General features: G+C 40.9%; 2 protein-coding genes and 1 long non-coding RNA gene across 14 annotated transcripts in view; 1 reads left to right on the plus strand and 2 right to left on the minus strand.

The window, feature by feature from the left end:
* Positions 1-71454: 71454 nt before the first annotated feature.
* Positions 71455-196871, minus strand: LOC122549806 (neurexophilin-1). 3 transcript variants are annotated; one of them, XM_043689867.2, is made up of 3 exons: positions 196721-196871; positions 193363-193515; positions 71455-72652 (listed from the first exon to the last, which is right to left on the minus strand). In XM_043689867.2, the coding sequence occupies exons 2-3, from the start codon at positions 193414-193416 to the stop codon at positions 71891-71893; spliced, it is 816 nt and encodes a 271-aa protein (XP_043545802.1). In that variant the 5' UTR covers positions 193417-193515; positions 196721-196871; the 3' UTR covers positions 71455-71890. The 3 variants fall into 3 exon arrangements, with proteins under 3 accessions (XP_043545802.1, XP_043545800.1, XP_087842966.1); XM_043689865.2 differs by lacking the exon at positions 196721-196871 and adding an exon at positions 196410-196552; XM_087986840.1 differs by lacking the exon at positions 196721-196871 and having other exon boundaries at positions 193363-193699.
* Positions 196872-199278: 2407 nt separating this feature from the next.
* Positions 199279-255943, minus strand: LOC148149916 (uncharacterized). Its single transcript, XR_015757100.1, has 3 exons — positions 255920-255943; positions 241266-241339; positions 199279-199408 (listed from the first exon to the last, which is right to left on the minus strand). It is a non-coding gene; the product is annotated as an uncharacterized LOC148149916 (long non-coding RNA).
* Positions 255944-256094: 151 nt separating this feature from the next.
* Positions 256095-288358, plus strand: part of ica1 (islet cell autoantigen 1) — a 139433-nt gene continuing 107169 nt past the window's right edge. For 2 of the 10 annotated variants that reach the window (XM_043689868.2, XM_043689873.2), the window contains exons 1-4: positions 256096-256184; positions 263901-263930; positions 270307-270478; positions 283167-283239. In XM_043689868.2, the coding sequence (XP_043545803.2) occupies positions 263914-263930; positions 270307-270478; positions 283167-283239 (262 nt within the window). In that variant the 5' untranslated portion in view covers positions 256096-256184; positions 263901-263913. The other 8 variants (XM_043689871.2, XM_087987124.1, XM_043689869.2 and 5 more) reach the window with 8 other exon arrangements.

The raw sequence follows: 288358 nt of genomic DNA on the forward strand, positions 1-288358 counted from the left end.
CATAATAATCATCAATATGTATAAAGATCCATTAAAGGGTTTGATTGAAAGAGAGATAATGAATACTAGAACTGAGAGGTGGCAGAAGTGTGAGATTTCTTTATTCCAATAAGGGAACTTGGGTTTTCTATTGAAACTCAGACAATGGCATACTGATTTTTTTAAAATGGAGGACTATTAATATAAATAAAAGTCTTTATAAAGGCAAACATACTTTAATTATGACAGTAGTTCAAGAAGATGAATATATCATTTAAGATAGCAGCAGAGTAGTAGCACTGTGTTCGTGCTCCTGGCCCAGGGCTTATCTGCTTCTTTGTATTTTTTTTCCATTTACTTATGCTCTTTTTCTTTATTTTCTCTTGAAAAGCCTTTGTCAGTGTTTTCAGGGGGGAAAGAGTGGGCACAGCAACAGAGCTGGCTCCTCCCAGCAATCAAAGGCAGCAGCAACAGTTTGCATGGCATGTACAGCACTGAGACTCATGGGGGAGGAGAATGAGCCCAGTGCAGGGAGAGTGAGCCTTGTGTGGGGGAGGAGAGTGAGCCCAATGCAGGGAGAGTGAGCCTTGTGTGGGGGAGGAGAGTGAGCCCAATGCAGGGAGAGCGAGCCTTGTGTGGGGGAGGAGAGTGAGCCCAGTGCAGGGAGAGTGAGCCTTGTGTGGGGGAGGAGAGTGAGCCCAATGCAGGGAGAGTGAGCCTTGTGTGGGGGAGGAGAGTGAGCCCAATGCAGGGAGAGCGAGCCTTGTATGGGGGCAGAGAGTGAGCCCAATGCAGGGAGAGTGAGCCTTGTGTGGGGGAGGAGAGTGAGCCCAATGCAGGGAGAGTGAGCCTTGTGTGGGGGAGGAGTGAGCCCAGTGCAGAGAGAGTGAGCCTTGTGTCGGGGAGGAGAGTGAGCCCAGTGCAGGGAGAGTGAGCCTTGTGTGGGGGAGGAGAGTGAGCCCAATGCAGGGAGAGTGAGCCTTGTGTGGGGGAGGAGTGAGCCCAGTGCAGAGAGAGTGAGCCTTGTGTGAGGGAAGAGAGTGAGCCCAGTGCAGGGAGAGTGAGCCTTGTGTGGGGGAGGAGAGTGAGCCCAATGCAGGGAGAGCGAGCCTTGTGTGGGGGAGGAGAGTGAGCCCAGTGCAGGGAGAGTGAGCCTTGTGTGGGGGAGGAGTGAGCCCAGTGCAGAGAGTGAGCCTTGTGTGGGGGAGGAGAGTGAGCCCAATGCAGGGAGAGCGAGCCTTGTGTGGGGGAGGAGAGTGAGCCCAGTGCAGGGAGAGTGAGCCTTGTGTGGGGGAGGAGAGTGAGCCCAATGCAGGGAGAGTGAGCCTTGTGTGGGGGAGGAGAGTGAGCCCAATGCAGGGAGAGCGAGCCTTGTATGGGGGCAGAGAGTGAGCCCAATGCAGGGAGAGTGAGCCTTGTGTGGGGGAGGAGAGTGAGCCCAATGCAGGGAGAGTGAGCCTTGTGTGGGGGAGGAGTGAGCCCAGTGCAGAGAGAGTGAGCCTTGTGTCGGGGAGGAGAGTGAGCCCAGTGCAGGGAGAGTGAGCCTTGTGTGGGGGAGGAGAGTGAGCCCAATGCAGGGAGAGTGAGCCTTGTGTGGGGGAGGAGTGAGCCCAGTGCAGAGAGAGTGAGCCTTGTGTGAGGGAAGAGAGTGAGCCCAGTGCAGGGAGAGTGAGCCTTGTGTGGGGGAGGAGAGTGAGCCCAATGCAGGGAGAGCGAGCCTTGTGTGGGGGAGGAGAGTGAGCCCAGTGCAGGGAGAGTGAGCCTTGTGTGGGGGAGGAGAGTGAGCCCAGTGAAGGGGAGAGTGTGCCGAGTGGGGGAGGAGAGTGAACCCAGTGCAGGGGAGAGTGTGCCAACTGGGAGAGGAGAGTGAGACCAGTGCAGGGACAGCGAGTCCAGTAAGGGGGAGAGTGACCCCAGCGCAGGGGACAGTGAGTCCAGTGAGAGGGAGATCGAGCCTAGTGAGGGGGAGAATGAACCCAGTGAGAGGGAGAGCAAGCTCAGTGCAGGAGACAAGAAATCTAGTGAGGGGGAGAGTGAGGCAAGTGAGGGAGAGATCGAGCCTAGTGAGGAGGAGATCAAGACCAGTCAAGGGGAGAGCAAGCTCAGTGCAGGGGAGAGGGAGCCCAGTGGGGAAGTGAGTGAGCCCAGTCAGGGGGAGCACGAGCTCAGTGCAGGGGAGAGTGAGCCTAGTGGGGGGGGGTGGGGGTTGGAGAGCGAGCTCAGTGCAGAGGAAAGGGAGCCCAGTAGGGGAGAGAGAGCTAGCTCAGAGTACGGGTGAGGGAGCTCAATGGGGGGAGAGTGAGCCCAGTGGGGGGAGAGAGAGCTAGCCCAGAGCATGGGCGAGAGAGCACAATGGGGGGAGAGTGAGCCCAGTGGGGGGAGAGTAGCTAGCTCAGCGCAGGGGAGAGGGAGCTCAGTTGGGGGGAGAGCGAGCTCAGTGCAGGGGAGAGTGTGAGCTCAATGCAGGGGAGAGCGAGACCAATGTGGGGGAGCGTGAGCCCAGTGCAGGGGAGAGGGAGTCTAGTGGATGGTAGAATATGCCCTGAGACTATATTGGCGAGGTCGACCCAGTGACGAAAAATGGCATCTGAGGTTTGGCATCTTTGTTGTTGATTGGGACCAGTGCTAGCAGTGGTGGTGAAGCAGTAGCAAGAGAGCACCACAGCAATATCATCCATGACAATAGACTCCGATGTTGGTGTGCCTGGCGCGGGCGGTGGCAATGGTGAATCGGCCCGATGGTGAATGATGGTGCCTGAGGATCAGTGACTTCAACACTGATTGGGTCTGGCAAGACAATTCTGAACTGGTTCAGAACTCAAATGTAGATGGACTTCTCTTTAAGCTACATCTTTTCATTTTCTGTTTTTCTTAAACTATCAAAATGGCACTGGATTATGGTGACAAATGAACACTTTTCACTGTATTTTATTATATTTCACTTTTCACATGACACTGAAATAATTCATTCATTCATTTGTGGATAACCTTAGAAATATATATACAGGTATATAATTATGAACAATGTGGAGAACTGGAAATATTCAACTGTTCGGACACTTTCTAGAATGAAGTACGTTGATTGCCCTTAATTACTGGAATGGAAAAAAGAAGGGCTTATGCCTGAAACATCGATTCTCCTGTTCCTTGGATGCTGCCTGACCTGCTGCGCTTTTCCAGCAACACATTTTCAGCTTAATTACTGGAATACCAACCACCATGTGGCAGTTGCCTAACAACTATAGGTGGGTTTCCACTTTAGATTCCTGGGAATTTAGAGAAGGAAAAGCAGCAATAAGGATCAGAAGGCTTTCTTTCTCCCTAGTTAAAATTTGGAGCCCTGATAAAGTCAATTCCTCGGTATTTTTATCTTCTTGCAAATACCAAGAATTGACCTGTGACCACTTTGTAAAAACTTTCAACCAGTTTAATTTCTGATCAAATTGAAATTTTTAAACAAAGGTCTTCTATTACTAAACAATTGTCAGACACTTGATTTTGTCAACAAGAAGCTCAGTAGAATGGTAGGAGTCATCAACCATTAACCATTGATTCACAGACCATTGGTCAATTGACCAATAGGTTTGTTATTTTCTTTTATTTTTTCATGAAATGTAATGTTTTTTGAGTTGTAGCTATCCTCTGGGTTTATGTCCGAAATATCGATTCTCCTACTTCTCGGATGCTGCCTGACCTACTGTGCTTTTCCAGCACCACAATCTCAATGGTGTGTGAGACTATGTTTATTTAAGATTAGAAGGGGACATAGCATCGCTTTCTGACAGTGCCAGGGACTCTGGTTCTATTCCAGCCTTCGGTGACTGTCTGTATAAAGTTCTCACGTTCTCCCCATGTCTGTGTGAGTTTCTGTCGGGTGCTCCAGTTGCCTCCTACAGTCCAAAGATATGCAGGTTAGGTGGATTAGCCATGGTAAATGTGGAGTTTCAGGGGTAGGATGTGGGGCTGGGTCAGGGTGGGATGCCCGAAACGTCGATTTCAAAGCTTTTCGGATGCTGCCTGAATTGCTGTGCTCTTCCAGCACCACTGATCCAGAATCTGGTTTCCAGCATCTGCAGTCATTGTTTTTATCTTTTTACTTTGCCCTTCAGAGGGTCAGTGCAGACTGACCCTCAATGGGCTGAATGGCCTTTTTCTGCATTGGAAGGATTCAATGGTTCTAATTCTGAAATAAACCAGTTTTTCTACCTGTTAAGAAGAAGCTTTATTTTGTAATAAACAAATCATTTTGAATGTATTGAAGGAGCTTGAACTTTATTCTAGATAGCAATACTGAAGGGAAATAGTTGGTCATTTTGCTGATTCAATTTATACGACTTGTATGGACTTCAACCCGTCATGGTCAGAATAATAATTCCACGAGCTTAAAGACGAGGTCAATATGATTAATGAATGTCTTCAGCATTACTAAACCTTCAACTACCGCAGGCCTTTTTTGAGATGAGTCAATAGCCATAGATCTAGTGTACACCACTATCCACCTCAGCCTTAACAACAATGCATTGGTCGTACTCGCATGGACTCATATATTGACTGATATATTCCCACTTGATTGACGAGTCTATTTCAGATTGGGCATATGTTATGACAAATGTTAATATTACAAGCACTGAATGAAGCTCGGCTCTTGACTTGCTGGAGACAATAGTTACAAGGTAGATTTGGTATGCTGTCTGAAACAGGTACTTGTGAAGATTGTTTAGGGTTTCTCAATCGTCTAACGATCAAGTCAATCCCAAGCATAAGGCAGCAAATGAATCAATTGTTTTTGATGGGTTACATCATGGAAGAGTGAATCTGTAGATGCCCTTTGAAAACAGCAAAATGTAATTTCTTAATGCAGAACATGAAATCGAAACAGATTATAGGAGGATGTTCATCTAATATTTTGTGCAGCTGATCCCTGAAGGAAATGCATATCATTAATGAGCTTTTTGAAGTGGCAAAACATTTGATCTAGCCAAATGTCATGCAGTAGGCGTGGAAAGGAAGCAAAAATTCTCTATCAACTAGATAAATGTCAAACACAAATTATATAATTCAAGGGAAAAGCGCTGTCAAATCAGGTCAACTGTGAGTGTGGTCAAATTATCTCATTACAAGATATTGTTCAGCAAAGGTCAAAATGCATTGTGCTTATATAAAGCAAAATCACTTACATTTATGTTAATCGTGCAAAGATAAACTTCTGCAAAACATGGTGGTATGTATGAACATCCAAACCCTTGAGGAATGGGTAATAATCTTCAGGCATGGATACTTATATTACAATTTTATTTCTCACTTTAGCAACAATTACTGAACCAAAATAATAAGTAATATCCGAAAGACAAGCATGGCCATGCCTATCTTCAAATCAAGTAACTACAACCTGGCACGATGTAGTCCAGACATATGAAAAAACACATTCTCTTTTCATGCCTGAAGGTAGTTTAACAGGGCTTGAATTTTTACATGATATCATTATTTTTCTCATTCACTATGCAAAGTTATGTGAAGAGATAAGCTACACAGATTTCGTGTTAACAATAAAAAGAATTGTTTTTATTGCAAATTCACTCAAGTGATGTTTAAAACATATTGAAAAGGTTTAAGTAATCATAAATCCTGTGACATACACACACATTAGCATGCAAAACATAAACAATTTACAGAACAGGGGAAGCAGAGTTAGAAATAGTTAAGGCCTATAAATAAAGGCCACACTTCCACATAAGATGGCAGCAGAGTAGGGCTCCTCACCAGAGCTCGTCTGCTCCGACCACTTTTCTTTCTTCTTATCTCATTTTTTTCTTTCTTTTAGTTCTTTAGTCTTTAGAGCTCAATCATGGAGGTGATGGCAATGGCAGAGTCTGGGGGATTTTAACAGTTGGCCACGAGGCAACAGCTCAGGTCAGCAGCATCGTGGCTTCGTTGATGTCAGGATGGGTACCAGAGCTGGTCTCTGCAGCGAGGCAGTTAACACGGCGACAGAGCGCAGCAGCAGCTGGGGCCCAGCACAAGCCCGGATGGAGGAAACACTGAGGCAGTGGCTGGCAGTGAAGGATGGCAGTCAGCGCTGAGATGGCAGCGGCGGTGGTCAGAGCCAAAGCTTTACAAGCAGCATCAAAGAGTAGAGTCTGCAGTCAGCAGCAGCGAAGGCAGCTGGCACACACAGGCAGCTCTCAGCCCAGTGTTGGTGAAAGAATGCCCAGCGCAGAGGAGAGCAAGGCCTCATGGGTAAGCCTGGTTTGGAGTGTCTGCAGGCCCATGGCTTAAGAAAGGACAGTAATGTTTGACTTTTTAAACTTTATTTTTTTTTTTCTCTTCAATATGAAGAACACTGCAGCGCTGAACAATTTTATTTATTTATTTATTTTTATTTTGTACCTTGGTACTTTGTGCCTAAAGTGGTGCCGTGTGTGCAAGATTGTACACTTTTCATTGTCTTCTTGTACCCCAATAAAACTTAAACCTAAACAATTTTAGAGAAGATTTGTAGCTCAAGTTGTGGATCAGGTTGTATGCTTGCATGCTGCGCTGGTAGATTTGTTCTCAGATGTTTTGTCACCATGCTAGGTAACATTATCAGTGAGCCTCCGCATCAGCACTAGTGTTCTGTATTTGTGTGTCTTGGTCTGCTAAGGTGGGTGATATCATCGTGGTTCTTTTTCTGAGAGGTTGGTAAATGGGGTCCAATTTGATGTGTTTGTTGATAGAGTTCTGGTTTGAATGTCAGGCCTCCAGGAATTCCCGTGTTTGTCTGGCCCTTAGGCATCATGATAGCCCACAAACCTACCACCACACCGACACAGCTCCTGATGAATTTAAAGACCCCGTACCAACAACCAGCAGAATGATTGACATATGCAAAATATCCTGCAAGGAATGCAACAAACATTACATTGGACAGAAGGCTGGAAACTAGCCACCAGGATACATGAGCAACAACTAGCCACCAAAAGCCATATCCATACACACACATACAAAGAGGGACAACAGTTTGACTGGAACAATATACCCATCCTGGGACAGACTAAACAAAGACACACACAGGAATTCCTGGAGGTCTGGCATTCAAACTGGAACTTCATTAACAAACAATCAATGTGGACCTCATTTACCAACCTCTCAGAAAAAGAACCGAATGCGACATCACCCACCTTAGCAGACCAAGACACACAAATAGAGAGCAGGACAGAATACCAGTGCTGATGCAGAGGCTCACTGATAATGTTACCTAGCATGGTGAACAAATCTACCAGCGCAGCAAGCAAACTTACAACCTAAACCTAAACCTATACCTAAAACACGTTATACATTTCAATGTTCCTTTGGTGGTCTTGAAGTCCCTTGATGTTCTTGTCAATGTAAGCTGATTGTTCCACTGGAGACAACCTCTTTTAAGCTTCAGTCAGTCCAATGGTATTGTATTCTTGTGCTCTTTTCCTTAATACACTGTACATAACTAGCACGCTTACAAGATTGACAAATTGAGTAGGTTCTGAAATAGGAGGAGAAAGTGAGGTCTGCAGATGCTGGAGATCAAAGTTGAAACTTTATTGCTGGAACAGCACAGCAGGTCAGGCAGCATCCAGGGAACAGGAGATTCGACGTTTCGGGCACAGGCCCTTCTTCAGGAATGGATTCCTGAAGAAGGGCCTGTGCCCGAAACGTCGAATCTCCTGTTCCCTGGATGCTGCCTGACCTGCTGTGCTGTTCCAGCAATAAAGCTTCAACTAGGTTCTGAAATAATTTTGCAAAACCCAGTATCCCGTCACCAAGTCACCCTTTATTTGCACATACATGGTATATGACACTGACCCAGCTAGCTCAGAACCAGTTCCTTGAGTGAGCAGAACCCCTGACACAACTGTTTATATATATTTTTTTTTCACCCAGACACCCTTTATTTACTTCTCTACTATACATTGTGACTATCCAGCTTGGAGTCAGTCGCCTAACTAGGGGAGATTCTGCTCTCCTGGTTATTTTGTTTTATAAACCCCCACAATATTGTGATACAGCAGTAGTGCTTACTTTTCCCTACAGCACGTGTGTGTGTATGTGTGTGCACATGTGTGTACATGTGTGTGTGTGGGTGGGTGTGCACGCATGTGTGTATGTGTGTGTGTGTGAGAGAGAGAGAAACCATAATGTGCGAAGTCATTTTATTCAACATTTCCACCACCAGGAAAACCATCCATGAGGCCAGTAACAAGCAAAACCCAGTAGGGGCAATGCTAATGTGAAAAACAACGTGAAGGGGGGAGGGTAGGAATCAAATCAATATTGAGTTGGATGGAAAGATAAAGCTCTCTAATCCTCCTCCCCCACCCCCACGGTGCTTACCTCTCCCTAAAGACACAGAGAGTGTTGGTGGACTGCCTGGAACTATTTATAACTAGCCTGACCAGGCCCAGGAGGAGATCCTCTGACCTACCCTCCCCGTCCGCACAGGGTGCGCAAAGATTAGGAGCGTGGGCCTGAAGTGCAACCAAAAACAAAGGAGAAGGTTCTCTAGAAAACTAAAATGGGAGTGCAAATACCCACTCCTTATATATACATGGACCACGGATTTCACAGCACCACAGAACAAGCAGTTGGACAGGGAGTCCATAAACCACCACAATCTGCGGCTGCAGGGGACCGCTGCGTGTAGCACCCTCCACCCAAGATTCCACCAAGGAAAGAGGGAGGAATCCAGCATAACACTCTATTTTAAATTTTATTAACCATTACAAATTACACACAAACAATTAACATGAACAGCTGTATAAAAGGAAGAACAATTTACAGGGGAAAGGGGTGACAAAGCCAGGTGCCAAACCCCACCGTTCAACCAGTTTTCAGGGAAATGAGGCCAAACCACAAATCCCACTTTCATTCATCACAAAATTAACAGTCACAAATACTTACAAGACAGTCCAATCAAATAGGAAGTACTCCTGTCTTTTTTGAAACTCACCCAGCTCCCTCAGAGCCAGCTCTCAGAGTGAACAGAACCTCTGACACAAGAAATATAAACTCCTGTTTATATTTTTTCCTATTTCTTTTTCCCCCCACACTACCGCCTAACAACAGTAGTGCTTATTTTTCCCCAGCACCTATGTTGTGTGTGTGCAGGTGTGAGACTCAGGTGTACAAAGCTTTATTCATTTTCCATCACTAGGAAGAAAAGAAACACCAGGATGGCCAATGACAAGCACTGCCCTTCTCATCAAAAGGGCAATGCTGCGTGCAACACCCCTGTTTTCTTTTAACCGAACAACAGTAATAACATACTGACTGCGGTCCAGACAGCACAGAAGTCCGTCCCCTCCCTAACACAAAATGGAGAATCCTTCAACACTGGTCCTGCTCCCCCCAGAGCCATCTCTTAGAGTGAACAAAACTTCTGATATTCCTGTCCTTTTTTTTGTTTTGTTTCTTTTTCTTTTTTTACCATTTTCTTTTTTTTTTGCTTATTTTTCCCCAGCACCCATGTCATGTGTAGGACACAGTGAAGAACAACAAGTGTGTAAATCTTTATTTATATTCCATCACCCAGAAGAAAGGAAACATTAGAATGTCTCATGATGAGCAGCACCTTTCTCATCAAAGGGCAATGCTGAATGGAACACTCCTGCTTATATCTATCAAACAGGAGTCCCTGATTGGATCAGGTTAACAGCCCCAAATCATTGAACTCTTATTCTGCAAGGTCCATCTGGCTGACATCATTCCAGTCACTACAGGGTCAATCTACTTAAAAATCACAAATTGGTCTACTTAACAGAAATGCCGACAATTTGCAGTTACAAAGCAATTTACGTACAGGTCCTTAAATTTGCATGCTGCTGCATTGAGCCCTTGTGGCTACTGGTCAAGTGGCACCACCGTGGCTGGGAGATAGAAGAAAAAAGAAAAAAAGAAAATGGAAAAAAAAAGGAGTGTTTCATGCAACATTGCCCTTTGACAAGAAGGGTGCTGCTCGACACTAGCCATTCTAGTGTTTCCTTTCTTCTGGGACATGGGATATAAATAAAGATTTACACACTTGTTGTTCTTCACTGTGTCCTATACCTGCACACACATGACATGGGTGCTGGAGAAAAATTAAAAAAAAGAAAGAGAAAAAAAGTGGAAAAAAGGAAAAAGGAAAAATAAAAAAAATAAAAATGACAGGAATGTCAGGGGTTCTGCAGAATTAGAAACAGTGACTTTCCAAAGATTAGTGAAAAGATTACTTTGTTTCACTGTATATAAGCAAATTGTATCTTGGAATACAAAATACTGTTACAATGATACCAAACTGAGAAGGATAGAAAATGTAAAGGATGATACAAAATGTCTACAGGAGAAAGTGAGGTCTGCAGATGCTGGAGATCAAAGCTGAAAATGTGTTGCTGGAACAGCGCAGCAGGTCAGGCAGCATCCAGGGAACAGGAGAATCGATGTTTCGGGCATCAGCCCTTCTTCAGGAATCCTGAAGAAGGGCTTATGCCCGAAATGTCGATTCTCCTGTTCCCTGGATGCTGCCTGACCTGCTGCGCTGTTCCAGCAACACATTTTCAGCAACAAAATGTCTACAACCTGACAGAGGAAGGCCAACAGAATGAGCAAACAAATGGCAGCATAAATCAATAAAAGTAAGCTTCACAGGGTGAGGAAGGAGAGTCTGGCACAACCTAAGTGAGTATATTTTTCAGCGATTTGGGAGCAGTGTGGAAATAGAACTGGGAAATCTTGCTTTTCATTCTGCTTTTAAAAGTTCAAAATTCAGTAGTCTAGTGAAAAGGTTAATAAGGTAGCATTTGTATGAGGGACTGAGGAACAGTTATCAGTTAATCACTTGAAGCCTGAATAGAACATTAATAGATATTGATTACTATCGAAACTTAACTAACATGGTCTCAGATCACCTCTGCTCTATTTAAGAGAGGGTCTGTTGAACACATGGCTGCAGGGACAGTTTAGGAGGGAGGGTTTCAGGTACATGGATAATTGGAGCTCATTTTGGGGAAGGTGGGACCTCTACAAACACAATGGTCTTCACTTGAACCAGAGGGGTACTAATATCCTGGGTGGGAAATTTGTTGCTGCTATTTGTATGGGTTTAAACTAGCTCAGCAGGGGGATGGGAACCTGTGGTGTAGTTCCAGTGCACAGGAGGATGAGAGTAGGGAGGACAAAGACAGGATTTCACGGTCACATGAGTGTGCTGGCAGTCAGCAAACTGTTTTGAAGTGTGTCTACTTCAACACCAGGAGTATCCGAAGTAAGGTAGGTGAGCTTGCAGCATGGATAGGTACATGGGACTTCGATGTTGTGGCCATTTTGGAGACATGAATAGAGCAGGGTGAGAAATGGAGGTTGCAGGCTCCAGGATTTAGATCTTTCATTAAGAACAAGGAAGGCAGTAAAAGAGTGGGAGTTGTGGCCTTCTTAGTCAAGGACAGTATAATGGTGGCTGAAAGAACTTTTGATGAGGACTCGTCTACTGAAGTGGTATGGACTGAAGTTAGAAACAGGAGAGGAGAGGTCACACCGCTGGGAAGTTCTTATAGGCCTCCACAGAGTTCCAGGGATGTGGAGGAGAGGATCGGCAAAACAATTCTGGGTAGGAGTGAAAGGCGGCACGGTGGCACAGTGGTTAGCACTGCTGCCTCACAGCGCCTGAGACCTGGGTTCAATTCCTGCCTCAGGCGACTGACTGTGTGGAGTTTGCACGTTCTCCCCGTGTCTGCGTGGGTTTCCTCCGGGTGCTCCGGTTTCCTCCCACAGTCCAAAGATGTGCAGGGTCAGGTGAATTGGCCATGCTAAATTGCCCGTAGTGCTAGGTAAGGGGTAAATGTAGGGGTATGGATGGGTTTTGCTTCGGCGGGTCGGTGTGGACTTGTTGGGCCGAAGGGTCTGTTTCCACACTGTAATGTAATCTAAAAAAAAAAGAATAGGGTGACCATTACGGGGCACTGTAACTTCCCCAACATTGACTGGAAATGCTATAACTCTAGTATGCCAGATGGATCAGTTTTTGTCCAATGTGTGCAGGAGGGTTTCCTGACACAGTATGTCAAAAGGTCAACAAGAGAGGAGGCCACACTGGATCTGGTACTTGGTAATGAACCAGGCCAGGTGTTTGATTTAGTGATAGGTGAGCACTTTGGAGAGAGTGACTGTAATTCAATTACATTTAGTTTAGTGATGGAAAGGCATCGGTACATGCCACAGGGCAAGAGTTATCAATGGGGCAAGGGCAATTGTAATGCAATAAGGCAAGATATAGGATGCATAGAATGGGGTAGCAAAACGCAGGGGATGGGGACAGTTGAAATGTGGAGATGGTTTTAAGGAACAGATATTGCATGTTCTTAATAGGTATGTCCCTGTCAGGCAGGGAAGAAGTGATAAGGTAAGGGAACCGTGGTTTACTACAGAAATTGCATCTTTTGTTAAACGGAAGAAGAAGGCTTATGTGACGATGAGATGAGATGGTTCAGATGAGGCAATGGAGAGTTACAGATTAGCAAGGAAGGATTTAAAGAGAGAGAGTTAAGAAGAGCAAAGAGAGGACATGAGCAGTCTTTAGCAGGTAGAATAAAGGAGAACCATAAAGTTTACAATACGTATGTGAGAAATAAAAGGATGACAAGGGTAGGAACAGGGTCAGATGAGAAAAAAAAGACGTGGCTGAAGAGCTTCAGGGCAGATGAGAAAACAAAGACGTGGCTGAAGAACAGGGTCAGTCAAAGACAGAAGTAGGAAGTTGAGTGTGGACCTTGTGGAGATCGGAGAGATGTTAAATGAGTACTTCTCATTGGTTTTCATTCAGGAAAAGGAGAATATTCTAGAAAAGAAGAATGAGATACGAGATATTAGACTACAAAGGATCGAGGTTAGTAAGGAAGCGGTGTTATCAATTCTAGAAGGAGTGAAAGGAGACAAGCCCCTGGGCTGGCTGGGATTTATCAAAGGATTCTTTGGGAAGCTAGGGAGGAGATAGCATACCCTTTGGCTTTGATATTTGAGTTATCATTGTCTACAGGTTTAGTATCAGAGGACTGGAGGATTGCAAATACTGTGCCCTTGTTCAAGAAGGGCAGTAGAGATGACCCAGGTAATTATAGACCAGTGAGCCTTATATCTGTTCTAGGAAAGGTTTTGGAAAGGATTATAAGAAACAGAATTTATAATCATCTAGCAAGCAACAATTTGATTTCAGATAGTCAACATGGTTTTGTCAAGGGCAGGTCATGTCTCAGAAACTTCATTGGATTTTTTGAGAAGGTGACCAAGCATGTAAATGAAGATAGTGCAGTTGATATGGCATATGTGGACTTCAGTAAAGCCTTTAATAAGGTTCCACATGGAGACAAAGCAGAGGCATGGGATTAAGGGTGATTATGCAGTTTGGATTAGAAACTGGCTTTCTGTAAGAAGGCAGCGAGTGGTGGTTAATGGAAAATATTCAGCCTGGAATCTGGTTACTAGTAGTGTGCCACAAGAATCTGTTGTGGGACCTCTGCTGTTTGTCATTTTTATAAATGACTTAGACGCAGGCATAGGTGGATGGATTAGTAAATTTGCAGCTGACAGTATAGTTGGCGGAGTAGTGGACAGTGTAGAAGAATGTTGCAGGGGGACTTGGATAAACTGCAGAATTGGGCTGAGGGATGGCAAATGGAGTTCAATCCATTTAAATGTGAGGTGATGCATTTTGGGAAGAAAAGCAGGAAGGCAGAATACTGGGTCAATGGAAAGATTCTTGGTAGTGTGGATGTGCAGAGGGATCTTTGAGTCCATGTACATTGATCCCTGAAAGTTGCCACCCAGGTGGATAGTGCTGTTAAGGAGGCATACGTTGTGTTAGGTTTTAACTGGTAGAGGGATTGAGTTCTGGAGCTGTAATGTCATGCTGCAACTATACAAAACGCTAGTGCGGCCACACTTGTAATATTGTGTACAGTTCTGGTCGCCCCATTACAGGAAGGATGTGGAAGCATTGGAAAAGGTGCAGAGGAGATTCACCAGGATGTTGTCAGGTCTGGAGAGAAGGTCTTATGAGGAAAGGCTTAGTGACTTGGGTCTGTTCTCATTGAAAAGAAGGTGTAGAGGGGATTTGATAGAAACATACAAGATAGTCAGAGGATTAGATAGGGTAGACAGTGAAAGTCTTTTTCCTAGAATGAGGCCGTCAGTTTGTACGAGGGGGCATAGCTGCAAATTGAGGGGTGATAGATTTAAGACAAGTCAGAGACAAGTTCTTTACTCAGAGTGGTAAGAGCGTGGAATGCTTTACCTACCAATGCAGTTAACTCAGCCACATTAGGGAGATTTAAACAATCCTTGGATAAGCACATGGATGATGATGGGATAGTGTAGGGTGATGGGATTAGATTAGTTCACAGGTCGGTGAAACATCGAGGGCTGAAGGACCTTTTCTGTGCTGTATTGTTCGATGTTCTATGAAAGAGCATGATCTGTAAATTTTGCACAGTCTGGAAGGTGGGATCACATCCAAACTGAGGCACAGCCCAAATGTATATACGTTCAGGGCTTTTGGAATTTGGTGCTTTCTGTTTTTTCTTTTTGTTTTGTTCATATTTTGTAAGATCAAATTGAAGTCCAGGATCAGAAGCCAGCACAAAGCAAACAGTGACATCACAGGAAAATCATTCTGTGGAGCCATTTGCTGGGAATCAGGCTCTTGGAATGGGGCCTAAAGGGGAGGAGCTTGCACTGAGTGCAGACTGATAAAGATTAAATCAAACTTCATTCTGAACAAGGAGAAACAATCAGGGTGACATTGCAGGGAAGTGGTGAGTTAATTGGCTGCGAGGAGCTGGCTTTAGGGATTGAGAGATTAATACCAAGAGGGTGGCAAAGCTTAATGTCCTTAGTTTTGTGGTCTGCAGCTTGTTCAGAATAAAGAGAGTGAGTTTGTGAAATCTCATTTGGTGAGTAATGGGAGAAGTTGAGTAATTGGTTGCCAGTTGATTGTTTGTAGTTGGTAAGGTTCACAACAGCATGACAACTCATCCCTGTAGAATGTTTGTTTTGCAGTATGTGGGAAACTGGGGACACTTCCACTGTCTGTGTTGAGCCTTATATGCAAAAAGTGTGTTCAGCTGCAGTTCCAATTGACCTAATGGAGCGCCTGGAGCAGCAATGGATTCACTATGATGTATCCACAAGGCTGATAATGTTGTGCATAGCAGTTAGCAAGCTGGTCATACCAACAATAAGGGCTACATGATTAGAATGAAATATAGCAAACAGATAGATTGTGTTGAAAAGTGCTGGGGTGGGGAAGTCATCTCTCAGGGGGAAACCACCAACAGCTTTTTTCTGGCACCACGGATGGATCTGCTGCACAACACAGGACGAAAAAGACTGGATGAGCTTCAGCAGTGATAGGGGACTCGATTGTAAGGGGAACTGACGGCAGTTCTGTGGCAGCAATCAAGACTCTAGGATAGGGTGTTACCTCCCTGGGCCTAGGGTCAGGGATGGCTCAGAGCCACTGCAGTGTATTCTGTAGGGGAAGGGTGAACAGCTAATTTTTGAGGTACATGTCGGTAACAACGACATGGGTTTAAAAAATGAGATCCTGCAACTAGAATTTTAGTAGACTAAAGAACAAAGAAAGTTTACAGCCCAGGAACAGGGCCTTCGACCCTCCAAGCCGGTGCTGATCCAAATCCACTGTCTAAACCTATCGCCCAATTCCTAAGCATCTGTATCCCACCTCTCCCCACCTACTCATGCATGTCTCCAGATGCACCTTAAATGAATCTACTGTTCTGCCTCTACTACCTCTGCTGGCAATGCATTCCAGACACCTACCACCCTCTGTGTAAAGTGCTTTCCGCATGTATCCCCCTTAAACCTTTCTCCTCTCACCTTGAACGCGTGATCTCTCGTTACTGAATTCCTCACCCTGGGAAAAAGCTTATCTCTATCCACCCTCTCTATACCCTTCTTGATTTTTTAAACCTCAATCAGGCCCCCCTCAATCTCTTTGAATGAAAACAATCCTAACCTACTCAACCTTTCATACTAGGCAACATCCTTTTAAACTTTCTCTGCACCCTCTCCAAAGCGTCCACATCCTTTCGGTAATGTGGCGACCAAAACTGTACACAGTATTCTACAGTCTTGTGCAATTTTAACATGACCTGCCAGCTCTTATACTCAATATCCTATCCAATGAAGGCAAGCATATCATATGCCTTCTTGACCACTCTATCCACCTGTGCAGCCACCTTGAGGGTACAATGGACCTGAACTCCCAGATCTCTCCCCCCTCCCAAGGCTCTTCAGATTACAGTATAGTTCGCTTTAGAATTAGACTTCCCAAAATACATCACCTCACTTTTGCCTGAATTGAACTCCATCTGTCAACTCTCTAGTCTATCTATATTCTCCTGTATTCTTTGACAGTCCCCTATGCTTTCTGCTACTCTACCAATCTTCGTGTCATCTGCAAACTTACTGATCAGACCACCAATTCCCTCTTCCAGATCATTTATGTATATCACAAACAGCAGGGGCCCCAGTATGGATCCCTGTGGAACACCACTGGTTACCTTTTTCCATTTCGAGAAACTCCCGTCAACTGCTACTCTCTGTCTGCTGTTGATCAACCAGTTCTTTATCCACCTAGCTAGAACACCCTGCACACCATATGACTTCACTTTCTCCATTAGTTTACCATAGGGAATCTTATCAAACGTTTACTAAAGTCCACGTATATGACATCAACAGCCCTTCCTTCATCTATCAACTTGGTCACTTCCTCAAAGAACTCTATTAAGCTGGTAAGGCACAAACTCCCCCACACAAAACCATGTTGCTTGTCACTGATAATCCCATTCTCTTCCAAATATAAATAGATCCTATCCCTCAGTACCTTCTCCAGCAGATTTCCCACCACTGACGTCAGGCTCACTGGTCTGTAGTTACCTGGAATATCCCTACTACTTTTCTTGAACAGGTGGTCAACATTAGCAACTTTCCAGTCCTCTGGCACCTACATATGTTTAAGGATGCTACAAAGATATCTGTCAGGGCCCTAGCTATTTCCTCTGTCGCCTCCCTCAGCAACCTGGGATAGATCCAATCTGGTCCTGGGGATTTGTCCACCTTAATATCCTTTAGCCTACCCAACCCATCCTCCCTCCTTATGTCAATGTGATCCAGAGTAAACAAACTTTTATCTCTAATCTCAACATTCATCATGTCCCTCTCCTCAGTGAACACCGATGCAAAGTAATCATTGAGAATCTCACCCATTCTCTCAGATTTGACACACAACCTTCCTTCCTTATCTTTTAGTGAACCAACCCTTTCTCGAGTTACCCCCTTGTTTCTTATATATGAATAAAAGGCCTGGGGATTCTCCTTAGTTCTGCTCGCTAAAGTTCTTTCATGACCCCTTTTAACCTGCTTGATTCCTCATTTAAGTTTGGTCCTACTCTTTCGATATTCCTCCAAAGCTTGTTCTGTTTTTAGCTGCCTGCACCTTATGTACGCTTCCCATTTCCTCTTGGCTCGTCGCACGATTTCTCCTGTCATCCGTGGTTCACGAATCTTGCCTTTCCTATCCCTTGTTTTCAAAGGGACATGCTTATCCTGCACTATCTTTAAAAGCCTCCCACACATCAAATGTGGGCTTCCCTTCAAATAGCTGCCCCAATCCACATTTCCCAAGTCTTGCCAAATTTTGAAAGAATTGGCCTTGGCCCAGTTTAGCGCTCTTCCTTTAGGACCCCTCTCATCTTTGTCTACGAATATTCTAAAACTTACAGAATTGTGGTCACTACTCCCAAAGAAATTCACCATGCAACTTTTACCACCTCGCCTGGCTCATTCCTCAACACCTGGTCCAATATGGCCCCTTCCCTTGTCGGACTATTGACTTACTGCTCTAGAAAACTTTCCTGGATGCTCCTTACAAATTCTGACTCATCCAGACCTCTGACACTAAATGTATCGCATTCAATGTTGGGAAAATTAAAATCTCCCATCACCACTACCCTATTGCCTCTACATCTTTCCATAATCTGTTTACATATTTGTTCTTCTACCTCACACTTACTGTTGGGAGGCCTGTAGTACAGCCCCAACAATGTAACTGCACCCTTCTTATTTCTCAGCTCTCCCCATAATGCCTCACTGCTCAAGCCCTCCACAGTGTCCGCCTTTAGCACAGCCGTGATATCAGCCCTGACCTGCAAAGCAACTCCTATAGCCTCCCTTTTACTTATCTTCCTGTCCTGTCTAAAGCATCTATATCCTGAAACATTTAGATGCCAATCATGTCTCTATGATTGCAATAACGTCATACTCCCAGGCACCAATCCAAGCCCTAAGTTCATCTGCCTTACCCACTATACTCCTTGCATTAAAGCATATGCACTTCAGACCACCAGTTCCTTTGCGTTTATCTGCTCTCTCTGCCTACTCTTCCCCTTGGTAATGCTGACTTTATGGGCCTGTTCCTTACAATCTCCAGTTTCCAACTCCCTGTCCACTAGTCTTCTCTTCTGGTTCCCAGCCCCCTGTCACATTAGTTTAAATCCTCCCCAACAGCAGTACAGAAACTCCCCCAAGGACATTAGTTCCAGTCTGGTTCAGGTGTAGACCATCCCATTTGTAATAGCCCCACCTTCCCCAGAATGGGTCCCAATGTCCCACAAATCTGAACCCCTCCCTCCTACACCATCCCTTAAGCCATGTGTTCATCCTGCCTATTCTTTCATTTCTACACTGGCTAGCACATGGCACTGGTAGCAACCCTGAAATCACTTCCTTTGAGGTCCTCCTCTTTAACTTCTCTCCTGAATTCTGTTTTCAGGACCTCATCTCATTTTTTACTTATATCATTGGTGCCTATGTGCATCCAGACAACTGGTGCATATAGGCATCAATAAAAAGAAGAACTACTGAGGTTATAACCTCCAGATTACTTTCAGTACCACATGCTTCTGAGTATGGGAAGATAGGTCAAATGGACACATGGCTAAAGGGATGGTGTATAAGGGACAGCTTTAGATTTTTGGATCATTGGGACAGCTTCTGGGACAGTTGGGACCTGTACAAGCTGGACGGATTGCACCTGACCAGCAATGGGTCCAATATCCTTGAGCAATGATCAGCACGTGGCAATGTGATATTGTTGCAATCACTGAGACATAATTGAAGGAAGGACAAGATTAGCAGCTCAACATTTCAGGGTATAGCACTTTCATTTGTGAGGCTGTGCAGGAGGGTGTAACTGAGGCGGGGGCATTGCATTATCGATTAAAGAGATGTCTACAGTAATGAGAAAGGCTGTCTTAGCAGGCTGTTCAAATGAGGCCAGATCAGAAAAAGGGCAATCACTTTGCTGGATTGCTCACCAACTACAAGTCTCCCAAAAGTCAGGGAGATAGAGGAACAGATATGTAGGCAAATCAGAGGTGAAGGTTAAATGGTGATATCGTTAGGGGATTTTGACTTTGCTAATATGAACTGGGATCATCCTAGTGTGAAAAGATTAGACTGGGGCAATCTTTTAAAGCGCATCAACGAGAGCTTTCTGTGACAGTACATAGATAGCCCTACTAGAAGCGGGGCAGTACTTGACCTAATCGTTGGGAATGAAGCCAGTCAAGTGGTTAAAGTCTCACTGGGAGAACATTTTGAGGATAGTGACTATAACTAAGTTCCAAAGTCCTTATGGAAAGGAATAAAGATGGAGCAGGAGTTAAGTTTCTAACTTAGGGAAACACTAGTTGTAATATAGAACATAGAACATAGAACAATATAGCGCAGAACAGAACCTTCGGCCCTCAATGTTGCACCGACCCGTGAACTATTCTCAGCTCGTCCCCCGACACTATCCCATCATCGTCCATGTGCATATCCAAGGATTGTTTAAATCTCGCTACCTTGGCAGGTAGGGCATTCTCTGAGTAAAGAACCCTGCCTCTGACATTTGTCTTAAATCTATCACCCCTCAATTTGTACTTATGGCCCCTCGTATAAGCTGACGTCATCATCCTAGGAAAAAGACTCTCACAGTCTACCCTATCTAATCGCCTGATCATCTTGTATGTCTCTATCAAATCCTCCCTTAGCCTTCTTCTTGCAATGAGAAAAGACCCAAGTCTCTCAGCCTTTCCTCATTGGACCTTCCCTCCAGACAGGCAACATCCTGGTAAATCTCCTCTGCACCTTTTCCAATGCTTCCACATCCTTCCCAAAATATGGCGACCAGAACGGTACACAATATTCCAAGTGTGGTCGCACTAGCGTTTTGTACAGTTGCAGCATAATATTGCTGCTCCTGAACTCAATCCCTCTATAAATGAAACCTAACACACCATATGCCTTCTTAACAGCACTACCAACCTGAGTAGCAACTTTGGGCGGCACGGTGGCACATTGGTTAGCACTGCTACCTCACAGCACCAGAGACCCGGGTTCAATTCCCGCCTCAGACTGTGTGGAGTTTGTACATTCTCCCCGTGTCTGTGTGTGTTTCCTCCGGGTGCTCCGGTTTCCTCCCACAGTCACAAAAATGTGCAGGTTATGTGAATTGGCCATGCTAAATTGCCCACAGTGTTGGGTGAAGGGGTAAATGTAGGGGAATGGGTCTGGGTGGGTTGTGCTTCGGCAGGTTGGTGTGGACTTGTTGAGCCGAAGGGCCTGTTTCCACATTGTAAGTAATCTAATCTAATTTAACTTTCAGGGATCTATGTACATAGACTCCAAGATCCCTCTGCACATCCACACTGTCAAGACTCTTTCCATTGACCCAGTACTCAGCCTCACTGTTATTCTTCCCAAAGTGCATCATCTCACATTTATCTGCATTGAACTCCATTTGCCACCTCTCAGCCCAATCCTGCAGTTTATCTAAGTCCCCCTGCAACCTGTAACATTCTTCCAAACTATCCACTACTCCACCAACTTTAGTGTCATCTGCAAATTTACTAATCCATCCACCTATGCCTATAAAAATGACAAACAATAGTGGTCCCAAAACAGATCCTTGTGCCACACCATTCGTAACCAGACTCCAGGCTGAATATTTTCCATTAACCACCACTCGCTGCCTTCTTTCAGAAAGCCAGTTTCTAATCCAAACTGCTAAATTAGCCTCAATCACATGCCTCTGCATTTTCTCCAACAGCCTACCATGTGGAAGCTTATCAAAGGCTTTACTGAAGTCCATGTATACCACGTCAACTGCCCTGCCCTCATCTACATGCTTGGTCACCTTCTCAAAAAACTCAATGAGGTTTCTGAGACATGACCTACCCTTGACTAAACCATGTTGACTATCTGAAATCAAATTGTTGCTTGCTAGATGATTATAAATCTCATCTCTAATAATCTTTTCCAAAACCTTTCCTACAACAGATGTAAGGCTCACTGGTCTATAATTACACATAATTTGCACATTTGCACTGGTCTATAATTTGCACTGGTCTATAATTTGCACATTCTCCCCGTGTCTGCGTGGGTTTCCTCTGGGTGCTCCGGTTTCCTCCTACATTCCAAAAATGTGCAGGTTAGGTGAATTGGCCATGCTAAATTGCCCATAGTGTTAGGTATATTAGTCAGAGGGGAAATGGGTCTGGGTGGGTTGCGCTTCGGCGGGTCGGTGTGGACTTGTTGGGCCGAAGGGCCTGTTTCCATGCTGTAGGGAATCTAATCTAATCTAATCATAATTACCTGGGTCATCTCTACTGCCCTTCTTGAACAAGGGCACAACATTTGCAATCCTCCAGTCCTCTGGTACTAAACCTGTAGACAATGATGACTCAAATATCAAAGCCAAAGGTTCTGCTATCTCCTCCTGAGCTTCCCAGAGAATCCTCGAATAGATTCCATTTGGCCCAGGGGACTTGTCTACTTTCACTCCTTCTAGAATTGATAACACCTGTTCGTTACTAACCTCGATCCTTTCTAGCCTAATATTTTGCACCTCATTCTTCTCCTCTACAATATTCTCCTTTTCCTGAGTGAAAACCGATGAGAAATGTTCATTTAGCACCTCTCCAATCTCCACAGGGTCCATCTTCAACTTCGTACTTCTGTCTTTGACTGGTCATCCTCTTATTCCTCACATACCTATAGAAAGCTTTAGGGTTCTCCTTTATTCTATTTGCTAAAGACTGCTCGTGTCCTCTCTTTGCTCTTCTTAACTCTCTCTTTAAATCTTTCCTAGCTGATCTGTAACTCTCCATCATCAACACATAAGCCTCCTTCTTCTGCTTAACAAGAGATGCAATTTCTGTAGGAAACCATGATTCCCTTACGTTATCGCTTCCTCCCTGCCTGACAGGGATATATATCTATCAAGGACACACAATATCTGTTCCTTAAACCAACTCCATATTTCCATTGTCTGCATCCCTCGCATTTTGCTATCCCATTCTATGCATCCTAGTTCTTGCCGAATCGCATTATAATTGCCCTTGCCCCATCAGTAACTCTTGACCTGTGGCATATACCTATTCCTTTCCATCGCTAAACTAAACGTAACTGAATTATGGTCACTCTCTCCAAAGTGCTCACCTATCACTAAATTAAATACCTGGCCTGGTTCATTATCATGCACCAGATCCAATGTGGCCTCCCCTCTTGTCGGCCCTTCAACATACTGTGTCAGGAAACTCTCCTGTACACATTGGACAAAAACTGATCCATCCAATGTACTAGAGTTATAGCATTTCCAGTCAATGTTGAGGAAGTTAAAGTCCCCCATATGACCACCCTGTTCCTTTCACTCCTACCCAGAATAATTTTGTCAATTCTCTCTTCCACCACCCTGGAACTCTGCAGAGGCCTATAAAAAAATTCCAAGCAGAGTAACCTCTCCTCTCCTGTTTCAAACCTCAGCCCAAACTACCTCAGTAGATGAGTCCTTGTCAAAAGTTCTTTCAGCCACCGTTATACTATCCTTGACTAACAAGTCCACACCTCCTCCTCTTTTACCGTCTTGCCTGTTCTTAATGAAAAATCTATACCCTGATACCTGCAACATCCATTCCTCACCCTGCTCTAACCATGTCTCTGACATGGTCACAATATCGAAGTTCCAGGTACCAATCCATGCTGCAAGCTCACCTATCTTATTTCGGATACTTCTGGCATTGAAGTAGACACACTTCAAAGCAGCTTCCTGTCTGCCAGCACATTCCTTTGACCGTGAAATCCTGTCCCTGTCTTCCATACTTTCTTCCCCCTCTGCACTGCAACTACACCTCAGATTCCCATCCCCCTGCTCAGCTAGATTTAACCCACCCAAATAGCACCAGCAAAATTTCCCACCCAGGATATTAGTACCCCACTGGTTCAAATGAAGACTGTTCCTGTTTGTAGAGTCCAACCTTCTCCAGAATGAGCCCCAATTATCCAAGAACCTGAAACCCTCCCTCCTACACCATCCTTGTGGCCACGTGTTTGGTTGATATCTCTCCCTATTCCTTGCCTCGCTATCACGTGGCACGGGTAACAAACCAGAGATAACAACTCTGTTTGTTCTAGCTCTCAGCTTCCACCCTAGCTCCCTGAAATCCTGCCTTATATCCCTATCCGTCTTTCCACTTACGTCATCGGTACCTACATGGACAATGACTTGAGGCTGGTCACCCTCTCTCTTCAGGACCCCAAAGATACAATCCGAGACATCATGGACCCTGGCACCTGGGAGGCAACACACCAACCGTGACTCTCATTCATTCCCAACAAACCTTCTATCTGAGCCTCTAACTATGAGTCCCCAATGACTAACACTGTTCTCCTTTCCCTCCTTCCCTTCTGTGCAACAGGGACAGGCTCTGTGCCAGAGACCTGGGCCCCACTGCATATCCCTGGTAAGTCGTCCCCCTCAACAGTATCAAAAACAGTATACATGCTTTTCAGGGAAACGACCACAGGGGATCCTTCCACTGACTGTTTTCTCCCCCTTTGAACAGTCACCCAGCTTTCTTCATGCCTTGGAGTATCTGTAACTCTTATCTATCACAGCCTCTGCCTCCCAAATGATCCGAAGTTCATCCAGCTCCGGCTCCAGTTCTCTAACATGGTCTTGGAGGAGCAAGAGTTGGGTGCACTTCCTGCAAATGTACTTGGATGGGACACCAATGGCGTTCCTCACCTCAACCATCATACAGGAGGAACATTTCTCTCCCTGCACTGCCATACAATTGGACAGGATATGGCAAACACAGGCTGGGCTCAGCTATTTTCAGGTAAGTTTACATTTGGAAACAGGGAGTATTTAAGATGTAGTACAGTGAGATTTCAGGGCCAGCAACTTCCCCTCAGAGTGAAGGGCAAAGACAACAAGTCCAGGGAACCCTGAATGTCAAGGGATAGTGAGAGGTTCATAAAGAAAAAGAAGGAAGCAAATATTACATACAAAGCATTAAAAACAGGGAGGCCTTTCGGAAATATAATATTTGTGGGGTGGGGGTGTGCATGGCAGAGGGAGTGCTTAAAGAAAAAATTAGGAGGTCAAAGAGGGCAGTTAGGATGAAGGAAAACACCAAAACATTTTCTAAGTACATTTAAAACCAAGAGGATTTCCAGAGAAAAAGGTGGGAGCCTATCAGAGATAGATGATGCATTTTGGGAGGTCCAGTAAGAGAAGGATTTATACAGTGAATGGTTGGTCCCTCGGGAGTACTGATGAACATAGGGATCATTGTGCAGAAGTCACAGATCCCTGAAGGTGTCAGTACAAGTTGACAGAGTAGGGAAGAAGGCACAAGATGTTTGCTTTCATTAGCTGAGGTGAAGAAGAAAGTCTTCTTTGCAACGTTATAAAACACTAATTAGGCCACAGATGGAATACTGTGTATAGTTCTGGTCACTGCACTGTTGGAAAGATATGATTGCTCTGGAGAGGTGCAGAGGAGATTCACTAGAATGTTGCATGGGATGGCAATTCTCAGTTATGTGGACAGAGTGATAGGTTGAATTTGTTTTCCCTGGAAAAGACGAGGTTGAGAGAGGATCTGAATGAGGCATAGATAGAGTAGTTTGTGAAAATCTTTTCTCCAGAGGGCATAAGTTTAAGGTGTGGATTAAGTGGTTGAGAAGGAATCTGAGAAAATCATTTCAGCCAAAGGCTGTTAAAAATATGGGATGTGCTGCTTGAGAGAATGGTAGAAGCAGATGCATTCTCGATATTTAAGAAGCATCTGAGTGAGCACTTAAAATGCCGGGGTATAGTAAATGATGGACCAAGTGAGAGTAGTGATTGGTTTTTGTTGGTCAGCATTGCCATGGTTGGCCGAAGGACCTGTTCCTATGCCGTATGACTCTATAACTTTGTGACTAAAATTGTGAGACAATGCATTTTGTTGAAGGGGTGTGGAAAAGCAATAAAGCCTTAATAGTACAATTGCAAGGAGTGTGCAGGAAGAGAGGGACTAGGGCTGCATATGCATTGATTTTGAAAGTGGCAGGACATTATGAAAAAAGATTAGTGAGGTATATGTGACATTGAAATCTGTAAATAGCGGAGTTACACTCAATATTTGGAAGTTTTGATGACTCTCTATAAAAGTCTTTTTGGCTTCATCTGGAGTATTGCATCCGGTTCTGGTCATCATGCTTGAGAAATGATAGAAATATAGAAAAATAGGATTAGAAAAAATATAGAAATATAGGATCAGTGGCCTGCTCCACCATTCAGTACGATCATGGCTGATCATCTAATTCCATACTTTATTTCTGCTTTTGCCCCACACCCTTTGATCACTTTAGTCCTACAAAATATATCTAACTCCTTCTTGTTTCAGCTAACTCCTCATCCATTCCATGTTTTGGCCTCAACTGCTTTCTATGACAGAGAATTTCATTGGCTTACCACTCTCTGGGTGAAGATATTTCTCATCATTTCAGTCCTAAATTGCCTACTCCATATCTTTAGGCAGTGTGACTCCTGTTTCTGGACTCCCCAGGCATCGAAAAAATCCTTCCTGCATTTATCCAGTCTAGTCCTGTTGGAATTTTATAGGTTTCTATGAACTACCCCCTCATTTTTCCAAACACCAATGTATGTAGTCCTAACCAATCCAGTATCTTGCCATACATCAGTCCTGCCATCCCAGAAATCATTCTGGTAAACTTTTGTGGCACTCCCTCCATAGCCAGAACATCCTTCCTTGGGTAAGGAGCCCAAAACTACATATAATACTCCAGGCTCTGTAGAATTGCAGCAAGACATCCCTGCTACTGTATTCGAACCATCTCACTATGAAGCTAACAATCTATTTGCCTTCTTCACTACCTGATGCACCTAAATCCTTACCTTCAACAGCTGAGGTATAAAGTCACCCAGGTTCATTGCACTTCCCTTTTTTTTTCCCCAATTTATAGCCTTTCAGATTATAATCCAACTTTGTGTTTTTACTACCAAAGCAGATAACCTTATATTTATCCATGTTATACTTCAGCATCCATGCATTTGCCTGCTCACTCAACTTGCCCAAGTCACACTGCATCCTCCTCACAATTCACCCTCCCATTTAGCATTATGATGTGATGGTTCTTTACAGGATACAGAGGAGATTTATGATGATAGTTCCAGTATTGGGGTGATCTATGCAGGGGTAAGGGTTTAGCTACACTATCATGTTGGAATATCTGGGCTTGTTCATCTTGAAAAAAAGCAGAGTGAGAAAAGATTTGATTGTGGTGGACAGGATTATGACAGGCTTTCAATTCAGGCTTTCAAACCCCCTTTCAATTCACGGATTGTGCAGAGCCTAAGGGACATAGACTTAAGAGTTTGGGCAAGAGTTAAAGGGGAATGTAAAGGAGAAATCTATTTCCTGCTAAATGAAGACATATTGCTGAAGATCTCGATCTTGCTCTCATCCAGACAAACACACGAATGACAAAGTTTAAGCAATCAAAACTACTGGGACTGCATTGAGTAGCAGCGAAGAGGAGCCAGGCACTGGACGCGTGTGAAATATGGATAAGTCCAGGCTGAGAAGGCCTAAGGGATGGGAAATGGGTCTAAAGTTTGAGTGAGGGGTGGGCACCCTCAGGGCGAGGGGGCAGATCATGGGAAAGCCCTCAGTTTATGCCGCATGAGAATCTTATGATTCCCCACAGGTGAGTTTGCAGGAAGAGAGCCTGGGAAATTCAGTGTGCAACCTGAGTACCAAGTGACCACATGTACCCAAACTGGTTGTGATTTAGCACCTAAGCATGACCAGCCAGTCTTCGCCACAAGCAAGGCCTTTCATGGCCAATTAAGGGCAACTTCAACACGACATGCTGCCCAAACTGCAGTTTTTTGGATCTCATGAGGAGATTAGGTACAGGAACTGGAGGGAAGCCTGGCACTCTCCTGGAGACTCTGGCAGAAAAGGATTGACAGGTAACTCCCTCACAGGCCCTGATACCTGACTGAGGGCTTTCCCATCATCTGCCTCTTCGCCCTGAGGGTTCCCACCCCTCACTCAAACTTTGTACCCCATTTCCCATCCCTCAGGTCTTCTCAGCCTGGACAAGCTAAGGACTTCTCCATATGTCACATGCATCCAGTGCCTGGCTCCTCTTCGCTGCTACTCAATGCACTCCCCGTATTTGTCACTGCAACTGGTGGCACTGTTTAAACCAGGGAGTTGCCAGCCCATTAAATAACCAGCAGCTTTTGCAACAGGATTCCCTCCCTAGACAAGGAAAGTAGTACACTTCAGGTCCATTGATAATCCTCTGGAGCATTAACTGATTATAGTGGTGCCATGCAGAACAGGCATTAGTTCCAGAAAGACGGCGCGCTGGCACAGTTGGTGGCACGGTGGCACAGTGGTTAGCACTGCTGCCTCACAGCGTCAGAGATCCGGGTTCAATTCCTGCCTCAGGTGACTGACTGTGTGAGTTTGCACATTCTCCCCATGGGTTTCCTCCCACAGTCCAAAAATGTGCAGGTTAGGTGAATTGGCCAAGCTAAATTGCCCGTAGTGTTTGGTGTAGGGGAATGGGTCTGGGTGGGTGCACTTCGGTGTGTCGATGTGGACATGTTGGGCCGAAGGGCCTGTTCCCACACTGTAAGTAATCTAGTAAAAAGACAATTCCAACAACATGGCAGGAAATACATCATGATTTAAATTTTGTACTTACAATATTATTTTCACAATCACAGGATTCTCCAAAGTAATTTAAGCCTATAAAGTACTTTTGAAGTGTGGGCACTATATGATGTTATGAAGAATGATCACTTACTGCAATGTTATAATAACATGCTAATCTTTGTTTTCTCATTTTGTGATGTTAAATGGGGGATAACTAAGGCCGGGACTGGGCAGATCTCTGCGGCCAGCCTTCAAAATAGCCCATGGAATGTTTTAAAGCAAAGATGTCAATACAAAGCATGTGAGACTGAGGAGAAATGATAGATGACATGACCAGGTCAGGAGACAATGGCCTTAGCAAAGACAAAACAAACAAAAAATAATACAGAAAAGAATTGTGACACTTGTACCATTGAATCATCTTTATGATATTTGAATAAGAATATAAAAGCAACATAAAATTAGAATCACACATCAGCATGACACTGACAGATAAGCTCCATAGGGTAAGAAGATAAAACTTGGATGATTTTCAACAACAGATGTTTGAGATAGATTCTCGGAATTCACTGGATAGAACATGTGATTGACAAAAGGAGAGAAAAGAACTGTGCAACATCTGGCTAACAGTTTTATCTCAAAGGAAAGACTCTGATGCCTCAATAAGAATTAACAACACTTCATGACTCATAGAAGAAAGGTCAAGGAATAGATCTTGCCAGAATTCAGTTCGTAGAAGAAATCCAACAGTGTGATAATGGAAACTTGTAACTATGCAGCATTTCATAAATCAAAGCATTTGAAGTGGCAGCAAATTGAACATTATGCAGGATTCAAAGAAAAGATCCAAAGAAATGACTGAAGGCTCAGAGAGTTTTATGTTTTTTTAAATCAATGGGCTTTTATAATTGAGCCTGTTTAGTTGGGATATCTCAAAGCCAGGTAAAATCTCAACAATAAAAGTTAGTTAAAAAGACTCAATGCTATTCTTCCATAATTGACAGCCATTTTCACTGAAATAACTATCATGATCTCTCTTTTTTGAATATTGTTATTTTGAGATCAAAGTCCTCAATGGGAGAAAACGTTTACTTACAGGAGGAATAGTGTCAGAAAGTTGTTACTGGCAACAGTGCAATAAGGAAAGACAAAACATACCTCACATATATGTATTTATTATTTGACATTATTGCTAAGATGTTCTATTTCAAGATAACATGTCGTAAAACATACACTTAGTAACAAATTATCCTTTGCAAAACAAAGTTGTCCATAATTTTTGTTTTACTTCGCCACATCAGTTATATATTTTGGTCATTAAGACTCTGCATCCCCAAGAAATAAAAATCGTATCAATTTTATACTTGCTCTAATGGGACCAACTCTTACCCCAATTTTTGAGCTGGTTGAAAATGGATTGTGCTGGTTCCTGCTCAAAGCTCAGTTTGACCAGAAACTGCAGGAACACACTCCATTGAATCTTCTTGTGGCAATCATGCCTACTATTTTGAAAAAGGTACTGACACAATGAAAGATGTCCAAGATATTTGGAATTTGGATGGAGCCTGTAGAACCTGAAAAAGCAACAGCTCTTAAAGGACTGAGGTTTGAGATTTCCAAAAAAATGCATCCATCTCATATAGAATTTCCACTATGGAGCTGCACAATGAAGTAATTTTGCTGTTTCCTGTTTCATGGCTGCTAATATTTACAAGGATGCTTCGGAAATAAGGTGTAATCTAAATATCAATGGAGTTAAAACTCCAGACTTTTCACAGGCTGCATTTAAAGTGACTGATGTGCAGATGGATTACATGTACAATATCAGACACTAAAGGGGACTTTACTATCCAGCGAAGTCTATGAATCCTGCTGAGCCAGTGTTTCTATTCCACAAGAAACTTAAATTGTTTTGTCCATCATATTTATCATTTCCTAGATGCACACATAAGAGCTCAAATTAGCACACGAAGCCTGTGTGACATGGAGTAGCTAGCTAGCTAGCAAAAACACAGTGGAGGAGATTAACAAGATTATTGATTCACTTAACATGATGAAAGCTCCAGATGCTGATGCTGTATTGTTTGAACTTCTCAAATGAGAGAAGCCAGCATGTCTGTAGCATCTGCATGGACCTCTCTGTCTCTGCTGAAGAGAGGGAGCAGCACCCTTAGGTACCGCCGTTATAGAGACTGTGGCTGTACAACAGCAAGGTTGGCTGCAGTAATTAACAAGATATCTATCTGCTGACATTGTGGCAAACCTGTTTGTCCTTGCTGCTGTTGTCTCTCTGCACATCTTGATAAAACACATCTACAAATATCAATGTAGTTTCAGAACCGGAAGATCCATAGTTGACAGAATCTGCTTTGTCTAGCAGAACAAGAGAAAGGCCATAAACAAACAGGCCACTAGGCACTGCCTTCATCAATGTCACCAAAGGCACCCAACCATGTGAACAGAGTTAGTCTGTTTAAGTTGCTGGAAAGAAGTGACTTGCCTCCAACACTGCTCAGTGTCATCTATTATTTCCATGACAACAGGATGGGGAAGATCAGCTGAGATGGAACATCAGAACTAAGTCGGCAGTCATACAGGTTTACGTTTACATGCCTACCCTGATAACATATTCTTCTCTTTGTTGCTGTCACATAGCTTCCATTCATCTACAGAGGCTGTCTACTTCCATTATTCTGACCAGATGCAGAAGGCTAAATTGCCTACAACAAAGATTTAAAAATCCTTTTAGGGCACTCACTTCGATATATAGTTTGCTTATTCACCAGAATCAAGTAAGGAGCCAATTACAAGGATTCCTTGAGTAAAAGGAAATGCAATTTTACTATTTCCTGATCCCAAGAAAGACAATAAAATGCAATATTAAACATACAGACACAAACACAGGTATGAAGTTTAAAAATCAGATTGAGCCCAGTATAAAGATAAAAAAGGAAGCTAAAATAATTTGCAGCTCCAAAATCTTTAGATTGTCCTTGATATGCTAGGCTTTAACCTGAGACCAGGATTGTTTTAATTGAAGTATCATATCGTCAGCAACAGTGAAATTTATCCTTAAAGATGTATATCAAACAGGGGACAGAGATATGAATTTCACTGTCTTTTGAAAATGTTAATTTTGACTCAGGCTGTCTTCATTTATCTCACATTGGTTTCACAAAGCTTAAGTGTTTGCAGCATTCAATAGTGTCAAAGAGAATTTAACATCCTACACACACTCTGAAATATGTAAACCATTAACATGATGGAAGGGTCAAAAGGAACTTCTTCAAGATTCAGGTCCATCTGGTAGCTATCATGAGGAACTATACCAGATGTCATATCCTTGGAATTGCCTTTAGGGTTACTTACCATTATTTACTTATCATTGCCCTAAGATGTAAGTATTCTGTCTCAGACCTGCTTTTTCCCTAAATATCATGTAGGGCAGGCTACGTGTCAATAATTTAAAGTGGGATCATAAAGATACATGAATAAATACCAGAAAAATCACAAGTACATTAACAAGGATAATGCGACATCTATTCAGCATCACAAAAAGGAGGGAATGTGAAAGTGATAAGGCCTGCATGTCTTTTGCATTAAACAGGGACTGTTTGTCAGATGAACAACAGCATCTTAAACAATGAAACAAAGACCGAGCTCAGTGATCATGGAACTGGGTGGCTACCAGGTTGTTTGTGATCTCTCAGGTTCTCTAAGCTTTATCCTGCTAGGTAACTGTGACCTATTTCAAACCCCACATTGAGAGATCTTAGTCCCATCCCATTCACTATGACGTTCCACCCTACCCTCAATTACTCTAATCCCAATGACCATTCCCTTAGTCACCCAGTGCAATGAAGACCATGCCTTGCCTTGATCTACTCACTTTCCCCAGGACAACAGCAGACACAAAAGGCTGAATGATCTCTTTCTGTGTCATAACTTTTCTGTGGTTTTATGATCCTGATTAATTCCCTCTCTATCATTGACCAAACCTCCATGACTGACCATGACCTTCCTCTCCACAAATTGACTGGATAGGACACAACACCGTACAGTGTCTACATTGACATCTCAAAAGCATCCAGACTGACCTATCCGTAATGTTCAGGTTGTTTGCACTTGTCCTGCTAGGCTGATTGCATCTCAGCCTCTGGACAGCAAGAACAATGATCCTCAGAGTCTTGTAGGACTAAATGCCTGACTGACCATGTCTAATTTGCTGGACCATAATCAGACAAGCTCCTTGACAGATGGTAGCATTACCTCCTGCCTTACCCCTTCATCCTCTAAGATCTCTTCTCCTTTGACTTGCACACAATTTACTTGAAGCACACGTAATGTGTTTGCAACATAAGCTGCCAGCACATGCTGCGATTCTGACATTAACATATCACGGTGCTTCACAATGAAATGTGGAATCCCTCCCTATGTTTATTCTGCAGTCGTGCCGAATCACCACAAACTGTCTGCCTCTCTCTCGCTTCGCATGCTAAATTACAGAGGCTGGCAGCCTGCAACTCAGTGCTGAAAACCTTATACCCAATATTACCCGCAGACATTGAAAGTCTCAAGTAAGCGCTAAAGTCACTGAGTTTTTAAAAGAAAGCTCAGACCCATAAAATGCCTGTTTCCATATCAGGACAAAAGCATCCTGTATCCTGTCCAGAGTACTTTGGCTGTTCCTAAGCACAAAGCAAGCTGACTGCATCCTGCACCTCCTAGGTGTCCTCAGCTCTGAAGTGTGAGGCAGGTACCTTTTTGATGCCAGATTTTGTTGAGAAGGGTCAAGGAAGAAAGTGGTCATGCACCATGTCATGTCTGTTTGCAGAAGAAGCCATTGTATGTAAAGAGAAGTTAAATGGCTGGCACAGGCCTTCAGTGAGGCAACAGGAGGAGATAAGTCACCAGGTACCAGTTCTGTTTTACCTGTCGGGTTTTGCATTTTCTGGTTTCTCACTGGAGGAATTAGTAAAGCAATGTTATTAAGGTGTTTTGGGATGCATCAAAATAAGCCACTCAGAACACAAGGGCAAGTTTCTGAAGTCACCATTTAAGGCTTGATGGGAAAATTAGGCAAGTGTTTCTCAATGTCAAAACTCTGATTTTTCCATTTCCATCCTATTTATTTACCTCCCTTGCCATTGCTCTCCACATACCAGGGAGGGAAAAATTCCACTCTATATTACATCGGGAGGTGAGGATGGCTATTTCTTAGGCTACTGTAACCAGTGCTGAGTCCAAGAGAAAGATTAGAAAAATGGCCAAGTTTCACTTCCCCATGAACTGTAGAATCCTGCTGCTCTCCAAACTAAGATCGGTTAACTGCCTGGTGCATAATTCTGGCATGGGCCTTCATCCATGGAGATCAGCCCCACAATGGGATGCTTACAGCGCTGCACTGCCAGAGGTGCCTTACAGCTGGGACAGTAAAAATGACATCACCCACCCTCTGAGACGAACAGAAAAGATCCAAAAGCTGGACTTTAAACTTCTGTCTGGTGGATTTGAAGGCAGGGATGCACAGAATCCATTGGTTAACTTTCCTGCCTCCTACTGACTGTATAAATAAAGTTATGAAGTGAACCTGATAAAATTAACATTACCTATTCACTTGCTATTTACATTTTTTGTTCTCCTTCTAAAATTATGTTGCACCATTACTGAAGCCAAAGTGCTTACAACTCTGTAACAGTGCCCAGCCCACATGCTTAGTGCCCACATTCACACAAGATGGACACAGTGAGTTCCAGGATCCAAAATATCTAAAAGCAGCAAGAGGTCAGGCTGTTTTTGTTTTGCTGTGCATTAATATGAAGTAATCTCATTGTTTAAGAGTATGACCCTCTCAGGTAATGTGTAAATGGCATGTGCATCAAGGTCGTTTCCTATACCTTTTGAGGTTGTCTGATAGCTTGACTGTGCTCAGGAGTTTACTGAACGTGCAGCTTTCACTTCCCAAGAGGCACTGAGACAAACTGTGAGCCATCATTTACAATTAACTATCCCATTTTACATTTAATTTATCTTATTATTAAATGTTTGGCTTAAATAGTCCCACATTACTTGTTTATGAAAAATTGCCTTTAATAAACATTTATGCTAAGTGGCAAGGATTCGAGTATGATAAAACCCTATTCAGAATTCCATTCTGTACCAAAATTATGGCCAAAGGTACAACCAACTTTACTTGCAGGTGCAGGCAATACAACATATGTCTTTCTTTATAGATAGGGATGTGGTATTGATAATTAAATAAAAGGTTTGTAATGAAACTGTCACTACACTAATAATGCCATGAATCATTCTTAGTGATGTGTTTCAGGAAAACTGACTAGTAATGACTGTCATTTTGTTGCTGTATTCTGCTTTCGAATTACTGCAAGAATTGACTGATTCAATGCAGCAGAAACACTGACATTAACAAATATTAACTGCTCTGAGTCTGTAGGCAAAAGTTTTTTCAAAAGAACATGTTATATGAGGAACATAGCCATTACGGTTTGACCACATTAGGAAATGCAAAATATGTTCCTGCTTCTATTCCCTGGCATATGTTGCACTTGGCTGGGATTTGAAAACCTGGTCAAACCTCAACTGGCTGCTCACAGAGGAAGGAGACCTTATGGTAATGTAGTTGACATGGGAAGCTAGAAAACAATATGACTAAAACTGTTTGGAAAAAAATCAAATGACAGTGTTTTTTTTTAAACAAAAAGGGCAATATTTTCCTCCTTGATTTAAAATTTGATGAAATTAATTTTTCTCCTTGTTATTTTCTGCTTTTTTTTTGCAAAAACGCAAGAATTTATGATTTTGGATTCCATAATAACGAAAAACTATTTAGCCAAAAATGATGTAGCCTCATAATCTGCCAAGTATGCATCAAATGGTTAACTACAGACACAGTAAATATATGAAAATATTTGTCTCTAAAGTGGCTACATAGATTTCAAAAATTGTTTAGCGATCATGGAGAAAGAAAAGATTCGTGCAATGGAGAATTGCGATAAAGTCTTATTGTGAAATCATGCCCAATGACTATGATACAAAAGGTGATTAACGCAATAGTGGCCAAGAATTTGCTTGAGTGGAGGATCAGCCAGTGTACATTGATCGTTGGTCCTTTGTTCCTCACCCTGCACTATGACACATTTTTGAGCAATGGGGGTGTGCATAAACTGAGAATGGCACAGTGAGGACAATGGAGTATCTGGCACCTTAGTGATTGCTGGAAATAACAGTGTATATCCTCATGAAATTTAATAATTAAGACAGAAATGGATGGGCAGTTAGAAAAGTGAATGAAATTAGAGTCTAATCAGCTACAAAAATAGAAATAAAGAGAGGTACGTAAAAAGTGTAATAAGAGAAGGCTAGAATGGAGAGAAAATCTGGATATTTTTAATCAATTTTCTGCACGTTGGAATGAAATTATTTAGAATAAATTCTTCTTTTAGAATTAGAATTAGCTTTATTGTCACATAACTCTAAATGAATGCAGTGAAAACTTTACAAATCACCACTGGGCAGCACAGTGGCTAGCACTGCTGCCTCACAGCACCAGGAACTGGGTTCGATTCCTGCCTGTCTGTGTGGAGTTTGCATATTCTCCCTGTGTCTACCTGGGTTTCCTCCGGGTGCTCCAGTTTCCTCCCACAATCAAAAGATGTGTAGGTCAGGTGAATTGGCCATGCTAAATTGCCCACAGTGTTAGGTGTGTTAGTCAGGTGTAAATATAGTGTGGGAGAACGGGTTTGGGTGGGTTACTCTTTGGAGGGGTGGTGTGGACTTGTTGGGCTGAAGGGCCTGTTTCCACACTGTAAAGAATCTAATCTAATCTTACTGCACCATTTTAGGTATAAATATACCGAGGTATAGATTCTTCAGTACAAGTCGTTACGGGGAAAGAAATGGGAAAAGTAAGGATATAAAAAGTTTAGAATATCAGTCCTTCCGATCGAGTGCGCAATGGCCCTCGCCTTCAGATTGCACTGGGCTTCACCTCAAGGCTCTGAAGGCCAGGAATCGGTGCCGAGACCAGGAGAGTATAGATTAGAGTGATGCTAGAAAAGCACAGCAGGTCAGGCAGCATCCGAGGAGCAGGAAAATCGACGGTTCGGGCAAAAACCCTTCATCAGGAACGTCGATTTTCCTGCTCCTCGGATGCTGCCTGACCTGCTGTGCTTTTCCAGCATCACTCTAATCTATACTCTGATCTCCAGCATCTGCAGTCCTCACATTTGCCAAGACCAGGAGTCGGTGCTGGCTTCACCTCAGACCATTCGAGTTGAGAATCTGCGTTGGCTTCACTCGAGGTTCAAGGATGGGAAATAAGAAGAAAGAAAAAAAAAATGCAAGAAAAGAAAGAGATGGAAATGATGAGCTCCAGCTCAGGAGTTCTGCTCTGCCACTATATTGGAGTCTTTTCCTGTGCTTTGCCAAGTTGGTTGCCTTTTCAGGAAAATATAATTCCTTATTAAAAAGTCATTTATACCATTAAATGTCAGCACTAACATTCTGTGTTGAATTTACACAAATGCAGCAGCTTCACGAATGACATGGAGGGGTTACTTCACAAAGCTAAAATCAGAACAGCACCGTTCACTTAAAGATAATGAATATGCAGCCTTAGGGACAATGCATGTGCAAGCACCCACAGTCTCATGTGGTTCAGACTAGTTGCTCAGTGTGCAGATAGTGGTATTGGCTTAAAGCGGAAGATCAAACAAACATCTAAAATATTGCTATAAAAAGCTGTGGCATTGCTTATGAATGAAAACAATAAATATATTCATCTTTCCATCCTTCCATCTTTCATTCTGTCAGCTATTTATTACTTTACAGCTCATCTGACTTCCAAAATCTTGTTCATTGGCTCCAACGCACAAGTGAGCCACACGATAGGATACTTCTCATTTGCCTAGATGAGTGGAACTCCAACAATACTTAAGAAGCTTAACACAATCCACTACAATGCAACCGACTTGACTGGGACTCCATCTACCACCATAAGCATTTACTGTCTTCACAACCAGTGCGTAAAACAACATTAACACAAAGGGTCAGCGAGACTTGAAACGTCAGCTCTCTTTTCTCTCCTTACAGATGCTGCCAGACCTGCTGAGATTTTCCAGCATTTTCTCTTTTGGTTTCAGATTCCAGCATCTGCAGAAATTTGCTTTTAACATTAAAAAGATGTACTGCAACAAACTGTCAAGCCTTCTTTGGGAGAACACCAAGCACATCGCCCCTAGAATGACAAGGACAGCAGACCACAATCTTCAACTCCACCCCCTGCAAGACACAGACCATCTAATTTGGAATTCGAATGCTGTTCCTTCATTTTCACTGGTTCCAAAAGCTAGAACTCCTTACCTAACAGCACTGTAGATGTACCTGTCGCACATGGGCTGCCCTGATTTGAGAAAGCAGCCCCTTCAAAGGCCAATAATGAATGGGAAATAAATACTACAGTGATGCTGACATGACATGAAAGAATTTTCATAGAGATGTTCAGGTAAGACACAATGTTTGCTTAATTGGATGTGTTGTTGATCAAAGCTGTATGGAAAATGCATTGTCTTTCATTATAGGATCTTGCCCAAAATAATACTGAGATGAAATGTCCCTTAATGAAAAGGAAAGATGGAGAAAAGTGGAGCTATTATGGTGAAAGGTTTATCTCCAGATCCTGGTGGCAATGCCTGTTCCATCATGCCATTGGCACGACCAACATGAACTTGATGCATGTTCTGAAGAATACTGCAGCGCTCCTCCGGTGTGATCTCAGCCTTAGAATTGTTGCTTAAGTGCACACCAATCCTCTCCATAATATTATTGGCAATAACATGGCTTTCGTTGCATGCCCATGTCCCTGAGTAGTTAGGTGGAGGAGGAGTTTCAATACAGCTTCAGTGGGAATTGTAGATTGCTTCAGGATGAAGGAACTATAGCTGCTACCAACTTAGCAGGTATTTACTGACATAATGTGTTTTTTATTCTGGCACACTCATTTCATTTTTATGGAATGATAGTCTTCAGGGCTGCAAAGTGACATATTGCAGTCCGCAGCTCCCTGCATGCGCTTTACTGGGAAATCCATATGCTTATGCAGCCTGCTTCTCTCTACTTAGAGAGAAAATTATGAATTTGCCTTTCTACAATGATAGAGTTTTCATCACAGATTGGGACAACAATTCTTTAATAAAATCCAAACACTCCTCACATTTCCAATACATGCATGGGGCATTGCTCAAACTACAACCAATACAGCTTATAGTGTCGAGAGCACCAATTATTTACTTTGTGGTTTCTGTAACATCAGCAGCACTGCAGAGCTAACTTCCACTGAAGGCAAAAGTGTTATTCTCTCCAGAGTTTAACTTAAAGAAAGATTAATCTACCAACAGCTTATGATGCCTGGTGAGTGAACAGCATTGATTGATGGAAGTTTTGGTTCTGGAGTGCAAGACTGGCACAAAGAATCCTTAATAAAATCCTCAATTCATTTTTATGTATTATACACATTTACTTATTGACTATAGTGGTTAAATAGAACTGTTTTGTTTTATTTTCCCCAGGAGCAAATCTAGAAAGGGTGCAATATCACATAATCCAAGTTATTTCAGTGGAGATGTGCATCTCTTTTAAAGCAGGCATTAAAACACCAACACAATGCTGCAAGAGATCAGTTTCGCATTATTTCATAAGCCTCTTCTACAAACTTGTATGCTCAGTCTGACACAGGATAAAGAAGGAAGTCTGGCATCAAGAATTGAGATGTTACAGCCTCCTTCTAAAGAGCAAGCCAGTCATCAAGCAATAAGCTTACAGACAAGAACAAGCTGACCCTGGCATCACCACTTGATCAGGGTAAGGTGAGTATTGAAATTTATGGATGTTGCATTTGATTGGCTTCTGCTGCCTACATGAACCATACATAACCCAACGAAAGCTGAGCTATAAAGCACAATATTGCTTAACTGTTCTGATGGTGTTGGATCTCACTTTGAAATATTTCCTACAAATATTTGATAGCTAATCTTCTTTTGAAAATTTTGAGTAAAAAAAACATGCAGATTTGCCATCACATGCATTATAACTCATCATAAAAACAGTGGAGCTTATTTTGTTAAAAATGTAATATTTTTGGGTGGTGAAAGTGCTTCATTGTCTGCCTCCAACAGTCTGCCTCAAGCCAACTCCCTCACCACAGACTCCCTCACTCCAGTCTGCCTTCACTACAGTCTGCCTTCACCACAGACTCCCTCACTACAGTCTGCCTTCACCACAGACTCCCTCACTACAGTCTGCCTTCACTACAGTCTGCCTTCACTACAGTCTGCCTCCTCTCTGGAGGTCTATACCAGACCTTAACCACTTGCTTTGTGAAAAGGTTTTATCCCATGTCATTTATGCTTCTTTTGCCATATTAAATCTGTTCCCTACTTTTCTCAGTCCTTTCACAAGTGAGAACAATGTCTCCTTATCTACTCTGTCCAGATCCCACATGATTTTGAATACCCTATCAGACATCTATTGTCCAAGGAAAACTGTCCTAACTTTTCCAATCTATCTTTAAAACTGAATTTCCTGATCCCAGGGTTAATATTGTGATTTTGTTTGCATTCTCTCCAATTCCTTCACATCATTCCTGAAGTGCATAATACTCCAGTTCTGAATCAACTAAGTATTTTATACAAGTTCAGCACAAACTTTGTATTCTTGTGACCCATTAATAAAGGTGAAGGCACTATTTGCTTTATTAGCTGCTCTCTCAACCTGTCCTGCCATCTTCAATGACTTCTACAAAAAACACCAAAGTACCTGAAATCCTTTTACAGTTTTGCTCTTTATTTTTATATTGTCTCTCCATGTTCTTTCTACCAAAATGAATTACTTCATATTTCTCCATATTGACTTTCATCTGCCACTTGTCCACTAACTTGTCAATGTTCTTTGAATTTCTACACTATCCTCCACACAGTTTACAATGCTTCCAAATTTCATATTCTCTGGAAACTTGAAACTATGTGTTGTACAGCACAGTCTAAATCATTTATATAAATCAGGAACACAAGGGTCTCAACACTGACCTCTGGGATACTCCGCTACACACCTCCCTACAAACTGAAAACCATCCACCTTTATATTCTTTGCTTCCTGTTATTCCTCTTTTCTTTTATCTATGATCTGAGTTTAATCTTCTTATTTTGTAATGCCAACTGCAAAGTATGCCTTTAAAACTATGCCCTCTGTCTCCTCAAGTAAATCTATTTTTAAACCCTGATTGGCCTTACTCCTGCTTTTACCTCCCTTTTACTATTTGGATGCCGATAGAAGACTTTGGGAATCCTTTTCAAATTCCAGCCTTTTTTTAAATACATTTGTTTCTCTTTTGCTTTCTTTTTTAACTCTCCTCTGAACCTTCTATATTTAGCATCATACTCAATTTTATTTTCTACCTGACATCTGTCATAAGCACATTAATTTTTTTCTTTATCTTAATGGATGACTGTATTGTCATCCGTGGAACTCTGATTTTGTTTGCTTTCCCTTTCTCTTTTGAAGGAATAAACTTTACAATGTTTAAAATTCCTGTGTTGAAGGTACCTATTCAGCCATCATTTTTTTCCCGCCAACCTTTTACTCCAATATATTCAGGCCACGTGTATTCTCACGCCAGGAAAGTTGGCTTTCTCCAAGTGAATTTTTTTTTAATCTCTAGATTGCTCTTTGTTCTTTTCCATTATCAGTCTGAACCTTGTGATACAATGACAACTGCCTCCTGACTGTCCCCTTACTGATTCTTGATGTACCAGGCCCATCTCATTCCCAAGAACCAGTTAGATGGAAACATACTATTGCAGAAAATTGTCCTGAGTGTACTCTGGAAGTTCTTACCTTTCCCTGCCATTGATAGTACTACAATCCTAGTCTAAATTTAGATAATTAAAGTCCCCCGTTATAGCCACCCTATAGTTTTTGCACCTCTCTTGTCCTTGTGACTTTATTACTCTAAATTCTTCCCACTAGTTTCTGGCCTACCAACTATATCATGCAATTAAATTGCATCCTACTTTGTTCCTTACCACTAGTCAAATAGATTCCGTCCTGAGGCATCTTGGATATCTTTCCTCTCTCTTTATTCTTTAATCAATGCTGTCACTCCTCTTCCTTTTCTCACTTGCCTATTTTTCCAAATACTTTCCATCCAGAAAGATCTACCACCCAGTTTTGTGAGTTTGGTTTCTGGATACCCTGAACATTGTATTTTCAAACTGCAATCCCACATTCATGACATATAACCCTAATTCAAACCTTAGTGCTGTCTCCCTGATCCCGATGTCACTTATTATTATTTGCTCTGGTGATATATTTCTCTGGTGATATATAGTATTCTGTGCACTTTACTATTTCTCTCTGGTATTATTTCTTGATTACAACAATATTGGTAAGGTATTCAAATCCTCCCCAACAGAATTAGCAAATTGCCCTATAAAGAACTCAGTCGTGACACTGAGCAGGTACAAACTGCATGAACTGTGCTAGTCCCATCTTCCTCAGAGATTGTGCCACTGTCACAATTGAAATACTTCCCTCATGCAATGATTTTCCAGTCACACATTCATCTAATTCATCCTCTTGTCCCTAAAATCACTTGTACATGATCCTTGCGATAATCTAAAATCATTACTTTTGGTCCAAAACTGGAGATAAAGCTGTTACATTATTTTTTTATTCATTCATAGGATGTGGGCATCACTGGTTGGGCCATCATTTATCGCCCATCCCTGGTTGCCCTTTGAGAAGATGCTGGTGAGCTGCCTTCTTAAACTGCTGCAATCCATGTGTTGTAGGTAGACCCCACAATGTAGTTAGGGAGGGAGTTCCAGAACTTTGATCCGATGACACTGAAGAAATGGCAATATATTTCCAAGCCAGGATGCTGAGTGGCTTGGTTGGTTAGCTCAGTTGGTTGGTTGGCTGGTTTGTAATACAGAGTGACACCAATAGTGCAGGTTCAATTCTTGCACCATGAAGGACTGTTCTTCTCAACCTCTCCCCTTGCCACCAGTTGCTTATCTCTCTCTAATAAAGAGCTGCTCTGTGATCCAGTAGTACTATGGTGACATTGCCTTTACATCTGCCTGTTGTTTAGACTGTGATACCCTTAAAATTCTCCCAAACTCTAGCTTCCTAAGCTCACACTCAATATCGTATTCTCAACAAGCAACTGAAAATGTTAATTTATTAGAAGTGGGTTTAAGCGGAGGCTTCATAGGATGTGGGCACCGCTAGCTGGGTCACCGTATGTTGTCTGTTCCTGTCTGCTCTGGAGAAGGCGATGATGGGCTGCTTTCTTGCATTCCCAACAGTTCTGTAAATCACCATAGTTTTATGTATAGCAGAGTATGCAAGAGAGATTAATGACTAAGTATTAGTTTAAGAACTAAGGAAGAATTAAATCCTACTTCATGTGCATTATAGTGCAGCTGTTTAGCACAAAAATGCAGAAAATAGCAGTACGGCATAATTAGTGTTTCAATTAATGTTTCAATCATTGTGCTCTAAACCATTACAGCTATGTTATAATAATTACACTAAAAATAGGATTATTAACACAATAGCCGCAATAACCTAAACAGTTTCCAGGCACCAACATTACCAGAGACAGAAGCTCCTAGTCATTGTTACTAAGCTTTATGATGTTGACTTTTTAATTTAATTATGTGGTTTGCATGATTGATTTGTTCATTTGTGAGGATAAATCTGTGATTTAAGATTGCAATTAAAAGAACAATCAAGTAGATCTTGATTTTGTGCAAATGTCAACTGGGTAATAGCAAGTCAGCAGCCCATTTTACATCTCAACCATTTTTTATTACTTCTAACTTCAATGCAAATAAAAATTGGGAGGCAAATAGAAATTGGGAGGGATATAAACTTGGTTGCTACTCAACTATCAGACGTTTTATACTGCAACACAAAGTCAAACTTCACCTCGCTTTTTGTCTAAACTAGTTAACTTAGTTCTCATATTTAATATCCTTAATGCAGCATAACATTCAACATTGTGATTATGAATTCAAACTGACGTAAAAAAGATATGAACTAAAATCTGATTTTTGTTATTAATGTTAGTCATATTGCAAAGTACAATTGTAGCTCTACGTTTTGGAAAGAATTGTTTTAAAATCAACCATGGAATGAAATGTCAACTGATGTTGGCCCAGTGTCAGTTAGGTCATAAAGAATAGCAGGTTACAAAACAAAACACAACAAACTAACTATTAGATTTTTCCAAAACTTAGGTTTTAAATACTCCAGACCTGTACAAGGAGGACAGGACAGGTCATTTCAATAAAGGGTTTTCCTTGTTTAATTATGGGAAATCATTTTAAAAGCTTGAATGGATTACATGTAAATGTCACTGTTTAATAGTTAGCATACTAACATAAAAAGAAGTAGAGAATTAGGAGCCCTTTTTAGACTGCAATATGAAATGTTGCCCCAACCATAGAAGATTTGAAGTCAACTTTGAGACAGATCAAATCTAGTACTCAACTCTTGATTATTGATTGACAATACTTTATTAATTGACAATATTTTATTGATATTACTTTGTGAACAAGTAGTTAATTTTAACCTGGTGAAGTTTAAAGGAAAATCAGATTGATTTTACCATATAATTAGGCGGTATCTTTCACATTAACTCTTCAAAACAAATGAAAGAGCAATGACTATAGAACATTTAAGGATAACCTCCTCAGAAAACTTTCTTTCAAATTTTGCATAATTAATAGTACATCTATAAACGTTAGACCAGATCTGCTGTTATTCATCAGTCTGAAATCTGTTCTTTCACAATATATCTTTTCTTCCACTGGAAGGATCAATCTAGTTAGGTACACTTCCATGACATTTGATTATACTTGAGATTTGAAATATTAGTGATTTAAATGTTGCCAGCAGCAGCCAATATTTAGATGGTATTCATGTCCTAAATAAAACGGAGCAACAGAGACCTTCAGACACCTATTTCATCATTTGATGCAACTCAATTGCTTGTAGCTGCTCATGCCAATGGATCTACTGTCATAGCATGCCACACTCATTTGTATTATGCTTTCCTCACATGACCATTATAGCTTGTCTGCAACTGCTTGGTGACATCTGTCATTGAAGTATGAAATAGGTCCAGCCATCATCCTGCTCCTCTCTAGTTTTCCCTGAAGAAGCCTCTGTGTCTTTTCAGCTTTGATCAAATGGCCAAAATATTGACCGTATTTTCCCAAAAATCGCTTTTCAGAATTCTTTACGTTGTTGTAATTTCAACTGGCTTTAAAGTGAAATAGTATTGATTAAAGTATTCATTTAACTATATATTCTTGTCTCAGATATTGTGAAAGACAGTGGCGTGCAAAGATTAATTTGGAAGCGTTAGAATAGTCCATCCACTGAGATAAATAAATGACTGAGTGGAGCTTTCAATTCCATCTCAGTGTATTTGTTGCTAGTCTGTAGTCTAACCTCTAGAGTTAACCTGTACAGGTTAGCCTTGTATTTCTTAGGAGATACTTATGTTTTCCATCATTGTGATATAGTTCTTTGTCATATAAGAATATAACTTGTTATCATTTTACTGGGTAATAAACCACTCTTGCTATTCAAATATGTGCCTCTTTTGCTGAAGATTTACAAGCTAGTAATCCTTCACCACTTAGTACTAGTAAGCCCTGTAGAACAGTATTACAAGAGTGTGACAGCAATTCTCTCCAAACCTGGTCCTAGTAGAACCAAATGCTAACTGCAGGCAACCCTTACAATATATAACACTGAACATCACTCCATATACCATTTGTTCTGTGGTCTGTAAAGTTGAAACATCTAAACTCATGCTCTACTTATTGTTATCAATAATTTTATTTCTGTTTCTAACTTTGGAAAGTCATTTGCCTATTGTGATATCTAAGATTCCAAGTGCCCACATTATCAATGAAACTTCACTTTAAACGCCAAAACAGAATGAATGTATTCACATCTCCACGGATGGTAGGTAGTTTTGGATTCTGATTTAACCTCCACCTCACCTCTCCATTCTTGTACTCCAGAACTGCTCATTGTATCAGTAGTGGTAAGGGCTCTGCCCTTATGACAATCAGGTTGTGAAGGATGTAGCTGACTATCATGAATCGGGACACTTATTTTGACAAATCTGCTTGGCCTCCAAACCTAAGATTTTCTTCCTGAGGTGCACCACCCAGAACTAAATGTAATATTTCAGAAGATGTCTAACCGAACAGCCACACATCTGAAGCATAATTTAAGTTCTACACTTTTGTACTCTAGCTCACTCGAAATAGAAACCAACCTTCCATTAGCTTTATTGTTAGTGGTTATTACCCGTCCAATAGTTTTAGTGATTTAGGTACATGGATACACAAGTCTCAATGCTCTCCAACAATCCAAATTCATCACCATTCAGAAACTTCCCCAGTTTGTCTTTCTTCGATCTTCTTTGTGTTTCCATATCATAATTCACAATCCTATTTTAATTGATGCATTTGTGGGACACTTCACTGTTATATTTAATTTTGGAGGAGGTTTCTCCTTATTTTCCTGTCTTATTTTAAGATTTCCCCCTCCTTATTTTTCCCAAAATCTTGTACTAGATATCTAACCTTATATTAGATCCCAAATACCTCTTCAATTTTTGTTTGTTTTCACAAAGTGTCCGCTAACACCAACCATCGGTGATAAATTCCAAGTGCATAAGCTCACCTCTGATTTGATATAAATGCATGTGGACTATATAAAGTCATTTTTTAAAAACTATTTTATTTAACTGTTTGTTGCCTTCACATATATATTTTGGGTTTTCTTTTCATTTTAACAATTTGTTAGATTTTTATCATTTTTATTTCAATTTGGTTCAAAGATTTTGCTGCTACCATACATGCTCCTTATTAGCAACCACAGCCAACTTCTTCCTCATGCTTTAGGAGTTCAATTCTCCTTACTTTGTTTATACCCTCCCAGTCCCAATCAATAAATAAGTAATTAAAATCTACTAGTACGCTATTTTATTTTTATTTTTTACATAAATCCCTGATGTGGCCTTTGTCATTTCCCTTCCACAAGTCAAAGGTTTGCATTACAATTCCACCAATGTTGCAATTCTGTGTTTATTGTAAATCTTTGGAAAAATAGGCACCAAGTTTGATGTTTGGTCCACAAATCACTGAAGCTCACTGGCTCACCCTCATTCTGACAGCTAAGACACCTTCTAGATTATGAACTCCAGACTCATTTACGTTGGAAGGACAAACTGCAAAGTGCCAAACGGGCATCTCACCAGTTGGTGGGTGGAGCAGGAAGATGAAGGTGACCAATATCTTAGCAGTCAGGATTGCTAGTGCTACAACGGAGGGTTTAAATTAGATTGGCAGGTGGGTGTGATCATCAACAGCAGGAAGGCAAGTGTGAGGCTAGAAGGAGAAACTGTTATCATATATCATAAAATGAAGAGACAGGTCAGGCTGGAACATCACAGGGAGTGAGGAATACCTGTTGGATTAAATTGCATCTATTTCAATTCAAGAGAACTGACAAGAACTCAGAATGTGTATAGGTACGTGGAACTGGGATATTATAGCCATGGCTAAGGGAGGGATGGGACTGGCAGCTTAATGTCCTAGGGTAGAGGTGCCTTGGGCAGGACAGAGGTGGTGGAAAGAAAAGAGGGCGAGTTGCATTTCTGATTAAGATGAGTATCACAGCAGTAGTCAGAGATGAAATAACTGAAGGATCAGCCAGTGAGGCTTTGTGGGTGGAGCTGAGAAATAGGAAGGGGATGCTGACATTATTAGGGTTGTACTATAGGTCCCGAAATAGTCCATGGAAATTAGAGGAACAAACATGCAGGGAGATTGAGAAAACTTGCAATAAGATTGTCATAGTAGGGAATTTTAGTTTCCCCGACATAGACTGGGACTGCCATAGCATTAAGGGCTTAGATGAGGTAGAATTTATTAAGTGTGTTCAGGAAAGTTTCCTCAAACAGTATATAGAGGGTCCTACTTGGAAAGGGACAAAACTCGACCTACTCTTGGGAAATAGGGCAGGACAGGTGACGAAGATGACAGTGGGGGAACACTTTGGAACTAGTGACCATAGTTCTATTAATGGAAAATTGTTGTGGAAAGGGACAAAACTGGTCCACAGGTTCAAGTTCTAAATTGGGGCCAGGAAAATTTGATGGAATTAGACAGGAGCTTGCAGAAGTTGATCGGAGTAGTTTGTTTGCATATAAATGAAACTCTGGCAAGTGGGAGACCTTTAAAAGGGAGATAGACCTTGAACTCTAGCTATATGTTCCTGTGAGGGTGAAAGGCAGGATTGACAGGAATAGGGAACCTTGGATGACAAGAGATATTGAGGCTTTGACCAGACAAAAGGAGGCATGGCTCAGGTACTGGCGGCTGGGATCAATGGAATCCCTAGAGGTATACAGGAAATACAGGAGTTTATTGAAGAAGGAAATCAGGAGGGCGAAAAGGGGGCATAAGATAGCCTTGGATGAGAAGATTAGAATGAATCCAAAGAGATTCTTTAAGTATATTAAAGGAAAATGAATAACTAGAGAGAGACTAGGACTCCTCAAGGACCATGAGGGACATGTATATGTAGAATCACAGGAGATGGGCAAGGTCCTCAATGAATATTTTTCCCCTGTGTTTACCATGGCGAAAAATATGAAGACTTGGGAACTTGAGTAAGTTAGTAGTGATCTTCGAGGAGAAAGTGAGGGCTGCAGATGCTGGAGATCAGAGCTGAAAATGTGTTGCTGGAAACGCGTAGCAGGTCAGGCAGCATCCAAGGAGCAGGAGAATCGACGTTTCGGGCATGAGCCCTTCAGGAATGAGGAAAGTGTGTCCAGCAGGCTAAGATAAAAGGTAGGGAGGAGGGACTTGGGGGAGGGGAGTTGGAAATGCGATAGGTGGAAGGAGATCAAGGTGAGGGTGATAGGCCGGAGTGGGGGTGGGGGCGGAGAGGTCAGGAAGAAGATTGCAGGTTAGGAAGGCAGTGCTGAGTTTGAGGGTTGGGACTGAGACAAGGTGGGGGGAGGGGAAGTGAGGAAACTGGAGAAATCTGAGTTCATCCCTTGTGGTTGGAGGGTTCCTAGGCGGAAGATGAGGTGCTCTTCCTCCAGCCGTCGTGTTGCTATGGTCTGGCGATGGAGGAGTCCAAGGACCTGCATGTCCTTCGTGGAGTGGGAGGAGAAGTTGAAGTGTTGAGCCACGGGGTGGTTGGGTTGGTTGGTCCGGGTGTCCCAGAGGTATTCTCTGAAACATTCCGCAAGTAGGCGGCCTGTCTCCCCAAGATAGAGGAGGCCACATTGGGTGCAGCGGATGCAGTAAATGATGTATGTGGAGGTGCAGGTGAATTTGTGGATCCCTTGGGACCTTGGAGGGAAGTAAGGGGGGAGGTGTGGGCGCAAGTTTTGCATTTCTTGCGGTTGCAGGGGAAGGTGCCGGGAGTGGAGGTGGGGTTGGTGGGAGGTGTGGACCTGACGAGGGAGTCACGGAGGGAGTGGTCTTTTCGGAACGCTGATAGGGGAGGGGAGGGAAATATATCCCTGGTGGTGGAGTCCGTTTGGAGGTGGCGGAAATGACGGCGGATGATACGATGTATATGGAGGTTGGTGGGGTGGTAGGTGAGGACCAGTGGGGTTCTGTCCTGGTGGCGATTGGAGGGGTGGGGCTCAAGGGCGGAGGAGCGGGAAGTGGAGGAGATGCGGTGGAGGGCATCGTATATCACGTCTGGGGGGAAATTGTGGTCTTTGAAGAAGGAGGCCATCTGGGTTGTACGGTATTGCAACTGGTCCTCCTGGGAGCAGATGCGGCAGAGACGAAGGAATCGGGAATATGGGATGGCGTTTTTACAGGGGGCAGGGTGGGAGGAGGTGTAGTCTAGATAGCTATGGGAGTTGGTCGGTTTATAGTAAATGTCCGTGTTGATTCGGTCGCCCGAGATAGAAATGGAAAGGTCTAGGAAGGAGAGGGAGGAGTCTGAGACGGTCCAGGTAAATTTGAGGTCGGGGTGGAAGGTGTTGGTAAAGTGGATGAACTGTTCAACTTCCTCGTGGGAGCACGAGGCGGCGCCGATACAGTCATCGATGTAGCGGAGGAAAAGGTGGGGGGTGGTGCCAGTGTAGCTGCGGAAGATGGACTGTTTCACATATCCTACGAAGAGGCAAGCATAGCTGGGGCCCATGCGGGTGCCCATGGCTACTCCTTTGGTTTGGAGGAAGTGGGAGGATTGGAAAGAGAAGTTGTTCAGGGTGAGGACCAGTTTAGTCAGTCAAAGGAGGGTGTCAGTGGAAGGGTACTGGTTGGTACGGCGGGAAAGGAAGAAGCGGAGGGCTTTGAGTCCTTCGTGATGGGGGATGGAGGTGTACAGGGACTGGATGTCCATGGTGAAGATAAGGCGTTGGGGACCGAGGAAACGAAATTCATGGAGGAGGTGGAGGGCATGGGTGGTGTCCCGAACGTAGATGGGGAGTTCTTGGACTAAGGGGGACAGGACCATGTTGAGGTATGCAGAGATGAGTTTGGTGGGGCAGGAGCAGGCTGAGACAATGGGTCGGCCGGGGCAGTTAGGTTCGTGGATTTTGGGCAGGAGGTAGAAACGGGCGGTGCGGGGTTGTGGGACTATGAGGTTGGAGGCGGTGGATGGGAGATCCGCTGAGGTGATGAGGTTATGGATGGTCTGGGAGATGATGGTTTGGTGGTGGGAGGTGGTGTCATAGTCAACGGGGCAGTAGGAGGAGGTGTCCGCGAGCTGGCGTTTAGCCTCAGCGGTGTAAAGGTCGATGCGCCAAACTACTACCGCGCCTCCCTTGTCTGCCGGTTTGATAGTGAGGTTGGGGTTGGAACAGAGGGAGTGGAGGGCTGCGCGTTCCGAGGGTGAGAGGTTGGAGTGGGTGAGAGGGGTGGAGAGGTTGAGGCGGTTAATGTCGCGGCGGCAGTTGGCTATGAAGAGATCGAGGGCCTCCGACCTCGCAGCCTCCGCAATCGCCGCCCAGACAACCGCCTCCACGATCGCCAGGAAGACCATCGCCGACAGATTCGCAGCCTCCGCGGGGTCCACGGCTATCGGGAATAACACCGTTTCTGTCGTCGCCACAGCCACTTCTGCCCCCTGGGTTGCCATCGCCGCTGCCACTTCCGTCCCCAGTGACATCACTAACCTGACAACCACCACACCGCATGCGTCTCTGCCCCCACGCCGATCTCCATCACCATGCTTAACTCCGCTCCCACGCCGATCTCCACCCGCACACCTAACCCCGCCCCCACGCCGATCTCCATTCCCGCCCCACGCCCAACCCCGCCCCCACTCCCAGCTCCAGCCCCACACCAGGTCCTAGCTCCCAGCCCTGCCGTGTTTTCACCATCCCTCCAGAACTACCCCTCTCTGAGGATGAAAGATCAGTCGTCAGCAGAGGCCCCATCTTCATTCCCCTACGCTGTCGGATTAACGAGTTAAACACGCGGCAAGACATCGAACAATTCTTCCGCCGCCTTCGCCTCCGCGCCTACTTCTTCAACCAGGATTCTCGCCCACCCTCTGACGACCCCGTCTCCCACCTCCAACACACCCCATCCACCTGGACACCCCGTGCTGGCCTCTTACCTGCCCTCGAAAATGAAATTCTGACACTGTACTCTCTCATCGGTCTCACACAATTTGCACTTTCCTCACATGCTGTCCAATCATAGCAGTACTGCAAGCTCTGCAGCCTGTCTGCCTGACACCAAATCAAATTACAGCTTGCCGAGAGCTTCAATCACTCTCCAGCAGACCAAACTATACACTCTAGGCAAAGTGTTGGTTGTGTCTTATGCCCAAGAGGGGCCAATCAAGTATCTGGCCTAACACCCTTGTGCTGCAAATAGATGCTGCCTTTGTTATAACGTGTTACATTAATACGCTGACAGATCCTTATGTGCACTGGCAAACATATCAGTAAAGAAGTAATTTATCAACCAATATGTTGATAACAGCATTGAAATTTATGCATTCACTAGACATGAGAGCTGTACTAAAGAGATAACACAAATGTGGAGATTAAAAAAAGTTTCCAGCACAACTTGTCACAGACATGCTTTACTACTTGACTTTGTCTGCATGCTGTCAACTGATAAGTTTTCTGTTCACTTGTGGAAATTAGTTTGTTGCTGAAAATGTGTTGCTGGAAAAGCGCAGCAGGTCAGGCAGCATCCAGGGAACAGGAGAATCGACGTTTCGGGCATAAGCCCTTCTTCAGGAAATTAGTTTGTTCCCAGGCTTGAACTCTGAAAATTTTGGAACATAACGATTTCCACCTCAATCTATCTAAATTGGCTAGTCAAGTTACATGGAGTCTCATGAAAATCTTCAAGAATTGGGAGATTGTGGAGAGGAGTGGAAAAATTGTTAGAAATATCATACATTAGAGCATCAATGTCATCAACTTTAAAAAGAATAACAGAATTAACAGAACAATGCTATTACTGCAGTACTTCAAATGTAAAAAAAGTCTCCAGGGGTATCACAGATATTTAATCAGACACTTGTAAATGCCAAGCTGAAAAGGAATATTAAGAGACGTGTCCAAAATTTAAGTCATAGAAGTGAATTCTAAAGCAGAGAGAAAAAAAAAGAGGAAGAGTTGGAGGAGTTTAGCAAAGAAAAGGCACTGCCTGTCCTAGACATGGCCAGCAATGATGATACAAAGATTTACAAGATTATAACCATCTTAGGTGAGGTAGACAAAGAAAAGCTGGCCCGATTAGTTAATTGTCCAAGGACTAGGAGACACAGATTAGAGGTGTTGGGTGAGGGATGCAGATGGGATATATGGAAATTCTTTCTTATATATCAAGTGGATACAGGCTGGAACTCATTGCCCATTAGGGTGGTGGAAGCAAAAGTGATTAAAAGCTTTTAAAGGAAATTGGAAGGGCATTTGAAGGCACACGTTTTACCAGGCTAAGAAATAGAGCAGGTGAATGAACAATCAAGATTGCTGTACAAATGGATGGAATAGATTCAAGAGAAGAAATGGCTTTTCTATCTGGAAGGATTCTGCAATCAACAGGGATGGAAAAAGGTCTGCTGCTAACCATGTATAAAAATGTGTCCCGATATTTTCTTTGGCTGCAGTGAGAGCTTGCTGTCCGTATGATTAGACTGAAACTACCTGATGGGTTCTTTAACACTCTGATCAAAATTAATATAAGATGACACAAGAAGAAATTTTAAGTAAATTTATTCATTTAATCTACTTACTATACATTAGAGACATGTACAAACTAATGAGTGTTAACTACATAAAAGAATGGTTTCCATAGACAATCAAGGTTATGCAGTTACCTCACAGCCAAAACAGGCTTTGTTTTCTTTCACACCAGGCCTATCTTCATTTAGCTTTCCACTTTCCTTCAATTGCCTTAATGGTCTGGTTCAGAGGTATTATTTTTAAGCCTAACACTACAACACCACCCTTTGATCTCTTCAACACAGATGATCAACACCTTATGCAAGTTTGTACAGATAGTTCAATAGCTTGTTATCATCCAGCCATTTGCCACAAAATATCTGCTGTCTGAAAGGCAACAAAGTGGTTAATTCATGCCATTGAGTCAAGTCATAGCTCTAAAAAAATTACATTGCATTCGACTAGCTTTTGCACAAAGATCCAACTGGGTGTGATTCCTGAAGAAGGGCTTATGCCCGAAACGTCGATTCTCCTGCTCCTTGGATGCTGCCTGACCTGCTGCGCTTTTCCAGCAACACATTTTCAGACAGTGCTATTAGTCAACTTCTGAATCATGTTGGTCAGAAACCAATTTACTGTGTGCTAATGGTTTGGTCCATGCAGCAGATTATTTAATAGCTTCCCTTGTTAGTTGCCCAAACTTAGCAAGCTCATTTTATAGAGTCTCAATGTCCATAAAATTTAGCAAGCCTATTATTGCTTTCAGTAAGGCAGCAAACATTTTATTTTGTGTTATCTTCTGCTTATACTTTCCACCTTTTTTCCCCTGGGGTTCCCTTGCTCTACTCCCTTCACAACCCAAGCCTTAGCTTGGCTTCTTTTCCCCATACTAACTGCCCTAACACATTAAAATTTCACCTACACTTTTGAACACTGGGATACAGGTACCATGTAACTGCTAAACATGGGGGTCACTGTACCTCATCTGATTGGCCTTGCACACAGCCTACCATAATTCCCCCAAAGTCCACATCCTTTCATCTCTGTAAAATTTTGAAATAATAGCCAATCATCCTTATTTTAATTTCACTAATACCACTTCCATTGTTTTAAAGTCAATTTCTCTATAGATTATGTATCAGTGCCTTATCATTTAAATAATGTTTTTGTGCTCTTCCAGGCCACAATAACCACTTTGTCAAGTGGGTATACATGTCTGAGACCCATCCTTCAGTCTGTTTTCACCATGTATTCCCTCCTTTTTGTTATCCAAGACCATGCCACGCATTCTTGACTTTTAGCTGATCTTCCAAAACACCGAAAGTTGCTGGAGGTTCCCTATGCACTCTCCTTGCCCGGTCCAGTGTTCCAGGTGATGACTAAATCAGCTAATTCAGTTCCCTCTAAAAATCTCACAGACAAGGGCACTCATATCTCCAAGGGAAAATATCTGTTAATTATCTAATTTTATCTGCACTTTGATTTGATTAGATATATTGCGTTTAACTACCCCAAGGTGGATAGTTATTTCAATTTGATGTGTGTCATTTTTGTCCGGTCATTATTCTTTAATTTTAAATTTGGCCCCCATTAATCTTCAAGAAAACTGATTCAGAAACTCTAAATAAAACCCTACTGTAGAGTGTAAACAAAATATGTATGTTTTCACAAAGGACACCTCCCTCCCTTTCCTAGATCCCTTCATCTCCATCAACGGTAACCAACTCAACACAGACATCTTCTACAAACCCACTGACTCCCACAGCTACCTGGACTACACCTCCTCCCACCCTGTCTCCTGAAAAACGCTATCCCTTGCTCCCAAATCCTCCGCATCTGTTCCCAGGAGGACCAGTTCGACCACAGAACACATCAGATGGCCTCCTTCTTCAAAGACCGCAATTTTCTCTCCCACGTAGTCGATGATGTCATCCAGCGCATCTCATCCAGTTCCTTCACCTCCGTCCTCAAATCCCACCTTTCCAACTGCAACAAGGATAGAACTCACTGGTCCTCACGTTCCACCCCACCAACCTCTGCATACATCGCATCATCCTCAGCCACCTACAAACGGACCCCACCACCAGAGATATATTTCCTGCCCCACCACTATCCACTTTCCATAAAGACCGTCCCCGCCCAACAACCCACCCTCCCCTCCTGGCACCTTCCCCTGCCACTGCAGGAATTGCAAAACCTGTGCCCACACATCCCCCCCTCCCCTTACCTCTGACCAAGGTTCCAAAGGAACCTACCACATCCATCAGGTTTTACCTACACTTTCATACATCATTTACTGTATCCATTGTTACCAAAGCAGTCTCCTCTACATTGGGGAGACAGGACACCTACTTGCAGAGCACTTCAGAGAACATCTCTGGGACACCTGCACCAACTAACTCCACCGCCCCGTGGCTGAACACTTTAACTCCACCTTCCACTCTGCCAAGGATATGCAGGTCCTGGACCTCCTCCATCGCCACTCCCTCACCACCCAACGTCTGGAGGACGAATGCCTCATCTTCTATCTTGGGACCCTCCAACCTGACGGCATCAATGCAGATTTCACCAGTTTCCTTTTTTCCCCTTCCCCCACCTTATTCCAGATCAAACCTTCCAACTCATCACAGCCCTCATGACCTGTCCTAACTGTCCATCTTCCTTCCACCTCTCTGATCTATCACCATTACCCCCACCTTCATCTACCTATCATACTCTCAGCCACCATTCCTCCAACCACATCCCCCCCTCCCATTTATGTCTTTACCCCCTCAGCTCACAAGCTTCATTCCTGATGAAGGGCTTTTGCCCGAAACATCGATTCTCCTGCTCCTTGGATGCTGCCAGACCTGCTATACAGTTCCAATACCACACTCAACTCTGATCTCCAGCATTTGCACTCCTCACTTTCTCCAGGTTAGGTGCATTAGTTAGGGGTAAATGTGGGGTAATAGGGTAGGGGATTGGATCTGCGTGGGTTACTCTTTGGAGGGTTGGTGTGGACTTATTGGGCCAAATAGCCTGTTTCCACATTAGAGATTCTATATTAAAAAAATTCTCATTCCACATTCAAAGTTCAAATTAGATGCCTTCCAAAAAGGTTTATCAATGTTTTGAAAACAAACTAAACCATTTCTTTCACAACATCTTTAAAAAAATAAACTTCTTAAATTTTCCAATGAAATGTGATTTCAAAGTTTTAAACCTATGCTGTTTTAGTGCAATTTCAGTCAAATGTAAGGAATGTTCTCATTCTTCTGGGAACTCTCTGTGAATACAATCCAATTTTCACAGCCAGCTTCTTTAACCTCACTAGAGGAAGGAACTTGTTGAACTCTTCCTTAACTCTGCCTAAGGATCCTATTCACCCTTTCCAGCTCCTGGGTGACATTACACACCAGCTTTACCTCATTACACAGATGGAACAGTGGGGAAACACTATCAACTGCGTTCTCAAGGTTACCTGCCTTGTCTTGCAAGATAATAGATCCAGCTGCTGATCATGGATTTCTGTCTGGTGAGTTTTGATGTTTGCGACATAAAGGGAGAAGTCCACCCCTTCTCATCAGTCCCAGCATCAACATCCAGCCAGAAGTCTGCAGGCAAATTGAAAAATTCGAAGTGTTGGGGAAAAATCATATTTGCTGTAATCTGAAAAGCAAAACAGAATCCATCCATCCCACTTCAAGCAGAATGGGCTAAGTAGTTCAAGTATCTCTGTTTGATGAAAATTATATAAACTAAATATATAGTTTCTCCGAGCTGATGTAGATAGTTTATTGCTGATCCTGGGATGGGGGTGGGGGTGGGGTGGGTCCTGAAGCTTTCAGACATAATTACATGAACACTCCCCTCTTCCTCCTAGATAGCGATAAGGATGACGTGTTATGTTCACTTTCTGAAGAGAGGAAAAGTTTGCCTCCTTTTTTAGATTTTATCTCCTTCAGACATTGGTTTTCTCAGATTTTGTCAGAAGGGATTACTTTTCCAAAAATTCCAATTTTTCCTATTTTTTCAGAGCACCAGTTCACACCAACAAACATGTAAGATGAGCAACTCTTATCACCCACAATTAAAGATTCATTCATATGTTGCAATAATGTGTGCAAGTTCATTCTGGCCAGAAAATGAAATTCTAAACATAATAATTCAAGAAAAAAAGATTTTGAAATTTACCACTAATCTAGGGCTCTTGAGCTAAATACAACACATCGAGTAAAGCATTTTAAGGAAAGAGGAAATAAGTTATGCCATTTAACTTAATTTGCTTTCTTCAATTGGCTTCATTCAACTGCAACCAATTCCAAGAGGTAAATTGTTTACCAAGTCCTTAAGAGACTAATTCCACAAACACTCCAGAGCAGGGATTTTTTTTATACACAACCACTGATTGTTCCTTAAAGAGATATCATCTTAAAGGCTTCCAGATCTCGAGCTCAAGGAAGGAAAACGCATTAACCACACAAGACAACATTTTGACAGCCAACGAACAAAAACACAAATGAACCAGATCAAAAAAAGATTAACAGTTAGTTTAGAGACGGTGGACACTTGAAGAATTCACATCCAAATGAAAAGGATTTATTACCATGATCAAACACAAGCACTGGTTTCTCTCCTATCTCTCTCTGTCCCCTACAACTTTTAACATTTTCTTCCTTTACTCATAGTGAAAGGGAAATATCTAAAGAGTTTTATGTCCAATGATTTACAATCTATAACCAGCAGATATCATATACTGTCATAACATTACTTTGGTTGTTTTGATTCTTTTATAATTACCTTTTATTCAACTGTCAGTCACACCAGCCTGGCTTTTTCCAATCAAGTCCTGCTCATGAACAGTCATTCTCAGAGGTCCATCTCTCAGGACTTGTTTTTCCTCTCCAGACGTCCCCAGCAGTACCCTTCCACCGACACTCTCATTCGTTTGGCCGAACTGGTCCTCACCCTTAACAATTTCTCCTTTGAATCCTCCCACTTCCTCCAGACCAAAGGGGTAGCCATGGGCACACGTATGGTCCCCAGCTATGCCTGTCTCTTTGTTGGCTACGTAGAACGTAATTACACCGGCACCACTCCCCATCTCTTCCTCCGCTACATTGATGACTGCATTGGCGCCACCTCGTGCTCCCGCGAAGAGGTTGAGCAATTCATCAACTTTACCAACACATTCTATCCTGACCTTAAATTTACCTGGACCATCTCTGACACCTCCCTCCCCTTCCTGGACCTCTCCATCTCCATTAGTGACGACCGACTTGACACTGACATTTTTTACAAACCCACCGACTCCCACAGCTACCTGGATTACACCTCTTCCCACCCCATCTCTTGCAAAAATGCCATCCCGTACTCCCAATTCCTCCGCCTCCGCTGTATCTGCTCCCAGGAGGACCAGTTCCACTACAGAACACACCAGATGGCCTCCTTCTTTAGAGGCCGCAATTTCCCTTCCCACATGGTTAAAGATGCCCTCCAATGCATCTCGTCCACATCCCGCACCTCCGCCCTCAGACCCCACCCCTCCAACCGTAACAAGGACAGAACGCCGCTGGTGCTCACCTTCCACCCTACAAACCTTCGCATAAACCAAATCATCCGCCGACATTTCCGCCACCTCCAAACAGACCCCACCACCAAGGATATATTTCCCTCCCCACCCCTTTCCGCCTTCTGCAAAGACCATTCCCTCCGTGACTACCTGGTCAGGTCCACGCCCCCCTACGACCCACCCTCCCATCCTGGCACTTTCCCCTGCCACCGCAGGAACTGTAAAACCTGTGCCCACACCTCCTCCCTCACCTCTATCCAAGGCCCTAAAGGAGCCTTCCACATCCATCAAAGTTTTACCTGCACATCCACTAACTAATATCAGTTATTGTATCCGTTGCTCCCGATGCGGTCTCCTCTACATTGGGGAGACTTGGCGCCTCCTAGCAGAGCGCTTTAGGGAACATCTCCGAGACACCCGCATCAATCAACCACACCGCCCCGTGGCCCAACATTTCAACTCCCCCTCCTACTCTGCCGAGGACCTTGCCTCCTTCACCGCCGCTCCCTCACCACCAGACGCTTGGAGGAAGAACGCCTCATCTTCCGCCTCGGAACACTTCAACCCCAGGGCATCAATGTGGACTTCAACAGCTTCCTCATTTCCCCTTCCCCCACCTCATCCTAGTTTCAAACTTCCAGCTCAGCACTGTCCCCATGACTTGTCCGGACTTGTCCGACCTCCCTTGCTCCTTTTCCACCTATCCACTCCACCCTCTCCTCCCTGACCTATCACCTTCATCTCCTCCCCCACTCACCCATTGTACTCTATGCTACTCTCTCCCCACCCCCACCCTCCCCTAGCTTATCTCTCCACGCTTCAGGCTCACTGCCTTTATTCCTGATGAAGGGCTTTTGCCCGAAATGTCGATTTCGCTGCTCGTTGGATGCTGCCTGAACTGCTGTGCTCTTTCAGCACCACTGATCCAGAATTGTGGCTGCCATGCCAAGCTAACTTCCAATGGTCAAAAAAGCGTAACTATGCCCCAGAGCTCCACATAACAAATTCGTTATCTTCCACCCTTAAATGGCCACCCACCGTGGAATGACTAAATGAGTCCACTTTCAGTATCAAAGGTTTCATTGCAGATAGCTCTCTCTCAATCAGCTGAAGAGAATAAAGAGCAGTCTTTTATTGGACTCAGCTTCCACTTTTCACCCACTTGTTACACTGGGCAATAGCAACTTGAGTCAGTCTGCCGGCACAAACTTCTGCTGCTGTAGGTGCAGCAATGTACCTCTAACCTCCTTTAGTTCTCACACCTTCTGACACAATTTACACAGACTGGCCAGTGGAATCCACCTTTTGGGTAGCACCCTTGGTTTGCCTTGGGATACCTACTTCCTCCAAACAGTCCCTTCTTGGGATTTTGCTCCAAATGCCCCCAAAACTGCCGGGCCCCCAACCTAGCCAAACAATTCGCTGCCACAAGCAACCATCATTAGATGACCATTCTGGGACACAGAATGTTTCCCCAGTCACAGAATGCTTCTTCTTGAACATTTTGCTCACACCCTGTTTGCAGCACCAAATGTGTTCCTACTTTGAATGCATCCGAACAGGTTCTTTAAGATTTGATCAAAATTAATACAAGAAGATGAGCACTTTAATTTGAAACAAATGTATTAGCTCAATCTACTTAATATATTAGAAACACTTACAAACTAATGAGTGAATCTATTAGCTTAAACTACAAGAATACATATATATATAAAAACAAATGAGTCTCAGAGTGCCTTGTATTCACGGGGGACTTTGGCAACATTGGCTCTTAGAGCTCCAGCTGAGATTTCACTTGCAAACCGTAGCCTGGTGAGAAGTCCAATGAGTTGGGGAAAGTCTCTGATATTAATACTATGCTGAATTGCTATTTTGTAATAATTTCCAATATTTTTCCAGACATTACGTTGTGCAGAAAAAAGGTTGAAGGATTTCCAGGTGGCTCTTTGTTAACCACATAAAAGAATGGTACCCATTGACAGTCAAGGCTATGAGATTACTTCCCAGCCAAAACTGGCATGTTTCTTACAACAGGCCAATTTTCATGCATTATTCCACATTGCTTTAATTGCTTATTGCAATGAGCAATTAACCTTTAAATATTAACCTTTAATGGTCTGGTTTGGAGATACCAGTTTTAAGCCCAACACTACACTCTCCCAGATGGATGTGAAGATCATTTTACGGTGGAGTAGGAGAGGGCTGGTAACACCCTGGTAGCATACTGAACTCCTGGCTAAGCCGCACCAACTCTTATGGCACAAGATGAAGAGGTCAGTCTTCAACCCAGAGACAGCTAAATGGTGTTCAATTATTTGCAATCTTTTCTCTGGTGTGCTTTTGCATCTTGCCTGAGTGCAATACCTCACCGACCTTGCTCCCACCACTCCCTAATATGCCAACTTTTCCCTTCAGCCCACTTCAATATGCACACATTCTACCCCTCCCTGAATCACCGGCACCCTGCCCAACCCTCACCAACACATCGGGACAAGATCCCAGCTGCCCTCCTATCCCACAGTGTACCCAGTTCCCTCAACGAATCCTCCCGGTAAGTCCCACCCTATTCCTCCATCTCCCAGGTCATGACTATGGAGAAGACAGAGGTGTTCTGCAAACTGTTAGCTGAATCTTCCTGGCTTATTGATAATGGGTTTGGAGAGTGGAGGATGGATAGATGGCTGCAGAATGTATTGGGGAGGGGAGATCAATGACTTCCCAAAGCTGGTAACATTGGAAAGCTCAGCATTCCAGCTCTACCAACCACCCGAGGGGGGGGGGGGGTGAGGCAGAAGAGCCAATTAAGAACAGCTTCCTGTCTCCCTGAGTTTCTGACGTCATGGTGGGCAAGGGTATTCTTTCTCTCTGTGGTGGGCACTCCACGGAGAGATGGTAGGAGTAACCACCTGTGCAGCTAATTGGTCACTGTGGCATTACAAACCCCCACCTTACTATCACTTCTCCCCCAGCTAGTGACACCCAAATTCCCTGAATGAATAAAAAAATAAGTCAGGGTCATGAGGGGCTGCATTCCTTGTTTCTGATTTTTCCAGAAATACCAACTTGTTTTTAGAGTCAGATGGCACACAACACCAGGTCACAGTCCAAAAGGTTTATTTGAAATCAAAAGCTTTGGGAGTGCTGCTGACAAAGGAACAGTGCTCCAACAGCATGTGATTTCAAATAAACCTGGTAGACCATAACCTGGTATTCTGTGACTTCTGACTTTGTCCACCACAGTCCAACACTGGCATTTCCACATCATGGCTGTTTTTAGAGGACACATAATCATTGAGGTGCCCCCATCTGGGGAGGTAATGGCTTCGTGGTATTATCACTAGACTGTTAATCCCAAGACCCAGCTAATGTTCTGGGGACCTGTGTTCAATTCCCATCATGACAGATGATGGAATTTGAATTCATAGGGAAGAAATCTGGAATTAAGAGTCTAATGATGACCATGAAGCCATTGCCAATTGTTGGAAAAGTCCATCTGGTTCACTAATGTCCCTCAAGGAAAGAAGTTGCCATCCTTATCTAGGACTGCAGATCTGAGGAGTAGGAGAGTTGATGTTTCAGGCCTAAGCCCTTCATTAGGAGCCCCTCACCTAGTCTGGCTTACATGTGATTCCAGCATTGTGGTTGACACTTAATTGCCCACTGAGCAATTAGGGATGGGTAATAGATGCTGGCCCAGCCAGTGATTTCCTCATCCTGAGAATGAATAGTTTTTTTAAAATCCTAGCATGACAGCGAGGAGCCACCAGGAGTGTTGGTAGAGCTCTCAGTCCTATGATAGAAAGCGTAGGGATAGTATTAAAAATGAAATTAGCAAAAGAAACTGAGGGAATGAAAAAATAATGGCAAGTAAATCTAGGATAATTCAATACAAGGGCTATTCAAGCCCAGAATGCTAACCAATGCCCACATCCTTTGTGGAGACAACGGATGTGGGCATTGATTGGATTAAATGTTACACAGGTTGCTCAGAAAATCATGGAAAGAAATAATAGAAAGATTTTAATTCATGATTCTTCAAACCTTTCTGGCTGTAGATATGCCAAAATACTGGAGGATTGCTATTGGGCATTGTGAAAGAGGAAGGGACAAACTGAATTACTATAGGCCAGTTAAGGTAACCTCAGTGCTGAGGAAATATTTGATAGAGTCTTGAAGACGATGTGATACATTATTAACAAAAAAGGTCAGCGTGAATCTCTTAAGTGTTTCTTGTATCTGATTAACTTGATTTTCTTTCAGGAGGATTGTTGAGAGTAAAACATTTGATCCTGCATACCTGAATTTAGCAGACCTTTGCCCAGGGGAATATTACAACCACACCAGCTGATAGCTTAAGCAAAAATCCCCATCATCTGAAATGCTGGACAATGCCTGAATTGAGGCTGCAGCAAATACACAATAGGGCCAGCAGAACGGAGAGTTCTATCGAGGAGTATTGTCCAACTTGGAATACCAATTTGCACCCCCTCTCTAAAAGAACAATCAATTGACACTAACAGACTCCAACCTCAGACAGCTTTTACACCTCGGACAACCCAGCACATGTAGTATAAGAGTCGAAAAGTGTAGTGCTGGAAAAGCACGGCAGGTCAGGCAGCATCCACGGAGCAGGAGAATCAACATTTCGGGCATAAAGCCTTCATCAGGAATGTTGGGGGGGTTAGGTGGGAAGGCGATAGGTGGATGTAGATGGGGGTAATTGTGATAGGTCAAAGTGGAGGGTAGAGCATAGGTGGGAATGAAGTTGAACAGGTAGGACAGTTCAAGAGGGCAGAGCCAAGTCGGAGGGTTGGATCTGGGATGAGGTAGAGGGAGGGGAGATTTGAAAACTGGTGAAGTCGATGTTGATGCCGTGTGTTGATGTATCCCAAGGCAGAAGATAAGGCGTTCTTCCCTCAGTTGGTGAGTGGCTTTGATTTGGCAATGGACGAGGCCCAGAACTTGCATGTCCTTGGGGGATTGAGAGGGGGAGTTGAAGTGGTCATCCACAGGGCGGAGTAATCTTTTGGTGCATGTGTCCCAGAGATGTTGCCTGGAATGCTCTGCGAGTTGGTGTCCTGTCTCCCCAGTATAGGGAAGACCACATCGAGACACAGTAAATGAGATGTGCACAGTAAATGCAGGAAAATCTCTGCCAGGTATTAAAAGAACCTTTGGGGCCTTGGACAGAGGTGAGGGGGGTGTGCGCAGGTGTTACACCTCATGCAGTGGCAAGAGAAGGTGCTAGGTGGACGGTGGGTTGGTCGGGGGGTAATTAACGATGGATTCATGGAGGGAATGGTCTCTGCAGAACAGTATGAGCCCTACAGAGGTATTGGACATTCAACTTTAATCGAAATCCATACTCTTAACGATCAGGAAACCAATTAACTTCAGAAGGAAACACCAAAAACACAATGGGAAGCACAGATTTGGTGTGACGATAAGGGACCCACAATCAGTATGGTCACAGGCTCTGATCTCACCTGAAGGAGAAAATTCTGAGAGTGTTCCAAGAACAATCCGAGAGCAATCCAAGAACATTCCGCAAGCTTCCAAGCAAGAGCTGCCAGACGCAGGCCTGTTACAAACCAGGAGAAACAACAGCCACTGGCCACGACCAGCAGAACCAAGAACCAACATCATCCACAAACCAACTGATTTAACTGACATCACAAGGCCTCAGACACATCCTGAGGCGAAGACCGGGCCTGCAAAACCAGCAGAATTTGAAGACAGCCAGGTACTTACCCAATAGAGCCAATACGCACCTAGCTGCATCAGGGGACTCAACCCAAAGTGAAGAACCTACACAGTCTAAAGTCTTCAATCAGGCTTTGGGTACGGCAAGAGGGAATAACCATGTGTATTTCAAAACTCTGTTTTCCTCAGTGGTGAGCTGAAATTCCTGGGACCCCAAACGTCCGACCAAGCTAGCAGGGAGGGGAGGGTGGATGGTGACAGTGCTTTGAGACTCCAAGGGTAGCAAACCTGATTAAAGATTCTGTAATTAAAACTGTAGTTTTTAGGCTCTAGTAGTGTTTAATCTAGCTAATAGTGTATTTAATAGTATTACTGTCCTCTGTAAATTTGAATTGTGTCAGTTTCCCTGTTTATTGCATTACACTATATTTCTTGTATTATACTTACCTTTTTTGTATTGCAAATAAACACAGCGATTGTTTTGCCCTGAAACATCTGAAAACTGCCATCATCATTTCACATTCCCAAAATAACTCCAGTGTTGAGAACGAGGGATCTGGGGATGTTCCAAATGACTTAAAAATCAGAAAATAACTGATCACAAACCAGAATCCTACACATATTTGCAGGGAGGGGGCACGTAAAATTAGTCATGTGCCAAACCTCACTACCTTCTAACTTAGCCCCAGGTATTTTATTTTTCTTATTTTATTCACTCATAGGATGTGAGGAACAGCAGTTGAGTGAGCTTTTATTGCCTTGCCCTTGAGAAGGTGATGGTGAGCTGCCTTCTTGAACCTATGCTGTACGTGGACCTGCAATGTCATTAGGGAGGGAGATCCAAGGTTTGACACAGTAACAGTAAAGGAATGGCAATATATTGCCAAAGCAGGATGCTGAGTGGCTTTGGGGGGGAACTTGCAGGTGGTAGCATTACCATGTATCTGCTGCCTTTTTCCTGAAAGATGGAAGTGCTCAGGGGCATGGAATGTGCTGTCTAAGGAGCTTCAGTGAATTTCTACAGTACATTTTGTAGATAGAGCACACTGCTGCTACTGAGCATCGATGGCGGAATGACTGAATGTTTGTGGATGTGATTACAATCAAGCAGGCTACCTTGAATTGAATGGTCTCAAGCTTCAGTGTTGTTGGGGCCACACTTATCCAGGCAAATGGGGTGTATTCCATCAAGACTTGTGCCTTGTAAATGATGGGCTTTGGGGAGAAAGGAGCATGAGGGAATATTCCCCACCTGCCAGGATGTGTGCAGCTCCAATAACCCTGAAGAAATTTGACACCATCCAAGCCAAATCAGCCCACTTAATTTATAACACATTGACAAATATTCACCCCCTCCACCATCAATGCACAATAGCAGCATCTTCAAAATGCCCTTCAGGAATTCCCTAAGGCTCCTTAGCCTGCATCCCCTTAACCCACCGTATCTACCATCTGAAATAACAATGGTAACAGATACGTGGGAATCCCATTACCTTCAAGTTGCAGTCTAAGTCACTTAGCCATCCTGACTTGGAAATATATTGCTAAGCTTTCATTTCCACTGTGTTAAAATCCTGGAACTCCCTGCCTAACTGCATTGTGGGTGTGCCTGCAATGGTTCAAGAAGGCAGCTCACCTCCAGGTTCTCATGGACAACTATGGATAGGCAGGCATATTACAGGCAATGACGTCTAAACGAATAAAGAGTCACAAGGGCAATGAACTCAAGTACCATTAAGAGATCTGCATGATTTAAAGGCTATTGGATAATGTGTGAGTAGAGACTGACGAAACGAACTGATTAGAATTAACACACTGGTTTATTAGTGAAGGAAGATTTTCCATATGATCATGTAAATTGTAATTTTGCATAACATGTCATTTCAAATAATAGTGGATGCTGTTTTTTATGATATGTGGGACTTTGGGAAAATGCAATTGTGTTTACTGTACTTGCTGGTGTGCCATGGTCGTGAGACCCCTACCTCTGCCATGGGAATAATTAAATGCACATCTTGTAACAGCACTACTTCTGGGTGGGCGCTTGTGTTCATCGTGGGGGTCCCCAGAAGATGTTGTTTCTCCTCTTTTCTGACTCACTCCTCCAGGTGCTAAGATTGACAACCCCTCCCCACTCCCCGGAGGATTCATTTGTTTCTGAGCTAAAGCCATGAATTCACCTGAATCTGGCTTCCTTCTTGGGACTGCTACTGAACTCTGACATTGCTGGGGCAGCACAGCTATCAGCAAATCAATTCACGAGCCATTCTCTGGAGTTGTACTTCCCTTCCCTGATGAGCAGCTATAGCACAATTTCCCTATCAAGGTTGAATGCAGCTTTTTCTGGCTGCATTAAGGCCTTTTGTAAAGTCAGTGGCTTTAGTTCTACATGACACAGAGATCAAAAAAGAGCTAAATTGAATCCAAAAATGACTCAGTGGCAGGATGCACAGGGTCATGGCTGACAGATGATTTTTTATATATATATGGAATCCCAACAGTGTGGAAAAAGGCCCTTCAGCCCAACAAGACCACACTAACCCTCCGAAGAATATCCCACCCAAACCCATTCCCCAACATTTACCCCTGATTAATGCACCTAACCTTCACAACCCTGAACATAATGGACAATTTAGCATGGCCAATTCACCTAACCTGAACAGGTTTCGATTGTGGCAGGAAATCAGAGTACCCGGAAGAAACCCATGCAAACACGAGGAGAATGTACAAACTCCACACAGACAGTCGCCCGAGGCCGGATTCAAACCTGGGTCCCTGGCGCTGTGAGGCAGCAGTGCTAACCACTGAGCCACTGTGCCGCTCAATTTTGTGCCTGGAATTCTGTTTCTAGTAGGTTTCCACAGGTATCAGATCTGGAATGTTTGTTTTTCAGGGAATTACTATGATTTAAACTTAAATATGGGCACCAAGATTAAGAAGCTTGGAAATCATACAAAAATTAGCCATTTGTTTGAAATTGAGGAAGTAAACTCTAGGCTGCAGGAAATGACTAATAGACTGTTTAGATGGGCAGAAATGTGGTGAATGGAATTCAGTCTGAGGAAATATGAGTTATTATTTGTGTAGGGAGGGCAACAAATTAAGTGAATGCACATTAAATAGTAAAACTTTGAGGAGTATGGGCAGGAGAACAGAGGGATATTATAGTGCATGTCCAAAGGCCACTCAGGGTTACAAGACAGATAGATAAAATAGGTAAGAACAATTAGGGGATTCTTTTCTTTATTAACTGAGGCACTGGATGTTAGAGCAGGAAGATTATACTATAGTTGTATAAAACATTAGCTCGGCATAGCTAGTTACGGCATTTGTTTCAATTTCATTCATTGGGTGTGAGCATTGGTACCTAGGCCAATGTTTTTTAACCATCCCTAATTGTTCTTGAAGGGGCAGTGGTCAGCTGTCTTCTTGAGCCTTCACAGTTTCTGGGTACATATGGTAATTCAGAAAGCCACATGATTCCAATCAAATAGCATCAACATTGCAGGTGAAGGAGCAAGTTGGCAAAAGGGAGGACTGCAGATGCTGGAAACCATCAGAGTGGGGTGCTGGAAAAGCACAGCAAGTCAGGCAGCATCCGAGGAGCAGGAAAATTGAATAGAGATTTCTGATGAAGGGCTTTTGCCTGAAATGTCGATTTTCCTGCTTCTCGGATACTACCTGACCTGCTGTGCTTTTCCAGCACCACTCTGATCTAAACTCAAGGAGCAATTTGCATATCTCAAGCAGAATCTGAAACAAAACCAGATATTGCTGGAAAAGCTCAGGATATCTGGCAGCATCTGTGAAGAGAAATCAAAGTTAATGTTTCTGGTCTGGTGACCCTTCCTAAGAACTGATGGTAGCTGGGAAAATGTCAGTTTACATGCAGAAGGTAGGGTGGGGAAGGGGGTGAGGTGGGGATAGAGCCCAAAAAGAGAGAGGAACAGTTGGACAGACAAAGGAGCAGATAACAATCTGGCGAGGAGGGTTAATAGCTATTGATGAGGACTGTTAGTGGCTAACAATACATAGTGTGTAACAGAGAACTATGTGATAACAAGACCTGATGTGTGTGTGCGGTAGGACACTAGGACATGGGGGAGTTCAGGCCTTAAAGTTAGTGAAATTGGATTTGAATCTGGAGGGCTGCTGGGTCCCCAAGTGGAAAATGAGGTGTTGTTCTCCCTGCTTGAGCTGAGCTTCGCTGGAGCACTGCAGCAAACCAGAGACAAAGATGTTGGCCAGGGAACAGGGTGGTGTGTTAAAGTGGCAGGCAACTGGAAGTTCAGGGCCTTTTTTGCAGGCAGAACGTAGATGCTCTACGAAGCAGTCACACAGTCAATGCTTCACTTCCTCAGTGTAGAGGAGACCACATTATGAGCGGTGGATGCAGTAGACTAGACTGTGCGAAGTGCAGGTAAAGTGCTTCTTCACCTGGAAGGTCTGTTTGGGCTCATGGATGCTGAGGAGGGAGGAGGTCAATGGGCAAATGTTACACCTTCGGCAGTTGCAGTGGATGGGGCTGTGGAGGCGGGGGTTTGGGGGGTGGGGGAGGAGGGGGGTGTTGGTAGTGAAGGAAAAGTGAACCTGCATGTCCCCAAGGGAACGGTCCCTGCGGAAGGCGCACAAGAGAAGGGAGGAGCATATGTGAATGGTGGTGACATCTCGCTGGAGGTGGCAGAAATGGCAGCTGATGATCTTCTGAATGTGGATGCTGGTGGGATGGGAGGCAAGGCTAAGGGGAATCCTATCGCTGTTGTGGGAGGGAAGAGAGGCTGTGTTGGTGGAAGTGCGGGAGATGGGTCTGACCTGGCTGAGGGCGCTGTCAACAACGGTGCTGGGGAGACAGGAGGAGGTATCTGAAAGCTGGTGCTCAGTCTCCGCAACATACAGGTCAGTACACCAGACCACAGCAGCAGCACCCACACACCCCCACCTCCCCCCATCAGCAGGCTTAATAACAAAGTCAGGGTTGGATCTAAGTGTACAGAGTGCAGTCAGTTTGGAGGGAAACAGAATAGATTGGGTGAGGAGGAGGCAGAGAAATTGAGGTGACCAATGTCACACCGATAGTTCTCAATGAACAGACCGAGTGCAGGTAAAGGGCCAGACGGGGGCGTCCAGGTGGAAGGGGAGTTTTGGTGCTGGGCGAAGGGGTCTGCGGGTTGGGGAGAGGACTCTTGTCCAAAGAAATGGACATGGAGGCGACGACGATGGAAGAAGAGTTCAACATCATGTTGTGCCCAAAATTCATGAAGATGGGGAAGCAGAGGGATAAAACTGAAACCTTTGTTGAGGACAGCATGTTCAGCATTGGAGAGCGGAAGGTTAGGAAGGATGGTGAATACCCGACAGGAGATGGGATGAGGGAGGGAATGGAGTCCGAGGGAGGGTAAGGGAGGAAGTTTCCAAAAGGCTATGGATATCCCTGACATGTTGCATCTTGGGCCTTGCTGCCTGAAAGGAAAAGCAAAGGTTTCTTGTTATCATGGACAATGAGTCGGAGGATTAAGTGGAACTGTGGAGTGGTGCAGCCCTGAGCTAGTGTGTTGTGATGCTTTTGGAGAGAGAGGTCGAGAGTGTATACCTATATGTGACTTTGCATGGCACTGAGTGTGGATCTCAGGATATGGTGGGAACAGCTGTCTGTGGAGTGTTGAACATCACAGAGATCCCTGTGATTCAGGGTGGATTCAAAGCACGAGGGATGAAACTTCAGTGACTTCTCACAATCTAGTCTACTGCATTCACTGCTCACAATGTGGTCTTCTCAACATTGGGGAATCAAAGCATAGACTGGGTGACTGCTTCGCAAAACATCTACGTTCTGCCTGCAAAAAAAGACCCTGAGCTTCAAGTTAACTGCCACTTTAACACACCACCCTGTTCCATGGCCAACATCTCTGTCTCCAGCTGACTGCAGTGCTCCATCGAAGCTCAGCGCAAGCTTGAGGATGCTGCAGCCCTCCAGACTCAATATCGAGTTCAATTTTAGGGCCTGAACTCCCCCCTGTCCTAGTCCCCTACCACACACACACACATCAGGTCTTTTTATCACATAGTTTACCATTACACACTATGTATTGTAAGCCACTAACAGTCCCCATTAACAGCTATTTACCCTCCCAGCCAGTTATTAACTCTTTTGTCTATCCAATTGTTCTTCTCTCTCCTTGAACTCTATCCCCAACCATCATTTACTCCTTACCCCCCTCCCCCACCCTTTCTTCTGAAAGTGTAAACCAACATTTTCCTAGCTCCCATCAGTTCTCAGGAAGGGTCACCAGACCTGAAACATTAACTCTGATTTCTCTTCACAGATGCTGCCAGATCTGCTGAGCTTTGCTGGCAGCTTCGGTTTTTGTTTCTGATATACAGCATCCACAGTTCTTTCAGTTTTTATCAAGCTGAATCTGAACTCCCAAAAGTGGGTGGGTTGAGGCTAAAACCCCCCAAAAAATCAGAATGCGAACCCATTTATTCCAACTTTGATGGAGAGAGGGAGAGAAGTTGGCCCCAATCACTTCCCAGTATTTGGGTCATTCATTTAATTATTATGGTGAGGCTGCACACTTTGAGTTAATCATCATTCGATTTTTTAACTTGAGGTGTTTGAGTTTCCTGGTTTTAAAAAATAACAATTTAAAGGAGGAAAGGATGTCTGAATTTGAAGTGCTTGTGCAGCATTGCATGTGAGCTAGAGAAGTGTAGTTATTCTTCCAGTCCCAACAAGCTACCAGTGAAAAGCTCACCCCCCCCCCCCCCCCACCCCGCCCTCAATATGTTGTCTGTTCCTTCCTCCAAACCACCATTGAGACCATAATGGAATAACCCCCTGCTCCCCATGACCGTGGGAGCCTCCAGAAAACTGTGAGACCTTTCATTCCATTCAGGTCTGCAGGAACTGTCATCTGAAACTACCTCTCCATAAGAGTGCATGCATCTGTGCTGTGAAGCAGAAGGGTTCACTGACTGTCAATCTACGGGGTGGAGTCCCACTGAGAGTAAAAGTCAGCAGCCCTTCACTTAAATTTCAGAAGAAGCCGTTCACCTAGGTTTCTCTATTTCGCAGCTGCACCTTGCACAAATGTCATCTTGATTCTGCGCATGCTTACAGTGGACCTGAGGGGGATTCCCGTTAGCTTTCACTTAGGAAATTCTTGGCACAATTTTTGTGGATGATTGCTGAAAAACGTGTTGCTGGAAAAGCGCAGCAGGTCAGGCAGCATCCAAGGAGCAGGAGAATCGACGTTTCGGGCAGAAACATTGGCAAAAAAGCAAAGCAGGCTGCTTTTCAATGCTCATTTCATTTCACTGAAGATTGTGCCATTCTCCTGCTAGTTTCTGAGACAGACATATTTTTAATCAGTAAGGGAATCAAGGGTCATAGGGAAACAGTAGGAAAGTGGAGTTGAGAATTATCAGATTAGCCATGATATTATTAAATAGCAGAATAAACTCAATGTGCTGAATGGCCTATTTCTGTTGCTATGTTTTACGGATCCTATATTTTCTATTGCAATGTCCAAGTGAAATTGCAAAGTGTGTTGTCAAAGTTTGTTTCTAAATATGGATACTTAAACTGGCAGCATTCAGCTTTGGTAGCAGTTGAATATATTTGTCAAACACCTGTGTAGCAGTAGCTAACATTGTGGCATCTGCCACAAATCAATATAATCATCAATAAATATCCAGTGGAAGATGCTGTATCAACAGCGATGCAAAACATTTGTTCTGAGTGGAAATTTGTATTTGTTTAGGAGTCTGTCTCAGTTTACACAATCCATCCATAATAAACATCCTGGACCAAAAGCACCATCATACATATTCATCAAATAAAGAAGCAAAAGTCACAGGGAAATTTTCAATAATTATTGATGTGCCATAATTCAAGGGTATCCACATTTTGAAACTGAAATCTTTTAGTATTTTATTACTATTTACATATCATATCTTCCAGAAATAAAATACTTTAATACAGCAATGAATAATATGGTATATGTATACCTCTTAAATTGTTCTTTCACCAGTTACATTAATTATAATAATTTTTTGTACATGAATTTGTTGTAAGCTATAATGGCTACACAAATAAAAGGTTATTTTTTTCATTTCATTTGTTCTTAAAACCATAAACAAGCAAGAGAGACAGTTACAAGTTAATGGTCATAGGTAGCTGAAATAACACTGAATAAACTATATACAGTACAAACCATTCATACAAATGAAGACTAAGATATAGAATTCATTACAATACCATAATTACAGTAACCGTTTTCTCAGATGCCAATCAGGTCACCCTCAGCCAGAGGGGAAATATGGAGTGTCACTGTGGTAATTGTAATCTGGACACACTTTCTGCACTAGTTTATAATCTGTACTGTAAAATGAAATATAAATACATATAACCTTAAAGGGTTTGGAGCACAGCCATGACACATGGCTTTGCGTTTGCTCCTGGTAACAGGTTTTTGATGGATCATAGTTGCAAAGCGTAGTCTTCTTTGCCTTGTCCACTTTCTCATACTCAATACGGCAGTTAAATGTCTTTGAATCTTTGGCATCAATCACCGTCTGTTGAGCCAAGTCAAATTCCACAATTTTTGTAGGGGGTACCAGGCTGACAGAAACATTCCCCTGGCCAGTTGAATTGTGACGGAAATAGACACTAAAGGTACCATTTCCATGGTCCACTATTTTGCCTGTGATGAGTAGATTTAGCTTGACAGTTTTGATGTTGGAATGGAAGTCCCCCCAGCCAAACATTTTCTTAAATTTGCCCGTTTTGACTATAGGTCGCCTCTTAAGTCGAGGGCGGGGCTCCTTCTGATCTGATGCATTTCGTAACCAATCCCATATGTCCTGGTCAGAGTACGGTACTGGAGTTTCGTAATGCAGGTCCACAGCAGTAGCATTCTCTTTGCCAGACAATGTCTGTGAAAGCAGACGGCTGATGGAGAGGTCTTTGCTGCTTTCTGTCCATATGTGTTTTTGCGAATTCTTAGGGCTGTCAGTTTTTAGAAGTTCTGATTTCTGCGGATTATTTCCATGAACGCAAATAACCTATAAGTATGAAAAAAAAAGAGATTTTGCTCAACAACTGTAGAATTACATCTGCTCACTTACTATGTGGATAACATTGTCTTACAATAGCAATGATTCAAACTAAACTTGCACTTCTATGGAGTGTGATCACAACTTTCAAAAGTATTTCTATGCATTTCAAATGCAATACTTTGAAGTAGAGAGACCACGAAATAGACACATGCAGCAAACATCCACATATTTCAAGATCATCAAAATAATAAGATGACAGAGTTCTAATGGTGACAGAGGACATGGGGAAAACTCCCTCATCATTAAATAGTAATGTATACCCAAATTGCTGAAACAGATATATGAAGCTTATCATCTCATCCAAAACATAGTGAAATGATGACAGATCAGAACTCCAAAGTACTTTTAGACATGTTGAACTTTTAATTGTCTGTTAAGAGAGAACTGCTACAACCAAACACTGACTGTGGATGTAAATCCAGTGACTATCTGGCACAGTCCTGTTTGAACATATGGAATGGCTCACCTGTATAGAGTCAGGAAACTTCAAACAGAAAGACAAATATCCACTCATAAAGTTCTCTCGGATCTTATATGTTTCAATTAAGTCACCACTGACTCTTCTCAACTTCAGAGAATACAGATCTAGCCTGTATAGCTTTTCATCATAAGGCAATCTGCTCTTTCCAGGTATTAGTCCAGTAAACCTTCTCTGAACTGCTTCCAATGTATTAACATCCTTCAAGAGTATGGTGACTAGCACAGTACACAGTAGTCCATAAGTGGTTTCTCGATGTTCTGCTATTTACTCTTCACCGATAATCAAAATAACAGTTCGTCCTTTTTTTTACTACTTTTACTTTTTAGGATTCACTTCTTCTTCCTGATTCTTCCTACATTTAGTAACCTAATAAACTCACCCACTCTTTTTAACTCAAGGAAGCCTAGTTGAATTGGTTCCTATTAAAACTATGAATTAATTTGGTCTGGGAGAAAGGTATCCACAAGGGAAAGGATACATTTTAAATTAGCCTTGCTGCAAGCAACTTGGGGAGCAGATGAATAAACAAGTTCATCCTTCCTCACTCAGGTGATTTGGGTTTCCGAACCAGAGTAGTAACAAATTGAGGAACCTCACGTGCAGACACACTCTAACAACTGGGAGCTCCTGTCCGTGATTGAACCCAGAGAAGATACAAAAGAATTAGAGTGTGCAAATCATTACTTTGAGACCTTTTATTTATATTGCAAAAGACTTTCTTGAGTTTGCATTGCTAATATAGAAATATCTAAATTTAGTGCCTAAGCATTCTTCGGTACAATTAAATGATTCTGTGAGGCATTTGGGATTAGAAGTTTTCTCAAAAGTCAACAACCTCAAAATTTTAAAAGGGATGGCCACGGGTTTACAGGTGGAAACTGAGGATAATGAAACAAATAGAACATTGGTAGAGAGGTTAAAATTAGAGAAGGAGGGAGAGAAAGTGAAGAAAGAGAGAAACAGAAGTGAGAAAGAGTAAGGAGGGATGAGGGAGAAATTGGCAGGAAAGATAACTTGAATCAGGACTGCTCAAGGTGGGCGAAAGAATTTTACTTTGTCCCATGAAGGTACTTTTGACAGCTGAGTCAATTCACTTTGCTCATTTATTTTTGAATTCTGATAAAGCAGATTTTTTTAGAAACTTTGATAATTTCTTTCAAACCATGTGCACAGTAGATAAGTAGCCAACTTTGCAGTAATAGTATCCTTATTACTGTAAAGTAAACTTTTCAGGGAAGTTTGGGAGGTTTATTAGCTGTTACTTGAGGTAGATGCCACTGATTATAAGGCAGTAGAAATGGCCATTTTAAGATCTTTAAGACATTTGGCCATTTCAACACATTTTAGTGACCTCATTACAGCCTTGGTTCAAACATACAAAAACAAGCTAAATTCCAAAAGTGAGCTGAGATTGACTGCCCCTTGTTAATTGACTGAATGTGGCGTCAAGGAGCCCTAGCAACACTAAAGTCAATGGAATGAAAGGACACACTCTCCGCTGTTTGGAGTTATACCTGGCACAAAAGAAAAATGCTGTGGTTGTTGAAGGTCACTCGGCTCAGCTTCAGGACATCTCTGCAGGAGTTCCTCAAGATAGGGCCCTAGACCTAACCATCGACAGCTGCTTCATCAATGACATTCCCTCCATCATAAGGTCAGCAATGAGGATGTTTTGTCATGATTGCATAATGTTCAGCACCATTTGCAAGTCCTAAAGATGCTGGAATTGTTATGTCCAAATGCAGCAAGACCTGGACAATATCCAAGTTTGGGCTGACAATGAGAATCTCCAACTAGAGAGAATCTAATGATTGCTCCTTGACAATTAGTGGCATTACTATCGCTGAATCCTCAGCTATCAACATTGACCAGAAACTGAACTGAACTAGGCATACAAATCCTGTCACTACAAATGTAGGTCAGAGGCTAGGCAGCAAGTAACTGGTCTTCTGACTCCCAAAACCCACCATCTACATGGCACAAGTCAGCAGTGTGATGGAATACTCCCCACTTGGCTTTATGAGTGCACCCCCAATAACAATCAAGAAGCTTAAGACATTCAGGACAAAGCAGCCCGCTTACTGTACCACACTCAGAAACAGTCACTTCTTCCATGCACACTGATGGTCAGTAGCAACCATGTGTATTATCCACAAGTTGCACTGTAGAAATTCACCAAGGCTCCTTAGACAACACCTTCCAAACCCATGACCACTTTCATGTAGAAGGACAAAAGCAGCAGATACATGAGAACACCATCAGCTGACTTAGAAATATGTCACTATTCCTTTAATGTCACTGTGTTACAGCACATGGACTGCAGCAGTTCAAGAACAAAGCTCACCATAACCTTCTCAAGGGAAATTATCTTCTCATAATCCTGACTTAGAAATATATTGCCAACGCTTCACTATTGCTGGGTCAAAATCTTGGAATACTCTCCTCTAAGGGCATTATGGGTCAACCTATTGCACTTGAACTGCAGCAGTTCAAGAAGGCAGCTCACCATAACCTTCTTAGGGGCAACTAGGAATGAGCAATAAATGCTGGCCCAAGCCAGCAATGACCATGTTTCATGAGAGAATGAAAAGAAACATAGGCTTTGCTGATAGGGCTAGCATTATATTTTTAAGTCGGAATGGTGAGTAGGTGCAAAGGAACATGTATCTGCTGCCCTTGTCATTATGTTTTATAGATAAAGTTAAAAATCACACAACACCAGGTTATAGTCCAACAGGTTTAATTGGAAGCACACTAGCTTCCAATTAAACCTGTTGGACTATAACCTGGTGTTGTGTGATTTTTAACTTTGTACACCCCAGTCCAACACTGGCACCTCTGAATCATGACTATTTTATAGATAGTACACACTGCTTCTACTGAGCATCAGTCATGGAGAGAGTGGACATTTGTGGATATGGTGCCAGTCAAGCGAGCTGTTTTGTTCTGGGTGGTGTCAAGCTTTTTGAGTATTGGAGCTGCACCCATCCAGGAATTTTGACATTGTGTTTATGAGGTAAGTCCAGTTGAGTTTATGGTCAATTGTAACCCTTCAACGATGTTGATAATGGAGAATTCAGTAATAGTAATGCCATTTAATGTCAAGGGGTGGTGGATGGATTGTATTTATTGATTAATGATCATTGCCTGGCATTTGTGTGGCATGAATGTTTGGATGCTGCCTGACCTGCTGTGCTTTTCCAGCACCACTCTAATCTAGACTCTGGTTTCCAACATCTGCAGTCCTTGTTTTTACCTTACTTGCCACTTGTCAGTTCAAGATATTGTTCAGATCTTGCTGCATTTGAACATGGACTACTTCTGTATCTGAGGAGTCATGAATGGTGCTGAACATTATGCAATCATCAGTGAAAATCCCCATTTATGACAGAGGGAAGGTCATTGATGAAGCAGTTGAAGATGTTTGGGCATGAGAGGACTACCCTGAGGATCTCCTGCAGAAATGTCCTGAAGTTGTGATAACTGACCTCCAACAACCACAACCATTGTCCTATGTGTCAGGTATGACTCTAACCAGTGGAGAGTTTGACCCCTTAAACCCACCGATTACAGTTTTACTCAGGCTCCTTGATACCACATTCAGTCAAATACAGCCTTAACATCAAGGGCAGTCACTCTCATATCAACTCTGGAATTCAGTTCTTTTGTCCATGTTTAAACCAAGGCTGTAATGAGGTCAGGAGCTGAGTAGCCCTGGCGGAACCCGAACTGGGCGTCACTGCACAGGTTATTGCTGAGCAGGTGCTGCTTGATAGCACTGTTGGTGACATTTTCCTTCACTTTACTGATGATTGAAAGTAAACTGATGGGGCAGTAATTGGCCAGGTTAGATGTGTCCTGCTTTATGTGTACAGGATATTCCTGGGCATTGTTTGGTAGATATCAGTGTAGTAATTGCACTGGAAGAAGTACAGGCGAGTGGCAAGTTCTGGAGCACAAGTGTTCAGTACTATTATGTGAATATCATCAGGGCCCAGAGCCTTTGCAGTATTTAATGTCTCCAACTGCTTCTTGACATCATGTGGCATGAATTGAGTTGTCTGAAGACTGGTGTCTGGTACTGGGGACCACTGTAGGAGGCCGAGATGGATCGCCCACATAGCATTTCTGGCTGAAGATTGCCGCAAGTGTTTCAGCCTTATCTTTTGCACTGATGTGATGGGCTCTGCCATCATTGAGGATGGAGATATTTGTGAAGCTTCCTCCTCCACTGAGTTGTTTAATTATCCATCATCATGGCTTACAAGTAGCCCCGTTTGGTAGCTTCCCCAGGTTAATACCTTGCTTTTTAGGTATGCCTGGTGCTGCTCCTGGCATGCCCTCCTACACTCTCCTTTGAACCAGAATTTTGATCCCTGACTGAGTGGTAAACATTGAGTAGGGGATATGCCGGGCCAGACTTTCCTGGAGTAGAATTCTACTGCTGTTGATGGCCCACAGTGCCTCATGGATGGCCAGTTTTGAGTTGCAAATCTATTTGAAGTTTATCCCATTTAGCACGGACGCATCTGCAGCAGACAGATTGGTAAGGATGAGATGAAGTATGTTTTTCCCTCTTGTTGGGTCCCTCACCACCTGCTGCAGACTCAGTCTGGCAGCTATGTCCTTTAGGACGCAAGCAGATCGATCGGTAGTGCTGGTGCTGAGCCAGTCTTGATGGTGGAAAATGAAAACTCCCACCCAGAGTACATTTTGCACCCTTGCAACCATCAGTGCTTCCAAGTGTGTTCAACCTGGAGGAGTACTGATTCATCAGCCAAGGGAGGTCGGTCCATCTCCATGAATTAATAAAAAACTTGGATGCCATTTCGTACCGAAAGTATGCCATCAAAATTTAGTACCCTCAACTAAAGGTATTTCCTCATCTTACTTGACCCAATTACCAGCTCGCTCCTCCAATCACTATCACACACTTCATTTCAACACCTTCAGCACTTATTGCAAACTGCTCCTCTCTTCACTAATAATACCTTCACTTCCTTCCAACTGTAATATTCCTTATCCTAGTAACACTAATCTCAAAACAACTCATATTCCCACACTTGCACACTTCCTTCTTTGCTCTAGGGTAAGTTTTCACACAATTGCAGGGAGCGGGCTGCATCAGGAAGAGACGCACAATTCCCTCCATGTACTGTCACTACTGGAAGAGCAGGTAATAGATATTGCGGACAGGGGAAGCATGAGGAGAGCGACATCTGGCAAGGCTGGACAACAAGTCCTGCAGGGTTTTAAACTATCTTTCCCTTCTCACTTGATGCATGACAAATTGCTGCTGCTTTCAGAAGCTACTCATCTGTTTCTGTTTACTCAGACCAATATATGCTACAGCCTGTCCCTTTCTTTCATTTCATATCCAGAAGCTTTACACAACCCTTCAGGGAGAAGAAGATGAAGAGGGCAGCCAAGATTTTCTTGTTTTCCATTCAAGCAAACATGACTGAAGACAAGCGGTTGGATTGTTCATACGCCAGCCTGGTCACGGACAGTTGATATTTCAACTACATACCAAATGTTTGCAAAAAAGAGAGAAAGTCATTATAATAAAATAGCAATTATATAAAGATTGATGCATTATTGGTATCTAACACTAGATGGCAAATGAGCATTTTATAAATATTGTGCCATAGTCACAAAATATTTACAGCCATTTAAATGCCTAATAAATTTATTCTATTAGTTTTCTACACTTTGATTTGTTGAATCCAATACTGGACTCCTGAAAGTGGGACATTGAAGTCCAAACAGAGGATAGTTACAGATTTGAAATTTAACAATTTCATCAGTAACTACCTGCTGAGCAGGGTAGAGAAACCCTTTCAAAACAGAAAGTTGTGGAGTCAGTCCTCAAAAATGATCAGAAAAAGAAGCAGCTGTCAGGGAGACAGTCTTATAAAACTGCTGAGGTGATAAGGAAGAAGGAAGAAGATGGCAATGCAGCACAACAAAGAATTTACTTAAGCATTCAAAACAATATTATTCAAGAAAACTTCATGTTAATTTAGGTAGATGTTGGCTATTATAGGAGAAAAATATTTGGAATAAGGATGATTTTTTTTAGTTGAATTACTTTCTTCATAACATTTTTATATTCAATTTTAGCATATGATTATTGAATCTCTGATTCTCTGATCTTCATCTTGTTAATTAATAACTGTATATTAAAATGTAATTAGTTCCTTTTTAGAATATTGACCATAAAGAAACTAAAGCTTTCTGTTTTGAAAACTTGATTGCCTCAAATTACAGCATGATATACAAACAAGGTTAAACGCCCATTAAAATAGCAGGGATAGGAATTCAAGTTGTGCATTAACATCTTATTGTATAATTACAGACCTTAGAATTTCATAATCCTGTAGCCACATATTACAACCAAAAATTAGAACTGGATGAATTTTTGTTTTCATATTTAACATATATGTGTTTAGATGAATGTTACCCTTCTACAATTACTGCAGATTTAAATTAACATTTGGAGGTCAGAATTGCTACTTAGACTTTAACCTGCTGTGGTATAATAGAATAACGAAAGACATGGGAAAAAATGATTGTACACACTGCTAAATCTAACAGTTACAGTGTATTGATACAAAATGTCATTTTACCCAGCAACTGAAAACTTTTATCTCAATTAGCATGAAACAGGAAGTTAGTTACCTTCTTGATATCTTTGGAAGTGCTCTAGAACTCTAAAATGTTAGTCAAGTAGTCTTAACAAGTGGAAGATCATGAGAAAATATTGAGAGATGGTGAGATGAGTCCATCCTTGTGACATTATAACGCTTTAGTGATTATTTCAGTGTCTTAAAAAGGAAAGTCAACAACAAAAATAAACAAATATGAAAATAACAAACATTTAAAGTTTGCTGTGATTGAAGCTACCCTGTATTTATGCAATGTGTAACAGAAGGAATTTCAAGAAATCATAATACAACAAGTGGAGCTGATCAGCAAAGGAGTTTCAAAGAGAAAAATGTTATTTGCAAATCAGATAAATCCACAAAATTCTAGTATGCTGTATTGTATCCTTTGTTGCACCATTAGCTATGCATGTTAAAATTTAGTTACAAATTAAATTAAAATGATCAAATTTGTACATTTAGATTACTTCTAGCAATCAAAAAATTGTTTCTCAATTTATTTTTTTTTTAATGAACACAATTGTCCGCAAAATAGATCAGCTTTGGGATTCACTTGCATGAATGTCTAACATCTCAATGCTTGCTTTTCAAGACTTTCTCTTCTGAATTGAACTGTCTTGTCACTGTAATATTTAATGTTTCAGGGATATTTAGTTCTAACATGGAACGTTTCTTTCCTTGACTGGAATAAATCTGTGCAATATTATTCAAAGTATCTATGGAAAAGGGTAAATATTTCTTAACCAAAACTGCTTTCTAAAAATATGGAAGATTTTATGATCAGCAAAGAGGTAATTTGTAATGTATTGTCACTGGGCTCATAATACAGAAACCCAGATATTGCACCAGAGACCTGTGTTCAAATTCGAATGATCAAATTTGAATTTTAAAAGTCAGGAGTTATAAGTCTAATAATGTCAATGAAATCCATTTGATTCACTAATGTATTTTATGAAAGGAAATCTGTCCGCCTTATCTGGCCTACATGTGACTCCAACATAGCAATGACTCAACTCCCATTTGAAATATCTTAGCAAGCCACTGAATTGTATCAAATCATTAAAATGTCCCCAAAAAGGAATGAAACTGGACAGACCACCTGGCATCGACCTAGGCACTGGAAACCACAATGGCAAACACAGCCCTGTCAACCCTGCAAAGTCCTCCTTGCTAACATCTGACAGTTACTGCCAAATTCCAAAAGCTGTTTACAGTCTGGCAAAGTCATGCTCACGGAATTGTACCACATAGACAAAGTCCCAAACTCCACCAATCCCATCCTGGCTATGTCCTGTCCAGTAGCAGGACAGAACCAGCAGATGTAGCAAGACAGTGGTATACTATCAAGAGGGAGTCTCGTGGAATCATGTCAAACATGGGCAAGGAAACCATCTACTGATTACCACTTACTACTGTTTCCCCCTCCTGTCCATTCGGCTGATGAATTTTAGTCCTCCTCCATATTGAACACCTCGTGAAAAAAGCACTGAGGGTGGCAAGAGCCCAGAACATACCCTGGATGGGAGATTACAATGTCCATCACAAGGAGTGGCTCAATAGTACCAATATTGATGAAGATGGCCAGTGTGCTAAAGGATACAGCTGCTGTACTGGGTTTGCAACTGATGGTGAAGGAACCAAAAAGATGGAAAAAAAATGGTTGGCCATATCCTCACCATGTTACCTGCTGCAGAAACACCTGTCCACCACAGTATCAGTAGGAGTGATCAGCAAACAATCCTTGTGGGGGTCAAATATTATCTTCACACTGAGGACACGCTACTTCACGTCGCAATATCACAATGCTAAATGGGGTAGAATAGATTTCAAATAGATCCAGCAGTTTAAAATTGATGATTGATTGCAGGCCATCAGTAGCAGCAGAATTGTGCTTAAACACAATCTAAAACCTCAAGACACAGTATATTTCCCATGCTACCACTACAATCAAATCACGGATAAACCCTGGTTCAATGAAGATTGCAGGAGATCAGGTAACAAGTGAAAGACAGAGCTAAGTGATCCCCTAACCAACGATCAGATCTAAGTTCTGCAATTGGACTACATCCAAACGTGAATGGTGGTAGACAATTAAATAACTCACTGGAGAAGGAAGCTCCACAAATATCCCCATCCTCAATGATGGGGAAGCCCAGCGTGTAAGTGCAGAAGATAAGTGCAATGATCTATTTCAGCCTTCTCTGAAGGTCCACAGGATCACGATTACACAATATCAAGAAACGACTGACAGCACTGAAACAGCAAGGGCTGTGTGCACTGACAATGCTCCAGCTATAGTACTAAAGATTTACGCCCCTGAACTTGTCATGCTCCCAGCTAAATAACTCCAGTACAACTGCAACACTAGCAACATCTGGCAAGGTGGAAAATATCCAGGTATGTCTTGTGCCCAGAAAACAAAATCAAACCCAGCCAATCTCCAACAAAAACAGTCTACGCTTGATCATCAGTAAAGTGATGCACAAACTCCCTTCATCGCCAATGAACAGTATCAGCAGTGAGCATCAGATGCACTTCAGAATTTGCCAAGGCTCCTTCTAAACCCATCATCAATATCTTCTAGAAGAAGAATAGCACATACACATCACAACCTGCACATTCTGTGATGTAAATTGTGGGATTTATGTGTATACTTATTAATATTATGCATTGTAAGTTTGAGCTTCTGGTTTTTGTGTTAGTAAACAATGTGTCTGATGTTAACCATTAACATGCGAACATTTCTGTAGCCATGGTGATTTTTTTAAAAACAAAACAATTTTCGAAGCCTGGCTTTGGAGCGAATACGTTTTGTGCATTATTGATGGAATTTAGCTTGTTTTGAGACTCAGTATGGTAAATTAACTAACTTCAAAGTTGGTTAGAGATTTCTGTAACTTGTACTTTTTTAAGCTTAAGGGAAATATTCATATATGAGAGAGGAAGATTTTTAGTTTCATTTTTATCTTTGTGTAGAGAAATCTTATAAAGTCCTTGAAATAGAGTGGCTTTGAAGAAATGTGCCCCTGGGAAGGGAAAGTTATATAGTGGGCTATGTCACCTTAGAATAGGGAATTAGTGTTAGTCCCAGACCAAACAGATTGGGATAATACACTGAAGAGGTTAGTTGCAAAGGTAATCACTTTGGAGTATTTCTGGTGCATAATTTAGCTGTATTGTAGTAAAGTGTATAGCTCAGAATTTGAAGATGGCTTCAGAGGTTGCTAAGAGTTGTCTAGAACTAGAAGTTATAACAGAAGATTATTTAAAATCTTTGACTCAGCATAAACTGTGGGATTTAACAGATATATTGAAGGTAGAAGTTAAAGCAGGATGTTGTAAGATTTTGATCGATAATACAACATGCAGAATTGAAAGAAAGGAAACCTGCTGTCACAGTAGGAATTAGCTAAAATACAGGTAGAAATGAAAAAAACCTAGATTTAGAGAAAGAAAATGAAAAAAACATGAATTAGGGAAAAAAGGAAAAGAAAAAACAAAGAGAAAGGGATAAGAAAGAAAAACAAGGAATAAAGAGAGAAGGAAGAGAAATATAGCGAAGATAGAATTTGAAACAAATGTTGAGACTATTTTGGACTTCCGTGCCAAAGACAAAATGTGAATCTCTACATTATATTGAAACAAGTTTCTTTCTTTATGCTTGCAGATTTTCTTTGCAAGTTTGTACTAAATTTCAGCACTCTTGTTGCACCCTTAACAAAGTCATTGAAAAAGGCAAAAAATTCAAATGGATGCAAGACTATCAAATGACTTTTGAAAATTTGAAAGCAATACTAACGACAGCACCAGGTTCAGCTTTACCAAATTATGCATTGCCAGTCAAAATCGTTGTTGGTGCCAGTGACATCGGTGCAAGATTAAAAGACAGGACTGAATGGCCTTTCAGTTATCTTTTTGTCAAAACTGACTGCATATCAACATAAATATCCAGCTGCTGAAGAGACAGTGAGTCTTGTACTGGTTGTACACCATTTCAACATATACATCACAAATAATGTGGACGAACTGCTATTTCTATATATTATAATCTTTTGATTTTTGAAAAAAAATAATTTGGGACCGGAACTTACAATTATTTCAATGGGGTTTGATTCTCCAGCCGTATAATTTGAAAATCATTCATGTGTCTGGAAAAGAAAATGTCATTGCAGATGCTTTATCGAGGGTGCTCATGACAGAGACTGCATGATCTGCAAAAATGACTTTTGGTTGGGCTTTTGCACTGCAACTGGCAGTTATAAAAGAGTCAAAACAGCATGACGCTATCTGCAAAGAATTGGTGGTTCAAATGAACAGGATAAGCAAATATAGCTGTCACAGTGGTGGGCTGTCCATCAGCTAGAAAACTCATGGCAACCCAGTAATGTCCATTCCCAAGTACATTAACATGGTTAAAAGCAATCAGTGACCTGCCTGATCCGCACCATGTGTCCTGGACCCTGAAGGATGGATTTCCTGCCGCTAAGAACTGTTGGCCAATTAGATATTGGCAGTTCTTCAGTACCTGCTGTGCCATCTGGAGTTGTGGTCACCACCAGTGCTGCAACAGGTGCTCAGAGGCAGAGCCAGCATAGAGTCCCAGAGACCAGGTTGGTGGAGCAGCCTTATCGGGGCCAGTCAGGAAGGCCCTCAGTAAAGCCTGCTGGGGAGGAAGCAAGGTTGGTGTAAAGGTCAGAAAGAATCCTCCAGCAACCCTTGTTGCCCACAGGTACATATGTTGGACACAAAAGCTTGCTGGTAGGCTCACTGAGGAATACCTGGCAGGCTTGCTCACATGGCATTGCCCATCACCCCATCCCTAGTGGCAGCAAGCTGATACCCTTTAAAGGCCGATGATGAATTTAATGAATATCTAGTTGGTTATTTCAATGCATTCCATGTGTTTGTTTTCCAAATCTCTCAATAAGATACCGAAAGATCAAAAGCTTCTGGAGGAGCAGGAAAATTCAGGCAACGACTTCTTAACTTCTGCCTCTTAATCCTGCATGTGCGGACAATAGAAGTTGTAGATAATTTACCCCTTAATGATAAAGGAGCACTCTGATTGCCTCAATGGTTGTTTTGCATCTGTATCACCATATTAACTGTTCAAAATCTAATTTAGAATGTATTATTATACGATTGCCCTGCAGAATAATAAAGGATGCCTAAAAATGTTGCAGTGCTGTCAGAATACCTGCTGTAAAATCTACCGCTTAGGAGTCAATAGAGCGTGCTAATGTGGGGGATTCTCGTGGTGCATTTATACCGAGCTGCTGGTGTTTGCATTGTTCAGGAAGGAGCAGAGATATATAAAGCTGCTGATGATGACTGCTACTGGTGCAAACAAAAGATGATTTTGCTTCACTAGTGAACTAGTGCAGCACAAAGCTCACTTCATAAACTTAAAATTTTCAAAGATCTTGTGCCCCAGCTGGCATTCTTTCAATTTCTACTGATTGTAATGAACTCATGGAACTATCAACACTTTGCAATCAGCAGAAACTAGCCAACCAAATGTCATTAACCAGTACAAATGTGTAGAGTTATGTCTTGCAACACATCATTGCAATATAAATGAGCAAAGAGTTACTCTCATCACTGCTGGCTGTGTTAAACACGGTGGGAAGGGGGAGGTTGAATCAAACTATATATGCAGCATAATTTATCGGAACGTTACCGAAGGAAGTGTAAACATATGAAGCTGTGCTTTATTTTTTCAACCAAATAAAATGGTGTTAGTGCTGTTGTTGTTTGAGTGTATTTTCACATCAGATTAAAGTACCTGATAATTTATGTGCAGGTCATTGATTGCCCTTGTTGAATGAATAAAGGATTACCATGTGTATTTAATGCTGGCATTTACAAGGTATTGGTTTACATAAAATATTGCAACAATTTAGCGTTCTTTTCCACATATTTTCTATGTTTCTATGTTGACAAATCACCCAATCGATTCAACATGTGAAGACTGTAAAGACAAGATGAGGATATATTTGTTCTCATGATCTTTTGCTAAAGGCTACAGCTCAGTAGCACAAAAATCCTGAAGAAATGTCTGCTGCTTGTCTGACTGCCAACTTGATTAAAGTAAAGGGCACAGGGGAATCTTTTATCCATGTATATACGGAGTACAAAATTGTGATCGATATTTCTAGCATATCAATGTATTAAATATTTGTTTGTTTAATCTGTCAGAGTACCGATACTCCATTGATATTCATTTTGAATTGTTGATTCTGGTATAGTATTTGAACACCACATATTATCAAATTTCAATTGTGCCTTTCAAAAATAATTGGACATCCATCTATGTTTAGTAGGACAGGAGAGAAAAGATTGAGCTTTAGAAAGCTGGGAAATTCCTAAAGAGTGAGAGCTTAAAATAATTCTTAAATCAATGAATGTGCTCTTACTAAGGCTACATTTGTTCTGAGGGACCTATGGCTCTGATGAAAATCCTGAGCCTCATTGGAAGCAGAGGGATCTACAGAGAGATCAGACGGGGGGCTAGTCAGTCATCAGTTCGGCTGTCATTCCATGTTGGCGATGGGAGGTGGGCCATGGTCAGCCTTGGGTCTGTTCACAACAAGTCAGAGGCTGGTGGGGGAGGGGTAGGGGTGGTTCAGAATGGGACGGGTGCTTTCAGGGGCCACTACTGTGGTTGGCAATTTGTAACACAATTGTCAGGTTTGGAAGCTGCATGTTCAGATACAGAGAGTACAATAATTATGGAAAGTGGCACATAAAGGTGGATAACAATGGAGCAAAAAACAGCACAAGTTATTGCAAGGGATGGAGAGGTGGTGTCATTGATTGTCACCACTATCCTGGCTTGAATAGGGTGGGGCGGAATAACAGTGGATCACTACAGTTGGGAGAACTATAATGTTCCTCAGGGCTCATTGGGTAAATCTTGACTATGTCATTGGTCAAAGTCATCTCTATAAAGGTAAGGTAATCACAGGCACCCTTAAAAAATGTGTCACCTGCAGGTCAAAATTCACAAAGACAATCGAAGGTCTCATAGGATGGACAAGCAATCAGAGTTGATTTCCTCTCACTTTGAACTGTAAGTGTTCATCATAATATTCCTATATGTAATGCTTGGGTGATGTGGGAGAGGCAAGAGAGAGGTGGGGTTTGCAGGATTTGAGTAATTCTACCTGATTTATAATCCTATACTATATTTGTGCAATACGTCCTAATGCTGCCCACATGGGAATAGAATCTACTTCATCTAACATCCATTTATAGGCAGCCTAGGGCAATATCAGAGTCCTCCCTATTTCACTGTATCGAGGACCATGTAAAATTGTCATTTGTGTGTGATGTCAATGCTGACTGCTCACATCACTAAGAAGCTGTTTTGTTTGACATTTCCTACTAGATTCATTGGAACTATCCACAACATATTCAGCCACTGCTGGAGTTATCATTGCTGTGGTGAGTGCACCACAAATGTGCAGAGAATTGAGGAGGAACAGATGCACAGCAACCCCAAGTCCGACAGTAAACTCCAGCAGCTGAAAAACTGCATTCAGAGGAGGAAGTGCTACAGAAGGGCCCCAAAGGATTTGCAAGAGGTGCTAAAGTCCCAGCATCTGTCATTCTCAATGCCATTTTGTTCAGGTGTGGAAGGTGCAGTGCGCTGCTGAATAAGGGTGTCCCGGGACATTGTCATAGAACTATGCAATGCTGTCTGTTGGAGCAGGACTGGGTGGCCATCCTATCCCAGTGACCATCAAGGTGACATCTGCACTACATTTCTATGCAACTGGCTGCTTCAATGGGATTTCTCAATCCTCATCCCACAAATTTAGCATTTCTGTTTACTGATGCAATTTGTTCCCGATCTCACCATTTCAGCTCATCTCCCTGTGACAAAGTCAGTGCTACAGCTTGGATCATAGAGTTTGCCAGCATAGCCAATTCCTCCCATGTGCAGGATGTTACGTGTTGCATTGAAAGCACCACATTATGATGTGACTGACTTCATCAATAGAAAGGTTTTCCATTCATTCAACTAATTCACACAGTGTAAATTATCAAAATTGGGAGAGGTAGGGAGGGAGAAAAAGACAGAGGGGTCCACAGATATGAGCCTTCACTTTCTTGGGTAAAGACCAGGTCTTTGAGGGAAAAACAAAAACCTTTAACATCAATGACTACTGTCAAAAACAAAAACATCAGGAATAATCATCGCACCACGGCAAACCAGATAGATCCACGACCTATGCCCATCCTTTGACTTATTAAATATGGCATAATATCTAAATTGGTGCTTCTTAATGAGCTCAATCAACTGCCTCCAGATGGTTGACTCTGTGTATTATGTAACTGTAATCGTGAACCCGGAAAATCTAACACTTACACGGATGGCTGTAGGGAGACTCAGGCTAACCTCCGTGACCATAGATTACGACTCCTTTATGCAGCCCTTGAGTGAGGGTGTGCACAAATACAATGCAGGCCATTCTTTGACTAGGGCCATCATGGAACAGATTATAGATGTCCTGAAGATGAGGTTCCAATGCTGGAGGGGGGTGGATAAGTGGGGGAGGGAGGCTGTGCTCTTGCAGTACTCCCCAAATATCCAGAGGTCATTAGCCAAAAGGTTCATACGAGGCAGGTAATCAATTGAATAAAACAAAGAACTGCAGATACTTGAATTGACTAATCTGAACATAGTATTGAAAAGAGGTGGTACCACATAGAAGCAATAGAAAAGGAAGAGTAAGTTTGCCATCCCACAAGGCTGTTGAACAAAATGTCATGGTGTTAAGTCTGTTGCTTAGAAGAGTCATTAAAAAAAAAGCTTTTTCAGTGCTACCCTTTTCAACTATGATGGTCTGAAAAGTTGACAATTCAACAGGTGGGTGTTTGCTTATTGCTTTATGCCAATGCGGTTGAGGGGAGAGGATAGTGGTACTTAGATGTAAGTGTAGCATCAGTCCGATGACAGAAATGAACGCAATGATCAATCATTGGCACCCAAGGCAGCAATGTGAACAGCTAGTGCTTCACTGAGGTTGCCACATTCACTGTCCCTCCATCAGAGTCATCCATGGACCACAGGTGCTCAATGCCATGACTCCTGAAGCTTCAATTCCTCACTATTGGGCAATGTTTTTCAGATTGCAGCAAACTACAATCAATTACTCTGAGACAAAGGCTGGCAAATACCAATGAACACCTTCAGATCTGTCCAAGTACCAAAGTGCATCTTCAGCATGCTGATCACTCATTCAATGACTCACCTAGTGGCCATATGGCATTAGTGCATTACTTCTGGGTGTTGTTGATAGCATTTAATTATAGTGCCATATCAGCTCACAATCAACTGCTGCGCATTACGAAAGCTGCTGTCACCATTCAGAAAACTACTGGCATGATTGATCTAGTGTGCCGGAGGTAAGCCACTTCCTGGTCTAACTGGAAGAGTGTCTTGTAATCAATAAAATATAGTTTATTGAATGTTAGCAACTAGCCACGGTGTACATTGTTATGACAGGTATTGTTACAGGAATTTTGAGGAGAACCAGATGTTTGATCTCCGTCCTTTGTGAAGTTGAACTGTTCTACTCACATGGCCACATGGCATCATCATAATGGGTCATGCTAATAGCAGTCCTCAGTATTAACCCTTTCAGAACATCACCAACTTGCAAATTCCCATTCAAGCCACTCACCGTCAAGAGTTGTAAAGATAACATTGTTCCTTCAGTGTGAAAATTGTGGAATTCCATCCCTAATGGCATGGTGTGTCCATCTACACCAAATGAACTGCAGTGGTTCAAGAAGGCAGCTCATAACCATCTTCTCAAGCCATTTCGCAATGGAAAACAAATGTTGACCCAGCCAGTGACATCTCTGTCTCATGTATTTGGGGATGCCGGTGTTGGACTGGGGTGTACAATGTGTAATTTTTAACTGTCCCATGTAAAACTCCTTTCAGATCAAAGCACAACAGGATTCCTCTTAGATGTCACAGCCAATCAGATATTCTTCAAGTCCACCATCAGGTTCAAAGAGAGATTGAGGAACTTAGACTGCAGAAATTGTATGGAGTCATCATGACAGCTGAGGCTGACATAATAGTGGCCCTGGCAATGAATCTATCAGTCACCTTCTTTATGTGTTCTGTTGCTGACTGGGATATTGTCTCTAGCAGAACTCGAGAGAAAAGTAGAGGCAAACACATTGAGGGCGATGGTCACATTCATAGCCGTTGGGATTACAAGCCAGCAATCTGTTGTTGAGGACCCAGTTGTCCACCACCATCTGATATGAAGCATAGATAAGGTGAATAGCAAAGGTATCTTCCCTAGGGGAGTGGAGTTTAAAACTAGGGCGCATATTTTTAAGGAGAGAGAAGAAAGGTTTAAGAGGGACCTGAAGTGCAACGTTTTCACACAGAGGGTGGTTCATATTTGGAATGTACTGCCGAGGAAGTGGTAGATTTGGTATCATTACAACGTTAAAAGGACATTTGGACAGGTAAGTGAACAGGAAAGATTTAGAGGGATATGGGCCCATTAGGAGGGAGTGGGGCTAGTGCATCTAGGGAAACTTGTTAGGCATGGACGAATTGGGCCGAAGGGTCTGTTTCCATGCTGTATGAATCAATTACCCTATGACTCTATGGATGCATTGTTCATCCAAGTTATCAAGGCAATTGAGCCTCCATTTGATTTATACCTTCTGACATAGATAGGGCCTCCTCCTTGCTCAACCCCATTTGCTGCTCTCTCTCTGCTGACCACCAGCTGTTGTTGCTCCTCTTCACTTCTCTTCCCTGCTAACCTGAAGGTCTTTTCATTGCAGGTTATTGCTGCTGCTAATGCTTATTTTCCTTTTTGCCGGACATCATCACACCAACCATCCTGATCCATAGACTCAATACCTTAAAAATACTCAAAATAGCTCTGCACCACAAGTACTCTTTCCCAGAAGAACATGAGATTGCTGCTGTAGGTGCTGGGTATTTATTAAGGCCAGTAAGCCTGATGTTTTACTAACCCCATGAATTGCTTTTCAGAAATCCAGACTTGGTTTCAAGAGCAAGCTTCAGAAAGCTGGGGAAAGCCATGCATGTAACGCAAAGTATAAAATTTGTCAGAAGTTTAAGTATAAATAGTTTCCCACCTTCACCTACCTATAGTATGCAGACATTTTGAAACGGGCCTGAGTTAAACCTGAACGTTAGCCAATTGGAGCTAGCTTGCAGGTGCACTGACATTTGTACCAATTTAAACAATACTCTGAATCTAAGTATTGATATCCTTTATGATTAAAATTGCTCCTATGGCATAGAAAATTTCATTTTGTAGCTGTATTCATCATAAATGCCAGTACAGTGTACGAGCTTTGTTAAATACAATAGTTACTACATTTACACATTTGAATTGGATGTTTGGATTTGACTTCAAAAGATCATAAAAGGAAATAATTATTTGAATTTACAGGAATTTATGTACATGTGTATAATAAGAGTATGAATGTTAATCCTTAATTTTAGGATACCAAATGTTTTTTGCAATATTGAGATTTTTCTTCAATCCTTTCATTTACAAATCTGCGACATGCTATTTTTAAAACAATGACCTCTGTTGAGAAAATGAGGAACAATCTCTACCTTCAACATAGCTGAGAAAAAAAAATCCTGGAATAAAATATATGGCAAGGACAGGTTTGAGAATAAAACTAATTTTCAAATAACTCATGAAACTTCAATATTATTGTCCACTGTCGGGCATCTCAATAATGAAGTGGCACTGCTGCTATCCTTATGCAAGCTAGAATAGCCATTGATACTGTAGTAACACATTGTCCTAAAACTATATGACTCTGCAATTCTGCCTACTGGCAGGGAGCAACTTTCACACTGAGAGAGTGCATTGAAAATTCAGAATTACAATGCTCTAGGTCTATTCCCTGCTCATATTTCCTATGAATATAGGTTATCTTCTGGAACTACATGATCACCTCTGTAATCAAAACAGCATGTGCTGAACAGGTTCTCATTGACCCTCTGGTCTGTCCAAAGTTGAAATGACTTCCACAAGTTCACTAGTCTAACAGGTAAAAAATTGATATTTGCACAGGGCATTAAAAAGCTGCCAATGCTTCGGGAAATAACAAACCAGAATTAAGAGGTATATTGCAGGGTTTGTGTGAATTGGTTTACAACCAATGATTAAAGGTACTTGAGATGTTATCCTCATTAACCATTGCAAAAGAGAGGCAGTGATTGAAGGATTGAAGAAATATGCTCCAACTACAAAACCAAAAACAAATTAGATAAATAATATATGGAAGTTATCCTCACATCACTACAGAAATGATTAGCATGTTGTAATTTCAATCTTACTAAGAGCTTAGTTTTCCCAGTCATGAGAGATGTTGCAGATAAAGAAATGTAAATTAAGCTAGCTACCTTCAAATTCAGTATTCTGTGTCATCAATATTTCTGCTCAGCACCTCCAGAATTAAAAGAGGTTGTGTTTCAAAAGCAATGACTGAAATTTGTTTTGTTACAAATGTCTATCTAACTTGCCATCCACCTCAATTTGGAACTCCATAAGGATCTTAATCCACATTCCATTGCAACAGAGAATCTGTAAAGCATAGGTAACATATCAACTCACTCAAGCAGTTCCACAAACTACTGGTAGATATTTACTGTGAAGCTCAATTTCATTGCTGCATTATCACTAGATAGCAGTGATTGCCATAAATGGAAGGAAGGGCATGTATTTGTTTTATCTTGCTTTTGAACAGTGTTAAAAAAAAGGTAAAGTCCCCATAGTTTTGAATCACTCAACTGGTCATGAGCCTAACCTGATGGTTATCACATATCAGGCAGAAGTTGAGAAGGAGAATCCTTCTCGGTGATCCCAGCTGGTGCTGGAATTAACTTCACTTTGCTGGCATAATTCTACATCACAAAGCAGCCATCCATCCAACTGAACTAATCGACCACTCAGAGTAACATCTACATCATAACAAAAGGAAACCAAATGCTTCTAATATGGCGTCTAACCCACATCTTCTCCAATATTGCAGTTTAAAACAGTATCAATTGGGAAACAAGTGCTGAACACTAACAAATCCATATTCTTTCAAAGATGAACTATGCTGAGCAGATTTCAATGGGCAGCATTTAACTGGTTTAAAATCTGAATTCTTTGAAGGTAGTGGAAATATGCCAGCTGGAAAGTACCATGAAAGCTGATGAAATTCCAGACAGGAAAAACTGCATGGAAAAGTGACAACAAAGTAAAGAGCATTGAGAAGCTGCAGAAGGGAAGAGTGTGATGCCAGATGTTGTGTTATTGTCAGCATAATTACAATAGTTGGTGAAATATCAACATTACTATTGACATTTTCAAATATAGGTGAATAAGACTGGGATATGTAACAAAACAAATTTCTCCCTTTCTTTTTTTTTAAGTAGAATATTCTTGAAATTCTGAAGGGGTTGGATAAGCAGATATATTGACATTACACAATATTGGACTTGGGGGCAGTGTCATTTAAACTGTTTCATTTTCCCCAGCATGTCAGCTTTCTAAGCACCTTTACATGGAGAGGTTGCTACACCCATTCAAGGCCTTAAACACTCCCTCCGGGTGGAGCAACGATTTATTTAAATTAGCCTTGTAAATTAGCCTGTATTATATTTTGTTTATAACAGTCTTCTTCACATTGTGGAGGCCAAATGACTAATACTCAAAACACCTCTATTCAGTTAACAAGCGGGACCCCAACACACCTCTCACTTCTGACAATTCAGAGAGGCAGCACCTTTATTGGCTGTCTGCTCCAAAATCTCTTCAGCATCCCATCATGGCCACTTCCCAATATGGAACTTCCTCCAGCTTATAAACTTTGTGTTTCTCCATATTGGGCGGCACCTGTTGGGGACGGTATTTCCAGAGTCATTGGGTGTCGATAGCAGGGGTAAGAGATTGGCAGAAATGATGGAAAGTGCAGTTGTGAGACACTCCTCAAATCAGGAATACAATATCTTTAAATAAGAGTCCACTCCATGTGTTGCGAGTTCATTAGCCTTGAAATGAAAATTAAGTCCATTTATTGTCTCTGGTTCAACCTAATTTGACGCTCTCCAACTTGTATAACTCATGGCTGCAGGAAACATAATTTGTGACAAAGGAGACTACCAAATGAGCAACAAAGATGGCCAATATTCAATCTTGAATATGCACTGTTCTCTATTGCCAATTATTTCTAAGTTTGTTGCAGATGAAATACCACAAAGTCACGGAAAGCATTGCATTAATTGGATATGCTATGATTTGTGTGGTACATAACGGTGTTCCTGCACACATCATTAGTTATTACAAGAATTATGAATCTGTGTACAGTATTGTACTCAAATGACTAAATAGATCATTGAGCTTACATACTCATAATGTACTAGCTGCTCACTACATGTGTCATGAATAATCCAATGAAGCAACAGACGCATCAGGGGAACATCTGAGCATCAACTATCACCAAGCTCATTCACAGCAGACAATGCTGACACCACTAAATACATGATAGTCAGAATCACCTCACAAAGTACTGAGCTCATCATTGTTACAACACCAAGAATTCAGTGATTTCTTCAGGGTGCATTTAAACTGACAATCATGGTTCGGCATGTGCAGCAACTCAAAAGTGGGAGTATAATTCACCACACAGTTCTGAAGAGATTATTGGAATGTGCTAGCGATATGCTGTAATTCTGACCTTAAGGGAGCAGTGCATGGTGATGCAGCTTGCTGTTTCCAGGTGCCTCTAAGCTTTTGGGTTAAAAGCTGAGGGAATTAGTAACTTCCGCTGCCAGTGGGAGAAAATTGCAGATGGTGACCTATCCCTGCAGGTCTGCACTAACCAGGTGGCACACCTCAGTCACAGATTCCCTAAGCTGCCATAGGCACTTCTCCTTTATGATGTTCAGGAGCTAATTCAATTACAAATGACCCATTGCATGAGATTCATGTGTCTCTCATGCATCAAAGATTTGATACTCATCTCCTCCACCACAATATGCCTGGCAATTTATGTTAACTCATGCTTAAATAAAACAATGTAACAATTCTCCTTAAAGATAATGTAAAGAATTTCCTTAAAACATGGACGAACGTGAATTGTTTTTAAAATTGAAAACCACTCCTCGCATCACCCACTGACAAAATATGGTCAAACATGAGAAATCAGCATCATCACACTTCCTGTTAAACCCAATTATAATATTTATCTTTGTTAAAAACATGGTACATTAACAACAACCATCAATTTTTCAAAAATGTCTCAGAGTCCAGTTATTTCCACAAGCTGATTATGTAATGGCACCTATAGTCTTAGTTCATAATCTAAACATGAGCCAAAGACATATCCTATACTCAAGAAAAACAACGGATGGAATTTTAAGGCCGTGAACATGGTGTGTTTTTGGGCAGTATTGTGTGAGAAGTTGGGTGAGATCTTTCTTGATGTTGGGAGCAGCAAATCGAATTTTTCAAAAGAGTTCTAGATGTTAAGAGGAAATTCTCTCTAGGGAGCAGCAAGCTGCCTGTTAATGGGGACTTTGGCTCATTATCACCCTCATTAACACAATTTTGCTTCATTCATACCAAGGTTCCAATTCTATGAGCTTCTACATTGAAACCAGATGTCAAGAATTCGCAAAGTGAAAGTCAGAGCATGTAGCTGGTTACTCCAAATCATCACTTACACCTCTGGACAAAAGGGTGGACACCCATCCCCAACATTTCAGAACACATTCCAGGGCACTGACCACAATCATCTCATGTCCACAGACCCTGCTATCCAACATGTGCAAGCTCCCCACACCACGATGGCACATCTCCTATCCACCTACAGACGTTTCTGAATGCTGGCTCTTCTAGAACTCACTCACCTTGCACTTTCATCAATGCTCACAGCATTCCTGCCTTGCCCTGTCCTGCCTTTTAGCACAGACTCAAAGCCAGATAGCTTGTCATGGTTGCCAATAGTCACCAGCAGTGTTTCCTCTAATATTTTTATTAATGGCAATGCATGGTACATCAGAGTGATGACGCACATACACAGCCAGGTAGCTTAGAGAGAATGTTGATCACCATTCCAGGGATGGACATGTTGCTGCGTAGCACCATCTTATGGTGTTATACCTGCACCATGTTCCAGCAGCTGATCCTGCAGATGCCCTGCACAAGCATTAACAAAATGACCATGCCTTAAAGTGACAGGCTTCTCCAGATGTGCAGCATTTAAATAATGGTGCTGTGCCAGGGACACTGGTCTATTCTAGGTAATCCAGTTAGTCCCAAGTTCTTCTAGCTAAGGCAAGTGGTAGAATCCCACTAACACCAGATGAGATGGTGCCATAAGGTCAAGATAGGTAGTTAATGAGGCAGATTTGGAACTCATGTGTAAAAAAGCTAACTCTGCCTTACAGAGAGAAACTCTCCATAAAACTTGGCAGAATGACAATTAGCCAAAATCTTACAAGATTCAATCCAATAAAAGAATTTGCAATGATCAATAAAACACAATGATATGATTCTGGTATACATTTTCTACCAATAAATGTTATTTTTATTGTAGAGTATATACAGCTCCCATCTACATACAATATAAAATAAAACTTACAACTTAAATATTTGTAATGCACCCTTTTTGAATAAGATATTTCAGTAGCTGTTTAAGGCACTGCAACTAAATACACAGATGGGAACAAAATACCAGATACAACTCAATTAATACTTCAATTCCATGCAAAGTGGTTGAGGAGAAAAAAATGTAAGTTTCCCTATAAATACATTTCGGTAGTTACAAGTACCGACCAAGCAGTCGGTTACATAGACAATTTTATGCTGTAAATATTTGGATAGATCAGCTGTCAAATTGATGTTTGTAAGAATCTGATTTAGAAACAAAATCCCAATATAATGCCTATGTTTAAACAAAGTGGACATGTTTTACACTTACTACAACCGAAATCGCTGGAAAGGCTCAGCAAGTGTGGCAGCATCTGTTGAGAGAAATCTGAGTTAACGTTTCAGGTCGAGTGACATGAAAGCAGCTCTGAGGAAGGGTCACTCGACCTGAAACATTAACTCCGGTTTCACTCCAGATGCTGCCAGACCTGCTAAGCTTTTCCAGCAATTTCTGTTTTTGTTTCTGATTTCCAGCATCCACAGTTCTTTTGTTTTTTATGCTTTACAGTAGATTTGACTTTAAGCTTTCTTTAAAAAAAAAACAGTTTTCAAAACAGAAAAGCATCATGCTTTTTTTAGGATGTAATATCCACACTTCCATGTGCTGGAACAAAAGAAGCTGTTTCAACAGAGGCCATTCTACAGCAAGTTGTGACAATTTACAGAATGTAATTGTTTTCCTCACTCACTATCACATCTCACATTCAACACTGTTCAGGCAGACTTCCTCTGTGCACAAGTATTAGAAAACCCCATCTATATTATCAGGAGTATAATTTTGTTGTGTATAAATTAAAGTAGAGAAAATCTTCCTCCAATTCCCAACATTAACTATTGAAATGTGTTCCCCGTGTCTGAATTTGTGTTTATCAAACTTATTCAGCAATTTATGGTCTTGAGTTCAGCTTTAATGACACCATGTATGCTGGAGTTGCCTTAGGCTACCCCTTAGACTCGGTGCTTGCCAATATCTTTATTGGTTGCCATGAGAAACACATGGAAAGACCACTAGCTTCCAACTCATTGTATGATACCAATATACAGATGACAGGTTTGTAACATTTCAATCCACAGCTACACCAAAGAATTTCTTTACACAGCTTAATAAACTCCAAGAAAAAAAATAAGTTGCTGGAAAAACTCAGCAGGCCTGGCAGCATCTGTGAAGAGAAATCAGAATTAATATTTCGGGTCTGGTCACCCTTCCTCAGACCCTTCTGTGGAAGGGTCACCGGACCCAAAATGTTAACTTTGATTTCTCTTCACAGATGCTGCCAGACCTGCTGTGTTTTTCCAGAAACTTCTGTGCTTGGTTCTGCAGCATCCATAGTTCTTTTGGTTTTTATTTATCAGTTAATAAACCCCAACCTGCAGTTGGATTTCCCATCAAAATGGAGCATTCAAATAAATTCTTCCTTGATGCATTAGTTGAGAAGTTGGAAAACAGGTTCTTAACTACTAGCTACCAAAAGCCTATGTCCACTGGTCAATATCCATGTGGGGATTCCGATAGTCACATGCACTATATGTTCAATTTCAATGGCAACCTTACAAATAGGGGCCTATTTATGCCCACTATGTAACCCTGATGCTGATTTACAACACATTAAAACTACCCTGCTTAATAATAGATACCCTGATCAAATCATCACTCATTGTATATTGCAGAAACTCATGGAAGGGATTACATCGACCATTTTTGGCACTGAGCCACACCCAGGTCACCTTAGATGACTCTGGAAGGGGAAGCTGTCTCAAAGAGTTGAACAACAGGTGAACCTAGCTTTCTCACGCTGTCATTATTCAGTTCATCTACCACTAGATCTAGCTAGACGAGTCTGCAAAAAGGATCATCCTGGAACATAAAGAAAACTCCGCATTTCTTAATACTTCAAATCCTTTCCTATCTCTCCCAGAATCTAAGTGTAATTCTATATCTCCATTTAGATTGTTTCGGACATTGCTGAGGAAAGAAGACAATGTTGACATGTGGTATTGTATGTCACTATTTCAGTCCTTAATAAATCATGATTGTTGATACCTGGATCTAGATCCTTGCAGACACAAATTGTCACATCATGCCACCCAGTGTGCCTGACCATTTGGCCAATTTATTTATTTGATTTGATTTATGTATTTATTGTCATGTGTATTTTGTTACACAAGTGTTGTAACTCACCAGTGCCATCTTAAAACACAGAAAAATAAACCAGAACATAGATTATGTATTTTCCATGTCCTCCAAGCTGCCTCTATAACCATGTATTCTATATCACTCCTCAGATCACCACAGCCATCGTTATGCCCTGAGGGATTTTTGACTGTCGCTCAATCAATATTCATTATGTGCAGTCCTCAGAATCCATGCAATGCCAATACAAACTATTTTATACTCCTTGGGAGAATAATGAACTTCTTACCATCTAATAAAAGCCTTTTATCATTGCTACTAAGAGGAGAAAGTACCTTCTGGAATATTTTTTAAAAATGCATGTTATGTTTGTATAGCTTGTATAATGTGATGGTGAGACAAAGTAATGTCATTGAACTAGCAATCGCGCAAGTTCAAATTCTACCACAGCTCCTGACAGTCCATAGTAATTATGCTTGGCAAGTTAGTAGAAAACTGTACTTATTGGTATCATGCAATAAGCTACCTTACTATGTAAGGCAAGTGCCTCTTCTCTTTAGACTCATGAGAGATATATCCTCTACAATTGGTAATTATAAAAACTTGAGACACTGTATCGAGAAAGCTAGACTAATGGCAATGAACAACTTAAACCAGAATACTGTATGCATACTATGGTAGCTTCTGAAAATACATTGAGTACAGTTTAAAGATAAAGTAGTTAAGGAAGGCATATGGAACACTTACCTTTATTATTTGAGGTATCAAATACAAGAGCAAGAAGCTTATGCTGAAACTGTATAAAATGCTGGGAGTACTGTATACAATTCTGGTCACCACATTATCAGAAGAATGTAATTGCACAGAAGAGGGTGCAAAGGAGATTTACAAGGATGCTGCTCCAGAAGGCTGGAGATTCTGAGTTATGAGGAAAGATTTCAAGTGTAAAGGTTGTGAGGTGCCTGATAGAGGTGGATAAGATTATGAGGGGCACAGATACAGTTGATGGGAATGTAATTTTTCCATTAATAGTCAAGTCATGATTATTAGGGTCAATAACCCTGGGGTATAGATTTAAGGTAAGAGGTAGAACTCTAAGAAAAAAGTTGAGGAGAATGTTTTTCACTCAGAAGGTCGCGGCACTGTGGAATTCACTGCCTGAACGTGTAGTTGAATTAGAAACTCTCATAACATTGAAGCATTATTTACATAGCAGCCAGGGCTAAAGGGGATAAACAGGAAAGTGGTAATAGTCAGATTTTTTTTTGATCTGTAAAGACATGATGGGTCAAATCACCTCCTTCTATGGTGTAAATATCTGAATCTACAAAGGATCTTCTCTCAGTCTTTGGAATTCCCCCCCACAGACAGCAGAGGAGGCAAAGTCATTGAACATATTCAATGTTACAGATTTTTGATTGACAAAGGAGTCATGGGTTGGGGGGGGGGAACAGACAAGAAGGTGGCATTAAGACCACAATCAGATCAACTGTGATCACATTATGTGATTAACGTAACAACATAAGTAACATAATATTCAAATCACTCTCTTAAAGATACATCTATCCATGAAGATTACAGGACAGTATGGCAGCATCAGCACCAAGTGTACATGAAAATGAGCTGTCAGCCTGGTTAAGCTATAATACAGCATAGTATACGTGCTAAACTACAGAGACAGGATGACACAGATGGATCAAAATGATTCTGCAACCAGCAGATCAGATCAAAACTCTGCAGTCCTGCCAGTTCAAGGTGGTGGGCAATTAAAAACACACAGTAGAAGATGGATATCCCATTAACAATTCATTTCAATGGTGGTTGATCCAGCAAATGAGTCCAAAAAACAAAGAAGAAGCATTTGCAACCATCTTCAGCCAGAGGTGGATTATCCACCTCAGTCTTTTGCTGAGGTCCCTAGTATCACATTTCAGACAATTCAATTCACACCATGTAATATCAAGAATGGTTGTGCATATAGATTAAAACAAAGGCTCTGACAACATTCTAGCTGTAGTACTGAAGATTGGTGCTCCAGACTTAACTAGACCTTGAGCCACATTGTGCCAGTACACCTACAACACAATATAAAATTTTGCATAGGTATATTCTGTTCATAAAAAGTAAGACAAATCCAATTTAATTAATTAGACTTTCATCTGCCTGCTCTCAGTCATCAAAGTGAAATAACTTTACCTAATAAAACTGATAACAATGGGAATCAGGCAGAATGGCTCTCCACTGATTAGATACATACCTAGCAGAAAAATGATTGTGGTTATTGGAGGTCAAACAGCTCAATCCAGGACATCACTGTGGGAATATTTCAGAGCATTGTCCTTGACCCAAGCATTTTCAGCTGCTTTATCATTGACCTTTCATTAATTGTAAGGGCATAAATTGTCAAGTGCTCTCATGCTTGCATTCAAATGTCAAGGTAATCATTGCATGCATATAGCAAGATTTGTACAACTTCCAGTGTTGGGATATTTGGCAAGTGGCATTCAGTCTGCACAAGTGCTTGCAATGACTATCTCCAAGAGAAGAACCTAGCCATCTCCCTTTGACATGAAATTACATTAACATCATTTAGTCACCAACCATCAACATCCAAGTCATGACAGCACTGACCAGAAGCTGAACGCATCAGCCAGATAAATAATGTGGCTACAAGAATTCCCTGAAGCACGTTCACCATCTATAAGGCACAAATTAGTAGCATGATGCAATGTTGTCCTGATGTCTAGGTAAATGCAACTCAAGACAATCTAGAATAAAGTAGTCTTTTCAATTGGTACTCCATCTACCAACTTAAATATTCGCACCCTCCACTGTTAGCATACCTTTTCAGAAGTGTCTACCACCTACAACATGCACTGCAGTAACTTGTCAAGGTTTCTTTGACAGCATCTTCCACTCCCACAGTTTCCAGCTCTCAGACAAACAATTAAAGCAAGCACATGGGAACACAATCTCCACTTCCAAGTCACAGACCATCCTGGTACGGAGATATCTCTCCATTCATTCATAACCACTGGTTAAAAGATAACAGATTTATGGATGTACTGACACCACAAAGTCTTCAGCATTTGAAGATGGCAACTCATCCTCCACCACTTTCCCGAGGGCAATCAATGATGAGCAATAATACTGGTTTTATTAGCAACCCCAATATCCCATGAATACACATGCATAAAGAAAATAATTAACAATTTAAAACAACATATGCTTACAGAAGGTGCATTAATCAAACACTTAAAAGATTATGCTTTCACCAAAGTCAAGGCCACTGAAGAAGCTTGCTTTCAGCTGCTTTAGCTTGCTTAGACCTGCAAACTTCCACTGAATGCTTATTTTCATGCTTAAATTCTGCTTCAAATCCCTGGTTTCCTTTTGGCATTGTATCTTTGGATCTGATTTAACTCCAGCACTATGCCAGTTCTCCTGCTGTTTTTCCAGGCCCCTTCCTAAGACATTGATAAACTCTATCTAAACTTTGACTTGAAATAACATGACAAATGCCAGTATCTTGACACCAAATTGCCCTTTATTTACACATGAACAATCCTTGACTATAGCATTGCCTAATTGAGAGTAAGGTACCAGAATGTCCATATCTCCGATGGTCACCCTTTTTACATGTCAGCCTGGGCTCCCTTATTGGACCAGATGACTAAGAACATTGAACACATGAAATGTCTTACATAATTGATATGTAATCAAGTCCAAGGTGTACAGAGCCATTCCAATGGATTCCATTCTACCTCCGGTAATTTTTGTCCTTGTTGACACTCTGCGCATTGCCCCACCAATGTGGTTATGTTTGCACCCAAGCCTGGTCACTCGACATAACTTCTCACCAACATCTTCATTTTGAGACACTTGGATGACCCTAGTGGAGTTCAGCCAGTTATTTGATAAAGACGTTTGCTTGGGACAATCACTCTTGCTACCCACAACAATATGCTGTCCCTCTACAGAGAACTGCTCTCTCCAGGTCCAAAAAGTATTCAATTCAATTGTGATGGCTCTTTGGTTTCCCCCATTTATAGCAGTCGCTTCAGTTAGCAGGTGTTTTTGCATAGTTATGTCATTTATCCCACATACCAGATGGTGTTGAAGCATTTCATTTAAGGTTAAACCAAATTCACAGGTCAACCTAACCTAGTCCAAAATCCAGATACAAATTCCCCTGGTTCTCAAATTGCCAAGTAAAAGTGATAGTGTCTCAGAATTAAAGGAGGCTTGGGGTTGTAATATTTCTTAACTGTATCAGTCAATTCTTGAAAGGTAGGAATTCAGGAAAATTAGACTTCTAATGTCAGAAAAAGCTGCAGCTCCACAGGCTGTCAGTAGAATTCTCATTGTTTTTCATCAGCCACAATGTCATTTGTCTGAAAAAAAATATATTCTTTCCAGTGCTGGGCCCAGTCTTTGATGGCAGGGTTGAATGAGTCAAACTTCCCAAACAAAGGCATCATATAAGAAATGTTTACCCAACTCAAATACGACTGTTGCCAGAGAGTTTCTTCAGGATTGTATCCCATTCTCGTTGCCACTGAAATAACTCCACAGAGGCTAGTATCCCATTAACTAGTCATTCTTTATTTATACATGAACAGTCTATAGTACTGCCTTATACACTCTTTTCATATGTCAACCAGGGCTCCTTGACTGGACCAGATTAACAGCCCCAATCAGAGAACACATAATCTATGAGGTCTAGCTGGCTCCCTTCGTTATAATCACTACAGACCTTTGCTGCTCTTCAAGCTTGGGTTTTACATTTATTACTACATCTGAAATATTGATCAACGTCCATTGATGACCCATGTTGGCCTTATTTTAAATCCTGAGAGGCAACTTGTTTCCTAGTTTAGGCTTGGAAGCACCTGAGGCATTTTCCTTTAGATCATCCAATCATCTTCAACTATCTCACTCCTTTCCTTCATATTTGCATCCCTTCTCCCAACAGGAATTAGTTAGGCATCATCTCCAAACCTTTAATTTGATCCCACATGGAGACATGAGACATTTCTTAATGTTTACTGTCACAAAAAATGGATTATTAGTTTGGGAACAAATCCTCAGCTTATTATTCAAGAGTGAGTTGTTTATTATTATAAAGAGTTTTATTATGCTAATTGATTACGGCTTTAATTCACAGTAAATGACATAGAAATAATATAACTCTGCTCCCTTGCAACAATAACTGACAAATTCTTTAATGTCATAGAACCACACAGATCCTCCTGCTTCAACCCTCTTGCCCTAACACACCACTTCATTGCTCCTGACCTGAAAGAAGGGAAGGAAGCAGAAAACAGGAAGCTATAGGCCCATTAGCTGGATGTCTGTCATGGAGAATTGATTAGTATTGATTATTAAATGGAGTATAGATGAGCATTTAGAAAAGTGGCAGCGAGAGCGGGCATTTCATGTAATGACAGCAGCCTCCCATCCGACCGGCAATTGGATGCCGTGGCATCAGTGGCAGCAATGTCACGGCTCCTTCCAGCATTCAGAGGCAGTGGCAGCCGCAGCAACAAACCTCTTCCTGGCGATTTGAGGCAGCAGCAACAATTTCAGCAAGAACTGGGCGGCACGGTGGCACAGTGGTTAGCACTGCTGCCTCACAGCGCCAGAGACCCAGGTTCAATTCCTGCCTCAGGCGACTGACTGTGTGGAGTTTGCACATTTTCCCTGTGTCTGCGTGGGTTTCCTCCGGGTGCTCCGGTTTCCTCCCACAGTCTAGGTTAGGTGAATTGGCCTTGCTAAATTGCCTGTAGTGTTAGGTGCAGGGGTAAACGTAGGGGAATGGGTCTGGGTGGGTGCGCTTCGGCGGGTCGGTGTGGACTTGTTGGGCCAAAGGGCCTGTTTCCACACTGTAAGTAATCTAAATCTAATCTAAACTCAGCTTCTCCCAGAGATCAATGTGAGACTTGCAGGCTAACCCAGACTCCAGGCCTTGGCTAGGCATCAGTGGCCGAGAGTTCCAAACACCTTTATGGAGATAATGTTTTAGATTTTAAAAACTGGACATTTTCTTATGTTTTGGCTCTTCTTTTTATGTTTTCTATTTTTTAGATACTGCTTTTGTAACCTAGATGATGCTATAGAACGTTGACTTCATACACATTTCTTTGTAAAGTTAGGCAAGGACACAGATATATTTGAAATGGTTCAGTGGAGGTTTACTCAACTGATACCTAGAACGGAATAAGTTGGACAGACTGGGCTTGTTTCCAGTGGAACTTAGAGGACTGAGGGGTCATTGGATTGGTATGTACAAGATCCTGAATGGTCTTGCCAAGGTGCACAGCTAGGGATGTTTCCTCTTATGGGTCAGTCTAGAACTAGGGTCACTTTTTTAAAATTATGGATCACACTTTCTAAAGTGAGATGAGGAGATTTTTGCTCTCTCTGAGTTTTGTGCAACGTTGGAATTCTTCACCTCAGAAATGAGGCTACTGAATATTTTTAAAGACAGAGGTGGATAGATTCTTGTTAGGCAGGAGAATCAAGGGTTATAAGAGTAGATGAGAATGTGATCATTTGAATCACAGTCGAGAGTGTGGTGCTGGAAAAGCACAGCAGGTCAGGCAGCATCCGAGGAGCAGGAGAGTCGATGTTTTGGACATAAGCCCTTCATCAGGAGCTTCTGCCTGAAACATCGACTCTCTTGCTCCTCAGATGATGCCTGACCTGCTGTGCTTTTCCAGCACCACACTCTCGACTCTAATCTCCAGCATCTGCAGTCCTCACTTTTGCCATATTTGAATCATAGTCAGTCGTGATCTTAGTGTGAGGAGCTAAATGGTCTATTTCTCTTCCTTTCTCGTATGGTCATGTGTTCATATGATCTTAGAGACTAATCTGAAGTTAAAGTATACCTGGTTCTGCATTTACAAAAGACTACAATTTTGACCTATACTTGCATTAGAGAGTGTTTTCATGTTAAGCTGAGGCTATGGCTTATAAATTTTTCACCTCTTGTCTATAAGCTACAAATTTTACTTATAATAGAAGCGTTTTTTAATGTTAGTCCTGCTCAGGCTTCTTCTCTTGTACAGAGACAGGATTAAGTTTCCTTTCATTTACATTTGTTTTAGGAATATTAGTGTAAATGAACTCGGTTTAAACATTCCAACACTACTTTATTAGTTCCTTTCAAAACCTAAAAGCCTCAGTCAAATCACCCTTGGCTTAACTTCCAGGGAATGCAAGCCCAGTTTATACAGCCTCTCCTTATAACATAATCCTTGGAATTTAGTAGCTTCCCAACAAATCTAAGATACACTCATACAAAGTTCAAAGTTCAGTATGCCCTAAGATTATCTCATTACATTGGCTAATATTTCATTCACATTTTGACTATTTCATATGCATGTACTCCTATGTCACTTTGGAGCTCCACTATTCAAAACTTTCCACTGGACACACAGATATTGGGACACGAGAACACAAGTGAAATCACGCTGCACCACCAAAATCAGTGCTCTTCATTCATACCAAAAGGCTCAGTGTAAGATAAATGGGAGGCAGTAATGCATGTACTTAGCTATGTGCATTTTTCATTGTCAATCTCATTCCCATAATTCTCCCTTTTGAAGCTCCTTACTTGATATGATTCAATGTGCTTCTGTCACTAGCTAACACCTTAGACCTTATGCGAGGGCCTTAACAGTGAGTAAAACAGGCCAAGTGACTACACGTTATTTCCCAGCAATGTTTAGAACCAAACCGGATCCACAATATTGCTGAAAGTGTCAATAACAAAGAACCACACCCGGCTGTCATTTCCAATCTAGAAACACTGATGCCAGCTGTAGAACTCCATTCAATATACAGGCTAGGATCAGTTAACTCAATACTGGCAACTGACTAAACCTCTCGGGGGGCTTCCTGGTCTGACTAGCTTGGTGATAGTTCCAGCTGAAATATTTGAGTGTTTCTCAGTGACAATGTCAGCTCATGGTGTATGTTTTCTGAAATTTATATGAAAATAAACTTCTAAAGTGAAAGTCAATATTTGTTTTCAATATCTATTTAACAATGCATCTTTTCCACAAAATGAATGTCTTGATTAGATGCATTTTCTTATTTGATCATTTATTTGTTACTCTTGTAACATGTTCTGTATTGACCTGGCTGCATTTACAGAAATAACAAAGGTACTAGCCACAAGGATCAATTGTTACCTTACAGATCCTTTCTTGCGGTGAGAGCAGGCAGGGAGACTGGAACCTGATTTTCTTGCAGAGTGGGTTTTGACACGATTGTTTAATTCAATCAGATCGTTGGCATACTAATTCCAGATATCCAAACTGAACACAGAATGTGGGCATGATGATGAGCTGACTCCTTCAATAGAAAGATTTCTATTGAAAGGACCCTGATAGGATTCACATGGCTGCATTCTTCATAGATCCTGGATGATGTAGAAAACCAGAAAAATGGATGTAAGACATAGGAAGGCTGCCATCCAGTTCTCTAACTCTTCCCTGGAGTTCCTGCTGCTGGACGTGCAGGACTACAGTGAAGAGATGTTTCTTATGATGAGGGAAAGAGACTAGTTACATGGGCTTACAAGAGATTTCTGGAGTTTGTCCTTGATCTGGAAGATGTCATCAAACAAATTACTAACAAATTCAGCCACCTCATAGCTAATTCTGCATTTGGTATCACAATCTAACAGGGAGGCTCATATGGGGCCAGAACAGTTAAGTCATTCCTGAAAAAGAATTTCAATTTCTGCACAGCACTATTGGATTATAGGCACAAAATGGGGATAAAGGAATCTTTTTCAGGATGGCAACCAGTGACTAGTGGAGTTCCACAGGGATTAGTTTTGGGACCACAATTATTCCCATTATACATAACAATCTGGATGAAGGGACTGGGTGCATTATTGCTAAATTTACAGCTAACTCAAAGATAGGTGGAAGGACAGCTAGTGCTGAGGAAGCAGGAGGCAGCTGGGAGCAGCAGGACATGGACAGGCTAGGAGTGGAGGCAAAGAAATAGCAGTTGGAATACAATGTGGGAAAATGGGAGTTTCTGCACTATGGTAGGAAGAATGGAGGCATAGACAATTTTCTAAATGGGCAAAGGCTTAGGAAATCTGAAGAACAAAGGATTTTAGGAGTCCTAGTGCAGGATCCTCTTAAGGTTAACATGCAGGTTCAGTTTGCAGTTAGGAAGACAAATAGGACATTATCATTCATTTTGGGAATAATAGAATACAGGAATAGGGATGTACTGCTTAGGCTGTATAAAGCTCTGGTCAGATTATATTTAGAATATTCTGAGCAGGTTCAATCCCTGTACATAAGGAAGGATGTGCTGACCTTGGAGGGATCCAGAGGAGGTTTACCCAATGATCCCGTGGATGAGGGGCTTGTCACTTGTGGAGTGGTTGAGGACTCCAGGTCAGTACTCAATGAAGTTTAGAAGGATGGGTGAGGAATCTAATTGAAACTATCAGAATACTGAGAGGCCAGGATAGAGTGGACATGGAAAACTTGTTTCCACTAGTAGGAGAGACAAGGACTCAAAGACACAGCCTCAGAATGAAGGGATGACCCCTTAGAAGTGAGATGAGGAGAAACTGTCTTTCAGCCAGAGGATGATGAATCTGTGGAACCCATTGCCACAGAATGCTGTGGAGGCTAACTCATTAAGTGTCTTTAAGACAGAGATGGATAGGTTCTTGATTAGTAAAGAGATCAAGGGTTATGGAGAGAAGGCAGGAGAATGGGGTTGAGAAATGTATCAGCCATGATTGAATGGCAGAGCAGATTCACTGGACCAAATGGCCTAATGTTGTTCCTATATCTTATGGTCTCATATTTTTATGGCCTGTAACTCCACCCTACTCCATTATCACCTAGCTCCACCTGAGTTACTGAAGAGCAGAAAACTGAAAACTCAGAACCCCATCCTGCCAAAGAAATTGGCTTTACATTTACACCTTCATGATGTGCTGCATGATAAAGAGAAATCCTATCACATTCAATGGGTCACATATCATAATAAATTCTCCTGTATGGAATTTACCAGATCCAGGAAAGAATCGATAGGTGTAGATTAAGAGTTTTAACAGAGAAGTCAAAATCATCCACAGGGATGCAAACCAGCAGAGGTTGTACATTGTTGGTATTGACATATAGTTCATTATGAAAGAATCATAGGAACCTTGTTGCATTAAAATTGAGCTGTCCTGAGATTATCGCCTGGGATGAACGACAAACATGAATATCGAGAAGATCTCAGACCATCAAGAAGACAGGGCTTATGCCCGAAACGTCGATTCTCCTGCTCCTTTGATGCTGGCTGGCCTGCTGCACTTTTCCAGCAACACATTTTTCAGCTCTGATCTCCAGCATCTGCAGTCCTCATTTTCATTTACATTCCACCCAACAAACTACCAATCATGCAAAGAGGAAATGCTCAAAGAGAAAATCACACAACACCAGGTTATAGTCCAACAGGTTTAATTGGAAGCACACTAGCTTTCGGAGCGATGCTCCTTCATCAGGTGGTAGTGGAGGGCTCAATCCTAAAACACAGAATTTATAGCAAAAATTTACAGTGTGATGTAACTGAAATTATACATTGAAAAATTGATTGTCTGTTAAGCCTTTCATCTGTTAGAATACATTGATAGTTTCACTTCTTTCATCTGTAAATCACAAACCTTTTTTTAAAAAAGTTGCTTTCTTGGGTTAGCTGTTAACAATGGTGATAGCTAGACAATATGTTGAAGGTGTTGGCCTTCAGATTAGGGCATCCAAATCATGCTCAAAGAGAGTAGTGAAACCTTCAGATCATCTGAATTTGTAAAGTCAAAGACTTGAGGTAGCTGGAATAGTGGTAAATGTAATTATACACACCAATGAATCACAATAATAGTTATCAGTGAAAAGCCTGGGAAGAAATGTATATGGGTCTGAAAGAGTTAATGCTTTATTGATTGCAATAAGCATCACCATTGTGATGATGTCATGGGGACTTGGTAGGTGTGTAACATAGGGAGACAGACCTAAGGTTAGTAATGCAGAGTTTATTCTTACAGTTAAAGGTAAACTCACCATACTCCGAGAGGGTTACTCCCCCATTATTCGAGAGAGAGATTGCTGGGGTTGCTTAACCTGAAGGTCAGGGAGCTGGTACTTTCATAGTAAATGGTTTAAACCCAAACTGTTTGCATCATTCTGTATGACAAACCAACCATCCAACCAACTGAGCTAACCAACCACAAGGTGGAGTCACTGTAATCTTTAGGGACATTAGGGATGCACTCTCATTACAGAGAAAGAGAGACAACTGGTGATGAGTTTGACCTGTAGCTCACCACACTTTAGGAGAGGGACAAGGTTGAGAAGGCAGGACCTTTATGCTTAATTTTATAACCTGTGAATTGTTGCAGTGATGTAATGAACTACATATTGTTTACTCCATAAGCATAGATCAGATGATGGCTACCTTTGTGCAGACTTAACCTTGGCAGCCCCCAGAAGAATTCAACCACTTAGAAGTTATAGATGGTGGCGCACACAACTGGAAGGTGGTGCCTCAATCCTGGATATTCAACAATTTCATAACAGAAGTTCAACAATTTCATAACAGCAGGTAAGTAATATCCAAGTTTCAAGTGCTAACCCCCACACTCAGACTTTTACTACATTCTCCTGCATAACACTGCTCAAAAACACACCTTGCAGTTCTCCAGATTTCTCTTTCCAGGCAATTCCTTTTATCTACATCTGAACATCTAATACTGATGTCTATCTTCATCTTATTGTTATTTAACATTAATACCTCTGTGTTCTAAAATCCATCCGCCTGTATACAAACTGTTTCTCACACTTAAAGCTCCTTGCCTTCACTGTTGGCAGGAGAGAATGCACAATGCAGAGCGAGTGAATGAGAAATGGAGCTTTAGGAACAGTCCAGCCCCCTACTACAGAACGGGCACCATCGGAGGAACAGTGTTTGGTCAATGGAGAGAGATGTGCAGACAGACAGTGACAGAATTAAATATCACAATGCCAAATGGCACTTAACAATCAGAAATGTCAATAATATTTGATATATGAATATCTTCACATTAATCAATTTTTACCCTTTTACCATGTCAGTCTAATTTACATTTTCCATCTTTCACAGGTTCAATAAGCATAACACAAATTGCAACATGAGGATGTTGCTGATTCTGAGGAACCAGAATCACAGAATACAGAAGCATTACAGTGCTGAAGGAGGCTGTTCAGCCCATCATGACTGGTTCTTCAAGTAAGCATTATTACCTCGTTCCAATCTCCTTTTTCTCCTTACTCTTGCACAATATTTCTATCCAAGTAATCATCCAATGAATGTCCTAATTGAACCTGCCTCCACCACACCTCAGTGCAGAGTATCCAAGACCCTAAATATCATTGAGTGAAAGTCACCGAAGATAAACATTCATGTACAACCTCCAGTCACTCATGCATTGGTAGGATTTCCATATGGAGATGGAACTAGGTTGTCAGATGATGTGGGTCAGGAGCAGATATTGGAGTCAGAAACAGTCATGGAAAGCCACAAGGTACAGTGTATAAAATACCAAGTTCTGCTCAAATGAACATAGATATTCCTGAAGAGGACTACTGTCAAGTAACAGTCTCAGTCAGCCTCCAAATGTGACCTTGTCCCTTGATAACTGAGTCTGACCATATACTATTGCATGTGAGCTAGTCATTGATGGGGCTGTCTGGGCTTTAAAACCCAGAGGTTGGATATCTCAAGCAGGGGCCATATGCAGAGGGTATTTTTATCGAGGATCAGCTCTGAGCAGCTCTGTCTCCAGCTATGCTAAACCCTTCGGGGATGGAACAGGTTGACATAATCAAAAACGGGAAAGAAAATTTCCATGAGGGGGTTTTCCTCAGGTGATTATAAAAGTATAGGAGGGCTATCTTATTACAAATTGTAATTAATTACAGATAATATTTCAAGTTTCCATTGCAAAAGGACATGATTTTGAGGAGAATGGTATCACCAGTGCAGTAATGAGGGAAGACTGCAAATGACATGAAGAGTTTCTGACTGTGGGAGCGATTTGTTTGCGAGACATGGGCTTGGTGAGAATGAAGTGTGGCTGTTGTGCTGTAACAATGTCATGAATAATAACCTTCCAATTGTCACACACCAGCTGAACACTGCTGAAGTGGAATTCCTGCAGATGCCTTGATTGCCTCATGTATGCAGTTAATGAGCCCCTGTACATGGGAGAAGCCATTGCGACAAGTATCAGACTCCTCTGGTTCTGATAGCTCTTATCACGAGCAAAGTGGACATAAATGACAGCCATGGTAAACAAGGATTCGTTCACCAAGGAGAAGCAATTGTAAAAGCAGTTTGGGAAATCCTGCAGATTAGTGAAGGAGTTGGTGATGGAAACAACATAAAATGCTAGACAAATTCAGTTGGTCTGGCAGCACCCATGGACCGAGAAACAGAGATAATGTGTTGAATCTGGTATGACTCTTCTCAGGAGAAATTTGGAGCTGCTGTGACAGTCATTGGCAATGCCCAGTCACCAGGGCCACATAAAGAATTCTTGTTCCAGGTGGGTCCACATTTCAGCATTAACTTTCCATGAAATTTAGTCTTCCTAAAAGCACTAGTGCTCAGTCATGTCAAGAAAGCTGATCCTCGATAAAAATACCCTCTGCATATGGCCCCTGCTTGAGATATCACCTCCATGAACTGGATTTCCTAACCAATTCCCTTTGCCTTGTGGAACAACAATTGGCTTGAAGAGAAAGTAACAATTACAGCTGTTGTTAGTGCTGCTGCACCTCTGGGTTCTCATCAGAGGTCCATGGTTGAGCTGTATAATCTGGTCCCTTGCTGCAGTGAAGGCTGACAGTTGAGAGCTTCTGCTATCCACCCTGTCTATACCTCTCAAGATTTTGTAGACCTCAATCAGATCCCCCTTTAACTTCCGTCTTTCAAATGAAAATACTCCTAATCTACTCAACCTCTCTTCATAGCTAGCACTCTCCATACCTGGTGAACCTCCTCTGCACCCTCTCCGAATCATCCACATCCTTTTGGTAAAGTGGCGACCAGAACTGTACACAGTATTCCAAATGTGGCCGAACCAAAGTCCTACACATCTGTAACATGACCTGCCAATTCTTGTGGCCAATACCCCATCTGATGAAGGAAAGCATGCCGTATGCCTTCTTGATCACTCTCTTGACCTGCGTTGCCATCTTCAGGGTACAATGGACTTGAACATCCAGATCTCTCTGTACATCAACTTTCCCCAGTGCTTTTTCATTCACCATATAGTTCGCTTTTGAATTGGATCTTCCAAAATGCAGCACCTTGCATTTACCCAGATTGAACTCTATTTGTCATTTCTCTGCTCAACTCTCCAATCTAACTATATTCTGCTATATTCTCTGACAGTCCACTTCACTAACTGCTACTCCACCAATCTTAGTGCTACTCCACCAATCTTAGTCATCTGCAACCTTGCTAATCAGAGCACCTATACCTTCCTCCAGATCATTCATGTATATACAAACAACAGTGGTCCCAACACAGATCCCTGTGAAACATCACTGGTGACAGTTCTCTATTTTGAGAAACTACTACTCTTTGTCTTCTGTTGCCCAGCCAGTTCTCTATCCATCTAGCTAGTACACCCTGAACACCACACAAATTCACTTTCTCCATCAGCGTACCATGGAACTTCATCAAACACCTTACTGAATTGAATTGAATTGAATTGAATTGAATTTATTGTCACGTGTACCGAGGCACAGTGAAAAACTTTGTCTTGCAAGCAATACAGGCAGATCACGTAGTTAAGTAGCATAGATAAATAAGTAATAGGTAAACAGCAGCAAAAACAAAAATACACAGATACAGGCGAATGTTAAGAGTTTGTGCGCCCATTCAACAACAATAGGGTAGAAACTGCTTTGAAACCACCTGATGTGTGTGTTCAGGCTTCTGTACCTTCTCCCTGATGGTAGAGGTTGTAGAAAAACATTGCCAGGGTGGGATGGATCTTTGAGAATGCTGGCGGCCTTTCCTTGACATTCTATAGATATGAAGTTGGCCTTTGTGATTGTCCGGGCTGAGTTCACCACTCTTTGTAACCGTCTCCAATCTTGAATGGTACAATTGCCATACCAGGTAGTGATACATCCAGACAGAATGCTCCTGATGGCGCACCAATAAAAGTTGGCGAAGGTATTTGCCATCATGCCAAATTTACTCAGCTATCTGAGGAAGAAGAGACTTTGTTGGGCCGTTGTAACCAGTGCACCCACATGAAGAGTCCAAGAAAGATTGTTGTTTATGACCACTCCCAGGAGCTTGACACTCTCTACTCGTTCTGCCTCTATGCTGTTAATGTGTTGGGGGGCATGAGCAACATCTCGCCGAAAGTCAATAATGAGTTCCTTGGTTTTGCCGGCATTGAGAGCTAGGTTGTTCTCAGGTTTTCCACCTCCCCTCTGTAGTCTGTTTTGTCACCATCTGAGATTCGACCGACTATGGTGGTGTCATCAGCGAACTTGTAAATGTCATTAATTTGGTATTTGGTGACACAGTCATGGGTATACAGTGAGTACAGTAGGGGGCTGAGTACACATCCCTGGGGGGTTCCAGTGTTGAGTGTTATTGAGGATGAAATATCGTCCCCAATCTTCACTGATTGTGGCCTGTGGGTCAGGAAACTGATGATCCAGTTGCAGAGATTGGGGCTTAGTCCGAGATCACTAAGTTTAGCAATCAGTCTCAAGGGGATAATAGTGTTGAAGGCTGTACTGTCGGCAATGGGTAGGATTCTTATACAGCTGTTCTTGGTGTCAAGATGTTCTAGGCAGGATTGAAGGGTAAGTGATATAGCATCTGATATGGATCTGTTGATCTGATAGGCAATTTGGAATGGGTTAAGAGTAGTGGGGAGGCTGGAGTTGATTAATGCCATGACCAGCCTTTCAAAGCACTTCATGACCACTGAAGTTAAGGGCACTGGGCAGTAATCATTGAGACATGCTGCATGAGCCTTCTTAGGCACAGAGATGATGTTGGCCCTCTTGAAACAGGCAGGGACAGTGGCCTACTGCAGGGAGAGGTTGAAGATGTCCAAGACGACCTCTGTCAATGTCCAATGTATGGCACCTGCAGCCCTTCCCTCATCAATCAACGTTATCACTTTCTCAAAGAATTCTATTAAATTGGTAAGACATGACCTTGCTTGCACAAAATAATGCTGCCTCTCACTGATAAGCAAATTTTCTTCCAAATGAGGATAGATCCTATCTCTCAGTATCTTCTCCAGCAGCTTCCCTACCACTGATGTCAAGTTCGCCGGCCTATAATTACTTGGATTATCCCTGCTACCCTTCTTAAACAAAGGGACTCAAAGGTAGAAGACAGAGGGTGGTGGTGGAGGGTTGGTTTTCAGACTGGAGGCGTGTGACCAGTGGAGTGCCACAAGGATCGGTGCAGGGTCCTCTACTTTTTGTCATTTACATAAATTATTTGGATGTGAGCATAAGAGGTATGGTTAGTAAGTTTGCAGATGACACCAGAATTGGAGGTGTGGTGGACAGCGAAGAAGGTTACCTCAGATTACAACAGGATCTTGATCAGATGGGCCATTGGGCTGAGAAGTGGCAGGTGGACTTAAATTCAGGTAAATACGAGGTGCTGCATTTTGGGAAAGCAAATCTTAGCAGGACTTACACATTTAATGAAATGGTCCGAAGGAGTGTTGCTGAACAAAGAGACCTTGGAGTGCAGGTTCATAGCTCCTTGAAAGTGGAGCCACAGGAATATAGGATAGTGAAGAAGGCGTTTGGTAACTTCCCTTTACTGGTTACAGTATTGAGTGCAGGAGTTGGGAGGTCATGTTGCAGCGGTACAGGACATCGGTTAGGGCACTGTTGGAATATTGCATGCAATTCTGGTCTCCTTCCTATCAGAAAGATGTTGTGAAACTTGAAAGGGTTCAGAAAAGATTTACAAGAATGTTGCCAGGGTTGGAGGATTTGAGCTATAAGGAGAAGCTGAACAGGCTGGGGCTGTATTCCCTGGAGCGTCGGAGGCTGAGGCATGACCTTATAGGGGTTTACAAAATTATGAGGGGCATGGATAGGATAAATAGACAAGTCGTTTCCCTGGGGTGGGAAAGTCCAGAACTAGAGGGCATAGGCTTATGGTGAGAGGGGAAAGATATAAAAGAGACCTAAGGGGCAATGTTTTCACGCAGAGGGTGGTACGTGTATGGAATGAGCTGCCAGAGGAGGTGGTGGAGGCTGGTACAATTGCAACAGTTGAGAGGCATTTGGATAGATATATGAATAGAAAGGGTTTGGAGGGATATGGGCCAGGTGTTGGCAGGTGAGACAAGATTGGGTTGGGATAACTGGTCAGCATGGATGGGTTGGACCGAAGGGTCTGTTTCCATGCTATACATCTCTATGACTCTATTAGCAATTCTACAGTCCTCCAGGACCTCACCCGTGTTCAAGGATGCTGCAAAGACATCTGTTAAGGCTCCAGCTATTTCCTCTCCTTCTTTCCTCAGTAACCTGGGATGGATCCCATTCAGACCTAAGGACTTGTTCAGCTTAATGCCTTTTAGAATACCCAACACTTCCTCCCTCCTTATGCTCAGTTGACCGAGAATAATCAAACAGCTATCCCTAATCTCAACATCCGTTATGTCCCTCTCCTCAGTGAATACCGACGCAAAGTACTGATTAAGAATCTCATCCATTTTCTCTGACTCCAGGCATAACTTTCCTCCTTTGTCCTTGCAGCCTATCAATTTCACTGAAAATGAATCCTCCCTGTGTTCTCTCCTCCTGAACCCTGGCAGATTTCATAAATCTTGGGAAGACCAATTACTAGATTTTAAAACCAGAATGCTCAATTAAAATCAGAATTAATTGCCTCTTAACATTACAGAGCTGCAATCTCCACAGGTGTTTCCCAGGCCACCTCCAACCATGCACTGATCAAACCTGGGGGTGACCAAAATCTTTGAGTTTCTAAACCACTAGCATAGTTTTGACATTTAAGGTACCCAGGCATAGCTAAACCTGTACCACTGCCCCCTCTTCCCACAGCTTTACCGATTACAATTCCACCTATAATCTGATCACTGCTTCAAATTTGTACATTTTTAAGCATCACTTTTTCCTTGCTGTTGAACGCATGGTATTGAAAATCCTTTTAGAAGAGTAAGTATTTGCATTGTATTTAGTGAATTTCAATTAGGTATTTGAAATGTATGTCTAGCAACACCATCACACAGAAAGATTCACTATGCTCCAGTGATAAAGCGCCATTATTTATCTTAATGCTAAATATCCGTCAGCTTCTTCAACATACAAGATAAATCTCAAATTCAACTGTAATTCACTCTATTCATATATTATTACATTTTTGTACTTGGGAAGGAAGATTTATAAAACAATGGATGGCTGCAAATAAAAGATTTAGGAGTGAATAAAACATGATTGAAAGATTAACATGCTGAGAAATACTTGCCTTATTTTTGGTTTTCCATTAGCATTCAGAAAGGCAGGTGCCATTATTACATCTGAATAATTTGGCAAGATATATCAACTTTACATCTGCCATCAGCTGTGACCTAACTTCTTAGTGGCCTTGACATAATCACTTTAAGTGCTACAAATCTGCTTTACTGCCATGGCATAAGCAAGAAAAATGATTTCAACTATGTAGGTCTGTTTTCAGCTTTGATTAATATTGATGCATGCTTTATTAAAATGGACATTCTGAATTATTCAGCACCTTAATGAAATACCTTAAAAGTTGCAAATGTTGGTATATCAGAATTCATACACTGATCAGGGCACTCTCCAGTATAATTTTTGATATTTATCATGTTTCTCTTTCCTGCCACAGATAAACTGTTCTAAGTTTAAACCAAGACCTAGAATAAAAATTTGGGCCAGGCTACATTGCACTCAACATTTCAGGATAATTCATCTTTAATCAGCCAAAACAACAAAAGATTGAGGAAGAGAAGTTGCTAGAGAAACTTATCGGGTCTGGCAGCCTCTGTGGAAAGAGAAACAGATTTTATATTTCGAGTCTGATATGTGAACTCACTCTTCTGAAGAAGGGTCACTGGACTCAAAATATGAACTCAGTTCCTCGCCCCATAGGTGCCTCCAGACCTGCTAGGTTTTCCCAGCACTCACGTCTTGCATTTCAGATGTCTAACATCCGCAGGGACACTACAACTGGATTTTAAAGCTAGCAGCTGATGAACTGGTTCATATATAGACCATTCTCTTTTGAGAGCTGATCGACATGATCAACATATAAAATCAATGGAGACAAGTGAACATATGTGGCATATACAAAGAAATGAGAGGAACAGCAGCCACGCAGGATTCTTCTGGCACAGTGATAGTGTCCCTACCTCTAAGACAGAAGGCCATGGTTAAATTCCTACCTGTTTCAGAGATGTGTAATACCCTCTCTGAACAGGTTAATAAGAAAATGTCCAAACATCAGTCAGAAAACTATAGGCAGATATCTCTCATTAGTCATTTGAAAATTGCTTGAATGTATTACCCATTGTCATGAAGCACTTTGAAGCTCTACAAAAGTTTGATAATATTTTTAATATTTAAGGTACCATATGGTTTAAGTCACATTTTCTGATTTTATCCTAGCTTTTTTTTAAAACAGTTTCATTTGATTTCTAATTGTACAAGTATTTTAAGGTAGCTACTTGGAAGACTTGGCATAAGTGACCAAGAGATGCTAATGGATTTGGGTTAATAGCATCAGTTTCAACGACCTAAGGTTTGGTTGTGTGGCACAGTGGCTCAGTGGTTAGCACTGCTGCCTCATAGCTCCATGGACCTGGGTTTGATTCCTGCCTTGGAATAGTCCTAACTTCTCTAATTATCCTTTTAAATGAAGTTTCTCATTCCTGGAACAATTACTTCTGCACTTTCTCGAATGCTTTCACATCTTTCCAATAATGTGGAGCCCACAACTTTACACAATACTCCAGTTGAGGTCTAGCAAGTATATTATACAAGTTCAACATCACCTCCTTACTCTTGTACACTATGCCCAATAATAAAACAGAGAATACTGTATGCCTTGTTAACTGTTCTGTCACCAGTCCTGCAACCTTCAATGATCAATACAATAACACTCACAGAAACTCTGCTCCTGTAATCTACACCCACTTTAGAACTGTACAACTCCCCACTGCCCCCAATTTTATATTGTCTTTCAATGCTCTTCTGACCAAAATACACAACCTGACATTTCTTTGCATTGAACCTCATCTGTTACCCATCCACCCACTCCACCAACTTGTGAATATCCTTTTGAAGTTCTGCACTGTTTACAGTTGCATCTTGCTACTGTAAACATTGCATCATGCTACTAACTTGTGCCTTATAGATGGTGAACGTGCTTCAGGGAATTCTTGTAGCCACATTATTTATCTGGCTGATGCATTCAGTTTCTGGTCAGTGCTGTCATGACTTGGATGTTGATGGTTGGTGACTAAATGATGTTAATGTAATTTCATGTCAAAGGGAGATGGCTAGGTTCTTCTCTTGGAGATAGTCATTGCAAGCACTTGTGCAGACTGAATGCCACTTTTCAAATATCCCAACACTGGATGTTGTACAAATCTTGCTATATGCATGCAATGATTACCTTAATATTTGAATGCAAGCATGAGAGAACTTGACAATTTATGCCCTTACAATTAATGAAAGCAGCTGAAAATGCTTGGGTCAAGGACAATGCCCAGAAGTATTCCCACAGTGATGTCCTGGATTGAGCTGTTTGACCTCCAATAACCACAATCATTTTTCTGCTAGGTATGTATCTAATCAGTGGAGAGCCATTCTGCCTGATTCCCATTGTTATCAGTTTTATTACATGGTGTGAATTGAATTGTCTGAAATGTGATGCTAGGGACCTCAGCAAAAGACTGAGGTGGATCATCCACCTCTGGCTGAAGATGATTGCAAATGGTGCTTCTCCTTTGTGTTTTGGACTCATTTGCTGGATCAACCACCATTGAAATGAATTGTTAATGGGACATCCATCTTCTACTGTGTGTTTTTAATTGCCCACCACCTTGAACTGGCAGGACTGCAGAGTTTTGATCTGATCTGCTGGTTGAAGAATCATTTTGATCCATCTGTGTCATCCTGTCTCTGTAGTTTAGCACGTATACTATGCTGTATTATAGCTTAACCAGGCTGACAACTCATTTTCATGTACACTTGGTGCTGATGCTGCCATACTGTCCTGTAATCTTCATGGATAGATGTATCTTTAAGAGAGTAATTTGAATATTATGTTACTTATGTTGTTACGTTAATCACATAATGTGATCACAGTTGATCTGATTGTGGTCTTAATGCCACCTTCTTGTCTGTCCCCCCCCATAACCCATGATTCCTTTGTCAATCAAAAATCTGTAACATTGAATATGTTCAATGACTTTGCCTCCTCTGCTGTCTGTGGGGGGGAATTCCAAAGACTGAGAGAAGATCCTTTGTAGATTCAGATATTTACACCATAGAAGGAGGTGATTTGGCCCATCATGTCTTTACAGATCAAAAAAAAATCTGACTATTACCACTTTCCTGTTTATCCCCTTTAGCCCTGGCTGCTATGTAAATAATGCTTCAATGTTATGAGAGTTTCTAATTCAACCACATGTTCTGGAAATGAATTCCACAGTGCCGTGACCTTCTGAGTGAAAAATATTCTCCTCAACTTTTTTCTTAGAGTTCTACCTCTTACCTTAAATCTATACCCCAGGGTTATTGACCCTAATAATCATGACTTGACTATTAATGGAAAAATTACCTTCCCATCAACTGTATCTGTGCCCCTCATAATCCTATTCACCTCTATCAGGCACCTCACAACCTTTACACTTGAAACCTTTCCTCATAAATCAGAATCTCCAGCCTTCTGGAGCAGCATCCTTGTAAATCTCCTTTGTACCCTCTTCTGTGCAATCACATCCTTTTGATAATGTGGTGACCAGAATTGTATACAGTACTCCCAGCATTTTATACAGTTTCAGCATAAGCTTCTTGCTCTTGTATTTGATACCTCAAATAATAGAGGTAAGTGTCCCATATGCCTTCCTCAACTACTTTATCTTTAAACTGTACCCAGTGGCAGAGTTTGGGACAGTTTGGTAGCCAGCAGCATCAGGTGGCATCAGCATTACTGAGCTCTAGCGAGGATTCGTAATGGCAAGGGTATCGGTGGAGGCAAGATGGCGCCAAAGAGTAGCGACTTTCATTCCAGTGACGGTGATGTGGCCAAGGAGACTCGTGTTCAGGTCTATGGCTCGTGGTGGAGCATTTCACAACAAGGACTGTAAAGTTCAACACTTTTTCTTTTCTTTTACTTTTCTGCCCTTACAGTAACAGTTTACAATTCTTCCAAGTTTAGTGTCATCTGCAAAATTTGAAATTGTCCCCTGCACACCAAAAGCCAGATTCATCAATACCGATCAGGAACTGCAAGGCTCCCAATACCAACTCCTGGAAACTTCATTGTAAATCTTCTCCAGACCATTACCCTGTTTTCTATTACTCAGTCAATTTTGGATCCATGTCACTGCTGTCCCTATTATGCCATGATGGATAATTTTCTTCACAAGTTTGTTGTGTGACACAGTATCAAATACCTTCTGGATATCCTTCTATATCATATCAACAATGTTACCCTCATTGACCCTGTCTGATACCTCTTCAATAAACTTCAGTGAGTTAGTTAAGCATGATTTTCCCTTGCTGAGTTTTCTTGGTCAACGCATTTTTTCCCCATGTGAATACTAACTTTATCTTGGATAATTGTTTCTATAAGTCTCCCCACCACTGAAGATAAACTGACTGGTTTGTAGTCACTGGGATTACCCTTTCTTGAACAAGTTTTAATATTTACAATTCTCCAATCTTCTGGCATCTTCCCCAAGTAAGAGTGAAAGTTTATGGCCATTATCCCCATAATTTCTACTTTAATTCTTCAAAACCCTTACATTGCTTCCCATACTTGTCAACTTTAAGTAGCAACAATCTATCCAGGGCTTCTTCCTTATTGTATTTAAACCCTTCTAATGACAGAGTTTCCCCCTCTATCACCAAGGCCTGGGCAGCATCATCCTCAGCTGCAAAGTATTCATTTAATACCTTAACTATGCTCCCTACTTCCATACTTTATGTCCCTTTTTGATCTCTGATTAAGCTTATTCCTTTTTTAGCCATTCCCTTACTGTTTATATGCTCATAGAATACTTTGGGATTCCTCTTTTTTTCTCTTACTTGCTTTTTTATCTCCCACTTAAACCTTTAGCATTCCAATTTGATCTCTATTGTATTTTCCTGCCTTACACCTGTCATAAGCAGACTTTTTCTTTCTAATGTTAATTTTCACTTTTTACTCCTTTGTCAGTCCAGGGAATCTGAATTCTTTTGTCCCACTTTATCCAACAGAGCGAATGTACTTCTGCAATTTGAAGGCGACCCATTGTCCAGTTACTATAGCTCCCACCAATCTTTTATTCTAATCAATCCTGCTCAGCTCTATTCTTGCCCACACCATCTTGAATCTTATGATAAAATGATCACTGTCCTCCTAAATAATCCCTCACTGACACTTTAACCATTGGCCTACCTCATCAATTTACCAGGTTCGACAATGCATCCTTCCATACTGCTGCTGAAACCTCTCCCAAACACAATCTCTCACTGTCCCTTCCATCACCAATATCCCAATCTATACTTGAGTAATTGTTGGTCACCATTATAACTACTCTATAACAATGGCACTTCTCTGTAATTTCCCTGCAGATTTGTTTTTCAACATCCTTCCCACTAGTTGGTGGTTTGTAGACTCTATCAAGCAATTAATTGCAACCTTTTTATTGCACAGCTAATGACAAATTGACTCTGTTCTTGAACCTGCTGAGATATCTTGCTTCTCCAGCATTGCAATGCTCTCCTTAATCAATACACTATTCCCTCCTCCATTTCTATTCAATCTTTCCTAAACAACTTATGATCAGAAATATTTAGCACCCAAACTTGCCTTCCTTGAGTCAGGTCTCTGTCTGAACAAAACATCAGATTTCTGCATTTATAATTCCCCATGCATTTATATTCCCGCCTGTTAACTCTATTTTGGACTTCCTTTTTTTTGCCCCTCTTTAAGTTCACCTATTAACTTACTATTCTCTATGCCAGCTGTGTCTCTAAGTATTTTGTGATCTTTTCCTCTACCATTCTTTCTTGACAAAGTTAAAAATGACACGACACCAGGTTATAGTCCAATAGGACCTTAACATAATTAATTTATTTGTCTCACAGAACTATGGCCCATTTTAAACTAACATTGAAATTATTTTGCTTTGATTGTAATAAAGAGAGGTTTGTGAAAACCATGTTGTGCAGAACCCCAGGAGGAAATCTGAGATACATGACCAGAGAGTGCTTTCAGTAAAAGGGAAGACAAGGAGGAAGGTCTTCAGAAATTAGCCGCTGTTTCTGCTGAAAGTGACCACAGTCTGGAGTGGCCAGGAATATGAAACTTTCTGTCTCTCCCTTGCAAATCCTATGGACCCACTGAGTTTACAATAAAGGCAAGTGCTAGGAATTGACCAGAGAACTCATACTATTGCTGGATTTGACTTCAAGTTTCAACCATTTCATTTCAAGAAAAGAGACTTTAAGAAATTACAAGCCTGCAATTATCTTAGAGGTTAATGTCACTTTAACGTTTAGAAATATCTTTTGTTAGCATTGTAAATGCACTTATAATTGGTAACCATATCACGTTTACTTGAATAGCTGCAAACAGTAATATGCTAATCTTTATCTTGTTTAAGACTTAAGATTTTGCTACTGATTATTTTACTTTGAAATAGTCAAACTAAAAGGGGACAGCAAACACGCTCATACAAAGTTTTAGTTCATGGACCACTCTAGGTACACACCTGTTCTCTGGTCGTGACATAAAACTGTGGAAAAATAAAATCCACTATCCCCACCCCATCAGCATTTACCGTTTTCAGGAGAAGATGGTCATGCCTCCAACGGGAGTGTATGTATGACACTTCTGGATTCAACTCCATCTGTTGCAGATCTAAAAGATAATTTGTGAGCCCAATCTCTTCTGCAGCTGATAGAGATGAATAGAGTTGACCCAAGGTTAACTGCTGTCTTTTCTCTCACAGTAGACTCTCTTTCTGCCTTCTGGTCATTTATTTGTCATCTCCTTTCTTCATGCTCTTGCAGACAGTTTGTTGTTGCTAGTGATACAGTCAGTAGCAGAGACATCCCATGGATTGACTATCATCCTGGTCAACTTCAAGTCCCGTTTTATCGGCATTGCCATCTTAAACATAGGATACCATGGACTAACAAGATCCTAGCATAGTTTGCTGAAATTGAATCAACAAATTACTTTAAAAAGAAATTAGACAACTGATTGAAAAAGCAGAACTTTAAAGAGTATGAGAGAAATGAGATGAGACAAGGGGATCATTAAGGGAAAATATCAATAACATTGTCATATAGTGTATGAAGTACTATTTTACTGTGAGCTTCTGTAATTCCATGATTGATTTGTAGTTACACAATGTTAGCAACAACCAATCAGATTCTGCCAGAACCAAACAAATAAGCCATTTTAAGGCTTCATTAAGTAATAGAGTCATAGAATTGTACAACACGGAAACAGAACCTTCAGTCCAACCCGTCCGTGCCAAACAGATATCCTAAACTGATCCAGTCCTATTTGCCAACATTTGGCCGATATCTCTCTTAACCCTTTCTATTGATGTACCCATCCAGATGCCTTTTAGAAGTTATAATTGTATAGCCTCCACCAGTGTCCTCTGGAAGCTCATCCCATGCAGACACCACCTTTTTGTGTGCAAAGGTTGCTCTTCAGGTCCTTTTTAAATTTTTCCCTTTTGCCTTAAACCTACGCCCTTTAGCTATGGAGTCCCTGAAATTGGGAAAAAGACCATGGCTATTCACCCTATCCATGCCCCGTATGATTTTATAAACTTCTATAAGGTTACCCCTCACTCAACCATTCTACCTGCCCTGATCAATCTGACATACTCTTCCACCATGGAAGGGCTTATGCCCGAAATGTCGATTCTCCTGTTCCTTTGACGCTGCCTGACCTGCTGCGCTTTTCCAGCAACACATTTTTATATTCTTCCACCAGGACAGCATCCTGCCAACACAATCTCATCTGGCATGCATTGTAGTTACTAGCCATTCCAGTACACCAAATGTCCAAAGGAATCTATCTTGAATTGCATTTCTCTGTTTCTCTTCCTGCTGTCCTTAATATTTAAAGATCATACTTACTAGGTGTGAAGTTCTGATCTGAGCTCATCTTGATGACTGTTTGTCCTACATGATTTGGGCATGGGAAAGATTGCAAAAAATGAAGGATATTGAAACATAAACGTCAGAATCTGTTAAATTGCCATGGATCCATATTTATTGCAAATATGTTTCAAATGAGTAATTGATAGCCATATCTATTTCTAAAAGAGAACATGAGATGCTTCTTAGTATGAATTTTGGGTTCATGTGAGTAAAAATGTGTTTTAGATAATTGAGACAGACTGAGAGAAGGTCAAAACATGTGAGTGCTGAGGTTGGCACTTGCCCCCTGCCCCTACTCAAATTCTCCCACATTGATTTTCACACCTGAGGAAGAAACAGTATTAAATCTGTAGTTTTCACATGATTAAAGTACAGAGCATATTTCAGAGACTGGTTAACTGATTGGAAAAGTCTTTTCTGGATTAGTGTATTCCATTTGTCTATGGAAGATTTGGGAAACAAGGAGATAAACAGACAGAGAGGAAATTGTGAAAGCCATACAGAAAGAATGGGAAAGATACAATACAGTGAGGAAATAGTTCAAAGGCATAAAGAAAGAATGAAAGAGAAGTGTTAAAAATAATTGTAAATGGATTTAAAGAACCTGACTGAAGTTGAAATACATAAACAGAAAAACATGCAAGTTAGATTAAATGATAGTTGTAAGCAGAAAAGTTACAAAATGCATTTACTCTGCATCCTGGCTGGCTCTAAAGGACTGCCAATTTGATATTTATGTAATTCTTTGGGGGGCTCTTTTCACAGGTTGAAATATTAGGACTTTGGAAACACTTTGTTTGTTTTGTTCCAACAGGAACTCATTTCAGTTTGTCAGCTGAAACAGAAGAGCGACTGAATTAGTGCCCCGTTCCCCCGATTGGGCGATGACACAGGGGGCCATACAAGGGGTAGCAAGTCTCAGGGTGGAGATTCTGCATCTTCTCAAATTCCCTCAGCTACACCTAATGTGGAAAAGATTGAGAATGACCTTCCCACACTGAGGCTAATTGAGGCTCCATTGTGTTTCACATTTACATTAGTCTTGCAGTTCCTCTCTCTATTTACTATCTTTCATATGCACCTAATCCAAGTAAATCTCAGAAGCTGAAACATTAAAAAAAAAACTAGGTGCAGGAATAAGCCCTTTGACTCTTCAAGCCTGCACCACCATTCAATACGATCATAGCTGATCATGCAATCTCAATATCCCACTCCCATTTTCTCTCCATACTTTTTGATCCCTTTAGCCACAAGGGCCTCATCCAGCTCCCTCTTGAATATATGTAATGAACTGGCCACAACAGTTTCCTGTAGGAGAGAATTCCACAGGCTCACAACTCTCTGAGTGAAGAAATCCTTCCTCATCTCAGTCCTGAATAGCTTCTCCCTTATTCTTAGACTGTGATCCCTACTTCTGGACTTCCCCAACATTGGGAACATTCTTCCTGCATCTAACATGTTCAGACCCATCAGGATTTAATATGTTTCAAAGAAATCCCCCCTCATTCTTTTAAATTCCAGTGAGTATAAGCCCAATCAATTCAATCTTTCCTCACATGTCAATCCTGCCATTCCAGGAATCAGTCTGGTGAACCTTCACTGGACTCCCTCAATAGCAAAAACCGCCTTCCTCAGACTAGGAGACTGAAACTGCACACAATACTCAAGGTCTGGCCTCATCAAAGCCTTGTATAACTGCAACAAGATAACCTTACTCCGATACTCAAATCCTTTTGCTGTGAAGACCAGGGGGCTATTAGGTTTCCCCTCTGCCTGTTGCACCTGCATGCTAACCTTCCGCGACTGTTCCACCATGACATCCAGGTCTTGTTGTACCTCAATTTTTCCTAAACTGTCACCATTCAGATAATAGAAGCAAAAGAACACAAAGATCACCTTTATGTAGTGAAGTGTTCTCCAGTAAGTACAATCTGAAATGGCTGCTTATTTACTTTATGGAATGCCATTATATATGATTTTGTTCTGATCAAAACTAACAACGAAGAAGAATACAAGATGGATTGCAAAATTTTTATGTGCAGTGTTATGACAGTGTCACTACAAAATTTTGTAAAGATAATTTGTTTATAAAAATAGACACAGAATCCTCTAAAACCACCCCCAGAAGTCACACGTTTGTTCTTGTTGAATCACTTCGACTAAAAATGCAGACAGACGAAGGTGACATAATCAATCACAAAGGAAAGGATACAGAATTTGATTAATCTTTGAGCAATATGTGGGTCCTTTCAAAGGAGCAAGAAATCAAAATGTCTGAGAAAACACTGAACTGGAAGAACACCACAAGGAATTCCAGCATAACTGGCTTTGCTTTGTGGAACAATGCTCCCCATCAAAGGTAACAAAGCAGAAATTTTCTTCTGATTGTGATAAGACAGACTGTGCAACAAATTTTATTATAACTCCAGGAAAAACTCATCCAGACTCATTCGAGAGAGAGGGTTATTAACAGTGAGCTGATTTTCCTGCTCCTCGGATACTGCCTGAACTGCTGTGCTTTTCCAGCACCACTCTAATCCAGAATCTGGTTTCCAGCATCTGCAAACATTGTTTTTACCCAACAGTGAGATGGACAAAAGGGAAGCCAATTACGGACTATAATGCTGCACTAGACTATAAAATGCCACAATGTACATTGTCATAAATGCAAAACAAAAAGGAGCCTTCACTCTCTCTCAGGATGTGCTCTGTTCACGCCAGCTATCGAAGCAACATCCAACAATCAGTTGTAAATTCCGACATCAAGTTTTCAACCTCTTCAACTTGGAAAGAGAAAGATAAAGAAAGCAACAAACTTGCAATGATAACTAAAACTAAAAAGAGAGCTAAATGTGTGTTACAAATTCATAATTCAGAGATCACAGGACAACAGCGAGTCAAGAAGACAGCTCACCACCTATTTCTCAAGAGTAAATACGGATGAGCTATGAATGCTGGCCAGCCAGTGATGCCCAAGTCCCACAAATTAATTTATAAAAAACACACTTCTTGAGGTTTTGACAGCAGGAACATTGCACAAAGCTCCATTAGAGAGCACAAAGGAAATCGATATACTAAAAATGAAGACAATGTAAGCAGATAATAACCTTGATAATTTGGAAAACCTAACCAGAAGAAGCATCTCCACTCAACATGGGGAAGGGGGGCTTCGATAATCTTCAACACTGGAAATTAAACTGAACAGAGGCATGGATTGCAGCCAAGGAAAATCCACAAGAGCAGTCACTCATGTGAAAATGTACTCCCAGCTTCTTTTGTTGAAATCACATACTGGGTAAATGTAGGTGCACTCCTGTGATTTGGCATCCAATTGAAACTCATAATGCACAAAGCTCTCTTCTAAGCATGGAATCATAAAATCAGCTCTCACATTTTATCATCATCAGACAAGACAAACTGTGGATTCTGTGGGAAGCCCCCAGGGTATTTGTGTGCAGACATGTTTTAAGTCATTATTCAGCCAAGAAGTAGCAAGTGGAGAAGTTGGCCATGCTGTGAGCTAGGGTACACCAGCTGCCAATGCAGTACAAAGCTTCTCATTCAGAAAAAGCACAGAAAAAGTGTTGTGAAGGTTAAACACAATCTAATTACCTTATTAACAGAATTATAATAAGGATTCATATCATTTTAGTCCAGACATTGACTCTTTGCTGAGGGAATTGAACAGGTAAAATGCTGATTCAAATGAAATAACATAAATCAGCTGCAGTAATTATGAACAAAATGGAGTAACAGCAGATGGGCACTACTGTTGATAACTAGCCTGACATGAAATTTTTAAACCTTTGTTCTAATCAGGTTGCCTATGTGGTAATATAATGCTAAAGTAACATGGAGCATTAAAGAAGAAACCAGCTCACATGGCAGAACAACTCTGGAATTCTACAAAAAGCCTCCTGTCCATGCTGGAGACAGTATTATTGAAATATTTTGATCTGATCCATCAGGATATTCAACATCTTAAATGTATTTAGTAACTCAGTATTACCAGAAACAAAAAAATCCCACAAATTGCTTTTGATATTTTTCTTCATAGTTTCGTCAGCGCTTGCAGAGAATTTTGCACAGCTTAACACTCATTGGCGGCACTCTATTCTGTGTGTATGAAGGTCATGTGTTAATGATCCATGTAATGTTGAGATGTATTTCTTTTTATTTTGTTCATTTAATGTGGGTATCATTGGCTTGGCCAGCATTTATTGCCCATCCATAGTTGCCTTGAGAAGGTTGTTGTCCTATAGTTGATGTCTTTAAGTTGATCCACAATGGCACTGGGAAGAGAATGCCAGGATTTAAACCCAGTGACAATGAAGGTACGCAATACATTTCCAAATCAGGATGATGTGTAGCTTGGAAGAGAACTTGCAGCTGGTGGTGGGGGTTCCCATGTATCTGCTGAACTTGTCCTTCAAGATAGAAGTGGTTATGGGTTTAGAAGGTGCTGTCTGTCTGTTGAACCTTGGTTAATTTCTGCAGTGCATCTTGTAGATGGTGCACACTGCTGCTACTGAGCATCACTGGTGGAGGGAGTGAATGTTTGTAGGTGTGGTATTTATCAAGTGGGCTGCTTTGTTGTGAATGATGTCAAACTTCTTGAGTGTGGTTAGAACTGTAGTCATGCAGCCAAGTGGGGAGTATTCCATCATCCTACTGACTTGGGCCTTCTAAATAACAGATATGCTTTGGGGAGTCAGGACATGTCTTGCTTAAAGATTCCTAGCCTCTGACCTGCTCTTGTAGCCACAGTATTTATGCGGCTCGTCCAGTTTAATATTTGGTCACTGTTGGGGCATTCAGTGATGGTAACACTATTGATTGTCAAGGAGTGATGATTAGATTGTCTCTTATTGGAGATGATCTTTGCTTGGCAGTTGTGTGGCGCGAATGTTATTTGCCACTCATCAACCCAAACCAGGATATTGTCCACATCTTGTTGTATTTGAACATGGACTGCTTCATGAGTAGTGAATAATGCTGAACATTATGCAATCATCAGAAAACATCCCCACTCCTGACTTTATGATGGAGGGAAGATCATTGTTGGAGCAATTGAGGCTGTTGTTTCAAGGATATGTCCCTGAGGAACGCCTGCAGAGATGCCCTGGAGCCGAGGTGACTGACCTCCAACAGCCACAACCATCCACATTTGTGTCATGTATGACTCCAACTATGCAAGTTTTTCCCCAATTCTAGTCTGAGACTGAAGTCCAGTTCTGAAGAGTGATGTCATGTTAATGATGATGTATTTCTAATGAAAATTACGGCTCTAAATGTGCACAGTGGTATTTGAAAAGAAACAGCATTGCTGCCTTTGGTTATATTGTACCCGATATTCCACCAAAACAAGGATTATCTATTAATTTATCTCATTCTCATTTGTGGTTTCAGTGATTACTTCAGGGAGGAAAAAGGCATGGGATTGTATGGAGTTTACAAAGATAGGAAATGTGTTGTGCAGGGCGGTTGATTCATGCCAATGCATAACTTCAATTTCTGGATTGAGATGCTGAAATAAAGTCAGCCTCATGATTGCAGCATCTTAAGGCATTACACCAGACTGTGGTGGATTCATATTTGTAATACATTTGTATTTTGTGAATATTAATTAATGTGAATCAGTTTTCAACAATGTCCAAATTTTAAAATAAAGTCAGTGGCACACTGAATCGAATCGCACCAGGTTCATAACCATTTAAAGGTGGCATGTACCAGTCAGCTTTGCACAGCTGTGGCCAACAGTTTTCCTCATTTGACCCGACAGCACAAGGGAGGGGAGCAGAAGAATGGACTGTTGCTTGGGACTGACAAGTACAAGTCAGACATAAGAAGGTTCATAGAGTGAACCTTCCTGAAGAAGGGCTTATGCCCGAAACGTCGATTCTCCTGCTCCTTGGATGCTGCCTGACCTGCTGCGCTTTTCCAGCAACACATTTTCAGCTCTGATTTCCAGCATCTGCAGACCTCACTTTCTCCTCATAGAGTGGCCTGGGCGGCATGGAGGATTGGAAGAGGGATCTGGGAGAGGTCAAGAGTGCAATCAGGAGCAGGAAGAAAAGAATTGGAAAGGGCCTTGTGTCTAGGGGACAATCAGTCAAGGTCAGATAATGAGGAGCCTTAACTGCAGTGTCAGGGCTGTCCAAATGTATGTCTATCCCAGGATAGCAGTGTCCTTACTGGGCTTTGAGTTCAGCTGCAACATTTTAATTACTTCGCTGAGATTGCTGTTGGACATTGTCCTTTGCAAAGTACTGAAGGGAGGATGAGCTGAGTCTGCAAATCATCCATGACCCACAGAGCGCTGAATAAAACACTGGACACCAACATTAATATTCAGTAATGAGTGAATGCAAAAACATAATCATTTCTTTCACAATAAGGGAAATATCCCTAAATTCCCTGTAACCATCAACGTATGTTAACTATGTGACAGGCATTCAATGATTCTATATCAGTACATTAAGCTTTCTTACTAAGCAAGTGTCAACAAAAAAAATGATGATGCTGTCATGAAAAAAAGTGAAATCTGTGCCAACTTTGTGCTCTCAACGTTTACATTAACAGTACTGGAGTTGTGTAGGGATGTTGTGGCTGTGATACATACCCTGCCGGCTTGAACAGTAGATTCTTTAATAGGCCATCTGTAGATACAACACTGTCAGAGATTACAGACCTATACAAAGCAATCTCTGAGAGAACAAAAATACCTACCGACAGCATAAAGTATATTCCAGTTCACAGACTAATGTCTGCCCGATCTCAAGTACTCTTTCATTATTGATATTATAAATGAAAGGAGAAACTTGCCTCAACCATTAAATCAAATGTTGTTTTGCATGCAAGATGCTCTCACTCAGCTTTTAATTATATTCACAGGGGTAAAGGCAAATAGAAAAAAAGTGGAAGTGAGCCACAGTTCTGGTTATGAGAGTGGGAATGGTACCCTATTGATAAAATCCTCTTCTATGTAGCCTTCATGTAGCCAACAACAGTGATAATGGTCAAAAGTAACTCACATATTGTCAAACATATTGAACACTAAAGTTAATATCACATTTCCTCAAACATCTCACTTTTCATAAAATAAAAAATGTGTGCTCTATCATTTACAGTTACAGGTTACTTAATATATATGGTCACAAAGGAAATTATCACTCAATGACAGCATGTTAACACCAGTCAGTTCCATTTTTGTCAATCTCTACTCAAGTATTTCATACAAAGTATTTAAATCATACAGATCTCCTAATGGTACACATGCATAATATCACTGGTTATACCTCTTGTGCCAGATTATGCCTGGTACAATGCTCCTTCTCTGGGATTGACATTCCTTTGGTAAGGGCTGTTAGTGAAGTAAACTTTATGGCTGGTTTATTTCTGTTGCTGGTGAATGGTGTATGCCTGAGCCTGATGATAGTTCTGTATTCAGTGCTCATACTTGTATCACATGTTCCTGGTCAATTGCCACAACTTTTCTAGTTGTGCATAAATGACTTCAATTGTAATGATGTTTCTAGTTTTACATGTTTACCAAATGCAATTGAGATGACAATTGCTCAATACCGGCTCCAAAAAGCCACATGAGCTGCCTATGAGAGTAATGAATGTTTGCATTCTGACTGGCTCTCCAACGCTCAGCTCTGGGAATAACAATTTTATCGAAATCAAGTTTTACTTTTTGTCATTTTATCTTGATTTTATAATTCCTGCCTATTTTTACTGCTAGTTTCTGCAGTTTGTTCAATAGTGAAAGAGTAGTTTGGTGGCAGCATGACATTAGCCATTGAACTGGATTACTTTCTCTACCTTCAGTAGGTATTTTTCTCTACTCACAGATTGCTTTGTGCATGTCTATGTTGGATCTGTTCAATTTTTATATTATCCTTTTGGCAATTTGACTGCCACCTCAGCCTTTTTATTTGATATGGAATAGTGTGGGATGATGTATGGTATGCAATTTCCCAATCCTTTATGAAGTAGCTAAATTCTCCACTCAGAGCTAAGGGCTATTGTCACTCATCACAACGTCTGGAATGCTGTACCAAGTGAAGTGTGCTTTCAGGCATTTTACAGTCTAACTGGTAATCATTGGCACCAGCTGATCTAACTCCCTAAGTCAGAACAGTAGTTGACGGTGACAAGATAATCAGTTCCTGTAAGAATGACAAGGTCTACTTTAAGCTTCATCCATCAACTGTCTGGGATGTAATGCATTATAAGCAGCTCTGTATCATGCCTAGCTGGATATTCAGTACAAATATAGGGCTCTTATGTTATTGTCCTTAATCTTGGTGCTTTGTTTTCTCTTGCACTTCTCTTGCCTTCCTTAGGCTAGGCTTAATTCCTTAATGGTGTACATACTTATCCTTAAACATCTCTTTTCTCATTTTCTTAGCAATAACAATGCTGGAAGATTCCACATTCAATATTATCATCCTCTACTTCCTTCATAGGTAGTTCCACTCCTGGCAGCATTACAGCATATGTTTCCATTGCTCCTGTGTCGTGTTCAAATAAATCCACCAAGTAATATTATTTGTGAAGACTTTGGAGAAGATGGAAGCAGTTTGAGAAGATGCTTTGAAGTGGCTTGTGCTCGAAATCCATTATTAAATTGTCTCTCTCAAATAAGTTTGATTAAAATGCGCACAAGCAAAGACACATGGCTATGGTGTTGTTCAATTTGCACTAATGCCCTGAGTGCAAATATCACTTGTTCTTTATAAATAAAATTTGTTCCAAGCTCTGTCTCATTGGCAGCACACTGAAGTATGACTTCATCATTAACACCTCTATATCTCAGCACTGGCATTGTCTTCACAAGTTGCTTCATTCACGTGAAAGCTGCTGTACCCCAATATCAGTGCATGTCTTTAGGAGTGGCTTGCACAGAGGTTCACAATCTCATAACAAATCAGGCAAAAACTTTGCTACAAATGCTTCAAAATCAAACAAAGCTTTGCACTGCTTTCATATCTGTTGGTCACAGAACTTCTGCTACAGTTCTTACTGTGTCAAGATCTGGGCAAAGTACTTTTGCTGTCAGAACATGATTAATGTTTGTGACTTCAGGCATCTTCAATTGCATAGCATAGAAATAAGAACTGCAGATGCTGGAGATCTGAAACCGAACAGAAATCACTGGAGAAGCTCATGAATTCTGGCAGCATCTGTGGGAAGAAAGCAGAGTTAACATTTTGATTGCAGTGACTCATCATCAGAATTATGATGATCAAAATGTTAATTCTGCTTTCCTCTTATGGATGCTGCCAGACCTGCTGAGCTTCTCTAGCAATTTCTGCTTTTGTTTCAGATCTTCAATTGCATCTTTCACTTGTTCAGCTTCAAGTTAATTTGGTGAGCTCCATCGAACAGTGACACCGCCACACTCTGCTAAGGATTCTTCCATTGTGTTTCTGCATCCATAGTCTAGCAGATCATGGAAAATAGCTTTCACTCTAGGGAACTTACCGGTTTTCTGTGTTGTCTGCATTGATTCTGTTCTGCAGTCATGGAAATGCCAAACAGCATGAGCCAACCATCTGCATCCCTTGAATAGTAGTAAGAAAACTGATGCTTTCTTCCAGTTTCACTTGCCAGTAACCATCCTTCCTATTGTGGATAATAAAGATCTTTGTCTTGAAAAATGTTGATATTTCTTCAACTGTCTGCATGGCACAGTGAGATCTCTTCAAAGTTTTATTGAGATCCTTTGGAGGTATCTATGCCCTCAGTTATCCAGATTTTTCACTGACACCATGCAGCTATCGCAGCCTTTAGGAGTTGCCACCTTCATGATTACTCACTTCTCCTCTAGCTCTTCAATCTTATCTGACAGGCTGCAGTTGAGGGCAGCTGAAGTCTCATGAGCAGATACGTTGTATTCTGATCCATTGATGATATTCACAAGGAAGATGTTCAAGACTTGTAAAAACCTTTTTATAATCTTCCAAAATCTGTTTGGGAGTCAGGGTTTTATGTTTGCTATCTTTGTACCATCTAGTCTTGACTGTTGGTATATTTCTAGGAATTTTGTCTCCAGGTACAAATTATCCAGGTAACTTTCCTCCTTTCCGATGTATCAAAGTGTCTGTAGCCTGGCCTCCAGCCCATAAGCTCTGAGCTGAAGCTGCTCTAACTTCAAACTGAAGATGCATTTACCCTGAATCACAATGGTATCCAAGAACTCCCACAGTCTTGGTGCTTACCTGAACTACAATCCCCAGTAACTTTCAAATACATTATTAACTTATTTATTTTTCCTTTTATATATTTTATTAATATTATCATCAGTTTCTATACTATGTTAAATTTTAAAAATAGAAATCCTTAATCACTTACCAGAGACTCACCAAAAAGCAAAATCCTTTTTCCTTCTGTAAAGCAAGATCCATTTTCAATCAGCTCTAACACATAAAGTCTGCACGCCTGCCTCAGGAGTCCTCACCTTGCCTGCTGCTCCTAGTGATGCCAAATTCCTACCTCAAGGTCCTTGCCTTGGCTGATCTTCCCCAATTTATCAGCATAAAGCATTTGTTCTCACATTTATCTGCTTAATTAAATGATTGACAATCTCAAGGCTTCATCTTTCTCAGCAGGCATGCTCTAATGGAAGGATCTCTTATGCCGAAAATAACCTCATCTCTGATGATATCATTAACCATCCAGACTCTCAGGATTCAGGTAAATGCATTATTATGGTCGCATACTGATTAATGATCTCCATTTCCCCTTGAGTTCTAATGGTTGAAGAAGTACCGTTCATAAGTTACTATAGTATAAGATTCAAAGACGTTTGCAAATCTCTTTGTCTCAATTTTCTGCTCTTCATTGAGAGCTAGGCTAGAACACACTTTCAACATTCTTTCCCAGCCACAGGTAGCAAGTTTGTAACTATTTTATGTTCAGGTTTTTACATTCATTCTATTTCGTTTTCATTGTTTTACCACTTAGTGTGGAAAAATGTTCTATTCTGACTCATATCTCCTTTCAGTTCCACAGCAGTTAGAAAATGTACAATTCAGATAGCTTTTTCAAATTAAAAACTTTCTTGGCGATTCTTTTAGTAAATGGCTCTCTTACAACTCTGAAAATCCATACATTTTCACGTACACTACTCTGACACCGTGGAAGGTGTTTTCCTATTTTCAGTTAAAGTATTTTGTCAAACGAAATTCATGTAGGCCACTCCTCCATAGCTTAGGATGACATTTCTCAGGCAATCTCTTCTCTTCTCTTAATTAACTGTACAACTGGTCTCATTTTGTGGAATTCTGCTGCAGGAGAGGTGGGAAGTGCCCCCACTGCGGGGATCTTTTATGTTCACACCACGGGCACCATAGTTAAAACCAAGCAATACAACAGCTGAAGAACTGCAAGTCAAGAACTGGCCTCACGGTGTGGCATTAAAGGCATAGGCCAGGAAGACACAGTAACTCCAGAGTTTATGACAGGGACCTCAAGATTTTCGTGCTTGGAGTAGTGCAGAGGAGGGCCATCCTTTCTCTGCCACACCATGGAAGGAGACCAAAGAAACAGATGTAGTCAGGCTGGGTACAGATTGCAGTTCAGGTCGGTGCTGAGTCTTGGGTGAAACATATGCACGGAAATGTTTTCTACAATCTGCAAAGGTAGCCAACTCCATCTTCCCTCTACTACTTCACACTCACAGAGCAACCACTCACACTAAACCTGCCATTTCACATTCAACTTACTAAGGCTCATTGACTAAAATTCTCATTATTGCATGCATCGTGTCCACTTAACAGCTCTCCTCCACCAGATCCTCCCAAATGACCAATCCTTCCTGCACTCAATACTTCCTACTCACTCACTGGGGACAGCTCGCTCCCTGCTCCTGCCTCACCACTAACTGTTCTCCCAAGCACTTCGATCAAACCCTTCCTTTATCTCATTCAGAAAAAAGTTGGACCACAACCAGACTGAGAGGGCCAAGAGCAGCAGTGGGTGGTGAACATCAGGCTCTTCACTCCTTATGAAGAAAGAAATACTGAAATTGGCCAAATCTGAACACAACAACTTATCTAGGGATGGGGAGTCCTCGATGACCAGTCAACGCAGGAAGCTTCATTGTTCTTTGCTGCAGTGTTCTCCCATTAACACCAAAGCTAGGTAATTTTTCATCAGCATTATCTTTTATCCCACTTAAACAACTAATCCTTTCTCTTCTCTTACACAGGCAATAGAGGCACTAAGCTAATCTCAGCTGAAAAAGGCCAATTGCCAGAGACATTGAACTCCAGCTCCACATCTGAGGAGGATGCTAATCAGACCTCAGAGAGTTTCACCTTGGTGGGTTCTCTATTAAGAATAGACTGAGGAGTACTGTCAGGTTAGCATTGCACTGACATGTCACTACAGCTGGTTGAGAAAATCAAAGGTCGAGCAAAGGCAGTGCAATGTGGGAAAGTGGGAAATTGTTCATTTTAACAGAAATAATTAAAATAAGCCATATACTCCAAATGGTGAAAGGTTGCACAGCTCTGAGATACAGAGACACCTGGGTATCCTAGTGTATGAATTACAGAGAAGGTTAGAATGGTGGTACAGTAAGTCATCAGGAAAGCTAATAGAATGTTATAGTTTATCATGAGTAGAACTGAATGCAAGAGTTTGGAGGTTATACTTCAGTTATACATGGCATTGGTGAGAACACACCTGGAGTACTATGTCGAGTACTAGTAACGATACTTACAGAAGACTGTTAATGCATTGGAAGCAGTTCAGGGAAGGTTTACGAGATCAATTCCTGGAATGAGTGAATTACTTTATGAGAAATCACCAGACAGGCTAGGCCTGTATCCTCTGGAGTTTAGAAGAGTTAACTAAACATATAAGATCCTGAAGGGACTTGACCAGTGCATGCTGAGAAGATGTTGCCTTTTGCGGGAGAATCTAGAACTAGAATCCATAGTTTATATATAAGGAGTTACCTATTGAAAATTGAAATGAGAAAACACTTTTTCTCTAATAGGGTTATGAGTATTGAAATTCCCTTCCTCAAAAAGTAGTGACTAGAGAATTGTTAAATTATTTTAGGACAGAGGTAGACAAATTCTTGATTACCAAGGGGATGAAAGATTGTCAGGGGTATGCAATATTGTAGTTTTGAGATTAAAATAAGATCAGTCGCGATTTTATTGAATGACAGAGCAGTCTCCAAGGGCACAATGGCCTACTCTTGTTTTTTGTTCATATGTTTGGATGCATGTTTGCCTGTTCAAAGAAATGCCCAAGGTCTCTAACAATCAGAGGACTGCGAGAGACCAGGCAACTGCTCATCCCCAGGCAGAGGATGACTCTATGGTCTTAGTCATCAATGACTTCATCAAAATAAACAGACATATGTAGAAACAGCAAGTAGAGAGCTGAACTGAAGGATAGAGGACTCCACAACATTCTCAGCATGCTGATTCCAGCATGGAGAGGCTAGAGATTGCCATGGACAGCCAGATCAAATACACTCAGTGTCTGCTGATATGTGCCACAGACTTGCATTCCATGACTTTTGACATAGATGCTCAGCGTCAATGGGAGACAAGAGGGAGACAAGAGACCTTGACGTCACTCATCTTAGATGACTTTTTCTATGCCTGACAATATTCATATAGAGCTGAATTGCCTGCTCACACTGACGTCTAATACGCAATTGGTCTCACTAAATTATTATACCTCAATATAGCACGCAACCTCAAAATGATAATTCCTTTATTATCATTTTGGAACTCTGTATAATTTCAAGAAATAAAGACCTATACATTTAAATAGCAGCATTAGCAATGAGCTAAAAAGTCCAAGTTGTACTTACAAATAGATAACATATTACTGCTGTTGCCTAACTCATAATCTTCCTTCGCTCACCTAACTTCAATTCAGGAATTGAAATAAAGTGCTGGAGAACTGTAGCAGGTCTGGCAGCATCTATGGGGAGAGAAACAGTATACGAGTCTTCTTTGGAACTTCTTAGAACGCTTTCAACAAAGAGTCATGCTGAACTCAAAATGGTAACTCTATCTTTCTGTCTCCACAGATGTTGTCAGACCTGGTGTGTTTCTTCAGTATTTTATAGAGTCATAGAGGTGGACAGCATGGATACAGACCCTTCGGTCCAACCTGTCCATGCCAACCAGATATTCCCACCCAATCTAGTCCCACCTGCCAGCACCTGGCCCATATCCCTCCAAATCCTTCCATTTTTATTTCAGATTTCCAGCATCCACAGTGTTTTTTGCTTCAGTTTTAAGTTCAGGAATAATTCAACTTTACATGTTGAAGGTTGGAGAACATTTCATTAAATGGCAAGCATCTGCAGAGCAAGGTTGCAGAGTATAATCTTAAACATTTCTTTAAAGAATAACCTCATCGGGTATAATTAATTTAGCAAGATCAATTGCTTGTCAAATAGTTATGTGAACAAGCACTTCAGCTCTGTGCAAATACTGTCAGGTATAGAAAAGATCACGTGAAATGAAAAATACTGACACTTGCACTACAAGATAAACTGAACACTCACAATGTAATTCACAGGAATATCGAACAGATGCTTGTAAGATTCCTATGAAAACTGAAACTATCGACATAAGTAGATAATTAGTAGATAATTAAGCATTTTTATGCACATTATTTTCAATGGGCATCCATAGTCTGATAATTGGATGAATTGTTTCCTGCCATGAAGGATAGACCTGATAAACTGCAATACCCAATATCATATGTCCAAGGATTATTCTATAAATCTGTCATAGATTAAAGAGAAAAAAATACAGTTCTCGTGAAAATATTTGTTTTTCTGTAATATTTGGATATGTTACATGTTACAGTTGTTCCCGTCCGGAAAATTAATTTCATTTTTGGTCCACATTTTGCCCAGGAGGTAACTGTGTTGTGTATGTAAATGTAGGAGAATTTCTCCAGTCATTCCAACACTGCAATTGGCAGTTCAATACAATGTATTCTTTGAAATTCAGTTTGAAACCTTTTCTGAGCTTGTAAACAACCTGATTCTTTCAGCATTTGAGATTTTTATGTATTGATAAAAATAATTAAACTAATTCATAAGCAAAGCATAAAATGAGAGATATTATCATTAATGCATCAGAGAGGTCTTCAAAATAGGATTAAAGGTTCAATTCTCACATCTCAATCCATTTAACGTGGCAAAAGCTTCCAAGCCTCCAATGAAATTAATTCAGATAGATGAAGGCAACAAAGACAAATAAAGCAGCCATCAATAAAGAACACAAGGTCTGACTTCAAAATTGGATAATTCAAGAATCAACATGGACTTGGGTACAATGGACCAAGTGGCTCTCTTTTGTGCTCCAAATTCCATGATTTTATTCTGGTATGTTCATTCATGTTCACACAGAATTATTTTCTCAACACTGCAAATAGCAAAGATGCTCATTAATTTACCATAGCTATTTCCATATCCATGCCGGCTAATTACGTGCCTCAAGATTGGGATATTTGGTCGGCATGGATGAGTTGGACTGAAGGGTCTGTTTCTGTGCTGTACATCTCTATGACTCCATACTCTAAGATGTGAATATAAGGGGACTTGCATTTTGACATCAATGTTTGGGAAGGGAATAGGAAGATGTTTGGAGTACAGATAGGGAGAGGATGAGAACTTGAATTGTGTGGATAAGGTCCACGACTAAATATTAGTTTAGAATTTGATTGTCCCCCCAGTATCAGGTTAGATTGTAGGCATATGCTGACTGGGCTCAACCAAGGATGCAACAGTTATGCTTTTTGCTTATTAAAGTGTGTGATAAAGGGAGATGGTAGGGTAAAGATTAAATTATACTGAAATATTTGTATCATATTTTAAGACACCAATTTCATAAATGATTGGCTATGTACTCAATTCAATGTACAATTGATTAACTACTTGTCCATCTCAGCTTACACTTGATTTTCCTACAATGTTTTTAACAGAATGAATAAAAATGATTCAGAAAATAATCACTATTATGCAATTCTCAATGCAAACACCATTTTAATATTACACTTAAGCCTTCAACTTCCTGTCCCAAATAATTGTCTTAGCAATAATGTTTCAAATGTATTAATTCAAATTCACTAATCAATAATCTCTCTTTCTGAACTGTGTTCTTTCAAAATGCAATTAAGAACACAGGAACAGGAGTAAACCATTCATCCCTCAGACAAGTTCCACATTCAATTAAATCATAACTGTTTTATACCTCAACTCCAATTATCTGTCTTCGATCCATATCCCTTGATAACTTTACCTGTCAAAAATCTGAAAGGCTGAGCCTTGAAAATTTAAAGTGGTCCAGAATCCATAGCCTTTTGTAGGAATGAATTCTATATGACCATGAACCTTTCTGTGAAAGATTGCTTATTGATTTCACTCCCAAAAGGCCAAACTCTAATATCAAGATTATGCCCTCTTGTTCTAGATTCCTCAAGCAGAAGAAATAATTTCTCTGTGCTTACCTTATTGAATTAGTTGTCATTTTAAATGCCTTAATTAATTCAAAAATAATTGCAAAATATGAATAATGTATGCTACATTATCAATTCAAAATATACTAAACGAGTTCACGGAAAGCAATATCTCTCAGTGCCTTCACTAAAAATGACATTGTGAATCAAAGTATCCATCGGCTGGGGAGAATTATCTAAATCAAATATTATGAGGTCAAGAGGACAAAATAGAATTTCAGCAATATTGAAATGTATATGTGAAGATTAATTGAAGTGGGAGCTTTCCCGGAAAGACTCTCTAATCATTTGTGAGGTTTTATCTGATTATGTTTGTCAATGTAATGTAACACATTTGGATAAATGAAGTTGAATAGTATCAGGCAAACTAACCAGCAGAAAGCATGTAGCATCAGGATGCTTAATTACTATCAGAACAGAAAGTTATAAATACAGAAAAATTCAGATTTCTTTTGTCATTTCAGTGTATATTAATTCAGTTCAGTTCTATTGCTGCATTAAAATTCCTATGAATTAGTTCTTCCTGCTTTCACCAGGCCTAATAGCTTAAATAATATTGTTTCCCAAATTTCTTGCCAATCCTCCCTTCTCTCTTCTGAAGGTAATAACCGATGGTCCCTACTAGCTCTCCAATATCTCGTTCAAGTTAAAAATCTTTAGATTATGAGGGAAGGAATTTGATGCTATAAAATGGGTTGGGGGTGAGTGTGTGTATTATGTAAGATTTCTGTACTATAACACCCGTTATTAGTTTCTCGTAGTGATAAATGCATTGGAGCAGTAATCTCAACTGCTATTTTCCCTCTCACCAGTCAGCTGAGTTAGAGTGCGCTCGTTAATTAAGTGCAGGATAAGGATCAAAAATGAGATCTGTACACTTCTGTACAGCATTCACAGACACACATATGCAGACAGTGAAGTTAACAGCTAAGAAACATGAACTTAATTTTCAAGCACAACAGAAATTAGGGGAAAACAATAAATCAATAATATTACGCATGCTTTAATCATTTTAACCAGGATATTGCATTTTTAAAAATTGATAAATATATTCTTAAAGTTATTTTGTTTTATTTTTAAACATTTCCCATTCTTCAGTAAAGCTTTCCCCTATATTCCGATGTATGCATAACAAGGATATAATACTATAAACTGAGCCTGTGGCAAAATTTAACCATACTGAAGAAGTCTGCTTGCGACAATGTCTTGCACCTGAATAAATTGTCAAGGTCAGGAAAGGAAAATATTGGCAAGAATCTAAAATGGTGAGCAGTGCCAAATCCATCTGAGAAAATTGCCCTAAATGACAATAAACATAGCGCAGAAGGTAATCCTAGTGCGCACACTGGGCAGAAGCTGTAAACCATGCATATGGAGACAAATGCCATCAGTACAGAAATAATGTAAACTTTTTAAATGTCATACAAAATAAATACCAGCTCTTTATCCAAAGCTCACTCTGTTCTTAAGGAGTTATTTCTCTGCTGACTATACAACATGAGCTTATTTCCTGAGGTCAAAAGTATAAAGTGAAAGCTCCACATTTTTCAAATATTAAGTGGCCATAGGTGAATCTGGAGACCCCCTCATGCTTTCCTGATCCACAAAATAGAAATTAATAGTTATTTGGACTAGAAAAGGGCAACCCAGATCACCGGTAATGATGTCAGTTGCACTGATGAGCCACCAAAGTGCTGTGGAGGTCAGAAATTGGAGCATTCCAGACAACAGAGCAGCACATACAATCCATAAAGGACATGTTATAGGCTTTGGAGCAATTTGCTGGATGCCATCTTAGAGATGAGAGCAGCTTTCCAGCAGTGGTGTGACTAAGAATAGAAATTTGGCTGAACACCACTCAGAGTGAATGGACAATGATAAAAGGTTTGATGTCAGAACAAATCATTTGTATCCTATAGTACAAATAATTCAACTCCCATTTTTCTCTAAGGTCAGCTCCCTTACAATTAGTACAATTATGCAATGTTGAAAGCTTTAGAAACAGATACACAGAGCGGTGGATTTAGATATTCATGCCGCACCTCTGCAAGATATCTATGTCTATCATTATTCTGATCACCTTTTCTGGTGGTTGATGGCCATAATAACAATTGTTTTTAAATCAGAAATTTGTTGCTCTTGTGATGATGCTGTTCCTCTATGTTGTCCTTGTTTTTGCTTCAGTGGGGTCGTAAAGGCATAGGTTCCAATTTGTCTGTGTTTATCTACTTGAAGAAGCTTTTAAGTTTTTAAAAAAATGCTTGCACAATGAAAGGGGAATGGCCAGTTCTCCCAGTTTATGGTTTAGTTTGGTTTGGTTTGGTTTTAGCAAGCAGACAGTTTTGAAGCTGGTCAAGTCTTAGTTGGGAAACCAGAGAAGCTGCTGACCCCATAGAAACAACTCCATGCTGATCCACTCTCTCTCTGACATCTCTCCTGTAAGAACCTATGTTTGATTTTACCTTTTTTTGCCAAAGGGGTGTTTATGGGGATGTTGCAAGTTTTTGGAACAGTGTAATTGAGTTGCAAGAGAGTTGATTTGGCTTTCAGATAGGTTACGCAATTCTATATTCTGGTCTCTTTTGTTCATGTATAAATAAATTCTGTTTTGTTTATAACTGAGTGGTTGGGCCAGCTGTATCACTCCTGGAATATCCACTTTACATTTGCTAAAAACAACTAGAAGAGTTTGGGTCTGCGCTATCTTCTTGAAATATTTTGAGAGGGTCGGGCCACATCCATAACACTCTGATTGGGACTGAGCTGGCATGAGGGAAATTGGTCAATGCACCTCTGCTGCTAGGTTCACACAGGTTCAGATTTGATTTGGCTGAGTGTGAATATTTTGAACTGTGAACCCCTTCAGCCTCCTTTCCCACTCAACCACAGCCGTACGTCTGCTCAAGCTAGAAAAAGTCATGGACAGAAATGAAACAGCCTCCACAAATTCACATTGACGATGATCCCAGTGTAAATAGGATACAGGAGCAAAGAGCTCTGAGTATCCAAATTCATTCATCACTCAAAACACCAACACAAATTAGTAAGGTTTTAAAGAGCATAAAGTCAGGGAATTTCTCTCCCTAATAGGATAGAATCTACAACAGGGAGCTAATATTAAATTTAGTTCGAACGTTGGTTAGCCTGTACTTAGAATACTCATTGTAATTCTGATTACCATAACACGAAAAAGAACATTGAAACACTGGAGAATGTACAGAAGCAATTTTCAAAATGTTACCAGAATTTAAATGATACAGCTGTCAGAAAATATTAAGAGGTGGTATGCTGTGAAAAAAAGATGAAGAAGAAATTGTATTAATGATATTGTATTAATTATTACTGAGTGACTTGAAAAGGTGCATATAGAGAATTTCAATATTTTTAGTTTCATTATATTTAAATTTTGATAGGGAACAAATGACATAAATATACAGTCCAACAAATCAAATAAAAGCACTTAAAGGAAAGTTTGAGGCATACTTGAGGAGGGCAAGATTATAGAAGAACACAAAAATGGGGGATTTGGGTGCAAAAAAAGGTAATTAAAATGAGAAGTACCTCAGGTGCAAAAAAAAATACTGATACAGACCGTTGGGTTGAACAGCATATCTCTGTACTGAAGATGTCTTGTAATGCGATTAAAAAGCAGAGGTTTAAAAAAAATGAGTGGTATATGTTAAAAACTATATTTACAAAGAAAAATAACATAATGAATTACTTAGATACCAATAAAATATATAGGCATTTACATTCAAAGAGTACAACCTAAATACAAATAAAATTTATATGAGTATATGATTATATAGCAGCTCAGTCACTATGCATTAATATTACATACTCTCTTTTATCGAAGAAGCTATCATTCAATAGAAAATACACAGGAGCAATAGAGATAAATATAAGGAAGAGATATCAGCTTCAAAGAAATAGTATGATTATTCTAACTGACTGTGAAACATTGGACAATGATGTTGTTTTCACCACGGTGTGCATGTGCATGTTGTACAATGTAATTTGTTTTGATTGTATCATGTATACAGATAACTAGTGATATTATGATCATGTGGAAATGCTCCAGATAAGTGTGGGCTAACATGTTATGACAGAAAAGCATGGAGATATTGTGCCTGTTCTTTAATTAGTGAGAGGGAAGCAAATATAGGAATGTCAGCAGACCAAGCACAACCTGTCATACTCAAGCAGTCAGTGTTGCCTATGCTTTTGAAATCCGGTCTCAGATGTTGCCAACACTGTTGGGGAGCCATACCAGCAATCATCAGGGAAAATTCTGGAAATAATGATAAAAAGCAAAGAGGGAAGAAATTTTTAAAAGTACATTTGCAGCAGAAGCCAAGCATATCTCCTGGCAATCGTGATAGAAAGGGGGTGGGAGACTGGTTTCTGCAAATTCTTGAAAAGGTGAATCTGCAACACTTGGAAAATACCGACACCTTACTTTGCTTCCTGAATTTAAGTTACTTCATCTGGTTTACACAGCGGGCTTTTACACAGGATGTTTTGCAGAATGCATCAAGAATAACAATTTATTTTTATACACCACATTTAACTTAATGAAACATCCCTAGGTGTTTCACAGTAGTATTATAAAAAGTAGAATACACTGAACAACAAAACAAAATATTCAGTGAGATGACCAAAATCTTGGTCAAAAAGATAGGTTTTAAGAAATGCCTAAAAGGAGAAAGAGGCAGACACATAAACTGGTGTAGGAAAGGAATTCCAGAGTTTGGGATGTGGGCAATTTAAGGCCTGGCCACAAATGATTGATGAATCAAAACTGGAATTTCATAAGGGGTCAGAATTAGAGGGACACAGATATCTCGGAAGGTTACAGGCTGGCCGAGGTTATAGAGATAGGGAAGGGCATAGCAATTTGAAAATAAGTTTGAAAATGTTAAAGTCTAGTCATTGCTTGACCACAGCCATGTAGGTCAGCAAGAACAGGGGTGAAAGGGGAACAGGAGCTGCTGTGAGTTAAGATACAGGCTTTATTGTTTTGGAAGATTTCAGCTTCACAGATACCGGAATGTTGGAGAAAAGCCGAGAATGCTTTGGAATAGTCAAGCCTAGAGAAGACAAAGGGATGGAAGAGATTTTTAATAGCAGACAGAGGCAAAGTTGAAAAATGTTACATAGATGGATATAGGCAGTCTTGGCAGCAACTTGATAATGAGGTTAGAAATACAGACCAGGTAGGGAAAGAATACTTCCTACCTAGTCCATGAAATGCACCTATTGACAATGACTACAAATTGCTGACCCTGAGGCATTTTTCCACTCCATGATCAGCCATTCACCCCAGCCTGTGATCAGATTTCCCCACCATGCACCCTCAACCAAGCCTCAATTTCCTCCCAACCAGCCCAACCTTTCCAGTCTCATCCTTCACTCTTCTGTGCTCTCTGCTGTGAAATCTGATCTCTTTACCCCCAAATTTTCCAACCTACCCATCCCCAGACCTTTCTAATCTCTCATCCTTGTTGGCTTCTGAACTCCTGCTTCTCTTCCACCTACCCCTTCATCCTTACCCTCTTCTCCCTCCTCTCCAGTACCCAGTTACATTTGTTTTGCCAGAGGCTGGCATCTCAAATCAGGCTAGCTGTCATAAGAAAATAGAGAGAAAACACATTAATTATATCCAGCTGTTCAATTCAGTAGGACCTGAAAACACACTACTCATCTGAGATTTCCCCAACAGTAAAAATGCCCTACCCACCTACTGCCACATTCCTGTAAATGTGGAGCGCATAGTCGAGTGAAGAACACATTTATTTAGACACTTTCCAGACACTGGAAGTAAATGCCATGCTCTGATCAGAAGACACAGTGACTGCATGAATGGATAAATCAGTTTCTTAATGAAGGACACGGTGTCTCATTGATGCCTAAAAATAGTAAGGGTCAGTACCAAGCATCTGATTCATTAAAATAGTAAACTTGTCAATTATAAAATAATTAGTATATCGAATCAATAAGCTTGCAATTCAATTATTAAACCATAACATATAGGAACAGAATTAGGCCATTAGGCTGATCGAGTCTGCTCTGCCATTTGATTATGTTTCTCAACCCCTTTCTCCTGCCTTCTCCCCATAACCTTTGGTCCCCTTACTAATCAAGAACCTATTACCTCTGTTTTAAAACCACTCAGTTATTTGGCCTCCACAGCCTTCTGCAGCAATGAGTCCCACAGATTCTCAGAATCCACAGATACCCAGAATGTTCAATATCTTAGTCGTCTCCATAGAAAAAATTAGAGGCAATCTAATCATCTGAAATCTGGACATATTTCTGAAAAATCTTAAAACCTTTTGTTCAATCAAGATTTTTTTTATCCTTTGGGCAATATTCAAATCACATTCCAAGTTCTCTGTGAAATTATGTAATGATCAGTGTTTGTTATGTGAAATGTTTACAAGTTTGTTTTTTTAATTTATTGTTATGGAAGAATATTCAATCTGTGTTCACATAACAATGCAACAGGTGGAACAATAAACAAAGTAGATGTATAAGAAAATAGAAAAAGTCATTGTGGGTGGTTATGATATGGAATACAGCTGAAAAAACATACTCTCAAATTTTATGTAAAGAAAGAGCACTTTGAGAGAGTTAGTTAGCTCTGTATCATTCCTATCAAGCACAGGCTAGGCAAAAAAAAGTCAGGTACTTTTTAGGAACACGAAATATTTTTAAAATACTTTTCATATGATTTTAAGATCAGGATCAATAAACCTAATTTCTTAGCAATCACAATTTAGGATGCATATTCTGAAGCAATTGCTGTAGCAGATCAATATTATTTAACGGAGCACGAAGTAGATCCCCTAGAAGTACATACAAAAATGAATTCCAACATTTAATGCATATTGTTGCTCTAATAAATAAATTTTAAACATCGATCATCATTGATTTGTGCATGAACTAAAAATAACCTGACCAAAATAATGAAAGGATCACTGAGGAAAACACTGCACATGTGAATTGAGTCAGTTGACTTTCCCAAGCAAACAATTAGAGACCATTGCCTCCAAACATAATGCAAGTATGTTTCCTGTCCCAATTAACCATCAATACATCAGATCTCCCACTTTGGTAAGAAGAACAGAAAGCAGAATTGTAGTTGAATGGAGAGAAATTGCAGAATGCTGCAGTAAAATGGGACCTATATGCCCTTATATATGAATCACAAAGAGTAGGCATTGAGGTACAATGAGTAATTAGGAAGACAAATGAACCATTAGCTTTTATTGCAAAGGAGATGGCACTAAAAATGTAGGGGAGTCTTGCAACAACTGTACAATATATTAGGCATACGTATTGTCTAAAGTTTTTAGTACAAGCTTTTTATGATCGGATGAAGTGAGATGGAATGAATATCCTCTCTACTCATTTTTCATTTGACCTTAAGAGTTTTCTTTTAAAGAATATACTTGACAATTCAGTAAGATTTTAACTGTTTATACGCTGTAACCATAAAAGGGACAAACACGCAAGTTTTCTTGAGCTTTTCTTTGAAAAGAAGGCATCATTTATTGCACTTAACCAGTCAAAGAAAAATAATAAAAACTTTTCAACTTCAATGTGCACCCAATTCAGGAAGACAATTTGTTTTGTTGTTTATTCATTCACAGGGTTTCAGTGTCATTGGCTAGGCCAACATTTATGCAGCATCTCTCATTATATGCTTGAGGTGAGCTGCCTTCTGGGAGTGCTGCAATGCAGAATGAGGCATGGCTGGGATCCCAAACATCCATTGTTCTGTTGAATTGCCTGAGCCCCTGATTGCCAAGTCTGGTTGTCTATTCCATAATTTCACAATGATTATGGACACAAGATCAAGAGTTTACAAGTGCCTACAGTTTCAGATATTCAAACTTTAAAGGATCTGGATGATTGACAATTTTATTTGCCTGTAGTAAAAGGAGTGGCTCTTTTTAAACATACTGAGATGTTTTCAATAAATGATTGCATTTTTCTTAAAGTACGTGTTACATAGCCCACTGTCATTATTGGATTCATTGCTTCTATGCAGAGTATAATTGGTGAATGGGCATGAAAATGCCATAGAGTGGAATGGAGTAGTTTTTTTTTGGCTTTGGGGGTCATGAGGGGCAATGGGAGGTAATTAAAGGAGCATATATTTGCATAGAGGTATAGGGTGCCTTGGAGGTTATTTTAGGGGACATGAAGTGGCATGAATGGGGCATAGAGTGTGCAGAAGAAATGAGCCTGGAGGGTTTTTCTGCTTTTACCTTAACTGGGATAAAATCCCACAGCAGCAAGATGAGAACATTAAGCAGCACCCAGCAGACAATGCATTGCCAAAAATGTCCAAAGTCAGTTTCCTGACTCCTGTTTGTAGAACTTCCCTGCTGGAATGACATTTCTATATTTTCTGAAACTTTATACTGGCAGGCAGATTGAGCCAGGAATTTTTCCAACTCCTACTTCCAAACTTGAGGCTGGATATCCAGGCCATGAAATCTAGCCTTTGTGTTCTGGGTAAGTGGAAACACAGTACAAGATATGAATTCCAGAGAAGGCTTTGTTTGTCCACACAAGGGAGTGCTGATCCTACCCAGGTTTATTTAGCTTAGAATTTTCCAGAAATGTGAGATAATTCTGAAACATTGCCAGAAATCATAAAAGTCACCTGATTCTCAGCAATTATTTTAACAATTTGCTCTTTTAGTCTTTCAAAATGTAGTCAGTGATTTTCAACCTGTAGATATATGATTTTCTTGAAAAGCAGAGCTTTGTAACATTGTGGGTTCCCTATTTAATATTAAATTATCCCCATTTCAAAAAAAGTTTCACTGGGCTAATTCCTGAGCAGAAGGGATTGTCCTAAAGAGATTGAACAGTTTGAGTCTATACACATTGGAGTTTAGAAGAATGAGAGGTGACCTTATTGAAAGAAGTGTTTTTCCATTGGTACGGTTTCCCATCCCACCATCCAAAGGAGTAGCAAAGAATGCATCCCCAACAATCACAGCAATCCCTTACCAAATAATGCTCAGAAGGAAGGTAATTGGTGAAGACAGATCTTCCATCACTCAAATAAAATAAAACAAAGAACTGTGGATGCTAGAGATCTGAAACAAACAAACACAGAAATTGCTAGAGAAACTCAGCAGGTCTGGCAGCATCTGGGGAGAGAAAACAGAGTTAACATTGTGAGTCCAGTGACCCTTCTTCAGAACTATCTTGAGCTATTTCCTAATCACCCTGCTCAGAGTTGCACTTATACACATATAGAGAAAGTAGGACTTGAACCTGAGTCTCCTATCTCAACGGTAAGGATACTACCACTGCACCACAACAGCCCTAACTGGCTTAAACTAACTTGAAGAAGGATCACTGAACTTGAAGCAGACAGGTGAGGGAAGAGGAAGTTAAAGGGTGATAGGAAGGCCATCTAGGGAAATGAACAGTTTCTGTCTGTGATTTCATGCTCCTCCAGAGAGTGCACTGATGGGGTCCCCTAAAATGCAAATCCTAAACTGCCAGTGATTTGATAGGTGACATGTTTTTAAATGAGGTGCAATGGGTATTTAGCAGTGTGCACAATTTATATTTATTGCAAAACTACCACAGTGGCTTTTTATTTATAGAATGTTAAATCTATCCAACATGTTAAAAAACTACCCTTTTTTAAAATAATATTTTTATTTGTGTTTATAATAATTTAGTCTCTATCCCCATGCACTATTCACTTCACCAGCTAAAATTTAATATAAAGTAAAGGAATCCTATGTTTTTACCTGTTTGGTTGCTTGTTTGTGAGAATATTTTGGTTATTTGCTCAGCTTTCTAGCATCTTTGCTGCTGAACACCTGCCAGTTTATTTCATGTCCTTTTACAAAGAAAGAGGAATTCTGTTTCACAAAGGTTGCTAGATTTTTAGTCAACAATTATGAAGAGGATAAGATTATTAGACCCTCAGCATCCGCTTCATCATTCTCAACACAATGCTCCAGCCTAATCCTCATGACCTTTGATTCCTACAGTATCCAATCACCTGATGAAGGAGCGTCACTCCGAAAGCTAGTGTGCTTCCAATTAAACCTATTGGACTATAACCTGGTGTTGTGTGATTTTTAATTTAGATTTTTGTAGGCAGCTTTCCTCAAGGTCATTGCTGAATGCAAAATTGAGTCAACAATTAGGAAGAAGATAAGATTATTAGACCCTCAGCATCTGCTTCATCATTCTCAACACGATGCTCCACCTAATCCTCATGACCTTTGATTCCTACAGTATCCAAAAATCAACTGATTTCTAGCTTTTATATATGATAGGCTGAGTGGCCTCCTTCTGTGTTGTTACACATCTGTGATTCAGTGATTCAACACTGGCACATTCGCTGCTATCTGTTGTAGAAAATTCAAAAGATTCACAATCCTTTGCAGTGAAAAAAAATCACCTCTCAGTTCTAAATGGTCACTGACACTAAGGTGCAAGTTCTGGATTTCTCAGTCAAGGAAAACATTCTCAGCAACTTCACCATAAAGCCCCTTCAGAATTTTAAATTTCAATGCAATCACTTCTAAACTTGAGGACATGGTTTCCCAAAACTGTTCCCATTGTTATTCCTTTTTGAGGCATTGAAACTGTAATGGTCCCCTGGTGAAAACTGAGTGGTGACGTGACCTTAGAATATCACTTTGGGAAATACTGAACTAAGAAATATATATCTAAACTACTTAATCTTACAATTTAGAAAAAAATCCCTCATCCAGCATTCAGTCTTGTGAAAGTGCTGTTGTTCTCCATCTAAAGCAAGTACATCTTTCTTTCATGTGGAGACCAAAACTGCAAACAAGTTTCTATATAATTGTAGTAAGATGCTTTTATTCTGTACGTATTGGCCTGTCTAATAAGGACTAACATACTTCATGGTACCTGCAGGTTACTATCAGTGATTTATGTACAAGAACCAGGTCACTCTGAAGATCAACATTTTAGCACCTCTCACCATTTAAAAATACTGGTAAGGCTATCAGTGCTCACCATTTTTAAAGAGTAAATTGGACAGCAACGTCTAGCAATCATACATACAAAGTTAAATGCATAAATCAGAAAATTGTTTTAGAACCTAGGATAAAGTGATGACTGCAGATGCTAGAGATCAGAGTTGAAAAGTGTAGTGCTGAAAGAGCACAGCCAGTCAGGCAGCATCCGAGCAGCAGGAATGTGATGAAGAGCTTATGCTCGAAACGTCGACTCTCCTGCTCTTCGGATACTGCCCTCTGCTTCAGAACCTGTACGCTAATGGCATTGAGTCAAAGTGCTTTCTTGTACAACATTGACAGAAAGGTGAGGGCTTCCTCTTGCAATGTACATTTAGTGCATTTTAAATGCTGTGATAAATCGTAATTGCCACCACACAACTTCTGTGGCACTGGAAAAAGTTTTTAACTGATGTGCTACCTCAATCAATTTAACTATTGTTTGGCATTCTAAAAAAATTATTTTATGTTTTCTTTCTCTTTTATATTTCTCTCTTAATTCAATCTTTCCTTCTTTTTCTTTATTTTGCATTCTATAACTATTTTGGATTTGAACTCCTTTTTCCAAAAGAAATTTTCTGGTTCAGTCTCTACATTATTCATTAATTGTTGTACAATTTCATTAGTTAAAGAGATATACAGTTATCTACTTGAGTCACCTGGGACCAAGATGCTCTGACAGCACTATAATTTTATGATAATCAGCTGATAGTTTTTTTATTATTTGTTTAAATGACATGAAATTATGGCAAGTCTATCATTTATTTCCTATTCCTAATTGTCTGATAGAAGGTAAACCCCATTGTTTAATCCCTGCAGTCCACGTGATGCATGTACACCCACAGCATTTTTAGGCAGAGAGTTCCAGGATTTTGACACAATGACAGGCGATATTGGTCCAAATCAGGATGGTGTGCCATTTGGAGGGAAATTTACAGATGATGGCATTTCCAGGTACTTGTTAACCTTGTTGTTATGGAAGATAGCGGGGTTTCGAAGGTCCTGTCAAAGGAGTCTTGATGAAGTTGGTGGAGTGCTTGTTAGCAGTAGAGATACACATGGTGCATCAGTGATGGAGAGGGTGATTGTTTTTACATTGGAAGGTGGGATGCTGATCAAGCAGGTTGGTTTGTCTTGGATAGTATCAACCTTCTTGCATTTTGTTGCTGCTGTCATCATCCATGCAAGTGGACAGTATTCTACTCTACTCCTGCCTTGTACCTTTAAGATAGTGGACAGGCTTTGTGAGTCAGGGGAAGAATTGCCACAGAATCACTATTCCCTGACCTGCTTTTAAAGTCAGAGAACTTACATGCTGGTCCAGTTTCTGGGCAATTGCAATCCCCAGGAGGATGAGTGGAAATGTTTAGACTCTCTCTTATTGGAGATGGTATTTGTGTTGCAAATGTTACTTACTACTTATGAGCCCATATTGCTCAGACCCTTGATGAACATGTACACAACCTCTTCATTAGCTGAGGAGTTGTGTGTGGGGCTGAATATTGTGCAATCATCAGCGAATTTCTGACATTATTATGGGGGGAAGGTCATTAAAGAACTAATGGTAGATGATTAGGCTGAGGAAATTACCCTGAGGATATGTGCCAAACATTTGTATTGAAGTAATAATAGCTCTTGAGAAATGTCAACATAAAACTCTTAAAATGCATGAACAGATGGTGATTTTTGTTTCAAACTTACACCAGATGGACATTGACAACTTAAGCCTGTTTTCTATTTAATGTTTGAAGATTAGGGGATTTAAGAAAATCTTCAGATTATGACAGTTAACCAGACCTTACCCATCCTTCAAGAGCATTTACAACTATTCCATCAATCTGTGACTGCCATTCGGTGGTTAAAACTCTTGAAACAACCAATATGAGACTCACTTGAACCCAGCAATAAATTCATATTACTGGTTGTGTTTCCCAAAAGTCTGAATCACATCCAATTCCCTTCCCCCACTAGCAAAATTGGAGACTGTTGTAAATAAGTGGGGGACTTCTGAATCCATTCCAACTCACCCACCATTCTTAAAGGTCTGAAATATCTTTCCAACACCCTGAAAATCTGGCCAAACATGTCTGAGCAAATTTCCACACTACTGGAAAGCTTATGTGAAGTGGAACAGCTTGGTTAGCAGCATAAATGCCCAGGTGCACAAGTCTTCAGTACTAAAGCTGGGATGTTGGCATAACTCAAGACCTTTGTTGTATTCAGCAGTTCAAGTGAAGATTGTGCAGTCATCAGTGAACATGTCCGCTGAATGGTAGTCACATTGATGGAGTAGTTGTAAATGCTCTTGTACATGTTCATCAAGGGTGGGTAAGGTCTGGTTATATGCCATAAAGAGTTAATAGACAAGTTTAACTGTAACAATAGATTGCACCATTCAGTCACCAACCACAAAACCTGGCCCCATTGTTCTCTAAGGACATACACAAAATTAAGTGTATGACATCCTGCCCTCCCATTGCATAATTGTGAATATCCAGAGTCTAAGTAGATCTACGTGAATATATGTTTAATTCAGTATTTTTGATGTCTTCTAGTTCAAGTGGTAACCTCTCATTTTACTTCACAGTAATTACAAAAGCTTATAAAAAGGTGATCAAACAATTTGCTCTAATAGCTTAAACTTCTACCTTCAGCAAATAGCACATCATTTTCAAAAGCTATGCGGTAGCATATTTGAGTACTGTACAATGAGTATTCAGCTCCTGCCTGTGTATTTCCCACAGGGAACAAAAGATTTTAGGGATGACCAATCCCAAGCCACTTTCTACAAGCCAGTATAGAGGAGGAAATGGCAGTAGCAAGTCTCCTGTCAACATTCTCAGTTGGAGAAAAGGAACAGCACACAAAGTCCCCATGAAAAGGAATGGGGAGAAATGCAGACTCTCTTGCACCATAAAAGCGCTTTCTATATTTGAGCGACAAGCAGCTTTTGAACATCTGATCATCGTTTGTCCATTTTAAGCCATCCAATGGGATTAGACACAAAGATTTTCATTAACTGCCAGAATTCAGTTTATATATGGTAAGGTTTCAGAATCTCAAATACTACTTAAGTCAACTGTGTAATGGGTTATACCTGATCTAAACTTTTAGCGATTATCAATGTACATTAATTGTTTCCTCTATGTGTAAATTGTGCTAAATCACCCAAGCTCTGTGAAGGCAAACTGCTGGGTTTCTCCCCTCTACCCTCTCTTCCAACACCCACTTCCTGACCTATTACCACACACCTGATAATTGAAGCCTAATAAGAGACAGTAGCCATTACTTGGAGTGACGGTAGATGGGTCAGCCCATGTTCGTCTGTCCTGATATAATTCTGGACGGCGGCTAGGCAGTGGGGAGGACACTGGTAGGACTTTCCAAGCTCCCTCTGCTGGCAAACCTGCTGGTGGGCACCATACAATTCTATCCAGGAATAGATTTCAGACTTTGGAATTTATTCAACTCCAAAGCTCATAGTTGTTTAAAATGATGTTGTTTATTTTAATGGCATATACAATGTAACAAGTATTAAGTAACATGTCCAGCAACACATAGGTGATATGTAAAAAATCACACTTTATAGAACAATTTCAAGTTACATGCAATGGAACCTCTGTAAGGGTTGATTGAACAGGATATGGGCAGCAAATGTTTGGATTAAATACATCTACAAAGAATAGGTATGGGAGACTGGACATAATGGAATAGTCTAATCTAGAGATGGCAAACTCATGAATAATGGTTTCAGTGGCAAATGGTCTAAGCTAGGGATGGCACAGAGGTGAAAGTTGACAAGGTTGTGCTGCAGAGGATACGAGGTTAGATGTTAAATGAATTACAGAATCAAGAAATTCTAAGAAGAGAAAGAACTGAGAGTATACAGAACAGCAGAGGCAATGTCCTCAGATTCTCACCACTAACTATACATGAGTAGGACTAAGCATTACAGTATAAAAACACCAAATATTCTTCACACCTTTGTCAATCAAGCTGTTACAATTCCAGAACAGAACTGGCATGCCTGCAAGACATTTGGACTCCAGGATTACAGTTTGGAAACATAAATTTGATTTTAGTATTCCATTCCAAAGTGAAAATATGCAAACATAGAGTTTCTATTAGAATTCATCTGAAATCAATTAAAGCAATATAAAAGATCATTGAATTTTAAATGCATATTCTACCAGCTTCTAGTCTTTACAATATATTTAACACTGCTTGGAAAAGCTTTCACAGGAAGCTGGTCCCACATTCTCAACTGGTCATCCTGCCCCAAACTGAAATAATGCAGTTTGATTGTGACCATTCTATTAACAGTGACGATTCTTGGTAATTTTTCAAATATTATTTAGCTGCATAGGTGCAATTAAAAAAGTTGTAATTCTTTAAACATTAATTTACTAAGCACTTGACCAGCATACATCAAACTAAACGTAATTCATTACAATTACTTAACTTGTTTTCAGTGGCTTAATATCAGATTACACATGTATTAGCAAATTTAGCATGTTGGCAATGGACACATCAGAGGTTTAAACAGTGATCAGTGAGACAGTAAAGATAACTATGGACTTGGAACAATAACCAGTGGTGAAATCCATAGAATCAAAACTTGTTATTTTTAGGCATTCCCAAATTGAAAAAATAAACCTGAGATTGGAAACTGACCCCCTTAGTTTCTAAGGAAATTCAGACTGAAACTGAAATTGGAAACCGAAGTTTTTGGGGACATTGAACCTGATTGGAATCATATAAAAAGAGCGGGAGAGCTTTCATTGCTCAGTTGATGTTTACGAGTCCGATGGTACAGGATGGACAAACTAAAGTAGGAAAAGACTAGATACAGGATCTGAAAATCAGCAAAAACATAGTTGCTGCAGTTGTTTGCTACATTGGTAAACTTGCATCATTCTTTGAATTGAGGACCTTCTCCAGAATTAAGTTATTTTTGCTGAATTCATTATTGTTAAGTACCTTACACCTTTTTTTAAATTTATGTCCATAGAGTTTGGGTTGGTTTGTATTGTTGACTGAGGATCAGGTTAGCTGTTAGTTTAGAGTAGTTCATAATCAACCATAATTTGCCTGCTAATTCATATTTTACTTATGTTGGTTCTGGGAATTTGAGTGTAACAAGGATATCTAAGAGAGCATTTCATTTTTGTTTTGTTTTACTCTAGTGTAGTAAATATTCATCTTTTACAAACTATGGAATCTTGTGGATTCATTCTTTCAGTCATAAAGGCCTGGGATTTGGGATTTCTTATAAAGAAAAAGTTATTAATCTCTCCCTGAGATTGTAACAAAACTGACCAATATTTTCAATAATTAGTGCATCTCAAACACCAAATATTTCTCTCCAAAAAAATTTCCAAATGAATTTTACTTTTGCAAAAAAAAGGTGAGATTGTAAAATAGGTTCCCACTTCACTATTAGACATCATAAATCTCTGCCTTAAAATTTCAAACATAATTGTCACTAATTTGTCATGAACAACAGATTTTTTAGTCTTTCCAATGTTCTTGTTGACATAGGCTATTCACTTATAGTTGGCTGAAGTGGCATGGTTGCTTCTGTGTTATGAATTAATGCCATACAAATTACAATCCTGCACAGCAAACTCACTCCTTATCCTCAAATACAAATGCTCTTATTGTCAAGAAGTACAGTAAAAAATCACTCTCACTTTACATATATATTATTAAGGATCGTTGGCTATTTGTATCTGCACAACTTGAATTCTTGGTGTCAATTTTGTCAGACTTCCTAGGTAGGATATTTGGAGGCCAGTGGAAATGGAAGCAGACATAGTTCCCTATTGCTGCTGCTGGCATGCCAGTTTGTTGGTATCATCCCATTTCTCAGCCATGTTTACGAAGGTTGGAATGGTTACCCACTTATAATCAGTCAGTAGTTTACTAAGGTAATTAAAAAGCAAATTACTGCTATTTGTTATATGACAGGCTTATTTTTCCATCTGGCCTATAGGCCCCTCATAGCATCAGAAGCTCGGCAGCTGCCTGGAAATTGTCACCCAGTGGCAGAGTGGGGATGGGTGGTGGCAGTAGTTCTTCAGGACTCCCCCTTGCCTAGCTGACCACAGTGATAGCCATAGGGCACCCTTTGCACAAATATACCCGTCCACAATTGCGGTCCAGCAGCTGAGTCCATTTATGGAAAAAAATGTTTTAAACATCTTGACAAATTTTTAAAGCTTTTAGAAGTGTTGTGAGGGCACCTCTAGATAGAGGTACCTACACTCTCCCTTACTACCTTAATGGTAGGCAACAGCTGATTCTCAGCTGTAAGTCTCCTACAGGCCCTCCAGCTTGGAGCCTACCACCCACCATCCATCATTGGATAGTGATTGTGCTGCCTGGTCACTAAACAGCCAGTCCAGGCAAAACTGATGTTGGATGATGATCCCATGTAGTGTGAGGTTAGAATACACATTTGACCCTGACATCTGGATCCTGAACCCAAATGGAGAAACCTGCCCCTTCTGTTAACATTATCCAGTATAGATTACTTCCTCCTCATTTGTAAGGGGCTTTGTCTCTGTATAATTGTTACTTTATTCACAAAATCGGACTATCAAATTCTGGAAATCACTCAAAAAGTTTCCTGAATTTTAATTCATCAGCAAAATCTTTCCATTTAACTGAAAACTGTGTATATCCAAAATAAGAGAAAAAAGTGAAAATATTCAAAATTATACTTTGAAATAATGCAATTATCCATCAAATGTTCTTTTCTGACTAACTCTCTGCCACCTCTTTCCTTTCCTTCTATTTAATACAGCTCTTTGTTTAGCATCCAACTTTGATTAAGCTCAGTTTACTTCCAGCTAAACATTGTAAAGACTGAATTATTGATATAGCAAGTAGCTCAGCAGGCACTTAGGGTTGATTGATTAATTCATTGACTGATAAATATAAAGCAGGAACAGGAGAGACCTCTGTTTGGTAGGATATGTAAGACAGAGTTCCCTTAACCGGCTTTGCACGTAAGTACCTAATTGAGTACAAGGGTGATTACTGGTGGCGATTATTAGTTAAAACAGAAACCAAAATGTCAGTCATTTGGTGTTGGGAAATAAAATGTTCAGTTGTGTAAGATCTTTGCTGGATATAACAAAAGAAAAAAAAGTAAAACTGAACTGACCACAGGTGATTTGATGATGGGGAAAGAAAGTTCAATTTTGTGTGAGAGCACGCCTGGATTTAAGAAAAACAAAGTAAGACTGAGATGGGTACTTGTGGCACAGTGGTAGTGGCCTACCACTGAGCCAGAAGGCAAGCGTTTAAATCCCACCTGTTCCAGAGATGCATCACAACAAATCTTAACAGGTTGCTTGAAAAGATCCACAACACTGCGCTGCTTCAAATAAAAGTAAGAGTGATCTGGGTTGCCTCTAGTGGTGGAGTGGCAGTGCCTCCCCCTTCCCTAACCTCTGAGCAAGCAGGTTCTGGTTCAAGGCCCACCTGCTCCAGAGGTGTGTAATAACATCTCCAAACAGGTTAGTTAGGAACAACAAATATTAACTCAGTTCTTATTAATATTAGTTCAAACATCAAAAGTTAATACATTCTCTCTACAAAGAAAGGTGACTTGATTTCTGTCTCACCCCCGAATGACTTGGATCTTATTTGACATTGGTTGCAGAGGATGGTTGCTGAAAGGTGAGGATTGGCGACTAATCAGTTTTCTCATGCAGAAATTGTAATTTAAGCTTTTCTTTCTGAGAAAACTGGCTGGAATTAAGTGCAATGAATCAGAATACAATTTCCCACCAGTATTCTGTGAAGCTGAACTTTATAGCTATGAAAAAATGAAGTAAATATATGGAGACAAGTCATTATCTTACCAAAGGGAAGACAAGATTTGTCGGGTACTGTCACTTCCTACAAGAAACAGATTCACACGCAAATTACTCACCAAACTAAAGGCTCAAGAGTTGGACACTGAGGAAAAGTAATCTATTCACATTTACGTACAACATTTATAAGAAACATACTTTGTTAAAAGTATATAAGGCATAGTGGGGCATCAACAGTTTTAGAAAGTCAGATGATAATATATAATGGAATTTAACAAATTATGTTCAAGATTGTAAAACCTCCTCTTAGAGATTCCCAACACATTGTTTACCTATAAAAGTTTGGATTGTGTTAAGGTGATGAACACAGGTAGGAGCATAGCACTAACTACTGTTAGATTTTCAGAAAGAAAGGTATTTTGGGAGAGATATCAGAAGGCCTAACAAAAATGTACAAAATCACTCACTCTTCAGGACATAATGGTTCAAATAAGTCACTCAGCAGTAAACCAAAGAATTCAAGCATTCCATTGTAGCAGCAAGATGAGACCACCCAGATACAGGTCAAAAATGTAAATACAAAAAGATAATCTGATCTAAAAAGTTCCCTCTGGCAATTACAATGGACCACAGGAATTGGGAAACAATAATAGAAAAATGAACACCAAGAACCCCCAGGGTATGGCAATACATGTTTTGTTTAAAATATCAAGATGCATTGAATTATCCTGTCATGAATTGAGAAATTAAACATAACAAGGAAGGTTCAGAAGAAGATAATGTAGAAAATTATTAGGTAGAGGGAATTGCACTAATGACAAAGTTTCAGCCTAGTAATGAAAGTGTTACTTGCAGGCTCATACAATTCTGCTGTTTTGGACAGTGAAAGTACATTCACGGTACGTGGAGTGGAAAACATTATCCAAATTCCTTAAATGATAAGGACCATCAAATCTTGAGAGGATAACATATTAAATTGAATGGTGATTCCTCATTAGTGAGCTGAGAAATACCCTTAATGTTGAACAGGCCATCTATGAAAAAGACTCAAATGAAACTAAACATAGAATACAACAATACAATTGTTTCTCGGGAAAGTCAATAGATTTACGGTTTACAGCATCCAGGCATTATTGTTTCCCATTAACAAGAAAAACTATCTCTAATCAAAATGTTAAAGAGATTTTATTTGCATGAGAAAATAGGAGTTTAAAGGAAGAAAGGCCAATTACCTCAAAACTGCTTTGGCACGTGTTCTACAAGTTAAAAATAATTTGAAGCTGAGAGTAAAGGACAACGAGTACATTAAACTTATATAGAGCAGATCAGTGTTAAACGTGACTATATATTAGAAAATATAGGACACAATCACAAACTAATGTGTTATGAAGCAGACCAAATCCCTCAAAATATATTAGGAAGATAATCTAGATCCTAACTTTTTCTTATTTTAAAGAAATGTTTCAATTACCAGATGCAATTCAATTGGTCAAACTATCAACTTTAAGCAAAATACACTTAATTTTTACACTACAGCTAAAATACAGATTAAAATAAAAATAAAAGAAATGAATTGATTTAATTATATCTTTCTCAAAATGCTTAACAAAGTAATATATATTTTAAATGGTTCTTATTAACTGTTCCAATAATAACATCCCATAGACACACCACTGGCAAAGGCAAAGTCAGTAAAACAGATTGTCTCATGCAATTCTAATAGCAGGAAGAAAATCCAGCTTTTAACTGTAACAGAGAGAAGAATAAGAGCTTCCACATCCAGCTTCAAACACCAGCAACTGCAGAAAGCTAAAACTAAAACTCCTGGTTCTGTGGGAGCTTGAACCCATGCATTCCGGCTGCTTCTATTGTTCAAACTTGTTAAAAAAAACACCGAAGGCCTTGTAAGCTGTTTACTCTGTTGGCTTTGAGCAGACTACTCAGCATTTCTATCTCAAACTTTCTTCATAAAATAACCCAGAACAAAATACATCTCTTAAAAACATAGAATCATCATAGCTCCCTTTTAAGAAGATTAGCCATCAATATGCAAAGATGGCTTCATTTTTTAAAATCTTTAACCTTACGCTATTAGTTCCCTATATTACATATACATTTCATTGACTCTAAGCATGCAAACATTCACTCCTACAGCCCATTTCAATCTGTTTTTCTCTCACCATGAAATGCCTCTGTCTTCCTTCATAAAATGTCATGATAACCCGTCAGCAATTACAGTCTCTCGTACTGCCACATAGATACTTTTCAAATTGAATGGCTGCAATAACAAGCTCCATGTAAAGGTATCTTTATCCTTAACTTTTTTCAGAAACTTTTAGCGTTTGTGATCAGTATATACAATTGTTTCAGACACATTATTGACAATACAAATGCTGAAATGTTGCAATGCCAATACCAAACTCAAGATCTCCTAATCAATCTTGCAGTATTTTGTTGATGGTAATTCAAATCTCAGGAAAAATACCCAATAGATCTTTTCATCTTCTCGTCAACTTCTTGCAAGTGTGCAGAACCGACACCATATCACTTACATTGATAGCGAACTTGAATGGCTTTGCATTATTAGGTGTGGCTAACACTGGGGAAATGGTTAACACTTTCAGGCTGTCAAATGTCTTCCAATATTCTTCCATCCACTGAAATTTTCTGCACTTCTTCGACCAGTCAATCAGTGGAGCAATCACACTGTTAAAATTTGATAAAATTCCTGATAAAAACCACTCAATCCCAGGAATCATAGTACTTCCCTCCTCATCAATGATATGGGAAACTCCCAAATAACCTATGTTTTCACATCCAATGGGGCCATTTGTCCATGTTCCACAACATGGTCCAGGAAATGACTCAGGCTTTTGTGAACTCACCCTGAGCCAGGTTTATCACCAAACCCACTTCCTGAAGTCAATCAAACAATTCAGAAAGATGCTTCAAATGTTCCGTCAGTGTGTGACTAAAAGTCACCAGATTGTTGATGTACACCACACAATTGGATAATCCAGAAATGACTTTATTGGTTAATCTTTGATACGTAGCTGGAACATTTTTCACGCCAAATGGCATGACTTTAAACTGGCGCAGCCCATCTGGCATCACAAAAGCCAAAATTTCCTTCACTCTTTCAGATAAAGATACCTGCCAGTATTCTCTGAGTTAGTCCAACTTTGAAGTATAAATTGATTATCCCACCTCCTCAACACAGTCTTCCAAATATGGAATGGGATATGAATCAGATTTTCTAACTGCTTTAACTGTGCAATAGTCCATACATAATAGTTAGGTACCATTTGGGTTTGGCACCATTACTATGAGTGAACTCCATTTGCTGCAAAACGCTTTCATATATTGTCTTTGAGCATGGATTCAATCTCTTTTTGAACCTATGCTAAATTTAGAGTGTTAAATCTATAAGGATGGTGCTTAAGTGGAACTATATCTACATCACTCATAGTCAGATTAGTACTTTCCAATTTATTCCCACATATGTCCCCATGTGATTGCAATAATGCTTTCAGGTAATTTCAATTTTCCTCTGCAAGGAAACTCAATAATTTATCCCATTTTTTGAGAACTTCCTCTTTGTCCAATTCAATTAGAAGAATGCTCAATTCAAAATCATCTGAATGTGGTTCTTCACTCTGTATTGTAGTTAGTAATACAATCTCCTTTTGCTTTTCTTTCATATCAAAGTACCTTTTGAGCATATTCACATGACACACTCTATGAGATTTCTTGGTTCTTATCAAATAATTCACCTCACTCAATTTCCTTTTGATTTGATAAGGCATACTAAACCTTTTAAAGGTTTATCAACCACTCAGAGTATTACTAACACTTTATCTCCAATAGAAAAATTCAAAATTTTGATTTCTTGTCTGCTTCATGTTTCATCACTTGCTGTGTTGCTTCCAAATGCTGTCTAGCCAACTCATTCACTCTATTTGACCTTACTCAAAAATTTGACACATAGTCCAAAGATGTGGTCTCTCACCTTAAGCCCAAAACCAAATTTCAATGGATTCAATTTAGTTGATTCATCAGGTGCATCCTTAATTGTAAAAAGTACAAGTGGAATTATTTTATCCCAATCCTCTGCATAGTCTTTACTATAAGTCCTCAACATGGTCTTTAAAGTTTGATGTCACCATCGTAATGGCCCTTGGAATTTTGGATGTTACAGAATGGATTTGAATTGTTTTATTCCCAAGCTATCCATAACTTCCTTGAATAATTTTAATGTAAAATTTTACCCTTGATCTGATTGTATTTCTTTAGGTAGTCCGTATGTAGTAAAAAAAAATTGTGTAAATTTTCTACAATCTTTTTAGCCATCGTATTGCAGAATGAACTGGCCCCTGGAAATCTAGTAGATGCATCCATTATGATCAACAAATACTGATTCACACTTTTTTTTTTAGGTAGGGGGTCCTAAGCAATCAATTAAAACTGTTGTATAAGGTTTCTCAAATGCAGGAATAGGTAATAAAGGTGCTGGTTTTATCATTGCCTGTGGTTTTCCAGTTACCTGACATGTATGATGTGCCCGGAAAATTCAATCACATCCTCATGCAGTCCAGGTCAATAAAAATGTTTTTGTATTTTAGCTTGAGTTTTCCTTATTCCCAAATTACCTCCTACTGATAATTCATATGCTACCCACAACATCTCCTTTCTGTAATCTACTAGTAATACAATTTGATGAACTTCTGCCCATCTTTCATCCACTGGATTATGTGTTGGTCTCATTTTCCTCATCAAAACTTCATTTTTTGAGAGAGGAATATTTTGGGACACACTCAGATTCTTCTGTGCAGGCTTTTTGATACAACTGCTTTAGTTTTTTCCCATTTCCATTGTAATTCAGCTAATTTCTCTGAACTAAAAATATTCACTTTCTTTTTTCAACCATTTGAGCAAACATTGTTTCTGATAATTGAACTTGAACTTCCTTATCTTTATACATTGATTTCTCCTCCCACTTCAACCTGTGGCTTTATAACCTTATTTCCATCCTGTCAGGAAAAACTCCCCTGATATACTTCCTGCAATCCCTCAGTTGCCTGATTTTCCACTGGCTTTTCAACTATGGTAGCCATCACTCACACCTGTGATACAACTACGCCATTACCCAGGATAAACTGTATTTCTCGAACTGAAGATTTCTCTATTAGTCCTACCATCACCACCACTTTTCATCGGTCTCTGTAACCTCTCTTCATGTAATGGAACACTGCTCGTCTCACCATGAATTCCATATGTTACCACTCTGTCTGGCAATAACCCTTCTGAATTACATATCTCCACATTTCTCAGCATAAAAGATTGACTTGCTACCTTATCTCTTAAAATTCATTGCCTACTCCTCCTGGCATACATGAATAAACCTTACCCATGCAAGTAAATTCTTTAAATTCTTTGGTACTTTCTTCTCAACCATCCCCTGACCAGGTTGTACATTCTGGAGCAGATTGTTAGCTTCTATCATACTTCCTTTTTAAGATTTCAACAAAACTCATTGTCTTATCCTGGTTTTCCACATCTGTCTTCCTAGTGCTTTTCCTAAACCACCAACACTGCAACTTCATGAGGCCTACCTTATTATAGTGAAAATGCTTGAGCTTTTTTACTTCTGTTTCCCTCTCATGGGTTTCCTTTTAACCCTGTGGCAAACTATTTTTACTACCTTCAATGAGACCTCCTTTTCCCTTACCAGCTGACAATTTCTCTTTTCCCCAGTTTGTATCCCTCCCAGGTTGAAGTTGATGTTGGAAGCCAAACTTTGATTTATGAACCAACTCATTATCATCTGCTATTTCCATTGCCGACCTTACAGGTTTAACTCTCTGCTCTTCTGCATGAGTTCTCACCACTTCGAGAAGTGAATTTTTGAACTCCTTCAAAATAATCATCTCTATATGAGCATCATATGTGTGATCTATTTTCAATGCCCTTATCCACCTACTAAAATTACATTGTTTGATCCTTTCAAATTCTATTTGACCAGGTTCCTTTCTTAGATTCCTGAAACATTGTCAGCTTCTGGTACTAGTTCATATGCACTTAAGATGGCTTTATTCACCTCATCATGCTCTCCAGATACCTCCTCTGATAGTGTTGCAAATACCTCACTAGTCGACCTATCATGTTTGTTTGGATCAACATGGTCACCCACCATTTTATTTGTTTAGCCACTTTCTCAAATGAAATGAACTTGGGCAATGCTTATTTAAATAGACATTCACTTTACCTTTGACCATGATGGGATTGCTCTCTATATTTATCCTCATTACTACTCCTAATTTTACCTCTACCTCCACCATATTAAGTAGAATTTGAGTTTTCAGTTCCAACCTCTGAAGTTCAAGAACTTTATATTTCTTCCTTTCTTCTACTCAGGCCATCCTTTCCCTTTACTTTTTTTTCCTCTGCTTTTAATCACAATTCAAACTATTTCTTTTCCCTTTTCCTTTTCTTCTGTTCTGCCAGGGCTATTCTTTCTTTTTTTCTTTTTCCCTTCCATTGCCTCTAATTCAAGCTGCTTCATTTGCAATTGAATTTTAGCAATCCCCAATGATTCTGGCAATTGTAAATGCAGAGCCATTTTTGCAATTATTTCCCCTTTACGCAGAGGCACAGGCAACTCCAATTTCAACTTGTTTGCTAATCCCGAAAGATTTACCTTGCTCACTTTCTGCAAAATACTCACAGAAAATTCTTAGCCGCTAAAAGATCCATTATTACACAAGGTACACCCTGTTTAAACTAACCAAATGCAACACCAAGATAAGAAATAACAATGTTCGCCATTCACTGCCTTTGAGCCTAATAATCTAAACCCAACCTGGAATTAGTATTTAATTCCCAATAAGAGCCCCCAGTTTGTATGGACCAGACCAAACCCCTCAAGATCTATTAAGAAGAGAGTCTATTAAAAAGAAGAGATCCTAATTTTTTTTGTATTTTAAAGGAGAGTGTAAGGCATTGCCTTCCAGATGCAATTCTATTGGTCAGTTGTCAACTTTTAAGCAAAATACACTTATACTACAGCTAAAATACAGACAAAATAAAAAGAAAAGAAAATAATTAGCTGAATTGTAAGTCTATTGAAATGCATGACAAAATAATATACATACTAACTGCTTTTAATTTATAGTTCCAATATAGTAACATCCCATAAACACATCGTTGGCAAAGGCAAATTCCGTAAAACAGATTATCTCACCTGCAATTCTAGCAGCAAAAAGAGAACCCTAGTTTTTAGGTATAACAGAGAAAGGAATAAGAGCTTCCACCTCCAGCTTCAAGACCCCAGCAAGTACAGAAAGCTAAAACTAAAAATCCAGGTTCTGTGAGAAGTTGACTCCACCCATTCAGGCTGCTTCTATTGTTCCAACTTTTTAAAAAAAACCCCAAGGCCTCACAAGCTGTTTACACTATTGGCTTTGAGCAGACTATTCGGCATCTCTGTCTCAACCTTTCTTCATAAAATGGACCAGGACAAAATACACCTCTAAAAGCCATAGTACCATCACAATTGTGAGTCTCCCTTTAACAACAGACCTTAACAAAATTGTAGCAATGCATTTGATAGTATGGGATAAGTGAAAAAAGTATATTCATCTTGTACTTCATTGATACGGCAAGTAGATTTACTCAGTAGTGGAGAACATCATGGATAGGGATCGGACTGGAGGACACTGACTAACTGCCTAATTGACAATGGGGTTCTTTATTATTGATGAATTTGGTAATATGTGTGAAAATATGTACATTATGATAATAAACAATGCAATTAAAATTCTCTTTAGTAATGAAATGTATGAAAGATATCATATGGTAATGGATGAGATGCTTCATAAAATCTTAGTGGACCAATAAAGTTATAAGTTAACAACTGCCTTGATGTGGACATCCATGCAAAGAACTCAATGCAAATGTTTGATACAATTCTTATCAACTGACTTGATGGAAAAACTAATTTCACCACAAAACAATCAAACCATGAGGGCACTATCCTCAGGTCTAAATGGCACTTACCACAAGAATACAAAAGTTAGACAAACAATAGAATGTGGTAAGGCACCATGCTCTTCACGTACATGTGGACCATATTTTGGCAGATGAGGAGCTGACTGAATATGGACAAACTGATACAGAGATGGAGGACAAGGCTGCTTGTCCCAGAGGACTATAACCAAAGATTTGTGCCAAGCTAACATATATGTCAGAATATGACATCAATGGAGGAACATCACCATTATCAACAGGAGGGCAATGGGAATAATCTAGGAAATAATTTTTGGCCTATTTGTTCCTGAAGTTTTTTCTTGGATTACTACTTAACTGAGGAAGGAAAACAGCAACTACATTTCTGACTATTAAGGGACTGTTAGTTAGGAGCAAGTAAGTTTACAAACAGAAATGTTCTACTTAGAAAATTCTGGCACATATTTCTGAAAATTTTCAATATAACTGCTGCTTTGAAGTGGTGCTATACCATTTTGTTCCAAAGGATATTCAGACAGAAATGATAAACAGCAGTTTTAGACCCCCATCTGATATGTTCAGAAAATAAAGCATCTGGAACTGTTTCCACAGTTTAGGATACCTATGCTTGTGTAATAATGGTAAGGAAAGAGGTAGAGAAGAGGCAAGAGGCCCTGAGGTGAAGCAGTCAACTGACCACTCGCTATTACTAGAAATAATTATTCTGCTTTTGTACTTGTTTTGTGTCAGCTTTTACCAAAGGCAAATAAACTGTGCAGGAAACTTTGGTGTACATTTTCATTGTCGATATTAGCATTAGTACACCTAAGCTTTCTACACAAGTATGATCCATTGAATTATGAGGCAATGCACTGGACATTTTACAGCCTCCTTATCAAAGTATGTTGCAAACTACTATGAACAATGTCATGGAACACCCATTAATACTAAAATCAAAATTGGAATTGCAGACTGGAGAAAAAATGCATTTAAATTGTGACTTTTTTTTCCAGTAAATGTTTCTAGCACAAACAAATATGGTATTTTCCAACACATATCAGATACTATGTGCATATGTTCATGGTTCTTTTGTGCAAAGATAATTATTGTATATCATTGGCTCTGGATCAATCTGACCCATCTGATTTCAATGCCTTTGTAATGTGACCATGGCCAGAAACACTGAATCGTATGACCCTACTTGTGATTATAACATTTGATAGTAAAACTTCCTCCAAGTTTCACTGAAACACTGCACATACACAGATAAATATAAATTATATTATCTATTCATTTACATGGTGTTCTACAAAGTTTCCAAGAAAATGGTAATATCTAATATGTGTTGTAAGCAATAATAGCTGCGTACTGGAATACTAAGTATATTGTGCAGGGGTTCAGACTCACTGTGTAAAAGGTTTTAAGTAGACTTCACCAAAAAAGTTATCATTCATATACGACTTTCCACATCACAAAATATAAATATACATTTTTAAATAATCTACATAATTTAACTTTCCTATTTAGCAAAGAATTCATATCCTTGTTTTTCTACCTTGTATCTCTCCTCTGCATGGGTGATGGAGTAACTACAGCTGAGACAATGAATGACCAAACTGTTCCCAGTCTTCACAAATGCTGTTTCAAGCCAATTGCAATGAATTACGTGATGGTAGCGCTAGCAGGTTCAATCCACATTTCTATCCTGCAATGATGCACTTGACCATTGTTTGTGCTTTCTCCCAGATGTACCACTAAGATTGATAGTTCTGCTTTAGGCAATCAAGCATACATACCGCATTTATTTCAATTGTATTTAACCTCATTTATTCCACTTCAAAATATGATATTTAGAAAATGTGTTACGAATACAGCAGACATGATTAATGCAAGCCTATTGTTTAACAAGAAATTCCTCTCTTAGATATCATGAACTCACTTGAGGAATATTAGCCAAGACATCTACTTACTTTAAATAGTGCCACGGGACCTTTTTATGTCCAATGGTACAGGCAGATAGGATTTACCTTAACATCTTATCAAAGGATTATACCTCTGAGAAATCATCCATCAGTACCACACTCTAGTGTCAGTTTAGATTATGATCTTAAGCATTTAATGTGATTTTGAATTCACATCCATTTGATCTAGAGATGAAAATGCTACTAAACAACCAAGCTAATGCATGAGATTCTGCTGAGTGGGTTTACAATCTGAAATGTATCACCATACAAAGTGCCAAAGTCCCTGCAAACAGGGAAGAGAAACAATGAAAGATTAGGGCAATATCATAAATTTTGCAACATCGAGTTACCAAGTGACATGGATGGAAACCTGACACAAAATGCCCTATCAATTCTCTGTTGCAGAAAGAAAGAAGATTTCTTCAGAGAAAAGTACATGAAAAATGCATGCACACTATTTTCTGTTTCAGGAAATCAATGCATTTGCCTCTTTTGTATGTTAAGACTATGAATTATAATTGTGGAATGTACCTTATTTTCTGCCACCCTTCAATTCATATTTCAATATCCATGGAGAGAGAAATAATTTGGTCAAGATAAACAGAACAATGGCAATCACTCTAATAGTACATACGCCAACTGTACTTTAAAAACAGGTTTAATGCAAAAATAGAAAGTATATGCTCTTAAACCTGGATGCCCATAGAAATTATTTGAATTTTATGCTTCTTTTAAACATGAAAAGTTGATTATTTATCTTTTCCAATCATACAGAGCTGCTTTTACATAGACAAACTGTGATAAGACCATAAGAAATATGAACAGGAGTAAGTAAAGTTGATGAAAACAACAATCTGCTTGGTCATTAGTAAAAGCTTTTATTCATAAAATCACAATTATCTACTAATGTCAATTATGGAAGTTTCAGCATGTTCTATGATGGAATAAAAGACCTTGAGCTGATTAAAGTACAAGGATGTGCTTCATTTTTAATCACCTACCCATCTCCCTGCTCAACTATAAAGTATGCTTGAGTATTCATTATGTAAAATAGCTCATCCATCTACCAGCATCATGGAGAAGCATCTTGATACCTATAGTACATACCTACATTACAGATGAATTTAATTAAAACTAGGTTCTTAATCCCAAATAATTTCTCTTTTATACCGGCAATAGCTTTCCAGTACTAATCATTCTGCTGCAGGTACAGACTCGAAAGCTCCCAGTATTTGTTCCCATTTGTACTAATCTCAGCTGGGACAGTAATAAAGACTGCCATCAATGTCTCTGTGTCATAGGTATTCCACTTCCAATTATTAGCATCCATAGGTAGATATTAGATATTTTAAAATGAACAAGAAATTTGATGCATTGATCTTAATATGTTGCTTTATATGTGGGCTATGCAACTCCATGATATGCAATCAATCAGGTCACAAATGAAAGTTTGGATACCCTCACCTAAGTAAATTAACCAATTACACTGAGTCTGCTGCCCACCATGCGATCTCCAAGATTTCAAAACATTATATATTGTGAAAGAGTATTTTTTTCATGTAATTTACATTTCCACTTAGCCACCATCATTTTTTTACCCATGCTACAATACAAATATAAATTGTAGCCACCAAAAGCTTTAATGTCAAACATACTCAGCACAAGGTCATGCCAAACATCAGTGTGGGTCAATCTTAAGGAAACAAAAAATGTAAAATTTTGAAAACAAAAGGCAAAGTTGCCTTTCTCTCCCTATAATAGAGTTGAGTTTCAAATACTGTGACACATGAATTCAGTAACTTTATGCTGCATGCTTTAGACAAATAGACCCCAAGTGCATAGAGAAAGCTTATGAGAGGAAGGATCTTACAACTAAAATACTCTTCTCATGTTTGAAATTGCATACTCAACTATTTTGCCAAAATGAAAGCAAAACATTCCATTCACCAAGTTCTTCAAGTGAATCATAACTCTGGTGCCATTAATAGGAGAAAATTTTATCACCTTCCATCCTAGGTTTAAGTAAATATCTGCGATATTATGTGTATATTTGTTTTGCTGTATTGTTTGTAATTTATGCTTAATTAGATTGATAAAACTATCAGGTCAATTGCTGAACTCTTCGTTTAATCAATATCAAATGGGTAAGTGGATTAAATCACTCACCAACACAAGCACCTTTATGTACCAAATCACAAATGTTAAATTGTACAAAAGATCCCATCTATTATTATTATTCAAAAATGAACCATTAGCACTTCCAATAAAATCTTAATAATTCATACCAACATTTTTGTGACCATTAAATTGTGTCATTATCATTTTCTTTCACACTGTACTAGGGTGTAAAATTATTCTCCAAGTTTAGCCTCAAATTCACCATCCAGAGCACTGGATAACCCTGACCATATCACGGTCAAAATACCAACAGTATAGTTTCAAAAGTAAAATTTGTATTCAACTGTTTAAAAAGAGCTCTGAAATTTACAGCTGTTGTTGCATAAACAGAGGACATCACCAACTGATAGTCTGCAAAAAATATTTCATTGCAGAATCTCACTTCAATCTATGATGACCTCAGTTATGCTAGAAACACTCAGTGATTTGTTTTACAGAAAACATTGCTCACTAAAAGTTATCTTCTACTTCATAAGTTTTGATTCTGCTTTGCAACTATATAAACAATATTTTATAATATTCTGTGAATCAACAGTATTGACTTATGACCATTTTGCAAAAGCTTTGCAGTCATAAATTAATGCAATTTTAATTGCTTTTAATTTTTATCACCTACACGTTAATTTCATTGTTATCAAAGTATGTAGCATTAAAAGAAAATCATGGATAATAAGGAGAAAATGTTTATTTACTATTTGAGATTCAAATGACATATATAAACCAGATATCCAGCGATGAAAGTGTAGATTGTAAGCATGTCAAATTAACAGCTTGCCTCTGCATTTAAGACAATAATTCCTTGCTCTCTCCATTACAATTTCAATTACAGACAGATCATCACAAGCACCATGAATAACTAAAAGCTTCTTCAATTATAGGGTTTCTTTTTATAAACTTAGGGTTTAGAGTTGTAGACACATTATCATTTTTGCATCAAATCCTGTACAAATCAGGTGTATATGCCAATCTCTATGCATATCCACAAAAGGCCAGGCTTGTGCTCTCATTTAGACAGAGAGTCATACCCCCTGGAAACAGACCCTTCGACCAACAAGTCCATGTCAACCATGATCCCAAATTACACGAGTCCCACCTGACTGCAGTTGACTCATATCCCTCCAAACATTTCTTATCCATGTACTTATCTAGGTCACCCCTCAACCTCCTATGCTACAGTAAAAGGAGTCTCAGCCTATCTAACCTCTAAGTATGACTCAAGCCTTCCATTCCTGGCAACATCCTGGCAAGTCTTTTCTGAACCCTCTCCAGCTTAATAATATCCTTCCTTTGATATGGTGACCAGAACTGGACACTGTTCTCCGGAAGAGGCCTCACCAACATTCTGCACAACCTCAACATAATGTCCTAATTTCTATAATCAAAAGTCTGGGCAATGAAGGCAAGCATGCTAAATGCTTAGCCACCCTGGCTACATATGATACAAACTTTAAAGAATAATGTACCTGAACCCTTAGGTCTCTCTGTTCTACAACACTACCCAGTTCCCTGCTCTTAATTGTATAAGTCCTGCCCTTGTTTGTGCTGTTTTCTCCTGTTATGAACTTTCACCCGGTTGTAGAACATGTGGGTCACAATATATAACTGGCCTACAATTTTATACTTCCTGTGAACTTTTAAAACTTGTAAGGACTGTAACTTTTACTGCCACTCTAAAGAGTTAAAGGTAGGGTTCCCTGCTCCTTCTTTTGTTCTAGATCAAGAATGGAAGGGTATCTGCACTGTATGATTCACAGGAAAATGAAGTACAGCAGCAGACCTTGAAGTTGCTGTTGAGTAAATGAAATCAGAAGGTACTGGTCAATCATGGTGATTAACAGTCAGAAGATCCTGAATTGACATTTATTATAATTATGACGTTTGTAAGATTATTTTTTATAACTGTGTCGTTAACTTAAGGTAAAATGAATGGGGTCACGTAATCTATTCTGAAGCCTACCTGAGAGTAAGTCTATATGATTTGATTGTAGTAGTTTAAAGGGGCCCATATTGTTTACTGAAAGGAAAGTGTTTACACTTGGAGATAATGGCAGCAGCCTGTATGCTAACAATAGATGAATAGTCTCCAAAGTCACAGAAAAGTGTTCAGAATGTTGGGTTGTAAACAGTCACACTTTAACCCATCTATTTACACCCAAGATAAAAGAAAGTTGTAGTCTCAGTGTTATTTAGTGAGCATTTTTACCTGGATAAAGGGGTCATATGATTCATGTTACCATGAGTATGGGCATCAAGATGGGGAGGGTATATAGGCAACCTTTATGATTGCAGGGGGTAGTCTTTGCTAAAGTGTCACTGAATACCACATAAAGTTTGGTCTGTCAGGGCTTGGGAAAGAGAAAGTAGCTAGATATTGAAAATCTCTGCAGTTCACTGTGCTGACATGTGAGTGGAGGTTCATGCTTTGATAGAAAAAAAACTATTGTGAGCAATTAGAATGAAGTTTGTGCTAGAGGAAGGATCTCCAGCAAAAGTTTCCAAACTACTGTCCATGAAACATGTGTAATCTACTAATCTCTGCAATCTTTCTCCACAGTGCACTATGAGGGGATTCTAGAATAATAAGTTGCCAAGCTAAGAAAGGAAAAGAACCTTCACCAGCAAAAATAATTTTTGATACTGATTTTGGAGAATTGCATGTCTACTTAAAGAAGAATCTAAGTTATATCTATGAACCATATACTTTCATTTACCAAAAATAAGAAGGTGTATTCCCTTCTGTGCTGTCAAGGATGTCATTTTATTCTCCATTTTGCTCTCCAGCTCATCTCTGCCTTTGACCAGCTCCACTGTCCCAATGAGGCTCAACGTAAGCTTCAAGAAATGACCTCATATTTCAATTGGGCATTTTACAGCCATCTAGATCCAACACTGAGCTTAACAATTTCAGCCAATCAAATCCATCAAAATGTTGTTTCCTTTTCTTTGTTCATTTAATGTTTTTTTTTATTCTTTCAGCCAGCAGTACCCCTGCTCCAAGTTCATCTTTTTATTCTTTGATTATTTTCTTTCTGCATCTCCATTCCACTTGGCCCTGGAGGTCTAGCTTTTTTCTGTCATTCAGTTTCTTCTGTCTTCCACCCTAACACAAAGCTTCTTTTTGTCCTTATTTCACACATTTCAAGCTCTGCTGAAGGATTACAGATCAGAGTGTTATTTTTTTTCTGTACATGGAGGCTGCCCAAACAGCTGAGTCTTTTCTCAGCTTTTTCTACTTCTTTTACACATTTGCAACAGTTGTAGCATTCTGATTTTCTACTGGAGTTTAGTTAATATTACTTTTCATCTTTTATTACAGTACACATCTCAAAAGTTGAAATCCTATCCAAACACACTTCTAGCCATCAACTGAAAGTTCAGGCTTAGTCATGTTTATAGAATCATAACACATCAATGCCCTAAGAATATTAATGGGAATTTAAAACTACTCAGAAAACGTGCACTTTTTGCTCTAGACTCCCCTAGTAGCCTCTGCCTTACCTCTTTTGATGTCAAAGGACAGTCAGTGAGGGATCAGCTGGGGCTGAGACAGGAAACAAGAAATGCTATATTAGCTACTTCATTTGTATGGCCCTGATGAGTTTGTTTGGATGGCGCACAGGTACAAAATGATTTCGGTCTCCTTCCTGACTTTTGTGCCAAAAGAAATGGGTATTTTGCAGCAGCAGAGACTGGTAAATCTACACCTAAAAGTGTGTTGCAGCCAGGCACAGTTGTACTGTCCCCAGGCTGTCCATGTGTCGTAAATGAAAGTGAAATATTGGGGAAGCTGAAAATCATAAAAACAGAAAAGTGCTCGAGAAACGCAGCATATCTGACAGCTTTTGTAGAGAGAAATACAGTTAACTTTTCAAGTTGGATATTAGAATCATTTCAATCCATTGTGGATTCGAAGTGTTGGCTCTGTTTCCCCTGCCAGGCCTGCTGAATTTCACCAAGACTTTCTATTTTACATTAGGAAACTGTAACCCCGTTTATGGCTCTGTGTTAAAAATTAGATTTCTGTGTGTTGCTTTCTAAGTTTGCTAGGTCATTATGGCGGACATTCAAGACGTTACTTCTGATTGAGCAACACTGAGGTGAATACGAAGCGTTTCTGCTTTCTCCCACAACAGTGACTTCGTTTCAGAAGTATTTAATTGGCAGCAACGTGTTATGGAATGCTCAGAGACAGCGAAAAGCACAACCGAAATACATTAGGTGAACCCCCTGCATAAAGATACCATTGATCGAGCAGCAAACGGGTCTTTAATTAGGTGCCACCTCCTCGAATAGACTACTTTGCCTTTTGACAGCGAATTACAGAACTTCACAGTGACAACGGTGCGAGCTATTTGACAGTCCAATTAATTTGAGGCATTCTTTTGTGTGCATGCTTGAAAGCGTCTGTACTGCAAACCGTTCTTAAAGAAATTGCATAAAAGGCATTCCCCGCCTCACCTCCGCTACTCAAGTACGTGGTTGTCATGTCCCCCACCAACCTCCTTAGGGAGCTGGAATAGGATGAAGGAACGTGCATGGCCGTAGCTGGATTTGAATATACTGAAGAGAGCAGCGTCCCACCTAAGCAGCGAGAGACCCTCACTTTGTAGTGAAAATGCGATGCTCCACTCAGAACAAGCGAGTAGTCAAACCATTGAAATCCTAGGAATCTTCCGTGAACTGTCGTTGTATGAAAAGGGGTCGAAGAATCATGAATCCAGCATTTTAAATATGTTCATAAAAGCTGCATGTTGCCGATCCGAACAAGATTATCACTGAGGGTACAATCGTTACTCATCAATACAATCTCATATAAAAATGTTAATCAAAATACCGGTGATAATAAAGTAGATAGCTCTCAAGACATGTATGACTCAGGGTACAAAATCAAATAGGAAAAACTGGTTAACTAGTGTAAATAAAGGCTGTTTTGTGTGGCCTAACATCTTATTTCGCTCTGTGATGTTCAATGCAGCTAAATAACAACATATTGCCAGAGAAGCCTCTATATTAATTTCACAATATACTCAATTACAATTACGTTTCATTGATGGAAAGCGCCATGAATCACAGCCTTGTCTGTCAATAACCATGCATTCAATGACAGATACTCGTCAACAGCTCGCTCTCAGGAGGTGCGGTATGTCAATAGAAGATTAGTGCTCATAGGATTGTAGTAAATTACCTTGGATCGCCTCTTATTTTCAAATAGAGAAGAGTACAACAAGAGTGGCATAGTGTCTAGCAATGTGTATGATCACTTCGCTTGAGTGCTGATCCTTTTGCAAGTGTTGCATTTGTAAGGTTATCTATCCGTCAGCTTCTCATTGACCCGCTCTTTAGAATTAACTAAGAAGAGGCTTCTCACAGAGCCTTTTCATGGGGGGAGTGTTATTCCTAGATTTGACTGAGGCAAACCAATTTTATGGTCCTGCCAGGAGAATAAAGAACGCACGAGGAAGCGGTATCGCATTTGGAATGTTCATATTAAAAGGTGTTTTTGTGCATCTTGTGCATTTCAAACATCGTCTGGCCTATTCTTGCTCTGCCCCTACTTCTGTTCTTGTAACTAAAATACTCAGACATTTTATTATCCACTGCATAGACTTAATTATTGCATTGCAGATTTATGGAACTATAAATCGCAGGAGCTAATTAACAGCTCATAGGAAAGAGATAGATGTGGCGTTTACGAATCCATGTAGGTTCGAAACATTAGTGCCATATAAGCCCAAATCCTGCAAATGTGGTGAAACTTATTGTGAAATCATGGGAGTAAATTGTTAATGTTTCAGTTAAAAACCTCATTATAGCAAAGAAGCAGTCGTTAGCCAACTGTTCTGGGATACGCAGTTACATTACTATGTAGCTGGGAAGAAAACACGCCAAAGAGTGTATTTGCCTACTAATACCAATTAGAAACAGCCTCTAAATGGGTTACTTCTAATTACCCTTTGTGTCATGTAGGTAACAAAATGGTGAAAAAAGCAACCCCAGCGTGTTGTAAAAATGACATACAATTATGAAAATATATTGTGCAACCTGAGATGCAAAATTGTTCAAATATTTATATGGCAATGATAATATTCTCGGATGCACAAATGTAGGACGAAGCTCCTCGACAACTCAGATACAACATAACGTATGTTTTGTTCCTTATACGTATGTTTTGTTCCTGGGAAATGTCTAATTTCTGCTGTACAATCCATGCGCTGCCCTTATAACGTATTTTATAAGACAAACAAATGATTGTGAGATTAATGGGTAGACTCATTAGAGCTTAAACAACTCTGAAGGGTAAGATCCGAAATTTCTCACTCAAATTAACAACCTTTTACTTTTACGTAGTTAAGCAGGATAGGAATTAATGTCGAGTTAATATGCTCACTGGCTTGAATGAATTGAAGAAAGGACTTGTAACATCTTGGATGTTATATGTGAAGATGATTTAAATAAAACTGATCCAATAAGTGTACAGCTTCCTTCTCGAACTTCTGGGACAGGCATTAATGTCTCCTCCCACTGTCGCAAGACCTTTAGTGGTTTCCTACAGTTAGTGAAGGTCAGTTGACTTACAAACTTTGCATTGGCTGCATTACTTTGTCTTTCGCTCATTTTGAGAAATAAGATTATAATATCTTGCAAAGGCTATCTACAATGTGAAAGTCGACCGGAACTGGATTAGTGGAACTAGTTTACATGCCCTGATCAATCTCGAACTTGTACACAACCAGTATATTGCTCTGGAGTACATCTTTAGGATGCTGTCTCACAGGAAGTGTGTTCGAAAATGATATCAAACCCACTTATGTATGCATTCTAAAATACTGTAATTCTTTGTCTTTCTTGTGTTTATTCTTTGTTTACTATTGATGGAGACAACCATTCAGAATGCAGGACTGGAGACAAGTTAACCTTTCGGAATTATTATTACATCCAGTACCATATTTTACTGATACCTAGTAGCTTACTGAAGTTAGTTTATTCCGGGCTAAACAATAGACAGGTTTCAGATCTCTGTGTGGAAATATCCCTTATAAGGTGCATACTAATAACACAGGAATCAGCTCTCCAGGAGCTACGCCTTTTGCAAGCTGGCAGTACTTACAAAGTAGCCACAAATACAGACTAAATTCAACCCGGCTTAATTTAACATTAAGATTGATAAATTGAGAAACCGACTAGACAGCTAATGTTCGAATAAATGCAACACTTTTTGTTTGCAATTCTGTCTATTCGGATTGTATGGGTGACGTCTCGTTTTGCAAAATATTCTCAGAACAATAAGGTGATGGAAATGGGAAACTCACACAACTAGAAACTCCAACCGTAATTCTCTCTTACCTCCGCTTCGTATTAGTCACTTAGTCAAGACGCTGGTCGCCTCAATTCTCGCAACGTGCGATTCTTTTCACATTATTTATTGGGTAACTTCATCAAAATTGTTTCGGGTGAGTGGGGGGGGGGGGGGGGGGGGGGGTGAGGATGGGTCATTGCACCCTGGCACAAGCGTGACTGATAATGTGTGACTTCAGAAATGTTAAATCCGGGAGGTACTGCGTAAGAATCTATAATACTCTTCCGTAGGCTCATTGTTGTTTGGAGTCGAAATCACATTGAAATTGTTTCACCAGTGATGGGTTACTTCAAATAATACCCATCTCGCAAACAACTGAAGACAATTAGCATGGAAAAAGCAAGCAACACTAATATTCTGACTTGACTTTTCTTTATGACTGCAAAATCTTCTCCTTCAAATAGTTGAATAATGACACTTTAATTTACTTTTTAAAAATATATTGCACCAACTAGCTTGTCCTGATTTATTTCGTTCAGAATAGCAGGTGGTACTCTTTTGTCCCATGCAACATGGCAGAATGGATTGCATCAATTAAAAGAACCTTTCTTTGAATTCTAAGCAAAGCTTCAAAATAATTTATTTAATAATTTAATCCCAAAGTTACCAAATTTCACTGCAAATTCCAGCATCTGTAATAATTTGCTCTTTGCTCTCTCTTCATGGATGCTGTCTGACCCGCTGTGATTTCCAGCATTTGTTGCTTTCACAACCAAATTCCTCAATGGCTCACAGCTCCAACTACAGCATATTTCCCACCCTTAAATCTTTGAGGTCTCTACATCCCTCCAATCATAGCCTTTTGTGCATCCTCTACTTTCATTGCACCAATCTTGGTGGCAGAAGTTTCAGTTACCTTAGCCTTCAGCTGTGCAGTTCCCTCCCTAAACCTTTCTGCTTCTCCTTCTCCCTTTTAAAATAGCCCTTAAAACCTGCTTCATTAACCAAACGTTTGGTCATCTCACCTCAATTTGTTTCTCTGAATTGGTGTCAGCTTTAATTTGACCAAGCTCTCACAAAGCAACTTGGGAGAGTTGGTGTCATATAAACGTAAGTTGCCTTGAAACAGTAGTCAGTTTCCAAACATTTCTTATTTCGGTATATCTGAATAAACATTAGGATCTGGTCTGAGTTGAAAACTAAATTACTTTGTACTAATCTGTATTGTCATCAGCTGGTCTGTTATAACTGTGCTGCATAGAATAACTAATCCTGATATTAAATGGCAGCAAAATGTACAAAAGCGACCTTTTATGACTTGATTTTCTTTCCAGCCAATATTCCTCTCTGACAGTAAAAGGCTTGTGCCCAGTGAAATGCCTGTGTAGTCAAAGTTTTACCAAAACTCCAATACAATTCCACAGGTGCAACTTAAACTCATAAATCTTAACAAGTTCCACCAGCTATGTTAAAAAGTACATTTTGGTGAAATGAGGGGGAGGGATAGAATTCTATGTCAAATATTAAGAGTTCAATATGGCTCAAAGTTGACCGTCAGACAAAAAGCAAATTAAGAAAGCAAAGAGTAGGTGTGAAAATAAGTAAATTAATTTAACAAAAATATTTTTGGATTACAGAGGAGAGAGCAGGACCAATGGAGAACAAAAGAGATGGTTGTCTTGAGGCAGAAGAAGTGGGCATGGCTCTTAACATATACTTTGCATTTTTCTTGACAAATGACAATGCTGACATTTTAGTTAAGAAATATTGAATGAAATAAATGTAATCAGAGACGATAGAGAAAAGTGGCTTGCATTTGAGACAGTAGGAAAATTGCCAGGCTCAGATTAAATATTTTCCAGGCTGCTGAATGAAGGCTCTGACCATATTTTCCATTCAATCTGGCTAAAGGCATGGTACTGAAAGACTGGAGAACTGCTAATTTCATATAATTGTCAACTTAACTTTAGTGGCAGGCTAATTATTGAAACATATTGTGAGGCACCATATAAGTCACCATTTAGAAAGAGGTGAATTAATCAAGGACATTTAATGTGGATTTGTTACAAGAAGTAGATGTTAAACTAACAATTCCTTTGAGGTTTTAACAAAGAGGATTAGTGAGGGTAATATGTCTGAAGAAGTCTACATGGAGTTTCACAACACTATTAACAAGATCCCACATAGCAAACTAGAGAAGGAAAAGCTCATGGGGTCCAAAAAAACCTTAGCGAGCTGCATCCATAATTGTCTCAGTGATATAAGTAAATTGTTCTGGTTGATTGATACTTGTGTGACTGGAAAACAGCTTCCAATATGGTAACTTGGGGCACAGTGTGAGGTTCAATGCTGTTTGAAGTATATGTCAATGATTAAGATTAAATTTAATGGGGCATGATTATTCAATTTTGAGCTGATTCAAACGTTTGCTAAGTGGATAATAAAGAAAAACTTTAGACTGCAGGAAGATATCAAATGTCTGATCAACTGGGTAAAAAGTGACAAATGGAATTGAGTCTGGAGAATTGTAAATTAATTCCTTTGCAAAGGACAAATAAGACGTGGGAACACACATTTAAATAAATGAACAGAGATCTTGCCGTGTATAAGTGCAGATCCTTGCAGATGGCAGGACAGTTGAATGATGTGATTAAGTATACTTATGGAATATTTGTCTTTATTGACTGAGGTATGGATTATAAAGTGCAATAGATTATGATCATTTTCTTTGCACACTAATGGCAATTTTCTGGCCATTAGTGTGTAGAAAATTGAGAGACCTGGAAAAATGGAATAGAAAGGATTTGTTTCCATCAGCAGAGAAGAAAGTCAGCAGGAGACATACATTTTGAAGTAATTTATGAAAGTACTAAATGGGATTTAAGTCTTTTTCTTCATTCATAAGTGTGTGGGGAAAGTCTAATAGAGGCAGAACTCTCTCATTGCATTTAAACAACAGTATCTCCAGACTAATCCCCAAGAGCTGCGAGGTAGAGTCATACAGTCATACAGCACAGAAACAGACCCTTCAGTCCAACTCATCCATGCCAGCCAAATTTCCCAAACTAAACCAGTCCCACTTGCTTGGGTTTAGCACATATCCCTCTAAACCATTCCTATTCATGTACTTATCCAAATGTCTTTTAAATGTTGTAACTGCATTTACCACTTTGTCTGACAGTTCATTCCACATACTCTGTGATAAAAGGTTGCTCCTCAGGTCCCTTTTAGATCTTTCTCCTCTCACCTTAAAAATGGCAACCCCTAGTTTTGAACTCCAACACCCTAGGGAAAAGACCTTTACTATTCACCTTATCTATGCCCGTCATGATTTTAGAAACCTCTGTAATGTCACCACTCAACCTCCTATGCTCCAATGAAAAAGTCCCAGCCTATTCTTATTACTCAAACCCACTAGTCCCAATAACATCCTGGTAAATCTTTTCTAAACCCCCTCTAAATTAAAAATATCCTTTCTATAGCAGAAAAACCAGAGCTTTGTGCAGTTATCATAGGTTGAGTAGTATATTTGTGTGCCTGAAATCTTTCTATTCTTCAATGTTGCTAACAGTTGACTTGGACATTGTGGAGAATGCTATGCTGGGCTCACAAATACAAAAGAAAGAAAGAAAGAAAGAAAGAAAGAAAGACACATATATCTAGGGAGACACAGTGAAAAATGTTCTGTCGCCACAATCCCGCAGCATTTTTGAAGTACAAAAGAATAGAAAGAAAGTACTTAAGTAGAGTTCATCTTCATCTACTGGGGTCCCAAGCACATCTCCAGCACTTATCCAAGGTCTTTGTAAAGTCCTTGCTCCAGGCCTATTGCAGCCCCTTCCATCAGCTTAGGCAATAGAATCAGTGAAGACACACAGAACAATCTTCACCTCTCCGAATCTTTTCAGTTGTCATTAATGACCCAAAATGATAAAATAGCCAAATGTCATATTATGGTGGCCTGTTTTACCTACCGGGGACCAGTTAGTTCAGTTGGCTGAATGGCCAGTTTGTGACGTAGTGTGATATCACCAATGTGGTTTCAATTCCTGCACAGGCTGGGCTTACCATGAAAGCCTCACCTTCGTAAGTTCCCACCTCATGCTTCACCCTATGCATGGTGACCCTCATGTTAAGCCACCACTCTCACCGTACCTCTCAGTTCAGGTAGCAGGATAGTGCCGATACCTTTACACCGATTAGTAGAGCCGGAAACACTTTCCACGGCTCTGGATGACAGTAATATCGCCCAACTGCCCAGTACCGAGTAGCGAAGTATCTCGGTACATTTTTTCTTTAATATAAATTGGGTTTCGCTACTAGGTGAAATGAGCAGATACTCTGTTTTTTTGTGTGTGGGGGTGTGGGGCGAGATTATTGTCCGGAATAACAGTCAAACAAATGAGCTATGTGTTAAACATATGTTGTGTTGAGACGTTTTAATATCTCTGAAACAGTTGACTGATTTTCGTGAAACTTTCCTTGCCCCTGGTATCCTCCAGATTCACCTTCACTAGTGTGAGATGGACCCTGTTAATGAGCTTCGACTCAGATAAGGGACACGTTTCCCTCGCACTCTGGAAGCAGGGGTTTGCAATTTTTTGAGACTTCTTAAAGGCGCGGACCTGAGAAATAACAGAAAAATACTGCACCTAGCATCATTGGGTTAATAACCCAAGGCAGCTCGCGATCAGACTATTTGAGTGCTGCAAGGTCTTTCTGTACCGTACTATCGTCCTAAACTGCACACTGTCGAACAACTTATCAAGCTGCACTGCCACAGGATTGTGGCCAGTCACGGTCAACAGCACAGATTCAAGGCCGACTCGTTTATTTAAAGCATTGGCTCTTGCAAAACTCTTTGTATGATAATTTAATGGATGCTACAGTCAACAACAGTGAAACAGCTTGTCAGGAGGAAGGTTGCGATGAGTGCAGGTAGTTTGTATCCATCAGACCACATATAGCTCTATCTCATAAGATAACAGCATCCAACTGGGTTTCAGAGTGTTAGTCAGCTTTCGCCCTCTCATTAATATGGCAGCTTTCCTCCAGTTAGTAATTTCAACTGAACTACTCACCAATTTTCGTGCTTTCTTACATCAAAGTTAACTTTCGATTGAAGACTCAGGCAAGCATCTCAAAGTGCTTTATAGGTACATAGGAACACGATTTCCGGCCCATTTTATCGACAGACAACAGAAACACAGATTTCTACTCTTGCATATGAACAATAATGGTTTACACAGGTCTTGGCGGGGAATTGGAACACAAACTCAAAAGGTTAACAGAATCTTTTTAAAATTAAGTCAAAATATTGTTAGCGGAGTGATGGTGCTTCCCAACCTGATACCGATTAATGGCTGGAGACATTCGGGAAGATTGGTCAAAGAGGTAGCTTGGAATGGGAATGTTAAAGGAGGACAGAGAGGTAGGGCCGCGAGGAGCGTTAGGGAGAGGATTGCAGGTATTAAGGCCGGGGCAAACGAAGGTTTGGTCAAACGTGGGCTTGACTGGCGCCCAAGCACAAACACATTTCGGGCACTGCACTTTAGGGACTGAGTACAATCGATAGAATATTAGGGAGATGACAATTTTGCATTTGGGATAGATCTGTCTTGTGAGCGAAATGTAAACTGTGGTGTGTGAATGGTGGGCTTTGGAAAAGAATGTCGAAAGCAAAATTGTCAAGTTCGTGTCCACTAATTCTGAAACAAAAGGGATTGTTTAGGAAGAGTTTTACGAATTTGTCCTGAGCATTTCTCAAAACGCTCCGCAATCAGTGATTTAGTTTCCAGAGGAAATCGCTCTTGATTGTAATTATCATTATGTAAGAATGATATAGTTTAAATTGTGTCATTTGTAAGTTGTAGGTAGTTTGAGTTGTTTAAATACTGTCTCTCTTATTCGTGTCTTTTGGTAGCGGATGCAACAAAGAAGTGACAGCGGTATGGCACATATCCAGAAAGAATCAGATCAGAAAATGTACTTTTTACAACAACGCAGGCTATCATGTAACACACTCACAGTACGCGGTTCACCCATTAGTCTGTTTTTGCCGAAAGGAAAATGTGACGGGGTAGGAACGTTAAATCATTATCGCCACTGCCCCTACAACCCGCAAAAAACCCCGCTAATGGCTATTGTCCGCAGCATCTCTGGAGGAAACGCAGACATTAAGTGCGACGTAGACTGCAAAACTGCGCAATGAGAGCGAACTGATTTCTGGTTAAAACGAATCTTTATTCCTTTGGAATGAACTTGTTTGCTTTGACTGTCACTGGTTAAGTCTGATTCCGGTATGTAGAGGCAGCCGCTGATTTTGTTTGGCAACACGGAGATGGGCGAAGGAACTCCGCATCCAAACTGTTCGAACACTCAGCGCTGCCCATTCTGGAACAACCATGCGGTCTCAGCAGCAGCATCCACAATGGGGAAGAAATCCTGACTCACAGCTTAACAAATGTGGTGTTTGCCTAAAGCAATTTCGGTAACTGATTAGGTCAAATCGTTTATAATGTGCGAAAATATATCACTTTGCGATTTCCAAAGTGCAAATTGCCATCAGCTTGGAAGACTGTTCTCACGGGTACTGGAAAACGCAATGTTTTATATTCTTGTCTGTTCATTTTACAAGCATGTGGCCGGAGTTTGTGTCATTATTCCCATTGCACTAGTGTTGCCAGGGCCAGACTGCCATCTGGAGCTAGAGTGGAATGCGCGTTATCATTGCTGTACACATGCAGCAACTTTCCAAAATACGACGCTCCGCCACGAAATGAGTTCAAAAATAATGACTGATGTGGGAATTGGTTTGCTTTGTTACATCGGCGTGCCTGCATGTTACCCTTTTGTACTCCCTAAGAGTGCCTTGGGTTTCGCAACTACGTTCCTGATGGCAGGGCCCGATACCAACCTGTCTCTCACTCTCATTACTTCCCATGTCTCTGAGTCCCAATAATCGAAATTAATATACTTGAAGACTTTATCTGTGCGTCAAAACCAATTCGGAGTTGCTTTGTTTGCTACGAGGGTGGGCTTTTGCTTATTATTTCGGTACAAAGTAAAACAGTAAAACAACTGAAAACCATTGTCAGCTGAAAGAAGTCTTATAGACAAATCGCAAAAAAAAGCAAAAAAAAACAACTTTAGCAGCGTGTACGGACAACAGGCCACTTCAAATTCAGATTAGTTATTACTTGTCAGCGTGAAGTACACAGAAAACACAATATTACCGTATTTGTGTTTACATAAAGCGACGTGGGCCAGAGTAAACTGAAAGGGTGAATGTGCGATTTTATCGTTAAAAAATGCTAACAGAGTTTGAAAAATCAAAATATTGCGGTATGTCTGACGGCGACCGATTTTTTTTCAATCACCGCCTTTTTCATGTGCATTTTCGGCCTGGATAATAACGCGGGTTTGTGACTCCACTAATATATTAGTCCCTCTCTCTTAACTAACCTTCCTTAGTCATTGGCTATCAACTGGTCAGTGAAAAATGTTGCTCTTTCTGTAAAGACGGTTGCATCTCTGAGAGAGATGTGATAAATCATAGAAATTTACAAAACGACCACTTCCCTCAATCGTAAATCCAGAAGCGACATCTATCATTTTGACTTTTCTCTGGCCAGTCGCTGTAATTAATATCCATTAAGTAAGCACGCAATGCAAATGCTGTAGTGAGTATCCACTCCAGTGTTTCATTTAAATCGGCGTTAAATAAATAAAGCTTTGCATGGCTGTCACTTCTGTGTTCCAGTTATTGAACACCTGGCTGTCCTTCTGCAATAGTAACTGCAATTCACATCACACTTTGTTTACATGTGAATGTGTGAAAGCAACTTGCGATGATAAAATAGGCCGGAAATCGGGCTGGATTTGCTATCTATTAAATAACATGCTCTGTTGTTTCCCGTACAGAATATCACTGCTTCGGGCTACAGATGGAGTGATGTGTTTTAACAGAGTCTGATGGCAAATCTTTAATTAACAACAAGCAAAAGTGGAATTGAGCGTAGATCTTGTCAACGCTTAGATTATCCTCAGCCCGTTTACTGGCCTACACTGCCATCCAGCACCTAACAAATACCTAATTCCAATCTGTAAAACAACAACCTATTGTTTTCCTCTGAACCCTGCTTTTATTGTATTATCAATAAATGGCACTTGACAAATCTCTGAGTAATAGTCTTTCCGAAACACTATTAATTTGGATTCGCGTAGTCTATTCAGTTCTATTTCTTGTTCTCCAACTCATTTACTTTTTGCTAATTAACTTCGAAGATGCTTTCGCATTTTTTTTCCAACCGTTTATCTGTCTTCTATCAAATTGCATCAGACCTCCTTGGAGTGGTATGTGACAGAGCAAATAGAAGAAATCGCTGATAATATTCATCTTGGGAGCACTTTCATTAAATGTAATTCATTCGACTTTCAAGCTACACTGAATGACACCCTGACAACAGAGCCCTTTGCAGCTGACGGAAAGCGAAGGCGTTTATTTCACTTTATTGTCACTTTGGTAAAATCCAAGCCATCGACATGACAATCTCCTGTTTGTAAAATCTCTGCTACCGTGTTTACAGAACACCACGGAGGTTGTTTCAGTTTAACTTACAGTGGACTCGGGTGTTAAGGACCAGAATAAGCTGATAATGTACCTCTGCTTTCGGTCTGCCAACTGCTGGAGCAGCCGGAGTTGGGAATGCCAAGCCCATTCTGCTTGGAAAGGCTCGACAGTGACTTCCCTAAAACAGAGTGGCTTCCAATATTCCTGCTCGCATTCACCAGAAACGAAACCGCCTCTGTAACCGTGAAATGAGCAAACAAACCCAAGACAAGTGCCGAGTTTAGCACATCCTAATAAACGTCTGAGATTTGGGCATCTGGATTGCACATGAAGCAACCTTCTCTGGTTGACTTGTGGGGTTCTCCGTGTCTACCCGGAAATCCAAATGATACTGTTTCACAAAGTTATACGCAAATATATCTAACAACTGAAGTTGTTCCCGTTAACGCCATTTCTGTTTTAGTGTAACCACAAATATGTAACGCCTGCAAGTGCCCTTTCCGCACTCACAGCCAATATTTCAGCTATCTTACAACAAGCAGACAGAAATCCATCGGACTAAAGCCACCCAATAATCTGATACATATTGGCCATTAATCATTACGACCGAACTACCCGGAATTTCAAGAGAAGCTTATACACCTCGCTATTGTTACTGCGAATATCCCCTACCTATTAAATAAGCCGGCTGAAAGGGATGCAAATATTATTGAAAACGTTGCAGGAAAATGAACAGCGAAAACCTCTGGAAAGCTTGTTTAATGCACATATTCGCGCGCGCGCACGCCCACCCATATATGTACAGTCCTCGTCCGAGTAAGTCACTGTGAATATATTTATACTAAAGTCATCATATGTTATATAGGCTTCACCATTATTAATAACGCTACTTTAGGATATTGCCCCAGTCAAGATTGAAGTTCACACTGGGTTCGCCAGTCAAGTAGTTTTGCCACTACTGAGCCAGGGAAACACTGCACAGCGCCTACCACTGGTCAAACGCTCACGAATTACTTCATTCCGCGGGTTCACTGTCCAAGTCAAAGTAAATACCAAGCCATCCCAAAAATATATACCTGCGGGGAAAATGGCTTCAATATCCAGTTTTCGCCTTTCAGACTCTCTCAACAATACGAATTAAAAGATTGAGGTAACATTGTATAATATTGACATTATATTCATTCTAAATATATAATTACCTCACTAAATCAATAGAGAGACATCAAAAACATCTCCAATCCACCAACAATTGAACTGTTTAGAAAAGTCTGAAGGGACATTTATCCGGGTAAACCTCCTACCCACCCTACGGTCTCCGTCCTTAAGTAATCTCAACAATGGTTATTGGTCACTTCGAAAGGGGGTTTTCCGTTATGAGGTCTATGTGTTTTGAGAATCATTCCGTAAGGAAATGCATCAGTGGTCTGTCATGAATGTAACTGAATACACGCACGTTTGTCATAGGAATGTGATATTATTGCTTGGTGCCATCAAAACTAGTGAACATTTGGTAAAAGGCAGCTTTGTCACTTACTCTAGTGTACTTAAGTAGGGTTCACAGCGTTAAACACAAAGTCAACAGGCGTTAATATTTGCGTAATGTATGAAACATGTGGACAATGATACAAAACAAAAATATTTCACTTGTCCTTTTTGGCCTCATTGGTACTCAGACATTTCCCTGATCTGCACAAAATCGAAAAAGCCAGAACTGTTAACAGGAAAATACTTATGGATATAAATACTTTATTTTATTGTTATTATGTGTTCCCTTAATTATATTGTCACTATGTACTGTCTTCCCTCTGTCTCCGTGTGAAGGAAATCCTTTGCATATCCTTGCATCCCAGCTTGACTCGTACTGAAGGAATGGCTCTGAGCGTCTGTCCATTCCGCTAGCCAGGCGTATGCCATATGTTTGAGTCATCTCCCAACTGATTGTCTTCATCCCTTTTATAAAACAGCTGCCCACCGCTTCATCATTTCTTTCTCTTGCCCAAAGGCTTCGTTCTATCCGGTGTTTGGCAAGGGTCCAGGAAGTGTATTTTTCAAAGACTGCTGATAGCTTATAAAAGCAATTTTTCGTCATGGGATTCAGGGCTGATCGAAGTTCAGTTTGGAGAATAAATACCTGGGGTTGGGGCGATTAGGAAGGGTGTTGGCGTGTGTCAGATCTGCTATCTGTGGAAAAAGAAACGACTTTTTCTTTCAGAATATTGGTTTTCCTATTCCCGTTTCCTTCTATAGTCAAGAATGTGTTTTCTCTTAATACACACGCTTGATCCGAAGTATAGATTTATGTCTCTGTGTTGCTATTCAGCTGAAACTGACACGGTACAGATTTTGCTCCATGTAAATATAAGGGGGCTCTGAGAAGTTGTCTCTAGAATCTCCATTTCCAGGTGACATGCCTTCGGTCAAAATACAGGAATGTGATGCGGACGTGGTCAATTTGCATCGTTGTTAAGTTTACAGCAGTTTAAACTAAGTTGGAGGATGCATTATTTATCAGATGTGGCTGTTTATCAATAAACATCCTTGTGTTTAAATGCAGCTTTTGTTCGCATTGGAGAGTAAAGTAAGCTCACCTCTATTCAATTGACATGTTCCAATGAATTGTTCATCTACTGCACAAAGCCAGCTTATAAAGTATTTGCTATCCTCTTGGAACATTCATCCAAAATTAGTCATTTATAGACTGGCTCTGTGATCCGTGTGTGAAGAACGTGCAGTTTATTTTAGTCTATGGTTGTTCAGTAGTTCGAGACCTATAACACTTCAATTCCCTTTTTTCATTTAAACACTAAATTGCTTTGTTAGAGTATTTGACAAAATTGTGTAAGCCTATTTAACATTAAAACTACCATGTCATTTCAATACTATATACATACTTCTCTTGCAATTCATTGGAAACTTAATTTCACTGGAACAGGCTAAATAAAAAAAAAATAGACTGCCAAATCATGTTTTTTTTAACGGAAGCGTTTGCCCCAAGAAGATATTACAATTAGTGAAGTCAGTAACCAGGCGTTAATTCAATCAACATCACTTGAAGATTGAAGTCGCCTAATTCATAATTTCGAGAAAATGCAAGCGGTGCCTGTGAAAGCAGTGCCACATTAAAACAAGCACTGCGGCAATAGCAGCACGGATGGACTGCAACCCCAACATTTGCTTGGGCTTTAAAGTGCTAGGAAGTAACCACAGCCATTTGCTAGTAAAGAACATTTTCCTAGAGCTGTTTTAAACGGCAGTGGCTGACTCTGGTAAATTTGATGTTTATTTTTTTCTCTCTCCCACTCGACGTCAACTGTCAGAAAAGGCCTCATGCTGCATTCCAGAAGTTAAGCATCAGGTACTTTAGGAAATGTTTTCTAATCAATCGAACTTCAGCTAATTGAATCGAACAATAAAGTAGAAGACATGCGCAACTATAACGTGGAACGTATATATCTGATGAAAGCAATTTTCGGTTCTTTCTCCCGAGCTTCCCAGTTGCTCCCTTCTTGCTTCACCAACCACACTTTCCTCAATCATTGTACCCCGTTATCTGTTCTTTATCGCCTTCTTTCTGTCTCTGTTATTGTGTCACTTTCGGGTGGTTTATCCCATTGTTACTTTATTTTTCGACTCGCTTCAAACATTTAAGGAACATCTCAGCTGAATATATTCTGCAATCCTACCTAAACAATCTTTATCGAGGCATTGAAAACAACTGCGTGAAATTCAGAGTTATCAAAACACATTTCAACCTCAATATCTCACAGCACCACATGTCGAATAAGGTAGATAAAAAATTAGAAAGAATATGTCTGCATCCATTGTGCTGACAGAGACACTGGGTCCCCGTAATGAAAGAGATGCATTGCTCCCACTAAATTGTGCAGTTAAGGATGTTCTCGAGAAACATTCTGTGATCTACAGCACTCTCTGTCGGCTTTGAGTCGTAATTGCACCCACTGCTATGTCTTCTTCATCACAAGAAGCTACTCCACAGAGACTATGAGTGTAAATGTCTAAGACTCCGGGCGTTCTTCGTTAAGACGTGTTTGGTTATTTTAAACCGTAAGTGACCTTAAAAGGATCGTAAATACCTTGCATCACAAAATCTAAATGAAAATAATATTGGGATCATGAATGTTCTCTTTTGCGACGACATGAGGACTACTGAATCTATATGAGCAAAAGTAAATATCATGTGCTTTAGGGATGAAACTGAAGCGACAGAACACGCACTAATGCTATTACAGAAGAAAGCAGAAACTACTTTCGCTCATCGAGCCTACTTATTGTTCCCCGATCTGCAGCATGTGTAATTCTGACTGGGTTTCTTTATTTCAGGTTTACTGGCAGTTATATATTTGCCAATTGATACACAGTAAATATTTTCTGAGTCGCCAGTCAGATCACACTTTATCATGTTGTAATCAAAACTCACTAAATCGGATTGTATTTACTATCAGATCTAGGACCTAAAATAAGAATATCCCAAATTTCCAGCAATACACAATCCTATTTTGCCACCGATAGGTATAAATCGGGGTATTTAGTATAAATGCAAAGTCTGTTGGATTTGAAACTGTTCAAATCAGCTACCGAGTGAAACGTACAAGGAGAGGTTATCATTGCCCCCACGACATCCACTCACTAAACCAGCAGCAGCAGACAACACTCCGTGTTTGCTTCCTCCAGGTCCGGACTGAAACATTCATACAGCCCACTGCCCGCTGTAGCTTTTTCTTTTAAAAAGAAATGCATTTAAAAGCGTCCATAAACTTACCAAATAAAGACTGCTCTGAAGGAGAAGGACAGCGTACCAATAAACAGCCTGCATTCTCCCCTCTTAAACTTCCTCTGCTTTCCGCTTGCTCCTTAGCATAGATCCACCTTGTATTCGCCTGAGCAAAGAGGGATCTTTCACGAGCCTGTACATCTAAACAAAAATGAAATTATGGACCCCATGACCACTAAACAAGGTTACTTCAGTTAAAAAAAATACGATTAAATGCGAATTAATCCAGCAAAACAGTGAAGCAATCTCATAATTCAGTGCCTGCCAAGTTTCAATTCAGGGACGATTAAATCTGATCATTGGTGATCAGCCCCTCTTTGCCGCCGCCTCAAATCGGTTCCAAACGCCAATCGAGCCCGGGCTGGCTGCACTCGAGCACGTCACCGCCCGTGACATCGGCAGCAGGCTGCCTATCAGAGGCTTGCAGCAGCCACCTCCCCCCTCCCCCCTTCCACATCGACCACCACCACCACCGAGTCCCTAGCTCAGTCTCAGACCCCAACCCCAGGCACGGCAAAGGACGCCAGCCCCAGTCAAAGACCCCAAGACAGGAACACACCCTAGAGACAGGCACAGACCCCAGTGACAGGCACACACCTCAGACACAGGCACAGACCCCAGTGACAGGCACACACCCCAGTGACAGGCACAGACCCCAGAGACAGGCACACACCCCAGTGACAGGCACAGACCCTAGTGACAGACACACACCCCAGACACAGACACAGACCCCAGTGACAGGCACACACCTGAGAGACAGGCACAGACCCCAGTGACAGGCACACACCCCAGACACAAGCACAGGCCCCAGTGACAGGCACACACCTCAGACACAGGCACACACCCCAGACACAGGCACACACCCCAGAGACAGGCACATACCTGAGTGACAGGCACAGACCCCAGTGACAGGCACAGACCCCAGAGACAGGCAAGACCCAAGAGACAGACACAGACCCCAGTGACAGGCACAGACCCCAGAGACAGGCACACACCCCAGAGACAGGCACAGACCTCAGAGATAGGCACAGACCCCAATGACAGGCACACACCCCAGGAACAGGCACAAACCCCAGAGACAGACACACACCCAGAGACAGGCACAGGCCCCAGAGACATGCTCAGACCCCAGTGACAGGCACAGACCCCAGAGACAGACACAGACCCCAGACACACAGACCCCAGACACAGGCACAGACCCCAGATACACAGACCCCAGATACAGGCACAGACTCCAGTGACATGGAGACCTCAGTGACAGACACAGACCCTAGCAACAGGCATAGACCCCAATGGCAGACATGGACCCCAGAGACAGGCACAGACCACAGGCACAGACACCAGGCACAGATCCCAGATACAGGCAAAGATACCAGTCACAGGCACAGACCACAGACACAGGCACAGACCCCAGACACAGGCACAGACCCCAGACACAGTCACAGACTCCAATGACAGGCACACACCCCAGGAACAGGCACAGACCCCAGAGACAGGCACAGATCCCAGACACAGGCCGAGACTCCAGACACAGTCAGAGACTCCAGTGACAGGCACAGATCCCAGACACAGGCAGAGACTCCAGACACAGTCACAGACCCCAGAGACAGGCAGAACCCCAGAGACAGGCACAGACACAGATCCCAGACACAGGCAGAGACTCCAGACACAGTCACAGACTCCAGTGACAGGCACAGACTCTTGACACAGTCACAGATGCCAGAGACAGGCACAGACCCCAGTCACAGGCACAGACCACAGTCACAGGCAAGACCCCAGACACAGGCACAGACCCCAGTCACAGGCACAGACCCCAGTCCTAATCACAGACCCTCAGTCACAATTTCCAATCCCAGCCCAGGTGCAGACTCCAATTCAGATCATGGTCAGAAGTCCCCAGTCTCAATCACAGTCTCAGACTACAGCCCCACTCCTAGTCTCAGACCTTAGCCCCGGTCACAGACCCCAATCCCAGCAAAGGAACCCAGCCTCAATGACAGAATCGGACCACAGTCCCAATCCCTGCTCCAGTCCCTGGCCCCGCCCCAGGCACAGTCCCCAGTGCAGATCGGGCACAGCCAAATAGTCTGGCTCCAGGCGCAGCTCTCAGACTGGGCCCCAGAATCTCACCCCGCCCCCGCCATTCACCCCGAGAGAATGGGTCAACCCCGACCGACTTGCAGGGGTGGGAAGAAACTGAAAAACGAAGACAGCAGAGACAACGGTTACATACCCCGCCATTAGGGGAGCTTTTAAACTTCTGTTTATTTTTCAAATGTAAGGAAACGAGGGAAAGGCTGCACTTGGGGTATTCAATACCCCTCAGTCACTGAGGCAATATTCATCTTCATTACTTGATACAGGTGCTTCCAAATTACGGCAGGTTAAAGAAAGTGAGCCTGGACAGTGTTGACTGCAGCATCTATTCGGTTCTCGCTTGCGAATTATTTTCTTATAAAGTCACCATCTGATTAGTGATAACAATGGCCGAGATTCATGCAAGAACAACGTCCCATCCTTACCCAATTCTGCAGCTATTGATTATAATTGTTAGATTGCTAAGACTTTATCTGTTGCATTGCAATGTTGACATATTTTCTACTGTTAATCACAGTGTTATTATTTCTGCAGACTGAAGTGGATTATTTTCCTCTCATCAAGACCTTACATACTGCATTGTCTTCGTTCCAATGTTTATATGTTTCACACAGACATTTGAACTGCTCCGTGACATTATTTTGAACGACCGTGAATACATTTTGCATTTTCCTGCTAAGATTATTGTTTTGTTTAGTTGCTATTAGACGAACATCAGATTATCAGCCTGCTTATTAGTTTTACTCTCCTAACTTTGAAATACCACTCACATTGTTTACACAATCAACCTCCCTTTGAATTAATGTCATCATTATTAATAAGGTATAATTACTGAAGTCATGTCAGATAGATAATAATACCCCACTGCTTCACTCGAACTGTGCTAATGATGGAAGGTGTAACTAGTCCCTTTCGGTACATTGGGCTGCACACATTACCTGCTCATTGTTCCGTCTCTGCACAAGGTGCGGAGAGCTATTCTGATTTCCTTTTACGAAGAAACATGATTAGGCTCCCATTTAAGCCTTTGGGCATTAGGTGTGCAGGCAGAGAGAGAGAGAGAGCTTCCAAGCCAACCGCTGTGCCCGCACGCCTTCCAAGATCCAGGGTTCGGGAATCTCAACAATTAAGGATTGTGTGTCTCTCTCCCCACCTCCCCCCCACCCTGTCAAAACATACACGTCCCTCTCTCACACACACACACGTACAGAGAGAGGGAGAAGGGTCAATTTTGTTACAGCTCACGCACCAGGAACATCCAATTGTCTCAATTTCACAGCGAAACTCCCAGGAGCGCCAGAGTCCCTGTGCAGGGGAGGTTCATAGTTGCAAAACTCAAAACACGAAGAGCAGCAAGGAGGCAGGTTGGATTGAGTTAACTAAACAGAAAAACGAGGTCTGAATTCGCTGCCTTGTCCAGCTTTCTTTCGCATTATATGAGGATCATACTGTGAATGACAAACACGACACGAACTGAAGACAAACCCTTCAGTGATCTATCTGTACGTTTGGGAGGGAGCCGGGCTGGGGGAGAGGGGGAAGCGGAAGAGGGTGCCAGTCAAGATTCTTTACATCTCCGTGCGGAGAAATGACTCCCTCAAGAGGCGAACTTTCAAAACAGAGCGCCAAAGTCTTACATTCCAAGGAGCTGTTGGTGGGAGCGGTGACACAAAGCAGAGAGGTCATTTGAAGTTCTGTCTAGGAAGTCACGTGTGGTCATTATAACTGTTATTGAGGGAATATTCCCGACTTTATCAGGGATGCTGAATCAGGGGACAAACCTAAGAAAGGGAACAGGACGTGGAATTGAGTTATAAAGCTACAGTCTTGTGCCTATTTCTGAGTTGCCCCGGTCCCTGCTACAAAGTTGCTAAAAGAGGGCCAGAAAGGGTCATGAGTCCTCTCACTCTGATCCGGGGCTTGAGGGGCAACGGGGCAGCCTTATCCTTTGCAGGGCGCCTCTCTCTGAAGGTACATATGACAGTCAGTACCTTGGGACCCGTTTCTGAAACGCTATGTTTCAATCAATTGGCACCAAGCGATTCCCGGGCGATCTCTGAAAGAAAACTCCTGTCACCTTCTGTCACCATGAAGCTCCACGTCGGTTGGAAAGAAGAGGGTGGAAAAATAATAGAATCACTGGAAGCGCCTTGTAAGTCCCGTGAGATCGGTAATGATGGAGGAGGGGATGGAAAAGGATTCCTTCACTTGTCTCATGTGTAACAGGGATTGTCAGCTTCCCCCTTTGCTTCCTACAGACCACATCCCAGCAGAAACAGCGCGGGGAGTAGGTGCCTTTCATTCAAGGTGTTAAATCCAATTTCATCCGAACACAAATAAAGCAATATCATTTTACATATATAATTGCATTATAGTCAACACATAGCCGCCTGATCTCAATGTTCCTGCAATACACACAGAGCTGCTGAAGGGACTGTGATCTGAGGAACAAGCTGAAGGGGCTGACTAGCCTCCTTCGGGTCCACCGTCTTCTGTATTGCTGCTCACTTACACTCATAAACACAACACCGTTCACGGCTCAGGGTCACCTCTTTGCTAGCTGTGACCAGAACCTGCGACTTTCAATATTTCGCATGATTTCAGTGATTTCGCCCAACTGTGGTTGGGGCTGCCAAATGCATCCCAGTCCCCATCTGTTCTAGCCACAGACGGCAAATCTGTACATGCCCGACATCATCTACACCACACAAATAACATTTTAAGACAAGTTTATACACACACAAAATCCCTGCTTCACTGTACTTTGTAAATCTGACCGAATTAATACTTGTGGCAATTACCATAAAATGGTCATTCCTGAGAAACAGGAATTCCAGATTAGGCAACCGAGCAGCAAGCGTATTGCTGAACTGTCACAGTCGGCATCGACCACTGCTGGCACTTTGGAGTGAAAGGGAGAGATTAATTATTTCAGCAATCTCAAACCGAGCGGCTCATTGGCAAGTGATTAGCAGTCTTACAGCGCCTCGGTGTGGCTACAGAATAGAAAACAATCAAAACTGAAAGGCAGCTGTATGTTGTCTTAAAACGTACAGTATGTAGGAACATAAGAATAGCAATTAAAAGAAATACTTTAACATCTAAAATTATCTAATAAAAATACTACTTAAAAGGGAGAAACGCTGCTGGAGGTTTTGATTTGATTTGTTTTATTGTCACGTGTACCTAAGCACAGTGAAAAGCATGGTTTGCGAGCAGTACAGGCAGATCATAGTAAGCAAAGACATACAGATCGAGGATGAAAAATAATTTGGACAGAGTAAAGCATACTCACACAGGATATATGCGAGGCAAGATCAACAATAACAACATCAACATTATTTGAAGTCTATTCATCAGTTTAATAACTGCAGGGAAGAGGCTGTTCTGGAAGCTGCTGGTGCAGCTGTTCAACCTTCTGTATCTTCTGACTGATGGAAGAGATTGTATGGGACAGTATTACTGGGGTGGGAAGGGTCCTTGATGATGTTGGTAGCTTTGCTGCAGCAATAAGAAGTGTAAATGGAGTCCATGGATGGAAGGCTGTCTTCGGTGATGGTCTAGGCATCTGTATCTTCTGTGGTTTCTTACAGTTGAAACTTAATTGCTGGAACAGCACAGCAGGTCAGGCAGCATCCAGGGAACAGGAGATTCGACGTTTCGGGCACAGGCCCTTCTTCAGGAAGAAGGGCCTGTGCCCGAAACGTCGAATCTCCTGTTCCCTGGATGCTGCCTGACCTGCTGTGCTGTTCCAGCAATAAAGTTTCAACTTTGATCTCCAGCATCTGCAGACCTCACTTTCTCCTCGTGGTTTCTTACAGCCCTGGACAGAGCAGTTCTGTACAAGGCCATTATGCACCCAGACACTATGCTTTCTATGGTGCATCTGTAAAGGTTGATGAGGGCCCCTATGGACATGCCAAGTTTCCTGAGACACCTGAGGAAGAAGAGGCATTGTTGTAACTCCTTAACCGTCACATTTATGTGGGAAGTCCAGGACAGATTGTTGGTTATCGTCACTCCAAGGAACTTGACCCTCTCAATCCCCACTTCATTGATGTAGATAGGGGAATATTCTCTTCCTTTCTTTCTGAAGTCAATTATTCTGGTCTCCCTGCTCTATGAAGGATATTGAGAAACTTGAAAGGGTTCAGAAAAGATTTACAAGGATGTTGCCAGAGTTGGAGGGTTTTGAGCTACAGGGAAAGGCTGAATAGACTGGGGCCCTTTTCTCTAGAGTGTTGCAAGCTGAGAGGTAACCTTGCAGAAGTCTATAAAATCATGAGGGCAAATAGACAAGATCTTTTCCCAGGGTGGCAGAGTCCAGAACTAGAGGACACAGGTTTAAGATGAGAGGGGAAAGATTTAAAATGGACCTTAAGGGCAACTTTTTCAGGAAGAGAGGATGGTGTGGGTATGGAATGAGCTGCCAGAGGTAGTGGAGGAGGCTGGTACAATTACAACATTTAAAAGGCATCTGAATGGGTACATGAATAGGAAGGGTTTAGATGACTATAAGTCAAAGGCTGGCAAATGAGACCAGATTTATTTCAGATGTCTGGTTGGCATGGACGTTGCACAGAAGCGTCTGGTTTCTCTGCTGTACGTTTCTATGACTCCATGACTCTTCTTTATTGGTCATTTAATTTTGCTGACATTGAGAGAGATTGTTATCATTGCCGCACATCACCAAGCCCTCTATCTCCTTTCCGTATTCTGATTCATCATTGTTTAATATGCATCCTACCATGGTGGTGTCAGTAGCGAACTTGTAGGTGGTGTTTGTTTGGAATTTGGCAATACAGTCATGGGTGTACAAGGAGTACAGTAGGGGGCTGAAAATACGTCCTTGGGGGGCTCTAGTGTTGTGTGTTATTGTGGAGGAGGTGCATTTGTCTATTTTCACTGATTGCAGTCTATGGGTTAGGAAGCTAGAGGGTAGAGCCAAAACCTAGGTCTCAGAGTTTTGAGAGGGGTCTGGAGGGAATAATGGCGTTGATGGTGGGAATGTAGTTGATGAGCAGGAGTCTGATGTATGTATTCTTATTGAACAGATGTTCCAGGGATGAGCACAGAGCTAGGGAAATGGCATCTGCTGTGGACCTATTATGTTGCTAGGCAAAAAGAGGGGACCAAGGCAGGCTGGGAGACTCAAGTTGATGTGGACCATGACCACCCTCTTGAAACACTTCATGATTATGGAGGTCAGACCACTGGGTGGTAGTCATTTAAGCATGTTGCATGTGTCTTCTTAAGTATTGAGATAATAGTGGTCTTTTCGAAGGAGGTGGGACTTCAGTTTGTAGGAGGGAGTTTGAAGATGTCAGTGAACATTTCCACCAGTAGCTCCATACAGGATCTAAGTGCACGGCCATGGACCCCATCTGGTCCTCAGCTTTACTCTCAGGAAGACTGATCTGACATCTGGGAACAGGTGCACCTAGAGTTGGCAGGGCAGGTGACACTGCGCCACTGGCATTCTGCTCCTACCGAGCACAGAAAGCACTGAGTGCATCAGGGAGGGATGTGTCTTTGTACATTATCTTGCTCTGCTTCACTTAGTATCCTGTTATGTTGTTTAGGCACAGATGGTGGGAGTCCATACAGTTGGTTTGGGCCTCTAACTTGGTCCAGTACTGCCTCTTGACATCTCCGATGGCTTTGCAGAGGTCATATCTGGATTTTCTGTTTTATTCTTACACTTGTCATGACGAACATCAGAATGCCAAATTTCAAATGTTCACAACTTAAATTACAGTATAAGAGAACAGGGTGCTGATTGGTTGGCAACTCAACTTACTGCTCAAAATCTGGCCTACTTCCACTTGCTAAATGGACCATTTCTCTGCAGACAAAAGGAACATTGTCAAATCTTTTGGTTTTTAAAAAATTATTTGGGAGCTTAGGCAGTCTGCAATTCCCAGTTGCTGTTTCCATAGCTTTGTCCTGGCCCATCAGAGTTGATTTGCCAACCATCATTTCCTCTATTATGACAGTGCCTACATTTCCAAAATTGACTGCAAAACACCTAGTGAAGTATGCTACAGAAATATAAATTATCTATTTCTTAAATAATATGTAAACTAGAACTGACATTCACTGTTCATTTGCATTTCATGCATCATCATTTTTAGTTTCACACTTTCATGGATAATGACAATTTATATACGTATGTTTTCACTTCAGACTGAAGTTTTATTACAACTGGTATAAACTCAGGCTGTTGTGAGATGTTATCTTATGATATTGCTTCAGTTTAACGCACTCACAGAACTGACTTGTGAAGCACACTGTCAATTTTACATGGATGCATATCCAAAATTGCATTGTATTAATATAAACATTCAGTATACGTGTAGGCTTAGCCCTGTAAAGCATGCTTTGTGAAGATTGAACCCAATTTATATGGCCTTTGCAAATATCAGAAATGAAGAGAAATTTGAACTTCCAGTTATTAGCTGAAATGATGGTGGCCAAGCCTTCACATCTTAAAATAACCTTTCCTGTATCAATGATTAAAGACAAAACAGTGTTTAATGATCACTATTTGCATATTCTGCAGATTTCAACCAGAAATTTGGCTCTTTTTACTTTTGCTATTGACCAAAAACCAACATTTTGTTATATTACGCCATCTGCATTCCCCTATAATAGGATATTAACTTCTCCCAGAATTAATGCAAGGTGTTTGATAGCTTCCACCACTTATTTTTTTCTTTTCCCAATAGTATCTTCAACACTAAGAACCTGGGCTTCTCTCTCTAGTTTTAGCTGGATGAACTTTCCAGCCTTACTCTTAGCCTTCTCTCACAATCCTAGTTTTCAAACCAAGCACATTCCATGTGGTGAATGATTGTGTCACCGTTTCTCTGCTTAATGCACAAACTTGGCCAACATTTCTTTGTTCTCCCCCTCCCAGTTGGCTGTTAATCACCCAAGACCAAAACTGCAACTCCCTTGTGACTGTGAAATTGCTGGGTTTGTGATGAATCTGTAACTTGATCTCAAAATGGTCTCCATCATCCCTTCTTCTATGGCAGCTCAATATCATTGTCCCAAATCTTCCAGTCACTGATGGAGACTGTGTGTCTGCCATTAACTATGAATTAATCTACCCAATCACCATTTAAACTAGAGCCCTTGCACATACCAGTGTTGTAACCAGTAGGGATGCAATGATAAGGAGAACTGGGCAGTCTGCAAGCATAATTCAAACTAAAGCATATTCCCTTTTTCCTACATGATCTGAAGTCACACCCATTAATGTCTGAGCTTAGTTCATTGACATACATTGACATACAAAAATGTTCATCCTTTTAAAAATATCAAACCCATCCCTCAACCACAAATAATGTTTGCTCCTTTACACCAACAATGCTCACCACCTCACCACACTTAATACTTACCACATTATCCCCCAATGTTCATCTTCCCCATGACCAACAGAGCTTGCACTCATTTGCTACATGCTCACGTCCCTACTCGCTGACAGCCCTCATGCCTCCTCACCACCACACTCCCTGTCAATGCTGACTCATCCAACCATAACAGAAGGCAAGTATTCTGGAAGGGAGAATGGGAAGGAAGAATGAAAAATGGAGTAAGGATTGCCATGTGAGAGAGTGGACATTATTGGAAGGTTGGGCTGAGGGGAAGGATGCATTGACAAGCTAAGACAAAGGTCAAGGATGAAAAATGTTGGGGGATTGCTGAGCAGTGTTGAAATGGATATCTGTTGTGCCATTGCACTTACACACCCCAGCTGATTTACTTAGAGTTGCACTGCTGAGCAGAGTTTAGACTTGCCACAGAAAGCTCTAAGTAAATCTGTGTAGAAACCAGTGTATGTATAGAACAAACACACCAAGTTCTAGCCATCTAATCTTAGGCAAGATAGAAACAGCAAAAGGAAGTTTAAACCTCCTGTCTAAGTACTATGCATGTGCACATGTCAAATCTCCTTTCTATCAAGAACGCAATAGCAACTTGAGTCATTTGTCATCCCCTAAACTAGAAGATTCAGACATTTTATTAAGTATTGAAGTAGAAAGTTAAACCAGTTATACCTGATCACCATTGCATTTCATACTAAAAACAAAGAGACAGACTCCCACAAGCACTTTACAACCTGATATCAAAAACCTTTTCTGGGTCTAAAGAGACCTAGGACCTTCCATCTATAGACTTAGAAACCTACAACCAGAACTTAGAAACTGTTGTGTATAAGTTTCTAATAACCACAAGTTTGTGTTTTTGTTACAGTGCCCCACTAGGGGCTATTTATCCTAGTTTTCATTGCTTTAAACATTTGAAAACAGTTGTCATTGTCCCCAAGTGTTATAGTCCAGCATCTCCAACTCTCCCTTTGATTTTTAACAATAAAACACCCAGCATATTGTTGTGCAGATTCTGACATAGGTCACATAACTCCTTTCATGTAATCCACCTTTTAAGCTACAACCACAAACAGCATCATTTTGTAAACCAAAAGATATGTCCAAAATACAATAACTATATAAAATTCACGTTTGTAACATTGTGGATAATTGGGCCTCTTTTCCACTTTTTAGAGCCACTATATGTTTTGCAACTATCGATATATGACTCTATCAGTGCATATATTGCCACCTCTTTAATTTTCAGAAAATTAGACTGTTGCTATAAAATTGAAAAAGTTTAAATAATAAATTACTTGGATATTTTAATAGAGAGAAATTATGTAAGGGCAGGTTGTGTCTGACAAAACTATTAGAATTCTTTGAAGAGTTAACAAGTAGGTTAGACAAGGGAAACCCAGTGGATGTTATCTATCTATACTTCCAAAAGGCCTTTGATCAGGTGCCACACAGGAGGCTGCTAAGTAAAGTGAGGGCCCATGATGTTTGAGGTGAGCCTCTGGCACGGATTGAGGATTGGCTGTCTGACAGAAGGCAGAGAGTTCGAATAAAATGTTCTTTTTCGGAAGTGGTGTCCCACAGGGTTCAGTGTTGGGGCTGCAGCTGTTCACTTTATATATTAATGACGGAGGGACTGGGGGCATTCTGGCAAAGTTTGCTGATGATACAAAGTTAGGTGTACAGGCAGGTAGTACTGAGGAGGTGGAGAGGCTGCAGAAAGATTTAGACAGTTTAAGAGAGTGGTCCAAGAAATGGCTGATGAAATTCAATGTGAGCAAATGCGAGGTCTTGCACTTTGGAAAAAAAGAATACAGGCATCGACTATTTTCAAAACAGTGAGAAAATTCGTACAGCCAAAGTACAAAGGAATCTGAGAGTGCTCAGCAAAGATTCTCTAAAGATTAATTTACAGGTTGAGTCTGTGATTAAGAAACTAAATGTAATGTTGTCATTTATCTCAAGAGGGTTGGAATATAAAAGCAGCGATGTGCTACTGAGACTTTATAAAGCTCTAGTTAGGTCCCATTTAGAGTACTGTGTCCAATTTTGAGTCCCACACCTCAGGAAGGACATACTGACACTGGAGCGTGTCCAGCCGAGATTAACATGGATGATCCCTGGAATGCTAGGCCTAACATACAATGAACGGCTGAGGATCCTGGGATTGTATTCATTAGAGTTTAGAAGATTGAGGGGAGATTAGATAGAAACTTACAAGACAATGCATGGCTTAGAAAGGATGGACATTCTGAAGTTATTTCTGTTAGGTGAGGAGACTAAGCACAGCCTTAAAAATTAGAGGGTATCAATTTAGAATGGACATGAGGAGACATTTCTTCACCCAGAGAGTGGTAGGCCTGTGGAATTCATTGCCACGGAGTGCAGTGGAGGCTGGGACGTTAAATGTCTTCAAGGCAGAGATTGATAAATTCTTGATCTCGTGAGGAATTAAGGGCTACGGGGAGAGTGTAGGTAAATGGAGGTGAAATGCTCATCAGCCATGAATAAATGGCAGAGTGGACTCGATGGGCTGAATGGCCTTACTTCCACCCCTGTGTCTTGTGGTCTTATGTTTTAAGATGCAAATAAGCCCAAAATCAAGATTTGTTGTTTCACTGATGTTTGAAATTGTAGTAGAAGCATATTCATACATAAGAACAGAAATTGCTGGGAAAAGCAGGATCTTTGTTCTGAAGAATGGTCACCGGTCCTGAAACGTTAACTCTGTTTTCTCTCCATAGGTTCTATCAGACCTGCTGACTTTTCCCAGCAATTTCTGTCATTGTTTCTGATTTTCTAGCATTTACAGTTCTTTGGTTATTTTGAACTTCATTTACTGTTATAAATTAATTTTGAAAAAGCTGCATGAAGTCAGAATTTGACTTTATCTAATAGACAAATGAAAGCAGTTGTATGCTCCAATTTCAGAAATTGGAAATTCCTCCATAAATCCTATATTTATACCCAAAATGAATACAATAGTCTGATGCAGTTCATCAGAGTTAGTTGACGGGTAAGAAAATGCATTCCAATTAAATCTCTTTAAGATATATGTAATGTTAATCTCGATACTTACAACTTGTCCCTGTCAGCATTTACTTAATGGAACAAAATTCATCATACTGGTGACTCGAGTTCCAAGCTTCAACCATTGTTCGAGATTTAAGTTGCATTCATCTCCAAAGGGAAATAATTTAATTCTAAGTGCTGCACTATTGGGAGATCTTATTCTATTAAACTTTCAATCAAACTAAATATTATTTTTCTCCAAAGGAAACGTTAGTTATTAAAATTCAAAATCTTATGACTAAAGATGTGAATTTGATGTGCTTGGTGTTGCATGTTTGCAGTCTAGTAAAAACATTGAAAATCCAACAACTCAGATATTAATATTATATTCCACTATAATTTTTGTTTTATCATTCTTCATGGTTCCTGGAAGCAATCACTCAAAATATTCAGGTTTCTCATGCTGAAAGCTAAGACAGTTGATGACAGCTTTCCCTAGGAGAATGCAGACAATTCTCTAAAATTAATTTATATTGGCTGCAGATGATGGGATTTGAATCATATTTCTCATGTATGAGTCCCAAGGATCTAAACATTTCACTGATCACTGGATTAATTATTGGATCCAAACATGAAAGCATTAGTGCAGTAGAGATTATGGACCACAAATTGGGCTCATTAGCATCCACATTTTTTGTGCTTCAAATAGCGTTAAAATACTCCAAAATACTGTTTACAGTGCATGTGGACACTTGTGGGAGTGGGACACTTAAATTGTCTTAGAGGCCATTTTAGTGCTGGCACAACCATACACACAGGAACATTTGCTGTAAGTGCACAGAGAAGGCAAGCTATAATTCCAATGCTGGTTTGCTCCCAAAGGTGTCATTTTGGAGCTTTACATTCCAGCTAACACCCTCAACCATGTAGTTCCTGGTTGAGTTCAGCTGGCTCTAAAGACAATTGCATAAGTGTTTGATGATTTCTATAGTTCCTTCAATCTGCAGAAGTCTCCACAGAATGGTATGGCAGGTGGAGAAAGACCTTTTGCTAACTTCGAAGTTTCTGCAAAAACACTGATCATATAATGCTTATGTCGTCAGGCATTCTGTCAAAGACATTGATCATATAATGCTTGTGTCTTCAGGCGTTTCCTTTGGAGTGCAACATGATTTGGAGAATGAACATGTCATGTAACAACAATAAGAAGTTGTATTTAAATAGCACCTTTAATATAATAAAGCACCTAAAGTATCAAATGAACTACACATGGGAGATAATAAGGTAGAATTGTTTTTATATTTACTTGTGGGACATGGGCATCGCTGATCAGCTTTTATTGCCTATCCCTAATTGCTCTTGAGAGGGTGGTAGTGAGCTGCCTTCTTGAACAGCTGCAATGCACATGCTTGGTCAACAAAAGCTGGTGAAATAGATAGGTTTTGAGGAATTTCTTAAAGGATGAAAGTAAACTTGAAAGGTGTAGAGAGTAAGAGTGGGAATTCCAGAGTTTTGTGCCTAGGCAGTTGAAGTCACAGCTACCAACATTGGAGTGATTAAGCTTAGAGAGGTTTAAATGCTTCGAAGCACTGATATTTTAGACAGCTGTTGAGCCAGAGGAGATTGCAGAGACACGAAGAGGCCAGATGAAGGAGGAATTTAAAGGTAACAACAAAAACTTTAAAATCAAGGTGTCCCTTAACTGGTAGCAAATGCAGGTCAGCGATCACACAAATGATGGAGGAGAGACCTGATACAAGTTAGGACATTGACAACAGCATTTTGAATGGGCTCAGTTTGGAGTTTAATCTGGGGTGGTTGTTATGGAATGTATCAGAATAGGCAAAATTAGAAGAATTTTGAAAAAGGCATGAGGATTTAGCAGCAGAAAGGCTAAGGAATGGGTACAGGGAGACAATGTTATAGAAGTGAAAATAGGTTTATGTTGATGTTATTATGTTGATACATGGTCAGCATCTCATCTCTGGGTCAAATAGGACTCAGAGCTTGCAAACAGTTGGGTTCAGCCCCACACAGTGGTCATGGAGAGGGATGAATGCGCAGTTAGGAAGCAGAATGTGTCACGAGGATAGCACACTATGTCTTTAATCATCCCAATCTTTTAAGTTTCTTCCCAGCCAGCACTGCCTGTCAAAAAAGTACTTTTGACAATTTAGCGACATGGGAGATATTGTGAGATTACTCATGACTAGATTAGTGAGGGGGATGATCAGAGCATTGGATGAAGTTACTGGTGTGGTTAGTGGATTATTTCATTTGAAGTTTAAAATCACTGCACTTGAGGCCAAAGAACTTCTTGCAGCATTACATCCAGGGCCGCGGGGTATGGCTGCTGAAAGTCAGTTAGCTCAGTTGGCTGGATGTCTGTTTTAATGCTGCACAGCGATGCAGGCAGCGTGAGTTCAATTTCTGTTCAGGCTGAGGTAACCATTAAAGTCCTGTCTTCTCAACCTCACCCCCTGCCTGAACCATGGTGACCCTCAGATTAAACTACCCACCATGTCTCTCTCTAATAATACAGCAGCCCTGTTGTTTTCTGGGACTATGGTGACTTTACTTAAGGGCGTATAGAACATTTCAGTCTACATATTCTGTTTTGGAGCTGAAAAATGTGTTGCTGGAAAAGTGCAGCAGGTCAGGCAGCATCCAAGGAGCAGGAGAATCGACGTTTCGGGCATAAGCCCTTCTTCAGGAATGAGGAAGGTGTGCCAAGCAGGCTAAGATAAAAGGTAGGGAGGAGGGACTTGGGGGAGGGGCGTTGGGAATGCGCTAGGTGGAAGGAGATTAAGGTGAGGGTGATAGGCCGGAGAGGGGGTGGGGGCAGAGAGGTCGGGAAGAAGATTGCAGGTCAAGAAGGTGGTGCTGCCTGACCTGCTGCGCTTTTCCAGCAACACATTTTTCAGCTCTGATCTCCAGCATCTGCAGTCCTCATTTTCTCCTATATTCTGTTTTGGACACAAACATTATAGGAAGAGGAGAACAGAATCAAAGCACCATTTCAGTTATCAAACATTATTGATTTTGTCCAGATATTTAAATATCTGTGAAGAGAAATCAGAATTAACATTTTGGGTCCAGTGACCCCTTCAGAATGAATGGTAGCTGGGACAAAGTTAATTTATATGCATAAGATTGGTGGGGGGGAGGGGGTGTGGTGGATTAGTGAGCGAGTAAGGAGTAAATAATAAGCGGACACAGGGCCCAAAAAGAGACAAGAACAGTTAGACAGAGAAAGGAGTGGATAACAGTCAGCCGAGGAGACTGACTAGCTGCTAAAGGGGACTGTTATTGATTAACAACGGATTGCGTGTAAAAGCAGACCATGTGATAACAAGGCCTGGTGTGTGGGGTTGGGGCTAAGGACATGGGAGAAGGTACCTCAAGCCCAAACATTGTTGAACTCGATATCTAGTCCAGAGGGCTGTAAGACTTCCCAAGCGGAAAATGAGGTGCTGTTCTTCCAGCCTGCTCTGAGCTTTGCTGAAAAATTACTCACCGGTAGCGGACAGCGGTGTTTTCCCTTTCACAGAAGGAGCGGGAGCAGCGGGGGAAGTGACGAGGACCAGAGGGGCAGCCAGGAAGGAAAGCAGTCACCATATACATCAGCAAGGCGGCTAAACCAAAGACTCTACAACTGTAGAGTCTCCCACCCGCCCTCCTCCTCTAACCTAGTTAATAAGGGAAGGTTCATTCTAAACTTCCTCTATTGAATATAAGTTGGTTATTGATTGTATAGCAATTTGAACTAAGCTTTCTACTTTAGTACTGAGTGCGTGTTCAGATAAGCCGGATATGGATGCTAGAGCAGCTGCTTGCTCCTCCTGCAGAATGTGGCAGGTGGGAGACATGGCACACGTCTCCGCTGGCTACATCTGTGGGAAGTGCACCCAACTCCAGCTCCTTGAAAACCGTGTTAGGGAATTGGAGCTGGATGAACTACGGATCATTTGGGAGGCTGAGAGGGTAATTGAGAGGAGTTACTGGGAGTTGGTCACTCCTAAGGCTCAGGACAAGGATAAATGGATTACAGTTAGGGGGAGGAAAGGGGACAGTCAGACAGTGCAGAGGTCCCCTGTGGACATTCCCCTCAGCAACAAGTATACCATTTTGGATACTGCTGGGGGGGATGACCTACCAGAGGAAAGCCATAGCAGTCAGTTCTCTGGCACTGAGCCTGACACTGTGGCAAAGAAGGGAAGGGGGCAGAACAGAAAAATACTCGTGGTAGAGGACTCAATAGTTAGGGGAATCGACAGGAGATTTTGTGGTTAGGATTGAGATTCCCGGAAGGTATGTTGCCTTCCTGGTGCCAGGGTCTGGGACATCTCCGATCGGGTGTATAAGGTTCTAAAAGGGGAGGGCGAACAACCAGAAATCTTGTTACATATTGGCACTAATGATATAGCAAGGATAAGGATCAAGGATATAAAAAGTGATTTCCGGGAGTTAGGATGGAAGCTGCAAAGTAGGACGAACAGAGTAGTGTTCTCTAGTTTACTACCGGTGCCACGAGATAGCGAGGCGAGGAACAGGGAGAGGGCGCAGCTTAATACGTGGCTGCGCAGCTGGTGTAGGAGGGAGGCTTCAGATATGTAGATAATTGGGATGCCTTCTGGGGAAGGTGGGACCTGTACAAGATGGATGGGTTGCATCTGAACTGGAGGGGGACCAATGTCCTGGGCGGAAGTTTTGCACGAGTAGTTTGAGAGGATTTAAACTAGTATGGCAGGGGGGTGGGAACCTGAGCTGTATACCGGAGGTGAGAGTTGATGCAGATGAGGCAATAGCAAGAGGTAGACCAGCTAGTGGGAAGGATTTTCCTGGATATCAGTTAAAGTGTGTTTGCTTTAACGCAAGGAGCAAAGAGACAAACTTAGAGCATGGATCAGTACCTGGTGCTATGATGTTGTGGCCATAACAGAGACATGGGTTTCTCAGGGGCAGGAATGGTTGCTGGATGTTCCAGGGTTTAGAGCATTTAAAAAGAATGGGGGGGGGGGGAGAAGAGGAGGGGGTGTAGCACTACTAATCAGAGAGGATATCACAGCTACAGAAGCTTCCATTGTCGAGGAAGATCTGCCTACTGAGTCAGTATGGGTGGAAATTAGGAACAGCAAGGGAGCAGTCACCTCCTTAGGGGTTTACTACAGGCCCCCCAATAGCAGCAGGGAGATGGAAGAAAGCATAGGTCGGCAGATTTTGGAAATGTGAGAACGTAGTAGGGTTGTTGTAATGGGGGACTTTAACTTTCCCAATATTGATTGGAACCTCCTTCGAGCAGAAGATTTGAATGGAGCTGTTTTTATAAGGTGTGTTCAGGAGGGTTTCCTAACTCAGTACGTTGACAGGCCGACGAGGGGAGAGGCCATTCTAGACTTAGTGCTCGGAAATGAGCCAGGGCAGGTATCAGATCTTGTGGTGGGAGAGCATTTTGGTGATAGTGACCACAACTGCCTCACATTCTACATAGCTATGGAGAAGGAGAGGATTAGGCAAAATGGGAGGATATTTAATTGGGGAAGAGGAAACTATGAAGCGATTAGACATGAGTTAGGAAGAATGGACTGGGAGCAATTGTTCCATGGTAAAGGCACTATAGACATGTGGAGACTTTTTAAGGAAGAGTTGTTGCAAGTGATGAATAAATATGTCCCTCTGAGACAGGCAAGAAGTGGTAAGATAAAGGAACCTTGGATGACGAGAGCGGTGGAGCTGCTCGTCAAAAGGAAAAAGGTAGCTTACGTAAGATGGAGGAAGCTAGGGTCAAGCTCAGCTCTACAGGATTACAGGCAGGTGAGGAAGGAGCTTAAAAATGGTCTGAGGAGAGCCAGGAGGGGGCACGAGAAAGGCTTGGCAGAACGGATTAGGGAGAACACAAAGGCATTTTACACTTATGTGAGGAATAAGAGAATAGTCAAAGAAAGAGTAGGCCCGATCAGGGATAGCATAGGGAATTTGTGTGTGGAGTCTGAGGAGGTAGGGGAAGCCCTAAATGAGTTTTTTGCTTCTGTCTTTATGAAAGAAACGAACTTTGTAGTGAATGAAACCTTTGAAGAGCAGGTGTGCATGCTGGAATGGATAGAGATAGAGGAAGCTGATGTGCTGAAAGTTTTGTCAAACATTAAGATTGACAAGTCGCCAGGCCCAGACCAGATTTGTCTTCGGCTGTTTGGGAAACGAGAAATGCAATTGCTTCACCACTTGCGAAGATCTTTTCATCCTCGCTCTCCACTGGAGTCGGAGCTGAGGACTGAAGAGAGGCAAATGTAATTCCTCTCTTCAAGAAAGGAAATAGGGAAATCCCCGGCAATTACAGACCAGTAAGTCTCACGTCTGTCATCTGCAAGGTGTTAGAAAGGATTCTGAGGGATAGGATTTATGACCATCTGGAAGAGCATGGCTTGATTAAATGCAGTCAACATGGCTTTGTGAGGGGCAGGTCATGCCTCACAAACCTTATCGAGTTCTTTGAGGATGTGACTAGAAAAGTTGATGAGGGTCGAGCTGTGGATGTGGTGTATATGGACTTTAGCAAGGCATTTGACAAGGTTCCCTATGGTAGGCTCATTCAGAAGGTCAGGAGGAATGAGATTCAGGGGAACATAGCTGTCTGGATACCAGTTCTGGTCGCCCTATTATAAGAAAGATGTGGATGCTTTGGAGCGGGTTCAGAGGAGGTTTACCAGGTTGCTGCCTGGACTGGAGGGCTTCTCTTATGAGGAGAGGTTGACTGAGCTCGGACTTTTTTCACTGGAGAAAAGGAGGAGAAGAGGGGACCTAATTGAGGTATACAAAATAATGAGAGGCATAGATAGAGTCGATAGCCAGAGACTATTTCCCAGGGCAGAAATGACTAACATGAGGGGTCATAGTTTTAAGCTGGTTGGAGAAAAGTATAGAGGGGATGTCAGAGGCGGGTTCTTTACACAGAGAGTTGTGAGAGCATGGAATGCGTTGCCAGCAGCAGTTGTGGAGGCAAGGTCATTGGGGACATTTAAGAGACTCTTCGAGATGCATATGGTCACAGAAATTTGAGGGTGCATACATGAGGATCAGTGGTCGGCACAACATCGTGGGCTGAAGGGCTTGTTCTGTGCTGTACTGTTCTATGTTCTATGTTTTATGTTCTATGTTCTACGAAACACTGCAACAAGCCTGAGATAGACATGCAGGTCAGGGAACAAGGTGGTGTGTTGAAGTGGCAGGCAAATGGAAGCTCAGGACCTTTTCTGCAGGCAGAGCAGAGATGTTCTGTGAAGTGGTCATTCAGTCTAAGCTTAATTCCTCCAGTGTAAAGGAGGCCACATTGTGGGCAGTGAATGCAATAGACTAGATTGAGTGAAGTGCAGGTAAAGCACTGTTTCACCTGGATACTGAGGAGGAAGGAAGTAAACAGACAGGTGTTGCAGGGGAAGGAGCCAATGGGCTGTGGGGAGGTGTTGGAAGTGAAGGAGGAGCGGGTCAGGATGTCCCAGAGGGAAGGTTCCTTGCAGAAGCCTAACAAGAGAGCTAAGGGGAATATGTGTCTGGTGGTGGCAGCCTGTGAGAGGTGACAGAAATGGCAATAATGATCTACTGGATGATAGGTGAGGACAAGGGACACTCTATTGCTGTTGCAGGAGGGAAGAGAGTGTGTGACGATTAAAAGTATGAGAGATGGTCAGATTTGACTGAGGGCCCTGCCATCTACAGTGCTGGGGAATCCTTGATTGAGGAAGATGGTGTCATTTTGAAGACTCCCTTGTCGAAGTTGGCACCATCAGAACAAATGTGTGGTGACGGAGCAACATGGAGAATGGATTAGACTCTTTAACAGAAGCAGGGTGTGAGATTGTGAGAGGTCAAGATAACTGGGAGTCAGTTGGTATGTACTGGATCATGGTGGCAGCCTATCCCCAGGAATGGAAACAGAGATGTCAAGTAAAGGAAGGCAGGAGTAAGAGATGGACCAAGTTCAGCTGAGAGCAAGAGGAAAATGGAAGCCAAACCTTTCCAATTCCCGAATGTGCAAGGGAAGCAGCACCAATGATATCATCAACATACCGTTGAAAGAGTTTAGGGTGGGGAATGGAATAGGACTGGGACAAGGGATGTTCCATGTACCCCTGAAAATGATGGGGGATGGATGTGTAAAGTGATTATGCATCCATTATTGTGAGCAGGCAACTGGAGCCTACAAACTGGAAATTCTGAAATGGATGTAAAGAGTCAGAGAAATTGTAGATCTAAGTGGGAAGGGACTGGACAAGGAGACAGAAAAATCAAGTCAAGGTAGAAAGAGAAGAGTTCTGTGGGGCAGGAGCAAGCAGAAATAATAGGTCTTCCCAGACAATCCTGTTCATGCATTTTGGGAGGGAGGCAGAAGCAAGTTGGTTGAGGTTGGAGGACTATGAGCTTACAAGCAGTGGGTGGGTGAAGGGGGGTGGGGGAGATCAACAGTTGAATTGAGATTAGTGACCATGGTGGACGCAGTAGCCTGATATTCAGTGGCAGGATCATGGTGTAGGAGGAGGTAGGACGAGGTATCTGAGAGCTGGTGTTCAGTTTCTGAAATGTAGAGGTAAGTACGCCAGTAAACAACAGCACCACCCTTGTCAGCAGGCTTAATGACTAAGTCAGGGTTGGATCTGAGAACACAGACTACAGTCAGTTCCTGGGGGGATAGGTTGGAATTGGTGACAGGGGCAAAGAAATTGAAGTGACCAATGTCACGTTGATAGTTCTAGATGAACAGGTCAAGTCCAGGTAAAAGGCAAGAGGGAAGTGTCCAGCAGCGTTCAACATTATGTTGCACTTGACATTCATTATCCTGAAGGATAAAACTGAGGTCTTTGCTGAGTACCAAATGTTCAGCTTCAGAGAGCAAAAGGTAAGCAGGGATAGTAAATACATTACAATGGGAATGGGGGAGCAGATGGAGTCAGAGGGAAGAAGAGGGGACAAGGGTTTGGAGGGCCGTTGGAGTCTCTAATTTGTTGAATCTTGTGTTCCTTGATGCATGAAAGGAAAAGGAACAATTTCTTGCTAGCACATCAAATGAGCCAGAGGACAAAGTCGAACTGGGGATCAGTGCAGCTCTGAGCCAGCATGAGCAGTGCTGTTGGAGATAAAGAGGTCAAGAGTGTGCATACAGCAATGCCAGGCACTGAGTGTGGATCTTAGGATGTGGCAAGAACAGCAGCCTATGGAACATTGAACATCCCTGTGATTCTGGAAGGATGCAAAGCATGAAGGATGAAACATTCATAATTGCTTTTTCATGAAGTATGAACTGAGCAAAATACAGACAATTACATTTGTAGCTTGGGTGCAGATTGTCGTTGTTGTGGGTATGTTCACCGAGCTGGGAAGATGATTTGCAGAGGTTTCGTCCCCTGTCTAGGTGAGATCTTCAGTGCTTTGGAGCCTCCTGTGAAGTGCTGCTGTACTGTGTCTTCTGGAATTTATTTGTTTCCATTTCTGCTGCCTGCGGTTGCCAAATCCGGTTGTTCGTTTTATTAGGTCTAAGTCAATGTGCTTGTTGATGGAGTCCGTGGCGGAGTGCCATGCTTCTAGAAATTCTCCGGCTGTCCTCTGTTTGGATTGTCCTATGATCGTTCTGTTATCCCAGTCAAATTTATGGTCCTTGTCATCTGGGAACAGTCAGACAAAACGGCCTTAGGAAGATCCAAATTATGGTTACACATACACAGACAAGAAATTGCATGCCAAAAATCATTAATTTCAAAAATAACCAATCAGGAGTGAATCACCACAACTGAATAGGCCATCACCATAAGACAGAACAGAACCCCCCCCCACACCACCAATCCCCTCCCATACAAAAAGAGAACAATACTACAAGACAAAATGACTGAGCTAACCAACAGCATTGAAGACAATATGACAGACACCTGGGTTAGAAACCTCTCCAACAGACAGCTTTCAGACACAGAACAAGACGTCCTGGACAAAGGACTCAGCTACAAGCACAGGCATGCAAAAACAACAGACTTCCTAGCTGCAGTAGAATGTACGCTCAGAACAAAAGGACTAACCAAAGAGACACAGCAAACAGTCAGACAAACCATTGTACCCTTACCAAAGAAAAGACAAAGGACCAACCTCATCACCAAAGAGAGGGAAGCCCTCAAAACACACAAAAATCATAGTACCAGCAGCCATGGGCAGAATGATGGTTATCATGGACAAGATCAAATATTTTCAGAAGGCAGAGAAACTACTTGCAGATCCTGACACCGACATACAGAGGGAGTGTGACCCCATGCCACAGCTAACCAATAGAATAAACAACACACTATGGGACCTTCAAAAAAAAAAGGACTAATAGCTAGGATTGACCTACAAAGGATGTAACCAGAAAGCAACAAAATCCCACGATTTTGCAGATTACCCAAAGAACACAAACCAGACATACCACTTAGACCCATTGGGGCACTCCCAGGAACACCATCGCATAAACTGGTGAAAGAACTTCAACCAAAACTAAACATCTTATTAGCAGATCCAAACACTCCATACAATCATCACAGGAATTCCTAGACAACATCAAGAACATAAACATAGGCAAGGACGAAGCAATGGTCTCATTCAATGTAATGGCACTGTTCACTTCAATTGGCAAAACCCCAGCCAGAGAGACAATAGATAACCTCCTGGACAAACAGAACAGACAACACGACAGGGAACCAATCAACAAGAACTGCATATTCAAACTACTCGACTGTGCTTGACAGCACACTTCACATTTAACAACCAAATATATGAACACATCAATGGAACACCCATCTTTGGGCTCATAGCAAAAGCAGTGATGCAAAGATTGGAACAAACAGCCTATCACAAATCCAACTCAAACTCTGGATCAGATATGTAGATGACATTTCTGTCATAATTGAGAGAACAGAAATTGAGAACATACACCGGATTATCAACACCATGCTTACAGGGATCAGATTTATGAAAGAGGAGGAAACCAACAATCAACTCCCATTACTGGATGTGATGGTACAAATAGCACAGAATGGTGAATGCACCAAAAAGTGTACAGGAAAGCCACATACACCAACCAGTCCTGAGTTACAACAGCAACCACCCAAACACACACAAGAGAAGCTGCATTACGACCCTGTTCAAAAGGGCTACAACACACTGCAGCACTAAGTGGAAGAAGAAGAACACCTCTACAGAGTAGTTGCCAAGAACGGATATCCCCGCAAGTTCATCCGCAGATGCCTAACAGACAAACAATGTGACGAGGACATGACATGACCGAACACATTAGCCACATTACCTTGTATAAAAATGTCTCCAAACTGACAGCCAGACCTCTCTGAGCATTGGGATTCATGACAGCCCATAAATCGACAGCCACGCTCAGACAACTCACCAGGACAGAAGATCCAATACCCATCATGTGCAAGACTAATGTAATTTACAGGATTCCATGCAAAGTCTGCATGAAACACTATATAGGGCAAACAGGCAGACAACTAGCAATCCGCATCAATGCCGCATAAACGCCATGGCCAGCTGTCCCTCATCGCCGTACACACAAATGAGAAGGGCCACAAATTTGACTGGGACCACATAACAATCAAAGGCCAAGCTAAACATAGGACAGTCAGAGAATTCCTAGAAGCGTGGCTCTCAGCCACAGACTCCAATCTACAAGTACAATGACCTAACCCCAATATACCGCCCACTACAACAAACAACCAGAAACAGCGGAACCAAATAAATTCCAGCGCTTCAGAGGAGGCTCCAAAGCACTGCAGATGTCACCTAGACAGGGAATGAAACAGCTGCAAATCAACTTCCCGGCTTGGTAAACATACACACAACCAAGACAATTACATGAAAGCAGTCAAATTCATGTTAACTGCAGTCTTCTAGTGACTGATGGAAGACATTTCTCTCCTCCCATTACACACTAAATTTTCTCAGCAGTTTATTTTCTGCTTTAAGTTTAGGGAAGAACAAGGTATAATACTGACAATGCCTAATTGTCGAATTGCCATTTGCCTTGGGTCAAAATGTCCAAATTCCTTTGTTCGAACATGAACACCTTGATGGTGTCAATCTTCCCTGTTTGACTCAGTTGGACAGCATAACTTAGGATGTCACTGAAAAGCACAGCCACACGACTTACATTTTCAAGGTTTTTTTAAAATACAACTAATCATATAAAACTGGAAGCTCACAGCAATGCATAAAAATTTTGAAGGTTTCCACCTGCAGGTTCTTCAACATTGCACCCTATAGAAAAGTGAAAAAAAGGCATTAACAACAACTTATAGAATTCCACGCAGAAAGAATGAATACCTAGAGGTCTCAACTTTCACATTTATGCCAATTTTTCAGGGATTCCACAGATCATTTGTCAAGGTTATGATAGTTCACCAGGAGAACCCCTATGGAAAAAAAGATTCTTGCATTGTCATGGTAAACTCATTGCATGAAAACCCAATTATATTCTGCAATTGTTATGAAGATGAAATTGTCAGCATTTGCCAACATTACAACTGTGAAGCTGGCAGCATCTTCGGCTGTTTGCACATGCACAATTGCACACAGAAGTCAATAAATTGCTTTTAATGAAAAAAATTGAAAAGTTAAAACATTTCACTTTGTAAAAGTGTGATTGAATTTTTCTATAGTATGCTAAGTACATGCTGACTGCTGAAACATCTCTCTGGCAACGGAAACATTTTTTGATATTACCGCAATTTCAAATTTCCCCACTATGCTGGAAACAATTCAACATTTCAATCTTGTTTATGATATTTCACTGTCTATTTTAATTTCTTGAGTATGTTTTGATCTTCATTTCACTATCTGGAAAACAATGAAATAGCAAAGAGCAATTAGTGACAGTTTCTTTCAATCCTACAATTTTATTGAGCAATTAGCAGAAATAGTATTATATAAAAAAATGACACAGAGCCAATTTTGTTTTTAAAAGCACACACTTATTGGGTATTAGTTAAGTGCAATAATACAAAGGGGACTGCACCAAAAATGACTTTAGAACTACCATTTATTCCAAGACTGATTACAAACTATTGATACTATGTCTTGCCAGCCAGAATTGCAAGTTATAAAATGTTCCATAATATGGGCCCAGTGCCAGGAAGTGATAGCCCACTAAGGATATTATTACATTGGAGATGGTTCAGAAAAGATTGACTAGGATGTTGCTGGGACTGGAGGGTTTGAGTTATAAGGAGAGGTTGGATAGGCTGGGACTTTCTTCACTGGAGCATAGGAGGTTCAGGGGTGATCTCATAGAGGTTTATAAAATCATGAGTGGCATAGGTAAGGTAAATAGCAAAGGTCTTTTCTCTATTCATTATAAAGTGTTTTAAGGAGCCAGTCATTTGATTATTGGAGTTGAGAAGTCATGTTGAAGTTCTACAGGACATTGGTGAGGCCTTTTCTAGAGTACTGTGTTCAGTTCTGGCTGACCAGTTATAGGAAGGATATTATGAAGCTGGAGAAGGTTCAGAAGAGATTTACCAGGCTGTTGCAGGGTATGGACGATTTGAGTTATAAACAAAGACTGGGACATTTTTCACTGGAGTGTTGGAGGTTGAGAAGTTACCTTATGGAAATTGAGAAAATCATGAGGGGGTATAGATCGGTTTAATGGTCATTTTCTTTTCTCTTGGATAGGGGATTTCAAGACAAGGAGACTTATTTTTAGGATGAGAGGACAGAGATTTTAAAAAGACATGAGGAGCATTTTTTTTTTTTACACAGAGGGTGGTTTGCATGCAGAGCGAGCTTCCTGAGCCAGTGGTGGATGTGGATACAATTACAAAGTTTAAAAGCATTTGAATAAGTACATGAATAGGAGAAGTTTGGAGGGAAATGGGTCAAGGTCAGGCAGGTGGGATTAATTAGTTTGGGATTATGTTTGGTATGGACTGTTGGACCAAAAAGTCTGTTTTCATGCTGTATGACTCTATGACTCTATATCTGTCTTGTCTTTAAAGCTCTGATGTATGTTTTCTTTTCACTCCAATAAGACCTCATGATCTAATATCTCCCTTTTATAACTTCATTTGCTCTTCTTCACCTTACTGTTTGGGACAAGCAGTGGCCTGCCTTCCAGCTACCCATCTAAATGCCCAGGCTGATATACAGTGACTTGTAAGTCATTGTGTGTCAACACAAAACTCACACTTCGAGCTCGCGGCTAATTATTAAAACATACCAAGGTCCTTCTCAATATTGAAACAAACTTTATGCTATATAAGGAGATATTAGGACATATAACCAACAATTCTGTCAGAAGGGTAAGCTTTAAATAATGTCTTAAAGGAGGAAAGGGAGGTTAAAAATGAGAATTCAGGAGTCAGGGCCGAATCAGCTCAAGGTATGGTTGTCAATGTTGCAGCAATTAAAATTGAATGAAATGGAGTAAATAGAGTTTGGAGAATAAAAGTAGGAAGTCTTGGAGGAAACCCTGCAGCTCCAGTGCAGAGAAAATGAGTTACCATTCTGTGTCAAGTAAGATTTTTCTCCAGAAAGTTGAGAATGTTGGACAAAGTCATGTTTCAAAGTCAAAGTCAAGGTCATGTTTCCTTCTTCTGGTTCTTTTCAACTCCTGGTTGTGAATTTGGAAAATCAGGTCAACAAATAAAGGCAGGAAATGCAAGGGTGCAGCTCCTCTATAGAAGGAGAAGCAGCTATTGATTATCTCAAGATATTAGCACAGGATTTCCCTACACCAATGTGTGAAGGTACATTCTAAAGAGTATCTGAATGCAGAAAGAGATAACAGAGGAATGCTGGTTGGGAAAGATTTTATCAGAAGGTTGCCTTGTGTATCCTTGTGTTGAAGGAGACATAGGGAGCTAATAGCAAGTGGGCAGTGTAACATCACAGACACCCATGAAACAATGCAAAAAGAAAGTAAAAGAATAGGTATTTCAGATTTAAGAGATCACTGTAAAAGGCCATTTGGCAGATAAATCACAGAACCAAAGAAATATGAAATTAAGATATAGCTACGTATTTACTTTAACCTCTGCACTACATTGTTGGTACTTATCGAAACTGCTCGCTGTTTTTCATGTCATAGTCCTTAGGATCCCACAGCCGCATTGAGAACAGAGAATTTCCCTTCTCCCCACCCACTTTTGGTCTGACTCTAATTTGCTGCTGCTGACTCTTAGTGCTCATTCCATGCTGCTCAACATTCTTTGCTTGCTATTTATTTGTTTCCCATGATTACTGGATCTATTCTGCTCCACTGAATTTTGATCTTTCCTCTGGCCCATTGTTTTTGGATTTGAATTGTTGCTCAGATTTCTGCCATTGGTTGTCTAATAATTGTTGTTGGTTGCTCCAAACACATTTTCTTGTCCCTCACATTTTAAGTCTGAACTATTTCATTTAGCACTCAAAGCTACTAATTGCCACTTTGTAATTCAAACATTCTTTGGGTTTCTTTGTTCATATAATTCAACTGCTGTTATGAAGCAGAGGACATCCCTTCCACATCCTAATAATCCCTGGTAGATTCTGCTTTCCTGTTTCCTATTCTTCTCTCTATCATCCAGCCGTGCCAACTTTTACCTATCATGTATTTTGTCACACATGAATTTACCTGTCCAACCCCTCATCACTCATATCTCCTGTTACTATTGAAGGCATGACAAATCTTTGAATGAATCTATAGCTACATTTTCTGTTTATTTTCAGAATATATGCATTTACAAACATGACTCATATTAACCATAACCTTACTGGGATGGTCATAGCTATATATTCATCTTGATTTAAACTCTTCACAAGGGTGATAAGGCCTGACTGAAGTCTCCCAATTTGGTTCTATAGTTGGAAGCTAAAATTCATCACTTCTTCAGCCAAAATTCAGAGGTTATCTCCCAATTGAAACTACCAGCTATGGACAGAGTCTTATAACCTAGAAACAGGCTGTTACTGGCCCACCATTTCTATGCCGACCAACAAACACCAAACTACACAAATCCCATTTACCTGCACTTGGTTCCATAGCCTACAACGCACTGGCATTTCAAGTGCTCGTTCAGATGCTTGTTAAATTTTGCAAGAGTATCTGCCATCACCACCCTCTCAGTGAAGCATTAAATATATCCCAGCTTCACTTCTTGTACAAAGGAACCAACAAGAGCTATCCTCCAGTCACCTGGCACTTTACCTGTGGCCAGTGAAGTATGAACTATCACTGCGAGGGCCCCAGCAATCTTTTCCATCTCGTCCCATAGCATCCTCTGATACATCTTATCAGCCCTGGGAATTATGCAACTGCATGCCTGTAAAATGTTTAATATCTTCTCCTCATTAACATATTAATCATTAATATGTTCTCGAACCTCACTATCCCAAATGAAATCCACAACTATCTTTCTGCTCTGTGAATACTGATGAGAAGTAATCATTTAAGGCCTCACCCACATCCATGCTTAAGTTGCCCATTTGGTCCTAATAAGTCCTAATATTTCCCTGTAATCCTCTTACTCTTAATATACTTATATAAAGCCTTGGAGTTTCCATGATTCTGATATTTTATGCCCTCTTAATGTCTTTTTGTAAGCAACATCCCCCCCCCCCACACACACACACACTCACACACTCTTTATAATTTTGAAAGATCTCTCCTGTTTTCAATACGCTGTACCTGACAGAAAAAATAATTCCTTTTTTTCTTTGTCAAACTCTTGATCTGCACAGTTCCCTGGAAATCTCACTATACCAGTGGTAAAATATTCCCATTTTCCAAAAATAGACTTACCGACAAGTAGCTGCTCCCAGTATATGTTCGCCAGATTCTATCTAATGACATTAAAATTAACCTTCCTCTAATGTAGACTCTTAACTTCTGTGCTATCCTTTTCCCTTTTCACAACAACTTTGAAACTTACAGAGTTACAGTCACTATCCCCAAAATGCTCACCCATCGAAACTTCAACCACTAGGCCAGCTTCATTCCCTTCTATTAGGTCTAGCACTGCCACATCTCTAGTAGGACCACAGATGTACTGACATAAAAAAGCTCTCCTGGATGCACTTTAAAAATTCCACCCCCATCTAATCCTCTCACACCAAGGCAATCCCATTCCATTTTAGCAAAGTTGAAATTCCATCCAACTATAACCCTGTTTCTCTCACACCCTTTCTGTGATTTGCCCACATATTGCTTACCCTACCGCCTTTGACTGTTGGGAGGCCTGTAACATCATCCCAGCAAATTAATCACCTATTTTTTGTTTCTAAGCTCTACCAGCTCATTTGAAGATCCTTCTCGGACACCCTTCTTTATTACTCCAGTGATGGTTTTCTTTATCAATAATGCAATGGCCCCATCTTACTTACATTCCCCCAGTCACATGTGATTCTTCTACACACTGGAATGTTGAGCTACCAGCCCTGTCCGTCCTTCAATTATGCCTCAGTGATTGCAACAATATTGTATTTCCATGTGTGCTTCAACGTTCTAAGTTCATCTGCTTTACCAGTCAGGGCTCCTTGCATTCAAATAGACACAATTTAGTTTTCTGGACCACGATGTGACTCATCCTTTTCATGTCTTTTCCACCTTCAGGGTTCTCTTAGCATTCCTCCAAATTTATATCTACTTTCTGCCCCATCCCCTGCCAAATTAGTTTAAAACCTCCCCAACTGCGTTAGCAAACCCCACAACAAGGATATTGGACAAATTATCCAGCTTGCACAGGTCCCATCTACCCTGGAAGCTATTCCAAAGATCCAAAAATGTAAAGATCTCCCTCCTACACCATCCCTTTAGTCATGTGTTCATTTGACCTATCTTCCTATTCCTATACTCAATTGTTCACGGCACTGAAACAATCAGGAGATTATAACCTTCATAGTCTTCCACTTTAGTCTACTACCAAACTCTCTAAACTCCTGTTGCAGGACCTCATTTTTTTTTAGCCATGTCATTAGTACCATGTATCATGAAACTGCCTGTTCATCCTCCCCCTTCAGAATGCCCTGCAACAACTCTGAGACAGAGTCATAGTCTTACAGCACAAAAACAGACCCTTCAGTCCAACTCATTCAAGCGACCAAGTTTCCCAAGCTAAACTAGACCCACTTGCTTGCATTTGGCCAATATCCCTCTAAACCTGTCCTACTCATGTACCAATCCAAATGTCTTTTAAATGTTGTAACTGAATCTGCATCTACCATTTCCTCTGGCAGTTCATTCCACATACAAACCACACTGTGAAAAAACAAAAACAGAAATTGCTGGAAAAGCTCAGCAGGTCTGGCAGCATCAGAACAGGAAGGGGTCACTCAACTGAAACATTAACTCTGATTTCACTCAACAGATGCTGCCAGATCTGTTGAGCTTTTCTGGCAATTTCTGTTTTTGTTTCTGATTTACAGCATCCAGAGTTCTTTTGGTTTTCACTCTGTGTGAAAAAGTTGCCTTTCAGGTCCCTTTTAAACCTTTCTGCTCTCACCTTAAAATTATGCCACCTCGTTTTGAACTGCCCTCCCCTTCGGAAAAGGCTTTGCTATTCACCTTACCTGCATCCCTGATCGTGGTACCAGGGAGGTAACATATCATTTGAGAGTCTCATTTGGTACCACAGAAACACCAGTCAATTCTCCTTACAATCGAATCCCTATCACTAAAGCTCTCCCAGTCATTTTCCTCTGCTGTGCAGCAGAGCTCGTCATGGCACCACAAACTTGGCTGTTGCTTCATTCCACTGAGAGGCTATTCCCCCCTCCCAAACAGTATCCAACACGGTCTGTTTGTGATACGATGTTCACAGGGGAATCTTACATCACTCGCCCACATTTACTAGTCTTTTTTTTGGTCACCAAGTGTTTTCCTGCCTGTTTAGTCCTTCCATGTTACCAACTCACAAAATGTGCTATACACAATACCCTTAGCATCATGGATGCTCCACTGTGAATCCACTGCAGTTCCATTTGCTCCATGCAGTCAATTGGAAGCTGCAACTGAACACACTTCCTGCATACATGGTTACCACGGACACTGGTAGTGTCTCTGATTTCCCACATATTGCAAAAGAAACATTCCATGGGGCTGCGTTCTCCTGCCATTGCGAACCTTACCAAATACAAACAATAATCTAGAAACCAATTACTCACTTTACTCATTACTTACCAGATCATACTTTTCTGTCTCTCTCTCTCACCCTATTCCTAACAAACTACAAATGACAAAAGCAGGACTTCACATTCGGTCTTCTTTTCTCTTTAAAGCGGATTCCTAAAGAGCCAATCTCTTCCCACTTTTTGATCTCTGATGTCACCTCAGCAGCTTGCCTTTGGATTCTCTCTGCTCCAACAGAGCTCAATCCTCTCCCTCTCACGTCTGCTCTGAATGAGTTTAATCTGCTCCTCTCAGTCTCTTGCTCCAATTGAGCTCAATCTGCTCCTCTCCCTCTCCTGCTGCTGCTCCAACTGTGCCCATTGTCCAAGTTTTAATCTGCAAGTTCTGATACCATAGAATGCCTACAGCGTGGAAACAGGCCATTTGGCCTAACAAGTCAACACCGACTCTTCAAAGAACATCCCACACACTCACCCCATTACACTATCCCTGTAACCTTGCATTTCCCATGACTAAACCACCAAACCTGCACATCCCTGGACACTATGGGCAATTTAGCATGGCCAATCCACCTAACCTGCACATCTTTGGACTGCGGGAGGAAACTGGAGCACCCAGAGGAAACCCATGCAGTCACGTGGAGAATGTGCAAACTCCACACAGACAGTCGCATGAGGTTGGAATTGAACCTGGGTCCCTGGTGCTGTGAGGCAGCAGTGCTAACCACTGAGCCACCGTGCCATCTCACTCTGCCACTCACCCGCAGGTTCATTGTGTTCCTGCTGCTGCTCCCACTGTTATAATTCTAGGAATTACAGCAAAAGAACATAAAAGTTGAGACGGAATGGTGAATTTATATAAAATCTTATTACTTCATATGAGGTCCCACCTCAAAGTTGATGTTTTGTATTATAGTTGGTGTATGTTATGTTGGGACAGTGTTCCTTTAAGAAATGAGTTAAGTGAGCACTGGTGTTTCACTGGTGAATCATCAGCAAGTTCCAGTCTTGTTCAGACTTATAGTGAGCCTTTACAGAATGCACAGCTATGGAATTAAACCTCCTATTTGGGTTGCAACAGCAACAAGTTCGTATGATCTTTAGTTCTGCTTGGAGCAAAGTAACTTCCCAGTACAAAATAGATGAGGAAACTGACAGGAGACAATGGAGATTCATGAGGTTTTTGCTTAATATGAGTGAATACAAACAGAAAGATTTTAAACAAAAATGAAAATGGTTGATGGAACAGGAATTACTGAGGACTGTTTTACTTAAAATGCTTGAAATTATGAAATAGTAGAATTGGGTCAATATGAGGAGACTATTCCCAGTTGTTAAAGAGGCAAGAACAAAATCAATATGATATTAAATATAAAAATCCTAAGACAAGAAGAGTGGGAATACTTTACAGAATCAGGAGGTTCTGAAGTTAGTGAATAAAGCAAAGACCATACCAACATTTAATAGGTTAAATACATAACTAAAGGAAAGGGGAGTAAAGTAACATTGGAACAGAATGGATACTTTAAATTCAGATTATTGATTTTAATGTTTACAACCAACATTGACTGGTTGGCCTGAATGGCCTGTCCCAGGCTGTGAGCTCTATAAAAATGGTATGATGTTAAAGAAAGTAAAAAGTGCCTTCATGCTTGCATCAAAATTGGGTAGAAAGTGAGGTCTGCAGATGCTGGAGATCAGAGATGGAAATGTGTTGCTGGAAAAGCACAGCAGGTCAGGCAGCATCTAGGGAACAGGAGAATCGACGTTTCGGGCATTAGCCCTTCTTCAGTGCCAATTACATGCTTAATTAAACAGAAAACAAATCATATCTGTTTATGTCATGCATCAAACTATCTTATCTTGCATTGTAAAATAGTGCAAAACACATCATTGTAGCAAATTATTAGAGGAGATTTTACAACATAGTTATGCACATATAAACAATTAAGCTGTCAACTAGACTAAAGTCGTAGCACACTTTTAAAATAATATGTCACAACATAAATGTTATTAACTATGTAACACGGTATTAAGCTACATTTCTGCGACACTTGTTTGCACCAGTGAGTTCAAGCTGTTAATCAACTTCTATAATATGGAAGGGGTTTAGAATGATCCTAAGCAGTATAGAGGAAAGAGAGAAGGCTGAGGATGGCTTCGAAATTAAAGAGAGCAACGTATCTTGACAAGATAGGCAAAAGCATGGCAGAGAAGGAGGTAACTGCAAAGAATTCAACTGCATTTATTTCAATACAAGAGGGCTGACAGCTAAAGCAGACGATGGCATGGTTGGGATCGTTGACCTGGGATATCATTTCTATTACTGAAACATGGCTGAGGGAAAGACAGGACTAGCAGCTAAATGTTCTATGGTATAGATGCTACAGGAAGGATGGAAAGGGAGGCAAGAGAGGAGGGGGAGTGGGTTTTTTTTGATTAAGGAAAGCATTACTGCTGAAATTATAGAGTATATTCCTGGAGGGTCATCTAGTGAAGCTATAGGGTGGAACTCAGAAATAAGAAGGGGGATGATCACTGTGATGAGATTGTACTGTTGGCCTCCCATTTATCAGTTAGAAATTCAGGAGCAAATATGTAGGCAAATTTCAGAAATGTATAAAAATAATAGGGTCGTAATAGTAGGGGACATTAACTTTCCAAACATAGACTGGGACTGCCACAGTATCAAGAGCTTGGATAGGGAGGAATTTGTCAAATGTATTCAAGAACATTTCCTTTATCAATGTGTAGATGTACTGGAGAAGGAGCAAAACTTGACCTTCTTTTGGGAAATATGGCAGGGCAAGTAACTGAAGTGTTAGTGGGGGGGGCACTTTGGGACCTGTGATCATAATTCTAATACATTTAAAATAGTTACAGAAATGTTAGGCCTTGTATAAAAGTAAAAGCTCTAAATTGGAGCAAGGTCAATTTTGACAGTATGGGACAGGAACTTTCAAAAGCTGATTGGGGTAGACTGATCACAGGTAAAGGGATGACTGGCAAATGGGAGGCTTGAAAAAGTGAAGTAATGAGAATTTAGAGACAGTATGCTCCTGTTAGACTGAAGTGCAAGGCTAATGGGAGCTGGAAACAGTGGATGACTGGAGATATTGAGACTCTAGTCAAGAAAAAGAAGGCATAGGTCAGGTATAGACAGCTTTATTCATGTGAATCCTAAGAGAGTAGGAGTATACTTAACAGGAAAATCATGAGGACAAAAAAGGGATATGAGATAGCCTTGGCAGATAAGGTTAAGGAGAATCCTCAGATATTCTACAAGCATATTGAAAGCAAAAGAGCATCTAAGGAGAGAATAGAATCCCTTAAAGATCAATGAAGTCATGTATGTGTAGAAAAACAGAAGATGGAAGACATACTAAATGAAAATTTCACATCAGTATTTATTGTGGAGAAAGACATGGAAGCTAGGGAACTCGGGGAGATAAATACTGATAACTTGAAAATAGTCCACGTTACAGAAGAGGTGGTGTTGGAAGTCATAAAAAATCATAAAGGTAGATAAATTCCTGGGACCCTGATCAAGTGTATCACAGAACATTGTGGGAAGCTCGGGAAGAAATTGCAGGGCCCCGAGCAGAGATATTTGCATTATCTACAGCCAGAGGTGAGGTGCCAGAGGACTGGAAGGTTGCTAACATTGTGCCTTAATTTAGGAAAGGCTACAAGGAGAAGCTTGGGAACTATAGACTGGTGAGTTTGACGTTAGTAATGGGTAAGTTGTTGGAGGTGATTTTGAGAGACAGGATTTACATGTAGTTGGAGAGGCAAGGACTGATTAGAAATAGTCGATATGGCTTTGTGCGAGGGAAATAGTGTCTTACAAGCTTGATTGAGTTTTTTTAGCACGTGAACAAGATAGATAGATGAGGGCAAAGCAATAGACATTGTCTACATGGACTTTATCAAGGCCTTCGGCAAGGTTCTGCATGATAGACTGGTTAATAAAGTTAGGTCATATGGGATCCCAGGAGAGCTTGCCAATTGGATACAAAATGGGCTTGACAGTAGGAAATGGAAGGTGGTGGTGGAGGCTTGTTTTTCGGATTGGCGGCCTGCGGCCAGTTGTGTTCCAAAGGGATTGATGCTGGGTCCATTGTTGTTAATGATTTGAATGAGAAAATAGAAAACATAATTAGCACATTTGCAGTTGACAGATCACATGATTAGCACAAAAAAGGTTTTATAATGATAGTAGAATAAGTTTAGTCAAAGGCAATGAGTGCCTTTAAAAACAAAAGATTGTAATAGGGCAAAAGAAAAAAAGGTAATGGCAGATTCATCTCCTTTTAACTGTCTTCAAAGTAGAAGAGGATGGTAATATATCTGAAAGTCCAAGGAAACTAATTATGATACAAGAATTAGAACTCCCTCAAGTTAAGACAATCAAAGAAACTGTATTAGAACAAATAATAGCACTAAAACTGACAAAGGACTCAAAGATTTCCCGCAAGGCTTTTAAAAGAAACAGGCAATGGTAAATACATTAATCAGATCTTCTAAAATTATCTCAGTTGAAAATTGCAAATGCAATATATTAGAAAAATGTAAATGAGAAGCCAGAAAATTATAAAACGTTTAGTCTGATTAGTTGTAAGAAAGATATTTAAACCTGGACTTTTAGGGAGACTGAAGGTTCAATTTGAAGAGTCCAAGCTAACTGGAGAGGACTAACATTAATTTTTAAAGGGCGGGCCAATCCTTATGACCCAAATTGGGTTTTTTTTTGATTAAGTAAAAGTATTAATAGACAGGGCAATGTGTAGAAATGTGCTTCATATGAATTTTACAAGGATATTCCATCAGGTTCTACTGAAGAAACTGTTAGCTAAAAATTAAACTTAATGAGCTTTTGACCTGGACAAGAGATTGTTTAAGCAGTATAAATCATATCAGAGATAATGGGTGTGTACTCAAATGGAAAGAACTGATTAATAATTTCCCAAAACATTTGATGCTCAATCTTAACACTTCATTATATTTACTAATGGTATACATAATGTAACAGAGAGCCTTACATTCAAGTTTTCCAATAGTATGAAGATTGGGGTAGAACAAATAATGCGGATGACAGCAAAAATAAGAAATAAACTTTTATGTGTATCCCTTAAGAAGCAAGGTACCCACTGAGGGTGCTACATGTGAGGGCTAAATGACTGCACAAAGGCCAAATGTATTCAGCTTGGGATTATCATGAGTGGTGGTTGTGGGAGGAGGAGATGCATGGTGAGGCCAATGAATAAGAAAGTGTTGGGTCCAGGGATGGACGTCGGCAATGTCAGATCCAGTATGGTTCAGGATGGCAGCTACTGGGTATTAGGTCCAAGGGATATTGGGCAAGTAGAAATGTGCAAACAGGTTAGGCCATGTGTGTCTGCTTAGGTGGAGGTTGTCAGGGATTCAAGAGGTGGAAGGTATGGAATGTTCAGTAGGGGCTGAGGGCAGCTTAGTAACTTTCCAGGTATTAGATTAGGCTTTAAGTCTCTAGCTTTTCCTCAATGTCTATTAGCTTAATGAGTTGGGAACTTCTCCAAATTCTCTGTCTTTCATTGACTCATTTAGAGGTTTCCAAGTGCAGCGGAATTGCCCATCAGAAAATTCTAGTTTTTGTGAAATTCCCATGGAGTTAATCACTTTGTGGATTCCACATGGTCCTGATGTGCAACTTCAGTCTACACTGCTCCAATGATTGTCAGGCTATTGAAATATTGGGGCCATATGATAAATGAGCAGGAGTAAGCCATTCAGCCATGAGTTCCTGTACTGCCATTCATCCAAATAATGACTGATTCATATTACACTTTCCCAACTTTTGTCACAATATATTTCAAGGGGTACTCCTCATTTTCTGACATCACCTCAGCAGAAATTCTGATGCAATAGTGTCAGTGCTATATAGGTTATTCTGCTATAACATGTGTTTTGTTAACGTGAATTCGCTGTAACAGATTGACGAATTAGAGATAGTGTTTCTAAAGCATGTTTTGGGAGTAATATGAATATATTGCCAACACTTTAAGCCCGGTTTCTAAAGTGCGATTTTTCTATAATGCGGAGTTGTACAAGAACACAACCATTGTGTTATAGAAGAACTACCTGCACACTGCGTTTTGTCAATCTGTACCCTCAATACTTTCACAAAGTATACTCGAGCCTCATGCTTTCTCCCGCAAGATTCATTTCATGCATTTCTGGGAAGAACGATTTATCCTACAAAGAAAGGTTGAACAGGTAGCAGCTACTTTCTTTCAAGTTTGGCAGAGTGAGAGGTAACTTTATTGAAACATATGCAGTCTTAAGGGGACTACCTAGAGAATGCTTTCTCTTGTGAGGGTGACTAAAACAAGGGGACATAGTTTAAGAGAAAGAAGACTTCTTTATAAGATAGAGATTAGGAGATTTCATTTTCTCTAGGACTGAATTGTTAGAAAGGAAATTCTCTTCCCCAAAAGATATTCAATCTTTACATTTATTCAAGGCTGAGTTAGATTGAAGTTGGGGATTATGCGGTGGAGATAGGAAAGTACAGATGCCAACAAAACCAGATCAGCCATGATTTTATTGCATGTGGAGCAGGCTTGGAGGGCCAATTGGGCTACAGTTCCTCCTAAAACCTCTGCTCCTATGATTTTATGCTCCTTCCCAGCTAAGTTAAAGATGGAACATGAATATGGTCTTGGCAGCTTTGCACATAATCTAAATGAATACAAAACCTAACTTGGAGAAATGACAATAGAGAAGATAGTTTCAAAAGTTTTGACTTGGTATGAGACATTGGAAAGGAGCAAAGGATGAAACAGTTTATTTTGTGGATTTGTGGTTGTGAGTGCAGAATAAACTGTGATCACAGCTTGATGGTCAAGGGTGAGTGACAGGAGGCGCTAAACAATACAGAGGAGAAAGATTTAGGGTGGTGACTGGTGACAGCAAAAGTAGTTATTGGAATAAATTCAATGGAAATGAAAATCAGGAAGATTTTCACAGTTGTGACACAATTTACCATCTAAGACGTCCAAGTGGAAATTACCAGTGGTATGGACTTGCATGAGTGTATTCCAATGTAGGTGGTGGATAGATTGAGGAACAGGTTTTTTTTTGGAGGCATGGCTGGAATTCACACTAACATCATAGCTTGAAATGAGTCAGCAGTTTAAAGATTGAGTGTTGTGGTGGTATTCACAATTGATTGGATATGTGATGAAAGAAATTCACCTCAATTTGTTGGCTAACACACATATGCTCCACAAAAGTCAAACTAATTTTGCCCAATAGAATTTTTACCCAGAGCATAGAATATGAAGGCAATTTGGAGCTTCAATCTGCATCCATTTTAATTGGAGTTCTAAGAATTAATTCTAAATCTAGCTATTCATTTTTTTAATTATTTTGCACTATTCCAAATTAGTATTAACTATAATTGGTGACTTCTTAAAAAATTTAATGAGAAAGCTTGATGAATAGCCAAGGCAATAGTGTAGCTATCATCAAGATTAGAAGTGTGAAGTAAGGTAAGTTTGTATTGCAGGTAGGTGACACCAATTTTTGATATTTAAAATTGGTTTTTCAAGATCCTCCTTGAAGAAGTAATGCAAGATGAAGAAAGGAGCGCCATAGAATTAACCAAATAAGACATAGTAAATCAACATCTGTGAGGTAAATATTATCAGGGTTTTTGGCAAGGGACAACTAGTTGCCATGAACTGAACAGTTAAGAATCCATCACCTTGATGTGAAATCTCCTGATTTTTTTAAGTGCGAGCAGCAGCGGAGGTAGGACGAACGCGGAAGACTGCAGATAAGGTAAGGCAGTTTTTATTAAAATTACCACTAGCGGGCAACGGTGTTTTTCTCTTTCACAGAAGGAGCGGGAGCAGCGGAGGAAGTGACATGGACCGGAGGGGCAGCCGGGAAGGAAAACAGTGACCTTGTATATCAGCAAGGCGGCTAAACCCGAGACTCTACTACTGTGGTGTCTCCCACCCGCCCTCCTCCTCTAACCTAGTTAATAAGTAGGAAGAGCGGGAGCGACGACCAGGGGACTGCCGTAATATATCTGGGCAGTGGCTGAACCCGAGACACTACACGTGTTGTGTCTCCCACATCCACCCCCACCCCCCTCATCCTCAACCAAAAACAGGACTCTGGTTTGTTAAGGTAAGGATTTTCTATTTCTTTATTGGTGAATGGTTAAAAATTTACTTTTTATGGTTTATCTATTAATTGGTTTTTAGAAAAAGACTATAGCAGAGAGGTATCCGAAAGTATTTTAATTCAAACCTGTACAAAGTAATAAAGTAATTAACTAAGCAGAGATGGCTGGGCAGGTGAAGTACTGTAGCTGTATGATGTGGGAGCTGGCTGATCCCATTGTGAACGGCAGTGACCATATCTGCAGCAAGTGTTGGTTGCTGGAAGAACTCCAGATCAGAGTTGATGATCTGGAATCTGAGCTTCAAACACTGCGGCACATCCGGGAGGGGGAGAGTTACCTGGATGCTTTGTTTCAGGAGGCAGTCACACCTGGGAGATTAAGTAATTCACATTCAGTTAGTGATCAAGGACATCAGAGTGTGACTGTAAGTGAGGCAGGTATGGGGAACCGGAGTTCAGGAGCCTCAGCCCTTGACGTTGTCTAACAGGTATGAGATTCTTGCTCCCTATACGGATGAGGAAAAGGGCTCTGGACAGGATGAGCCAGCTGACCACAGCACCATGGTGCAGAAGGCCATTCAAGAGGGGGGCGCAAAAAGACAAGTAGTTGTTATAGGGGATTCTATAATTAGGGGTACAGATAGTATCCTATGCAAGCCAGATCAGGAGTCTCGCATGGTGTGTTGCCTGCCCGGTGCCAGGGTGCGGGACATCTCCGACCGGCTTGAAAGGATATTGGAGCGGGAGGGGGAGGATCCAGTTGTTGTGGTCCACGTTGGGACTAACAACATAGGCAAAGCTAGGGTGGAGAATTATCAAGCACTAGGAAGGAAATTGAAGTACAGGTCCTCAAGGGTCATACTCTCCAGATTACTGCCCGAGCCACGTGCCAATTGGCGTAGGGATAAGAAAATTAGGGAAGTAAACATGTGGCTAAGGGATTGGTGTGGGAAAGAGGGATTCCATTTCATGAGGCATTGGCATCAGTTTTGGAACCGGAGGGATCTGTACCGTTGGGACGGTCTCCACCTGAACCGATCTGGTACCAATGTTCTAGTGAAGAGGATAAATAGGGTGGTCAGTAGGACTTTAATCTTCTGAGTTGGGGGGGGGAAGGGAAAGTGAAAGCGACAGGGAGTATGGAGTTAAATGGAAAGGTAAGCAAGAGGATAGCATGTATGCAGGCAGATTTAACCTTGAGGCAGATTAGGAATGCAACAAAAAGGAAGGATAACTTAGGACATCTTATGACTTCCAATATCTCTGATGATAAGAAGGTTAGCATTAAGGCACTTTACCTGAATGCTCGTAGCATTCGTAACAAAGTAGATGAACTAACAGCACAGATCATCGTGAATGATTATGATGTGGTAGGCATCACAGAGACATGGTTGCAGGGGGTTCAGGACTGGCAGTTAAACATCCAAGGATTTACAACTTATCGAAAAGACAGGGACGTGGGCAGAGGGGGCGGGGTGGCCTTCTCAGTTAAGAACAAAATTAAATCTATGGCACTGAATGACATTTGGTCGGATGATGTGGAGTCTGTGTGGGTGGAATTGAGGAACCACAAAGGCAAAAAAACCATAATGGGAGTTATGTACAGACCTCCTAACAGTGGTCAGGACCAGGGTCGCAACATGTACCGGGAAATAGAGAAGGCATGTCAGAAAGGCAAGGTCATGGTGATCATGGGGGACTTCAATATGCAGGTGGACTGGGTAAATAATGTTGTCAGTGGATCCAAAGAAAGGGAATTCTTGGAATGCTTACAGGATGGCTTTTTGGAACAGCTTGTCATGGAGCCCACAAGGGAGCAGGCTATTTTGGACCTAGTGCTATGTAATGAACCAGACTTTATAAAAGATCTTAAAGTAAGGGAACACTTAGGAAGCAGCGATCATAATATGGAAGCGTTTAGTCTGCAGTTTGAAAGAGAAAAGGCAAAATCGGATGTAATAGTGTTACAGTTAAACAAAGGTAATTATGAGGGCATGAGAGAGGAACTGACAAAAATCGACTGGAAGCAGAGCCTAGCAGGGAAGACAGTAGAGCAAAAATGGCAGGAGTTTGTGGGTATAATTGAGGACACAGTACAGAGGTTCATCCCCAAGAAAAGAAAGATTATCCAGGGAGGGATTAGACAGCCATGGCTGACAAAGGAAGTCAGGAAATATATCAAAGAAAAAGAGAGATCCTATAAAGTGGCCAAGAGCATTGGGAAATCAGAAGATTGAGAAGGCTACAAAAACAAACAGAGGATAACAAAGAGAGAAATAAGGAAGGAGAGGATCAAATATGAAGGTAGACGAGCCAGTATTATTAGAAATGATATTAGAATTTTTTTTCAATACATAAGAAACAAACGACAAAAGGTCTTAAAATTGACAAATCTCCTGGCCCCGATGGGCTACATCCTAGAGTTCTGAGGGAGGTGGCTGAGGAAATAGCGGAGGCGTTGGTCGAGATCTTTCAAAAGTCACTGGAGTCAGGGAAATTCCTGGAAGACTGGAAGACTGCTGATGTAACCCCATTGTTCAAGAAAGGATCAAGACAAAAGATGGAAAAATATAGGCCAATTAGCCTAACCTCGGTTGTTGGTAAAATTCTAGAATCCATCGTGAAGGATGAGGTTTCTAAATTCTTGGAAGAGCAGGGTCGGATTAGAACAAGTCAACATGGATTTAGTAAGGGGAGGTCGTGCCTGACAAACCTGTTAGAATTCTTTGAAGAAGTGACAAGGAGGTTAGACCAGGGAAACCCAGTGGATGTGGTCTATCTAGACTTCCAAAAGGCCTTTGATAAGGTGCCACACGGGAGGCTGCTCAGTAAGGTGAGGGCCCATGGTGTTCGAGGTGAGCTACTGGCATGGATTGAAGAAAGGCTTATGCCCAAAACATCGATTCTCCTGCTCCTTGGATGCTGCCTGACCTGCTGCGCTTTTCCAGCAACACATTTTCAGCTCTGATCTCCAGCATCTGCAATCCTCACTTTCTCCCCTGGATTGAGGATTGGCTGTCTGACAGAATGCAGAAAGTTGGGATAAGAGGTTATTTTTTGAAATGGCAGCCGGTGACAAGCGGTGTCCCGCAGGGTTCAGTGTTGGGGCCGCAGCTGTTCATCCAGATCATTATATATTAATGATCTGGATGAAGGGACTGGGGGCATTCTAGCGAAGTTTGCCAATGATACGAAGATAGGTGGACAGGCAGGTAGTACTGAGGAAGTGGGGAGGCTGCAGAAGGATCTAGACAGTTTGGGAGAGTGGTCCAGGAAATGGCTGATGAAGTTCAATGTGAGCAAATGCGAGGTTTTGCACTTTGGAAAAAAAAATACAAGCATGGACTACTTTCTAAAGTAGGTGAGAAAAGTCATAAAGCCAAAGTACGAAGGGATCTGGGAGTGCTAGTCGAGGATTCTCTAAAGGTAAACATGCATGTTGTATCCGTGATTAAGAAAGCAAATGCAATGTTGTCATTTATCTCAAGAGGGTTGGAATATAAAAGCAGCGATGTGCTATTGAGACTTTATAAAGCTCTGGTTAGGCCCCATTTGGAGTACTGTGTTCAATTTTGGGCCCCACACCTCAGGAGGGACATACTGGCACTGGAGCGTGTCCAGCGGAGATTCACACGGATGATCCCTGGAATGGTAGGTCTAACATACGAGGAACGGCTGAGGAGCCTGGGATAGTACTCATTGGAGTTTAGAAGGTTAAGGGGAGATCTAATAGAAACTTACAAGATAATACATGGCTTGGAAAGGGTGGACGCTGAGAAATTGTTTCCGTTAGGCGGGGAGACTAGGACCCAAGGGCACAGCCTTAAAATTAGAGGGGGTCAATTCAGAACAGAAATGCAGAGATATTTCTTCAGCCAGAGAGTGGTGGGCCTGTGGAATTCATTGCCGCGGAGTGCAGTGGAGGCCGGGATGCTAAATGTCTTCAAGGCAGAGATTGATAAATTCTTGGTGTCACAAGGAATTAAGGGCTATGGGGAGAATGCGGGTAAGTGGAGTTGAAATGCCCATCAGCCACGATTAAATGGTAGAGTGGACTCGATGGGCCGAATGGCCTTACTTTCATTCCTATGTCTTATGGTCTTATGGAATAATGATGTAAGAAAAGGAGAATGTAAGAAATAGGAACAGGAGTCGACCATTTACCTCTCAAGCCTGCACTGACATTTACCATCCCGTCTGCTCCCATAACCTTGGTTTTCTTTGCAATCAAATATATGTCTAACAGCTTGAATATATTCTATGAACCAATCTTCAATGCTAGCCAGGGAAGAGAATTCCAAAAGACTAACAACCATCTGAGATAAGGCGTTCTTCTTGATTTCCTTCTTAAGTTAAACCATTATTTTGAAATATTTCCTGTTAAATTCACTCAGAAAACACTTCAACAAGATCACCTCTCATTCATTCAAATATCAGTAAATATATACTTAACATATTCAAACTCTCCTCATCTAGGAATCAGCCCAGTGAACCTTCTCCTAATGGTTTCCATTGTAACTATGTCTCCCTTTAATTGAGATGACCAAACTGTACACAATACTCCATGTGTGGTCTCACTAAAGTCCTGTACAGTGGTAACAAGATTTTATTCTCAAACCCTCTTGAAATACAGTTTAATATTCTGAAGCTTTTCTTAATTACTTGCTGTAGCCGCATGCTGGCGTTTTATGATTCATGTGCAAAGACACTCCGATTCCTCTGAATTGCAGTGTTCTGTACTCTCCTCATTTATGATATTCTGGTTGTCTAGTTTTCATTCTAAATTGGACAGCCTTGCAATTTCCCACATTATATTCTATTGGCAATTTCTCCCCCTACTCATGTAGCCCAGTGATATCCATTTGCAGACTCATTGTAATGGGACAACTATGACAGGAGGAGTGCACTAGTAATCAAGTTCCACTACTCCATGAGCTGTACCAAAAGGGTAAATGTTTTACTGAATCACTAAAATAGCCACCTTATTTTCTTTAGATGTGTCATTTAAAACAAAATAGATTTTCATCAGAAACCTTCAATAAACTCAAAAATAGTTCTTTATTATAAACAAACTTATTATTTATCAAAAGAAGAAACTGATTAGCAACTATAGCATTATGCAAAATTAATCAAAATTCTCTTCATGTCATATATTTATGAGCAATGAGAAACATGAAGGCAAATTGTGGTTTTATTAATCCAAAAATACAGATGATGCTTTAGGAAGCAGAGTTTGAATCCCTACCATAACAGATGGTGAAATTTGAATGCAATAAAAATATGGAATTAAAAGTTTAAGATAACATATGTTGTTTGTCAGGAAAATCCCATTTAGTTCAATAATGTCCTTTGGGGAGGGAAACTGCCGCCATTACCAGACCGAGATGAGACTCTAGAACCCAGCAATGCAACTGGCTCTTAAATGGGCAATAAGTAGCCAGCATGCCACATTTCATGAATGAATTAAAAAAATACACAAACAAGACAAAGTAACACAACTCTGCAGAAATTTGGGGAAAAAAAGCGAGAAATTTACAACACCTTGCAGGTGATGGATACAGATTCAGTAAATAGAATGGGTTGACTTCTCACAATCATTTCAATTCAACAAGATCAAATTGCTCACAGTTGCAGAATAATGGAAGATCTTCAGATCAGACTTCAGATTCAGTTAGGATATAGTTAAGATCCTCTTGTTTGAAACTTTATAAAATGTTCATATTACTTCACTAAGCTTGAAAGCTTTTAGCTGGTTTCACATTAAGGTTTCTCCCTTACTGGTGGAGAAAAATAGAAACCTGCTTTGTCCTGCAGGTGAGAAAGTCTATAGCCTTAAAACTTGTATTTAAACATTTAGACTAAAATGTAATGCTGAATTATAGAACACATTTACTGCACTGGAAATTAGACAGGCAGGAAGGCTCAGAAAAAGGAGGGGCACTCAAGGAATGCAGAAGATAGCGACACCTGGGCTCACCATGTGATAACAGGATGCTGTAAGGCAATTAAGAACATTTGCCTTAGCATCGGTGAATCTGTGTGAACAGGACACCAAGTGATAACATTCACAGCCATTCCCTTGTGAAATTAATGACAGTGTTTGATTCTGATCCTGAAACGAACCTCGGTACTATCAAAAGCTTTGTAATTAACGGTCAGATGCTGCCAATTATAATGGATTCTTATTACCCCTTGCAAGCGGGGCAGTCACAGAGAGAAAAAAAATCTTTGCTGACTTGAGAGTTCAAAAGAACACTAGAGAGAGAGAGACCATTTTAGTGCTGAGGCTGTTGGAGCCAGTAGAAAATTTATGCTTAGTTTAGATTAGATTAGATTACTTACAGTGTGGAAACAGGCCCTTCGGCCCAACAAGTCCACACCGACCCGCCGAAGCGAAACCCACCCATACCCTTACATTTACCCCTTACCTAACACTGCGGGCAATTTAGTATGGCCAATTCACCTGACCCTGCACATCTTTGGACTGTGGGAGGAAACCGGAGCACCCGGAGAAAACCCTTATCTGCTATGGATTGAATTTAATTGCATTTTGGGACTTGGTGATGATATTGAGTAGCATTACCAGTTATTAAATACAAACTCTGCAGACCTTACAGACTGCCCCACAGTCAATTCTAACTAATCAGATCTTATGTCTTATTTGAACTTGAATCACAACCCTGAAAAGAAAGCATGTTAATTCAAAGATTAATGAGTCAGTTTAAATGCTGCCTTATGGTAACATCTCAGCCTCAGGTACAGAATGATTCAGTGCTTAAAAAGCAAGAGTCTGCTCCTAGCTTAGAAATTATTCTAGGCCTAACATTAAAGAGATTCTGACACATTGTGACAGGAAGCCATTTTATAGTCAAAAGTTTGCCCTCCTTGCTAAGAAACCATTTTGTAAAATAATTGCATCAGACATGCCAGCTGTGCAAGGTTACCTTATGACATCTCCCACTTAATTTAGACTGGTACCTCTTTATGATAGGAGTTTATCTCGCTGGCAGGCACCTAACTCAGCTGGGTATGTTTTTCCCACCTGATGAATGGCTTAGGGCCTTATAGGAGTGTTAGTCAAATGACACAGACCTGTCAATTAAGTTTTCTTCCTTACGAATTATTGTCTTTCACTGTTATCTGTTTAATTAAGAACATGTAATGTTTTGGTAAACTTTTGTATAAAGGAAGCCACTTTGTATCAGTACATCGGAATAGCCTGCTGGGACACTAGGTTATTAGAACCTAGTTAGTTTAGCTTATAGGTATCAATGTATGTTGTAACAGCGACGTTATTCGTGAATAAAGGGAATGACTAAAATTAAACGAAACTATTTGTAAGAGGCTTTTATTCCAAACTTCCAAAGAGAACAATCTCCAGGACGAACCAAGAGAGAGGCTTTACAGGTCTGAGTCCACGAGGGATTCCCTGTGCCGTCTCAAATCTGTACTTTAACACAGGTTTCTTCAAACTCACATTTCAGGTCTGTGAAAACAAACCCACCAGCTTGACCCAGAGCCACTGCTTGACAACAGGCAGCACAAATATGTTTAACTGCCTTAAAATTCAACTTTGTTTCGTTGAACGGGTCCATTAGACTCTTCCCTAAATAGGTGCCTGTTTCTTTAATAAACATAGTTCACTTTGATTGTTTGACTTTCATTTTCAAGATGTCAAATGATAAAGCCTCCTCAACCTAGCAATATCTGAACTGTTCCATTTCCCAGTTTCTCACAGTCCATAAATATATGTATGTATTCTTGAATAGTAGACTCCACACCATTTGCTTTCCTATCTATATTGTTATGACATGGCGGTGAACCCATCTGTTAATTAAATCAAACTCAGAAAAGCTCACCTCGCCTCATAATCTGTTAAAATACAAGTGACAGAGAACTCCTAAATTCCACTATTTAAAGAAAATAATATCAATTTATTCTTTAACACTCCAAAAGTGAACATTAAACAACAACTATTCACAACTCTAAAATCCCCTGCTTATTAGCTGTTTCTAAATCTACAACAATATACTGTTCCAATAAAATACTTATTAAAATTACATCAATTTAATTTCAAAACCTTACAGTGCCTATCTTCTTCAGTGTCTTTCTTCTTCCAGCCAAAGATCCCCCGGGTCGTCATCTTTGTTTTGTTTTTCCTGTGAAGATGTTTCATATAAAAAGGTAATTTTGATAGAGAGTGTTTCAATGTCATGAGTCTCTCTCTCTCTCTCTCTCTCAATGGCAGTTGCTCTGTCTGATTTTCAAAATGCCTGCCTTTTTTATATCCCCAACATCGGATTGTCTCATTGGTTCGATGTTGGCAAAACAATAAATTCAAACTCAATTGGGTTTTAGTATCCTGGGGCATAATTTAAACTGATTGGTTAAATTCAAATTGTTGTCAAAACATCAACCAACTCAAGTATCTATTTCACAGTCAAATGTTACATATTTTGAGACTGTTCTGAGACTGCTCTTGTAAGTTCTCAGTGCAGAACAGCATTTACTCTCTCTTAAATGTACAGTACATGCCTTCAACTTCATAACAATATTCATAAAATTAGGAAATTGAGCTGCAATACAGTCAATATCTTCTTCCAACTCATAAACATAGATAATTTTATCTGATACTCTAATTTCTCCCTCTTTATTTTTCTAGAGATATCCCTCGCTGTTCCTAAAACTTTCCTAATCTCCTGGCCTGACACTAATCTTCACAGCATTATACACCTCCTCTTTCAATTTTGTACCAGCCTTAATGTCCTAGCTACGAATGGATGATGTACTGCATCGCTGTGATAGATTGGGTTCCTTTCTAGTAGGACAACAGTTTACAGAGGAACCTCAATTATCCGAATATCAATTATCTGAATTTCGGATTATCTGATGAATATCTCAAGGTCTCGATAGAAATATTACAGCAAAGAGGTGTTTCAACACTGATCGCATCTTTTGTTTACCATGATTAAAAATGAACTTGGCTTACTGAAATGCTGCCGAGAACAGTCTGGTGCAGTGATGGGAGCCCAGGCACCGTCTGCAAATGATTGACCACCCACCCTCTCTCTCTCCCCACACACCTTTCCTGGAGTTCTACACAGGTGTGTACCTTAAACCCACCATCCTCAGATAATCTCTCGAACATTGGGCAAAGGTGGAACCTGTCAAAACGTTGTAGTAAAAAGTTGTGTGTGTGTGCGCGTATGTGTGTATGTATTCTTTTGAGACTCACCCACCCCCCAAAGGCAGCAGCTGTCTGACTGTTGGTGTCCAGTTCTGCTGTCGCAGAGAAGGGGGGGGGGGGGGGGGGGGAAGGTTGCAGACGGCGAGTGTGGGGGGATGGGGGCAGGGTTGGAGGTGGATGGGAGGCTCGCAGGAACTGATGGGAGCATGGGTTGGGCAAGGCGACTGGGTTTGACAGGGGGCAGGGGCACGGACGGGGTCAGTGTTGGACAGGGTTGGGGAGTAGATGGGTGGATGGGGTCGGATGAGGGGGTAAGCTGTGCTGCCGCCTAGTTCCCTGAATGGGGAGCAGACTTGGCAAGTGCTCGCTGTGTGAATCCCATTGAACTGATGGGGGAGGGGGGTTGCGGGTGTGCGGGAGGCTACAGCAATGCTGCAGGTCCCTTACACACAAGAGTGTGTCTGCTCAGAAACAAACTCTGAGACAGAGAGAGGGAGCAAGGCAGGCAGAGCGAGGAAAAAGGAAACTTAAGAAAACTCCGAGCCCCAGAGGAGAGGCATTGAATCAATTAACCGAATAATCAATTATCCGAATGAAATACTCACCTCCCATCTCATTCGGATAATCGATGGTCCTCTCCGTGACATTTGCAATATTTTTTTAATGACCAGTATTTTTTTACAAAATATAAATTATTTCTTTTAAAATGATTTACAATCTAGAGTAAAAAAAATTAAAAATTCTTAGTGGGTGTAGAACATAATTGTCAGAGGTAAATTGGAATTACAAATTGGCAGACAAAAATATAAATATGCAATTGGAAGTCTACAAAGGAGGGTTTACTCTGAGTACAATTGGGATGCATTTTCCAGGGAGAGAAGATAAAACAAACAGAGCCAGGGCTACCTTGATGAAGAAACAAATAGAGTATATGTTGAAGCCATTAGCAATCACTGGTTGATAACAAATGCGAGACTCAGGTTGGATATGGAAATTTCATAGTCAATGTGAAAGAGTGTGTGGCAAACAGCAACTAGGAGAACACAATGGTTTAACACAAAGGTTAAACCAAAAATTTTTCATAGGCGTAAAAAAGGTGAAATTGGAATAGGTAGAGATGTGGTGCCCTTGGGATTCAGAATCAAAAATGGCATCTACACATGGAGTTCCAGGATATGGTACAGGTGCTAAATGACAACAGTGCATCTATCTTCATCAAGGTAGATGCTACCAAGGTCGTATTGAAAGTAAAATAAGTTGACACCCTGAATAAACTAATATTTGATTTTAATAGAACGGCGGCTACACTTAAAGTGTTCAACCACCACGACTGGGCAGAATGCAATTGAGCTTAATGAAGGAATTAAAGGTCAAAATTTGCATAATCTTCCAATTTCACTTCAATGCAGGAGTTTTTCCAAAGAACTGGATAATTATAAATGTTACCAACTTCTTCAAAGAAGGTCTAAGGATAAACCCAGCAATTTCAGGTCAGTCACTTTAATATCAATGATGGGAAGTTTTAGAAAAGACAACCTGGGACAAAATGAATGGTATCCCACATCAGATGTCACATGACACCAGGTTATAGTCCAACAGGTTTATTTGAAATCACAAGCTTTTGGAATGCTGCTCTTTCATCAGGTAAAGGAGCTTCATCTGATGAAGGAGCAGTGCTCTGAAAGCTTGTGATCTCAAATAAACCTGTTGGACTATAACCTGGTGTCATCTAAATTCTGACTTTGTCCACCCCAGTCCAACACTGGTACCTTCACATCAAGGTATCCCAAATAAGAGCAGATTAGTTAGGCATGGTGGCTTAGTGGTTAGCACTGCTGCCTCACAGAGCCGGGGACCTGGGGTTCAATTCCAGCCTCAGGCAACTGTCTGTGTGGAGTTTGCACATTCTCCCAGTGTCTGTGTGGGGGTGCTCTGGTTTCCTCCCAAAGTGCAGGTTAGGTGAATTAGCCATTCCAAATTGCCTGTAGCGTTAGGGGCATTAGTCAGGGGTAAATGTAGGAGAATTGTTCTGGGTGGGTTGCTCTTCAGAGGGTTGATGTGGACTTGTTGGGCCTAGACCTGTTTTCACACTGTAGGGGAATCTTATCTCATCTGAAATGTTAATATGGGTTTGTTAAATGCAAATTGTGTTTAATCAACTTGAAAAGTTTGATGAAATAACAAAGAGCATTAATAGATATGGCTTTTGTTAGACTTTCAAAAGGCATTTATTAAAGAACCACATGATAGGTTTTTTTAGGTGAAGCCCAAAGAATGAAAGGGATTGTGGCAAGATAAACATGAAGTTGGCTGAACATAGTGTTGCTGTTGCTTTTTTGGACCTCGGTAAGTGGGAATCCCCCAAGGATCAGTATCAGCACCATTGACTTTCACGGATTAATGACTTGGTATCTACGGGGCACAATTGCAGAATGACTCAGAATGTCCTCCAATTGCTGTTTGCTGCCAGTAAGCGGTGGACCCCACAATTAGCACTGTTGGCACCCCTATCTCCAGGACCCTAATAGTGGAAGCAAGAAATGGATGTGGTTATACATGAAGCTGACAGCATTAACAGGATGTAGGTGGGTGCTGAATGCAGTACTAGTGGGATGGGGAGCATTCTGCAAGGAACACAGGCATTTGCTCTCATGGGGTTAGTAGGAGGGTGGTGCGACGGATAGATCCCACTTAGTTTGGGATTGATGCACCCCAGTCTTCATGGAAAGTCCTACACCCGCTTTGAGGGGGGCAGAACAAAACGTCATGGAGGTACTTCTAGGCCCCAGCAGGTGTAGCAAGAGGACCATACTCCACATGGACACACCAAGGAAGGGCACAAAAGAAGCACAACACAGAAGGGGCCCCCAAATAAAGAATAGCCTATCCCATGGAGTCAATCTAGCAGGCATGGTTCAATGATCTGCAGGTGCACAAGGAACACGGTCAGTGCAGACCAAGGTTCTTCAGGGAAGCCATCACCTAGTTTTGTGTCATAATTCAGGATGAAGTAGAACCATAAGGTTTAGTGGACACTTAATGCACATGAATATCTCCATGCCTCTCAGTATCTAAGCCTCCAGCTCACTCCAAGATCAATGGAGATTCAAGGTTTGTGAGAAGATTTGTAGCTCGGGTGCTCGTTGTTGTGGTTCTGTTCGCTGAGCTGGGCATTTGTGTTGCAGATGTTTCGTCCCCTGTCTAGGTGACATCCTCAGTGCTTGGGAGCCTCCTGTGAAGCACTTCTGTGTTGTTTCCTCTGGCATTTACAGCGGTTTGTCTCTGCCGCTTCCGGTTGTCAGTTCCAGCTGTCTGCTGCAGTGGCCGGTATATTGGGTCCAGGTCGATGTTTTTGTTGATAGAATCTGTGGATGAGTGCCATGCCTCTAGGAATTCCCTGGCTGTTCTCTATTTGGCTTGTCCTAGAATAGTAGTGTTGTCTCAGTCGAACTCATGTTGCTTGTCATCTGCGTGTGTGGCTACTAAGGATAGCTGGTCGTGTCGTTTCGTGGCTAGTTGGTGTTCATGGATACGGATTGTTAGCTGTCTTCCTGTTTGTCCTATGTAGTGTTTTGTGTAGTCCTTGCATGGGATTTTGTACACTACATTGGTTTTGCTCCTGCTGGGTATCGGATCCTTTGTCCTGGTGAGTTGTTGTCTGAGAGTGGCTGTTGGTTTGTGTACTGTTATGAGTCCTAGTGGTCGCAGTAGTCTGGCTGTCAGTTCAGAAATGTTCTTGACGCATGGTAACGTGGCTCGTCCTTTGGGTTATGGCATGTCCTCATTCTGTTGTCTTTCCCTTAGGCATCTGTTGATGAAATTGCGGGGGTATCCATTTTTGGCGAATACATTGTAGAGTTGTTCTTCTTCCTCTTTTTGCAGTTCTGGTGTGCTGCAGTGTGTTGTGACCCTTTTGAACAGTATCTTGATGCAACTTCTTGTGTGTGTATTGGGGTGGTTGCTTTCGTAGTTCAGGACTTGGTCTGTGTGTATGGATCTCCTGGTGAATTCTCCATTCAGTGTTCTCTGTACCATCATGTCTAGGAATGGGAGTTGGTTATCCTTTTCTTCCTCTCTAGTGAATCTGATTCCTGTGAGTGTGGCGTTGATGATCCGGTGTGTGTTTTCTATTTCTGTTCTTTTAATGACTACAAAGGTGTCATCCACATATCTGACCCAGAGTTTGGGTTGAATTTGCTGTAGGACTGTTTGTTCTAGTCTTTGCATTACAGCTTCTGCTATGAGTCCAGAGATGGGTGAGCCCATGGGTGTGCCCTTGATTTGTTCATGTATTTGGTTGTTGAACATGAAGTGTGTTGTGAGGCACAGGTCCAGTAGTTTGAGTATGCAGTCTTTGTTGATACGTTCCCAGTCTTGTTGTCTGTTCTTGCAAGGACTGCAATCCTATGCAAGGACTGCACAAAACACTACATAGAACAAACAGAAGACAGCTAACGATCCGTATCCATGAACACCAACTAGCCACGAAACGACACGACCAGCTATCCTTAGTAGCCACACACGCAGATGACAAGCAACATGAGTTCGACTGAGACAACACTACTATTATAGGACAAGCCAAACAGAGAACAGCCAGGGAATTCCTAGAAGCATGGCACTCATCCACAGATTCTATCAACAAACACATCGACCTGGACCCAATATATCGGCCACTGCAGCGGACAGCTGGAACTGACAACCGGAAGCGGCAGAGACAAACCACTATAAATGCCAGAGGAAACAACACAGAAATGTTTCACAGGAGGCTCCCAAGCACTGAGGAGGTCACCTAAACAGGGGACGAAACGTCTGCAACACAAATGCCCAGCTCGGCGAACAGAACCACATCAATGGAGATTTTTGTGGGCTCTTCCAGGCTGCAAACCATTGCAACAAGGAGGAGATGACTAATGCTAGGCTAAAGTGAGCCACTAATTACTGCATGAGCAAACTGACCAAGGCAGTCAGGTGAGGAGAGTTATTGGTTTGGGGTGATCATTGGATTCCCTTGTGTGCAAGCACATGGTCATCAGACAAGGCAGCAGCCTTCATCAACAAGGAGTGTTTCCATCCCATCTGTGTATAATTGATTGATGGCCATCAAAAATGGATCTTTCAGCAGTATGCATGGATTCCTGGGAAGCACCTATAACATCCATATACCAAGTAGCCCTGGCTGCCAAAGCTGATGTGGCACCAGCCTCTGTTCTTCATCTACAGAGATGAATTCAGGGATGAATTCTTGGAGACATGACTATTCACACATATGAGGAAAGCTTGCATTGAAAGAGAAGAGGTATAATACCTGACACAGACTGCCTGAGCAATTATCAGGCTATTGGACTGCCAATGATGTGACTTGGGTATTGAGATTGATCTGGTGTAGTTCTTCAGTATGCCCCAGCAGATTATACTTGTATACCTGGTGCTGCATAGTAGGGAATTCTTGACTAAAGGAGAGAGTGGAGAGCCCCACAATACAGGTTCTGTCTGTTCTGAACACTCAGCTACAGATCATGACTTACAAGTTGACCTTCGTAACTTCAAACATTCTTCCAAAAAGCTGGAGTCAGTTTCGACACCAAGAATGTAATATGTCAAGCCAAACAGCAATAAGTAATGTAACTATAATATTAATAGATGTAGGAGCAGACGGAGGCCATTTAGCCCATCAATTCTTCTCTGCTATTCAATAAGATCATGGCTGATTTGATAATCCTCAACTTTTCCAAACAATCCTTGATTCCCTTATTGATTAAAAATTCTGTCTATCTCATGCCTGAATATGTTTAATGGCCCAGCTGCGACAGCCCTCTGGAGTAAAGAATTCCACAGGTTCATAAGTCTCTGAGAGCTGAAAGTCTTCCTCATTTCTGTCTAAAATGTGCAATCACTTATTCTGAGATTATGCTATCTGGTCCTGGACTCTCCCACAAGGGAAACAACCTTTCCCCACGAATCTTACATGTTTCAATAACGTTGTCTCTCATTCCAAATACCAATGTGTATAGGCTCAACATACTCAACATTTCCTTATACGACACTCCCTTTATACCTGATACCAGCCTATTTTAATTAATTTGCATTGGGGGGGGGGGCGCACTGAAAACTGTATACTGCCTATGTGGAAGATGATTAAGCCAAACTGTACTTTTTTGGGTGGAGGAAGAATATTATTAGTATTTCATTCTATAAATGCAGTTTGCTACGGTGCCCAGGACATCTGTGCCAAACTAAAGTAAAATATATCACTTCCTAGCCATCTAACTGCACCAGCAGAGTAAGTGAAAAATGTACTGAATATATATTAAATTCTATTGGAAAGATTTGAGTGACTTTCTCCCTCTGAGTTATAATTTGCCAATAGACAGAAGATGGTAGTCTAGTGGTAGTATTGCAAGACTATTAGTCCAGAAACTTCAAATGGTTTTTGAATTCCGCTATGACAGAAGCTGGAATTTTAATTCAATTTAAAAAAATGAAGAATTAAGAATCTATTGATGACCATGAAACGATTGTCAGAAGAAACCATCTGGCTCAGTACTGGCCTACATGTGCCTCCACACTCACAGCAATATGATTTACTCTAAACTGCCCTCTAAAATGACCAAGCAAGCCACTCAGTTGTATCAATTGCTACAAAGTTTCAATAAATGAAACTGGACCTAGGCACCAGTAAAGACAATGGCAGAAACAGCCCTGTTGGCCCTGCAAAGTCCTTGTTAACATCTGGGGGGTTGTGCCAAAGTTGAGAGAGGTGTCTCACAGATAAGTTATGCAACAGCCTTACAGGCAACGTCCCAGTTACACAATCACCAGCAGGACAGACCCATCAGAGGTGGCAGCACAATGGTATACATTCAGGAGGGAGTTGCCCTGGGAGTACTCAACATGACTCCAGGCCTAGTGAAGTCTCGTGACTTCAGGTAAAACACGGGCAAGGAAACCTGTTGATTACCACATACCATACCACCCTCTCTCAGTTGAATCAGAATTTCTCCATGATGAACATTTGGAGGAAACCCTGAGGGCACTAATGTGCAAAATATGTTCTGGTTGGGAAATTTCAATGTTCACCACCTAGAATGGCTTGGTAGCAGCACCACTGGTCAATCTGGTTGGTTCCTAAAGGACATAACTGCTGGACTGGTTCTGTGGCAGGTAGTAAGGGAACCAACAAGACGGAAAAATATACTTGAACTCATCCTTACCAATCTACTGGCTGCAGATGCATCGGTCTATGACGTATCGGTAGGAGTGACCACCGCACTGTCCCTGTGGAAATGAAGTCTCCTGTCCTCATATTGAGAAGCATATGTTGAAGCTGCACTCATATAGGCAAATGGGGAATATTCCACCACACTCCTGACTTGTGCGCTGTGGTGGTGGACAGGCTTTGGGGAGTCAGGAGGTGAGTTACTCGCTTTGTATTCCTAGCCACTGACCTGCTTTTGTAGCCATTGCATTTATATAGTAAGTCCAATTGAGTTTCTTGTTAATGGCAATCCTGAGGATGTTGCTAATAGGGTATTCAGTGATGGTAACACTGATGAATATCAAGGGTCAGTGATTTGCTTGGAATGGTCTTTGCCTGGTATTTGTGTGGCACAAATGTTATTTGCCACTTGTCAGCTCGAACCTGGAAATAGTTCAAATCTTTGTGCATTTAGACATGGACTGATTCAGTATCTGAAGAGTTGCGAATTATGCTGAACATTGTGCAATCATTGGTGACCTCTAACCCCACCTCTGAACTTATGATGGAGGGAAGAACATTGATGAAGCAGCTGAAAATGATTGGGTTTCAGACACAACCCTGAGGAACTCTTGCACAGATGTCCATGAGCTGAGATGACTGACCTCCAACAACCACAACTATCTTCCAGATATTACACCAACCAGCAGAGAGTTTGTTTCTTGATTCCCATTGATTTAAGTTTTGCCAGGGTTCCTTGATATCAACTTGGTCGAATGCAGCTTTGATGTCAAGAGCTGCTATTCTCACCTCACTTCTGGAATTCAGTTCTTTTGTCTGTGTTTGGATCAAAGCTTTATTGAGGTCAGCAGCCAAGTGGCCCTGGTGGAACCCAAACTGGGTATCACTGAGCAGGTTATTGCTAAGCAGATGCTGTTTGATTGAACTGTTGATGACACCTTCCATCACTTTGCTGATGATTGAGATCAACTGATAGGTGGGAATTGGCTGGGTTGGAATTATCCTGCTTTTTGTCTACAGGACATACCTTTACAATTGTCCACATTGTTGGATAGATGGCAGTGTTGTAAATGCATTAGAAGATATTGGCTAGGGGAGCGGCAGATTCTGGAACATAAGTACTATCGCTAGAATGTTGTCAGGATTCATATCCTTTGCAGTACCCAGTGATTTCAACAGTTTCTTGGTATCATGTGGAGTGAATCAAATTGACTGAAGATTGTTATCTATGATACTAGGCACTACTGTAGGAGGCAGAGATGGATCATCCACTTGGCACTTCTGGCTGAAAATTGGTGCAAATGTTTCAGCCTTATCTTTTGCACTGATGTGTTGAACTCTTCCATCATTAAGGTGGGGATATTTGTGGAGCCGTCTCCTCCAGGGAGACTTGTTTAGTTGTCCACCACCATTCACAACTGGATGTAGTAGGACTGGAGAGCTTATATCTGATCCGTTAGTTATGAGATTGCTTAGCTCTGTCTATCACTCACTGCATATGCTATTTGCCACAAAGTAATCCTGTTTGGTAGCTTCACCAGATTGACATCTCACTTTTAGATATGCTTCTGGCATGCCCTCTTGCACTCTCCATTGAACCAGGGTTGACCCCTAGCTTGATGGTAATGGTTGAGTGGAAGATATGTTTGACCAAAAGGTTACAGATTGTTCTGGTGTACAATTTGACTGTTGTTGATGGTCCACAACATTTCCCGGATGCTAGGTATTGAGTTGCTAGATCTGTTTGAAATCTAACCGATTTAGCACCATGATGGTGCCACATAACATAATGGATCCTATATTAATGCCCAGTTAAAGAGCCACATCCTGCCAGCACTGGTATTAATACAGTGACTGCCGTGATCTCACCATGCGAGGAACACAACAAATTAACCCATGCAGGGATTACTTCTTGGCTCCCAATGACTTCAAAGCTACCTCAAGGTCAATGGCACCAACACACTGTGGCCACACAAATAAAGAGAGCATCAAAAGTAGACTCCAGACAGTCTCCCAAATTGCTGGCCAATCAAAAATATAGAAATAAGAAAGAGATGACATCCCTGGAGATAAACGATAGAACATCAGACAATCATTGAAATTACAGGACAATCCCATACAAACCACCATCCCACAACACCCATCATTATTAGCGTCGACCACTGGGTTAGTGTCACTTCACCAGTGACTACCTCCCTGTGGTCGTGCAGCTCTCGCAGGTCAGTACTTTCATCACAAGGTCCTGAATTGCAGATAACATGGTGGGCTTTCCCTAAAACAGTGACCTGGAGTGCTCACTTACTTTCCAGTTGAGACTCTCATCACCTCCAATCATTACCATTCAAAAGGTGTAATTAATTAAACAACACAATAACTGCAAAGTTGCTGTTGGGTAGAATGTAGGATTCTATTATGTCTAATATTACTTCTTAGAAAATACATAATATCAGCCACTTGAGGTACTTTGTGTAACAGACTTAGGTATTAAGCAAATAGGGCTGAACCTTATTTTTTTTGACTGAGTCGAAATTGTGTGTTTTTAGAAGGATTCTTCATCATGAGGCCTAATGGGTTTCTTTGCCTTATCTTACCAAATCCACCTCATTAATTGTCTATCCCATCCTTATCATTCCTCATTTTTGTCCCATCTTACCATTCCCATTTCCTGTACAACTTGCCACTCAGTAGATTCCACTAGCAACCCTCACATATGCTCCATTTTTAAAAACCTGCTGTGCTACCATAAAAACACTCTCAGTCCAGAGTTGCTTCGAATGTTCCTGACATTTGCCCTGGAGGAAATCCGCACCTCACTTTATGGTCAGGGTCATACAGTGCTGCTGAACCAGGTTGTGAATAGGAGGAATCTCCTTTTCTCCAAGACTAACAGTGAAAGTCATGACACTAGGTCACGGTCATTAGCCTGGTCTGAGGATACAACTCAGTTGAAAGCACCCTCAGCCATCTGCAGGAATGTCGAGAGCAATAGGAAGAAGGTTAATGACCGTCAGAGTCAGTTCTACTATCTTCTCTCTATACCACACATTTACTCTATTTCTGTTTCTGTATCCATCTCCCACCAAGGTTCATTCTCAACGATTCTCACTATTGCATGCAACATCTTCCCATACTTGTTGTGGCGCTTCACAGTCCCCGAGACGTACTATCTGCTTGGGACAACTCCCCATCTTTACTGAAAGTATCAGCTGCGTTACCCACTTTCATCTCCTGTAAAACTTCGATAATTAGCAATTGCAGATGATAGAACATAGAACATAGAACATAGAAGAATACAGCGCAGTACAGGCCCTTGGGCCCTCGATGTTGCGCCGATCCAAGCCCACCTAAACTACACTAACCCACTATCCTCCATATACCTATCCAATGCCCTCTTAAATGCCCATAAAGAGGGAGAGTCCACCACTGTTACTGGCAGGGCATTCCATGAACTAACGACTCGCTGAGTGAAGAACCTACCCCTAACATCAGTCCTATATCTACCCCCGCTTAATTTAAAGCTATGCCCCCTTGTAATACCCGACTCAATTCGCGGGAAAAGGTTCATACTGTCGACCCTATCTAACCCCCTAATCATCTTGTACACCTCAATCAAGTCACCCCTAAACCTTCTTTTCTCTAGTGAAAACAGCCCCAAGTGCCTCAGTCTTTCCTCATACGATTTTCCTTTCATACCAGGCAACATCCTGGTAAACCTCCTCTGCACCCGTTCCAATGCCTCCACATCCTTCCTATAGTATGGCGACCAAAACTGCACACAATATTCCAGATGCGGCCGTACCAGAGTCTTATACAACTGCATCATGACCTCAGGACTCCGGAACTCAATTCCTCTACCAATAAAAGCCAGTACGCCATATGCCTTCCTCACCGCACTATTTACCTGGGTGGCAACTTTCAGAGATCTGTGTACATAGACACCAAGATCCCTCTGCTCATTCACACTACCAAGTATCCGACCATTAGCCCAGTACCCCATCTTTTTGTTATTTTTCCCAAAGTGAATCACCTCGCACTTAGCTACATTGAATTCCATCTGCCACCTTTCTGCCCAGCTCTGCAGCTTCTCTATATCCTGCTGTAACCTGCCACATGCTTCCTCACTGTCAACAACTCCTCCGACTTTCGTGTCATCCGCAAACTTGCTCACCCAACCTTCTAACCCCTCTTCCAGGTCATTTATAAAAATGACAAACAGCAATGGTCCCAAAACAGATCCTTGCGGAACACCGCTAGTGACGGCACTCCATGAAGAAACTTTGCCATCAACTACTACCCTCTGTCTTCTTCCATCCAGCCAATTCCTAATCCAAACCTCCAACTCACCCTCAATGCCATATCTCCGTATTTTCTGATAGTGTGTGTATTTTTGTTTCTTTTTCATGAAAGGGGAGATGTTTAGAGAAAAGCAATTGTACTTGTTGTTCCAGCTGGCTTGTCATAGTCATAGAGTCATAAAGATATACAAGATGGAAACAGACCCTTCGGTCCAACCTGTCCACGTGGACCAGATATCCCAACCTAATCTAGTCCCACCTGCCAGCACCCGGCCCATATCCCTCCAAACCCTTCCTATTCATATACCCATCCAGATGCCTTTTAAATGTTGCAATTGTACCAGCCTCCACCACTTCTTCTGACAGCTCATTCCATACATGCACCACCCTCTGCGTGAAAAAGTTTCCCCTTAGGTCTCTTTTATATCTTTCCCCTCTCACCCTAAACCTAAGACTTCTAGTTCTGGACTCCCCCACCCCAGGGAAAATACTTTATTTATCCTATCCATGCCTCTCATAATTTTGTAACCCTCTATAAGGTCACCCACCAACCTCTGATGCTCGAGAGAAAACAGCCCCAGCTTGTTCAGCCTCTCCCTATAGCTCAAATCCTCCAAACCTGGCAACATCCTTGTAAATCTTTTCTGATCCCTTTCAAGTTTCACAACATCTTTCTGATAAGAAGGAGACCAGAATTGCATGCAATAATCAATGTCTAATCAATGTCCTGTACAGCCTCAACATGACCTCCCAACCCCTGTACTCAATACTCTGACCAATAAAGGAAAGCATATCAAATGCCTTCTTCGCTATCCTATCTACCTGTGACTCCACTTTCAAAGAGCTATGAACCTGCCCTCCAAGGTCTCTTTGTTCAGCAACACTTCCTCGGAACTCACCCTTAAGTGTAGAAGTACTGCTAAGATTTGCTTTCCCAAAATGCAGCACCTCATATTTATCTAAATTAAACTCCATCTGCCACTTCTCAGCCCATCTGATCAAGATCCCGTTGTAATCTGAGGTAATCTTCTTTGCTGTCCACTACACCTCCAATTTTGGTGTCACCTACAAACTTACAAACTGTACCGCTTATGCTCACATCCAAATCATTTATATAAATGATACAAAATAGTGGACCCAGCACCGATCCTTGTCGCACTCCACTGGTCACAGGCCTCCAGTTTGAAAGACAACCCTCCACCACTACTCTGTGTCTTCTACCAGTTATCTCTGCCTGGAACATGCTGCCATAGATGGGGGTGGCAGCAATTACAATAGCAATGTTTAAGAAGCATTTTGACAAGAGGAATACAGAGGACAGCATCGTGGCAAAAAGTGGGCCAAAAGGCCTGTTCTTCTTTGTGTGCAGTCTGTGGCAGCCATTAAAACAAACCTCTTATAACACAGTCCTGCTCGGTGCAATCAAGTTTAGATTAGATTCCCTATAGCGTGGAAACAGGCCATTTGGCCCAACAAGTCCATACCGACACTCCGAAGAGTAGCCCACCCAGACCCATTTCCTAATGCACCTAACACTATGGGCAATTTATAATGACCAATTCACCTGACCTCCATATCTTTGGACTGTGGGAGGAAACCTGAGCACCTGGAGGAAACCCACGCACTCACGGGGAGAATGTGCAAACTCCACTCAGACAGGCACCCAAGGCTGGAATCAAACCTAGGTCCCTGGTAGCTGTGAGGCAGCAGTGCTAACCACTGAGCAACCGTGCCTTTATTGAAATATTGTTTACTAAACATTTGCTGGGAAATTGAAACAGAGCACCGTTCCCTTCTACAGTAAATGGAATCAGAGTACCAAATCACAGGTAAGTCCATTGCTCTAGATCTTAGTACTCCATCCTCTCCACTTTGCTACCTACCAACTATCTTTCAAAATATTCCCTTTTTGTCTGCGCCTTTGATTTGCATTCTATTCACCTCTTTTCATCCCTTTATGTCCCTTCAATATACTGCTTTCCATCCTTATACGAGTCATTCCGCGTGTGCTGGATTGTTTGTGCAGAGGGCTATTACTTACGAGGTCGTTTAATGAGTCCGTCTGCTAACTCCTAGCACCCCAATGCAGAGAGCAGCTAAAGGGAATGTGAGGTGGCCCCCAGTTGCTGTGGAACGGAAACAGCTGAGTGACAGGCTGCTGGAATGCTACGTGTTCTCCGGGCATTGTTGACGCGGGCGTGCGTCAGAGACACACCTGAGCGGCGCGTTGAACGCTTGGAGCCTGCAGCATCAGCTGCTGCTTCCTGTCCCTACAGCCCACTCAACACAGGTATCAGCAACATCTGGTAGGTGGGAACCCCATCCCTCCCGACCAATTGAAGTATTGTTGCTGGGGGGGAAATTCGATACGTTATTTAAAGCACGCTGCAGAGAAAACAAAACAAATAGGGATTGACGTTTTATTATTGTCGTGTTCTCGATCAGCGCATCTGCGGGAAGACTAAGCTAAACAAGGCGCCGTTTCTCTTGTACAGAACCGAATTAATTTCGACACCAGACTGCAGGTTCTGTAGCTTTGTCATTTCTTGCTGCTATGTGTCTGTATGTTTGTTGCAAACTGGGCGGCCGTTGGTCTTCCATATGGAAAGGTGGCCTAGAAGGATGCAAAGGAAGCAGTGTATTTCTAGGATGTGATGTTTTCCAACACCCGGCTGTGCTGCAAGATGGCAGAAGCTCACAGCGTTTCCTGCGTGATCTCTTGGATTTACTGAATAATGCTTGGCTCTTTTAGGGAGTATTTGGTAAGATATTGAAACATCGATCAGGATGTATTGTAACCACTTGAGAAACTGCTGTCATATACAGTAAGTTTAATTGTTGCCTTTGAATAAAAGTCTTTACTAAATAATTTTAGGTACTTTTAGGAAGGAAAGTGAGTTAGTTTATTACGACTGTCATGCGCAAACAATATATGTATATTTGTAAACAAAATATTTCAAACCATTTTAGGGAAGAGAGAGGTTTTGTATTTAAATAAACATTTTGTATATAAATAACATTGCTATAATGACTTCTGTTCCTATTTGTTTGGAAATTAGAGCAGCCTGTCATTTCTGCATTGAAATGATGTAAAATGATTTGCTTTTTTAAAAAATGGGCAATCTTTAAATATGTTGTACCTGTCAGAGTAGAATCTTGGGCAAAGTATCAGCTTTGTTCTGATCTGTGTATAATATCCTACAAACAATTCATAGTAATCTGCACTATTTGGAAATGCATTTTTTAATTGAACAGTTGCCATACATTTGTGTGTTTTAATTTTAGTGACCTAGCCATTAGAATATATAATCTATTTCTCTTGAAACCATTGCATATCCATGCACTCTTTCCAGTTCAGATTCCAGTAACGCCACTGCTAATGTTAAGTACTTTTAATTATAGTGCGTCAAGTTAAATCTGGGCAAAGGAATTGGTAATGAAAATTTTTATTTTAGAAAAGAACAAACTGAAACTTTAAGATTGGATGTTATAATGCCCTGGTTCAATTATTACTCAGTCATGTAATCACATTTTAAATAAAGACTATACTAGGCCTTGACATCTCACATAAAATGTGAATTGATTTTTGAGAATTATATTAAGACGCACCCAGGCTAGTTTGAAAACACCTTCCAAATCTGTGAGTTTTACCAGCTAAAAGGGCAAGGGAAGCAGATGCATGGGAATACAACCACCAGTAAGTGCCTTCCAAACCACACTCCATACTCACTTGGAAATATAGAATTATATCACCGTTCCCTTTCTGTCACAGATTCAAATTCATGTAACTCCCTTCCTAACAGTACTGTGAGTGTGCCTACTCAACGTAGACATCTATAGCTCAAGAGGACAGTTCTCCAGGGCATTTTGGGGATAGTGACACCCACATCCCACGAACAAGTTTATAAAATAAGTTTTGTGTATGGCATGCATTTCTTGCCTTTCTTGTGATTTCTTGTGATCATAAACCTTTAGTTGTGTCTTGATGTCAATATAAAATTCTAGAAGAGCATCTAGCCTTCATACAAATTGTTGGTCACAGGTGCTTATGGCCTTTCAACGCTTCCAGCTGATGTTATCACCCAGTTAGGCCTGATGTTTTGCCCTTCCCTGAAGGATATTCAAAATAAGTCATTTCCCACTGTATTGTCTTTTTTTTAATGGTCGATGCTGCTGTCTCTGCTTATCATCTAATTCTTGTGATAGTCATGAATTTTATTAATTTGCCATCAGTAAGTTGACCTATGGATTATTACCTTGCAAATTCTGCTCCATTTCTAAGCAAGGATCTTCTTTCTTCATGAGTGTGAAAGATTAAACATACAAGACGTCAAGAGGTCTGTTATTTCCAAGCAGTCACTGATAGCTGGCGCTCTATTCACATTTTAATTGGATGGTGCCAATTTTTGTCTTGTCTGCTGGTTTTATTCATTTTTGCCTCATTCCTCCATAGTTCACTGATGTTTTTCTTACCCAGTGATCTGTTAATTTACTAATTCTACTTGCGGCTAGTTCTCTATTAATTCACTGATGTTCCCTTTATTAATGTCTTGGCTTTTCTATTGCTGCAGTATTTCAATCATTCATTTGAAGTTGTATGTTGCTCTATTAACTTACTGATTTGTTCATTTGCTCATTGTTTCATGACTTCATTAATTCAGTACTGTCTGTTGCTTTGTTAATTTATTGATTTGTGCATTTTTCTCATACTACTTTATTTCACCATCTACAGTATATGCATCATTGATTTGGTGCATCTGTCATATGAATTATTGATTCAGTCTTAGCTGGTGCTGTATTCATTTATTAATGATTTGTGATTGCTCAGTCATGTTGCAACACTTATCAATAACATTTCATTGTTATGATTGATTGTTCATGTATGTTGTTTCTGTTGTTTGGGTTGTCCTGCTACAAATCTGTGGCTGTGTTTAAGGTGGCTGGAGAGGCCAAAAGGCAGTTTGTAGGTCCATTGGAATTGCTAGTTGAGTTTTTTTTTTGGATGAATTGGATGCAGTACATTTTGTGCATGCTCTCGCCAATATTAGTTGATGATGTGAATGAAGAGGATACCTTCCCATCCAGCCTGTCTGTGCTTCTCATAGTTTTATACATCTCAATCGTGTCCCTCTTAGTCTCCTCCATTCCATGGAAAACAACCCCAATCTATCTTTCTAACAAAAACTTCCAGCTCAGGCAGCATTCTGGTAAATCTCCAGTGCACCCTCCCCAATGCAATCACCATTCGACAACGCTTCACTCCAGAGCTTCATTCAGTACTCTAGCTGTGAACTAACTATCATTTTATATAGTTCCTGCATAATTTTGCTGCTCTTGAACTCCATGCCTCATCTAATAAATGCAAGTAACTGAGTGATTAGATAAGTTTGAAAACTCAGCATGGAAACTTTTAGTGCTGTATGAGAAATGCTCCTTCTTGTTCCTTTATAACATTAAAAAATAGCCAATCAACAAGTGATTCTTTACACAAGTATATAGGTACATCTATAAAGAATTTGTTTTTCCATTGTACTTGGTGATTTGTGACTTTGGCCTGTATACAGCATTTTCCATTATATACACTCAAAATGTAAATTTGTTTAGAGTAAATATGTTTAATAAATGTGGATAATTAGAAAGATCTGACTACCTAAGAATAGAATAGCCTTTTTTAGAGTCATAGAGTCATAGAGATGTACAGCATGGAAACAGACCCTTTGGTCCAATCTGTCCATGCCAACCAGATATCCCAACCCAATCTAGTCCCATTTGCCAGCACCCGGCCCAAATCCCTCCAAACCCTTCCTATTCATATACCCATCCAAATGCCCCTTAAATGTTGCAATTATACCAGCCTCCACCACATCCTCTGGCAGCTCATTCCATACACGTACCACCCTCTGCGTGAAAAAGTTGCCCCTTAGGTCTCTTTTATATCTTTCCCCTCTCACCCTAAACCCATGCCCTCTAGTTCTGGACTCCCAGACCCCAGGGAAAAGACTTTGCCTATTTATCCTATCCATGCCTCTCATAATTTTGTAAACCTCTATAAGGTCACCCCTCAGCCTCCGACGCTCCAGGGAAAACAACCACAGCCTGTTCAGCCTCTCCCTGTAGCTCAGATCCTCCAACCCTGGAAACATCCTTGTAAATCTTTTCTGAACCTGTTCAAGTTTCACAACATCTTTCCGATAGGAAGGAGACCAGAATTGCTCGCAATATTCCAACAGTGGCCTAGCCAATGTCCTGCACACCGAATTGTCACCTCTTTGATGCCATGTTAGGTACAGGGTACCCAGGTACAGATACTTTTAAGTGTTTATAACAGAACTAAAAGAGTAATAAAAAGTCTAGCATAGGAATACAAAGTTTTAAAAAGTGGTCAACTTACTTTTTATTCTTATTTTGGATTTTGAGTATCTTTAATAGTACTCAAATTATAGACCTTTTCAATGAGTCTGTGCACATAGGGCTTCAGAACACGAGGCCTCTCTGTGTCCATGCGATAGTCTCTGACCCCAGGACTCTCCTCCCAGGTTAGCCATGGCTTGCTCTGCTCTCGCTCCGGGCTCTGTGCTCCGGTCACGACTTGCTTCCAGGGCTTGCCTTCCGCGATGGCATGGTCTCTAACTCATTTCCTGCACAGGGCTGGTTTCAGGCTCCCTCCATTCTCTATTCCCTCTGGGTATGGTAGTTTAAGAAGTTTAAATGTTGTTGGAAAATCTGCAGAAAAGAGGGATAAAAGAGGAGAGAAAGCTAAAAGAAAAGTAGAATAGGCGAGTAGAGGAGCCCTGGCTGGAGCACCTTATTCTGCTGCAACCTTGAACCCTGGGTCAGCGTATTGGTGAAATAATAGCCAGGATAATGATGCATTTTTGCCAGTAAGGGAAAGGGGTTGGAATCATACCTCAGGTAGCCCTGAACGTGGCAGTGATGAGTTTAGACAGACCTCAGTCTGGCAGTAGAAAGCAACTTGACCTGTGCAATGGGAATCACAAATTGTTGAAGAGACATTAATATTCTGGAAGGATGAATAAATCCAATGGACGTGCTTTGATATTTTTTAAATGTCTGACTTTCTCTGTCAGGATCATGAAACTCAAATCTGTAAATACTTTAGCCATCTAAGGGGATAATTCCTTTTAGCTTAAATCACACCTATTTGTCTTTCTATTTGAAAGAAAGGGCTTTCATAGAAAAGAAAGCTGAAATTCAGTATTTTCCATATTTGAGAACTTTGATACGACAACAAAGCAATATATTATGAATTTTCATCACACTATAATTCTCAGTGTTCTAATTACACAGTTTAGTTAACAACCCAGAGGGTTTAGGTGTCTTCATGGAATTATGTATAGAAGTTTGGTTTTATCAGAGAATAACCATGTGATTAGCTTTGATTGGGCTTTCATACAAGGGATACTTTAATTCAGTCTTGGAATTTGAATATCACCAACTCGGCCAGAATTTATTGCCTATTCTTTATTGGCTTTGAGGAGGTGGCGTGAGATACTGTCTTGAATCACTTTTCTCCTTGGTGTGATGGTGTTTTAAAGGAAAGAATTCCACTCTTTCAATCAACTGACTGTTACAGAAGTGATTATAATTCCAAGTCAGGATGATGTGTGGGTTAGAGAGGTGCTTATACACAGCCTTGAATGTTGGGATATTTTTCTTGTTAGAGCAGCACTATGCTTCTGATGCATTACAAAATGTGTTCCATTCCTTAGCAATCCAGACTTCGCACTGAGCGCAGAAAAAAAAAGTACGTCAAGGTGATATGACACATCAGAATGAGGGCAAACTGTGCTACAAAATGTGGATTTAAAAATATCTGTAATTCTACAAATTTTATTGATAACTCATTTTAATACTTTGCCATATACCTACATAAGACTCATCTGAATATAAGCTATTTAAGGTTATATTTTTTCAATAATTATTTCTTCCAAAGTCCAGTGACTTTGAGTCAAAAATTTTCTGCCAGCTGGTAATTGGTTCGAACTTTGTATCTTGGAGGAAGAAGGAAGACATTGACTGTCTGGAAAAGTGGGTATAATTCATCTTTTGAGCTTTGTCTCTCTAATGAATGCAGTTGATTTGCCTTAGCATGACCACTAAAGTAACCATCTGGATGTTAATTCTTGTCCCCCTTATATGAAAAGCTGGCTGTATTTATGATCAAATTCAAAAAAAACCTCAAGCGCTCAAATGCATCTTTTCATTGGAAAAGACAGATTCCATGACCACACTGAAAAGGCAGAAAGCTGCAGAGAAGCATTCTCAACTCCTGTAACTGGCAGAGGTTGTAGATTTCTGAAGTGTTGTCAACGGAACCGTAGTGAGCTCCTGAAGTTTATCTTATAGTACATATTGCTGCCACTGTGCATCAGTGTTGAAGGGAGTGAATGTGGAAGGTGGTGATAGGATGTCAGTCAAGCAGGATAGTTTGTCCTGGATGGGGTGGATGTTTTTGAATTGTGTTTGAGCCATACTCATCAGTCCAATGGAGAGTATTCCATCACACCGATGACCTATGCCTTGCAGATGACAGAGAGGTTTTGGGAGTCAGGAGGTGAGTTATTCACTGCAGAATTCTTAGCCTTTGATCTGTTCCTGGGGCCACAATATTTTTGTGGCTGATCCAGTTCAGGTTCTGATCAGTGGTAACTATTGGATGTTGATAGTAGGGGATTCAGTAAAGGTAATGCCATTGAATAACAAATGGTGATGGTTAGATTCATTTTTGTTAGTGTTATTACCTGGCACCGGAGTTCAAAATGTTATTTGCCATTTACCAGACTTTTTTGAAATCTTACTTCACTGCTGAGTTCTGTCCATGGTAGATACTGAATGAATTGGCACCTGAAGATGTACAGACGTGGTGGGTGAGTTGGCATGGGTTTGCATTAAGCTGACAGGTGAGTCTTATAGTGAGGATGCATAAGTTATAAGAAGTAAGAGTCAAATAGGGTGGTGGCATAAAAGTGATCTGGGTAAAAAGGCAAATAATTAAATGTAGCAACACAGGTTATCAAGACAAAAAGTGCAGAGCAAACATGGATTCATTTTAGATGGAATAGACTTCAAAACAATAGAAGTTGTGTTAAATGTGTACAAAAGTTTGGCTAGGCAACACTTAGAGTACTTTGCACTGATCTCCATAAAACAGAATTCACTTTAGTACAGGAGAAAGTGCCATAATGATAATACCAGAACAGGGGAATATAACGATCTGGAAGAAGACTGAGAAGGCTGAGGCTTATTTCTGTATATCTTTTCATTGAAGGGCGACCTGACAAAGCCCGTTCAACTTCTGAAGGGATTCAATAGTTCGGACACAGACAAAATCTTTCACTTTTTGGCGAGTCCAGAAGTAAAGTTATCAATATAATGATGGAATCAAAGAAGGAACTTAAGAGAAATTTCTTTAGAAAACGGTGAAAATTTGGACTTTCTTTCCACATTGAGACAAACAGCCAAATGGAAACTCGATAAATGCATGAGGGATAAATAAGTAGATGGTTATGTTAAAAGGATGTGGTAACGTAAGACAGGACAATCTTGTTTGAAGGTTTAAAACAAGAACAAACACTCACTGCTCATTCCTGATGATGGGCTCTGGCCCGAAATGTCGATTTTCCTGCTCCTCGGAGCCTCAGTCTACTCAGTCTTCTCGGTCTCCTCCTCCTAACCTGCTATGCTTTTCCAGCAGCACACTCTCAACTCACTGATATGTACCTTGTCTTTAATGGACAGGCTTTGGGAAAATAGTAGGTGAGTTACACAACACACATTTCATAGCCTCTAACCTGCAACCAATATATTTTTATGGCTCATTGTTTAGTCTAATGGCAGCCTCCAGGACGTTGATAGTGTGAGTAAAGTTCTGTGCGAAATACGATTAGAATTGTTGCATTCGTTATGGAAACATTTGCATGTTATTTTGTGTTGTGAATAAACAGATCTAGCCAGCTTTGAAAGCATTGCTGTGCCTTTAATATATTTTGCTCTCATTTCAGGTTTTAATGAAACATGGATCATCCAGACTAGTAAGTATTGTCTTTTTGCCAACCTTCGTAAAATTACTGAAAAATGTTATGGAGGCACAGTACAGTAAGGGAATAAACTGCATGAAGAAAAGTAACTCAACACAAAAGAGTTAGAATTAAATAAGATAGAAAAGTTTAATAAATTTGCAACTGTAATATATATTGCTTTGAAGCACCAGATCAGTACAATGCAGTAAAGGACTGAGAAGTAAAGTAACTTGACAATAAGCAGTAAATTGTAAATATAATATAAGTTTTGGATTTTATTTTTAAAAGGTGGCTAATATGCATGTGAATATTTGTACCATTTTTGTTTACCTATATGTCTGTTGAGAAAAAATTAGAATGTGTGAATTGACATTATAGCATATCCCCATTCCTCATGGATGTGTCATCAGCTTCATCAGATTCCTGTGCAGTGGTGAAGTTGAACCTTCCCTATTTTCATCATTTTCAATCAATAGGGTGAAGATTGGGTGGGTTCTATCAGTGATAGGTGATCCTCTTTATTAGATATCTAACCAGCCAATGATAATGAAAGATGTTTCAAATATCTGTAGGTTTTTCCTTCACTCTACTTAAAAGGAACACTTAATTCAGAATTTATTTCATTTCTCTAAAATGTAATAGTTCTTATTTCTCTGAATTATTGGATTGATGTCTGTGTTGTCATGCAATCTTGTAAATTGTTCCTCCTTGGTTACCATGATAATTACTTTGATATCAATAATCTTTTAATATTATTCCTCTTTTATTCTGCATTCAAAACATCTGCAAATTGAAAACAGAGATTCCATCGCAGATACTGGGGCACACTATATATTTCAACTGTTTCATTCAAGCTCCAGTATTCTGGGATGGCAACTATTTGGTTGAAGCATTTTTTTCCTTGCATTCTTTTACCTCTGGAAACGCATGGTTTGTGAGGTTGAGGTCCCAGTACTAATTCCTATGCTACTTGACTCCCCCCACCCCACCCCACTCCAATACAATGTCTGTTGCCTGTTAACTAACTAATCCTCTGTCAATACTGATAATATTACACCCCAAACCATGTGCTATTACTACCACCTTCCCCTTTTATTCATTCAATAATGGGATGTGATCATTGCTAGCTACTATTCCTCACAAAACTCTTAATTATTGACCATCCTTTTGACCTTCAGAAGGTATGGTGTTGGAACCTGTTGGAACTGCAGCATTCTGTGTTTTGCTAGTGCACTTTAAATGCTATCAGATCAGAGCTTCCAGGATATTATCCAGTGACGATGAGGTAGATGATGTGACTTGAAAGGAGACTTCAGGTTATGGTATTCCCACGATCCTGCTGCATTTGTTCTTCCAGGCTATAGGCGTTGAGAGTTTGAAAGGTGCTATCACAAGAGTCTTGTGAATGAATTACTGTAGTTCATCTGGTGAATTGCTGCAAAGCATCTTGTGCATTGTACACATTACAGCATTGTGTATTTTTGGAGGTAGTGATTTTTTAATATGGTGAACGGAGGGCCATCAAGCCTGGGTGATGTTAAGCTAGTTAAAATGATGTTTGAGCAGTGCTCTGTTCAGAAAATGGAAAGATTTTTCATACATCTGAAAATCATACAAATTTTTCAAATCATTCTCCATCACACATTTGATGTGTACCTTGTAGATGGCGAAATGGCTTTGCAGTATTGAGAGGTGAGTTACTCACAATGTGTTACCCAGTCTCTGACCTGCTTTTGTGGTTACAGTATTTATGAGACTGGTTCATTTATGTTTCAGGTTAGTGATAGCCCTGGGAAATTGCTGGGGTCTCTGAGATGGTTATGCCATTGAATATTAGGATGGTTATATGCTCCCTTTCTGGAGGTGGAATTCCCAGAACATTAAGTGTCCTACAACATTCACATCATATATAAATCTAAGACTGAAAGTTGTCCAATTCTTGCAGCTTTTGGTCATAGACTGCTTCATTATCTGAGGAGTCTACAATTATCAATGAATGTCCCCATTTCTGATATTCTGATGAATGAAAGGTCATTGATGAAGCAGTTGAAAATAGTTAGGCCTCACATTCTGCTTGAAGAACTACTGCAGTGAAGCTATGGAACTGAGATGAATATTCTTGAACAACCACAGCTATCTTCCTTCGTTGCTACATCTGACTCCAGAAAATGAAGTGTTTTCCCCAATTTATATTGACTTCAGTTTTATTCAGCCTCCTTGATGTCCTACTTAGTCAAATACTATCTTGAAATGAAGTGAAGTCACTCTTAGCGAGTTTTAAGAAGATTTGTAGCTCAGGTTGAGGTTCTGGATTTAAGTTTGCTCACAGAGCTGGAAGGTTATTTTTCACACATTTCATCACCAGTGAGCCTCTGGTGTTAGTGACCTGCTTTCTATTTATGTGTTTTAGATTTCCTTGGATTTGTGATGTCATTTCCTGCAGTGATGTCATTTCCCAGAGGGTGGTAAATGGTGGTAAACTCTTCCCTACATCAATGACATGTCAGAAATGACTGCCAGACTAAACAGACCTCTTGGCATCTTGGTAGCCCACAAACCCACCAAGACACTTAAACAGCAATGGGAAATGGGTTTGGGTGGGTTACTCTTCAGCGGGTCGGTGTGGACTGGTTGGCCGAAAGGCCTGTTTCCACACTGCAGGGAATCTAATCTAAATCAAAACAACAGTTAATGAACTTGAAAAACCCCATGCAGACAACAAGCAAAACTAATGTTATTTATAAAATACCTTGCAAGAACTGTAACAAAAAATACATTGGACAAACAGGCAGTAAACTAGCCACCAGGATGCATGAACATCAACTAGCCACAAGAAGACATGACCCACTCTCACTCGTATACTTACATACAGTTGAGGGAGAACATTACTTTGACTGAGACAACACATCCATCCTAGGACAAACCAGACAGAGATATCCACAAGAGTTTCTAGAAGCATGGCATTCCAACCAGAACTCTATCAACAGACATATCGACTTGGATCCCATTTACCACCCTCTGAGAAAAAGAACAGGAAATAACATCGCCAACCCAAGGAAACCTAAACACATAAATAAAAAGTGGATCACTAACACCAGTGAGTCAAGATTAGAGTGGTGCTGGAAAAACACAGCAGGTCAGGCAGCATCCGAGGAGCAGGAAAATCGACATTTCGGGCAAAATTCCTGATGAAGGATTTTTTCCTGAAACGTCAATTTTCCTGGTCCTCGGGTGCTGCCTGACTTGCTGTGCTTTTCCAGCACTGCTCTAATCTTGACTCTAATTTCCAACAACTGCATACCCACTTGTGCCCACTAACACCAGTGCTTCACCAGAGGCTCACTGATGATGTTACCTAGTATGGTGACGAAACATCTGAAAATGAACCTTCCAGATCGGCGAGCAAACTTACATCCTGAAGTCACTGTCTCTTCACCTCTGGAATTCAGTTCTTTAGTCCATATTTTGACCAAGATTGTATGAAATACAAGAGCCATATCTGCTTGAATTCAATCTTTAAATTTAATTAGCAATACTTAATGTTGATAACATCTTCAGTTGCCTTGCACATGACTGAAAATAGACTAGCTGGAGTAGGAATTGTTTGGATTGGCTTTGTCAAGCGTTTTGTGAACAAGGCATAGGTGGTGTAATTTTCCACTTTGTCGGATATACACTGCTGTCTTTTGTAACTATAATGAAACAGTATGACCAGCTGGGGCACACATCTTCTGCACTGTTGCTGCGCTGTTGTCAGGATTCATACTGTTTGCTATATACATTGTGCTAATTTCATATAACATGGAGTGAATTGAATTGACTAAAGACTGGCATCTATAAACAGGGGAAGTCTGAGGAGAGTTGCAGATATGAATTATTTGATCACTTTTGGTTGAAGATCAGTAAATATTTCATCCTTGCCTTTGTACTCCTGCTGGGTTCCACTGTTGTGAAGTTTGGAATGTCCATATAGCCTCTTCCTCTAATTAGTTGTTTAAAGTCCTTCGGCATTTGGACAGCTTTTGTCAACACTGTCACCACTGAGCCACTCCTGATGATTAACATTGAATATTTTTAACCAGAGTTTTTTGTGTCCTTAGTGCTTCTTTCAAGTGATGATCAACATAAAGGTTAAGTTACCAGAGGACCATAGCTTTCTCATTTATGGTTTAATATGAGGGTCACCACATCACATCTCAAGTGTGGGGAGAATTTGAGAAGAAAAGTCCCTTACGGTAACCTCAGCTGGTGAAGGAATTGAATCCATTTGTTGGCATATGTTGCATTGCAAACCTACATCCAGCCAACTGAGCTAACAAATAAAATCCGTCAGTCAAGGGAGGGTGGCAGGTGGTAATGACCAGTTGTCCTTGCCTCATTTTACTTGATGCCATTAACCTCATGGGTTGGGGACTCTAATTATATATGACCTTGCTGGGCCTTTTTTACCATTGGGACACAAGATACCCTTGGATGGTGATGGAGGAGTTTAGAGAGCATTAGTTAAAAACAAAATGCTTCTGAGAGTAAGACTGCACTGGACTGTATATTGACTAGTGTGTGTGATAGTTGCCCCAGTTTTGGTACAAGTCCCATGGTGATCATGGATGCAGGATCACATCTTTGTCATTTCAGATGATGAGCTTGATGCCTAATGATCTCTAGTTTAATTGTTATTAAATACTCTTGAATGGCTTGCTGGGCCATTTCTAAGTGCAATTAAGTGTCAAACACATTGCTGTGGGTATGGTCTCGCGTGTAGACCTGGCTGAATAAAGGCAGCAAATTTTCAATCCTAAACACTGAGTGAACTAAATGGAATTTACAATGCAGTGGTTTCATTGGAAGCCTTTTAATTTTACACTTATTTTGTTAATTTAATTTAAATTGCAAATTGCCAAGGGGAAATTTATCTCTGGACCATTTGAACAAGCCACTGGATTACTACCCCAGGAACATAATCAGTCTATTGTTCAAACAAACACAGAGAATGCTGGAGAAGCTAGGCCAGTCTGGCAGCAGTGGGGACAGAAACAGTTGATGTTTTGAGTCTTGTATGAATACTACTTCAGAACTGAAAGGTGTAGAAAATTTTTGACAGTGGCAGAGACCCAGTGCAAAAGACAAAGGAGCTGTTAATGGTGGTGAAAGAAAAAAAGGGATGTAAATTGAGAGTAAAAAAAGGTGTCTCTTCGTGTTCCATCACCTATCAAAGACTGGATTCAACATCGCCCATTGCAGCAGGAAACAGGATAGCTGGGTGTGGTCAAACATGAGTGTCCCAGCAGCAGGATGCTCTCAAGTAGTGAGGTACGAAATAGCATATGGCCTGATTGGAGAATCCAACATTGGACATGCTGGTAACTGTTGGCATCAACCCCTTCTTGTCTGTACAGTGTGACCCCTATCCCATGACCCTTGCGTCGCTCTCAGTCACATGTGACCTGGGTATCCCTGGGTGAATTACTGGCAGTAGCCACAGTTCCTGATGGAGCTGGCAGTAATGGGCAGCTGTTGGTCTCTGCATGAGTAGGTCTTGACAAGTCGTATTTCCATCTTTGTGATCCTGAATCCTGGGAAAAACTCAATGGTGGCTAGGTTCGCCCAAATCTGATCAAACTTGCCAGGGTGTCTGTCCAGTTTTCAAACTGTGGATTGAGCTCACATCAATTACATTAAATTCATCACATAGTCTTTCATAATCATCTTATCAAAGCACAGCAGAACTTTTTAAAAAATCTCCAGTCTTTGCTTCAAATCTGGAGAAATTTATCTGTACCAGTATATATGTGCATGTATAACACCATGTTAATTTATGGTTTCAATGCACTTTCTAAAATGGAGTTCCCCCCACAGTACTCTCTTGTGTGCTGAGCATTGCTTTGTAACCCCTCTCATTACATACTTGGCATTCTACTCGCTTCTCTTTTAGGAAACATGCCATTGGAATGTAGAGCCTCCTTGCATCTCCACAACCTTTGATTTTACATTGATTACATATTTGCAGTGCTGTTTTTCTTTTCAAATGCACTACCTCACAATTCTTCTTCTTTTTCTGCCCATTCCCCTTACTTGCATATTTCATTTTAGTTTCTTCTGCAGTACTCCATACTACTTGACATTCCCTCTTTTGTTGCACCTTCATCGTATTTAGATATTACAATACCCACATCAAAATTAGCCGTTTATATCAAGAGAAACATGGACCTAACTCTGGCACCTGAGCAATAAAACTTGTCTCAATCTGAGCAGCATTTACTTAATGTTCACGTTGACTGCAAATCCACTCTTGGTCACTCCAGGCCAGCAGAAGAGACTGATGTGATAACTAGATGACAAGGTGGAATTTAGTTCTAATAAATAACCCGAGTTGTTTCTCTTTTATCAGTGGGTATGCTCGAGAACTTTATAGTCGGTATGTCCGAAACCAGGACAGTTCAGTCGTAAACAAAATGCAACAAAGGTATTGGAAGACAAAGCAAACATTTATTAAAGTAACTGGAAAGAAAGAAGATGAGCATGTTGTTGCATCAGATGCCGACCTTGACTCTAAATTAGAGGTAAAGTAGTGGATAATCTTATTTCTGTGTAATTCCCATGATGTGTACATTTTGTTTTTGCATTCAGATTTAAGTTTCTGTTGATTTAATTGTACACATTTTCTTATTTATCAAAGTACCATTATTTCATGTGCATGGCATTGTTCTAAAGAACGCTCCGAAGAATATAATAATGGTGGGAAATGGAAGAGAAGATGCTGTGTTGTGCAGGCAGAAATGAAGAATGGCAAAGCAGTCAGCTCAAATATAAATGTTCATTTAATTGTTTTTTCATGGTGGAGATGATGAAGATTTGGAGGGGAATATGATAGAATGGGGCCAGAGGCAGCTGAAGTTTGTGTGACCACGAAAGAGGGAAGAGTTGTAAATGATTCTGGAGCTAGGACTAGAAGATGCAGGGAAGAGGAGGAGGAGGAGGAGGAGGTGGGGGTGGATAGGAGAATGGAGAATTGAGATATGGCATGGAATAGGGCTATAGGCTGGAGACAGCCAATGGAGGACAGTACAGTAAGGTAATTTAGTTACTGAGGCCTGAACTTTTGTTCCTGGGTTGAAAATATTCTAGATTCAGGGTCTGGATAAGTTGGAGGTAGGAGTCTGGATCTTTCTATGTGATTCATGCCTCATCCCTGTGGCAGCAAAAATTGGATCTGTGTCTGAAGTGAGGAATGATGCCTCACATCCAGGTATCATTCCCCTCATTTTGAAAGTTCAGTGGGATCTTCCTGACTCCATGGAAATCTGAGCCTAGCATCAGTTGACAAAGCCAATGCACAATTTAGTTTGAAGACAGTACATTTTTTCCATTAAATCATTCCCAGCCTAAGTTTTATATGGCTTGCTGTTGTAAGACGTTTAAGAGTGTAACATTTCAGTGAACTGTGTTTGAACTAGATCGAATAAGTAACCCATGAGATAGTTATTCTCATGGTGATAGAATAATTCTTTTAAACCATATTATTGAAATGAATTTGGATGTTTTCGGAGGCACTTTCTGACACTTGCAGATCTGCTTTTGATCTTGATTTATCAGATGTCGTGCAACCATTTCTTTAATTTTTTTGTCATATCTTTAGTCATATTCCTGTACCTCTAAGTTGGTAATCTGCTCCAGGAAGACCTTTTGGCATAACATTTTCCAAGTTATTTTCACAGCGAGTCTGAGGTGTTGTGAGAACAGTGATGCTCTGCCAGATAACACAAATATTCAACTTTGAGTGGTGTATGTAAAACGGATCATGAAAAGCTTGGTCCACATGATGAGTTGCAATTTGTGGACATACCATTTAAGACCGTCATTGGAAGAAGTGTGGTGATCCAAGTTTATGTCACTACAGAATAAATCCAATCCCAGAATGAAACCAAGCTTGCTAGATCATATGTAGAACTATATACAATATTTCAGTTATATTTTGAGGTCAGCAACACTTTCTCATTCTTGTACTCCATGCCCCTGTAAACAAAGTTGAGGATGCTGTATGCTTTATTAATGACTCTCTCCAACTGTCCTGCCACATTCAATTATTTAGAATTAGAATTGAGCTTTTTTTGTCCAATGTACTCATGTATAGGGGCACGTGAGTACAATGAAAAATGTACAAAGTCATCATTTCTGATAATCTTGGGTACAGACTGCATTGCAGTCCTTCTAAAACAGAGAAAGATTTTTAAAAATTAGAAATATGGAGCATACAAATCATTGCTGGGCTTCACTTCAGGGCCGGGAATCTCCGCTGGGCTTCACCTCGGGACCGGGAGTCCACGCTGGGCATCACTTCAAAGTCATTTGCATTACTTGTCTACATATACACCCACAACCCTCTGTTCCTGCAACCCCTTTATTTTATGAAGGCAAAATATTGCATTTGTTGGAAATCTGAAATAAAAACAGGAGGTGTTGGAGAAACTCAGCAGGTCTAGTAGCATTTAGGAACAGAGAAATAATTAATGTTCAACAAGTGATATGACTTCTTCTGGACTGAAGAGTTGGAAAATTGAAGTTTTAATGCTGTTTGCCAAGTGGGAGGAAGAATAAATGAAACAGACTGTGAGAGTCCCTAGAACATAAGACAAAGGTTGAGCGAACAACAGTGATAGAGATGTAAAAAGTAAGTAAATAATGGATATGAAAGGGGAAAGTGGGTGAACTCTGTGGAAAGCCAAGTCATAAAGACACATCTGAAGTGTGAGGGGGTTGGGTTGGGTTTGTATAGGGGGGTGTTGGTGATGTAAGAGAATAGAGGACAGAGGTTGTGCTGTGAAGTTATACAACTGAGTTGTACAATGGAATCCTTGAAGGGTGTGAGGAGATGTAGGGATTTGTGAATTTGCAGTGGATATTGGTGAACGGCGTGTCCCCAGAAGTGGAAAGTCAAGGATGGAAGGGAAGAAGGAATCAGAGATGGATGGGGTGAAAGTGAGACAAGGTGATAGAAATTGGAACAAAAACTGATTAATCTTTCCTGGCAAGAGGAGAAAGTGACAGCTATGTGTCAGAGAAAAAGTTGTTGATGAGAGCCAAAGTAGGACTGGAACAAGAAATAGTCCACATGTCCCACAAAGAGACAGGTATAATCTGGGAGTCATGTCAATATCCATAGCCAGACTATTCCTGATGAAGGGCTTTTGCCCAAAATGTCGATTTTCCTGCTCCTCTGATGCTGCCTGACCTGCTGTGCTTTTCCAGCACCACTCTGATCTAAACTCTAGTTTACAGCATCTGCCGTCTCCATAGCCAGACTTTGAGCTACAGAAAGTGAGACAAGTTAAATTAAAATTGTTCAAAGAAAGCAAGAGCTCAGCCACATAAAGGAAGATAGCAGTGGATGGGGGCTGTTCAGTCCTCTTTCCAAGGAATTTTCTTTTTAGTTAACAGGATAGTCATTATAGAAACACAGTCACCAGATTGCAGAGTTTCTTCAATATCAGAACCAAAAGATATTACACAAAAACGAAACCAAATCAAAGCATGCTATCTAGACATAAAACAGTTTTTAAAAAAAATCTGAAAACATCCAGCTAGTTTCTGTCCTATGAACTGTGGAGTATTTTTAAATAAATACTCAGAAAATTGAAAACTTAGACTTTCTCAGTTTCTAATAGCTTGCAGGTTTCTAACCAAAAGCACTTGGTCTGAAGTTGCATAAACTAAATTTTTCTACTGAGGTAACCTATTCACTTTATTGCTATGAAAAACTCCTAAGAGAGATTATACTTGCTTCTAACCCCAGTCAGGCTTCTTCCAAACTGCCCTAAAAACCACAAAACTCTTGACCAAAGATCAACCCTTCATTATTTTTAACAGAGAACAAACTAGTGGCTTTCATGGTTTCATCCAATTATTATTAACAACCCCAGGATTAAAAAAAAATCCATTAATACTGTGCAGGCTTTCCCACTTTCTGTTGCATATTGGATTCAGATACAGATCTGGAAAGATTGTCTGATCTAATTGTTTCTAAAACCCTTCACAAAAATAATATGTATAACTCGGACACCTTTCATCACAGAAGCTAGAAGATTTTAAAAAAGTAAATACAGGTGGTTATTAAGATGTGGAATGTCCTACCTGAAATGGAAGAATCTATAATAAAGGGCAAATGTGTACACAGTTGGAAACACAACAAATGGTATGTGTAGAGGAATGCAATTTTTTAAAAATTTGATTTATTATTGTCACATGTACCTAGATACAGTGAAATGTTTTTTTTTGTTTTGCGTGCAGCACAGGCAGATCATATTATTATGGACCAGACCCCTTCAAAATATTTTAAGGTATCCTAGATCCTAACGTTTTCTTCTTTTACACACAAATGTAAAGTGTCTGTTCCAGATGCAGTGCTTAAATAAATAATAGCTTCTGATGCTACCCAGAAATCCTGATCTGAGACCTGGTTATACCCATTCAGGCTGCATTTAAGAAAAAAACCCCAAGGCCTCCCAAGCTGTTTACTCCAGTGGTGATCCGTAGACAGCTCGTTACCTCTCATTAAATCTTTCTTAAATCAGGACAAGGTAACCTCTTAAAGTTACAATATCGTCGCAATGCAAAGTGCATAATGATAATAGAGCAGAGTGAGGAATACAATGTTACGGCTGCAGAGAATGTGCACAAAGAGTGAGATCTCACTAATTTTGAATGTTTTCGTAAGTATATTTGGACAACTAGCCACATTTTGTCCCATAGAAGTCAGTGCTTTCCTAAATACTACCAATAACATTGACTTAACACAATTAGGTGTGCTTTTGGGATGTGAGAATAATGGGGATACAGTCCTGATTTTACAGTACTCCGGTGGTGTAGCAGTATTTTGAAGAGGAAACATTGGGGTCTGAGAATACTAGGATATATAAATTCTGAAAATTCTGCAAGAGGAGCCTGAAATAACTGTGTGAGGAATCCTTGGATCTGCAGTTACTGGTGGAGAGACTAAGACTTGGGAGAATTGGCAGTTTTGGGATCAGAAATTTTAATATTTACACTGTCAGGATTTATAAGCATGGAGTAGAAACTGTAGAATTTTGGCACAGAAATCTGAAGAAGGGAGTTTTCGGATCTAAGAAGATCAGAAAAGTTCAGTTCAGGATAATTGGTCAGCATGGATGAGTTGAACTGAAGGGTCTATTCCTGTGTTGTGTCTCTATAACTGAAAATAATGGGATTTGAATTGCTAATGATTTCTTTTGGTACAAAAGTCTCATCCTATTCTGACCCTTCAACTTCCCCCTAATGTCCTTTTTATTTCCTCATGTTTGCTCACTCCTCTTTTCCATCATTAACAAGTGGTACCTTTTATGGTCCTTGTTTAAAATGTTTGAGCTGAAATTTCTGCTTTGCAAAATTAGTGGACAGAAGACCATAGCCTGGGGTAGGCAATTGCTTAATATGCTCTCTTGATCTAATTGATTTATGTGGGGGGGGGTAATTTACACTATCTGTTTTGATTTTCATCAGACTGATAATACAAATGTCTATAAACATAAATTGGCCAGCATGAACCAATTTCTATGCTGATCTATCCTACCCAAAGTAGTATTGGAAGAAAAATGCAAAAAGACTTCCGAAAGGGACATTATAAAAGGTTGTTTTGAGTGGACAGCAGAATAGCATTTCTCTTTCAGAAAAGTAACACTGGCACATTTGGACAAGCATTCTGCATTCCATGCCAAATGATGCTTTGAATTAAAAGTGAGGAATTGTTCTCTCTTTAGGACAGTGATGAAGCAAGTTGCAACATTGCTTTGAACAATTGACCTGAATAGTAAGCTACCCATGTCATAAAATATTTGGCATGAGATTTACAATGTCCTTTTTAAAAGAAAAATCTATAAAACATGTATGGAAAGGGGACTTTGTCATTTTCGGAAGTGCTTTAAGGAAATTGGGGTCACCCTTTGTGACATTTTCCATCCTTCCATTTGCTGATACTTTACTGGCCTAAATGCCCATGACCGTCTGAGATCTATTGCTCTTCCCACTAGGGTCTCCTTGCAGTCCCAACAGTATCTCATACTGAATTCCGCAATCAGATTGGCCAGCAGCTCTTGACAACAGGGCTTTGTCCCACTAAGGGAGTAAGTCCAACTATCACCTGAATAAGGCAACCTTCAGCATATTATTTTGGTTGGGGTGGACGCTGTGTTTTGAGCTTCAGTTGGTGGGGAGGGTAAGCAGTTCCGCAAATTACTTACTGATTCACCTCTATAGAATACAATCCATGGAATATTGTTACTGGCCTCTTAAATCTAATTATGTATTATGAGTTAGGAATGCAAAATTTTGCATTTTAACAATTTATTCTGAAACATCTTGCACTTGCATACAGTAGCCACCTGATGGTGTTGTAGTCGCATTTTGCTTCCAGCACCGTATCAGGGAGCCCAAATAAGAGCCAAAGTGCATGTGTTTAATTGTCCTGACTCAAGTAAGTGCAGGCTACAGAGTATCAACTTACTGTCTTGAAAAGGTCCGCCTCACCAGAGTCACTTGCTGCTTTACCAAAATTAGGAAAATGTGTTGGGTATCCATCATTTTCTAGCTGATCGATTGCTAATTGTTCCTATCCACGAAGACCACAATCTTTTCCAGTGAGTTTATAGTATTGCACTTATTAAATGCTTTATCTTTTTATTCATTTTCTTTATGCAACCCCAATCCTGTGGTCCACTTTCTATAGATGTATTTTAACCATCCTTGTCTTCCTGTACGAGTGTTTGTTAGTCACTAAAAATGCAGATCTATATAGAAGAAATAGAAGTTGCTTATGAAAAACAAGTTAGTATTGTTATGATCATGATAAACATAGACAATTGAAATTCAACTTTCATCTGATTTTAATCCCTGACACTTACATGGAATAAAAGTGATTTTAGAAAGAGTACTACTAACCTAAAATTGCTGCAGTAGTCACCTGACAAGTCCAGGCAACCCAGATGGAATATGCAAAACTAGCTGCATCAGAACTGCCATTTTAATTAAGAGGTATCAAGAATTTTGCAACTCTTGTTTTATTATAGTTGCATGATCTCTGCACATATCCAGTTTGGAATGAAACAATTACACAGACACCAGAATTTCCAAAGAACCTGTCTGTCAAGAGCAGCCAACGAGTGGACTGATAACAGTGAGGATGCTGAATCACTCTCTCAGTCTCTCGCTCTCTCTCTTGCTTGCGCTGTCACGTTTTCACATGCTCTCTCACCCCTACCCACATCTCTCAGGTAGATAAGGTAGCTAAGAAAGCTATGGGATTCTTGGCATTATTAGTTGGCATTGAATGCAACAACATGGAGGTTATATTAGAACTGTATAAGATGTTAGTATGACCACAGCTGAATTATTGTGTACAGTTCTGGTCACTGCACAACAGGAAGGATATGATTGTACTAGAGAAGATTCAGAGGAGATTCATCAAGATGTTTGTGGGTTGCATTTCATCTGTGAAGAGAGACTAGATAGGTTGAATTAGTTAATAGTTTAGGGGAGGTGATGGTCTCGTGGCACTATCCCTAGACTATTAACCCGGAGATCCAGGCAATGTCCTGGGAACTTGGGTTCAAATCCTAGCACAGTAAATGATGGAATTTGAATTCAATAAAAATTTGGAATCAAGAGTCTAATGATGACCGTGAATCCATTATTGATTGTCAAAAAAACCCATCTCGTTCACTAATATTGCCTGTGCACAGTAAGGGGAGGGCAATAAATGCTGGCCGAGCCAGCGATGCTCTCATCCTGGGACTGAATATAAATAAATTCTTAGAACGCTGAAGGCTGAGGGAACCTGATTTATGAGATAATGATGGCCATAAATAGGCTAGCTAGGAAGAGATTGCTCCTCTTAGGGGAGTACAATGATGACAGGGGCATGAGATTATAGGAAAGAAATAGTAGAAAATATGTGGGTATGTTGATGGACTTAGTCAAAGTAGAAGTAACTTGACCAGATATTTTAGGAGATAGTAATGGAGGGCAGAATTGGTCTTAATCCTACATGTGTCCCACCTGCCTTCAATCTATTCCAAATTCCTCCTTCTGCCTCTTCTCTCCCATATCTGTTTGTCTCTCCTTTTGCATCACTTTCTGATCTTGTTTCATATTCTCTTCCATCATTTCCTCTTTCTCTTCTAGTGTTATTTTCTTTGCTTCACCTACATTCCCTCCATTCTTCTTTTGTTGCTGCGTGCTTCTCCTGTACTTTCTTATAATAATTAGTAATGAATATTCAAGGAATACATAGTAGATTTGACAGCACCTGTGGTGAGGAAAAAAAACAAGATTTTTTTGGTTATGACCTTTCATCTGAATTGGAAAGTACAGAAATGAAATAATTTTTTAAATGTAGGTGAAATGGTGAAGGATGAAAAATTAACAAAGGGGTAGTTTGTGAGGTAGCAAGAAACATTAAATGACAGGAAAAATGGTGGGACAGAGCCAACCAGAGGAGTAATGGGACAAATAAAGATACAAAAAATTGGTCTAGTTGAGGCGTGAATGACAGAATATCTGCTGTTGGACAGTAATATGAGGAAAAATAAGATTGAGGAAAACATATGCAAAAAATAAACTGAACAAATTGGGGGAGCAGAGATTGTGGTCTGAAATTGTTAAACTCTCGTGTTGAATCCAGAAAGCTGTAATATGCCTAATGGAAAGATGAGATGCTATACCTCAGGCTTATATTGAGTATTGGAAAGCTACAGTAGGCCAGGGACAGAGCTTGCAGCAAGAGAGCGAGGTGGAGAATTAAAATAACATGCCACTGGAACCTTGGCCAATCTTACAAAGGGAATGGACATGTTGCACAATGCCGTCACCTGATCGACATGTGTTCTTCTGCCACCTCTTTTTTTTTTCCCCCCACCCCAGCCCATTTTAGGTAAGACTGCATCATGATCAGTGAACTCAGCATTAAAGGTACAGATTTTGAACCTGCATATGTCAGAGAAGGGCCCTCCTGGAGTGATAATGAAAATTTGTTTATATTGTGAGAGTTTTACGATTGGAGAGAGCAAAAATTGAGAAGCGTTAACAGGCTTTTGGCTTTTTGCTTAAGACTGCCCATACATTTGGAATCAATTTGCAGAAGAGCTGGCTGGGGTCAGATGTAAGAACAGTTACTCCCAGAGAAAGATAAAAATCATACAACACCAGGTCATTGTCCAACAAGTTTAATTGGAAATACACTAGCTTTCGGAGCGTCGCTCCTTCATCTGGTGATAGTGGAGAGCTCAATTAGGATTAGGCTTGGTTAGGATTGAGCTCTCCACTACCACCTGATGAAGGAGCGATGCTCCGAAAGCTAGTGTGCTTCCAATTAAACCTGTTGGACTATAACCTGGTGTTGTGTGATTTTTAACTTTGTACACCCCAGTCCAACACTGGCATCTCCAAATCATCCCAGAGAAATAAGTTACTTCAGAACAGTTAGGGGATTTTGTGTTACTTCATTGTAACGGTTTTAGTTTGAAAAGTCTAGACTAAAAGCATTTGATTAGAAATCTGAAGGGGGTATTTGAAGCTTAGAAAGTAGAAGTTCAGTTGTAAATAATCAAGGATGAGGCTATCAAGTTTTCAAGATAAGGAATTGAAAGAAACAATTATGTCAAACCTATAGAGGTGATAGAGAATGGAACTGTCTCTGTTATTTGGTGGAGTAAATCAAATGTTAAGTGATGGTGTTGGAATAGATGGGATTTTGTTCTTTGTATTTCAAAATCTTTCAAATTGAGTAGTTTAAATAATTTTGGTTTATTCCAACTTATCTTTTTTTCTTCTGTGTTAAACTTTTGTTTCATTGTTAAAGCCATATGTGCAGCATTGTGGGCTCAGTGAAAGACCACAATATTAAACTTAAAAGGTAATACAATATGATCCATGAAGCAAGTTTATGCTCGGGGATCTGACTTGTCCAGTAATACCATCAGCTGCAACCATAATTGGTTAGGTTCAGCAAACTGGAAACTGTTGACATAATGTGCAGCATAAGAAGAAACAGTAGTATAGATGTGAGGAGACTAATCAAGGGAGACAAAATAGAGTCAAGATCGCAAAAAACAAGTGATCTAGGAGCAAATTGAGCTTGCAGGTCTCAAGGACTGAGCTATTTTTGGATCTTCGGATGGGTGGGTTGAAGAACGAGGAAGGAAGTTCTCTCGGGGAGATGTAATCAATAATAGTCCAAGAAACAATGGCTTCATCCGCAGTGATAGGGTCATAGCACAGGAACAGGCCCTTTGGCCAACCATATCTATGTTGACCATGATACCATTCCAAACTCATCCCATTTGCCTATACATAGTCTGTATCCCTTTATTTCCTCTGTATTTATGTGTCTGTCTAAATGTTGCTATCATATCTGCTTCTCCCCTGGTAGTGTGTTCCAGGCATCTATCTGGTCTATTTAAAAAAAAACTTTAATCTTGCCCCCTCTCTCTTTAAGCTTATGCCCCCTAGTACTTGACATTTCTAGCTTGGGAAAAAGACTCCAGATACCCACCCTATTCATGCCTCTCAGAATTTTATATACTTATATCCAGTTACCCCTCAGCTCTTGCTAAAACAATGTAAGTTTATCAAAGCTCTTCTTTATAGCGAACACTTCAATTTAGGCAACATCCTGGTATCATCATCATCCCTACAGTTTGGAAGCAGGCTATTCAGCCCATAGAGTCTACACTGACCCTTCGAAGACCATCATACCCAGACTGACTCCCTATACCTTATCCCTGTAACCCTGCATATCTCATGGCTAATCCACCCAGCCTGCATATCCCTGGACACTATAGGCAATTTAGCATGGCCAACCCACCTAACCTGTATATTTTTCGACTGTGGGAGGAATTCGAATCACCTGGAGGAAATCCATGCAGACTATACAATCTCCACACAGACAGTCACCCGAGACTGGAATCAAATCAGGGTTCATGATGCTGTGAAGCAGCAGTGCTAAACACTGAGCCGCCAAGCCACCCAGTGCGAAACTACTTCTGTACTCTCTCCAAATCCACCACATCCTGCCTAAAGTATGGTGATCACAACTGCACACAGTATTCCAAATATGGCCTAACTAAAGTTTTATACAGTTGTAATCTCACTTGCCAATTTTTATACTCCGTGCTCCACCTGAATGAAGACAACCATGCTGTAGGCCAATGTTACCACCTCATGTTGCTACTTTCAGGGAATTGTGGACTTAACACCCCAAGATCTCTCTATGTCTGTGTTCCTAAGGGTCCTGCCATTGACTGTCTACTGCCTTGCAGTACAGCAAGGTTCAGTAGGAGACAAATTGGAATGAGCAGAAAAATTGAAACTGATAATGTGCAACTTCTCTTACTCCCTTGTACTCCACACGTCCCCTAGAGAGCAATATCACTTGGCCTAGATTTTCCAATGATCAGGTCATAGTTTCTGAAGTGTACTGTATAAGGGGGTTGAGCATCAGGACTCCTCATAATCCCCAGCATAGTTGACTCTGAAAGAATTTTATGGGAAATTGAAGATTCCACTGGCCAGGTTCCAGCACCCAGAAACCTCAGAGTATCAAAGAATTTGGAGAGTTCTGCTGCAAATAGGTAACTAGTTATTCAGTTGAATTAGACCATTAAATACGTTGTCTACCTCCTGAGTAACTATTCAGCTGCCCTCCTAACCTAAATCTCTCATCCCAAAGCTATCTTTCCTGGACATCTGACACCCTGCTCAATCCAAAAGTCATGACCATCGCCCCCCACTTGCTGTAATACCTGACAATCCTGACAACTATAGGACTCGACATTCCCTGCCACCTGTCATGACTGTGCCCATCTGTAACCCAATATTGTTCCCCACATCCCTGACAACACAACTCCCCACCCCAGCACTTCCCTGCTTATTTTATCCTTCTCCCCACCACTGGATCCAACAGCCTCTGCAAGCTGACATCACCCCTTTTGCCACTCCTGGACCTGACCCCTTTCTGCTGTTCCTGACCTGTGACTACCCTCCTACCATCTCAATCCTCACACTCAGACAGAATCATATCGGATGCAAAACGTTAAATCTGATTCTCTCTCCACAGTTGCTGCCACACCTGTGGAGTTTCTTCAGCATTCTTTGTAATGGTTTCAGAAACCAGGTTCACAACAGATGGAGAAATGTTCCATACCATGCACATCTATAAGTAGTAGCATCAGCTGATATTCAGGTTAGATTACATCCAGCGCATAAAACAACATATTTACCAGCATATGTAGATTTACGCATGACATATTGATCTGAGGAATGATAGTAGTGTTTAGCAACTGTCAGAAATGTCTTTATAAAAGTTTGGGAGTGAAACGGAAATTGACAAGTGGCTTGGAAATTCTCCAACATGAAGGCAAGGATCTCCTCTGTTAGTAAGAGTTAATTCTGTTCATGCTATTGATTGTACAAGTGAGATAGTTGAGTATTTGATTGGATTGAAGTGCATTTACAATCTTTCATTACATTTTCTGAACAGGTCAAAAATAGTAACCGTGGTTTATCTGGATAAGGAAGGTCCATTTCCACTCTCCAGTGCGAGCCTCAAATCCCACAGTAACATGTTTGTTAAACGGTTCTTGTTAATTTTCCAATCAGGAAGAACCACATTGGGCAAACTGCCTGGTTTTCTCTTTTTTTAACATATCCAACTGGAATATTAATTCTACACCGGATGTACTGTTTTATTGTAGAATTCTGATAAGGTGTTGATGCTATCTCTTTCCACAGATGCTGAGTATTCCCAGCATTTTCTGTTTTTATTTCAGATTTTCAACATCAGCAGTACTTTGCCAGGGCACTGTATTTTGAGGGGAGTGGTGAGAAGTTGCTGTAAAAGTGACTGAAATATTGATCTTAAAAGATTTGAAACAGAATTCCATCAGAGTCTGGTTTAAAGCATTCAGATAAGCAAACCGCACACCTTTGACTGTAGTGCATTTAGGATGAGACTAATGATAGATACACATAACTTGATTTTGTCATTAATCTGTCGATAATGAAAATAATCTGATTTTGATATTTTGAAATTAATAATTTTCCCAGTAACCAATCGTAATTAGACATCTTTAATAGCAAATCTGTCATCTGTTATCCAGATCAAATTTTCTCATTAACCTCTGCTTAATGTCATGCCCTCCTCATGTGTAATTATGTTAATCCTGCTTGTGTTGGGTGTTTTAGATATTCCATTCCATCCAGAGAACATGTATGGAACTTCTGAAGATCATTGAACAGTACCAGAAACGGATTTGTTGTACGTATTTATTATTCTCTGTATGAAATTTTTGGAATGTGTTTAATAATTTGTTTAATTATTCCTATTTGTACTTTACTTATATTTATAGAATTGAATGTCACAGCAAGATCTCACAAAACATTGAACATTATTTTTAATTATTTATGTTTACAATGCAAATGCAAAAGACTAAATAGGAACAAAAGATGGTTGAGCACTTTGAGTATGGTCTACTGTTCTATTAGATCATGGCTGATCCAAACCTCTATTCCTATTTCATGTTTTTGTCTGATTTCAAAACTTGGATTTTGTCTATTTTTCTTGACCCATTTCCCAATATTTTTTGGCATTGACTGTACAGTGTAGGTTCCCCATACAATCTCTACGAGCAAGCAAGAGCCATCCATTCCAAGGGTGGGATACGTTGCTGGATTGCTATTGAAAAAGTGGGAGCCTCATGAAAGGGCAGAAGACTAGGCTGAGACTAGGGCTTTCAAGAGCTCCCCAGCGCTCTGTAAGCTCGTGCTTCTCAAAAAACCCGTTGGACTATAACCTGGTGTTGTGTGATTTTTAACTTTGTACGTTACTAATCATGTTTCTCTTTGTCAGCCCAGGGCAACCGTGACCATTTTACAATCCATAATTAGTGCCCAATTAACTACAGAAACCTAGGAGCTTCTAGCTCTGATTCACTCAGAATCAAGCTGGATGTACATTTATCCACTGAGTTAATGTAGAAAAATATTAAACACCTAACTGATGCCTGTTGAGAGTGAGTAATTTTAAATCAAAATGAAGGTATTTGGCTTTCATCTTAAAATTCTGGCGTATGAAAGAAAGGTTAGGAGGGTGGATCTTTGTAAGAAGCTAAGCAATTGAATTAAATCAGAAATCTCTAATTATTATTTGTTTTACATGATTGATTGAATGCTGGATGTTTGATAGATTTTGGAGCCAACACCCAGTTCATTCGACAGTAATTTTTATAGAAGCCCAGGTTTTGAAGGAACCTTGTGAAACTTTTGAAGTCACACTATTGGTAATGGGAGGAATGAGAATAAAGCCACTTCATCTGTCTCACCAGCTCCTTGTAGCTATCTTTGCCATAACTTGGAACTAGCCTTCTGAGACTGAGTAGTAAAATTCTCTATAAGGCTAATAGCAGTTTTGCTTTCTGATCCAGAATTATGTTTGAAAAATCGTACTCCACTGATTCTACCTCTGAAGATAGGTTAGATAGACTGGGTTTATTTTCACTGGAACACAGAAGGTTGAGGACTGACCTGATAGTGTATAAGATTATGAATCACATGGATAGAGTGGAAAGTATGAGGCTTTTTCCCAGGGTGGAGGGGTCAACTTCTAAGGGGCACAGCTTCAAGGTGCGAGGTGGGGAAATTCAAAGGAGATGTGCGAGACAAGTTTTCATACAGAGGATGGTGAATGCCTGGAACGTGTTACCAGAGCAGCAGACACAATAGCAGCAATCAAGAAGCACCTAGACAAATACATGAATAGGTAGGGAATACAGGTAGTTATGGGAAAACGCACATTTCAGCAACATGATTTGGCTACAATGTCGCTGAATAATTAGGGAATGGTATTTTGGAAAACACTTACCTATGTCGGCAATAACACGATTCCAGCAGGGATTTGTTTGCACACTTTGTTCTGCACATGTGCCAATGTGTGCATCAAAATCTCTGCACTGCCCTGTCAGTGCAGGTTTTTGTGCCATTCTGTTCAAGCGCCAATGTCAGCTGCCGACAGAGCAGCTTTCTGTGAAGCGTACTGTACAGAGACAAAAAAACTGCAGATGCTGGAACCCGAAATACACAGGCAGGAGGCTGGAAGAACACAGCAAGCCAGGCAGCATCAGGAGAAGGAGAAGTCAACATTTCTGGTGTAACCCTTCTTCAGCACTTGGGGGTGGGTGTGGGGGAGCTGCAGATTAAAGGGGTGGCGGTGACAGGGTGATGGGGATAGGTGAAGACAGGTAGAGGGTACAGTCTGGTTAGTCAATGAGAGGAATAAATCCGGTTGGTGGCTGGGAGCAGTGGAAGGGATGGGGAGGGGTTGGGAAGGGAGTTAGAGGATTGGGAGGTAGGTTATTTGAAATTGGAGAACTCAATATTGAGTCTTCCGGACTGTAGGCTGTGCAGAAGGAAGATGAGGTGTTGTTCCACCAATTTGCGCTTTGGTTTATTTTGGCAACGGAGGAGGCCAAGGATGGTCATGTCAGAAAGGGAGTGGTTGGAGGAATTGAAATGGGCGTTGACTGTGAGGTCTGATCGGACCCTGCAGACTCTGATGCAAGCAGCTTTCTTACACTTTTTTAAATGTACTGTGTTAAATTTACTTTTATTTCATTAATAAAAAATAATTTCAGTCTTCATTCAGTCTGTGTTATACTATGCATTAGACTTGTGGGAGATCTTTGAGCAATTGTGATATTCTTTGCTGGTCTGCCTCTAACCCCACTTTTCCTATTGGCCCCATGATTTTTATTAAGTGACGTTTCACTGAACGCAACCATGGTGTTTTGGAGAACTACTTGTAGAGGGATATGCAGCCTGTAAGTGAAGACAATTTAGAATGGAAGGGCAAAAAGTGGCAGCGCAGGGTTGGAGGGGCAAAAAACCTGTTCTTGAACTGTATTGTTCTTTGTTCTTTATGTCATTGTCCTGCCAATTTGAGTACTTACCCATTACTCCAAATATCTGTTTCCTGACAGTCCACCAATTTCCTTTCCATTGGGAGAAAGTGAGGATTGCAGATGCTGAAGATCAGAGTCAAAGAGTGTGGTGCTGGAAAAGAACAGCTGGTTAGACAGTATCCGAGGAGCAGGAGAATCGACGTTTCCAGCATAAGCTCTTCAACGTCGATTCTCCTGCTCATTGGGATGCTGCCTGACCAGCTGTGCTTTTCCAGCACTGTACTCTTCGAATTTCCTATCCACACCCTCACTTCAGTGGGCTTCCAACTTAGCTAACATTCTCGTGTGTGGAATTTTATCAAAAACCTTCTGGACGTTCACACACTCTGTCCCTGATTCTTTGTTAATTTCTTCTGTATTTCAAGCAAGCAATCCTTTTCTGCTGTGAATACTGAAGCAAAATAATCGTTTAGCATGTCTGCTATTCTCCCATGGTCAGTGACAATATCCCTGTTCTCAGTTTTCATTGGGCTAGTAGTACTCTTAACCAGTCACTTTCCCTTTATGTAACTATAGAACCTCTTTTTTTTTTAAAATTATATCCCTTGCAAGTTTCCTTTCATAATCCTTTCTAGCCACTTTGTGGCTCTTTGTTGGTCTTTGTATTTGTAATTTTAAATAGCCATCGTTTGTTCTGGACTATCCTACAAGGGAAAACATTTCCACATCCACCCCATTAAGACCCCTCAGAATTTTACTTCGATCAAGTTGCCTAAACTCCAAGTTGACATAACTCTTGCCTGTCCAGTCTTTCCTCATACAACAATCTGTCCATTCCAGTCATTAGTCTAATAAACTTTCTCTTCTGTGAACTGAACTGTTTCCAATGCATTTCTATCTTTCCATATGTAAGGTGACCAATACCGTATACAGTAATCCAGATGTGGCTTCACCAATGCTCTGTATTACTGAAGCATCATCTCCCTATATTTGTACTCAGTCCCTCTTGCCATAAAGAATTACATCCTTTTAGCTTTCCTAACTACTTGCTCTGCCTGCATTTCAGTCTTGTGTGGCTTTTATGCTAGGACATCCAGATCTCTCTGCTTCTCCTGAGCTTTGTAATGTCTTGTCATTTTAATTTTTTAAATTCTTTCTGCCAAAATGCAAAAAAGAATCACATTTTCCCCATTACACCATTTACCAGAGCTTTCCATTTAAGAAAACTGTAGTCCATTTAGTCTAACATCTGTCAGTTCAGGTTGTACTTACAGGACAATTAGAAAGTCATATAGAATCTTCCTGGTACTGTGAAATGCAAATCATGTTTGACTAATTTATTTGCATTCTATGGGGATGTTTCAAGCAGGGTGGATAAAGGGAATCAGGAGATGTGTGTTTGGATTTCTGAAAGGAATTTGTTAAGGTGTCACATAAAAAGTTACCAGGCAATATAGGAGCTTGTGACATTTCAATGATTTATTCGCATAAATAGTGGAATGGCTCGCTTACAGAAAAGAGAGTTGGGGTAAGTGATCAAATGGAAGAATTCATGTGAATGAGTGCTGATGCATCAACTGTTTATAATCTATATTAATGACTTGGATGAAGGGACCAAGGTAGCAAACTTTGCTGACAATACAAAGATGAGTAGGAGAGAAAGTCATGAAGCAAAATTGAATAGGAGCATAGATTTAGCGAATGTGCAAAAATGTGACAAAGTATAATGTGGGAATATGTGAGGTTGTCAATGCTAGTAGGAAGAATAGAATAGCAGAATATTATTAAAATGGAGAGAGAATGCTGCAGGGAAAATGTGTGTCCTTTTACATGAATTACAAAATATTAACATGCATGTACAGGATGTAATTAGGAAGGCAAAGAGATTAGATTACATTACAGTGTGGAAACAGGCCCTTCAGCCCAACAAGTCCACACCGACCCGCCGAAGCGTAACCCACCCATACCCCTACATTTACCCCTTACCTAACACTACGGGCAATTTAGCATGGCCAATTTACCTGACCTGCACATCTTTGGACTGTGGGAGGAAACCGGAGCACCTGGAGGAAACCCACGCAGACACGGGGAGAACGTGCAAACTCCACACAGTCAGTCGCCTGAGGCGGGAATTGAACCCGGGTCTCTGGCGCTGTGAGGCAGCAGTGGCACAGATCATTGTCCTTTATTGCACAGATCATTGTCCTTTATTGCAAGGGGATGAAATTTACAACTAGGAAAGTCTTTCTACAACTGCACGGCATCAGTGAGATCATGCCCAAAGTACTGTGTGGGGTTTTGGTCACCTTATTTAAGGATGGATATATTTGCATCAGCATCAATTCTGAGCCAGTTTAGAGGAATGATCATTATGAAGCAAATGTGATTCTGAAAAGATTTTAACAAGGTACATATGCATGTAAATCTTGGAGTATACATAGGCCTCTCAAGCCTCTTCTACCATTTAATATGATCCTGGCT

Source organism: Chiloscyllium plagiosum, unplaced genomic scaffold, assembly GCF_037043375.1.
Source record: "Chiloscyllium plagiosum isolate Xiang-an unplaced genomic scaffold, Cpla_swu_hap1 HiC_scaffold_5, whole genome shotgun sequence".
NCBI classification, from domain to species: domain Eukaryota; kingdom Metazoa; phylum Chordata; class Chondrichthyes; order Orectolobiformes; family Hemiscylliidae; genus Chiloscyllium; species Chiloscyllium plagiosum.

Bases quoted from the DNA above. Each gene is read 5' to 3' on its own strand.
- LOC122549806 (XM_043689867.2), bottom strand. From the start codon at position 193,416: ATGCAGGCTGTTTATTGGTACGCTGTCCTTCTCCTTCAGAGCAGTCTT. The intron at 72,653-193,362 runs GTAAGTTTATGG...TCATACTTATAG, and splicing joins TTCAGAGCAGTCTTTATTTG to GTTATTTGCGTTCATGGAAA.